Below are 288,358 nucleotides of genomic sequence, written 5' to 3' on the forward strand. Positions count from 1 at the left end.
GTCCAAAGAGAGGGGACTTTACCCCTGAAACTCATTCCCTCACACGTACGCAGGATGACAGTGGGTGCCCTTCAGGGTGGCAGAGCTTCAACGAGATAGCCCAGGTAAGCACCTGGCATGGGGGTGACACAGAACAGGTGCTCAGGAAATGCCAGTCTGCTCAATGATAAAGTGGGCGCTTAGGAGGGATTACTATGGATGCCTAGAACTTTCTCAAATACGATCTCATTTCATTCCCAGCACCGTGGGAGGCGAGTCTCATTGTTATTCTCACTTTACAGGTGAGGAACGGCGGCTCACAGAGGTCAAGCCATTATCCAGGGTGACACAGCTGGAAAGCGGAGAGCTGGACTTGACCCCAGGCAGCTGGGGTCTAAGGAAGCCAAGAGAGAAGGGCTTCCCCATGACGGTGGACGCAGCTGGAAATGATGCCTGGAAAGGGGCCTGGGTCTCCTGCCCTGCCCAGCGTTCAGTGCCATCGGCTGCTGCTTCTCAGCGAGTAGAACTGACCGCAAATCCGGCTGGCAGCTTGGAGCCGTCCCAGCTGAGTGGAGCACAGGAGGTAAAGCGAGAGTATGAACGGTGCAGGGCACCCATAAAACATTTACGGCCACCATCTAATTTTAGAGGCTTCATTTTTCAATAGAAAAACACTACTGTATGTGCCACCAAACTATGAAACAAACAGAATAAGTGCCCTCAGAAAGGGTCCTCCTTAAGTATGATGCTGTAAAAATGGCCAGTGGGGAAAACCTCCTTAGCGTTAAAATACCCCACGACCTACCTTGCCTCTCATTTTAGATCAGAAACTCTACTGGAAGTGCTGCAGGCCAGGCTAGGAGAATTCTGGAGAATTGTAGTGAGGGTGTTGACTACAAGGCTTCTTGTATATTTGCGGCTGGGTGGGGAGCCTTGGAGACGCCACCGGAAATACCAGATTTGACATAATGCCGGTATTCAGCAGCCCTCACACGAGAGGAAACCAAGGAGGCAGCAAAGGATGGCAAACCCGCCGTCAAGAACCAGATTGGCAATTCCTTGCCATTGTAATGATAAATTGTTACACAGGCTGAACTAACAATTGTAATAATAATAACAGTTAACATTTATGCAGCGTGTACTATGCTCCAGTAACATATTTTGATAAGGTCACAATGTCCTTTTATCATGACATTGTCAGTAGTATATCTATAATAACAGCAATACTCGCTAACATTTATTGAATCATTACTGTGGTTACTTTAACCCCACGATCATATTAATCTTCAAAACTTCAAAACAATGCTTTGATGCTTTTATTATTCCCATTGTACAGATAATAAAACTGGCTGACGTAGTTAGTAGATGGCTGAGCTGGATTGTAAGCTAAGATGTGTCTGAATCCTGAGCTGGAGGTCCTACCCACAGCAGATGCTGCCTCCCAGAGAAACCCCAGAGCGATGCCCAGTCTCTTTTTATTTTGCTGAAGCACTTACCATTCTAAAAGCTTGTCTTCCTGTGTGTGTGTGTGTGTGTGTGTGTGTGTGTGAGAGAGAGAGAGAGAGAGAGGGAGAGTTGTACATGCATATGTGTTTTGTTTTCTTTTTTTTTTTAATTTATCAGATTCCAAGCCCATAACTGCTTATTTGCGTAATATGTTGGTATCAAAGGTAGGTCTAACGTCTTCTCCACACCCTTAGCTTCATTCCCACCCTAGGAAGTAGCTTAACTTGTCAGGTGTTGCTATGGTATCTTGGGACTTCAGTTTCTCTCTTCCCTTCATCTGGGAACTCACCTAAAGCTGGAGCTACAGTGTGAAGCTTCAGTGGCCTTGAGAAGTTCAATGGGGAGAGGTGGGATTCTGGGACTAGTAAAGCTGGTTTTAGCTTTAAGCAAAGGAAATGGAAGGAGGGATGGAAAAGACAGGGGACCCAAGTTGAGATAAGAGGACTGAGACATTTCTGTGATTGCGCAGAGACAGCAAGACCAGGAAGGCACCACGGCTGCTGTGCACAAGGACGAATGGGCTGCTCTCTCCTTTGGACCTGGCAAGATACAGGCTTTGCTCTAGCTTACAGTGACCATATGGCTGATCAATCAAAATCAGATGCTGAGTGAAGGTGGGAGGGTGCTATTAATAATAGGTAGAACAGAAGAGATCAACCAGACTGTCTTGGATGTACAGGATGCATGTCTCTCTTCTGTGCTCCCTTCCTTGCAAACTGATGTGAGAAGAACTATAAATTACAAGTGAGTTTCAATTGGAAACTCTGTCATGCCTCGGCATATCAGGGGATCCCTGTTACTAAAGGTGTGAAGTTGTGGGGTGCAGCCAGGAGAAACCCAGCAATAGACAGTGGGCACTTAACTGTTGGTTGCCTTTTAAAAAAAATCTTTTAAGGTTAGATGCCTTATCTCGATACTGGATCATTTCTTCTACATTTACCAAATTTTGCAGATTTGCTTCCTGGAATCTATAAAGCTTTTGTGAAATTCTTCCTTTAGTGAAGTGAGGGATAATTAGTTGCCCTGATATATACAGCTGTGGCCTGCCATCCTGGTGAGGTGCCCTGCCCATGTATATCTGTGGACACACACAGACATACATAGATACAATATTTAGTTACACTGGAATTATTTCCTTGCCTGCATAACACTAATTGTAAAAATGTGTTTATAGTATTGGATAACTAGGACTTCCTTATTTCTGCCTAAAAACCTGAAGTTTCTGTTTCTATATATTTTTTAAAATTCATTTTTAAATTTGAAAATTAATACATGAATACAATATCATTATAAAAGATTCAAACGATATAGTACGGACATAGGGGAAAATGTGAAAAATTCCCTTTTATATGACCCAAACTCCAAAAGGCTCTCATTCTCACCCACCCCACCCAATCCCCCTGCAAGATAATGGTTTGGTGTTTATCAGTGCCCTCCTTTTGTAATTATCAACTCCTATGTGTAATTATCAACTTAATGTGCAAAGAAAATCTAAGAAAAATATTTTTTGAAAGTGCCTCCTTTCATACAAGTTTTATATTCTAGGAGGAGAAAACTCTGCTTACTGTCACCCTGGTTCACTGCAAAATTGCTTCTCTGAACCCTGGACAACTTTTACCCCCAAGCAGTGATTGAACCTGGTCTTTGAATTGCTAATGTCGTCTCTGGGGTCGGCTGGAGAATAAAGGAAAGAGCCTGGACTTTGGCATCTGACCTGGGTTTGAATCCCAATGTGATCACCATTCAGCTGTAACCTTGGGAAAATTGGGTTCCTCCCTTCCCAGGAGTCAAGGACCAGGACTCTGGAGGCACACTGCCTGGGCTCAAATCCCTGCTTCCCCACTTACTCAGTGAGTAGCTTTCAAAAAGCCATTTGACCTCTCAGTGCCTTAGTTTCCCCATCTGTGAAATGGGGAAAAGGATAGTATCCACCTCTCAGGGTTGCTGTGAGAACTAAGGAAGTTAATTTAGTACCTGGCATACACACAGTGAGTATTCAATAAACATCAGCTGCTTTTTATTACACTCCCATACATACAGAATCCAGTTATGTGAGTCTACACAGAGGTAATAAATATCCTGCCTTGAGGAACACAGATGAGTACAATCAAATTATTACAAAGCTGAAAGGACAGCACAACCTTAAAAATTCCGGCAGAAATTTTCATCACCAGGGCCTGCACAAAATTCTCTTTGGACTCAAAACACAGAACCTTCAATCCCACATTCTGTCTCACCCTCCAGCCCTTCAACTCGTTCTTTAAACTTCAGAGTCACCCTCACACCTCGCTCTTCCCTTCTAGTCTCACTGCCGACCCCAACCTCCTTCCCAGGTCAAGGCCACCTGACCTCACACCCCTGCTATGTACTACCTTTCCATGTGTTCTACGCCCAGCAGTCAGGTCAGGTCTCAAATTGATGCTTGGAACATGTAACACCCATGAAGGAAACTTTACCTTAACCAGTTCCCTTGTTGATTACAGTGACATTCAAAATTCTTTGTCAAGGTTATCTCCAAGCCTTTCCTCAAGCTAGTCGTCTCTCCCTGCTGTCTAAACATGTCTTCCATAATCAATAAGCCAACACATTCAAGTTTCCAATGGGATGTGCATGAGATGCTGGAGGGAGGGCTGGATTTGAACACCTTTAAAATCCTTTCCAGTTCTGTAGACCTTTTTTTTTAAGGAGGTCTACAGATCTATAAATAATAATGGCTTAGCACTTACTATGTACTAAACATTGTTAGTTGCCTTCATTTTACATTCGTTAACTCATTTAATTCTCCTAAATTTAATGAAGGAGGTAATAGATTGTCCTGTTTTACATATGAGAAAGCTGAATCTTGGAGAAGATAAATTGAGGGTTCAAGTTTGCCCAGCTAAGATGGGGAGGACTCGAACACAGACCCACTCTCAGGGTCGGGGGCAGTGTCTGTCAGAGAGCTGCCTCTCTCCAGCTTTTGTTAGCATGGGTTAAATATTTCCAAGTCTATTCTTCACCCCCACCCTCAGCCCTACATTTTCTTTCTAGTACATAAACAGATGAATAATAAAACATGAGTGATCCCTCCCCAGGGCTGCACACCATAATCACCAGAGGACAGACACCTGGCTCCCGTGGACCCTGGAATCAGAATCGCTGCAAATAGATATTTTGGAAGGGGCACTCCAGGAATCCTGCTAGACCTGGTTAGAACTCTGCCCAGGGACCAAGCCAGCTGAATCGATGGTTTCCTTTCTGGTCTGTATTACCTGGTTTTGTTGAATCCTTTTATTAATTCTTTTGTTTTGCTACAATCCTGAAAGTAGACTGACCAACTGCTTGCTTGCAGGAAATTTAAATATTTTGACAGTACAGAAGAGGGGTGCATCTGGAGATTTCTGGACCCAGTTGTAACCAGACTTGCCCTTCCTGAGCAAATTGATTGCTTCCGGTTCCATCACTTCTGTACAGTGACTGACTTCCGGAGCTTAACTCCCCGAAAGCCAGGAGGAAGGAGGCAAAAGGAACCCTTTTAATTTATAGTAAGCAGAGATCAGTTTTGTTTTTTGTGGTTTTCTTGGGCTCATTTAAAATGCCAGGCCCATTTGAAACAATAAAATCTTGTTTAGTTTTCCCTTATAAAAAACTTCTCAGGTATTTATCAAAATCCTAGAAAAATACATATTTGTTAACATACTGCAGTTCCCACAAGAGGTAAGTATTTACAAAATTTGCTTTGGGCATTGATGCTACAAGAATATTAAAAAGTATTGACTTTACCACTGAATGAATCCTTTATCAATTAAAAAAAATTCGGATCACAATAGGTTTGAGAAGCTACAGCAGTAGGAAAACACCTTCGCTTTAAACAAAAGCTATCTTTCTCAGCAAGAATAGAGTTACTAGGGTGGAAAGTCAGGTTAATTTCCATTTCACTAATAATATCTGAAATGAAATAACATTATAACTCTCCCCTCCAAACTTGGAGCTAGACACCTGGAATATTTATTTATTTCCCCTCCAGAGAAAATAAGGGTGGATGTTACCCTTAATGTGGATGTTACATACACATTTAATTAACAAATGGAGGGAAAATTATTCTGGCTGCATTTAAATAAGGCACAGGCACATAGACTTTAAGAGATCTGACCTTAAAAATGAAGAAAATATTATTGTAATTACTCCATTTGCTAAAAACAAATGATGTGGCATTTGAATTTAAGACTTCTATCAAAAGCAGCTGAGTGTCTAATCAGTTCACACCTTTCCATTTTAATGGAGTTGGGCTTGAGCCATTGCATTTACAATTATCCAGGCTGACTTCATCCCTTTGAAATGACTTAAAAAGATGAGCATTCATGGATTATTTATTAGCTCCTCGTGACTGTATTTCCAAGAATGGAAACAACACATTGCATCAAAGTCTAGTTTCCAAGTTTAACTCTTTTAATTAACAGCATGACTGTACATGGTTGCAAAAGGCGTCTCTGTAGTCACAGGACATCTTATCATGCTTTTTCCTCTGCGTGCGTCTTTCGGAGTAGTCTTTTTAAAAAAAATTTTTTTTTATTAGTTTCTGCTTTATAACAAAGTGAATCAGTCATACATATACATCCGTTCCCACATCCCTTCCCTCATGCATCTCCCTCCCTCCCACCCTCCCCATCCCACCCCTCCAGGCGGTCACAAAGCACCGAGCTGATCGGCTCGGAGTAGTCTTTGTTCCCTTGCAAACTCAGAGAGAATGCTGATCCCAGTCCTGGCGGCTGCCTGTGATGCCCTGTAAACACTGTGACTGCAAAAAGCAGGCTGCTTGGAGAGGCAGCTGATCCCAGCCTGCTGTAGCCATCACTGATAGGGAAGGCCTGTCTCGGGCTCAGCAGAGAACTTGGTGACACGGTGACACTGACAGTTTAACCCAGACACACATTCTGCCTAGATAACAGAAATGTCCTGTGTGAGTCCCTGACAGCAACCCCAGAGGAGCTCCACGTCTGAGGCAGTGCTGGCGGCACACGGCCTATCTGCCATCTGAAGCCCATCATCGCCCGCCTGGCTGCGAATCTCACCTCCGTGTGAGTGAAAAACAGTTCAAGCATCGTGGCCAGACCTCCTCGCAGGCAAGCAAGGGACAGTGAATCTTGCAGGGAGGGACTCTTGCAAAAGCCAGCCAGGCCCTCTAGTTAAAGTTGACAAAGGCGTTTGAGGCCGGCTTTTCAGGGGGAGTTCAGATTCTTCCAAGAGAAAACAGAATGAGAGAAAAATAAACAGTTGTTGTGGAAGCCCTGGAAGAAAGCGGTGCTCAGGCCTGGATCCTGCAAGAATCTCCTCTGGAAAGGCAGGGGAGATGAAAGCAAGGAAAGAGTGACAGTCACTGCAAGCCTGGGATCTGTCTTACGGAATCCTGATTCTTTGTGGTGGTTAAACTTATGGACGCCTTACCTGCAGAGGCTGTGAATGTATTTTGCTACCTTTTTTTTAACCTAATGCCAAAACCATTGGATAAAACCTCATGCTGCACTTTTAGAGAATCTTATATAGCGAAGTTTACAAACAGTACAAATGATGTCTGGTTACTTGCTTTGCAAAGCTTGTTTTTACAGAACCCTTCTGGAAAGTTCCATTGAAATAGTGGTGCCCCTATGATATCCCAACTATAATTTTTTTTTTTTTTTTTTTTTGCGGTATGTGGGCCTCTCACTGTTGTGGCCTCTCCCGTTGCGGAGCACAGGCTCCGGACGCACAGGCCCAGCGGCCATGGCTCACGGGCCCAGCCGCTCCGCGGCATGTGGGATCTTCCCAGACCAGGGCACGAACCCGTTTCCCCTGCATCGGCAGGCGGACTCTCAACCACTGCGCCACCAGGGAAGCCCCCAACTATAATTCGATTTATGAAAAATTTATTTACACAAAGAGGCATCTCTAATATACAAAATAGGACCCACCTATAACTTTTCCCCTAGGGACCAGGTTGGAGACATATGATAAAACAAAACCATTCTTATAAAGCATATATCCTGTCTTTGTATAAAAGTCTGAGATCCCTGCTAAAGCAAATTTAAGAATGAAAATTTGCCTCTATTGAGGTAAAAATGGATTCTTATTATTTAAAATATGGGGCTGAGATGACATAGTTATAATTATTATTGTAATCCTTCTTTTTATAATTCTTACTAAGTACAAAGAATAAAAATTCCTTGATCAAAAAGAAGTTTTGAGGATAAGGATTGCTGCTTTGGATAAAATAAGAACCAATCCAGAACTCATGGGAAAAATTTTGTCCTAGCTGACTTGATTTGTCGATTTGCTCATTGAGAGTTCAGTGATCATGTCATTCATCGATTCAGTCACTGGTTTGTTCATTCATTGTCATTCATTTAGCGGCTACCCCTCCAGTGGTCGCCATGAGTAGACACTGTGTTTGGAGATACACAAATGCAGCGAACATGGATCTTACCCTCCAAGAGTTTATCATCTAATGAGAAAGAGAAAACAGGTTCACAAAGAACTATTAACAAGGCAGGATATGGTAAATACAAAAAGAGAGATGAGAGGAAGTGCCGTGATGAGTGGCCTCCCACTGGGAGGTTTTACTTGAGCTGACTCTGGGCAGATGGGGAGCTGGGTGGTGGTAAAGAAAATCCCAAGAATGCCTTGGTAGAGAAGGTCCAGCGATTCCTGCTGTGAAATAGTTTATGTCCCTGGATGTGGAGCAAGACAGGAGCGTACTTGCGTGTTTGCCCACCTTGCTGGGTGAGCAAATGACTCAACATTCCTCCTGGTTTGCTGCTGACTCTCTGTGTCCTTGGCCAAGACACCTGTGGGCCTGGGGCTATTTTTAGAAAAGGTAGTTACTATGATAAACTAACTTCTGGACAGAATTCCAATATATATCATTGTAGAGAAAAATTACAAATATAGGTATATGAGAACAAAAAAATTAGAAAATATTCCCCACAATTCTAACACTGTAAACATTGTGTGGATATTCCTCTAGACTTTTCGATTTATATATCTGTCTATATGTATTTTGTATTGTGGTGAAAACCACATAACATTAAATTTACCATCTTAGCCATTTTAAGTGTACAGTTTAGTAGTAAGTACATTCACGATGCTGTGCAACAGATCTCTAGAATGTTTTCATCTTGCAAAACTGAAACTCTATACCCACTGAACAGGAATTCCCATTCCCCTTCCCTACCCTTTGTACTTTCTGTTTCTATGACTTTGACTTTAGATACTTCATATGAGTGGGATCATTCAGCATTTGTCCTTTTGCAGCTGGCTTCTTTTGCTTAGCATAACATCTTCAAGGTTCATCCATGTTGTAGCCTGTGACAGGATTTCCTTCCTTTTGAAGGCTGCGTAGTATTCCATTGTATTTATATAGCACCACATTTTCTTTGTTCATTTGTCTGTCGATGGACATTTGGTTGCTTCCGGCTCCTGGCTATTGTGAATAACGCTGCTATGAACATGGATGTATAAATATCTCTTAGAGATCCTGCTCTCAATTCTTTCAGATATGTACCTAGAAGTGGAATTATATATGTATATATATATGGTATATATATGGTATATATGGTAGTTCTATTTTTAATTTTTTGAGGGACTACCATATTGTTTGCCGTAGCGGCTGCACCATTTTACATTCCCACCAGCAGTGCTCAAGTGTTCCAGTTTCTCCACATCCTTGCCAACACTTATTGATAATGGCCATCCTAATGGGTGTGAGATGATATCTCATTGTGGTTTTGATTTGCATTTCTCTTACTTAGAATGAATCCTGCAGAGGAAGAGAAAGTACCTCTTCAGGGAGACCCAGACTCAAGAACCAAAATTTGGCATTGAGTCCCAGTTGCAGCTTTGATGTTGGCTCATAACTCAACACAGCCTCATCATCGTCTCGTTTCTCTCAGCCAACCGACTCTAATACCCACCCTACCTCTTTTTTCTGTGTTACCACTGAGAAGCTTTGAGCTAATCTTTGAGGATAACAAAGCTAATAACTTTGTTCCAAAGAGCCAGTCTTGTATAAACACAAGGTACTAGGAGCAACTTGTCAAGATCTCCTAAAGGTCCACGGAGCAAGGCAGGACCCTGAAGTCACATCACAGTAAACATTACTAGCGGCTCACTCTAAATCCTTTGATGACATCTATCTTCAGATATAATCCACACTGAACCAAGCACTTATCACTTCATCTGAACCATGAGTTTGACCATTTGTCTCCGTTTTCTCCCCCTTCAGTGGCTAGGAACAAATTCAGAGTTTTGAGTTTCAACTGTTTGATTCTTGTAGTCACTAAGACAATAACAGATTAAATAGGATGAACCAAGCGGCCATAATTCATGTAACGTTATCCCCAGAGATAAATGTACAACGTTGTTTCGGAGGCTGTGGTGGTGTCTGCAGTGTAACTAAGGTTGACAGACTGCCTGCATGTGGGTGGCTGTCTCCTTTCCAGCTGTGACCAACTGAATTATATCACCTGTCCCGTTTGATGTATTAGGATATGCCCAAGCTCAAGATGCATGTTGCTGCAATAGGGAAATTAATGTCCACCACTGGAGGCAATTAATAATGATTAGAAGCAAAATGGCGGGGTTAAATCTGTGCATTTAAGAGAGTGTTCACACACTTTTATACTATATTTCAGTCTAGTTGCCCAAAAGAAAAGAAATACCCTTTGAGGGGGACTAGAACAATCTTATCTTAATTAACGTGTAAACTTAGATGAAACGTCAAAGTCCCTTCAGTGAGACATGTTTATTCATTATTTATTTAATCGTCCCTTCTAAGGGTTAGAGAAAAACACTGCACAAAAAGTAGCATCCTAAGGAGAGAAATGTTCGGATTCAGTTGAGTTGCTGGCAGAACTCCTGGGCTTTTTGAACTGCCACATACAACTCATGGACTGGGGTGAGAAATTCTCGCCTCTTTCATTTTACAATTCTGTAGTTAATATACTGAAAAAAAACCAGCAACAAATTGGCACACCATATATTGCAATGCTTGGTTTAGTGCAACTCCATAAAAATCTGCATGTAAAATACATAGCGGTGGCTAAATAATTTCCCTTTGGTTACTAACAGCTAGATATAAATTTGAATATTAGAAGTTTAAACTGAACAAGGGATTTTGCTCAAAAAACGCAGGAAACATTGAAAGCAAATTGGGTATAAATCTATAAGGCTGAAGAGCCTGAACAGTATTGATGTATGTAAGCACACACGCACCTCTGACTAGGCATTTATGTCACCATGTATTAGTGTAAAGCATGCACAATACAAATATTCATTGATCAGATATTTTATTAGGAAATTTCATTAAACAGATTAAAACGTAATTGGCCATCAGCTGGACTTTATAGCTCCGAGAAGATTATATACTTCAGTGATAATGCAGTTCTCCTTAATTAAAAACTATGAGATAAAGGTCTTGGAAAACTTCAAAGCCCTATTTTACTATGATGGAATCTAAAAATAGAAACTCTGAAATGATTCCTTCACTGTGAACCTGCAATGACTGTGGTGACATTGAAATTCTCTTTGCAACCTGAACTCATGAGACAGTCCAAGGCTACCCATGGGCATGATGCCTCCTCACATTTCTCCTTCACTGTGTCCTCAAGAGTGACTCGGGCTACACCATCTCAAAAGAGACTCAATTAAAATGAAAAATTCAGTCAAGAATCAGTCATTTGATGAACTTACCCCAGATATCCAGATATTTGGATTTACTGAAATATTTAATTGACTTTTAATAGCAAACATACATTTTTGGCATCATTTTTTATGTGGGTATTTAGCATCCTGTGACTGAAAGTCTACACAGTAATTTAGTTTTAACAATCCATTCATTTAACCATTCATTTGTTCATTAAATAGTCTTTAGGTCCTCACCACTGTTATTTATCCATTTGCCTCGAAATCTTGCCTTGGCTGAGCGTGGCTAAGTTAAGTTTCAGAGACAGGATGAGCCTGCTGTTTATCAATGAATCACATCACATTGATTACTTTATTTTGATTATTTTTAGAATCTGCTCATTCAATGGGTATTTTTTGGGTACTAACTGTATTTAAAGCTTGATGATCAATCATAAAAATATAAAAAGCAAAAACACGAGGAGTCTGCTCTCAAATGTACCAACACCGACCAAGTGCTGACTTGGTCAGCCCTGGGGATATGACTTTGGCCTGTCCAAGGTCACAGCGTGGTGATGGCAGAGTCAGGATTCCAACCTCTGCTTCTGTTTTCAGGGTCCCAAGGTATTGCCTCTTAAAGAGCTGGCCGACCCAATAGCAGATCAAGTAGTTATGTTCAGGCAGCTCCTCTCTCCACCAGTTTCTCAGTCAATAATTCCTGGAAAAATCACAGATTGATTGAGTCTGCTCCAGCTGTCAGACAATGGTGATGCTTAAGATGTAGCTGCCCCACCTATACCCTAGCCACAAGTAGAAGACAACACTTGACCTTCACAGTGGCCCTGGCCTCTCCCTTGGACCCATGCTTTTGCTTCTCAGCTTCCATTGGATTCCTGACTCCCCAGTCATGGCCTCATTGGTGCTGGCAACAGGTTGGGCAATTTCTTATCAGCTTGGTGAACTTGAGCTGTTCGTTCCTCTCCCCTGGTTTTGGTATCCCCTGTAGGATGACAGTTATCATCCACCAGACCAGCCCTGGAGAACTCACCTGGTGTGGCAGCCCCATGCCCTCCTGCCCTTCCCTATCTTGACAAGGAGGAAGGCATGGATAATCCAAGAAGAAAATGCACTGGTTTTTCATCTTGGAAGGCCTTACAATCTTCTGGGGACTTAATAAAAATACAGATACCTGAACCCTTCTCTAAGCCTCCTGAATCTAGAGGAGTATGTTTTGGGAATCTAGAGGAGTGTGGTATGGGAACCCACTTCCCAGGGAATGCAGATGCACACCCAAACCTGAGAGCCACAGGTGTGATGAGAGGGTGCTGTCTACAAGCACACACCTTCGGACACTGGAACAGGAAACTTCATCAGCCTCAACTTTTTTCCTCAAGAGAAGGAAAAAAGGAAATAGCTAATTTGCTAATTATTTCAGAAGATTATTAATCTTTCAGGGTGTCACCACAGAGACTTCAAGCATGGGCAGAGTCATAGAAATGGTAGCCCTTTACTTTTAGCAATTAGTATAAGAAAATTATATTTCAATTTAGCAGAATTCTTTATTTCTCTACTTATGAAAGAAAGAAAAAGCCCATTAGAGAACTGTTAGGCCAGACCTAAATTTTTAAGCAGCTGTCCAGGAAACTTAGGAAGCAAGATATTATGAACTCAGTGTATCTATACTACTCATCTCTGAATCCAATTCAGCTCAATATTAGCAGGATATATAGTGAAACTATATAGCTAATTTTTTTTTTTTTTTTTTTTTTTTTTTTTTTTTTTTTTTTTTTCCCTACGTGGGTCTCTCACTCTTGTGGCCTCTCCCGTTGTGGAGCCCAGGCTCCGGACGCGCAGGCTCAGTGGCCATGGCTCACGGGCCTAGCCGCTCCGCGGCATGTGGGATCTTCCCAGACCGGGGCACGAACCAGTGTCCCCTGCATCGGCAGGCAGACTCTCAACCACTGCACCACCGGGAAGCCCTATATAGCTAATTTAAAAATTTTTAAATGTCAGTGATAAGATACACTTGAAACAGAATTTAGCAGGAAGCCAAGGGAACACATTTTAAAACTTTTAGTGGACATTTTGCTTGCCTATTTTCTGCTTTAGTCAAGAATGTTAGGCTTCAAACATTGCTGGAAAATTAAAGTTGTGCTTGGACCAGATTTGAGGAATGCAGGAAGGATGAATTGTGCAGATTCCTAACCTCATGGGCATCATGGCCCTGATGCCATCTGGGAGCTATCTAACATGGGCAGTGACACTAGACAGGCCTGATGTACCCCAGGGAGGATTCTGGGACCAGAGCTTTCTGTCTGGTCCATTGGTTTAGAGTGGAAAGCAGGCCATTGGCCCATGGAGATGGACCAGCTGTGGCTTGACCTTCAAACTGTTGGCCATATTTACTGTTGAGGACTCATGGACTGATTTGTCAATGGTTACCTAATACCTGAGAGCAACTAGCCTTATGTGGGTGCCTCTGGCTCTTTCTATCTTATGGTTCACAATAGGTAGCCTTGTCTCAGATGGTCCCAGATGGCAGCATCTGCATTCCAGGATTCAGGATAAAGGAAGGATGAAGAAGAGGAAATGGCACATCCTGCACCTCCTCTTAAGGTAGGTTCTTGAAAGCTGTCAAACAACCCAACATTTTCATCTCGCTGGCCGGAAATTAGTCACATGGCCACACCTAGCTGCTGAGTTTTTACTCAGGAGATCAAGGCTCCAGCTAAAAATGGGAGAGAGGAAAAATCATGTCATAATAGAGGGGAGAACAAATCTGAGGCACAACAGGCTGATAGTATCCAAAAGACAGCTAGTATAATAATACCAGATAAAACAGACCTTAGGTAAAAGGCATTACTATAGATAATGAGTATTAGTATATATTTTTTACTTTAATTAATTAATTTATTTGGTTTTGGCCACCTTGGGTCTTCATTGCTGCGTGCAGCCTTTCTCTAGTTGCGGCGAGCGAGGGCTACTCTTTGTTGCGGTGTGCAGGCTTGCAGTGGCTTCTCTTGTTGTGGCGCACGGGCTCTAGATGCACGGGCTTCAGTAATTGTGGCTCGCAGGCTCTAGAGCGCAGGCTCAGTAGTTGTGGTGCACAGGCTTAGTTGCTCCGTGGCATGTGGGATCTTCCCAGACTAGGGCTCAAACCCACGTCCCCTGCATTGGCAGGCGGATTCTTAACCACTGCACCAGCAGGGAAGCCCCATATTTTAAAAAATACTGAATTCACCAGGACCCTGTATGTGCTCAGTAACAAATCTGCAAAATACAAAAGACAAGAATTGATAGAAAATAAAAAGAAACTATCAAATCCATCATGATCGAGGGAGACATTCAGTAGTTAGTAAATCAAGCAGAGAAAAAAAATCAGAATACAGAAGAATTGAACATCACAAGCCTAATCTAATGGATAAACTTAAAAACTACCCCTAATAATCAGAAAATAGAGATTCGTTTGAAGCACACAGAAAACATTTATGAAAGTTGACCACATTATAAACCAAAAGCAAGTATTGAAAAATTTCAAATAATTGGTATGAGTCAAGTCACAGTCACTGACTGCAATGAAATTAAGTTATAAATAAAGGACAAAAAGATAATTTCTAAAAATCCATTTGTTTTGAACTTTTAAAGAATATACTTTAAAGTAACCCATGGTTACTCATGGTTCTTGATGGAAATGAGAAGATGCTTAAAATGACAAAAAATAAGGGAAATGTTATCAATTGAATTTGTGGAATGAAGAACTAGTATCTAGAATATATGAAGAACTCTCAGAGCTCAACAGTAAAATATTAAACAAATCAATTAGAACATGGGCAAATAACATGAAGAGGTATTTTACTAAAAAGGATATACAGATGGTAAATAAGCAAATGAAAAGATGTTCAACATCATTAGACTAGGAAAATGCAGATTAAACCCACAATGAGATATTTCTACAAGCCTATCAGAATGGCTAAAATACAAAATAATGACAGTACAAAATGCTGTTGAGGATGCAGAGAAACTGGATCGCTCAGACATTGCTGGTGGGAACATAAAATGTATAAGTACTCTGAAAAACAGTTCAGCAATTTCTTAAAAAAACTGAATATGCAACTACCATTTGACCCAACAATTGTGCTCCTGGGCTAAAACAATTTATCCCAGAGAAATAAAAACTTATGCTCAGACAAAAACTTGTACACAAATGTTTATAGCAGCTTTACTTGTAATAGCTAAAAACAACAAAAACTCCAGGTCCATCAACCTTTCAAAACATGAATCGTTGTCCTCTTACACAAGCTCTTCTCAAGCATTAAAAAAAAAAAAAAAAAAAAGAAAGAGAGAGGAAGGAAAGGAGGAATTATGGGAAGGAGGGAGGGATGAAGGAAATAGTAATTTATTGATGCTGGTGTAATCTTGATACCAAATCTAGGTAAAGCTGGATCACGATCTATAAATACTAAATAAAATAAAAGTAAACCAAATTCTGAAACAAAGAGATAAAGTAGGGTTTATGGGATGTGAGGGCGATCTGGCTGTGACATCTGTCACCCCATTGATCGCCAGGGTTGATTCGGCTGATCTGACAGGCTAGGCGGGTGTCCCCTTCCCTCCTCACAGCTCCATGTGCGTCCATCGCCAAGCTGTGTGCTCCATCGAAGAGGATGACCTTCCCCCACAGAGGAGGACTGTTCTTCGGTCAAGGGTATGTGAGGAGCTGCACTCCCCTGCTAGAACCTCCAAACAAGCTCTCAAGTAGGTTTTATGCCAGAAATGCACCATTGGTTCAATATTAGAAAAAAATTGTTACTTTAATTTACCACATTAAGAGATTAAAGGAGGAAAACCACAAAATCATCTTGATAGGTACAGAATTCAGTAAAATTCTAAAGTCATTCATCATAAGGACCCTGGAAACATTGTTGCATTCTCCTAGTGGATATGAATGTTCATAGGAGCAAAGACTGGAAACAATGCAGATGCCCAAAAACAATAGATTGGAAGAACGCACTGGAGTATATTTGTACCAAGGAATACAGCCCGAAGAGTGAATAAATCGTGGCCACGTGGATGACTCTCACAAACGTAATGTCCTGCAAAAAGAAGATCATGGGGCAGATCTAAAACTATGTCTTTCAGGGAGAGGCAGGAAACTTTGGATAAAGCAGAGGAGTGATGAACACAAAACACACTACAGTATCCCCAGGGCAGTGGGGAAGGGAATGTGTGAGGGTTGCTTCTTTTGAAAACCAAACTAAAAAGGAAGAGAAAGAGCGAATAACGCTTCTTGGGCTTTTCCTTCTTACTTTGGGTCTCAAATCTGTGGGCCGGCATTATGTCTATGGCTTTTTCAAAGGCTTTTTAAATCTACCTTGAGAAGCCCCAGCCTAAAGCAAGTCTAACTCAGCTAAAATTAATTACCCATTATGTTTCTATTAGAATCCGGACAACCCATCTATGAGTAGCTACCATTTATTCCATCATTTTAGTGGGCACTTACTATGAACCAGGCACTGGACAAAATATATCACAGGCATTAACTCGTTTAATTACTCTCATTAACAAAGACTCTCGGGGGATTCCCTGGTGGCGCAGTGGTTGAGAGTCTGCCTGCTGATGCAGGGGACACGGGTTTGTGCCCCGGTCCGGGAAGATCCCACGTGCCGCGGAGCGGCTAGGCCTGTGAGCCATGGCCGCTGAGCCTGCGCGTCCGGAGCCTGTGCTCCACAACGGGAGAGGCCACAGCAGTGAGAGGCCCGCGTATCGCAAAAAAACCCCCCAAAAAACAAAAAAACAAAGACTCTCATTTCTCAGACGAGGGAGCTGGTCACACGTGTAGGAGGTGACAGACAGGATTGGGATCAAAAGCTGTTTGTCCACATGCTATACTATTGCCTGTGAGTACAGAAAATAGAACTGTCACTTTTAAGGCCTTGATTTGGGTAAAGCAAATGGCATTTGAAATACTATCCAATACTGAGGAATGTGGTCATAGCCCTCATGTGGTGGACAGGACATCTAATACAGTAGGAAAACCACATTATCTCATACTTTTATTGAATGAAGTACTGGTTTTGATTGGCAGGGATGTACATCTGATCCATGGAAGGCCATGGAGAGGTGCACCTCTACACACTACTGTATTTTTTTGTAATTACCCAAAGGAAGCTATAGGACTTAAAGACCCAAGGTGTTTTCTTTACAGTCCTCACACTAGCCTAAATCAACTATAACTGTCCTCAGGTTTCCAAAGTGACCTCTTATTAAAATGATCTATAATTTTGATTAGCTTCTATTGCTCTCAGCAGAGGCCTGGACCTGTTGACTGAATTCACGTTTCCTTCCTGAACAGAGGCTGGACTGCTCATTTGTCTGAGGTGGTCCTCTGAGGGAGGAAGGAGTTGGGCTTCTAGATCCAAGTTAACTTGCTTCTGGTCGTATTACTGTAACTCCGGATGACCTTTGCAGGTACACAACCTAGTTAATCTCAGCCCAGTTCCCCAAGCTCAGTCCTGAGTGGGCCTTTGGTGAGGCCTCTGTGGCTTTGGATTTGTTCTCATGATCTGGATGGCTGTCATCTATTCTGCACCTACTGGGTATAGTTTGAGATGTTCCATGTACATTATCTCATTTAATGATGGATTATTGTTAATCTGCCCTAAAGAAGAATTTCGGACTCACAGAAGTGAATCACGTTGATGAAGCTCACGGCATTAGAAAGGAGCCGAGCTGGGATTTGAGCTCGGATCACCCAAACCTCTCCTTGCTGCACAAGACGCCTGTAGGAGAACTGTTTTTCTGATTGGTTTGAAACTAAAAGAACAAGTCGTCTAAAAGAACAACACACCGGAATCTGGAGTTTTGGATCATTCTTCTGTGTGCTCTCTCTCCAATATGGGGGGCAAAGGGTTAATTTCCTTCAAACACAAACCCACGTCTGACCCCAAAGGCAAGGTGGTATTTCTGTCCTTCATTGTTGCTGGTAAAGAAAAAAAATACTGCTAACAAGTTTAGAGAAGTTTGTAATCCAACCTTGGTATATATTAAAAGCAAATGGGACTTCCCTGGTGGCGCAGTGGTTGAGAGTCTGCTGCCGATGCAGGGGGCGCGGGTTCGTGCCCCGGTCCAGGAAGATCCCACATGCCGCAGAGCGGATAGGCCCATGAGCCATGGCCGCTGAGCCTGCGCTCCGCAACGGGAGAGGCCACAACAGTGAGAGGCCCGCGTACCGCCCAAAAAAAAAAAAAAAAAAAAAAAAAAAGCAAATGGTTGCTTTAAAACAATTTAACGTTTTCATTTGAAAGTTGATGGAGACGTGGATTCCTTTCAATATCTTCATAGTATCATCAGCCCTATAGCTGGACAAATAAATAGATAGACCTATGATATTAAATCATTTGAATTTAATATTCAAATGATTAAAAAGAAATAAAATGATGCCAGATGTTTATTTGGAATAACCCACAGAGCACATTGAAAATAATTCCTATTTCTGCAACTGGAAATTGGAATTAATCATTACTGGGCATTAAATGGACGTATGCTTTCCTGAAGTTCCTAAATCTATTTAATTTCTATGTTGACAGAGATATTAGGCAGCTGTTTGAAAATCTGTCTCTCTCTTCGTGAGCTATGCACAAGAAACCTTTATGTTAAACCACGAAATGTCAATGAGACCTCTTCAGTGTACTAATCAGCCAGGGTGTGGGATGTATGGGGCCGGAAGCAATAGGTGAACTTACATCCCAATAGTCTTGTTTTTTTTTTTTTAAGATGTTGGGGGTAGGCGTTTATTAATTAATTTATTTATTTTTGCTGTGTTGCGTCTTCGTTTCTGTGCGAGGGCTTTCTCTAGTTGTGGCAAGCGGGGGCCGTTCTTCATCGCGGTGTGCGGGCCTCTTACTATGGCGGCCTCTCTTGTTGTGGAGCACAGGCTCCAGACGCGCAGGCTCAGTAGTTGTGGCTCACGGGCCTAGTTGCTCCGTGGCATGTGGGATCCTCCCAGACCAGGGCTCGAACCCGTGTCCCCTGCATTAGCAGGCAGATTCTCAACCACTGCGCCACCAGGGAAGCCCCATCCCAATAGTCTTGATCGCCCTGCACGCACCCCCTAAAGACGTGGCCGTTGAAGGCAATGACTCCAAAGTGTGGCTGTGAAAGCCGGCTCTGGAGATTAGAGCCAAAGACAGTGAATTAGGAGAACAGATGTGTTCTCTGCAAACAGCTTCACTGCACTTGCACCCCAGGGGAACGTTCCTGGGACGCTCCTGGACCCTCTGCCCCTATCACCCATCTCAACCCCACCCACTGCCCTCCAAATGGGCTACGGTGGGTACCAGGCACAAGAAAAAGGAAAGCAAACTTCATTCCTCTGAGTCTTTGAAAGACAGGCTGGTGAACTTGCTAACTGACCTCATCCTAGAATCACTGAGCTTCTTTGAAAACATTTCCACAACCCAAACAAAGAAAAACAAAAACCTTTGTGCACATGTGTTCTTTGTAGTGAGATTTATAAAAATGAAAAAAAACAAAGGGGTTAAGTCTAAATGTCTTAGACTAGGGAAATGGTAACATAAATTATTGCTAAATTTGCACAATGGATTATATCCATAGCATACCCATGAAAAAGGAAGTTTACCAAAATCAGAAGTTCAAAAAAAGAAAAAGCATTGTATTCGTTTGCTTGGGCTGCCATAACAAAATACCAGAGACTGGGTGGCTTAAACAATAGAAATTTATTTATTCACAGTTCTGGAGGCTGGAAGTCCAAGATCAAGGTGTTGGCAGGTTTGGTTTTTCCTGAGATCTCTTGCCTTGGCCTGCAGGTGGCTACTTTCTTGCTGTGTCCTCACATGGTCACCCCTTGGCTTATGCCCCTTTCTGTGTGTCTGCTGTCTCTGTATGCCAAAATTTCCTCTTTCTATAAGGACACCATTCATATTGGATTAGGGCCAACCCTAACGACCTCATTTTAACTTAATCACCTCTTTAAAGACCTTATGTCTAAATATGGTTACCTACCAGTGGTTACAACTTCAACACATGAATTTGGGGTGGGGAGGGACAAAATTCAGCCCATGACATGCATCTTCTTAACCAGTAAATAGTAATGCTGCCCATAAATAAATTGTTTTGTTTTTTATAATTAAAAAAATTTGTTTTCAGGCCATAGAAAGTCCTGCTAAAAAAATGTTTTCTTATTATAAGCTAGAGGATGACTTTCTGTTAGCTCCTTTGTTCATTCACTGATTTAGAAATAGAATCCCAATTGGCAAAGGTAAAATGATTAACTAGAATTCAAGGAATTTCAAAATGGCTCACCTAAATCCTCTTGCTTTGGGCACTCAATAAAATGTATTTTGCTACCCAACCAAAGCTTAAATTAAATAGCAAATTTATTGAAATCAAGGCACTATGAAGAATATCCAGAACTATAAACCCCTTCAAGGAACTTACAATTTATTCGAGGAGGCAAAAGCATAAATATATGACACATTAATAATAAGCATGACAGTAGTCCAAGAAATGCCACGAGGCTGAATGGGATGAACTGCAGAATGTGGACGCCAGAAAGTAGATGCTGTGAATTCAGAGAAAGGCCAGTGACTGGGAAAGGTGGTCCAGGAGGGCTTCCTGGAGGAGGAAGAAGTCGCGTTGAGTAAATGGGAAGTGAATTCCCTTAGAAGCATCTCTTGGGCGTAGAAGCACCCCCTCTCCCCATCTCACCGGCTAGGAGATTCAAGACATGTCCAGTGAAGCTGTGTATCTGGGAGAGCTGATGAAGTGGATGGGAGCCCAGGAGGGAGTGGGTAAATATTGGGCAAAATCTGCAGGGGGCTTGTGGGGGGAGAAAGGAAGTGTAGTGAACAGTAGTGAACAGAGTGAGTCTGTATGAATTTGGAGATTCGAAGTGATGAACCTCTTGGATTGGGTCAGAGGCACCACTGTGGCTCTTGGAGCAGTCATCTGGAGGGGAAGCAAGACAGAGCAGAAGTTTCTGATTGTGATGGTGGGAGAGACATAGGAGGAATCCAAGGATGGAGAAAAGACTGGAGCTGGCCGTTTGCTTCCTTTCATCTTCCAGAAGAGCGATAAGAGAGGGACTGGAAAGGATCCCCGGAGCTTCTGTGAAAGGTAGAGGAAAAGAACGGGGATGACATCTGGTGAGAGTGCTCCTTCCCTGAGAAGGGCGCTGCCGCCAGCCCTTGGGCTAGCTGTCAGCTGGGATGAGACCAAGGACCACATTTACAATCTGCAGTCCCTGAGCTTCAGCGGCAGGCAAATGGGCTTTGTTTTGGAGGCCAGCAAAAGGGGGGAAAATGTATCAAGAAAGTTGGCAGAACTTTATCACTGCTCCACTTAGTAGGTCAAGGTCAAGTACTCTATTCATTCTCTTCAAGAGAGGGGCAGTGGACACAGACGACCCTGCAGTAGGGAGGAGACAGCTGATGAAGCCCCTCAGGGCCTCTTGGGCGCAGCAGCTAATGTGCTCTGGAGTCAGGCTGCCTCGGTTCAAGCCCCTGCTCCTCACCGACTAGCTGTGTGACTCTGAGCAAGTTAATTGATCTCTCTGTGCCTCAGTTTCCTCATCCCATTGTGATGGGATTAACAATGAAACCTCTCTCACAGAGTTCCTTTAAGGAGTAATTGAGGGCTTCCCTGGTGGCGCAGTGGTTGAGAATCTGCCTGCCAATGCAGGGGACACGGGTTCGAGCCCTGGTCTGGGAAGATCCCACATGCCGCGGAGCAACTGGACCCGTGAGCCGCAGCTACTGAGCCTGCACGTCTGGAGCCTGTGCTCCGCAACAAGAGAGGCCGCGAAGTGAGAGGCCCGCGCACCGCGATGAAGAGTGGCCCCCACTCGCCACAACTAGAGAAAGCCCTCGGACAGAAACGAAGACCCAACACAGCCAAAAATAATAAATAAATAAATAAATAAAAATTAGAAAAAAAATTTTAAAAAAAAAAAAAAAAAAAAAGGAGTAATTGAGGCAACACGTGTTGATATTTAGGTAACGCTCAAGAAATGTTGACATTCATATTAGTATTGGCGACTGTGGCAAGCCGTTTTGGAAGTGAGAATGAGGCGTGTGGGGTGAATTAGAGCAGAGGCAATAAGAGCCTGGGGGAGAATTTAAAGAGAGCAAAAGACTGGGACTCCGGGGCTTCCCTGGTGGTGCAGTGGTTGAGAGTCCGCCTGCCGATGCAGGGGACACGGGTTTGTGCCCCGGTCCGGGAAGATCCCACATGCCACGGAACGGCTGGGCCCGTGAGCCATGGCCGCTGAGCCTGCGCATCTGGAGCCCGTGCTCTGCAACGGTAGAGGCCACAACAGTGAGAGGCCCGCATACTGCAAAAAAAAAAAAAAAAAAAAAAAAGATTGTGACTCCACAGAGAAAGGCATGGAGATGAGGACTGCATCGCTGGGCAGAGAGGTGGGCTTTGCCTCAGAAGAAACAGGGGCTTTGCCTGAAGTCCATGGACAAATCACCTGACCTCATCAATAAAATGGGACAAATAGAGCCACCCTGAAGGCCTCACAGAATTGCTGTGTACAATAAATAAATAAATATGTACAAAATTTTTTAGTCCATGGTAATGTTACAACACATATGTAATGTAATGCCAGAGAATCTCTCTATTAATAAGATTTCCTCTCAACAAACGTCCATTTTCCCTTGTAAAATGTCAGCAATGTTTAGGCACACCCACAAGGTTCCTTAATTATTGGATAATACACTGGGGACAGGGATGAATTTCACAGATACTGTGAAATACCCTACTTTGTTAGTGAGAGCACCCAATGATGCGGAGAACGTGGGTGAGTCCATGGAAAACCGTGGTGATCATGACAGCAACAACAGCAGTCCAGCCACGAAGCTCCCTCCCCTCAGGTCTGTAATCAGCTTTTGTCACCAAGAGGCCATAAACAGAAGCTGCGATACATCATGTGGGCCAGGAGATAGCAAGGTAAATAGCCGACAGTTGTTTAATTCCTCAGCGTGAGAGAGTGGAGTACGGCAGATAGGCTTGTGAGTATACTGAGTACCATCTCTGCAGAGTATGATTTCCACTAAGGGTGGATGAGCTCAAAGGCTGACTTGCTGTGCCTGTGCCTCATTGGATGTGACCCAAAGGCTGTGATCAGGGGATCTCCCAATACTTTCCTCCAGGAGGCTTGGGAGAGGTATTGAGGTAACAAAGGAGCCTGGAGGATACGTTCTATTCTCCGTTCTCGGGCTGAAGCCCATCGTAATTTGTCTTTGAGAAGAATTTCAGTTTCTAACAGGCTCTCGTGTAGCCTCCTTTCACGTTGAAAACAAAGATCTAAGATGAAAGCAAAAGATTCACCCAGCCAGGGATTGCACAGAGCCAGAAATCTATATATAGTTCACAGGAGGCCTCCCTGCCTTGCTTTGCAGAGCTGGTCCTGGACAGTTCTCCTTCTGCTTGGCTTGTCATGGCCTGCTTTGCAGTAAAGGTGGGCCACCTCCCTCCCTGTGGTGCTGGGATTCTTCTCAATATTAGAATCAGACGACCATTGGCAGACGGGTGCATAAGCAAAATGCGGCTTATGTAAACAAGGGAATGCTATTCAACCTTGAAAAGGAAGGACATTCTGGCACGTGCTATGACACAGATGCACCTTGAAGACATTGTGCTGAGTGAAATAGGCCAGACACAAAAGAATAAATATTGTATGACTTCACTTATATGAGGTACCCAGAACAGTCACATTCATAGTGACAGAAGTAGAATAGAAGTTACAAGGGACCATGGTGGGGGTGGGTAATGAGGAGTTGGTGTCTAATGGGTACAGAGTTTCTCTTTGGGATGTTGCAAAAGTTTGGGAGATGGATGGTGGTGATGGCTGTACAACAATGTGAATGTGCTTCATGCTGCTGAATCGTACACTTAGAAATGGTTAAAGTGATCAATTTTATGTTATGTATATTTTACCACAATTGTTGAAAATGTCATTCCAAACCCCCCTCCCCGCAAAAAAAAGAAATCAGAGAAGCCTGCACATGTCATATGGAACTTGCTCTGGTGAATCCAGCACACAGGTATCTCATTGATGTGTTGTTCCGTGATAGTTTGATTTACCTCTCCTTTCCAAATGTGAAATTTGTCACAATTTTTTAAGATACGTGAAGGTTGGGACAAGGCAAGAATAAATATTTTTGAATGGGCTGGGCTTTTGTGTTTGGACATATAACAGCATTTTTTGTAGAGGCTGGTCTACTCCGATATTTTAAGCAATTTACAGGTAGTGATAAATACTTAGTTTAAATCCTCCTAAAGTGTCTAGTAATCATTTTAGCTGTTAAAGCATAATATGAGTTCAGATATACAGTTATACTAAAATCTTTCCCACTTGCCTACCTCTCACACAGATTATGGAAGGAATGCGTTCTAGACAATAAAATCTAAGGGGAAAAAAATTGCCATCCTGTTTCAGCACTGCCATTAAAACCAACGATGGCGGCCATTGTTGTGTAAAGGGAAAAAACCAAGTTTACAGTTCCTCATTTCCCACGGTAAACAGATTGCTTATTTTAATTTTGAAAATAAAGGGATGGAGGCTATGTAGGTCTGTAAATAAGAGTGTGCATCTCAATTTTCTGCAAATGCTTAAGTGGTTTACATCTGTTTCCTCCCAGTTGTATTTCTCAAACATGAATTTCCATTTTAAAAAGAGTCGTAAAATCACTACTGTTTCTCTGTGGATCTATTAGCAATAAAATAGCCTACAGAGGTTTGCACAGCCATGGAAAATGTACAGTGATAATAGGCTGTCCTGCTGTTACATGGCTTATGCAAACTTTACATTTATCACAGCAGAACCATCTATCCACAGGGTTGCAGCACAGCAAACAATGGAATAAAAAAGACCAAGAGAAGGAAGATGAGTCCAAAATCTCTGTGTACGCATCGTTAATCAGACAAGATGAATTCTCAAACTTGGAAGCATGTTTCCTCAGAGCCAACCGAGAGAAGGAGCAGGAGGACGGAGGGTGTGCTGGGTTGGCTGCAATCTGCAAAGTACAACTTTCCATAAAAATCACTTCCAACAAGCAAAAGCACTTGCTTGTCTCATTGACAAGTTGTGGGGTTCACTCACATTTTTTTTTTTTTTTTGCGGTACGTGGGCCTCTCACTGTTGTGGCCTCTCCCGTTGTGGAGCACAGGTTCCGGACGTGCAGGCTCAGCGGCCATGGCTCACGGGCCCAGCCGCTCCGCGGCACGTGGGATCTTCCCGGACCGGGGCACGAACCCGTGTCCCCTGCATCGGCAGGCGGACTCTCAACCACTGCGCCGCCAGGGATGCCCACTTTTGTATTAAAAGAACCAAGCCAGGTCATTTGTTGAAAACTTTTAGTCCAGCAGACGATGCAATTATTCTTTCTTTGAGCCTTTCAAGTAAAAGGGCTCAAAATAGACCATTGCTTCCTCACGCACCGGTGGGGCCTCCCTAATCCTCCTCTACTCGCCCTGTCTAGGAAGCAGCTGGGTGACACACAGCATGTTTATCCAGCCCCTAAAATCCTGCATCGTAAGTCAGACTGAGTGGTCATATTCCTCCAACCCCACTTTGCATCCCAGTGAAATTCTACCATGTACAGGGAAGGTGAGTTTTTTCCATGCTTTTCTTTTTCTTTTTTACTCTTTAAATCCAAATGAATTCGCTAAAAGTCTAGAGTGACGGCAAGGAGTAGGTTTCAAAATAGCCTCCTTCCAAAACAGGCTTTGTGCACAGGGGAGCTGCGCCCAATCCAGGAGGCCCATGTGTTTCCCAGTCTGCTAAGTTGCTCTGTTGTCCTGAAATAGAAAAGACTCAATAAAATATAGCAATGGAATTTAAATTGCTTGTCATCTCACAGCCTGTTCTATTTAGTGGGGTATTTTTTACTTGTTTAAAAGCGTTTTTGTTTTGTTTTATTAGCTCAATAGAGAGAGAAGTTTGAGAAATAATTGTTCAGCCTTTAAGAGGGAAGATGGAAGAGGTACCTTTCAATTAAATGCTCTGATGAGTGATGACACTCCACCCTGGACGTTTGACTACTTCAGGAATATACCAAGATAGAGATGAATCTAAGGAAAACAGTTAGTGTGGGAAATACGAGATGAGGAGTGTGGCTTGTACATACAACAGCCCATAATTCCTGCCACTCAGATACCATGGTTTTTATTCAGGGTGAAGCTTATTCTTTTGAGTTAATTCATATCACTGAATTTCTTGGTTGGGGGAGTACTTTTAGGTACATGTCCCCAAATCATCAGACCACTTCAAACAATTGGGTGGGAAACAATCCAACTACCACCCTCAACCCACTTGTGGATCAAGCAACAAGTTATTGAGACGTAATCACTTGTAATCTGACAGCATGTGCATATCACCTAAGTGTATCTTTGTGGGAGGGGGAGTGTTTATTTGTATTCTAGATCAAATAAATGTTCTAGCACAGGGAACTATATTCAATATACTGTAATAGTAACCTATAATGGAAAAGAATCTGAAAAAGAATATATATATATATATATATATATATATATATATATATCTGAATCACTTTGCTGTATACCTGAAACTAACACAAATTGTAAATCAACCATGCTTCAATTTAAAATAATAGACAGAATGTTCTCTAGTGAGTTGCCCCATGATCTCTCAGGAAGCAGTGACGTGTCCTGTGACCACTGAAGCTTTCAGGAATCCAAATCCCGGACTCTCCGGTCATTTCTCACCATGTACGGTTAGTCATATTTCCCTGGTTGCTTTGTCTTATGTCCTCTATCATATGAGTCTTATGTCTCTGTGGCAGCACCGTGTTTGATGCTTCTTACAGTAGACTCTCCCAGGCTTAGTAAACTCGTCCCGTGACTGAGTCACCACAGAGGTCATCCCAGCCTTGTGTGGTGCGCTTGAGGTGGAGATGGATAAGTCTCAGTAAAGCTCACCCAGCCCCACATCTGCCCCTGATGCCCTGGAGAAGAACTGAATGCACAGTGTTCAGCTGTGGTTTCCAGAATAGTCTCAGGACTTCTTGGTGGAGAGACAGACTGAGCACTCATAGGACATATCGGCTGCTTTTTCATAAACAGAAGCCCAGAGTTCATTAGCAATACTGCCACCTCTCAAGAATTACTTTTAGGTTGAATTTAGACTCCCTCTCCTCGCCCCCAGTGAGGGTCCTTGGCAATTCTGAGAGGTGTCCATTTGACCTGCTTCGGTGGTTCCATGCTGGCTGTGGGTTCCCATTTCTCCTGGGAAATCCTGACTCTGAAAACAATGCTTCAGACTCTGTACTGAGTCCTGCAAGGCCTAATAATAGCTGTAGTAATAGTAGCAATAATAATTGCTACAACTATCTGGAGCTTTCTACGTGGCAGCTCCCACAAACCAAGGCCACACAGGCTCATGAGCTTGTCCAAGGCACACAGTTATAAGTGTTGGAGTTGGGATTGAAATCCATGCCTTTAAGCCCCGTGTTGTGCGTCCTTTACAATTCTAGCATCTTCGTGTTGTCTTCCGTTTGCTGGGTGGAAAGAGATCATTTGTTCTGGCCATAAGCGTGTGCCTGGTGGAGACCCTAAGCATGGGATGCTCCCAGGCCTGGCCCCTCTTTAGTACATTTCATTACGCCTCCTCCCAACCTCCCCACTCCACACTTCCCCATCCCTCTGTACATCTTTTACACAGCAGGGCAGGGTAATTCGCTGCATGCTAGGCAGTAACTACATAGTAATAACAATAATTCTTGGCACTTAGAGCTCCTTATCCGAGGATGTCACCCAAGCTTCAAGAAATTTAAACATATCTGTTCACAGCAGCATAGTGGGGTGAGGTGGGCCTCATTTTCAGGCCTGGAGAGAGACATGCATGTGTAAAGAAACACCCAACCTTTCCTAATGAGGCCCTCCCGGCCAGACATGGAACTAAGAAAGAAAGGGGACCTAATACGGGAAGGGCCAGACAGTCCTGGTCTCTGGTTTCCCTAAAGTCCCTTTGCATTTGAATCTTGTTAAGTTTTCTATCTCTAAGAACCCTCTGACTTCGAGGCATTGATGAGAAAAGGCTGTTCACTAGCTGAGCCTCTGTGATGAAATTAGCCACCAGTGTCCAGGTATTCTCCCCAGAAACCCTCCCCCAGGGGGGCACCTCCTGGCTCTGGTGTGGGTCTGGTGACTTCTCCCCATAACCATCTACCTTGGATCCCCGCTCCCTCTGCCCTTGTGGGCTGGTGCCCTATCCCTACTCCAAGGACGAATTTACACACAGGCTTCCCCTGGCAATATCTCTACTCAAGGCCCCAAGGGCAGCCTGGGCTGGGCTGGGGGCTCTTTAGCTAAGGGTCAAAGTCCCCAGAACCTCATTTTCTCCTCCTACTCTCCAGTTGCCCCTTCCTTGCTAGGATTGAGCCTCTGGGCTTGCTTCTCACCCACCTGGACCTGTAGGATATGCCACTCTCCACTTGTTTGGTCCAACATCTGCACCCCCATAGGACTCCCTGGAGGGATGGATGCACTTAGAGGGGAACATTTAGCGTGGAAGTTAAGTTAATCAGCTAGGGAAATGCTCTTGTACTCTTGGATTATGAGTACGTCACTGCCAAGTCAGATAGAGAAAGGCAAATATCATATGATATCACTTACATGTGGAATCTTAAAAAATGATACAAGTGAGCTTAGTTACAAAACAGAAATAGACTCACATACATAGAAAACAAATTTATGGTTACCAAAGGGAGGGGTGGGATAAATTAGGAGTTTGGGATTAACAGATACACACTACTGTATATAAAATAGATAAACAACAAAGACCTAATCTATAGCATGGAAATATATTCAATATCTTGTAATAAACTAAAATGGAAAAGAATCTGAAAAATATATAGTTTTATATATATATAAAACTGAATTACTTTGCTGTACACCTGAAAGTAACACAACATTATAAATCAGCTATACTTCAATTTTAAAAAAAGAGCAAGTTACAGCTGATTCTCAGACATGTTGAAGTGAAACACCATCTCACAGCACATAGCATGTGTCTGCTTCCCTAAAGACCACACCAGCACCCTAGCAAAAGAATAACATAGTCCTATGAGGCACCGCTTACATGCAAACCACTGTTCTGGAGGCAGAAGGATCTGTGTGGAAGTAACAGACATTGCTCTTTCTCTCAAGGCACACATAGTCTTAGAGGGGAGACAGGATATAAACACACACAGATCCCAGGACATCTTGATTTTCAAGTATGCTCCAAATCCTTATTCCAAGCAGATACCACACTCTGAGACCAAAAGGTGGTTCCCACTTCAGACTCAGTCACAGTGAGAAACCCAGAAGAAAGACAGGCGATTTAGTCCAGGTAGATGAGAAGCATTTCCACAGTAAAATCGCTGGAGCTTTTCCTTCTGACTCAAAGCAAATACATTTGTCAAATACACCATAAATATACATTTGCACTATTTATTACCTCTGCCTATAAAAGAAAATTGTATTAGGTGATTGGGCTGAAAATGTGTCAAAAATATAATTTGCATCTCTTTTATGTGGGTGTTTTTGTGTGTATTTGCTATATTTCAATTTGCTAATATACATATATATCTCTGTAGAGACATGTATAAATGCTATTCTGATATTTGTTTTTATTTTCTTGGTATAAAAATTTCAATATAATTTGTGATTCTAAAAATATTGCTTTTGAAAAATATGGTATGGATCCTTCACTCCCTTAATTCCCATAATCCAATACAATAAAACATTTACTAAAAGTATATTAAAGAGAATCTCCTGAAGGATTTACTTCTCTTTGACAAACTGTCGCTGGAAGATTGTGCACAATGTTTTCTGTGTTGTCCTGATTTTCATGGAATCCATCTCTCTTCAGTTAGGAGAATTTCCCCAAGCTTTCCCTTCCCTCCCAAACAGGAAGACTCATTTTCCCTCTTAGCAACCCTACCAAAGGGAACTGAGATTCCAGCTATTGGACCACATACTTTACTCTGCAAATGCCATGGATTTTGAAAGGAGGTATATTCTTCTGTGTTATTATTATTTACAGCACGTAAAAGCATCTTCATGTTTACAAAAAAGACTTTTGCAATCATGTCTTTTGCCAGTTCCCCTCAATCACTTTAAGAAGCAGGTCAACAGCCTCCTCTGTTAGGGAAAAGGGGATAAAGCCCAAGGGGAGATTATGTCACTTTAGGGTCACACAGAGAATCATTAAAACATTATAACCTGGGTGTCCTGAGTCTCAAGTGCTCTGCCCTGCCATTAGAAATGTCATGTTAGCTTCTTTTCCTCACCTACAAGCCACATACATATTATTTTTCCTGAACTAGATGACATCTAGGGCAAAGAGAGGCCACTCTCCCTTCTACCCTATTTGGAAATAGATTCAAAGGAAAGTGACCCCTTCTCAGAGTCCTCCTGGGAGAACTGGCCAGAGTTCTCCTGGCCAGGCAGAGAGGCTGCTGTGGCCTGAATGGTGTGTCCACTGCCCTCCCCCCACATTCTTGTGTTGAAGCCCTAACGCCCAAGGTGACTGTATTTGGAAAGAGGGCTTTCAGGGGGTAATTAAGATTGAGGTAATAAAGGTGGGGCCCTTATCTGATAGAGTTAGTGGCCTTAAAAGAAGAGGAAGAGATAAGGATACCTCTCTCTCATGTGCACACACTGAGGAAAGGCCGTGTGAGGACACATGAAAAGGCAAACCAGGAAAGGAATTCCCACCAGAAACCGACACTGCCAGACCTTGATCTAAGACTTCCAGCCTCCAGGGTTTTGAGAAGTAAATTTCTGTTGTTTCAGTCATCTAGTTTATGGTATTTTGTTATGGCAGCCCCAAAAGACTAAAACCTTAAGGTTTTCCTTTCAAGTCAGTCTTGGAGTCCATGTGGCACAGGCAGGACCTAGAAGCTACTCAGAGTCTGGCTGGCAAAAGCTTGCTAGAGGTGGGTTCCTGGGGATGAGGTGGCCCCATAGCAAAGGCTGGACTCTGAGTCAGGGCCAGGGGCTGCTGCAGAGCCCTGCCGAAGCGAAGCTCCAGACAAAGAATTCCACCAGCCACAGACTTGAGCCACCACAGCCAACAGGGCAAGCAGCTCCCAGGCAGGCATCACCTTGGAGACCAGGAGGCCAAGGACCTCATGTCCAAGGCTCTCCAATCTACTTTGCTCAGTGTGACCTAAGTGGTCTCCCCACTCCATCCACACATCAGAACACCCCCAGAGGGGAAGAAGATGGGGGTAGGAGGGTGTCTCTGAGAGATGGAACATTTTTATTAAAAAGAGTCTTGACACCACCTAAAGGGACTGTTAAGTCACCTAGAAATGGAACTGGACAGCTAGTTCATTTTCCCCTCCTGCTTGTAGGGACTCAGGAGGAAGGCCAGTGTAGTTACAGGCAAATAGAGGTATAATCTGTTCTCTGCCCACACAAGTTGTAATCTAAGTTGAATCTTAGATTTGTTAGATTAGATTTGCCAGAGCAAACTGTGGGCGGTGTGCTTCTTTCCCGGGACAGGTGGGATTGGTGACGGGGTCAACTACAGCCATATTCTCTGAAAGTAAGCATCTTGGGAGTTTGTGTAAATGATGCCTGCCCCACTCCACCCTTTGTTCTGTCTCCCACGTCTTTTTATATGTAGGCTGTGCTGTGTTATTTACTACAATTGGTGATATTTGCATTAATTCTCATATATTTTTATCTTCCCAACTGCATTATAAACTCCTCTTGAGCAGAGGAGGGTGCCAAGGTCAGAGCTCTGGCAAATATTTGTCAGCTAAGCAGTGGTGTTGCTGCCCTGCATGGTGAGACCTGAGTGTGTCTGTGGATTTTGCAGCATGTTTCAAAATCCTAGCCAAGGACTCCTGGGCGGGGTTAGCCGTGATGTCAGCTATGTGACCTCTCACACGTCAGCTTCCATTTCAGGACCCCAGACTCCACAACTGTGAAATGAAAAAGTTGATCTAGGAGCCCATGAAGATTCCCTTTGAGGTTTCTCTTGTATGAGAGTGTGAGATCTCTTAGTTCATCTTTTATTATCTTTCCAACTGGCCATCTGGAGCAATGGAGCATAGCTGTACTATAGTTATGGACTACTGAGAACTGTTCTAAGTGCTTTATGTAACAACCTGATGAAGAAGACCTTGTTATTGCCCTCACCATTTTACTGGCAAGAAAACTGAGGCACAGGGTGTAACCTGCCCAAGGAAACAGAGTAGGTGAGGGTTAGAGCTGGCTTGGATGCAGACAGACGGCTCCGGAATCCTGCCTCAGCCCTCACACTGTGCCGCCTCCAGCATCAAGAATTATTAGCCAGGGCTTCCCTGGTGGCGCAGTCGTTGAAAGTCCACCTGCCGACGCAGGGGACACGGGTTCGTGCCCCGGTCCGGGAGGATCCCACATGCCGCGGAGTGGCTGGGCCCGTATGCCATGGCCGCTGAGTCTGCACGTCTGGAGCCTATGCTCCGCAATGGGAGAGTGACAGGCCCGTGTACCGCAAAAAAAAAAAAAAAAGAATTATTAGCCAGTAGGTTGGCTTTGGGGGAGAGACAGGAACCCACACTTCCTGAGCTTGGAAGCCTCCAAAGAGTCCCTACAGCCAAGGCCCACTTTCACTCCAAGATGCTCTTTTTTTCCCCCTAACAGGTTAATTTCTAATTTAGTCATTTCATAAACATGTACTGACTGCCTGCCATGTGCTAGGCTGTCTTTGTCTTGGGCAGGGATTTGAGGTACAGGCCATTAACAGGGACGGGGTTGGTAGTGGGGAAGGCTCTCTGCAGAAGGTGAGTTTCCAAGGTGTTTCTTAGGGAGAGACTCATTCAGATTTGTCATGTTCATTCAAGAAAACCAAATTCTATCATCTCACCGAATGCTGTGGGATTTTCCATGGGGCTATCAGCTGGGCCCCAAAAGGTCCCCAAATGGGCCCTTCTTACCCTGTGATTTATAATCTTCCTAATCTTTAGTTGATTTCCTTGGCTTTTGTGAGGAGATGGGAGGAGGAAAGTGGGAACTATTTGTCTGATCGATGGATTTGCTTGTAATTCCCTGTGATGAGAAAACTGTGCATGTATTCTTTTGAGCACAGTGACTTTTCACAATGGTCACTCCTCAAATAGCTGATAAGGGCTGAACTAGAGGCAATGTCTTCTGTGGAGGAAACAACAGTAACATGATTACTTTTCTAAGCAATGCCTTGGGCACCTAAGGATGAGGCACCTTGCTCTTGATCCCAAAGAACTTAAGCCATTTCAGCCACGTGACCCTCCCCAGAGGCCCTCTGCTGCCTGCAGAGCCAGCGGGGAGGGCAGGCACCCCTGCTTCTCAGACTGAATCCTGACTGCGCTGGGTCCCCCAGGGGGCCAAGGAGCTGCCCAGGTAACTGCAAAAGCGTGTGGACGGCATCAGTGCTGCAGACCCTGCTGAGGTTTCTCTGGTCAGGATGGAGAAAACAGACCCTTTTACCCAGCTGGACCCCACCCTCCCCCACAGTCCAGTGGCCACCCGTCCGGGAAATGCCCAGGGCTGAGGATGCACTGGGGCAAGGCACGTATTTCTCAGCTACTTCCTATGCCCAGGGCCGAGGGAAGAGGTGGAAGGGACAGACCAAGGGGCAGGGCTGCCAGGCTGAGAGCTGGAGGGCGGAGAGCTCAGGCCCTGCGGGTGGACGCAGACCCCAGGAAGAGCCCCCTGGTGTGGGCTGAGTCCACACCCGAAGAGAACTGGCCAGAACTCCAGGAGTGGCCTCTTCTCAGTCACAACGACATGTGGTGAGTTGGATAGGAAGGGCCAGGACCACAAGAGGCCCCAAGTGGGAACAGAGGTTTACTCAGCCCAGTGTGGTCCGGAGAGGTGAGATGGAGGTTGGGGAGTGGGGATCCGGAGCAGGGGAGGTTGGTGCCCACCAGGCCTCTAGCAATAGCCGGCGGGCAGCCGTGACTTGGAAAGAAGATGGTCTGCTCTCCTCCACGCTCTCTTGGCAGAGCTTTCATGGGAATGTCAGTCTAGAAGACATCTCTGGACTGTGTAACTTCCTTAATGCTGGCTGTGGTGGAGGCCAGGAGCCAGCAGCCCTCACCCGCTCTCTAGAAGGGGACCATTTTGTCTGCCTGGTGACGTGTCAGCCCTGCAGCCGACCTGTGGCCCTGAAGGAGAGGCTCCAGGGATGCTGCCCTCAGGTGAGAGTGGATGCTCCAGAAAATGTGCCCTCTATTTGTCTCTAGGAGAAGCAAAAATCCTTCAATCATCTACAAAACTGTGCCTTTTCCTTCTAGAAGATGGCTGCATGTAGAGAGGGCAGGAAAAAAAAAAAAAAGGACAAGACACCAAGTGCAGAATAATGTCACAGTAAGCTGGGCTCCCCCTCCATTTTTCATATTGTTTCCTATTTGCAATAGCTACTGGGTGCCAGAGAGGAGAGGGACAACTTTAAAAAACAATTAGCGGGACATGTGGTGTTCATTCTTGGCTGGTACTATGCAGCCTCATCTTCCAGCAAATACTCCGTCTTTCATGAAAAATGTTTTAGAACTAATGAGCTATATTCGCATTCCCCGTAGAATGGATTCGGAATTTTTCATCTACGCCGCACCATGAAAAATGGATGTGTTTGGCACAGAAGTCATTTGAACATAAAGCCCGGCCTCAGTGGAAAGACAACCTTCAGAAAAACTTTTCAAGGAACTTAGTTCATTCGTACTTGCTTCCACCCGGGAAGGTCAGGTTCGTGTGAAAGATGGAAATTTCTCGCACAAACCTAGATGCTGATGAGATTTGTTTTTGTAGATAATCTGCAGCAGTGAAATTTTTCATAATGTCACTGCAAAATAAATTAAAATGTTCATCTTCATATGGCTGGTTCCATTGCATTAAAATAAATGTTGCAAGCTCATTTAATTAGTATAGTTAGGAATGTCTCTTCCCTGCTTCACTGACTCTCCAAATCACAAGTTAATTTGTCAAAATCCGACCATTGTTTTTCCTTCATTCTTCATTACTAGAGACAGCCCCATTTAAATAAATGTTTATGCTACAGAGAGCAGAGTAGTGAACAACCCCAAATATTTTCACAAGCCAGTGTTGGAAAAGTTTAAAACACAGGGAGTGAGGATGCCTTTTTTCCCCTCCCTTTGTGGTTATTGGATATTGGACTGGCTGAAAAGGTACCAAATTGAGCAGTCTGCTGTAACTGATGATGCTGCATCCACCATTGCTCATGTCGGCGGGCTGCATCCTCTTGAAGGCAGTTTTCTTCTCTGTTTTCAAAGACAAATGATGACAAAAGATACCATCTCTATCAATTACCCTTATCAGATCATTCTCTTCAAGAAGCCTTGGTTAATCGATTAGATGGTGTTTGTTGGGCGTGGAGGTCTGAACTAGGTGGGGAAGAGGGGGTTCTGGTTTTTATAGCCGTTTGCTCACCATTCCTGGCTGTGAGTAGCCACTCTTCCTGCTGAAAATTCAAGGGATAACCAAATTCCAGGGTTTCCTTCTTTCCTCTCTCACTTCCCAACCCTCCCAAACCTCCAAGAAAGTATTAGAAGTATCAGTGACCATTGATAAAGCATGAGTTCCTGGCAATAGAAGTATGTTGGGGTTAATGATGACGACCAGGGGAAAGGGGTTCACATAATTAGCTGAGGTGTTACATCTGTGGAGGTCTTCTGGAAGGCATCCATCAGTAATGGATGAAAGCACTTATCAGATCATTATCAGAGCCCCATAGTAATGAGACATCGCATTCCTGCACCTTAGAGGCTTCTCCATGAGAAAATGCCGCAGCGCTCAGCTCCAGATTCAGCCTCAATGGGGGGAAGGCCAACTTTCCTCCCCAAAGCTTTGTCTTTCACCAGCATGGAGTGACCCGACCTCCCTCCTCCGTAAAGAAGCCAAAAGATAGGTTAGCCTTTTTCTTCTTACTGGGTAGGGTTTTCTTGTCCTGTGACCCATTGTCCTACGCTGCTCTTGCTTTTCACGGCTTTTCTCCCCTGGGGCAGATGAGTTCAAGGAAATGGATGTGGTTCTTCAGATTTCTCGGTAGGTATTGGGTTGAAAAGGCTTTCAAAGTTGTCCTCAGTATGGTTCTGATGAGGTCTAATCTGCAGAATCAAACTTTCATTTTTTTCTTTTCTTTTTTTCTCTTTTATTTTTGGGTACAAATCCTCAGGTCCAACGTTGCTTCATTAGTAAATTATTTAATGAACAAGAAGATTTAATTACTATGTATTATACAGATGTGCCTGTTTGACTTTCAAATATCAGACTCAGGCAGGCAGGAAGCAGCAGCATCCCTGGCTTACCTTCTTGACAGCTGGGAGTTGCCTGAAAGTAGTAGCTGAGCAGGGCACTGAGCCTGCATTCATTCATTCACTCTTTCATCTCATAAACCTCTGTTGGTGGCACTGGACTAGGCACTGAGTGTGCAGAGCCAATCTCCTTTTCTTACATAAAAGAAGTGGAGCCTTGTGACTAGACCAGGGCCAATATGCCTGTCGCCTACTATTCAACCCCTGAACCAGGCCATCTTATCTACAATGGTACACTTTTACTGGAAACAACATTTGTGCCTCTGGTTGGCCATGGAGCAGCCTTTGGGAAACTGGAAATCAAGCCATGCACATAAAAGACAAGTGAATTGAACGAGGGGTAAGTCAAGCACTGGGCCTGGGTAGCAGCCTAACATACATGCATGACTGTCACTTGGAGTCCCTTCGCCTTGGGTCAGCTCCTTCTACAATGCGTTTCTTGGCCAGTATGAGAAAGACTGATATGTACTTTTGACACTGAGAAGACCTGAAGCAGAGGAATCCTGATGTGGAAGAGCCAACTAGAGAGCAGGAGGAATGTTTTCTTAGTAAAAACTATGCTGCCACACGATGTTGGTCTGGTTCTCTGTCCCCAGACCAAAAGCCAGGCTGGAATCATGGAGCCAGATACACACCACCCACGACAAAGAGAGCAGGCTGATTTCAGACAAACTAGCTAAGCTCTGTGAGGCTTCTGCCACTGCAAGAGGGAGACCTCAGTTCAAATCCCAGACTCCACTTACCAGCTGTGACCTGGGGCAAATGACACCTTCTGAGAGGCCTTTTCTCACACACAAAATGGTCATAATAATTATATCTTTTGCATGGTGTCTGTGGAAATTAAATGAGGCACTATGTGTAAACATAAGCTGGTGCCTGTCAAGTGTTTGACAAATGTTAATTCTCTTCTGGGGGCTTTTAGAAGGAATAAGGTGGCAAAGGATGAGGGCAGGCTGGTGCATCAGAATGAGTGTGGGGTAAACTTTCAAGAAAAATTAATTTTTTGATGGAATTGATGAAAATGTTCTGGAATTAGATAGTGGTAATGGTTGCTTGACCTTGTGAATACTAAAACCCACTGAATTGTACACTTTAAAATGGTGAATCTCATGGTATGTGAATTATATCTCAATAAAATATATAGAAGGCAATTTTCAAACATACAGATTGAAATTCTGAAATCATAAAATTTTTTTCACTGAGAAATTCTCAGTACAATTTTATGATACGTCTAATGAATGAGTACCAAAAAACATACACGTAAATATGAAAACTTATAAAGATCAAAATGGGAGAATGGGCTTCCATTTTTGTGAGAATTAAATCAGGACCTAAAGCAAACTTTTCACACAGGGCTTCGGAGGGATCAGGACATGACCACTTGTGTCTCTACTTCTAATTCCAAAACAGAATCATTCAGGCCTGGCTTACCCACATCAGTGGATTTTTTATGAACTCCTGTTTTTCTTAACCTGCTTGACAACAAAAACGCTTTTGCTTACCTCTCTGATAAGCAGCCCTTTCTCTGATCCCTGTTGGTAGAAATTAGACAGTAATTTGTTCAAATCAGCGTTTACAGGCAAAATGAGTTTTCCAGAGGAGAGAAGGAAAGGACTCAAAGCAGCCAAGCAAAAGGCTCTGTGGAGGAAACCCAGGTAGAACCCCAGTAATAAATACATTTATTGCCTGGACAGTAAAAAGTACTGGAGAGTTTAAAATAAATTCAGAGTTATTTAAACTTAATTTATGACCAGGAAAATAAACCCTCTCTTCCACCATTAATGGTTTTTATCTGGGCCATCAAATGTCACACACTACTGATTTTGGTTGTAAGGTCACTGGAAACAACATATCAGAGGTGTCAGCACCACAAATCAAGTGAAATTCCCTTAAAAATAAAAACGTCAAGAGTAAAATAATAGGCAATAGTTACTTCATGCTATGAAAGACTTCTAATATATCAAAAGGTTCACCTTTTTCTACCTTTATGGTGTATCACTTTGAGCACTAAATGTACTTCTGCTTAACAGATAAAGTAAAGAAAACAGGCCTCAGAATGCCAATGATAATAAGAATGATGACGTATAATAAAACTATTTGCAGGCATAGAAACATTAGAAGGCAGAAGCTTGAATATATCAAAAGACAAACAATGACCCTGAATATAGGGAGATCTGCTCTCTAGCATGTCAATAATTTTAAGGGGTCACCTTAAAGATCAACTAAAACAGTGTCTTTGAAACCAGAATAAAATTATATTGGGTTTTGGTAAGAAAAAATGAACATCTTAGAGCTAATGTGATTCTACACCAAAGTCTACATCCTGAAGCAATCCTCTGGTCTTTTATCTAAGGATTGAATAAAACAGAAGCAAGTGCCCATGTGCTGGGAGGAGATGAAAGGTAAAGGAGACTTGGAGCAGACGGATTCTTCATGATTCTGATATTAAACAACTGACAGGCGGTGGCATTTGCCATAATGTGTCGTTGCTAAATGCGTGAACTCCTGGCAGTGTAAATTCAGCCAGGATTATTCTTTATGCCAAAGCATCTGACTGAAAGTGTTATCAAAGCCCCAGGTAAAAAATGACTTTGTTTCATCCTTGTGACATATCTTACAGCGATTTTCTAGGACGTTAAAGGTAAAATCTTGCTTCCTGATTCAAAGACTCATAATCCAGTGGATGAAACGGCTCCAGGGAAGGATAACGGAGGATGGAGCCATTCACATAGAAGCACAAATTTCGCCCAAGATGGTAGTGAGCAGTTAGAGAAAAGCTGTAATTCTTTAGTTTAAGCCTCCCAAAGTTCCTTTATCATTGGGAGTAGTGGGGAGGGGAAGAGGAGGTCATGTTTGCCCATCAGCCGGTGCCATGGGGTGGGAGATGGGCCAGTGTCATCACTGGAGTCACAGTACATGTGCTCTGCATTTCAGAAAAGTCAAGTATGGCTGACTCCAGAATGGAGTATCCCTCTTGGCTGTGGTGGCTATAGAATTTTAGTGATGAAATTGAATGCCAAAGACTTGAACTTCTATCTCCTTTCATATGACTGATGAGGATACTGAGGCTCAACCCCAGGAGGGAAATGCTTGAGGACACAGCCAAGATGAGAGCCTCCACTGTGGTCCCTGGCTCTGGCCAGGCCACTGATGTGACTGTCACACACAAGCCCCACTTGTGTGAAGCAGCTGTTCCAACTGGGAGGCAGGCTCCCTGGAATGATCTCCAGTCCTTGACTTGATGTGTATGTGATGATAGTAAGTCACTGAATTCTCTGTATCTCAGTTTCCCCATGAAGCAATTTGATATCTGTACACGTCGACTTTTCAGAATACCTCTATTAGGCTTGGGTATCTGAGGAGAAGACTCCATAAGAAAATCCCCATACAGTCTAGCAGGTAAGAGACCAGATTGTCTAAACTGAAGTTTGGCTCTGTCATGGGCTAGCAGTAGAACATTGTACAAGATGCTAAACCTCTCTAACTCCTGGTTTCCTTATCCATAAATCGGAGATAGTAATAACTGTACTTACCTGGTGTGGTGTTGTGGTGATGCAATAGAAAGCTCTCAGGACAACAAAGTGTGCATTTATACAACAGAGAATGAGAAGTCCCTGGAAGCAGGGAACTGGAGGTCTCAGGTGTCCTGGCCCACTGTTGTCCTGCCATCCAGCCCATCAGCTTTCACCTGAGACACCAACCTGATTTGAATGTGAGTATGCGACTGAAGGGCATGATTTAGGTGTGTGCAAACCCCATAACAGCCCAGGGCTTCCATACCTCAGGCTGTCTTCTCCTGAGCAATCTGCTCAAATGATGGATGATTCCTCTGGTCAAGATGGGGTTCGATTCAGAGCCACATAGTGAGAGACGAGAGCCTCAATGCCAGTCAGCACCCTATTTATTTGTGGTTTTGTCTTATTAAAGACAAATGATGCTGAGGCAGTTCTATGGGCATCGAATGAATTATTTATACATTTGATTGAATTGTTTTATTGGAGGACTCAACCCTGTTTAACTCTTGAGTTTTCAGCCTGGGGTATAGGAATTCTATTCAGCACCCTCTAATCACTTTCTGAATTTTACTTTGGGGTATCACCTTGAAAACTCATGGGCTACATGGCAAAAAGATGTCTGTACTCAAGGCTTTATAAAGAAAAAAATATCGAAAACAAACTTGGGTTTGAGAAAACCACCAGTTTCTACAAGACGTTTATTGGGGAATCATGTTCTTGAACTTTTAGACCTTTGAAAATCTAGAGGTAAAGATATTTAAAATCAAATGTAATGATATGGCACTTTTATTAATTTTGCCTAATTTTAAGGGGCGCTTTCCTTTTCCTTCAGGCATTCAAGTTCACTCAAAAGTAATTGCTGGGACTTCCCTGGTGGCGCAGTGGTTAAGAATCCTCCTGCCGGGCTTCCCCGGTGGCGCAGTGGTTGAGAGTCTGCCTGCCGATGCAGGGGACACGGGTTCGTGCCCCGGTCCGGGAAGATCCCACATGCCGTGGAGCGGCTGGGCCCGTGAGCCATGGCTGCTGCGCCCGCGCGTCCGGAGCCTGTGCTCCGCAACAGGAGAGGCCACAACAGTGAGAGGCCCACGTACCACAAAAAAAAAAAAAAAAAAAAAAAAAAAAAGAATCCTCCTGCCAATGCAGGCTACATGGGTTTGAGTCCTTGTCCGGGAAGATCCCACATGTAGAGGAGCAACTAGGCCTGTGCGTCACAACTACTGAGCCTGTGCTATAGAGCCCGCAAGCCACAACTACTGAAGCCCGGGTGCCTATAGCCCATGCTCCGCAACAAGAAAAGCCACCGCAATGAGAAGCCTGCGCACCACAACGAAGAGTAGCCCTGGCTCGCCACAACTAGAGAAAGCCCATGTGCAGCAACAAAGACCCAACGCAAAAAAAAAAAAGTAATTGCTAACCCTACCTCATTCTATTACTTGTAAGTTCAATATAATTAGAGACATATTCAGTTCATTACTAGCTTGAATTTTTGCCCAGCTTTTTTTCAGCCTGTTGTCTTTTCAAAACACTTTATTAAAAACTTGTTTTACCTCTGTAGGTAGGTTTATCCCTAGGTATTTTATTCTTTCTGTTGCAATGGTGAATGGGGTTGTTTCCTAATTTCTCTTTCTGATATTTTGCTGTTAGTGTATAAGAATGCAAGAGATTTCTGTGCATTAATTTTGTATCCTGCAACTTTACCAAATTCATTGATTAGCTCTAGCAGTTTTCTGGTGGCATCTTTAGGATTTTCTATGTATAGTATCATGTCATTGGCAAACATTGACAGACCTGTACTCAGAAAACTATAAGACAGTGATGAAAGAAATTAAAGATGATACAAACAGATGGAGAGATGTACCATTTTCTTGGATTGGAAGAATCAATATTGTGAAAATGACTATACTACCCAAAGCAATCTACAGATTCAATGCAATCCCTATCAACTTACCAATGGCATTTTTTACAAAACTAGAAAAAAAAAATCTTAAAATTTGTATGGAGACACAGAAGACCCCGAATAGCCAAAGCAATCTTGAGGGAAAAAAATGGAGCTGGAGGAATCAGACTCCCTGACTTCAGACTATACTACAAAACTACAGTAATCAAGACAATATGGTACTGGCACAAAAACAGAAATATAGATCAATGGAACAGGATAGAAAGCCCAGAGATAAACCCACGCACATAGGGTCAAGTAATCTATGACAAAGGAGGCAAGGGTATACAATGGAGAAAAAGCAGTCTGTCAATAAGTGGTGCTGGGAAAATTGGACAGCCACATGTAAAAGAATGAAATTAGAACATTCCCTAACACCATACATAAAAATAAACTCAAAATTGATTAAAGACCTAAATGTAAGACCGGACACTATAAAACTCTTAGAGGAAAACATAGGAAGAATAACACTCTTTGACATAAATCACAGCAAGATCTTTTTTGACCCACCTCTTAGAGTAATGGAAATAAAAACAAAAATAAACAAATGGGCCCTAATGAAACTTAAAAGCTTTTGCACAGCAAAGGAAACTATAAACAAGACGAAAAGACAACCCTCAGAATGGGAGAAAATATTTGCAAATGAATCAACGGACAAAGGATTAATCTCCAAAATATATAAACAGCTCATGCAGCTCAATATTAAAAAAAATAACCCAATCAAAAATTGGGCAGAAGACCTAAATAGACATTTCTCCAAAGAAGACATACAGATAGATGGCCAAGAAGCACATGAAAAGCTGCTCAACATCACTAATTATTGGAGAAATGCACATCAAAACTACAATGAGTTATCACCTCACACCAGTTAGAATGGCATCATCAGAAAATCTACAAACAACAAAAGATGGAGAGGGTGTGGAGAAAAGGGAACCCTCTTGCACTGTTGGTGGGAATGTAAATTGATACAGCCACTATGGAGAACAGTATGGAGGTTCCTTAAAAAACAAAAAATAGAATTACCATATGACCCAGCAATCCCACTACTGGGCATATACCCAGAGAAAACCATAGCTCAAAAAGACACATGCACCCCAATGTTCATTGCAGCACTATTTACAATAACCAGGTCATGGAAGCCACCTAAATGTCCATCAACAGACAAATGGATAAAGAAGATGTGGTACATATATACAATGGAATATTACTCAGACATAAAAAGGAATGAAATTGGGTCATTTGCAGAAATGTGGATGGACCTAGAGACTGTCATACAGAGTGAAGTAAGTCAGAAAGAGAAAAACTAATACCGTATATTAACACATATATGTGGAATCTAGAAAAACAGTATGATGAACTTGTTTGCAAGGCAGAAATAGAGACAGAAGTAGAGAACAAACATATGGACACAAAGGGAGGAAAGCTGGGAGGGGGTGGTGGTGGTGGTGTGATGAATTGGGGGATTGGGATTGACATGTATACAATGATGTGTACAAAATAGATAACTAATAAAAACCTGCTGTATAAAAAAATAAAACAGGATAAAATTCAAAGAAAGAAAGAAAGAGCCAGGAATACATAACGGCCAGTCTGCAGACACCAAATTGCTGTGGAAATCTACAGCTGTGAATAACAGAGAGAAATGGATAAAAAAAAAAACTTGTTTTAGTATCACATTCTTTAAAGGAAAATAATAACTCCCAAGTACATTTTATAGGAATTGCTCAAAATACAGGACCAAATGCCAGAAACTAATAAACTCAAATCACAGAACTCACATCAGAAGGCTGCCATAAACTGTTTTAGAGCAGTTTGGATATATTTGACCTGAAAATTGAAATGCGTGTGCTCTAATACATAGTTTCACTGGAGAAACTGTCACCAGGTATCGCTGTTTAAAAATCCTGTTCTTGGGCTTCCCTGGTGGCGCCGTGGTTGAGAGTCCGCCTGCCGATGCAGGGGACACGGGCTCGTGCCCCGGTCCGGGGGGATCCCACATGCCACGGAGCGGCTGGGCCCATGAGCCATGGTCGCTGAGCCTGTGCGTCCGGAGCCTGTGCTCCGCAATGGGAGAGGCCACAACAGCAGGAGGCCCGCGTACCGCAAAAAAAAAAAAAAAAAAAAAAAAAAAAATCCTGTTCTTATTTCATTCACTGGATTTCAATTTAGCCCCTAAATATCCTTTTTCCTACGAAGAACTCCAAACGCTTTCCCATGGCATTACCCCAAAGTGTCAGCCTGGCAGGCTGGCATTGATTAGTCCTGTTTTACAGCACAAGATGCTTGGATGGGCAATGGTTTTCAGGCCAGACCCTTGAGATGAAGAATTTTGATCTTGCTGCTTCAAGGTGCCGTTTTCATCCTGGGGAGAGGGATTTCAGGGGAGAACGCCCTGGTGAGGGGATGATCCCACACGGACACCTGAAACTCAGAGGGGGGTCATCAGGCGTCATGGCCCGTGTGTTAAAGGGCGTGCAAAGTTGAAAGCTTGAGCAAATGAGCCCGTGGGTACACATGGAGCATAGGGCTGGTGATTTTCTAGGTTAGCTCCTCAGAGAGCACTGGGGCAAAGCAGGCAGCTCCTCCTGGAACCAAGAACCAGGAGAGAGAGCCTGGCCTTGCAGGACTAATGGAAAAAAAAAAAAAAAAAGAGTTGCTCCAAGCCACCTGGTTACCTGGCAAGCTGAGTGCCTGCCAGGTGGAAAAGCACAGTTGACATCACAGTCTAGACAGGATCATTCCTGGAGACTCATTTCTGAAATCTGCTGTTATTTCAAATGGTAAATTCTGGAGGGGAATGCTTTGAATAGCTTATTTTTTAAAAATTAATGAGTCAAAGCATGAAAATGTACCTGTCTGGAAATGTGGAATCTGGGAGGGGTTTCTGATTGATGTCACCCCATGTCTGGTCCACAGAAGGTGGATTTGGGGCTCTCAGCACATTGGCTTCCTAGCTCCATAGCATTTAAGCACTGAGGTATGATAATAGTGACTCTCCAGTCCGCAGGTAGAAAAATTAAGGCTGAGATGTGTGGCTGAACAATTTCTTAATTTCTAGTTAAGAGAGCTGGCCATTATCTTAATTTCCAATGAAATACAGAAATGTGAGCCACACAGACTTGTTTTCCATTCTGAGGTCTGAGGCCTTTACTTGGCTAGGAAGGGAAGAAGAAATAGCATTTCCTCATTCTTCTTCTGAATTCCATCAGTGAAAGATACGGGATCTAGTACCCAGTGAAATATTCTGACCTGAGCAATGCATTTTATTTTTGATAATAAATGAAAATTCTAATTCAGCTTCTACTCAGTTTTGGGGATCTCTGACCTCATGAATATGCAAATAATCAAAAGTAGAGTGTAGCTGGTACTTATTCTACATGAACAGAATCATTAGGTATGAATAAGAAGAACTGATAACTTGAGTATATTTCCACTTCTACAAATCAATTTGGGTTAATTTGCAAAATTAGTAGAAGAAACAGTCAAATTGTTTAAAAAAAACAATAATGACTCAGTTTGACTTATTTTTTAAAAACTGATTTGGTTTACATTAGTGCCAAAAAAATAATGAAGTACTTAGTTATAAATCTAACAAAGTATGTATAAGACCTACCTATATGAAGAAAACTACAAAACTCTGATGAAAGAAATCAAAGAAGCTCTAAATAAATGGAGAAATATTCCATGTCTATAGGTAGGAAGACTCAATATTGTCAAGGTATCCCAGATTGGTCTATAGATTAAACTCAATTCCAATCAAAATCACAACAAGTTACTTTGTGGATATCAACAACTGATTCTAAAGTTTATGTGGAGAGGCAAAAGACCCAGAATAGCCAATACAATATTGAAGGCGAACAAAGCTGGAGAACTTACACTCCCTGACTCCAATACTTACCATAAAACTACAATAATCAGGAGAGGATGGTGTTAGTGAAAGAATAGACAAATGGATCAATGGAACAGAGAACACAAAAATAGTCAATTCATCTTCGACAAAAAAGTAAAGACAGGGCTTCCCTGGTGGCGCAGTGGTTAAGAATCCGCCTGCCAATGCAGGGGACACGGGTTCGAGCCCTGGTCCAGGAAGATCCCATGGGCCACGGAGCAACTAAGCCTGTGCACCACAACTACTGAGCCTGCGCTCTAGAGCCCGTGAGCCACAACTACTGAGCCCGTGCGCCACAACTACTGAAGCCCACGCACCTAGAGCCCGTGCTCTGCAACAGGAGAAGCCACTGCAATGAGAGCCCCACGCACTGCAATGAAGAGTAGTCCCCGCTCGCTGCAACTAGAGAAAGCCGCGCGCAGCAACAAAGACCCAAAGCAGCCAAAAATAAATAAATAAATGTATTTTTTTTTTTTTAACGTAAACACAGGGGCTTCCCCGGTGGCACAGTGGTTGAGAGTCCGCCTGCCGATGCAGGGGACACAGGTTTGTGCCCCGGTCCGGGAAGATCCCACATGCCGTGGAGCGGCTGGGCCCGTGAGCCATGGCCGCTGAGCCTGCGCGTCCAGAGCCTGTGCTCCGCAACGGGAGAGGCCACAACAGTGAGAGGCCCGCATACCGCAAACAAACAAACAAAAAACAAACAAAAAAACTCCTGAATAAGTAGCTCAGTGAAGAACAGAGGAACATCCAGGAAGGAACCAGACCCTACACTTGGGTGGACAGGACAGTAGAAAAGACATGAAGTTGGGAGTCAGGAAAACTGGGGTTTGGTGCCTTGTGCTACCAGGATGAGTTATGTGGCTTAAGTGACTCCCTCTGTCTGGGTCTCAGGTTCCTCGTTTGGAAAATGCCTTGTCAGGATGAGATGCTTCCATAGGTTGTGTTCTCTGCTGATGGTCTGGATTCTTTTGAGGAGAGGGTAGAGGTCCTGGGTTTGAATTCAGATGCTGCCTTTTACCAGCTGTGTGATCTTGGGCCAGTTACTTAACCTCTCTGTCTCACGCCTCACCTGTAAAGTGGAGATAATGGTAGTCACCTCACAGGGTTGGTGGAGGTTTAAATGGAGGGTGCAAAGTGCTTACCCAATGCCCAGCACCTAAAAGCAGAGCGCTCTAAAAGCTCATCATTTTTATCGTTCTGGCGGATGTCAGTTTGTACTGGACATCCTACCACCATTCTCGGCCTGCTGTCCTTCCCTGACATATAAATGTAAGGTTCTTATGAGGATCCATTTTCATCCTCTACCTGCTGTGCTGTGTGTGGAAGGCTGATAGCATGACAGCCAATGTAAATCATCCTCTGGCCCACCAATGCCAGTTGGCAATGCTGCAGTGGCCATGTGATGGAGAAACGGGGTCCGGGGCAGGAATGGGGTGGAGAGGAGGGATGAAGTCCCAGTGTCTGCAGAAAGAACAGAGGGTAGGACCGATGACAGCAGCTGCTTCAGTTCAAATCATCTAACGCACGCTGAGTGGCACTGCTGTGTGCACAGAACTAGGTCTCAGCACTGCGCTTGTGTCTGTAGTGTGTGTATGTGTGTGTGCACGCACATGTGCACACAAGTCCATACAAGGAGAGGTATATAAATGTTTAAATAGAGTGTTTCTGACTCAAGGAGCTTACAATGTAATTGAGAGGCTAAGATGAATAGCCAGAAATTTCAATTTAGTTCAGACTATGGTGTGTGAAAAAGGTAGGAACAAATGAAGTGCAAAGGACATCCAGTCCTATGGATGGTGTCGCAGATGATTTCCTGGTGGAGGTGGCACCAGAGATGGAACCTTAAATGATAGAAAGGTTTGCAACATTGATTCACTCACTCAGTAAAACTTTATTGAACACCTACTATGTGTCAGGCACTGTGCTAGGTCCTGAAAGAGAGGCAATGGCAAACCAAAACAGACACAGTTCTTCTGGTAAAGTGGAAGGAAACAGCTGGGACAAAAGAAATAATAAAATCAATGGGACAGAGGCAAGAAAAGTTTACAGAGCATGGCTGTAACCGCGGGAAGGCAGTTGGAGGCAGGAGTGGGAGGATTCAAAGGCCAGGCTGTGAGCTTGAACTTCACTTAGGGAACCTGTGTATACAGAGGCACATCTGTAGAAATGTATGGGAGTGGGGTGCTGTGGGCAGACTGTGACCGAGCAAGCCTGACCCTGCCAGCAGCAAGCGGAGGGGGATAGTAAAAAATAGAGTAAAGATGGTAAATGAGAGCAGATTGGAAAAGATAACTGAAAATATCTTTACAGTTTTGAGCCCATGTGACCAGGAGTATGGTGGGAATCGTACAAAGAAATAGGAAAATCTAGAGGATTCCATTTGGGGGGTAGATGGATAGCTGGTTTGTCTTGGACACCTTGAGCTTGAGGTACAAGCCGGACACTATGCTGAAGGTATCCCGCCAGCCGAGAGAAATGCAAGGCAAGAGGCTGGGCGCGAGGCTGGCACAGAAGATGCGCACGTGGGGGCTGTCGAGCGAGCGGGTTTGACACAGAGAAATGGGATGTCTCAGGGGCCTGCGGAGGACAGTGAGAGGACAGGGGCTGCCCTCATGACAGATAATGGGGATATCCAGGAAAAGTGAACAGTGGTCCCAGGAAAGACGAGCCTTATGGGAGAGGCGGATGACAAGGACAAGCATGAGGGCGAGGGAAGTTTCCCTGGCCTCTGAGGCATTCCCAGTGCTGCACTGCTGGTGTGTGTGCAGCCTGTGTTCTGCTCCACCACCCACATGCCTCAGCGTCCGGCGGGGGGGCCGCTCTGGCCCTCGCCTGCCACTGACGTGCTTTCTCTCCCCGCTTTAGGTCTCTTCCCTGCCCATCGCTTCTGCTTCTTCAGAACCCCACTAACACAACCCTCCTGGCCTCAACCCTGCCTTCCCCCTCTGAATGCAAGTTTACACCTCTCAGCGTTGCCCTGCACACTCTCTCCACTCCAGCTCAGCGCCTGATTCTCCGGAGACAACTTGACCGGTATACAAGAAAGTACAAATACAAATGTCACAAGATGCTGTTCTTTTATTAGCTCATTGGCCAAAATTTTTAAAAATGGTAATAGCCAGTGCTAAAGGGAGAATGCGAGATTAGGAATTCTCACGTATGTCGGTGGGAGTGTAACAATTTTGGAAATTTATTTGATAACATTTATGAAAATTTTAAAAATGCACAGTCTTTGAGTCAGCAATCCCACTTTTCAGTAACTCTCTTACAAGCATGGAAATCTGTGTATCTAAGGATGCTTTTTACATCAATGGAGAATTATGAATACATTATGGGGCATCCATTCAAGGAACACTGATCAGTCCCTGATAAATCTGCATTTCTTGACCTGAATGTATTCTATGCCGCAAACCAGTGTGTAGAGGATAAGTCCATATTATTGCTAAACAGGCATACATTTGGGGGAGGTGATTTTTATTTTGTGTATTTATTAATATTTTTCGTATAAAGTAAATTTAAAATGAAAACAAAAAAAGATTCTTGATAGAGGGAATCTCATGGGCACAGTTCATTCTTTTATAACAGGCGATGACAAGCCTATGGATCGGCTGCCCCTGGGTCACGTGATAACCCCCGGCCCGATCAGGAGTGGGCAGGAGCGTGAGTTACTATACATGGCCGTAGCTGGGCTATGGTAAGGGCAGTTTCTCTTGGAAGGGTTTGTGTGAATATAGACATCAGCTTGGTATTTTCCGCCTCAGCCAAGGACATAAACTTGGGAAATGCCTACGTTTCAGGGAGATGTAGAGAGGAGAAGATTTGAGGAAGGTTAAAAGAGAACTAAAAGAGGGCTTCCCTGGTGGTGCAGTGGTTGAGAGTCCTCCTGCCGATGCAGGGGACACGGGTTCATGCCCCATCCGGGAAGATCCCACATGCCGCAGAGCGGCTGGGCCTGTGAGCCATGGCCGCTGGGCCTGCGCGCCATGGCCGCTGGGCCTGCGCATCCAGAGCCTGTGCTCCGCAACGGGAGAGGCCACAACAGTGAGAGGCCCGCGTACCGCAAAAAAAAAAAGAGAGAGAGAACTAAAAGAGTGTAATGCAGAGAGGCAAAGGAGCCAGTAGGGGGAGGAAATTAAATAAGAGAGAAGAGCAAGCAGTTCATTGAATAAACATTTGCCAAATGACTGCAACGTGCATGCAGCTGTTATTCCAGTGCTGGGGATATGGCGTTGAACAAGGCAGGCAAGATCCTTACTTTTAGGAGCTTACGATCTGTCAAGTGAAGGGTAAGGGGGTGAGGGAGGAATTGACGTTAGTTAGGAGTCAGTTTAGCTGCAAATGACTGAAGACCCAACATAACAATAGATTAAGCAAGTTAGAATCAAACTTCTCTCTCACATGATACAAGTCCAGAGGGATGTGACCCAGGGCTGGTAGGGCCACATCATGATGTCATCAAGGATCCAGGACTCTGTTATCTTGGTAGTGTGATGCCTTAGCATGAGGCTTTTACCTCAGAGTCCAATATGGCTGTGTAAGTCCTAGCAATTGCGCCCACATCCCAGACAATGAGAAGAAGAGAAAAAGATAAAATGAGTGTTCCTCCTCCTTCTTAGGACAATTCTACTTATATCTGATTGGCCAGAACTGAGTCGTGTAGCTACACCTCACTGCCAGGGAGGCTGGGATATGCAGTCTTGTTCTGGGGGACCATGTGCCTCACTGAAATTTTGGGCTCTTCTACTAGGGAAGAAGGAGAGAATGGATAGCAGGGGGTACCCGTCAGTCTCTACCATAAGAAGGCGTCAGAAAATAAGCAAACGAAAACACCACGGAGGAACAAATGGTTTGATGAATAAAAGCCTATGTGAAAGAAAATAAGGGAAGATGGGGCCACTCTAGATGGAATGGTCAGGAAGCATCTCTCCACGGAGGGGAGCTTTTAGCTGAGACCTGAACGACAAGAAGGAGAAGAAGAAGAGGGAAGACGCAGAACAGAGGCTTTGAGGCAGGAGCACGCCGGGCGTGGTCAAGGAATGAAGAGGTCACCGTGACTGTGCACACGGAGAAGCAGACACGGGGCCGTGTCCAAGGGGATCCAGAGGGGCAGGAACATGAGTGGGGCTTATTAGCGCTTTTTCATAGAGGGGGGTGTGTGTGTGTGTGAGAAATAGACAGCAGACAAAGGCCCTCTCTCACTCACTCAGGTGTGTGTTCCTCTGTCCCAGACTTTCCAGATTCAAGATATCAAGTGGATGAACAGGCTGGAGAGTCAGGTATGGCAGTCTAATCCAGACCTATCACGATAATAATTATAATAAACTTTCTGCTACTACAAGCTGTGTTCCCTCTTCCCTGTCAGCTCCCACCGGAATCCCAGAAGACCTTTGCTGAATGGAGAATGTGGGCTGTAGGGTGTCAATGACATTGCAGCGTTTCCATGCAATCATCATACGTTCTGATGCACAACCTCTCCTTGGCCTTGGGCTGCTGTAGGCTAGAAACCGGGACCTAAGCTATTGTTCTGGTCCTGAGGCAGCCCGGCCTGAAGATAGACTTGGTTAAGAATTGCCCAGTCATTCCACTCAGGTTCGGGTGGTGCCCAATTCCAATAAAGCCAAATTATTTTGCAGCTGCTATGTAATTTAATTCTTACAGCATCCTAGGAATTGGGTGAATAGGTGTTATTCCCACCATACAGGTGGAAAAAGGAATTGAAACACAGGAAAAGTAATGGATTGACCTAAAGTGAAGAAGCAAGTTGACAGAGCCGCCCAAGACTCTTGACCCTTCGTTGTAAGTGCTTTGTCTGCTCGACCACACAGCCTCCAAATGGGGTGGCTACTGCATGAGCCAAAGGTCCTGGCTCTGTTTCCTGCTAGGGTGACACATCATCCCACTTTGCCCAGCATTGGGAGGTTTCCCAGGCAGGGGAGTCCAGGGCGAAGCAAGACAGTTGATCCCTCGGTGGAACAGAATGGGGACATTTAACAAAGTACTAAATTAAGCATGAGCATGAGCAGCTGTGGTGGGGTGAAGAGGAAACTTGTCTCAAAGCCAAATAAGACTTTTTTCAAATGCTTTATGATTTGCTTTGAAAACTGGACAGCTCATGGGGAACGAAAAGACTCACCATGTCGGGCTTCCATGGAGGCGCAGTGGTTGAGAGTCCGCCTGCCGATGCAGGGGATGCAGGTTCGTGCCCCGGTCCGGGAGGATCCCACATGCCGCGGAGCGGCTGGGCCCATGAGCCATGGCCGCTGAGCCTGCGCGTCCGGAGCCTGTGCTCCGTGACGGGAGAGACCACAGAAGTGAGAGGCTGCGTAATGCAAAAAAAAAAAAAAAAGACTCACCATGTCTAGAGGGATTTTTTTTCCCCAAAAAGGTGAGTTCAGAGTTCAACCAAGTTTTCCTTCCCCAGGGCTCAGCCTGAATTGACCCTTGGCTGTCCCCGGCTGGGTGCCACCTCTCCCCCTTAGGAACATGCCGTATGGTCAGTGCAGGGTGCATGGAATATGGAAACCAAAAACACGTTGAAAGAAGCCATGGAAATGACCCTACTGAGTTCACGTACAAAATTCAGGGCTGAGCTCATGTATGGGGTCTCGAGGTCCTGCTGTGAAGCCCTGACCATGAGCCTTCACAAAAGGCATAGGAGGAGATTACAGGAAGGTACCAGGCAGACTTTGTTGACAGGTAGATCCTTAAATTCTCTGGCTCCCAGTTCTCCTCTGAAATTGTGAATGACCCCCAGAGTGACATCTTTCATTCTGATGAGATGGAGAAAAAGAGAAGAGATGAACCCCCACCCCCACCCCAAGAAACCAAGGCCCCTGTCCCCCTGCTTGGTCTGCCCAAGTCCGTGTCTTCCTAGAAAGCAGAGTGTTGCACGATGACTGCCACCCCAAAGGTCGCCCAGGGGGTTGCTCCTTTGTTTTCCTTTCCCTTTCTCCATGTGGGGTTGCACTGAAGCTGGCCTTCCAGCTCCATGAGCTGACTTCATGGTGTACCCGTGACCTTTCCTTCGCCAACGACGTGCTGTGTTCTTGGGGAGCTGAGGCATAGCCATGGTGTGAAAAGGGTTAAACAGGTAGGCCTGGAGTTTCTGATTTACATGGGGGGAGAGCAACATTCAAAGGAGAATTTCCAGCAAGAGCTCTATTTTGAGAAGAGCTCTATTTGGAGGCAACAGTGCAATCCAGTTCTTCTCCTAGTTATGGCCAAGTCAAAGGCAGGGAGAAGGGGAGAGCTGAACGAGCCCATGCAAATCTTGGCTGGTGGGGAGAGAAATAAAGCCCGCTACCTCACTGGGTCCGTGGAATTTTAGCCCAAGGATTGAAGGATATGGATGTGAAGTAGAAACTCACGAGTTTCTTTCAATTATCTTTCACAAAGTTGCTCCAAGCTGCGTGCTCCTCTTTTATTGCTAACAAAAGGGGATTGTGCTTGAATCCCTTCCAGTGTCTGTTGCTTTTTCTACCTCCACAGTGAACATTCTGCTCTCAGCTACACAGGTACAGGGCCCCGCACCTCGATAGCTCATAAAACCAGCTCCAGCTGACGCAATGGCTGAATTTATGATGCTCGTGTCAGCTTGTCCCTGCAGGGGCAGGGCTGGCTCAGGCGGATGGGTTAAGGAGCTCTTTGCTTCTATGTTTCTAGGTCAAAGTAAGCGCTGGACACATGTCCCCACATGACACTCCCCAGGCCAAGTGTCAAAAATGATCCCGAGACCTTGGATCAACTTTCATCATAGAAGCAATCTTTTTTTTTTTTTTTTTTTTTTTTGTGGTACGCAGGCCTCTCACTGTTGTGGCCTCTCCCGTTGCGGAGCACAGGCTCCGGATGCGCAGGTTCAGCGGCCATGGCTCACGAGCCCAGCCGCTCTGTGGCATGTGGGATCCTCCCGGACCGGGGCACGAACCCGTGTCCCCTGCATCGGCAGGCGGACTCTCAACCACTGCGCCACCAGGGAAGCCCCATAGAAGCAATCTTATCAAGGGCATGAATCTGCCAAGATACTAAGAGTGTCTTAGTAAGGACTCTGGCTCAATCTAGCCCTAATGGCAAGTGTCTCTCTAGGCCAGGCATCAAACACACAGGCCAAACGTTGCTTTGCCTGAGACGAAGGTTAGAATTTTATCACAGATAGAGGCCAGAGTCCCAAGGGCATAACCACTTTGTGTATCTAACAGGAGGATGACTTGGCTATGGTGTGAGGGAGACCCGGGTTCAAATGCCAAGTTTCCTTCTTTCTAGCTCTGTGGCCCGGGATGTCACTTATTGTCTCTCCTCTTCTCTGTAACACACGGCGGTTATTTCCCTTTTGGCACTGGTGTGAGGATTGAATGAGACGGTGTATGTACAGTCCTTGCCTGCAGGAAACACTCATTGTTGTAGCCATGAAGAGCACTAGGCCTGAAAACAAGAGCACTGTAAATCAACTGGGCTTTTTCCAAGCAGTTCTTACAGAAATCTCAAACAGCCTGGATCAGAGTAAGATGAAGTCAAAAGATGATTTCCAGGCCCTCCCTGGCTCTTGGAAGGACACCCCTTGTGATTCCATCTCCTTTGGCAACCCTCTCCCTTAATGAACTCATCCTCCACTTCCAGGCTCTGCTGCCCCCGCTAAGGCTTTCAGTTGTACGTCGGCTGAGCCAGTGACTTCTAGAACAGGCTCGGTCCACAGAGCCCCGCGAGACGGGGCTGTGTTTCCTGGCTCATTCTCCACTCAGTGCAGTTTTTTGGAAGAAAAGCCCCCCGGTGGCCGGGCAGAGAATGCTGTCTGTGCACCAGAGACACAGAGCCATACACATAAATGTGCATCCCCCTGGGAAGAGCAGACAGCCAAGTCCTAGAAACTTGCCCTAGGAAAGTCCTGGATGTGTTCATAACTTGGAAGGAGAAAGATGTAAGAAGAAGGTGCACACGATGATTGGTTTATTGCATCAAGGAAACATTAGGAAAATTAATTAGAAGGTAAAAGAGAATGAAAAGAAAGAAATGTGGCAGCTCCCTCTGGCCCAGTCCCTTTTCTTGGATCCAAGAAGCTGTGGGATGTGACTTAACCTGACACATGAAGGTGGCACTTGGGTCATAAGGCACCGTGCAATGTGGCAGCTGTGCGTGTGTGTGCGAGATTACCTGAGGCAAACTCATGTCTTTTTATCCGAAGCCAGGCTGAATTGACGGCCTCATGGAGGATGGGGGGTGGGGGGTGGGGGTCCCGGGGGTCCCACTATCTCCTGATGGTGTGATTAGTGGTGCTGGGTGCAGGATCTGAGCAGAGAGAAGAACTGTGAGAGTTGTGCCGGCTCCTTTTGTGGCCTCTTACAAAGAATCGTGTTGCAGATATAAATACCTTGGAGGTACTGTTTGCACGTTGGCCTTTCTTTGGACTTCCTTCTTTATCTAGTGGCAAAACAAACCGCAAAATCAAAGAGCAGCTCCTGCTAGCCTGTGTCTACGGAGAGGGTCGTTGTTGTTTACTCAGCCTGACTGGTTGCCCACCTTGCCTACACTTTCTGGAAACTTCTCAACTCTGAACTCCACAGAGAAGGGGTAAATCGCTTCAAGGAGAACATTTTCGTGTGCTGAAATCATAGAATTAAATACCACAAACTTTCACCAGCCGCCCGCTGTTTTTGCAAAGCTAGTGCCGAGCTCAGCCGGAGGCAGAAGGAACCAGGCTCTGGGAACTCACCACGGGGAGGAGAGACGGACACACTGACTCAAGCGCCCCAGAGGGTTCAAACACGAGGTTTTAGGTACAGGGGAGGAAGACATTGGTCTTGCAATTTGCCAGACGGTCTCTGCTTCTAGAACTGCCCTGCTGACCACAGAAATCGCGCATCTTGCATTGCACTGCCCTGCCCGGCTCTTGGCAACACTCAGACTACACTGGCTGTGTGAATGCTGCCGGGAGGGGAGAGTAGCTAGGTGTGGAAGGTAAGAGCATTTCAGAAAGGAGAAACTGCTTCAGCCGAAACTCACAAGATTTGTCAGGTAATAGCAAATACCAAGTATACAGCAAGCTGGAGCTGTGGCGTGTGGCAGAGGGTAATTAACAGAGATAAATGTAGAAGGTGGTCAAGGTTCTGGAGTTTGGGGGGCATATTAAAACCCGCTTTGCAAATATGTTCTGGAAGAGTTGCTGAAGGTAATATCTTCCAGAATGCAATTTAGAAAGACGTCAGCTGAACCTTCCTGTGCCTTCTTTTCTCTCTCTCATGGCATCGAGCCCAACGTTTCTTGCGCCACAAGTGGATCTGAAACACAGAGAAGCCAAAACAGCCACAGTCAAGCCACCGATTTCTGGAACCACCTATGTGTCATTTGTTGGGGCCAGTTTGTGGAAGAAAGGAAATTTTCCCACGCATATGCTTCACAGTAGATACAAAGAGTACAGGCTTTAGAGCCAAGTGGGCCCAATTTCAAATCCAAACGCTGTACCTTTCTACTCATGACGTTGAGCAAGATACTTTTCCTTGCTGAGCCTCAATTTCCTCATTTTTAACTCTGAGAAAATAACTCCAATCTCATTTGGCTGCTGTGAGGACGGGATGAGGTAGTATGACTGTGCCTGGTCCTCAGGGGAAGGTGTTCAATGAATGTCAGCTCTCCTTCCCTTCCTTTCTGTTTGAAATCTGTTTTCATGCTGCATGCAATTAGAAGTTCACAATGTTCTAAAACTGATTTTCCATTTTAGAGGCAGTAAATTGTAAGTCGCTGCTATTTTCCTGAAATGACATGCTTTAGAGTCTGTTGGATTTCTTTTCAATCGCATTGAATTCTATTTACTGCATTTCTAATAAGACACCAGCACGTCTGGGAAGAGCATATGATGGTGGATTCCGACTATTAAAGCTACGGGAATATTAACATCCAGATCTCCGTCCACTAGCTGGGCCCCATGGACTCAGAGGGGGACATTTCTTAGCAAATGTCAGGTACCTTTAACACCATGGTGCTCACTGGTCCCATTAGGCTGGCCTTGTGGAACCTTCCACAGACACTGAAACTGGGTGCATTTTGGTTAAGCGGTGCTGGGGTGTACTGACGTGCTTTGTAGGGTCCCCCTGCCTGCCTGGCTGCCTGGCTCTGGAGTGGGAGGGCCCCTCTCTCTGAGCACCTCTGACCATGACCATCGGCCACTGGCCTCACCCGGGCTTGTGGCACCATCCTATTTACCTCCAGTCCTGTCTCAGGCTGGGAGGAGGAAAGCAGATTTGTGGAAAGGCCCATGTTCTTTAGACTGCCCGAGAAGAGCTGGTCAAGGGCTGAGCCCACGAGGGGAAGAAGAGCCCCACCCCGGCCCTGCGCCCCCGGTGCCTGCACCCGGCTGTGACTCTGGCCAGGCCAAAATTCTCCTCACCTCTGAAAAACAGCTGTCTGGGCATTTTTCTGGACTTCATCTTTGTTACATGGTAAAGCTTTGTATCCAGTGTAAAAAGCCAATTACTGCAGGGAAGATAAATAATCCCTGAGCACCTGTTTAATTTAGCTTCTTTTTCCAAAGACTCAAATTAAGCCTGAGGAAGCGGGCTTTTGACACTGACTTCCTTTGCACAGCTCTCCTCACAGCCTTCCACCTGATGCCCTCTGTGCCCTCTGAAGTTCCTGGTGTCCTTCCTTTGAAGGTCTGAGGGTGGCACAGGGTCCACCGTGGCCATTTAACCTTGTGTACACAACACAGAAGTAAACACACACAGGCTTGAAGCAGTCATACTGCTCAGCCTGTCAATCAGGAGACGAGAGAGAGGAAGAGAGAGAGAGAGAGAGAGAAGCCCAGTCGAGCAAACTAGAAACTCACCCTCAGGCTACAAGGATGCTCAGCTCCTAAGCCACAGGCTGGAGTGCATCTGGGTCGGGGACAGGAGTGCGGGCTGGTGGTCCATTGTCTCGTGGGCTAGTGCCTTCTGGAAAGCTTGCCTTTGTGGGCGAGGAGATTTCCCTGCCGTTTTCTGTTCCCTCATCTGGGTGTGTCCCACGAGGGGGACAGCAGTGGGAGCTACCCCAAGCCCTCCTCCACCCCACCCAAGGCTGAGGGGAGGGGCTGGGTCAGAAAGAGGGATGGGTGCGGAGCGGATGCACTTGGAGGAAAGGAGCCCCTGGGGGCTTGTACAAAAATCCCCTTTTGGGAAAAAGGCAAAAATGAAAGAAGGGCTTGCACAGGAACAGCATTGATTCTCCCACGTCTTGAAGATTTCAGGGGCTCCGGACGTGACAAGGAGAGATCTGGGAGAGGCGGGCCGTGAAGGGCACATCCAGGGCGTCCTGGTGGAGGCCTGATGACTTCCTCTGAAAGGAGGTGTCCTTCCCCGAGGTGACAGCCTTCAACAAGGGACAGTCAGAGGAACTTCCACCCTAGAACAGAACCGGCTCCAGGTGGCTGTGGCTTGGCTAGCTGTGGGAAATTTCTGGATGGCTGCCCGCAGGTCCTGCACAGAATTCTCGATATGCGTGGACAGTTTGTGAAAAATTCTGTTGCTCTTCCTTGCAAAGATCCAAAGAAATGCTTAGGAGTACTTTTCTATGCGTAGAAAGGCCTGGTTACCTGATCATCTTATTCAGAAACCAGTAGAATTTACGAATGACCTAATTTAACGAACTGCAGAGCAGGTTGGCTTAAGTCTTGTGGTTGAATGAAAAGAACTGGGCTTCAGAGTTCAGGTTAGCCTGAATTCAACTCATGACGTTCCCCAAGATAGGGCGTGAGCTCGGGCACCCTGCTGAGCTGCTCTGGGCCCCTGTCCCCTCAGCCGCCCCAGGTAAGTAATAACATCTCTTCTTGTGAGAGAGCCTGGAACAGTGGCTTCCAAACCTTGTTGCACCTCTGAGTCACAACACCTGGGGATCTTCAGAAAATACCGAGGTCCAGACATTCTGATGTCATTGGTCTGGGGTATGGCCCGGGCAGCAAGAGTTTTAAAGGCTCCCTCAGATGATTCAGACGCGTAGTAAAGTTTGGGAGCCATTAGCTTAGGAAGGAGTAAGTACTCAACAAATGTTTGTTCTCTGCAGGACCAGCGACGTAATTTCTGGGACCCCCTGTTTGAAAATATTTCAGAATTTCAAGGTGGCGACAGCAGAGCAGTAAATCAAGCTCAGGGTCCTTCTGAGCTGGGGCCACCCCTTGTTTTCTCCCTTCCTCTCATTACTATTGGAGTGATTCCCCACACTGAATTTCAAAGGAAAAGAAATCACACAATGGGCAAAGGTGACAACCAATGAGGCAACTCAAGGAGGTTCTGGCAGGTTCCTAGAACAGGAGGGAGCATGATGGGAAGGGAATTGAGGAGGAAAGGATGTGTGTGCCTGTGATCTCCTTGAAAAAACACACCCCTGGATCCTGGGGCTGGAGCCTCCCCCAGCCTTGAGCGGTGGTGATTTAGTGAAGGGGCCTTGCGACCCCAAGTCACAGACTCTGTAAAAGCGTTGGAAATGGGATAATCTTGCACAGAATTTACAGCTATCTGGTCCCCACCCCACTGTCTGGACTGGGTCCTTAGGCAGGTTTGCACAAAGGGGTCAGTGACTTCAGCTCCATCAACAGAAACCCATAACATCTGGGCCTGGCCCCGGCTGGTGGCTTGAGCCTGACCCTAGGCTGTCAATTGCAGAGTTAGAGGAAGCTATTTGGGATGAATCCGTTTTTTTTAAAAAAAAAAACAAAAAACGGGACAATGAAAAATCTGGGAATTCTTCCTAGTTTCAACATGGGCAGAAGAAAGTGCTTGGCTCTGAGGACGCTCTGTGGACATTTTATCTGCCACTGGGACACTCAGCTTTGACCCTGTGGGATTCTACATTCCAGCGTCCAGCTGTCATCTCCAGCCCAGATCTCTGAGATTTGGACGAGAACAAAGCGCACCATTTTCCAGCCCACCACACTCAGCCCTTCACCGCTTCCCTTACTCAGGCTACTTGCGAAAGCCTCTGAGGGCCAGTCTACCTTTGTAGAATGGGATATTCAGAGGGTCGGTCCATGAATTAAATGAGATGACGCACCCATATCAGCACTTCCTTGGAGCACTGGACAGAGCTCAATAAACATTAGCTCTTTAGGTATCTGTGTGTCGATCTGCAGAAACCCTGAGGCCAGGAGTGTTACTCTTCCCATTTGAAACTAAGAAGAATATGACTTAAGAGAGGATAAATAACTTAAGTCAGTCAGTGGAATTTCTAAGATCAGAGTCCAGGTCCATCCAAGCCTTGGAGCACACCACATGCCTCTACCAGCGTGATATGGGTCCACCAGCTATGATTTCCACCCCAGGCTCACTCTACCTAATTCCAGGGTTGTGTCTGTACATCTGACGATCTAAGGAATCTAAAAGGCCAGATGGAAGACGGAACATGGAATGGAAAGAAAGGAAGACAAATATCTCAAGAGGATCCTCTCACTAATTGGAAAACCAAATTAAAGCGGGGGAGGGCATAATTTTGCTCTCTATAGGGGCAAGGGAGGCCGTGGTGAGGAGACGGCAGTGAGCACGGCCAGTTCAAGGAGTCATGAGCAGCGGGCATTCCAGGATGGGCGCTGGACTCCAAGGTCAGAGCTGAGCTAGCCGGGCTGGCTGGCACAGATTTCCCACTTCCCACAAAAGCAGGCCCTGAATTCTATCCTTGGCCTGAGGACAGAAATAACAGAGCCCAGGCAGAAAGGCCATGTGCAGGCTTTCATGCTGAGCTCTCAGGCCTCCCAGGCCAGGAAAGGAGAGAGGGAAAGGCGTTGTCAGCTGCATGCACACGGCACCAAGCTGATCGCTAGCAGCCAGGATGGCGGTGGAGCCGAAGGGGCTGGGCTGCAGCGCAGTGGCTCCGAGAATGATGGAGTGGCCTTTAATTGTTTATACTCTGGAACCTGCGAAGTGTTGGCAACAAAATGAGAATAGAGAGGCTGCTGGCAGCCGAAGGACAGCCTGGTGAGGAAGCCTCCACCCACCTAAACGGTTAAATGGCCGGTTTGCCAAGGCCGCTGAGCAAAGTGTGACCTCACCACAGGGCAGATTAAAATATGCATTTTCTCCTAATTGAGCATAGTGAAATCAGCTGGAGGTCCTGTCACAAGTGCAGGAATGAATTGTCACAGCACGAAACACACTACTCGACAGAGCATCTATTATACAGGAAAAAAGAGCTGCGTAAACTTCTTTCACGTTGGGATTTCAACTGATTTGTTGTCCAGTGGGCTTGGAGAAGACTATGTGACAGGGTGGCCCAGCGTCCCAATTTTCTAGAATGACTGCTCATGACCCAGCCATAGCATCTTGTGCCTGTAGCACACCACACAGCAAGGTCTGGTTTGTAAATTTGGCAAGAGAGCTAAAATCTTTGGTAAACAGATTGACCTTTTTAAAAAATATATGTTTTATATACTTATACATTTAAATATGTATTAGGGTGAATGTATGTAAAGCAAATTCTATTTTTCCACTGTTTTCCATTATAGAATTAAAAGTGTGTCCTTATAAGAAGATGGAAAATTCCATGACAGAATAAGTCCATCCTATTCACAGCTCTGGTGTAGGCCTGGATAGAGCCATTTAGGATAAAGGCCAAGGTAGAAGCCTCTCTCCCTTGCACAGATCCCTGAGGAATGCTAAGGCCACTTTGATGTGGGAGCTTCCAGGACAGGCTCATTTCTGTTAAGCCCCTCTGCCAATGCTGGATGGCGCTAGTTATGAGACATGTCATGCTAAGTTGACATCCAGCCTCGAGAACATATAGAACATGTGTTCTCCATTTTCAACTTCATAATCCTTGATATTTTTGAACACATCTATAGTACTTTTGGGTCATTTGTCGATACTTTTCTGTTTAAATATTTATTCTTCATTTCAGATGATTTACAGACACTTTACCTTCTTAATTCCTCTCAATTTCTCTCGTCCACTGAGGTACCCATTTGAACTCAACGACAGAGTCCTTGTGGCCCAGCACTGCATCTCACATGTGGGGAAACACCCGCGTGGTGGGCACCCTCTGAGCTCACAGCCAAGCTCAACCCACACGTCTTTCACGTGAACCACTGTGATCGCGTTTGTGTAATGGCTTCTGTGAACCTAAATGCAGGACTTTGCATTTATTTTTATTAGCTTCCTCATTGTGGTATCAGCTGTGTTTTAGATGACATAATCAGGACATTCTGAATCCTGATTGTGTCATCTATAAAGTAGCTGTATCTCCCACTGGTAACTCTGTGAACTTGAGAAGTATTTCTTTTTCGTGTTCAACCAAGTCAATGATAAAAATATTCACCCGAGGCAAGCACAGAGCCCTGTGACATCCTCTAGACACTTCTCCATGTCCGTCAGAATTCTTCTGAGTTACCAAGTCAGTCGCTTGTCTGAACCTCTTTCTAGAATGAATATAAATATATATATCTCCTTCTTGGGGGCAGGGATTGTGGCCACTCAACAAATACTAGTGAGCACATGCAAAGGAAGAAGCTTGAGCTCTGTTTACTCTGTTATCAAGAAGGACAATCATATATATTAGCGTAAGTAGAACTTAGGCGTGACTACAGGTAACTGTATAAAAACTGTTGTGTCTAGGATCCTGATAAAATGCATGACATAGAAAATGTAGCCCATATGTAAAAATGCAAATACAAAATCTTTCCCTGGAGACACAATGGACTATAATGATTTCTTCTTTGGTTCTAAGAAACGATTAGAGATAAAAATAGAAGACTAATTAGCCTTAATTAACACATTTGCTTATTATTCTTCCCTGCTGGTGACATTAGCTTATGCTCTGTCTTTGGTAGCAACACATACATCTTGTTCGTGGAGTTTAAAGTCAGGGCCTCTGGGAGCAGATGTGGATAAAGGGCCTGATGTCCTTTGAGCCACTGGCATCCTTGGGAGGCCGCAGCTGCCCTCCTGGCTCCTCTGCCTTCAGTTGTGAAGGGCTCAGCAGCTGGGCTGCCTGAAGTTAGCAGACTGGGGGCCACTGGAGGCGGCTGGCAGCGGCTGGGCGGCCTTTTCTGTGCTGGTCCCTCAGTGCAGGGTCTTCTGTCCCTGGCTGCTGGGACGCTAGTCCTAATGTTACTTGATTTCCAGATATTTCTTCTTTGTCCAGCCCTGTAGTTAAGTTTCACCAAGTACTACTGTACTACTGGGAAACTGACTGCATTACTATTACTACTAATAATAAGCAGAACAGCTAATAACGGCCGACATTTATTGGCTGTTTACAATGTATATATGCATTACCTCACTTGATCCTCACTAGAACCTGGAGGTTCTACCTCTAATGGAGGTTGTGCTTTTATCCCCTTCATGGATGGGGAAACTGAAGCTTAGGCGCAGTGATCCCTTGCTCTAATCGTGAACCTGAGAAGTGGCGGCCTGACTCCAGGGGGCCTGCCCCTAACCATTAGGCAACACTGCCTGCCTGCTCACTGGTGTCCCTGCCTTGTCATTTTACACTGGATGCAGTTGGGTTAAACTTAATTCCACAGATTCACACTGTGTTAGATGTCATAGATATTTCTAATGCAAAGGCAAAATTCCAAGCTGCAAGGAACAACCTCAAAATCTCAATGACTTAAAATATCCAACCTTTATTTCTCACTTATGCTGCACGTCCCTTGCAGGTCAGCTGGGGTCTCTGCTCACCAGTCATTCAAGGAACCAGCCTGACAAAGCAGCCACCACCTCCCACCCTGAAGGTCTCCCAGGTTCAGGGAAGAAAGAGACACGGAGCGCTCGCTCCAGCAGTTCAACGCTTATCCCAGGAGGGTCACACATCGCTTCCACTCCCTGTGCATTGTCCACGACAAGTTCATGGTCCCACCGCCCACAGAGGGACCTGGCAGTGTGTCCACTATGATGACCACACATGGAGACCAAGACAAGACCCACTGCCACACGAGGCAGAATGGGGCGGATCGTAAGCTGTGTGCCACCGGTTAAAGGGGAGGGAAATCATTTCCATTTGTGGGCTCAGGAAATGCTTTGTGGATGAAGGATGGACTTTTTGAGATGAGTGAGACTGTAGTGGGCAAAGATTGGGTGTAGGGTGGGATGAAAACCTAGGCTGAAGGAAGATTGAGAGCAGGGGCTCAGAGTGGGCCAGAAGGCTGCTACTGAGGGAATAATACAGCACAGGGTTCCCGTGGGTGCATAGGAAGGATGAGGTGGGAGCCTGGACTGAGCCCGCATGGAGAAATCTGTTGTCAATTGGGTGGCCTGTGGAAGGCCCTGGAGGCGGCGGCTGGGACATGATCAAACCTGTGCTGTGGCTAGTTTCTTGGGACAGCGGCACAGAGGGACTTGAACTTATGGCTTCAGGGGCAGGTGTGAGGCTGTTGTGGTACCTTAGGTGAGAGAGAAGGGGCCTAGGTCAGGGGGCCGATGAGGAGAGGGGTCTGAGACATAAGGTGGACACCCCCAGAACCATGGAATCGGACTTGTTATTGGGCTAGATAATCAAATGTCATCAGAGGGAGTGGATGAAGGAAAGAAAATGCCCTGATTTCAAGCCTGCATGAGGCTCTTGGATGAATCAACGGCACTTCCCAAGAACCCCAGGGCTGTGTCTAAAGGAAGATCAAGCCAAGTCTTGCTTTCACAGAAGACAGTGAATATGCTCCTGGTCCCACAGATGTCTGATCTGGGCAAGAGCTTGCTGCTAAACCTATAAAATATTTTCTTCTCCCAGGAACATTTGAATTAACTCATAATTTATTTACTAAATTATGCTGTAGAACTTGTGGGCTAACCCTCATACATTGACATTGACCATGGAAAGTTCTTTTACAATGTGTACTTTCTTAGTATAGGGACCTGAAGCTGGTGTGAAAATATATTTCCTGTCTTTCTTGGACTTAGAAGCACACGTATTTTACAAAAAATTTTTGAGAGGCATTAAGGAGGTACAGTGTGCATGTGAGTTTATTCCATATGCATGAATAAGAATTGAACTCAGGAAACCTGAGATAGATGGAGAGGGTTTTGCAGAGTCAGTACTGTGTTACACACTGATCGCTATCCTGAAGCAAGTCCAAGGTCTAATTAACCCTCCTTAGATGGAACTAAAATCAAAATCCACTAGAGGCTAAGGTTCTTTTAACTTCAATCCTGTCTTGCACACATCAGAGAAATTCAGCAAATACCTGTGCGGAATCTGCCCTGCACAACAGGCATATCTATAAAGGCTTAGGATCTGCTTTTCAGTGAATGTAAAGCTTTTGTCTTGTAATAAATCATAGGCATCAGTAAGCACATTTTAATGTTTTTATGTTGTTGTCTTCTAATCCAATCAGGAATTCCAGACAGTTTAGTAAACAGATGAATGCAAAGCCAGGAGTGTATGAGTCAGCATTTTCGTGGGATTTTTGTGTATTGCGGACAATCATATTGATTTCATATTGAAGGAACAAGTTCTTGGTACCTGAGTCACAGAGACCATACAAGGTCTTGCTACGTAGAGTATGGTCCCTGGACCAGCGGCGCCGGCATGACCTGGGAGCTGGTTAGAAAGGCAGAATCTCGGGCCACACTTCAGACCTCCTGAAGCAAAACCTGCATTTTAAAAAGATAGGGGATTTTGGTGCACACTGAGGTCTGAGAAACACTGACATAAGGGACCCAACACAGGGAGTGGACTGAAGGAAGTTAAGTGACACGTGACCTGCAAAGAGCCGGAAGCTGGGTCATTTTTAGCCGAACCTCGGGATTTCTCTAAATCCGGGAGCTTTCAGCTGCCTTGCATTATTATTATTGCTTTGCTCTTTTTCCCCTGGAGTTTCATTGACGAAGTTGTTGCTGTTACTTTTCTCCTGGCATATTAGGAGGATGCAATTCTTTTCAGCAGGTTGACAATTTTTTTTCCATGCAGATACATTTAGTCTTCTTAGTTCCCTTGGAGGGTCTTTGAAAGCAAGGACCATTTAGTCTTTCTAGACTCGTCTTCTAGACTGGACCTTTCTGGTCTTCCATTAGAATCCTTTTATTTCAAAGTGATTGAGGATTGTCCAGCCACCTAGTGCCTCTCAGCCTTTTGACACTCATGCCCCATTTTGAAAAATGTAAAGATTCCATGTCGTACTATTCAGTGAAAAAAGCAAAGTCCAAAAGAGTGTTTATAGTATGCTACCCTTTGTGTAAGAAGGGGATATAAGAAAATAGGTGTCTGATCACTTGTGCAAAAGAAATACAGAGAGGATAAATCAGAAACCAAGGATGTTGGCTACCTACGGGAGGGAGGTGGGACGGGTGGAGAGAAGAGGAAAATGGGAGAGGGTGGGAGGGAGGAGGAGGGAGCCATCCTTCTCTGAGAACATCTTATGTAACCAACTCTTCCTCTTAGACCATAGTAATGCTTCACATATCCCCCCAATAAATAAATAAATAAATAAATAATTCAAAGCAACTAGGATGTGGATGGGGAGACCCAAAATGGGATACAAAGACTAACAAATGAATTAACTCTATTGCATCCAGACTGGATACTGTGAGGCTAAGGACAAAAAGAACTGTGTATAAACACTGTTTCTTATAGGAGTATGGGTTAGCAGGTCTGGAACTTCTTTATGTATATAGTGGAATTGAACAAATAAGTAAATATATCATAGATAAATGAGAGCTGGGTTCTCACTGTTGGAGAAGGATGTTACAAATAAGAAGAGGAACCAGTATAAAATGACCCCTAGGGTATTAGTTTGGAATCACAGGTATCAGTATAAATCCATGGTTTTTAATATATACACAGAGAGAGAGAAAGAAAAAGATATAAGGGCCGGGCTTCCCTGGCGACGCAGTGGTTGAGAGTCCACCTGCCGATTCAGGGGACACGGGTACGTGCCCCGGTCCGGGAAGATCCCACATGCCATGGAGCAGCTGGGCCCGTGAGCCATGGCCACTGAGCCTGTGCATCCGGACCCTGTGCTCCGCAACGGGAGAGGCCACAACAGTGAGAGGCCCATGTAACGCAAAACAACAACAACAACAACAAAAAAGATATGAGGGCCTAAAAGCAATACCACCTCAGTAATGATGAGCACCCCTACAACCCAATATCAGGGTCTCTACTCACCACTCTCCAATAAAAGGTTTCAGGGCTTTTGAAGAAGTGGCTGATTCTCAGCCAGGGCATGGAAAACACCAGATGAGCCTGGAACATCTTCAGTGCCAGAAAATAGGAAAATGCTCTCAAAAAAAACATGAGAGTCTGTTAAAGAAAAACACAGGAACTATGAAGGAGCCAAAAGCTGAAACAATCTGAGCAACAAAATAAATAATGATAGAATTGAATTCTAACCTAGAATAAAATTAATGTACATAAATAAAATAAATATCCACATTAATATAAGGGAACAATAAAACACATAAATAATTATGGTAAAATACACATAACATAAAGTTTACTACCTTAACCACTTTTAAGTGTACAGTTTTGTGGCTTTAAGTACATTTACACTGTTGTACAGCCAACACCACCTTCCATCTCCAGACCTCTTTTCATCTTGCAAAACTGAAACTCTGCACCTGTTAAACAATCACTCCCCATTCTCCTCTGGCAACCACCATTCTGCTTTCTGCCTCTATGGATTTGACTACTCTGGGCATCTCATATAAGCCTAATCACACAGTATTTGTCCTTTTGTGACTGGCTTATTTCACTTAACATAATGTCCTCCGGGTTCATCCATGTTGTAGCATGTGTTAGAAATTCCTTCCTTTTTAAAGGATGAATAATATTCTTTTGTGTGTATTTACTACATTTTGTTTATCTGTGGACATGGGTTGCCTCTATCCCTTGGCTACTGTGAATAAAGCTGCTAAGAATGTGTGAGATCCTGATTTTATATTTACAAATTCTTCACTAAATTATCAGATGTTTACAATATCTCCGGGAAACTGGGATCATTATTACTTTCTTGTTTTCCAGATGAGCAGGCAAAGTTTTGTGGTTACTGCGTAGCAGAGCAGGGTATTGAATGCAGGTTTTCCAAATCAACAGTTCTTGAATTCTGGCTCCATTGATTAGACATGGGAGACCACATATATCTTTCCTTTGCTTTTACTAGGAAAAGGAATATTGCCTAGAAGAACCTCCTCCCAGGGACTTCACTGGATAATGGAGAGAGGGACAACCTCCCTAGATTTCCAAAATAATGGGGGTACCTCTACCCTGGGTTTCCAAAACAATCTGAAACATGTTCAGGGGTCCAGAGTGAATATGGCTCTTCTTCCTATGAGCTCTTCTTTCCTATTCTGGAAGCCTCTGAGGCCTGGGGTGACAAGGTGAGGAGGGGATGCATCCCCCAAACCCACAATGATTGGGAATGCTCCACGATTCCAAGTCAGTCCCCCTAGATGTCCTCCTTCCGTAGAGATCAGGGAATCTGTTGCCCACAGGACCCCGGCTGGATGGGGGCTAGTAAAAGGAAGACCTGGGATGGGGGGTGCAGTGGAGACAGCACTGATTTTTGGGGTACTTGGTACCAGAGCCACCCGCTGTGCCTGGCCCACAGGAAAAGCTGTCTCCAGCCCTGCTGAAAGGCACCAAGACATTAACTGCCTGTAATTTTGACATGTCAGATACTTAATAAGGAACAAATTAGCACTTGGGTCTTTTTATTTTTTTCTGAGACAATCCAATTCCTACGCCAGGCACCAACTTCTATATTTCAAAATGCATTTTTGAAGGTTAATTAGAGAAGCAGCAGAGATAGTGTTTTCCAAGAGGGATTTTTCTGCTTCCTTCCAGGTCTGTGGATGGCAGAAAAAATAACTTTCAGACACTGTAAATTGAGTATGTGAAGCTGTGAGAATAAACCCATCTCATTAGTCATCGTGTCAATTACAGTATCTAAGGAACAATTTTGTAGCAATAGCATATTTATTTGATGTTTCGAAAGCTACCTGGACCCACTGTTAGGATGGTATTTGCTCTTAATGCTCCAAGTACCTCTTTAACAAAATGGCACTCCATAAAAATTTAGTGTGTTCCTACTGTAATTAAATGGCCCTCGTCATTTTTGCATTTATGATATAAACTATAATGGCTGTAAAATCCCACAATTAACTTTCCTTGTGCCAACATTTCATACTTGAGAAATTCTCATTACAAATTTCATTACTGATTCACTTATCTGTAATTTGTCCTATGTAACCTAAAGAATATTAACAAATTTAGAGTCACTTTTGCTCTATTAAAAACTAAATATAAAAGTCTCTCACCTAGCAAGTCAATCTTGATATCGCAAAGGGCCCCGAAATGGCTGAAGTGCGGTAGTGAGGCTGGGAAGGGGAAGAGACCATGTGATTGGGAAGAGTGGGGTGAATGTGGAGGGACATAAGCGGGGTGCCATTAAGCTCACCCACCTTCTCAGCGAGAGGCAAAACACCCTTGACCAAGTCCCAGGGGAGGAGAGCACAGCACACATGGGGAAATGGTGGGGAAGGGACATGAAGGACTGGAGTTTCATATCCAGGGCCTGGGAATCCTCTCCTCTTCTGGCTCAGTCTCTGTCTCTGGTGCTCCTTTCTCTCTTGGGGGCCGGGTTGGCCGGAGCAACTCCTGCAGGGTTGTAACCAGCTCTATGGCTGAGTTGCTTTGGTAGAAAGTCTATCGAAGAAACTTTGTTGTTAGGAAATGGAAAAAGGGTTCAACAGGGGAGGAAAAGATGACTGGGAAGGTCCCCTTGAAATGCTACCTGCATTTCAATTTTCCGTCTCCCAGGGCACAGATTGGCTTGTGGTGAGATTTGGAGAAACTTCCTACCTCCTCTATGCCCTACACACACCCCTGTCCACCGTTTAAGGCAGAAACAAATCTACACCCACCTTAGAGGGAAGTGAAAGTTGACTGACCTGGTGTCAGGAGACTGGAATTCTAATCCTCATTCTATCACCTCCTTGCTGGGCGACAGGGACAAGCTTTGTGACCTGTCTGGGAAAGGAAGCGGTTTCACTAGAATGAGCACTGAGATTCCCTAAGTTCCCCCAAGGACAGTTCATTTCCTAGTAGATCAACCCCAGAGCTTCTCTTCCTCCAACAAACGGGTGACATGGAGGCCAGAAGTCCTGGGTTTCCATAACACTGACCTCCACCAGGAGCAACCTGAGTAAATATTTTCCCCCAATAACATCCTGTCTCAGCATTTTGCTGCCTTCCGTAACTGCATTCATTTTATTCTAATTTGTAATTAACTTTTACAAAATTAAATTGGAGATAGAAAATTACTGTCCCGGCCTAAATAATCCTGCTGCTGGATGTGGCAGTGCTAACACAATCAACAGTACGATTCAGAAATGAAAGAAATGTTGTCATACTTATTACTTCTGTGTGCTCCATCTTTTATAGAATATTACAGTGTAAATTGAAATTTTATATGATTTAATAAACCTCAAAAAGATATTATGGCCAAGTAACCGCATCACTGTAACAAATTGTCCTCCTACCTCATTACAGAGCTTTCTCCTCACGCGGGGCCCACAGCCTCATTATCGGAGCGGAGCCTTTGACAACCCAGAGCCCATTAAAAACACCTTGAAGAAAGGGTACCCTTCACTGTGGAGCTTCAAAATCTATACCAGACTGGCATCCTTGGGGACAGTGTTATAAAACGAGGAAACGGTTCCTTTCGTTTTTCATCCTAGGAATCAAGCAACAACCGTGTGATCTGGCCCCGTCAGCCGGCCCCTCCGCTCCCCTAGGTGACCCAGGCCAAGTTCCGCATGGACACAGACACTGCTGTCAAACAATCCAATAGCAGCGGAGGAGGGGTTTATTACTCTCCAAATCCTTAGCTGGTTTTATAGGGTTACTACTTTAGATTGAAAGTTTCTTTGTTTCCGGAGCACCAGAGCTCCCTTATGCTGCTGATGGCCATTTTTCACAGGTCTCTGCCTCACCCAGGAATTCATTAGGGCGGTAGCAGAAGGCACCGTGGGCAGAATGGACCGGCAGTGCCATTCCAGCCCCAGTGCCCGGTCTCTCCTGTTGGTGCCCATGCCTCCGCCACACGCCCCTGTTTTCCAATTTGGCATGAGGGAGCCGGGCATGCAAGCGCTCTGATCACATGCAGTGGTTTTCTCGGAGCCTGGTGTGATTTCTGTAGCTTCCAGCCATGTGTGGGACACGCTTGCCCTGGAGAATTTAATGACTTGTTTTACTGCTGCCATCAATATTTATCTATATTAACTGAAGAAAGGCGTTACTCGAAATGGCGCTTCACACCTCTGAGCATTATACAGTAATTCTAAAGACGTACGTTGTACCAAATTCTATGGGCAAACACAGAGATACAGCGTGAATGGAAATAACCCAACTCTAGGTTTTTAAACTTGAATTGTCGGCAGCAATCTGGGAAACCAAAGGCAAAATTATTTGAGTTGCTAGAGGTGAGAATGACTGAGTAAAAGGCAATGGAAGCGATGTTTTCTCTGCTTGGTTTTTCTTGGCTTAACAAGAACACCTTGCAAGTGTATGTAATAGAGAAGAAAAGTGCAGACAAGGCAATGAGACGATGCAGAAGAGAACCATGCTTCTTTCTGCCTTTCATCTTTCAGGCAAGCAAGCCTGGAATTCTCCCTTCCCTATTTCCCCTTATCCGCCTCTGCCTGGGTCAGTTTCTCACTCTCCACTTCCCCCTGCCAGAGAGTCTTCTCTGACCCCATCTGATGCAGACATTTCCTGGTTTGCGTCTCTTCAATGCACTAGTCGAAAGAATATCTCACTTAACGCGATGGTTTATGCCCTTGCTTCCTGCTTGCCTCCCCGCCAGCGTTTAAGCTTCTTGAAGGCACAGATGAGCCAGGCTGACTCACCATTCTGCCCCCAGGAAGGAGCACAGGTACGTGGTGGGTGTGGAGGCCACCTTCCATTTGCAGAGTGTTATCCACCCTAGGAGATCACAGGATTGAAGCACAGTGGGTATTTCTACTATCTGACCACAGCATTTTGAGCCAAAGGCTTGAAAAGGATCATTTAAACATCTCATGCTTGAGCTTTCCTTAAAGACCAGCATTTTCAAGGGTCAAAGGATGTGGGAGACCAGTTGGGCCAAACTTTCACCTTCCAGAGGAGAGAACGTAGTCTGAGAATGATAAAGAGGCTCATCTAAGGGTGTCTGGCACTTTGCAGTGGCAGAAGCAGCTCCAGAACCTGGGCTTCCGGCACCTTCTGGTTCTGGCTCTTTCTAGACATAGTACTCTGTCTCCAAAGTTAAGCTGTCCAGCCAACGGCTTCTAGAATGTCTTGACTTTCACATTCTGGTCTGAAATGTACTTCCTATAATTCTCCCATCTTCAGAAATTATGTTTATGGGACATCTGGACAAGAGAATTAGTCCTCAATTCATAATAGATAAGGTTTACATTTTTGATAACGGAATTCAAACTTCACAGAAACTTTATAACTGTACTATTAAGCCCGACACACTTAGGTTTTATATTAACCCAAGACTACTCACCCAGCAACTTTACACACTCTGGAAGAAACACCGGACTTGGAAATAGAAATAGTGAACAGAAGGACACATGTTCAGGGGGAGTCTGATTCCCAGTCTTTCTGAAGTTGTAACAGCCTGCTGTTATTTGGTGGGTTCCATAAAATAGGACTGACACATTACATATTTTCTTTAAAAAAAAAAGTAAAGTGGAATTAATTTATTTTCATTTTAGAGCTTGGAAGCACTCCTTGAATTAACCAGAGATGCCCTGGAGGATGAACGGCAAGGCTGAGAATCACTGAATTAAGAAGCTGAAAAGCAGTAGGTAAGACCTTGTGTATATCCATCTACATTCAGACATGACTCTTAACATGACTTATAAAGTGATTTATGTTCCTTAAATAAATAGACAGGCATAGATTTAAAAGAGGTCAAGAAAAACAAGCTGTTCAGAAAACACTGGTGCGTCCTGCTGTTTTCAGAAGACAAGGGGAGATATAGGTCTAATTTCATGCCATCCTAGGCCCCAGCACTCATGATAAATAAAATTGTCTACTAAAATAAAATATCTTTTCTCTCAGTTCCATCTGCTTATCAACAGTTCTGAATAAAATTAATTTTCTATTTATTTGCTAAAATTATTATGTGCTATTTGCTTATCTATCTAGGTAAAGAAAAGCATGGTTCACAATATGGGGCAGAATCTTGAAAAAGAGGAAATATGTAAAGCTTTCTTTCAACATCAAATCAATATCTCATTTTCTTAGTGATTAATTCAAAATGAGCATCCAGCTCTTAACGTTTTAACTGATGTACATCTCAATCTTTTATTTACTCTCTATACCTCCTAAGCAGGATCATTTTAATGTCAGTTGATCATCTTATTGATATTCCCCATGTGAGGTTGGTGGACCCTGCACAGACGAAAAAACAGTTTTAGGTATCTCAAAATCAAGGTACAGAAATATTTTCTTCATTCTTTCAGGCTAACAAGTACTGACAGGCATTCAAAGCATCAAACTGTCAACACTGGGACTTCTACTGTCGTCTGCATCATAATCTGTTTCTTAGTAACACTTGGTCTGAGCGGCAGTAATAGAATTAATTGTACTTCATTTTGCTGCCTTTAACAGTATTGACCAAATTTAAGAACAAATGAGAAGTGCTTATCAAGCTTGAAGAAAAGAATCCATCAGTGGCACAATTTAAATTCTCTGCAGTTCTCTTATTAATCAAAGTAACACTTACTATCCTATCTCCACTTCCCATTAACAGTCATTAAGCCCTGCTGCTGATTGAAGCAATTTCTTTAGGTATCTCAACCTCATTTTTAAGAGAACATTCTTTAATGGAAAACAATATCATGTGGCAACTTAGGAGGAAGAAGTTTCTTCAACAGTGTTCTGACCTTGATATTTCTCAACGGTGTAACTTCAAAAAGTACACAACTGCGAGCTTGGGAACTTCAAGAGTGGATGGGCTGCCCTTGCCTCAGCACCTGAAGGAGGCATGAAGCCAACAAGCAAGGCATAGACTTGGGTTAAACATCTTGCCAGCCCTTCCAAGCTACTGGGGCCCCCGGGTTATTCTTTCACTCACAGGGTCAGATGCATCTCAGAAACAGGGAACACACTGAGAAGTGTTAACCAGGAATACCTTGGTCTTGACTTGTGGCTCTGAGCAGGCACATGGCAAGAAGTCTGGAGTTGGAAGACATGGCCTGGAGGCAGTACTCAACCCTCCTAACCCGTGGCATCTTGAGCAAGTTGTCTATTCTTTCTGTTTCCATTTTTCCTTTGAAATAGAAATAATACTATCATTTGCTAGACTTACTTTTCCCAACTGTTGTAGAAAGCACATGAAAAAATGTATGTGAACGTCTTCTGCAATTGTTAAACCCTCTGCAAATGTGAACTATTCGAGTCATAGAAGTCATGGATGGTGTATCGTTCAACACTATCCCCAGGTCCTTGCCGGATGCTGATCCGTAGTAGGTGCCCAATTAAGCACTGAATTAATACTAAAGAAGCCTTATTTCTAAAAATGAGAATAAGGTAATCCACATGATTAAAGTGAAACAATGGTCTTTTCAAAAACACCTGTAATATGTGTGGAGTGGAAGGGACCATGGGCACACAAAGCACAACTCTAGGGCACTGGGTGAAAACAGTGCATTTCTAGAATCAGGGGAATTTGGAGGGCAATGTCTTTGGGGCTAACAAGAGTTCTGTGATCAGTATGATTGAGGAAATAGTGATCTTAAGAGGAAAAAACCCAGAGAATGTTGGTGATTGGTGAGGTAAAGCAACACCCACATGCCAGTTTGGTGGTGCCAGGGAAGATGCTACTGCTGGGACAACTTCCTCACCAAGTACTCCCTGTCTTCTGCTCCTTGGAATTCAATTTCAGTGTCACTGACAGCAGCTTCAGTAGCTAGGCTGTTAAACAGTCAAGTCACCAAGTTGAATACAAAGGAATCACATATCAAGGTAGGGGATGGACTTGGGCATTAAGCTCTAGGACAGCATGTTATCCACCAGCGTACAGTGTCAGGGCATCTTGTGTTCTAGACTCTCACCTCCTCCTCTGCATAATCCCTTGGAAACCAGTATTTCCTTCTGGTTATTCATTGTAATTCACCATAATCCCAATATTTATAAAAGCCAAATACAACATGGCACTGGTTATAAAAAATTTCAAGGTGGTAAAACACTCAGTATTCATCCTGTTCCATCTTATGGATGAGGAAACTGGCTCAGAGAGGTCCAGTGGCTTGCCTGAGGTCACCTAGCTGGGCATGGCTGGCCAACTGAACTCATTCAGAAGCGACCTCACTCTTTTAGGCAGCCTTCTGAGATCTGTTGTGAAGCCCTTCACTTTCTCCCAGAGAAGGCTGTGTACCTATGAAGAAGGCCCAAAGAGCCCTCTCAGGAAAGACTTCTGCACATGCCTGTCCCCCCCCTTTTTTTTTTGCTGTACGCGGGCCTCTCACCATTGTGGCCTCTCCTGCCGCGGAGCACAGGCTCTGGACACGCAGGCCCAGCGGCCATGGCTCACGGGTCCAGCCACCCCGTGGCATGTGGGATCCTCCCGGACCGGGGCACGAACCCGTGTCCCCTGCATCGGCAGGCGGACTCCCAACGACTGCGCCACCAGGGAAGCCCCCCTTCTTATTTTTATGCTTTAAGCATGGAACCCTTTTGCTCTGGGTTGGCTCAAAGATAAGGGTTTCAGAGATTGGACAGGTGAGATAGATCCATTATTTTCCTTTAATGGTCAAAGTCCTGGGAGAGATCAATCAAGACCTGGATCTGAATTTGCTTGGCCAGCATAGACGTGAAGACGCTTTTCAATAGGCTGTTGGGCCTGAGGAATAAAGACAATCAAATAAACAATGAAGAGATGGAACCACCTCAGATTCCGATGACCAGTGATGTTTTCAACTGCAAACCATGCCCTGCTCTTGGGATGTTCCCAGAGGCCAAAAGAGAGCAGAGTTCAGCAGGGAGTGAATTTTCTTTCCTTGAAGAGATGAAGGGCACCATCCACCACTTAATTTCTGATAAGACATTAAATGCATGATTCTCATCTTTAAGAAATGAAACACTGAGCTGAATTTTGCATCAATGGAATACATACTCCTGTTAAAGCACTTATAAAGGAAAACATCTACAAAATGTCCCATTAGGCTGATAAATTTATAACACTATGAAAAGTATGCCAGCAGTTTCAAAGCCGACTAGAGCATTGTGTTTAAAGAGTATGAATGGATTTGAGTTTAGCAATATTTCATTAACACGAACAAGTTTAGTCATCACATCCCTTCCCAATATTTCACACATTTACTTTCAACTAGGCATCTGTATGCCATGACAGAATGTGGACATCATCTTTAAAAATCAGTTGTAAAATGAATGATATTAAATGGACTTTCACAGCGTGAAGACATGGAAATATATTCTCATCTTGATGTGTGGGGCTGTACAGACATAAATGCCATTAGCATTAATGGTAATTATGTGCGTAAATCCCCATGCTCCGGATGAGACTATGCCCCTTAGTCTGCAAATACAATAACGGGCTCATTTTTGAGATAAGAAACAGCTGAGGCTGTCTTCCCCCCTCTCACTAGAAGAGAGATCCAGAGTGGCTTAGAGCATAAAATCTGATCACCCGCTTTCCCAAAACATGCGGTTCAAGCACTTTAAAACCCTTTTACCTCGGAAAAGCTGAAGATGTAGAAAAACGTCTCAAACTGCAATCTGAGTACTCCAGTAATTTATGCCAGATCATTCATAGTTTCCTGTCACCTGCTAGGGTGGATACACTGCAGGAGATGTACACTCTCATAGCCAACTTGTTTTATTATGGTCTGGTAAGTAGCAAGAATAATATTTTTCAGTCAACCCAGAAAAGGCTGTTTAGCTACAGTGAAAATTTGCAGAAAGTAAGCAAATTTAGCATCCTGCTCACCAAAGCCAATATTTTCTAATCTTATTAAAACATGCAGGTAGATGACAGTGCCAGGGAAGAGGTTCAAGTCTTCTGTTTTTAATTCTTAAATTAATAAGGTGGTATGACCCAGTGCTTGGTTAGGCCTCACCTTATACAGTAGGAAAACAAAAAGTCCCCTTTGCCAAAAAGTCAGAAGACATTACCACAGAGGGCCGCCTGCTTTATAACTTTACAAACACTTCATCAGGGGAAGACGGGGCAAGGAGACACGTGTAATTAAAATATACTAAAAAAACAAGCCATTGTGGCTTTCAATTACAATGGAACTAAGAAGCAACCATATTATTTCTACAAACTATTTTCACTTAGCACAGTTCAGATGGAATTATTGCCATGACCTTTTAAAAATGTGAAAGAGTGAATCAATACCCTTTCAGAGGCAAGATTGCAGGAGCAGAATTGGCCGTGCTGTAATAGTGTGTATTTCTGCATCAGAAGGCAGTTGAAACCTAATTATCGTCAATCACATACAAGGTAGCTCCCCATCCTGATGAGCCCGGGCGGGCAGCAGCATGCCCAGGAGGGTCTGTGCATGTGAGTCTTCGTGGAGGACGAGCACGTGTGGTGAAGGGGCCGGGGGATCTCGGAAGCCCTGGGCCAGCAGAGTAAGGCTTACAGGTGAGTTATAGGGACTGTCACTCATTTACAATAACTAACACTGGCCTGTCAGAAACAGCCACCTGTAAATGATGTATGAATGGCTGGCAGCCTGCCATCCCCCAATAGACCTTGCAGCCAAGAACCACGTTTTATTGTCGAGGTCATCGGAATGCTTACTTGGATACATGCCATATACTATTAAAAAAATAACAAACAGCCAATCAGCAACATTTCTTAAGGCTCAAGGGCAAAATAGCCAACCTTCCTTTAGAAAATAGAAAACGAACATCCAAGATCCATTTTAGCAGGTAATTTTTATAATTACTTTTCCCTAAATATAAAGAAGCAAAGCTCTGGAGAAGCCTGAGGCTGGCGATACAATGTCAGATGGAGAGAATACATATGGATATTCACTTTTCCTAAGCTCTTTTATCCATGATACCAGCAAAACAAAAACAAAAACAAACTCCTTTTCATCAACAAGAGTGACAGCCCCAATTGCTAGACTACGTGCTGATAAGTTCCCAGGCTATGAAAGCCACAGAAACCAGTTAGCGAGGCAAGGAAATAAGGACCACAGGTTTGATTTTTCTATTCAATTCCATCTTTTTGGAATCTGCCTGAGACACTAAGATAATCTTATATACTATGACCCTTTTTGGGGGGTTCGATCAATCTTTTTTATATACCATCAGAAGGCTATATCATGTTTTAAATTTTATTCAATAGCCGAAATGTGAGCAGAAGTTGCAACATTATTTCAACACAAGAAACACAACATTATTAAATGCTACGGATATTAAGCCATGAAGAAGTGTTGGCCAACCCCTTGTATCTTTTCTTTAAAGCCAAAAAAGTCTATTCTGCAGCCATACACTTTCAAATATCATCCCATCTAGCTTGGGGTTGAAAAATCTCTGTGATAATCAGTCTGCACAGTCCTGCTTCACCAGCTTCGCTTGCTGCCACGGAAGTGAAGGATTCGACATATTTGTTAACATTCTATAGTAATTGGACAATCTTTTGTTCAATGCTCTTAACGTTCCAAGAATAAAAACGTTAAAAATGCACTTTAAAAAACCGGGAATACTCATTTCACACAAGCAATAGTTTTTAATTTTGAAAAAGAGTCTAATTGAAATTGCATTTGTTATGCAGAGACTACCAGTAATTATCTTGGCTTCAAATATGCAAACACAAAGATTCCTTTGGAACTGATGACTCTTTTCAGAAGTGGCTACTGGTTGAGTTCGGTGATCTGGGGACTGGCCTGTGAGGCAGGTGGTCCCAGGGGTACTGGACGGCCTTCCAGAGCCGCTGTGGTAGCACACGTGCCAATTTAGCCAAGAGATTCCTGCCCCGGCAGTACGTCACAGTGCTGGTCCCAATCATACCACTTCAACCACAGAGTTCTTGAACTGGGCAAACCCTCTTCCCACAAAGCAGTGACACACCATCGTTTTAGCCTCTGGTCTCCTAATATGATCATCCAAAATGAGAGAACCCAGACACATGATGAAACTAAAAAGGGAAGTTGGAATCCTGCCCCAGCTATGACTTCAGGGGTTTGGTAAAGGAGACCACCATTGCCAAAAGCAGTGACTTACAGGAAAGGAGGGACTCTCACAGGATGCCATAACTCACTTTTTGGGGCTCAAAACAGCATGCAAGAACCTCTCTCTTAAATAGCTCATGGCCAGAGACAACTTTACCACCTCCTCTGGGTGATATATCTTGTTATTGCAATTTATGTGACTTCGGTAACTACTATACAGTAACCACTCCAAGTCCTCTGAACAGGAAGCTTCTCAACATACTGATTTCGAATGTCCCACAAGTGTTATAAAGTGATTGTTGCGGACCATTGTCTTAATGTCCCCTAAATAATAATAAATTTAATGCTAAAAAAAAATTCTCATTCAGGAACGTATTTCCTGTAAACTACCAAATGATGTAAAAAAAATAATAAATTTCTCCCTTGGCAACTTAATTTGTAGATAACTGAGGTTATGTTTAGATAGGAGTCTTACATTGAATTTGGACTCTATGTGACTTTAATATCATTAAGGGAATATTGTATTGGTTACAATGGCTCAGTAAAGTAACTGGTTTCCATGTGGTTCTATCAATCTATTCCTGTAACACTGTACACTAGTTTTCCCCCTAGAGTACTCCTTATAATGCTGAGAAAGTGTCAGAAATAATGACTGTCTACCTATATCTGCAATAAAACGTAGAGCATGGATATTATAGTTGTAAGTATCAAAGATTTATTTCATGACTGCAGGTAATGATGAATCTTTTAGCACAACTAATGTCTGGAGGAAACCTCTCTTCTTCTCTGAGCTGTCACATGGACACTATTTATAGGGCCCTTAGTGCTGTGGGGTTTTAGCATAAAGAGGCAATGTGTCTAAGGTGCCACTGGATGGAAATGTTAGCAAGGGCTTCCTCTCATTGAAGATCTTTTAGTAGATGGCATTAGATTCCCTCTTTGTGTGTTTACGTCCCCCCAAAGACAGGGGACAGATGTTTAACATCAGCCCATTAATCCCTTAGCCCAGGTTCCTGTGACAGCGCAAACCCAACAGAATGAGCCCTTTGCCTTTGCTCAGTGTAAATGCCGCAATTTACTGCTGATTTACAGAACAGGGTCAGGCCATTAGAAACTTGGCAATCTTTAGTACAGCTGGAAAACAATATGCATGATAAGCTAAAATTCAATACTTTCTTGCACTAATTAAATGGGTCCCCACCAGGACAAAAACACAAATTACAATACAGGGCTTTTCTGCATCCCTATGCATTTTGCTACAGCTCTGACCAAGCTTTATTTGTATACTTCTTTGGATATTAGGTTTTAATTCACTTGCACTCTTTAAAGACTGTGTTCATATCATAGTCATTCTCTGTAGCATTCCACTGTAATCCTGCTTCCAAATGGGTTGATGGCTCATTTTCCTTTGGTACAAGCAGACCAGTGTGTAAACAAAAATACCAAGGCTGTCCTGTGAGCTCTACTTGAATTTCCATCACACAGATGAGCAGGTCGGTAACAATTCTTCTCTTAAAGTAAACCAAGAGACTCTCGAAAATATTATAAAAACCCAAAATAACTTGTTCTGGGATCAGGACAATCTCAGGGCAAAAACTCTTTTTCATAACCACACATGATGGTAAAGGATCAGGCCACTGGGTTTACGAATGAGCAGTGGAGCTTACAAAGCTTTCCCAAAGAGTGGAGCTTACAAAGATATTTCCTACGAAGGGTTAACATGGGGGAAGCATCTCTTATTTTCTATGGTTTGCCTGATAGAATGTGTCCCTGGTCGCACTGTAAAACGAAAAGAAAAAGATCCTCAACAAAAGCAGGTCCCTGCATCCCCAGAAATATTGGTCTGTGAGCCCCGAGACTACCCGACATTTTCCTGAATAGTGAATAATATTTAGATCATATGTGGGTTGCCTCCAGATCACCCGCTGAGAAGCAGAAGCAAGATTTTGAACAGCTGGAGGTTTAAGTAAAAAACAAGAATAGCTACAGGCTTTATCTTGGGTCCAAACGGTATGAATAATAGTAATAATCATAAAAAATACCTATTAACTATAAATACCTGGTAACTATAAATCTCATCGACCAATGTAAAAGAACATTCTAAATCTATTAATATTTTCAAAGACATTATCTTTCTGCCACCCCACTGCTTTGTGACTTGTTGTATCAGCTATATTATTTGCCTTAAAGCACCATATAAGTGTTTTTCTTCCCCTGTGAGGGGAATTTTCTACAACCTTCGCAAGATACAGTCCACTGCTCCCCTGCAGGAGGACCGGGGTATCATTAACAACCAAAGACACTTCAGGCACAAGTTGAGACTCCAGTGTTTCCAAACCTTCCTGCCTCCCATCAAAATTCATATCCTGTCACTGTTCTAGGAGCAGAAAGGCTTCTCATTATAGCATCATTCCCCTCTTGCAAAAAACACTGATTGCTGCGCTGGTGGCTTTGGAAGGCAAAGATGTAATTTAGCAAAATAATGTACCATGCTGATTAATTTAATGTAGCCCATGACTAATTATGGTAATTCATTACATCTACAATTAGGCTAAGTAATTTATTGCTCTGCAGTCTCATAAAGCAGAGGATTTATATCGAGTTTTGAATGTCACCCAAAGGACATTTCTGTACCTTGTCTTTACTGAAGCGGAATAAGGCTGCCAGCTGAGATGAGCCAAAAAAAAAAAAAAAAAAAAATCCCCGTCCCTCACACACACTCACACTCGCTCACTGACACGCTCTTTGCCATTTGTGATGTTTGTATTTGGGAATTGAATCCAGTACAGGAGAGTTTTTGCCGATCACCTCCTCCCCCTCCCCCAATGGTGCCTTTGTGAAGATCTGGGGTTGTTTCCACTTGGTTTTTGGTTTTGGCTTTTGTTTTTTTGTAAGCCACATACCTATTTCTTCTCTGCAAACCCTAGAGACATTTCACAGCAGAATGAGGAACAAAGCGAAAGCTGCTGGGGTCTTCCCAAATATCATCTGCAGGCGTTTGGTGGTGATCAGAGAAAACAGGCATTTGTGCTACTGAGTTCTACTGCTTATTCTGCAGATAATACCACAGTCGACTTCAACAAAGACCTCATCTTCCTTTGCTGCATGAGAAGGGGACCGATCCCCTCACTTAGGAAAGACGCAAACATAGCATTATTTTGAAATACAGCCTCACTTGTACCCTGCAGCAGGATTTGCTCCAGCGATGGGGTACTTCGGAGACCAATTTGTTTAGCTGATCACAGTCTCTTTGACGTGGCTGCAAATGTTACCTTTCTTTTTCAATCAAAAACACAGCAGGGGGTGCCATCTGTTTGGCACAGGCCTTAGCTCACTTCCCCCATGCCTTTTTGTGCAGATCATTTTACGTGGCAATTTGCTAAAATCTTTCATTCCTTGGTTTGGCTAAATATAACTTTCCAAAATGGGCTGTTTTCTCTGAATGTCAGCAAGACTCACAAAGGAACGCAGTTTTTCCTGAACAGCCAATATCAGATCAAATGGAGCATTTTTCAGATTTTTAAAAAATGAACAAATACCTCACTGTCATCTCATTGTTTACTTAAAACCGACATGTTTACCAAGGATGGTGAAGTCACATTTACTCTACTGAATTTCTTTGTTTGGGTTTTACAGAGGTATGTTGTCACCAACACACGCATCACAATTTTTAAGATCCTTGAAGAGAACAGGTAAAGCAAATGCATATAAGAAAGCAACCATATTAAATCGCCATTAGGAAACAACCACTAAGGAAAGTGGTTAACTATTTTCCCCAGCTCAGACGCTGTTCAAAGCAATGAATCCTCCCCCCACCCGCCCCCGAATAGGAACAGATGATCAGCACCACGCGCTGAAGCCACAGAGATGCGCGTGGATTTCCCAGCGCTTTGTAGAACACAAATGAATGATCCTCATTCTTTTCCTAGCAGAGCATATAGGCCAGACCTCATTAGAATTCAATATCACTCTGCTTTTCTAATGGTAATGTACCAGTTATATAAGAAATACAGCGTGAGGGGTGCTTCCACAGTTATGCTCAACATGATATCATAATTCTGAAAACTGGACATGGTCTTTGTTAAAGGAAATTATTGCATTTTACCATTTTATCTTTTGCTTCTAATGTAACTTAAATTCCCATTCTAATAGTGGATTATAAGAGGGCTTAATTCTTTGTGTCTCAAAGTTGCAGTGACTACCATACCGGCTTTATGGCTTTTTTTTTTTTTTTAAATGCCGTGACTAAAGATCAGATTGTGAAGGCTCCGAGGCCATCTCCCTGTGAAAGGAAACATAGCACATTACGTTAATAAACAACTGTAGGAGTCTTCTTCAGCCAGGAATAACTCGGGGCATTAAGGCTTGAGGTCTTTTGTCTAGAGAGCGGCAAGAAGTATAATGAAAACAAAAACACCAACACATAAAAATACAATTTATGCTCTTTTATCAAGCAAAGAAAAAGTTGGTTAACGTTTGAACAGGGAGCAGTAATGTAAATGTATTGACAATTTTATTGTAATAATTAGATGTTTACACAGTCTGGACATTGTGGCTAAATCACTTCTAGCGTGTTTATTTCCAGGGAGCTGTTTTCTGGACACTGCAGCAGGTTCATTAAGAAGACATACTGTATTAGGATTCAAAGAAACAACCAGCTCCCATTCTCCCCTTCTCTGTTTTATATTTACCAAAAGAAAAGAAAAACCTACACATAATGAAGTAAAATACAGAATCCCCTTCATGAGGAAAACAACTTCCCTCATGGCCCCAAAATAGCTTAAAAATAAATCTTCTATTGAATCTCTTACTATACCGCATTAGACCACCTTTAATGACTGTAACTAGCTTTTAATATCTAGTGTGTAAATGGCAATCTGTTTTTGACCAAGAATAAATTAGAATATTAGGGAGGCTCTTGCTTCACTCCAAAAAAAAAAAAAAAAAAACTCTCAAAAAACAAAAAGACAAAATAAAAAAAAACTAGTATTTGTTTTAGATAAGAGACTTCTCAATATGTTCTGAAAGAGAAAAACCTCATTTAGAGAGAAATCTTTCTCTTAAGCAGTCTCAAACCAGATTAATGGATTAAAATTGCACACTTGAATAATTTGACTAAATTTAAAATCTCTACGTGGCTCTCTTCCACTTATTTTTTGTTCTTCCTTACTAATCTTTAATGTGTTGCTCTGATACGGTTTTCATATTTCCAAACTGAGCTAAAATGGAAATGACAGATTTTCAGTTACATAAAAATAGCAGTGAAGTGCCAGGAAAAATACATTGTGAACAAAATAATCTTTAGAAAAGATATGAAAGGAGAATATTTTTTATAGCATGATAGGGATCCAATAATAGAAGCATATTCGGGGCAATTATATCAATTTTTTAAATTTAAAAACTGTTTAAAAATTAAGGTACTTAATGCTAAGCTATAATGTGTTTCCAGCCTTCGTATACCTCCATTAGAATTAAGTAGTAATCAATATAGAGTATTTATTGCTATAAACCACAGCACCAGAGGAAGCAAAGGATGGTATGTTTGGAACTCAAAATTCTCTCCTATCCTTTAGGAAGAGGGGGAAAAGGGGATTTCCCTGTCTTGATCTTTAATCAGTTACCACAGTGTACTGTATTCCCAACTACTGCTTTCCTTTACCAAAAGAGTATAGCAATGAAAATACATTATGAAAGCAATAATTTTCCAGTAAAGTTTAAGATGGTAAGAGAAACTTTTAATTTAGAAAACAAATAATAACAGGTACACAACATAACTATGTTTTTAAGTTGATGGAATTGATTAATGGCTCAAAATAATCAAGGAATCACATCACAGAGCACTATTTTAAAGAGAAGTGCTAAAAATTGACTCTATACCATCATACCATAATGACATTATCAAATACGTTACTGAAATTATATACAGCATAACATTACATATGATAATTGCTAGGCTAAATAATGGAATCTTCCATGACCCTGTATGATAACAAATATATTTAATAATCTTAAATAAACTCAAACTTACTCTGATATCCACACTTCTAAGTAATTCAAGACATGAGAAATGAATTTTTAAAAAATCAGATCATGAAAGCCATTATTATTTGAAGGAATATGCTCAATTTTTTTAGATAATTTAAATTATTTAAGAGTGCTTTGCATTTTTTATTAGCTTTGCCTCAAGTTATAACATTAAAGCATTAAGGTTACACGTAATGAGGTTCTGGTTTGCCCTTATTTCTAAGTCCCGTATTCTCACAAACTACAAACGGAGATTAGTGCTAAATTACAAGGCTAATTTGATCAAATAAAATTGTCTCATTCTTAGATATGCATCTGGAGAAAATGTTTAACTACCAAGTATGTATTCACATGCAAACAATCACAGATACCCATCTGGAAGAAACAGTTCATAGAGGGAGCAGATAGTGGTCGGAGGGAGCCTGTACAAACATTTTCCTTAAGGTGTCTGTTAAAAAAAAATTCTCTGCTAAATCCAACCAACTACAAACAACACTTACCTAAAGCCTGTTATTCAGATGGATGGTTTTAAAATATCAAAGGTTTATTTTGAAAATTTACGAACAGAAGTAACATCTCTGCTATTGAAACCTCCACTAACAGAAAGTGACCACAGCTTAGAAACCAACGGCTTGATTCAAAAATGTATTCAGGATTATAGAGGAATTTAATCCCAAACTGCTCTAGGATGTCTGACATTAATTCTCATTAGAAAATAACAAAACCAACAGCTTACTAACATTACTCCAAGCAGCATTACAGCTAATGCTGAACATTAAAAAAATTTTTTCCTTTGCTTGCTTCTGGTGTGAAGGAGAAATGTTTACTTTGACCCACGTTTCATTTCAGTTCTCATATCCTCCAATGCAGAAAAGCCATATTTACACTGTTATTGGGTTTTTAAGGCTCCTTCAAATATAATCTCACTCGAGCATAACTACACCCTGTGAGATAGAGAGAACAAGGCTACTGGTATTTTGCAGGCGAGGAAACTTATTCTAGGGCACGATGCATTCAAGAACCGAAAGTAGAATTTTGATTGACTCCAATTCCAGTGGCCTTCCTACGGCCTACTCTCAGCTGAACACCACTGGTACAGCTCTGTTCCCAGTTTCCTAAAGGGATAGGGGTCCTCCAGCTTCCAGAATTATGTTTTACCATAATTGGCAGCAACTCTGTAAACAAGATGTACACATTACACACAGCTCTTTGGTCCCCCGCACAATTCAGTAGCTACAAGCATTTCAGAAATTTTCTAAAAATCAATCTTTTCATCTGAACCAACGCTGAAATGCTTGCACCTGCCTTCCCCTCTGCACATTAAAAGACCCATATATGAGAAAGGATCCCCAGTTTGTTTCCTAGGTTCAGATGTAACAAAATCAGAGAACCTTTTATGTCCTGGGACACTGCTAGTGATTGAACTTGCTAAGAATCGCACAAAGGGGAGGCTACCTGGGGCTGTTCCTTTCCTGAGTTTATGTCTTGTCTATTTCACTTAGACTATGAGTCGGCTTGGCAAAGACTGTGTTGAATTCTACGTTTGAAATGCCCCTAGCACACTGTTGGCACTTAAATGTAATTATTCAAAATGGAATCATTTAATTAGATAGGAAGAGAAATAGCAAGCCCTGAGATAATAAAGAATAAAGCAAATATGCTGACCGACTGAAGCAAAGCAGCAGATAGATACCGATGCACACTCACAAGATAGCTCTTTCAGTTTTCCAATTCAGGGTGCATGTAAGGGGATAAACACATTGTTATATAACTTGCTTTTGCTGGGTTCACAGAAAACACAGACCACGACTAATATCCATAACTTCGTAGAGGGATAAGAATTATCTGTCTCATGCCTCATATGACTTAACTCCTTGGGAAAGCTGGAGGAGGGGGGAAATGGTGGAAGGTGATGGAAGAGGGAGTGACTGAGACTCCACAGACCACAAGTGAGTTGTGTATCCATCTGGATGGGACAGGTTATTTACACCAATGAAATCTACTTGGTGGGCAGCTGAAGATCAGGACAATGTGAACTCATTCACTCCCTGTCCTTTAGAAGCATGATATTCTGAGTGCCAGGCATGGAAGCCTACTCTACAGAATGAAATGCTCCTTGGAAATTGACCCTCAGTGCACCTTCTACTTTTGGGCTATAAAATGGCCAATACTTCAGGGTGTACTTTTGACCACGAGAGGGCCCAATCTTACCCCTCCTCTGGCTAAATTCCAGAGCTCCCTAATGAATGTTAGTTCTTACTTATCTTCTGTTCCCTCCACCCCCAACCCCTACCAGTCTCCAACCACTGAGGTACAAAACTTGAAAAAATTTTTTTGTTCAAGAAACACAACAGAAGACTTTCATGTTAAGGAGCCTTGTACAAGGCACCATTGTAGATGCCCAAGGAATAAGACCTCATACTCAGGGGCCAGATATTACAATAAAGGTTCTCCTTAAACAAATTCTTATCTCAACAAGCAAAAACAGTCTTAGGTCAGACATTGCCATCACTCAGTTACAAAATTATGTAAGTTTTATACTTAAGTTTGCTCACTGATTGTAAAGGGCTGACAATTTAATAATACTCTTTTAAACTGGTTTTTAAAAAAACCTATCCATTTAGACACCACCCCCAAAAAACAACTAATTGAAAACTCTTTGAAAAAAAAAAAAAAAGAAAACTCTTTGAGACAGAAGCAGCCAGCTTTGAAGTCCTCTCCAAGACTTCCTTGCCTGGTCAGTGTCCTTGGGCTTGACTTGAGGAGATCGAAGGAATAGAAAACGTTGTTCAGAAAGGGTCCCTTTGGCACTGTGTCCTCTCTCGACTCTCTGCTGCCTTGACTGACTTGAGCTATTCTTTTCACAGGCTCCAGACTATTTTATAAGAATGGTGTCATCATCAGTGGTCAAAAAGCTTTTATTGAGTGCCTACTATATGCAAAGATTAGAATTAAGTACTTGGTCTGAATTCGTTACAGTACTGGGAAGCAAAATGGTACTGAGTTCAAGGAAGGGAGGCTGGGTAACATTACTCCTAGACCTTGGGACAAGTTATTTAACCTCGGTTTCCTAATCAGGAAAATGGGAATAAACAACAGAACTTACCTTATTATAGGGCTGTAGAAGGACGGAATGAAAAGTACACAGCATAACAAGTAGTAAACACTCGGTTAATATTAGTTATTGCTATCGCTATCTTAAATTGTTATCATCATTTTGACATGACAGTGAAAGAACACAAGGTTTTCTAAATGGTCTCCCATGGGAGCTGGGAGGGGGAGACAGCGTATGGGAATCTGTTTATTTGTGGAATTTTCTCCTCCTCTAAAGCAGTCACTTTTAATTGGCGTTACATTGGTGCCATTAATTTTCTCCTTTGAGAGTACCTGTGTGACACTTTCCTCAAAAAAGAGCTGAACTGCTGCTCAAGCCACAAAATGGCACCTGCTTTTACTCTAGCAGGAGTGATATTTTTATATTACAAAGTTGAGGCCAATAAACTGAAAACAGACAAGTGCTGTTCTATATTACCTCTCTGAGTAATGGATAATAAAAAAGAAAATGGTGAAAACAGAAAGAGAGAAACCTGAGGAAACACTTTCCAAGGTTCCAACAGTAAGAAAGACACTGATGAGATGGGCTTTGGGGGCAATTTCTGTTTTCACACCTTTGAACATATTCACAAGACTGCTCAACCTCCAGCCCCTTTCCCAACCTTACAGACCTAAGCTGAGCACTGGTATGACTACAGCTACTTCCTGCACTTATGGTTCCTTTCATCTTGGGACTCAAAGCACCCAAGTTAACATAACTATAAAGAAATAGGAAATGAAAGTTTTAAAAAAGACAAAAATTGAATTATGGTTGGATTTAGCAACAACTGTGAAACTTTCCCCTTTCAGATATTTCTTTTTGATCCATCCAAGGCGACAGCTAGAATGCTTCCAAGATCAGAAGGCTTCTCTGTTATTGCCCAGGTGGAACGCAGGACAACAGTGATTTGGGATGTACTGGAAGTATAACTAGATCACTTGCCCCAAGCTGCTTGAGTCACCTTTGCCTTCTCTGAAAGAGTGACAACACTGCACTCAGGAAAGGAAGGGAGGAACCATCTAAAGACTGGCTGCCACATTCAACTTTCCTGTTATTTACAAAGTCACTCAATTCTGTTACCAACAATCCAATCCACTTGTTGATGGTATTATGAGGACGATGAAACTGCTTTTAAAGACTCGGTAAAGTGGACTGATTTTTTTTTTTTTTTTTTTTTTTGACTAAGAGAACACTGTCAGTCAGAAAGCTGATGAACTAAATGATAAAGAGATTTTCTCTACCAGGTATAGAGAAGTCAAACTCTTTTCTTCTTAAATCTCAGATACTGTAGGATGCCACATCAGTTAATTAATAAATATTTACTGGATACACACCATATACTCTGAAGTACCATGCTGGCAATAAATCATGTTTCTGATCAAGCAGTGATAGAGCAGATTCTACTAAGGAAAACAAGAAAAAGCCCCTGGAAAATAACATTAATGAAATGTCATTCCATGTTACAAAATTACAAATAAAATAATTCTGTAAGTATTTACCTCATCACAAGCAAGATGTTACACTATTAGAGGTTCTAACAAATATTCCAGAAGAATTCAACTACAAGGCAGTGGATGGTAATGTTGGCGGAAGCTGAGGATGTCCAGAAATTTCTTGTTCCCAATCCAGAGGATCAATGGTTTAAGTTATGCATTTGAGTGTAGGTTAGGTTTGTAGAAAGATACTTTAATAATATACTACTTATTTGTTTCTCTGAATTTCAGAATACTCAGGATTTTACTAACAAACTAGGCCATTTTAACAAATATTTTTATGTTACATATTAATTATATTCCTTCAAGCTCTGAGTGAATCGGTGTTCTCTATGGTATGATCATGTTTTAATCTCTACCATCTCTTTCTTTACCATATGGACTGCTTTTCAATATACTTGAGTTTACTGAACTCCAAAGAAGTAAAAGTGACCTCTATACAGTTTATAATTCCATTCAACAATTGAAATATAAACATTGATTTATCTGAAATGTAGAAGTACTTTGCTTGATTTAAAAATTCTCACAATGCTTTACTCAGTCTCACTGATGACGTTCCAGATTTTCAACTACATGTATGTTAGGGTAAGTTTTCTTATAGTGGCTGAACTACAAATCTGGATCTCTAATATATAGCTCAGCTCTGGGTTCTGTTTTTAATTATGACCCTGGTGGGTACCAGAATCTATGAAGTGAGTAGCAATAGGTTAGACTGGAGAAATTATAGGAAAAGTGGGATCATAAGAACTAAGAGAGAGTCTTGAGTAGAAACATTTTAGAAACAACTGAATAGAATCTCTACTCTTTGTGAAAGGCTATATTCAACAGTAATAGCAAAAAACCTCCACATACAGAGATTTCACCTACAGATGGTTGAACAGTGATTTTCTAGGATCCCATAATACTTTATATAATCATCTGTAATTAAATTAGCACAAGATAAAAATAATCTACTTAAAATAATATAAAGTATTCAAAACAATTGCTATGCTAAACAACATCCTTTTTCATAAAAGAAACTGTCATAGACAACCAAGTGGCAAAAACAGAATGGAGTGAGCTGTGGTTGAGTGTAAATCCTACAGCAATGAAAGTAATTTGTATTATCCTTACTTCTTTGAATAAATTCAGATGACAGCCCTATTTCATTTCTTCATTCGGTTTGGAGGCCAGATGGCATTAGAATCATTTACTTCACCTTGTTGTGCTTAATTACTACAATAAACACGCTATTTTCCAAATTAATCATAACAAAGTAATTTCATTAGTAACACAGCAGGCTGTTGAATTATTAGCATCATAACAGTTTGCAAACAATTAAACTTTATTTGAACCTTAAAAATTTGCAGAGTGGAACATTATTGTAACATCTAATGGCAATAGAGTACAAATTCAGTACAGAGCAAATAATCAAGCAAAACGCTATGTAAAATATGACTTACAATCACCTTTGAAAAAAATTAGCTCTCTGTTCATAGAAAAACAAATAAAAGCTATGCAAACATAATGAGAACATAGCAATTAGCATATTTTCTAACAAGCCATGTTGTTTAAATTCACATTAGTGATTACTATTACGATCTTGAAGAGTGTGTGATATATTGTCAAGGGTGTAAAGAAAACTTTCTGCCTCCTAGTATACAGATGATTTCACCAAATGAATACAAAGTAGTCATGCGTTGAAATTAATGATTGTTTTTCCTGTCAGTCCAATTAAAAATTTTTTGTTTCCTTTCTCATCTCCCACCTATATTCAAGTGAAAAAGAACAAAGGCCAGAGGAGCTCTGGACAAAAGTTAATACTTTTTTTCTGTACTGTCACCATTCCAGAGACTATCTGGCATCAGTTGGCAAAGGACTCCCTCTCCTGGATTAACTGTAAAAAGAGGCAATAATCTTCTAAATACTTTACGTTTGGAGTGAGTCTGTGCCTGAGTGGAGGAGGGGTTTCCAAGTGGGTTCCTATGCAATGAAAAGCTGCTGCCATCTACTGGCCCAAGACTAAACTCTTCATTTAGGCCAGAAGCACAAAATCTGTGTCCACAAGGAAGTCTACATTTTCAGTGGAACCCACAACTGCTTTCACTTTTCAATCTCTCAGGCTTTGAAAACCAATCCACTAAATCCATCTCTAGTTGTCTCACTTTTGCCAAGATGATTTCAATCTATTCCAATGGCTCTATATTAGGAAAAGTTTAACAAGTGCATAAATTAATTTCTGAAAGCTTTAACTTGACATGGTCTAATCTATATAAACTAGAATTCACTCACAATCCCCCAAATTAATATATATTTTTTACATGTGAAATCTGATAATCCCAGTACAGAGGGGATAATAGTAAAACATAAACTCTGAAATATTGCTTGTAGATAGTTTTTATAAATAATGGAGGTTCTTAAACATTATCGGCTCATCTGCATGGTTAGAATCTTTATCTTTAATGCAAAGATCTGAAAAGTTCAACAAAAGTAGTACCTTCTAATCAAGGATTCAATATTAGCAGATTATATTTACTTCAAATAATTATCCAATCAGCAGTATATTTTGATATATATACCATAGTGGTACCTTGTAGACATTTAAAATACCTTTGATTTCAAACATACATGAAAAAGTAATAATATAACTCCACAAACCTTGCTCTGGAGTACAACGTACACCTCCAATGTCAGACTAACACTACCCTTCCATTCACCTGTACCTGGGTACATGTTCCCACCGGATTTCTACACCCTCCTCTCTGAGCCTTCCTTCTCTTCTCATTGCTTTCAGAGGTGCAGAGTGGGCCCAAATCTGGACTTTCACTGTTCTGTGGTGTGACTTTAATAGCACAGTAACAATCAGGCAGGGTAAGAGTACTCAGTTATGTCTTCTGACTTTGAGAATACATTGAGATTCTTTATGCCATTACATTAGTGGCAGAATGGGACCTCTCACACAATTTTTGTTTCATTAAATTTAAAGAAAACTACAGTAGAAAATGTTGGCAAGCCCATTATATAACCGGGGTATTTATTATTGGTAAAGGGCTTTGCACAAACCATGGTTCTGGTCTTCACGTGTGTTGCAGAGGGTGACAGCATACTCCCCATTTGCAATTCTATTTTTTTTTTTTTGCATTACACGGGCTTCTCACTGCTGTGGCCTCTCCCGTTGCGGAGCACAGGCTGTGGACGCGCAGGCCCAGCAGCCATGGCTCACGGGCCTAGCCGCTCCGCGGCATGTGGGATCCTCCCAGACCAGGGCACGAACCCGCGTCCCCTGCATTGGCAGGCGGACTCTCAACCACTGCGCCACCAGGGAAGCCCTGCAATTCTATTGTTTTTCTTTCTTGTGGCTATATTTAACATAAAGTAAATTCACCAATCAGTAAAAATTCTTTCATGAAAACATGTTACTACTGTTTGAAAAATAAATACTAAGATAACTCATCTACAAAGTTTTAACAAAGCTACATTCTTTAGACAGCATCTACCAAAAACTTGCATGATACATTCAATTGAAATTTTTATGAAATTATATATTACATTCTAAAAAATAATTGATATCCAGTATTAAGAGAAATTACAACTCTTACTAGAAGTAGCAATGATTATGTGATACATATAAAATAGTGCTGAATTTTTCACACAAATCAAATGAGTAAATAAACCTATGATTATTTCTTTGAAAAACAGCAACAGGTATAACTTTACTGCTTGCATCTAATTTACATTAATATCCTTCATTTAATTTCACATCAGAGGAATATTATAATGAATGCATAAAACAACAAAGACAAACGATGCTCAACAAAACAAAGAAAGGTTATGAGCTGTCACTCATGCTTTCTCGATGATTCTCAATCCAAAGCATTTGCACACTAGCAGAGGAATCTTCCTTTTCTGCAGGCAGAAAGGGAAAGTTGCATTTTAATTTTTTTCTTCAGGCAAAATGTTGATTTTCCCTGCTTAGAAAAATGTTACATTTTTAGCCAAGGAAAAAAATGAATGTTTACTCAATATTTTGTCAATTCAGCTCCTCAGAAAGGCCATAAAAGTGGTATTTTACTAAAGAGGAGGAGGTTTGGGAAAACAGCTGGTTATTATCAAAGGGATTTTCTCTAAATAATCTATTTATTTCCAAAGTAAATTCTATGAAGTTATTTTTAAAACTAAACTAGATTTTTTTTTTAAAGAAGAAGATGATTTGGGAGCATAATCTTTGTGCTATCAGAAAACTACAAAGACTTTTAAAAAGGCAAAGACTCATAACGCAGAGACCAAGAGAACATATGAGCTATTACAGAATATTGGATTAAAATGTACTTACCCAGGACTCTCAAATATCATACATCTCCATTATGTAGGCTTTCGGCACCAAGCCAATGGCTCCCTTCATTTCTCCTACCCACCAGCCATATCTATTGTATTCCTAATTGAAAACAATATGCAATATTAACCTTCAGACTGGGTGTAAGTACAATGTTGTTTGTACGCAACTTCTTAGAAATGTTATTTCTTTTTATAAAGTTATAGGAGCTTGAGCTGCAAGTTGAAACATTTTAATCTTTTCTTGTTTCTGAACACTTTAAAAATGCTGTTAGGCAAAGATTTAAATTAATGTATAAGACAAAGCCTGTTTATTTCACAGTGTAGAACACAGAAACAGTCACTTAGGACAGAAACCTAGCAAATGAAACTGCATAAGGAAGTCCGCTCTCTGGGCCCCTTTCCCTCTCTCTCCCCCATCTCTCTCTCTTACACACACACACACACACACACACACACACACACACACACAGCCTGGGGGACTCCTTTTATTATGCAAACACCAGTGTTAGAGGCTCCAGAGGTCATAGCCAGGATCCTTAGGATACTATCTTTGCCTTCAAGGAGCTTATCATCTAGCAAGGATAGACTTTTTTTTTTTTTCACAATAAACTACTTAATTCCTAGTTAAACTCATATGACTGAAAATGATTTAGGATGTAGAGGTATGCCCCTTCTTAGGAAAATCTAAAAATGAGTATAGACGTTTTAAACAGATAAATTAGAGAATAAGGAAACACTAATAATGCTTCCCCCAACTGGCCTTCCAAAATAATTCACAAAAGGGCTCCTTTTCAAAAGCTTCCCAAAGGCATTTATTGTTCCTCTGATTGATCACAAACAACATTAGGTAAAGGATGAATGGAAGGAATTTAAAGGTGGTATTAGATTCACTCTTATGGGGGAAGATCAATAGGAAATAAAAGTATCTCAAATCATAAGGCAAAATATTAATCTAGCTGTAAAAAAAGACTGATTGATGAGTCACTTTTGCATTTATTTTGCAGCGTGAGCTAATCCTGTGCCTCCTTTTCTTCCCTTTGCTCCGCTGACAGACACACCACTGCTCTAGGCATAGTGAACACTGTACCCGGTCTCATTTGTCTGCCAGATTGCCTAATGTATTTTTATCTCAAATTTATTTATGTTTAGTGAGATACAAACAAAGTAAAATGAATTACAAGTTTCAAGAATAATATCTCCCAAAAGCAATACTCTGAAAAAGCACTGTAGGACCCAAATTTAATTTTTCATATAAGATACATTTTTAAAATCAATCCCCAAAGTAATTCAATAGGCTATGATTTCCAACATCTGAGTCACAGATAAATGTGCATATGCATACCGAGTTACATGTGGGGAGGGAATGTTAATACCAGTACAGATTTAACATTTGTACTGATGACTAACCATGCTACTGACCATCAGAAAGGAAAATAATACAATTTTTCCATACAAATGTAGCAACATTCCCAGGTGTGTATTGATATGTAGTCTATCAATAGAGAGATTACAAGATTAAAATCTATAAGTACTTTTTTAAACAATGGGATGTATCAGAATTAAGTTTTTCGTAAGAATAAGATGGAAGGAAAACGGGGGTGGTGGAGAAAGGCCTGATTCTAATGAGGGCACAGCTCTGGCTTATGAGGCAGTAGACTCAAGATTTTAAAAGTTTCCTGATAGTGTGAACTTAGTGGACAAAATTCTCTAAGCAACGAAAATAGTCTGATGCCCAGAACTCAGTGAAGATGACTATAATCTATGTAGAATATATTTGTCAGAAGAAAATACCAACTTACTGAAAGCTATGATTAGTAACCATTATATCCTAATAGGTACCTAATAAAACTGCCCTTTTCAATTTTTTAAGGCAATGAATACAATTAGAGCCTAATGCTTAACAAAACAAATGTATTTCACCTTGCAGAGGCCAAAGGCCCACAGTGTAAGATTTCAAAATGGACACTTAACAAAGTAAGCCTAAGTGTGAAAGCTCTTAACCAATGCCCATCTAAGATTTTTTTCAGCTGATTATTTGGAAAGGGTAAAGGAACTAGGCCCCCAAAGGCTAGGAAAACAGAATACATTTAGTGAGAGGGCATATTATGACCCAAACCTGCTTTCAGAGAAGAGCCTGCAATCTGGGTTTCAATGTTTAGATTCAAGTTACAAACCAGAAAGTTCATATTACTTTATAATATTCTGTTTTGAAATTATAATCTACACTCTAAATTAAGGGCATATTATTGTTCTCAAAAAGCTCATTCACATCCAAATTTAAGAAATTGATTTCCAACAAATCACTTCAACAAAGGACCAATGACATACTTCACACATGAGAGAATTTTGCATGATGGCAACTGAGAAGATTCATTAAACAGAAAGTACAGTAATAAACAGCAGAGGAGTTTATTCAGCTGTAAACAAATCCCTTAAAAGTAACATTCTTGGAAAAAATTAAGTTTTAGGCTAAAATAATCTTAAATGTTTCACTAAATTAATTTAAAATAATTGAAAGGCATATGAAATACACACCTCATAAAAGTACTCTAAAATATAACGGGTTTAAATCAGAAAAGAGTAAAAATAAAAAACCAGAATGTTTATTACTTTACATTTGTAAAGAATTCCATATAGCACTCCTGTGTGGAATTAAGAGGTAAGATAAAACATAGTGAGGTAAAAATCTAGTAGGCAAATTTATGGATTTACACTGCAGCCATTAGAGTATGTCAGCAAGACTGCAAACACAGAAGCTTTTACTTTTATCATTACTATCCCCTGTATGAACCTCCTGAGCAACATGAATCCCAATTAAACCATTTGCAGCCTATAAATTGGAATGAAGATGCATCTTGGAGTACGGTATTCTAAACTCCAGCCTGAAGATTCAATAGCATACACGCTTTCCTTTGGAGGAAGAAAATCTGCCTTCCTTTGCCTTCCCTGTTTGCTGTCCCCAAACAAATGTGATTATGAATGATATATTACTTACAGTGGAAAATAATGCAATCCATACAATGTTGTCTCGCTGTCCACATACTAATTGTAGTATTGGTCTAAAAGTCAAGGGTGGGTCATTAAAAAAAAAAACAACCCTCACACCTTATCTTGTTAATAAACAAAAAATAAAGAGACAAAAGTCCTACCAGGCTGCCATCTAAATCTCTGAAAGGTTAGGAAGCATCATGTCATCTTGATGGCACACGAGATCTCAGGTACAAGAAGCTCTGCCATCTGGTATTCTTCACCCCACTCGGCTCTTAACATCAACTGAAATGCTAACATAGGCAAGTGACTGTACTTCAGGAGGACTGATAAAATAATGAAGAGTCCTTTAATCTACAGGAAACCATTCTAGTCAATTTATAAGAAATATTGCATCCCTTTGTAGGACGTGTAATTATTTTCTATTAATCATGTGCTATAAAGCTACATTATGCAGTTATTCTGTTATCACTAGAAAGAGGCCTGCAGTCAGCTTCTGACAATGTTAGGTAATTACTAACACAAAGCTTCTTTCTCCTCCCGTAGTAATGCTATCAAGATCTAGAGGTATAGTGATGCTTAGTGTATAAAAATAGTACTCAAAAGAAATTTAATATCTGCAAAATGGATGGCTTCAAGGCAAAATGTAATGTGGCAGTCAAAGAAGCAAGAAAGCTGAACTTGCCCAATAATCTGAGAAAACAATCATAAAGCAGCACTGAACAGTTGTGATCTAACTCCTCTGTTTTCAATTTTTATATCATTAAAATAGTTTTTGTTTTATTTTATAGTTAAAATTTTAGGCCTCAATTAATCATTATTAAGCAATAAATTAAAGTGATTATGTAAAAAGGCAGGAAAAAAAGGGCTAGTTTTGATAAAGTGAAACAGAGACTTTATCCAACACAATAGCAAACATATGTCCACGTTTACTTACTAACTAAATCTTCTCTCTCTGCCAGTGTATTATTTTACACTTAAATAAGATGCCAACATTTACTTAAATCCTTTTCAGCACCATGATTCTCATTTCTCAAGTATGTTAATCCACTTTCTACAAACCATATGGTAAAAGAATGCTGCCTTAACAGAAACTTGAAACATTAGTAAGATTTTGTGATGTACCACCCCTTTCAGAAAGTAGTTACCAATCTGTTTGAAAGCAACAGGTGTTAGAAAGGTTAAAAGACTATATTCCTTTCTCCAAATGTATATCTGTGCTTCAAAACATACCAGCCTTGTGCAGAAATAAAGGTAATTTTATTCACAAAATATAAACTACATTGAGTTTCAGAACCAGTGGACTTTACCATTGTTTTCCAACTATTCACTGTGATATGTTCAATTTTTCAAATTGTTCATAAACATTGTAGTAGCATGAAAACTAGATAACTATTTAAAATATGGAAATACTTTCTTCAAGGCTACCTCTTCAATCTCTTCCTTTTTACTATCTCCAATTAGAACCTTTGTAAGAATCATTTCTTATACATCCATCATTTCAAAAGTTGTCTTAAAATGCACAACAGGTACTTGACAACTTCATTTTTTTTACTATTATTATCTACACTTTAACTGCTTGAATCTTAGTCTCCTAACTCATTGCTTAAATGAGGAAATGGACACTAACAATTTCTAAGATCCTCCCTGATGTTTGAATACCACGAACCTGCTTTACCAACCTAAGTCTCTTAGCAGCTCATGGAAATCAACCTCACTACTTTATAATTTACTATGCAAATGTGACTTTGAGTTACTCTAATTCAAAGAATTACTATTTTTTTCCTCCGTGCACTGGATCTTCCCGGACCGGGGCACGAACCCGTGTCCCCTGCATTGGCAGGTGGACTCTCAACCACTGCCCCACCAGGGAAGCCCCGCACTCCATTTTTAAAGCGAGAGAGACAAAAGACGAGCAAGGAAGGTGATAGTAAGAACTTAATTCCTGTAACAAATTTTAGTTTATATTCCAGAGTCAAGATACATTTAATTCAAATTTCTACACAGTCAACATTTACAATGGCATAAAGTAAAAACTGATATGCAGACTGATGATTCTTAGATATTGTTAGGCAAAGAAAGATCAAATCATGCTCAGTAGTGGGTGGCCTTGGTACTCAGTGTATTTCACCAACCAGTACATGACTGTTAACTGTTCTAGTTCAGACCTTCATCACCTCACCCTGGATTACTGCATCATCCACTCTGCCTCTCTGTACTTCCCGGAAACGGCCTTTGTCAGTTTACTCGGCTGCTCAGGAATGTATACTAGCCCCCCAGTGCTTTAACTACAAACTCCTCTCACTGCTCTGGTCCCACAGCCCAACCTTCTGTGCTGCACTCATTCCTGCCTCTGTATGTGGCACTCCTTCCCCAAGGGGTATCTCCCCTCCCTCATCCAAAGCCTATCTAGTAACTAAGATTCGACTCAGGTTACCCAGCTTTCATGAATTTTTCTCTCAGTTATCTAATCCATACTTACATCTCCCATTTCAAGCTGAGTATTTATTCCTCAGTGGAGTTTATGTACTTTAGTTTTGTCCGTTCAACTAAAATAAAGTAGAAACTCACTGAGATCATGGCAATGTCTTACACTCAAACTGTATGCCCCACACTCCAGGATGTGTAAAAGATGTTCAATAAATATGTACTTCATGATGAAACAAACATACTTTTTCTTCATTTTGGATGATGCACCAGATGACCCTCCTAAATGTTTTCTTAAGAAGGGTAATTTCCAATAGGAATATATTTTCTATGTGTATATTGGACATACTTGAAGAATTTTAGTAATGACTAAACAAACATTTGTTCTGAAGTATGTTTAGCTTCACAATATGAAGTGTGCTGCTCCTCGACATGGCTGGCTGTGGCCCGTCACGTTTTCCAATGTGCTGTATAGCATACCTTGTCTAAAGAGCCTAAATTCCACTTGCAGAAAGAAAGATACCTGCCCCCTGAAGAACTGGGACCAAATAATTCTAGTTCTTCAAAGAAATGGCTTCAGTTGAATTTACTGTAAGTACGGAAGAGGTTAAGACAGAACTCTGCAAAGGCAGAAACAGTGTGGCAGGTCTAGGGGAAAATCTGCTAGTTTTTCAGCTGCTGCTTCTTATTCTTGTGATTATTTTCTCAGAAGATTGAGAGTCTCCAGCTTGCTACTAACTAGGTATGTGACCTTGGGCAATCCCCAAGTTCTTTAGGGGTGATTTTTTTTTTTACATTTATATCACTCTTTGAGACTCCACAATAATCCAGTTACGTACTTAACATAAATCAGTAAGTCTAATTATTATACATTTGGACCCTCACAGAATTACCTATATGAAATCTCTTGTTATATGTACTATAAATTTTTTGTTGTTGAGGGTAATATCTGCCACTGTTCTTATTATATAAAGTTGTTGAGGTCAGATAATCAGCGAAGATTCTAGAAATTCACGTGAGATTTTTTTTTTTTCAAGTAGCCAGTGCTGGGAAAAGCCAAGCTTCCTCCTTTATGATTAAAAAGAATTATTAGCTCCTTGTCTCTCCCTTTTTCAGTTTGGCTGCCAAGAAGCTCAGGAAGTTCAAGCGTAGAAACTCCATTGTCTTTTAAGGTCTCCAGAGGCAGTCCTTTTTTCCATTAGCCTTTTATTTATTTTTCCCCAATTATGTGGAGCCTCAAGATCTTCTCACCTATAAAGTGAAGAGCTAGCACTAAGGTTCCCCTACCTCTACAATTCTACCATTCTAAATTCCTTTAAGAAGTTCAGGATTATTTCCTTTTTTTTTTAAATGTAAATTTATTTATTTATTTTTGGCTGCATTGGGTCTTCCTTACTGCGCGCAGGCTTTCTCTGGTTGTTGCGGAGCACGGGCTCTAGGCTCGCGGGCTTTAGTAGTTGCAGCACGCAGGCTCAGTACTTGTGGCTTGCAGGCTCTAGAGCGCTGGCTCAGTAGTTGTGGCACATGGGCTCTAGAGCGCAGGCTCAGTAGCTGTGGCGCAAGGGATTAGTTGCTCCACGGCATGTGGGATCTTCCCGGACCGGGGCTTGAACCCATGTCCCCTGCATTGGCAGGAGGATTCTAACCACTGCACCACCAGGGAAGTCCCAGTTATTTCCTATTTTTAACTATATTTTCATAAACATATATTAAACATCTATCTGCCACAATGTTAGATATTGGGGATTCAAAAATACTTGACACAGTGTCTACCTCAAGGAATTGAGACAGGGAAGCGGATAATCCTGGTCATGGCCCACGTAGGTATAGCAAAATGGAAAGAGAAAAGCCTTTAGGCTCAGATCTGCGTTGATTCCAGAAGAAGGTACTTCCTAGCTGGTATCCTCAGGTGATTTACATAATAAGCTTACTAAGCATCAGTTTTCCTACCTGCAAAATTATATTGATAGTACCATATCCTTTGTAGGGTTACCTTAAGAATCAGAGGAATGAAAGCACATTGAGTACCTAGAACAAGGTATGCAATAAATACTTTTTCATCCCCTCCCTCTGCCTTCCCACTAACTGGTGTAGCAAAATACCAGGGCAACAAAAAAAAAAACAGAGCATTTTGGAGTGCACCATAAGGCAACCTGATTATTACGGGCTGTTCCAAAGGGAATCTGATCTTTAAAGGGATAAGAAAGGAGACATCTCAAAAGAGTGAGAATGTGCCATATATACATTGAGGGAGCTCCTGATTTTTGTGGGGGGGTCGGGGGAGAGCAGAAGGGCATAAAAAAATCATGGATTTTTCCATTTAAGATTTTTTGTTTTTACTTACCAACATGGTGCTTTTCTTTAAGGTTGTTTTGGTTTGCTCCTGGAAAACCTTTGCTTACTCCATGCAGAATTACACCGTGTAGGCTCTGCAGCCATAGCAGCCCCTTCACTGCCACCTCTGTGTAACTTGCCTCTCTGACACTGCCTTCTGGTTTCTCCTTTACTTCTCAAGCCACTGCAGGGGCTCAGCCTGACAGCCTGTCTTCTGCAGGCACCTTCCCCTTTCATCTGTCAACATTTTCCTGGAATGCTCCCTCCATTTTATGTAAGAGAAAATCGGGAAGTACTAGAGCATGGTTTTTGCAAATAGGTAACAAGAGTCCCATGAGTGGAATGAGAACATCTTCTGACGTAGTGCTGTTTCCATACACTGCTTATCACCACCAGGGAGAGATTATAAGCATAGCATAGGTCTGCCCACTATGCTTCACCGTGGGCATTTAGCATAGAAACTAAATGCCGTCAGACCCAAACAACCGCAGTGACAAGTACAAACACTCCTCCTCCTTCCCAAAAGACTACAAGATGTGATAACATTTAGGGAACTAGCGTAGTATCATCAAGGTATGTCCTATATTGAGGTGTCCTGGTTACTCTTCAGCAGGTGGTTTTGCTGTATGTGGCACATGGAGTCAGATGGTCACAAAGGAAAAACTAAGAGAGCTAAAAAGGAACTCTTTATTTCCCTCTGCCAGTAGAGCTCAGCAAGACTTTCATTTTATTTGTTTTTCTGGTAAGTCTGAAGCCAAAAAAGCCTTAGTAACAGAATTTTTACATTTTCACAATGAGAAGCAAATGATCAGTGACAGTTACATTTCACCAATCACTGGAAAAAGTCACAGCTACAAAGGGAAGCAATGCTCGAAACTCCAAACAACACACACTAAAAAAAATGCCCTTTTACTGTATATTAGTGAACACTGTCAACCCACATTTCCTGTTTTTGACTTAATAAAAAATGTCTCAAAAAGCTGCAAAGCCCAAGTCACATGTGTCCTAGACTAGATGAAATATTCCAGGATTCTTAACTCTCTTATTTTTCTGTTAATAGCAGACAAGCAGCATGCCTCTTTCCTGCTGAAGCATAGCTCTTCTGTCATTAAGCCTCTAAAAATAATTTATTGCCTTAAAAGTAAGAATAGGAATGTGGTTAACAATTTACTGGTGAGTACAGATTGAAGGATAAACTAATAGACAATGTAAATCCAGAACAGCAAATAGAATAAAATAGCCAAAGAGCTATGTGGGACTATAATATGCCTGTAGCTATATAACCTGGATCCTGCCATGAAAATTATAAAACTCCATAAACACGGTTCTAGGACAATACTATTAACTATGATATTGTGTCCATGTTTAAGGTGGTAATAAAATTGAAATGCAAACCAGTAAAAGAATTTAGCATGATTTTAAACAACCTGATTCCTAAAAAATAAATAAAAATAAAAGATTTGCAATCTCAAATATGAATTTCCCCCATCAAATAAATCTGAAAGTAGGCCTTGTGTTTCATAATAACTTCACTAACAAGGCAGCTGTCATTAAAATCACATATTCCTGGAGACCTCCCTGGTGGAGCAGTGGTTAAGAATCCACCTGCCAATGCAGGGGACTCAGATTCGAGCCCTGGTCCGGGAAGATCCCACATGCCACGGAGCAACTAAGCCCATGCACCACAACTACTGAGCCTGCGCTCTAGAGCCCGTGTGCCACAACTACTGAGCCTGCGTGCCACAACTACTGAAGCCCGCACGCCTAGAGCCCATGCTCCGCCACAAGAGAAGCCCCTGCAGTGAGAAGCCCATGCACCACAATGAAGAGTAGCTCCTGCTGTCCACAACTAGAGAAAGTCCCTGTGTGGCAATGAAGACCCAACGCAGCCAAAAATAAATTTAAAAAAAAAAGGTAATTGTACCTTGCTTAAAAAAAAAAATCACATATTTCACTTTCATCCCTCCCTATAAATACCTTCCATCTTTGTGGGGGGGGGGGGGAATTTCTAAATCTCCACTGAACTATTGAAGTATATAAAATGTTTTAACACATAAAAAAACAGCAGCAATGTTATATGAAAAGACCTGTAAGCAAAAAGTTACAGGCTTGCATTTTTAGGCAAGTAGTATTTAGATTTATTATTAGTAAGGTTCAAAGGTTAAAACCAAGAAAATGCCAGACACTTTGAAGGAGGGGCTAGCTCAGCCAGGGGTCACATGGCAGCTGCTAATTGGAAAATGTTAAAAAGGGAGGGGGAAGGGCAGGGTAGCTGCCTTCTCTTCCTTCTTTATTGTAACATTTGATTTTCACTAAAAAAAGAAAGAAAGAAAGAAAAAAGTAAAGAAAGAAAGAAAAGCTAAGATCTGTATAACTCAAAAGAGGCTTAAAATAAATAAATCACCCCCAGGCAGACTGAGCACAGCTGACACCCCATCAAGGCTTCCTTGCAAAAATAGAAAAAAAAGACTGAATTTTAAAATCAAACTATATTTCTATAGTGAATTTTAATACAGAGAGCCTAATCATCAAACTAGCTAAATCTTTTTGTCATTATATTTACAAAATTAAAATATTCTTTATTATAGTACATGCCATTTTATTTCTTGATTTGTCTAAAGGTTTATTTATATTGAAAAGAATGTATCTCTTCTTAAACTATCTTGTGTTGCCTTTTTTAAAAAGATTATTTTCAGAACTAACAAGCTTCTAGAAGGTAAGTCAAATTAACGATAATTAAATACTGCAAACTATAGATCAGTTAATTATAAAAAGCAAGTTGTATTTATTTGAAATCTTTTAAATGGCATTTTTTATTAGAAAAGTTGTGGCACTAATTTTTTTTTACTAAGTACACATTTTTTATGTCTCTATAAATACTGTTAGACTCCTTAAAATGCATTTTTCCTTAAGTATACAATTTTTACATTTAATTCAGAATGATGAAAAGAATTTTCATGATTAATGCTTATACTTCATTGACATGAGATAGGAAAGTAATAACCCATAGCTAAATTTAAAGTTGGATTTATGACATCATTTTGATTGTGCACATTAGCTACAATTACCTGCACCACTCATTCTGAGCCACTAGATGGTGTAAAAAATAAATTTAAACGGTAAATTTTCATTCCATCACCATGGAATCTAAATATAACTCTGAGAAAGATTAAACAAATTTCTAGGCATATAACAATGCTAGTGATTTCTATATTTATTGCACTTAAAAAAAAATCAATACATAGCATCAGCTCTACCTTGATCTAGAAACAAGTCCTTCTGAGCAATTCTTTGCTCTCTTCTTCTAAGGGCCTTGAGTTCTGAATTTATAATGATACTCATCATTCAAACTGCTGTCATCGTTCACATATTAAATAAATTTATGATATTAACTTATGGTCTATGTTTGCCAAAATTTTTATAAAAACTGGAAGACCAAGCAAATATAAAATTAAAGAATCATCAGAGGTTCCTATCTGAACTCACCCAAAGCCAAGTGGGGAAGTAAGAGTCTTCATAAATATATCCTGAACCCCAAAGCAACCTGACAACAAATAGCCAAGATGCTCATCAACAGCCCAGAATTTGTCCAAATTCCATCAAGAGAAAACTAACTGTCCTTCTTTCACCCTCACTAATAAGATCAACCTGGTTGATTCTACCAGGTCCGCAGCTGGGTAAATATGGGTATTTACTCATCCAGCCAATGGTGATAATGTGCTAACAAAGCCTTGTCTCTTCTTTCAAAAACCAAAATGAGCTCCAGATAAAATGCCCATCTCTAGAAGGCCTCTCATGAAATGCTGCCGGTGGAAATTTAAACCTTGTGAAAGGTTGATAAAGGAAGTATTTTCAGGCAGCCCATACCCAAATAACAGCATTTAGAAATTTTAGATAGGAGTATATTCTTCCTGTGAGGTGGACTACCACCCTTAGCTCTATAACAGGCTTCACATATAAAATTACAATCATCACAAAACAGGTTTGGGAGAAAAGGAATGACTTCCCCCAGAATCCTAGAAATATGGTACACACCTATGATTGTACTTTCAATTTCATATTCACAGAAAATGATTTTCTGAGGCAATGGCAGAAATAAGACAAGCCTATGGGAACGCTGCTTACGCCACAGCCTGTCCCAGAGGCTGGTACTCTGAGGCTTTCAGCAACAAAGACAACTTGAAAAAAAAACCAAAAAAAACCAAAGACAACTTGATTCATAAAGAAGGCTTCAAGAACAAACCCACATGGGCTTTGTAAGTTTCATATTTTACCATACAAACATACTGGCTACATGCCATTTATCCCTACAGTCTGAAGTTCCAAGTGGAAGCTAATCAACCTTTTAATTTTATATGCAATTTTACACACAATTTAATTTTATGCAGCTAAATTGGTGAAAGAAACTGTGAGCTAAGTAAATTTGAGGAATGATTCCAAGAAAGTTTCTTTTCAAGAACTGAAACTAATCAGTTTGCTTTCTATATTAAGTAACTGACTCAAAAAGCTGTCATTTTAACACAGGACTATTGAATGCTCTGTAATGGGCTTAATCCAAGAGTTGTGATATGGCAATCTATAGCTTCCAAGAACTGTATCTTTCTAAAAAAAAAAAAAATACACTAGCAAGCAGAGGACTGAGAAATAAGGGACAAGTCTTATTTGGGCACCTCAACCAGCAATGATCACAGTAGGCTGTATTTACTTACTATTTTCCTCCAATCTACAAGGGCTTATCTCTCTTTTTTTTTTTTTTTTTTTTTGGATTCCTGGTGCCTAGAATGGGCCCTTGCACATTTTAGGCACTTTACGACAGTTACAAGTTAAATACAAGTAAGGAAAGAAGGGGGGGGAAGACGGCGGGGGGAAGAAGAGAGGGAAAAGGAAGGAAGACAGATACAGGCATAAGAAAAAAACAGAGCAGAAAGCTCTGACCTGGGAGTCAAAACACCTTGTTAAGTACTGGCTCTGGCACTTTCTTGAGCCAAATTCCCTCATCTGTAAAACCAAGGATAGATAGATGAGCCCTAAGATCTCTGACTCAAATGTTCTATGATTTTCTGTGTATGATTTTATGCACCAGTCAACTAGTGTTTGAATTCAATAAGTGACCTTACTTCCAAATTCTCTTCTGTATCTAATAAGTCATATTATCTTTCTGAATAAGTCATAATCTTTCCAAAATATTTCTCTAATCAACAAAGCACATTAAACTCCTAGACTTATGATTTATGTAACATTTCTTTACTTATAGTTAAATAGTCTCCATACATCATTTGTTTCTAATGTGGCCTCATGAAGTAGACTGAGGGAGATATTTTTTAACCCCCATATTACAGTAGGCAAAGTTAAAATATGAAAGTTAAAGGAGCTCAGGCATGTCATTAGAAGTATAATCAATTAAGAATCTTGACTTTTAGATCTAAGGCCAGAAGCATTTTGAATAATCCAGTATCTTGAGAGGCAGAAACAATGATTTTGTATATATAAGGATGAGTTCATAGCAATATACTCTGCTATTATGTTTACAAATACAATTCTGTTAAACTTAAAAAAAATTACCTAAACCTGTCTGAATAGAAAAGTATTGCTTTAAAATTGTCGGAACACCCGATGTATTTACATAAAGATGAAAAACTTGTTCTATAAACACAGTGTTACCAGTAGTGAATGGCAGACAAAATCAGAATAAGCACACAGAAGAATAAAAAGGAAGAGGAAAGAAAAACATAATAAATAACCTAATACCTTACAATGTTAACTTTCACATAAGTATATTGTTTCTGGAGAAGGCAGTGTGTGGATGTGAGCCAACGGCTGAAGTGATAGGTAAACACACTGTTAAGTTGAATCCTGTTATCTGATTGTGTTTAAAATTTGATTACATTTCACTTGACAAAATAATTATTGTGAACTCCCAATTGTTAACAAGGACCTAGAAGAATTCCAGTTGGCATTTTTCCCCTAGTGTTGTAGATCCAAATGCATAAAAATGCAGCTTTGTATTCATGCTTTACAGTTGTCATTTTGGGGTATCTGCTTACCTTGCTAAGAATGTAAATCACATCACCACGTTTAAATGACAATTCATCAGAAAGAGCTCCTGTGCAGTCCCACAAACCCTGGTAAAAATTAGCATAATCGGTGCTTTTATCTCCTAGGAAGAAGATAGAGAAAACAAGAGTTAGATCTTTCATGTAATGGCCCCTCACTTAAAAATGAACAAATAGCAATTAAAGGGCCACTCCAAACCACCAAAAAGTCTAAAAAAATTCTGCCCTCATTCAAAGAACACTTTATAACATCCACACAAGAATCCTACTTCTTGCTCTCATCTAATTAAGGACCATTTTCAAAAAGATCTAATTTTGAATGTCTTTTCTTTCCTCTCTCTTTTTCTTGTTTTTACCTAAAACTTGTAATTGAACATGTTTCTTCAAACCAGCACCTAAGTTACTTCCCACTTATTTTCTATAACAAACCTAAGCCCACTTGCAACATGTTTTGAAGATGAGTCAGCCTCCCTGTATAATGAGCAATATCCATGAGATGTGATAAACACGTTGTGAAATAAGCACCGTACAGAATTTAGGACACATCATAAAAATAATAATAATAAAGGAGCTACGGTACAAATATAACCAAACAAGGTAACAAAAAAACTTTTTGAAATTTAAACTTCAAAAAAAAATGCCTCGGGCCTCCCTGGTGGCGCAGTGGTTGAGAGTCCGCCTGCCGATGCAGGGGATACGGGTTCGTGCCCCGGTCTGGGAGGATCCCATATGCCGCGGAGCGGCTGGGCCCGTGGGCCATGGCTGCTGAGCCTGCGCGTCCGGAGCCTGTGCTCCGCAACGGGAGGGGCCACAACAGTGAGAGGCCCGCGTACCACCAAAAAAAAAAAAAAAAAAAAAAAAAAAAAAAAAATGCCTCAATGGCATATATATATATATATATATATATATATATATATATATATATACACTTTGATATGGACCATTTTAAAGTCTTTATTGAATTTGTTACAATATTGCTTCTGCTTTTTTTATGTTTTGTTTTTCTGGTCACGAGGTATGTGGGATCTTAACTCCCCAGACCAGGGATCGAACCTGCACCCCCTGCATTGGAAGGCGAAGTCTTAACCCCTGGACCGCCAGGGAAGTCCCTAAATTTAAACTTTTTCAAAACATAAAGCTGGTTAAAGGAAGAGAATAAAATGAAAGTAATCTAAAGGATAATTCCAGCTCTTATCTTTAGGGACTTTTGTACCCAAAGCTTCTCAAAGTTATTTCTAAAATATTTTAGCAACTTTGAAACTGCCAGTGCTAAAGCTGCATTTTCCAAGATTTCTGTCAGCCCTAGTTTAGGACATTAGGCTCTGAATAAACATGCAACATACACTGGAGTTATCAGCTCATCCTTCTAACAGCATAAGCACAATGGATGTGATGTGTTCAAACTGCCATACAGACCATTAACTGATTGATTATTTAGCGCTCTCCGCTCTATAATACCACAATAAACCGGGTAATAAATGCTTTGTCACTTATACAATGTGGGTCGCCTGAAACACAGCACAGAGTTAAATACACTGGCTGCTTTTGTTACACTGAGAACTGTTTCCTGTTTTTAATTTCATGATAATTGAGTTTTGATGAGTTAATGCAAAAAGAATGCAAGCAATATCAATAAGATGTCCCTGTATTCACTAACCAGGCAGAACATACACGTGCTGACAACTTCCATCATTGGAATGTCATCTTTGAATTCTGAGGGGATAACTGTGGAGACACATGCTGGATCAGGGTTGTCATCTTAGTTTTGTTATATGGCTCTCAAACAGCAGGCTCCTTGGCAATTCCAACACAACCGGTCACATTAGCGTGCCAGGAGGGCGTTCATCTTATTACACATAGTTTGTGATTTATTCAAAGTGTTAGGTTTATTAGAAATTTTAAAAATTCTCTTTAGTGTCTGAAACATTTTTTTAAAGCCAAAAAGAAAATCTGAATAATATGGAGTCTGACTATTTTAAGAAGTAAGACGCGACTTTTCCATTATACTTTTAAGAAAATAAACAAGGACAATCCTCCTATTAAAGTTTTTCCGCTTGTTTTCTAAGAACTCAAAAAAAGAGGGGGGACGGGGTAAAGGAGGGATAGAAGGAGGGAGGGAGACAGAGAGACAGACACCTTATTGACTTTTCCGCTCTAGCATTTGAACACTCATCACAGAAGCTAGCAGGGATGTACACAAGCCTGGGAATCCAACCAAGAACTAACAATGCTTGTGGCCACCCTTCATTACATTTTCCCCTCAAAGCATGTATTATGGAAATTCTATGAATGGACACTAGAGGGCACTCTGGCTGGACAGATTTCTCCAAACATTGTCAAATTTTTTTAAGAAAAAAATTACTTAATAATAAAGTGACTGATTTCCTTTAAAAACCACTTATTTAGACAAATAGGGATTTAGAAGTTGAAACATTCTAGTCAGATTAAATCAATTGCTAACTAGGTCAAATGTTGTGCCCCATGCAGTCCGTCAGTGTCAGTTTAAAAGTCAAGGAATTAGAGCAAAGAGAGGATGACATCATTTCACACGCAAGGCCCTCCCCCATAGTCACTGGCCAGGAGGTAAAAGGATCTAAAGAGCTGGTTTCTCCGGTCGAGGCTCCTGTGTGTTCCCCATGCTGCTCAGCCTTAGGCTTGAAAGGCTGAAGAAAGAAAACCTGGGTTAAAAACTAGAGAAGTTTTGGCTTGGCTGGAGCATCCCAGTGGGTTCTGCAGCTGTTCAGCCTGCTGCTTGCTCTTTCCTTTTTCAGATTCTCTCACAATAGTTTTTCATTCAGTAGATTTTCAAACGCAGGGGAGAGGGAAGAAGGAAGAGGAAAGTATATGGTGATTTCTAACACATAATCCTGACCACTTTGGGGGGTCTCTCCTCCCCTCGATGCGCTTAGTGAAACTCCCATTAACACTAATGGGAGTTACAGGAGCACAGGACGGGAAGAGAGACCCCAACCGTGTGCAAGATGCATCTCTCCCTAGATGCGCATCATGGGCATTTCATTAAATCTCACTGCTGTAAAAAGGCAACAGAGCTAGCGATCTGGCAGTCCTGGGAACAAGACGCATTTTCTACTGTGCTTTCTGCAATCTTGATGATGATGTTACCCAAAGACCAACCTCATTCCTGTGTCCCATATGTGAGCCCTGTTAAAGAATAGTAAGTTGTTTATGTCACATGGCTACCTGTACACACAAACTGACTACTCTATTTCAGCATGCAATATTAGTTATGATGTAGAACATTGGTCCCCAACCTTTTTGGCACCAGGGACCGGTTTCATGGAGGACAATTTTTCCACGGACGGGGGGTGGTGGAGCGTGGGGTGGGGGGGATCGTGGGAATGGTTCAGGTGGTAACGCGAGCAATGGGGAGCGGCACATGAAGCTTGGCTCGCTCGCCCACCGCTCACCTCCTGCTGTGCGGCCCGGTTCCTAACAAGCTGCGGACCGGTACCAGTCCACGGCCCAGGGGTTAGAGACCCCTGATGTAGAAGAATCACAACGGGGGAGAAAACCTGGCAGTCTATGTTTATTAGCCTTAGTCTCCTTTGGAAAGTAATGTCAAAATTCTTAAAATGAATTCCAGACATAAAAATTAAGAATTATCTTGTTCCTCAGAGAGCAGCAAGCTCCTCTGGTTTACTTTTCTAAATTTTAAGTGTGTCTAAACATACACAAAAAATTATGCATCGATATCCTTGGAAGCACTGGGGGTTCACAGAAGTTAACACTGTTCACTTATACACTGAAAAAATAATCCCTGTGAGATGTGTTTTTTAAACACAACAACAACAAAAAAAAATGGGATGGAGCATAATGTCATAAACCACCGATAAGCTTACATTCTGAATACAAATTAAATCGGTTTAGTTGTCTTTATTATATGAATTAATTTTCCTATTCTATCCACATCGTGATCTGTTTTCAAAATTATCAAAAAAAAAAACACATCTCATTATGTTTCTGTCCTAAGAAGCATATATGGTTAAAAAAGAAGGTAAAGAAAGAAAGAAAATAACATTCTAAATTAGCTGGCTTGTGCAAGATTTAAACAATGTATTTGCTTTTGTAAGTTAAACATGCAAAAACAGATCACTGAGCAAGAATAACAGAATTGTTATGGAAGTACAAGCTAAACATTGGAGATATTTACTTTTGCAAAAATGAAAAGATTTTAAAAACATGATGACAATGGGTAAAACACAATAATAAGATAATGGAGAATCTCTCCTTGGGTAGTGTTATAGGTGTAAAAACTATTTTAGAAAGGTAAGCATATTGTATAATGTTCAAAAAAATAAAATGGAATCTTTATTTTTTTATATGTAAAAATATATGCAAGCTACATAAGCTTAAACATGAAATAACTTGTAAGAAATACATGCTTAATTTTGTTTTTGCTTACATATTTTACATTAGAGTAGTCTGAAAAAAGAATTTTTCCTTTAGTAAAATCAGTCAATGTGAAAAATATAACATTCTTGAGTAAGGTTAGAAGTTCACATCATGTGATGCTCAGCAAGATAGGAATACCCTTGTCAACTCACTGCCCTGCACAGCAAACAAACTTCTAATGTTACATCTTTGACAGCCTGGGGAGAGCAAAGGTCACTGGTATGCAAAAGCATTAAAACTGTTGCTTGAAAAGAATTTCATGTCACTAAAGATAAGAATTATTGCAGCGCTTTATAGCAATTGCATGAAAAGGTAGATCTCCTTATTGCATTCCTTTGAGGAAAAACTGATTTGTTCTTCCTTCCCTCAAAGGCAAAAATTTGGGAGATAGTTACTTTAAAAGGGTTTTGGAAAAACACAATTGTTTTAAGCCAAAACACTCATATTTGTGGAAAGAAGATCTGTATGTGTCCGCCTTCTATACCTGCACGGAAATTAAAAAAAAAGAAAACGACATGCTTTTGGCAGAAGCTTTATGATAATAACAAAACGTATGTACTTAAAATGGCCAGTGAACATTGTCCTCAAGGCTTTGCTCAGCCTTGGTGTTTATAGCTGCATCTAATGACTTGTTCCTCACTTCCCTTCTGAAAAAAGCAAACCCAAACCTTTTGCAGCAACCTGCTCCTGCTTTCCTGTCCAGGTCCGGAAATCAGGCCTCTGTTTCCTTTCTACATGCCACAGTAGGAAGGACTCGGGAAGGCTACTTCCTGAACACACACTGCTTGACCACCCTGCCCCTGACAGCTTGAAAGAGTGATGTATGGACATATCAGAGAGGGGAGGTGACTCCCAACTATAGCTCTTTGCAGGACATGGGATGATATGGCAGACCTTGCCCCAGCTGACATGTGGCTATGAAGAGGTGTAAAGTCCTGATAAGAAGGCAGTCCTTCTCTTCTCTCTGTGTAAAATAATTGCTGGTTTATCAAAACTAACCTCATGCTTGCACTACAGATACGGTTTATCTCCTGCTATTTGGAAATAACAAGCAGCAAGAAAAGTTGCCTTTATCATGTGATTCCGTACACAGCACGTGCAATTATTTTTCCAGTCTTAGTCATAATTAGTACCTGGGGCCACGTGCCAAGTGGAAAGGGATAAGGGGAATATCCTTCCTAGCCTTCCAGGCCGCCACTGTCCTTTTCCCATTTTTAAGCTGCTGTCACTGGACTCTGGCATTTCTTACCCAATTCATTTGCTTTCTGTGTTAATCATATGCAATGAAGATATGCATGGCCAACATTTAAACAGGCTGCAGATCAATTAGCGGTCTTAAGTTTATCTGATTTTTATCAAAGAAGACAGAGCTGTGGGTCGATTGTCAGAGCCTGTGTCAAGTTGACCTTTTCAGAGATGTCTACATTGCCAGTCCCCTGGGCAACTTGTTGTCCCCTGTTAGTCTCTGAATGGCAGAAGTCTGTTCTGCTCAAGCACAAAGTATACACAGATGTCTATATTACATTCTTATAGGTTTGACAGCAACTGCATGTTGTATCTATAAACTGTCCTTTAGCAGTGACACTTCCTCAATGATGATAAGCTAATTTATGCAACTAAATCTCCTTTGCGCAGAAATGAAAGCTAATTGAGTCGTTACAAAGTAATTCAGAAAGGAATACCTTGTATAAATTGGCTTACTTTATAAATCCTTCTCAAGTGGTTTTCATGCATCCTAAATGGGTCTAAGAAGCTTATCAGCCATAAGAGGTCCAGACCCAAGGAGACAACCTCAGGGAGCTGAGGACACATCTTTAGAGCAGTAAGAAAGTGACAAAAAGGAAAGTGAACAAAACCAAAATAAGCTTTCCCAGAAAGCTGCACAACACATTACCTGTGGTGTGGTGAATGCTGTCCTGACTCATCTTCCTTTGCCCCTCCACTTTCATCGGAGCTCCATCCTCTTCCTCTTCTGTAAATAAACAACATAAATGGGACACTGAAGGCTTTCCTCAGGGAGAAAGACACAGTACTCACCCCATCTTAAGAGCAAAACTAAAAGTGTATAACACATAAATATTCCTTTTCAAAGAATGAAACCACACAACATTCACATCCCCCTTTCAATAATCTAAAGCTGAACAAAGAAACCTCTAGCTATTTCCAAATAGCAACCTGACCAGTTGGCTTGATAAAATTTAAGGTATGTACTAACGTTTCACATATTTTGTTTTAAATATTCACAGAAACTCATCTGGAATAATCTTAAATCCAGAAAAGCCCTAAAAATGCAGTAAGATGACACCCGGCATTATACGGATTGACCACATTATACTGTGGCATGAGTACCACAGATAAAATCATGGTCCCTAAAACAACAGCAGAGCAAAGAGAAAATGTGTGATATAAAATACAGTTAACCTAGAAGTCATTTACTGAGCATCAGATACTTCATGTTTTCTCAATTGATCATCACAGGAAGATACTAGAAGCATCCTCACCCTTCAAGGTAATACCCCCCAAATTATACTGAGGAACTACTATGTGTCATACACTACAGCAGATGTTAAGACTTCATAGGTAAACCATTTAAAATCCTCATTTTACAGAGAAATAAACTGAGACTCAAAAAGGTAAAGAAACTTCCAATGTTTGCTATTCAAACTTAGGTTTATGATGACAAAATCCATGTTCTTTATCCTGCATATATTCATATATATCTTCATATTATTTCTACACTCTCCCATCACACTCCTTTCCCAAGTTATAGGAAGAAAAATGATGAGATTAAATAAGAAGGGTTTTTAAACAGAGTCAATAGGCTAGTTAATTCTTTTACATCAAAGAAATACTTACTACATGACCACTTGCCCCACCTAAGGATTAATATACAATTTAGAAATATTTAAGGCAGGACATATGAACAAAATGGCATGTCAAGGAAAAACTGGGACCAAAAAGAATCGTAATTCCAAGAAAATCAAAAACTTTAAAGAAAAATATGCAAAAAATACAAATATAGTCATTATGACTATTAAATAATTCAACTCATGAATCTTCATTGAGCATTAACTATCTGTAAGAGAGAGAGGTTCTACCAGAAAGGCAAGGGTAGTAGGAAGCTTCTGCCTTCAGGAAGCTACAGCCTAGAGGGGACAGAAGACAGAACAGAAGACAGAAGACAGGAAAGTAGGATAAGGGGCATAAAACCTGACCTGTGAGCTACAGGGTACTGAAGGAGTGCAGAGGAGAAACCACCCAACTGGGGAAATACCATAAAGGCTCTGAGGGATGGAGAGAATCTGAATAAGGAGAGATGGGAAGGAGAAAGTTTCCAGACAAGGAAAGGCATGAACAAAAGAACAAGGCATGAGCATATTCATTTTGGCTAAAGAATGTGGTTCTCTTGGGACTTCCCTGGCAGTCCAGTGGTTAAAGCTTCGCCTTCCAATGCAGGGGGTGCTGGTTCGATCCGTGGTCAGAGAGCTAAGATCCCACATGCCTCACAGCCAAACAACCAAAACATAGAAAAAAACCAGAAGCCATATTGTAATGAATTCAATAAAGATTTTTAAAATGGTCCACGTCAAACAAAGTAAATAAATAAAGGCGGGGGTTGTTCTTGTAGAAGAAGAGCAGGATGGGAGATAATGCTAGTCATTTGGGCAAACTGTTGAAGAGCCGTGGACATCCTGCTATGGACTTCAGACTTTTACATGTTTGGTGAGGAATACGAGTCCCCCAAAATTTCTGAGGCGAGAAAGGGCAGGACTGAAACTGCTTGAGGAATGACTATCACATCCCATTGTCCCAGACAGCCTAGATGAGGGGTGTGGGGAGAGAGACCACTCCTAGTCTAGCTAAAGGGGAAGTTAGTCCTGAACTGAAGGGGCGGAGGAAATGGAACGGAGATGGTTATGAGAGGGAAAGGAACTAGAATAGACAAACTCTGCCTGACTGGATGTGGAGGGCTACGGGAAAAGAATGAGCAACCAAGGATGACTCAGGTTTTGAGCTTAGTTAACTGAGAAATGGGAACATCATTACTAAAAAGAGAATAGCCAAGATCAGCTACTCAAGGGGTTGTGTTTCTGATATGGGAGATTTAATATACTGGTGGGGCAACCCAGAGGAAATGGCCAGGGGCAACTGGAAAGCTTGGTAGACAGGTCAAGAATGTAGATGTAAATTTAGAAGTCTCAGGCAAATTTTAAAGTGGTGATTAATAAAAACCAGCATTTCAGTCAAGCTTGAGAGTTACAGTACTTACAAGATAATTATAACTGTTTCAAATTTTTGTAACTCAATTCAAACAAAAGAATGAAAGCTCCAATATAAGGAACAGCTGGAAATCATTGGCACTTTATACACATTAAGTTAAACATAATATTGGCAATTTAATATAGTTCAGTCAAATAGTAAAGAATACATAGAAGACCTAATAAAAAGTCTAATACTAAATGCTGTCTCTTTTCTCTTCAACAATTATCTCACTTATGTTAAACCTCAAGGACTAGTTATCATAAATGGGTCAATAGGGTGTTTTCATACAAATTTTAAAGGTATTAGGGACATTTACCATCATTTAGTCCAAGCTACTCGTTTTACAAATCACTAATTTTTTTTGAGGTGAAGGAGAAAGCTTTCTTTACTTTTCATACTTTCTCTTTCCCCAGCACTCCCTCTCTTCCAATTTGGTCACAAATTCAATAGTAAGAAGTAAATTCAAAAAGTTAAGGGCACTTGTCCTGAAGTCAAAAGCTTTAACCACAACAATATAGAAAGCACTATTCCTGGCTCTTAAGAAGAGACTATGGGATTTAGTCTCACCACCCAAAGTCAGTGTCAATATCATTAAAACTATTAATAATTACAAGGGGGCTCCCCTGGTGGTGCAGTGGTTGAGAGTCAGCCTGCCGATGCAGGGGACACGGGTTCGTGCCCCGGTCTGGGAAGATCCCACATGCCGCGGAGCAGCTGCACCCGTGAGCCATGGCCGCTGCGCCTGCACGTCCGGAGCCTGTGCTCCGCAATGGGTGAGGCCACAACAGTGAGAGGCCCGCGTACCGCAAAAAAAAATAATAATAATAATAATATTAATAATAATAATAATAATTACAAGAATTAAGTGGGAAAAACTCCATTCTTGGCAAAGTTGTCAATGAATTTAGAACTTATTACTAAGAATTTTATTATTTTATTAAATTTTAAGTACCTATTATATGCACAATGTATTCTTAAACTATCAGAATGATATTAAAAATATTTACTGTGAAGTATCCAAATTGAAATCCATGTGAGATGCTTAATAAGAAGTATTTTAGAGGATAAGATGCTCATTAAAAACACTTCCCTTCTCCTTTTCAAACCTAGAACTGCTATCTTTAGGTCAAAGCCTTCTGTGTTTCAAATATCAATTTTTCTTAACAATAGTAAAACAACCCATTTTATCTTGGGCTAACAGTACAAACAGCTTCCATATAAAAGACAACAAAATCAAATTTGGTGTGTGCTTTTTTAATCTTAGGAAGAAAAGAACTCAACCTGAATCTTGAATAGACTCTGGTACAAGGGAGATGTTCAATAAATACTAGGTGAACAAATGGATTCCAAAATCATGAAAATAAATCCTACTACTATATTCATTTACTAACAGAGCAAACCTCTCCACATCATTCAAAAAAAAAAAAATATATATATATATAAGGACAAGTGACCAAAATTCTAGGCAATAATCACCTTCACGATATATTAGAAACATACACATGTTGTTTTATTTAGGTTTATTTTATTTGGAGGTTGAGGCATGATGTCATTATACGATACTAATTAATACCTCAAATAGTCAATGTGTGTGGGTTAATATATTCCATTCAACATTTTAATAACAGTAAACAAAAACAGCTCAGCTATGCAATAAAATCCATCAAACCATACAGATGGTTATAAGGTTTTCATTATGTGGTTTCCATAGCAATCATATTGCAAATCTGGAAGCTTCTTGCAAACAAGCAGCTTGTATTTACATTCCTCTCAGCTGCAGCACAAAACTCTTCAACAATGTGAAGTTATTATTCCAATCACACATTGTTAGGAGAATCATCGGGAGATTTTTTTTTTGATCATACAAGATGAAAATAACAATAAAGTGAACTAATTGCAGAAGATAACTCAAGCATAGTTATACATTTACTAAACTAACCAATGAGTATTAAAAATGTTCTTATAGTCATTGAAAGGTTTTTAACATTAAACCCTTTTAACCATTAAACATCAAAAATATGAGACCTCCAGGAACAACCAGACCCTAGAGAATCTAAAAGCTTGAACTCTACTTTCACTCTTTTTTGGATACATATTAAGCCTTTTTTCTGAGTTGAGCAAAGAGAAAAAGAATAGCAGAAAATTGAGTCTTCCCAGATTTTTTTAGAAGGACTACCATTTGAGGAAATGCTTCCTGTGGGAAAAGTCAAGACCTTTCTTTTTCCTTGCTAGATTAATCAATTTAATTTACAAATTGATCCAGTTCCATAACAGATGGATTATTACCCTAATAAGGATCAAAGATCTGTCTAGCTATGCAGTTTTTACAAAATGGCTACTTCTGACTTACATTCTTTTTTAAGGATAAATAACCGAAAACACAAAAGTGATAAGCAACTGACATGTGTAGCTGACATTGCTTGGAAAAGGCTAAAGACACTTGTTAGCACCAAAACAGGATGTGTGAAGTTCACATCATGGCCGAGGACTGATATTATCATGTCTTCCAGGGAGAAGAGGACGACAACACGAGAAAATCCTTGACTCACACGATGATTACCTTTCTCACTAAACACCTTCAGAAAACAGCTCTCCTGAATTACAATGTAATTTTAAAAAGAATAAAACACAGAATCAAAAGTTATGCCCTGAAATAAATCTTGGATTTAGATCTCTACCTGCCCAGGCTTCATCTGATTATGAGACTATATATTTATCTCAAGAAACGTTAATATGTGTTGCTTCAATGTTCACATTATATGCATTTATATCCATTATGTAACTAAATCCTCATAACAATTCTATGAGGTGATAACAGGAACTTTTTTCCTCTTTATGGACGCAGAAGTGACATTTACAGAGCTTGAATAATTAGTCCAGAATCACACAGCCAGTTAGAACAAGAGCTGGGATTTAAACTTTCACATCTGTCACTGAAGCCCCAGCTCTAAGCCATGGTGCCATTTCCTTGATTTTCAGTTTATAGATACAGTTTTTGCTAAAATTTCTCGTGAATATTGGCTGCCTGTGGACTTGGAAAACATTTTCACATAAGTGGGTAGGTTCTATCCTACCATAGCACTGTATTTGAGGTACGTCTTAGGTTAAGCAATCCTTTCAGCGACGATTTAGAAACAGAATTTCCCGTCTGGCTATCCCAAACGTGCATCTTCTCCTTTCTCTTCTCCACTTCTCCTTCTCCACCTTTAATGTTCTACACACTCAACTGCCCCTAAAGCCAGCACACAGTATTTGATAGTTTGTAAAGGTCTCTAATGCAACTCATAATTGAAAACGGATTTATTTCTGAGGCCAGTCAGCTTTACCTTCTCACTTTATTTCAATAAGGAAAACACGGCTAAATGGAGATGGTAAAGAGGAGCCTTTCTACACACAAAGATCTGAAAGAGGTTCACTTACATTTCAGAACAACAGGCTATCCTGCACATTTCATCAAGGGTTCAGGCTCCAGGGAGTTGCAAGCAAGATGCCCCTGAGCAGGAGGAGATGGAACAGATGGGATGGGGAACTGAGGACACCTCCAGCTAGTCCTAGCAGTAAGATGAAAAAGAGGGAGAAACACAGGAAGGATTTATACAAATGGCACCTCACCTCCTCTTCTCTCTCAACACCTGGGGCAAGCTCTGAGGCTGGTGGAAGGGTTAGAGAAGTGGAAGAGTAAAGTCAAAGGGATATGGGTGAGGGAATTCAAAATTATGACAATGAAGAAAAGTGAGTTCCTTAACGGCCTATAAATCCTGGACTACTGGGAACTTAAAATATGGCACTTCTAAAGGTTTCTTCTATCTATTTAATAGCCTGACATATAGTTTATAGCAATAAAAGATACATTTTTATAAAGATATAAGCATGTGCCTTTTAGTATTATGCTAACTTCAAAATGAAAAGAAAGAAAGATACCTGAAATGGCAGTCACGTTTACTCTCCTGGAAATTAGGCAAACTGAGTCCTCTTGTTAAAGGTCTAGTTACTCATGCAACCTCGACACTGTTTCTAATTCTCAGTGTCTTCTCTGTAAAGCAGAAAGAATAATGTCCATCCCATAGCACTTTGAACAGGATTTGGAGAAGACAATGAGATAATCAGATTTCTCAGGGGAAAAAAAAAAAGCACAATTAGCATGCAGTATCAAGTTCACTACCTGAGGAGCTGGGTGTTTTGCAACAACTTATTAATTTAGCAACTGAGAAGGTTAATGTGATATAAAAGGCAATAAAATAAGCAATAGTTGTTCAATCATACAAGCTAATTTTCAACCTGGACATTCTATTCTTACAGGGTTTAATATGAAAAGGTTATCACTGCAAAAAGAAATGCCTTTAGAACACAGTGAATTTCTGTACTATAATATTAAAATTCATAATTTATACACAAACATGAGAATGCAAAAATAATGATTTTTCACAGACATTAAACATGTTAACATCATGGTTGGGATGCTGGGAAAAAACTCAAATTCAAGCAAGGATCTCATTTGACAGAATTGGGAGAAGTCTTAGAAGGGAAAGACACCTTAGCTATCATCCAGTTCAACTCCCTTCTTTCATTAAAGGGGAACTGAACTGGGGTGTTGAATGACTGGACCAAGGTCATGGCACTTCCACCCTGCTCTTCTCTCCCTGCACTGCCTTCTATGCAACATGCACTGTAGACATTTCTGCTGCTCTAGATGTACTTCTCTATTAAGTAGCAGGAGCAGTCTTACATACACTTGATCATCTACAGGCAATGATGGCAGGCAAAGAAAGCACATAGGTTAAAAATAAGGTTTTACGGGCTTCCCTGGTGGCACAGTGGTTGGGAGTCTGCCTGCCGATGCAGGGGACACGGGTTCGTGCCCCGGTCCGGGAAGAACCCACGTGCCGCGGAGCGGCTGGGCCCGTGAGCCATGGCCGCTGAGCCTGCGTGTCCGGAGCCCGTGCTCTGCAACGGGAGAGGCCACAACAGTGAGAGTCCCGTGTACCGCAAAAAAATAAAAAAATAAATTTAAAAATAAGGTTTTACTAGGCCAGATTCCATCAGTCAGAAGCAACTGTGAGTCTGCAAATGATCCCACTCCTAAAGAATACTAGACATGGGGAAATTATGAAATGTGACTCCGCCTTGCCCCAGTGTATTCTAGTCAGTGTATGCTATAATATGACATTCTTCTAACTATTTCACAAAGCTCAAATTCTCAGCTTTTTAATTAAAGTGTATAATAAATTCTGTAATTTTAAAATTAAATCTAAATTAAATTATTTCTCAGTTATAGTAACCTCTACCTGGCTCTGGGTTTCTGGTACAATTATACTTTGCTACATGTAAGTTATTTTTTCAATTTAAATTAAACTTTTTTCTTATTTTTCTTGTTACAAAAGCAGTATCTGTTCATTGCTGGAAGCCAGAAAATAGAGATAAGCAAAAAAGAAAAAAAATTTTTCCGTCACAGAAGACCTATCCATAAACACTATTAACATCTCCTTCTAGACAACCCTTATTCAGTTTCTGGTTTTTCTTTATTCTCACTTTTAATAAGAATATCCCAAATGTATATGTATTTCATTGTAAACTATTTTGAATCCATCCCATTTTTAGAAAGTAAAATATTTCATCTTAGATTTTGGTTTAAGTTTCATTCTGTAAAAAATACTACCTAATATACATAAGTTGGTGATAAGATCATTTAATTGTAACATGGCTGTTTTATAAGGAACTGTCTACCATAGCCTTAGGAAAAAGGCAGATCTACAAATGCAGAGCTCATTTGTTATAGGCTTTGACTCTGTTTCCGATGCCTGCTTATGCAAATACACTCAACCTCTTCACGTGCGGTGCACCTTAACCTCACTCAACAGTCAAAGAAAGAAAAATCACAGGCCCCTAAGAGGAACCATCACCCATTTGACTTATTGGTTCTATAATCCCTTATACCAGCAGTGGTTTCCAAGACCCTTTCGGGGCATAGAGGGTCTATGAGGTCAAAACTATTTTCATAATAAAATTAAGATATTTGCCTTTTTCACTGTGTTAACATTTGCACTGATGCTGCAGAGCAATGACGGGTAAACTGCTGACACTTCAGCGTAAACCAACACAGTGGCACCAAACTGTCACTGTATTCTTCACTGCCCTGCAGTAGCATTAAAAACAAACAAGCCAGTTTCACCTGAGAGTGTCCTTGATGACAAATTATTATTTTCATTTAATCAACCTTGAATACCTGTCTCTTTAATATTCTGTGAGACAAAATCAGAAGAATGCATAAAGCATAGCCGCTGCGGCTCCAGGTGTGTGGGAGATTGAGTGGTAAACTGAACTAGCTGCTTTTTTCATGGAACACCATTTTTACTTGAAAGAATGACTGACAAACTATGGTTACTCAGACTTAAGAATCTGGCAGACATTTTCTCAAAAATGAATTAAGTGAACTTGTTATTTTAACAAGAACAACTGACATTTATTGCCCATGATAAAATTTAAGCTTTCAAGCAAAAATTAGAATTTTAGAAACTTACATCTTAGGATATAAGCTTGATAACTCCTCAGCATTTAAGGACTTTTCTAGTGAGATCAGTGCTGATATTAATGAATGTGATGTTTTAATTGTACCATAACTGTGTCAATATTTAGAAGTTCTACATAATGTAATGAATCAATATTTTCCAACTGACCAATGCATGATGTTACAAAAGCATGCATGGGTAAAACATCCATTCAAAGTACAAGATGGTCTCCTGAATTTTGCTGTAATACTGTATGGAAAGTTCATTGATATGGTTTTGGATTCCACATTGCAACTAGCCTTTAACTAACACTTGTCAAGTTTGGGTACAGTATCAAAGAAGAATATCCACCATTACCTGCAAGGATTATTAAAATACTTCCTTTTCCTATTAGTACATATGTGTATGAGGCTGGATTTTCTTCACATGCTGACTGTACTTAAACTAAACAACATATAACAACAGAGTAAAGGCAGAAGCAGATATGAGAGTCTAAATGTCTCCTATTAAGATACACATTCAAGGGCTTCCCTGGTGGCGCAGTGGTTGGGAGTCCACCTGCCAATGCAGGGGACCGGGTTCGAGCCCTGGCCTGGGAGGATCCCACATGCCGCGGAGCAACTGAGCCCGTGCCCCGTGCTCTGCGGCAAGAGAGGCCACGGCAATGAGAAGCCCGCGCGCCACAACGAAGAGTAGCCCCCGCTCGCTGCAACTAGAGAAAGACCACGCACAGTAACGGAGACACAATTCAGCCAAAAATAAATAAAAGAAAAAAAAAAGATACACATTCAAGAGATCTGCAAATATGTAAACCATGCCACTCCTCACTCATATTTTGGAAAAATATATCTATTTTTCTAAAAAAAATGTTATTTATGTTCACATGTAGTGGGTTTATCATTGTGACTTTTAAATTAATTAATATTTTTAATATTTCTCAGTTTTAATTTCTAACACACTAAATATTAAGAGGCATAACCCACATAAACAAAAGAGTCCTCAATTATTGGGAGTCCTCAATAATTCTTAAGATTGAAAAGGGCTCCTGATTGCAGAGGGCTTGGGTTTGATGCCACAGGCCGTGCGGGAGAGCCAAGAAAAAGAAAAACCCACCACCACAACAAACAAACAAACAAACAAACATTTAACCCCAGACAAACAGAAAAGGCCTCCTGGGATTAAAAAGTGTGAGAATTGCTGCCCTGTACTTTCTAGGGTAGTTTTAATTAAAAATCTAAATATTGTTGATCCACAACATGAAAATACTGTTATCTTGCTAACCCAGAACACTGCTTGATAATTATTTTATACTCCCAAAGCACACAATCTGAGGATTGGATCAAATTACTGTTGACTCATATTGAGCTGCTGACCAAAATCCCGTGTTCTTCCCATTTTCTGTGGGGCAAAGTCTTTTCTTTCTCATACTTGGGCAACTAGATTTTTGAGGCAAGTATGATATTCTATCATACTTCATCCTGTTAGATTTGATCCACGATTTTGGTCTATTGAGAGCATAGCCTGTATATATCTACCCAAGGCATTCATGAACATGACAGTATGACAATTCTGAGAACTAAGCCCTAAGGTGATCACAAAATCAATTGGTCAACACCCTTTGGGCACTGTTGTATAGTCAGTTATCCAATGGTCTTTATATCCATAAATATTTCATAAGAATTCTGGCCAAATGCCTCACTGAAGGTATTGTCTTCGTTATATGTCTGTCATTTCCTTGAACCCATGTTGGGTTCTACTCTAGAATCATTATTTCATCTTCTTTATGGCATAAAAGTCTCTCTTGGACACCTTATTTTAGTAGTTTCTCTGGAGTCCACCTCAAAGTCTTATCTGAGTCAGAAGACAAATTAAATTCTACTCATCCTGAAGACAGGGCTCAAATGTCCCCCAACTTAGGATGTTTTTCCCAAATCCCTCCAGGCAGCTGGCCACTCCCCGCTTTCTGCTCTCACAGCCTTAGTTAGTACAGAGTATTATAAATATTTGTCCACTAGTCTACTTGCCTCCAAGTGTGAACTCCCCAAGGGTATATTTACATTACAACAGCCTAACATGGGGTGGCTAGAACAAAAAACTGTTTTCCATGAAAATTTGTTGAATAAAAACTAAACGGATTTGGGTTAGCTGGGTATTCTATTAGAATCTCTTTGCCCATCCTGGGCTTCTGTTACCTCTTACCAATCTTATCAGTTGGAGGATAATTCTTGACAGAAGGGAGCAAATAAAATAAAAACTAAATTGTTTTCTTTGAATTATTGCCCCTAATAATTTCAAAAGCAAACAAAACCAGATAGCAATTATATACCTTTTGTTGTCTTTAGCATAATTTATAAATTTCAGCTATTTTCATATTTTCTTTGGTTATTTGGCCATTTCAATGGCTAATATATGTCTCTTTAAAAGTTACATTCATTGGATAGATTCTAGCACAATGATATATTTTAGTTTCTCTCCCTTTTTTTTCCCCATTGAGATCCTTTGATATTAAATGGTATTTTAAAACACTTGTCTTTAATACCATACATTGTGCCTATTCTTTCTCTGAGTTTTCTGAAATCTGCCTTCCTAAAGTCTAGGCAAACATGTCTGGCGGAGGCCAGTTTTTTTCCTCACTGGCTATGATGTATTCTAAGATGACAACTGCTTTTGTCTAATTTTTTCCACAATTAAATCTGGGTATAGCAGCAGTTTCACTATTTATTTCCTATGTCCTTCAGTCTCACTCATTTTTTAATATGTTACTTCCACACTTAAACTATATCAAATAGTAGAAAGAAAAAGAGGCAATGGTAATGACTGTTTATTGCTTTTCTGCCCTCTCCATATTCTCAGTGTCAGTTACTCTTAGTTGAATATTCCTTGTTGCTAAATACTAAAAAAAAAACCTAACTATCCTGATCCCTGGCTCTGTGTGTCCCAGACATAAGAAGCTGAGAGGGTGGGAAGAGAGTCACTCTCAATTCCCCCGTCCTTTGTCTTCAAATATCACTTGCCTTTTAAACTTCTAAATATAGGCATACTTCACTAAATAATACTAAATAATAATATAATTAATAAAATCAATCATAATGGAATCAGAAATTAATCCCATATTAATCCCAAAAGATACAATGGAACTACAGAAATGCAAATAAAATTCATATTCCTGAAGTTCACATTATCCTCTTTCACCAGCTGTATAAACTTAGACAAGCTAATTAAACTCTCTGAGCCTCAATTTTCAATCTGGAAAACAGAAATACAAAATCTACTTTAGATAATTATTGTGAGAATGAAAAAGTTGAATGTCCAGTGCATAGAAGATTTTTAACAACAGTGATTATCATGATAATCTAAGAATGTACTGTGTACCAAGCACCATGCTAGCCATGACACTATACAGTGAAATCTTACTCAATCCTCAAAACCCTATGAGGAAGGTATTGCTGTTATTCCCATTTTCAGATGAAGAAACACAGGCATAGAAACATTTAAGTAACTTGCTCAGCATAACACAGCTATAAGAAGTAGTGTCAGGATTTGAATCCAGGCAGTCTTCCTCCAGAGCCCAAGTTCAGAAGCACTACACTTTTTCTTCTCATTCAATGTAAGACCTTGCATAGATCACTTATTTGTTAATTAAACAGCACTTTAACATATTGCCATAACATTCAACTTATGAGAAAGTTAATATTCACGATATCAGATAGACATATATTCTTACTTTTAACACTCTTCAATGACAAAATAACTTGGCTAATTCTGACAGTCTAAAAAAAAAAAAAACTTCCCTTGAAAAATAGTGTACACTGCCGAAAAAGAGGAGAAGAGTCACGTTTGTAATGGCCACAGAAAGTGAAAAGCTTGGCTTCTGCCCCCTCCATCTTCCTTTCAGTTGGAAGGCAGCTTGCAAATGGAAAAATCATCTCCCATCACCTCCCTCTCAGAGACTGAATATGATGAGAAAACAGAATAAGGCCAAGCCCTGAAGCAAGCAGAGCCGAGAGCAGCTTCTGTCCCAGCCAGGAGCCCAAGAAGATTGATTAATCCTGAATAAAACAGCTATAGTTCCTCACTAGATCTGACTGCGATAAGACATGAAAAATGCAGCAAATTAAAAACACTTTACATAGTACAAAAGAATGGCATTCTCAAAATACAAATTTCCATGTACCTATGAGGGACTATACAGAGACTTTCAGAATTATGTTTTTAAAGCATTTTCAATCCTAAGGTGAGAGGTATTTTTTTGACACACAAATTTATGATAAAATATGTTACAGGACCTAGAAAATGAGAGATCTTCTAAAACTAGAATATTTCTATAGAGAGGAGTTGCCAAAAGAAGCAAGGTAGAACCTGTAGGGGAAAAAAGGGGAGGTTAGGCACACAAAGTTCATCTGATGGAGCTCTTGATGTTCGTTCCTGCAAAACAGTACTTGATGTTCTTCAAAGTACATAAGAATAAAAATTGGAGCTTAAAAAAACAACACACTTGCTCTGTTTTGGGCCCCTAAAGGTACGGATGAACTCTCATTTGCAACGTGTCTCTTATTGAGATTGCAAACATAAGGCCAACATAAACAAAATGTCTGCTCTTGTGTAGAAGAGCCAGGGTATTTTTAATGTACATGGTGGACAAACCAGATCTTACTTTTTTAAGATCTCACGCAACAGCGCCCCAGGGTAGCAGATGAAATAACCTTATCCATTCTGGAAAGACAAATCCCTGTCACCTTAGGAGCCTAGAGTCCAGGCAGTGTCTGTGCTCCAAGACTAATAACCCCTAGCCTATTTTCCAGTGTGACAACGTATTCTTGTTTTCTCATCCCCAATCCACAACTACTCAGATATTTCTTTAAAGTTAAATATGACACTTTACAAACTTTTCCTGACAATTTTTAGTTAAGACTGATGTTATGGTATAATTGTATATATTAAGAATGCAATTTAGGGTTTATTTCTATCTAATTAAAAACCACAGTCAAACATGTAAATTTAACGGCATGCCCCTCTATAGTACCTAAAGGGGCATTCAATGTCTATTTGTCCTTCCTTAGAGTAAATCACTGATTTAAAGAAAATACATGAAATGACAGGTGAACCTTCCAGAATGGTCTCATTAGGAGAATAATGTTAACTATCTGAATGTAGTTCAACTGAATGACTTATTTATACCTACTCTAACAAAATAAAAGTAATTCTTGACCAGCTATTATAGAATTCAGGTAGTTATAAACAGTTTTATCATATGATCTTCCCCTAGCTTGGAAAATAATTTCTAAATTTAAAAAACTCAAGAAGAAAAATTATCTCAGTATAGTTCACTTCAGTGAAGAAATACAATACACTACTTGGCATGTGTCCACAGGAAAAGTCTGGCTCCCAGATGCTTCTTGCCAGGCCACAGTGGATTCAACAATGTTTAAACAACTGACAATGTGCACTCATAGCACTGATGACACAGTGACCAAAAATTCAGCAAGAGCCTGTCTCATGGGTATATTCATATATTGAAAAGTAATGTCAAAACAAAACAAATCGTAGACACACATCACAAACGTGAAAGATTCAACTCAATTCAGTTAGGCTTTTTAAAAATATATGTCACTAAAATTACATAAAAATTTACTAATAAGACTTTTTATGCCACTGCAAGAAACATAAATAAACATACCGATTTTTTTCATTGTATTAGTGTTCTTGAGAATGAGGAATATAAACTCTAATTTGCTTCCTCTATCAAAAGTCCAACAACTCTTTCCAGCAATCAATTAGCTGTTTCCAAAGCTTATTCATTATAATCACACAATTTATATTAATATCCATGATTTCCTAAAGCCATGCCTGTTGATAACAACTGTTTCTATTAGTTTGTACCAAATGAAATTCCCAATAACTTACCACTTCTGTCTGATCTCCAAAAACAATAACTTTATAGGATTCAAGGGTGAAATAAAACTTCAAAATTTTGACACCAAAGTGGTAGCCCAATTTTCTTAGATAGATAATATCTATGGTCTTTATAACTGGGTCACAAGTGTATAATTTACTGGAATGATACACTTTGTAACCAGAAAGGTTCTGAGTAAAATCTACATCCTACTGTAGCACATTCGAGCATAAACAAAATTCTGTTAATATTTAATATGAAATCAGCTGTCACAAATGTAGCCAACAGTGAAAAAGCCATGATACAAACAAAATTACTTTGTGTGACTTCCCCTATTTCCAGATGACAAGTTTCTGTGAGGTGATATCCTCTCTCTTAGTAACAAACAACTTCTGTCACATAATGTTTATGTCATGTAAGTTTTGCAAATCAATAGTGCAAAAACTGGTTTGACTTTCTGGGAGAGAAAATGATTGATCGGCATAGGGAATAAAATACATTATTTAAATTAGAAGGACTTCATTTGATTAGAATGCCAACTCCATTTTTAAGACATACTCTCATATAACCAAGTTAACCTCATCTGACATGACCTCAAATGCAAATACGTATCATTGTTAGCTTGTAAAACCAAAGTATACATTTGGATCTGGATAGATCTCTACTTTGAGTAATTCTCTACATATACAAATGTCATTTTTTCCCTAAATAGGAATAGGATCATTTACTTCATAAATTCAGCAGCCATTTAAGATCTCTTCTGTCATAAATTCAACAAAATTTCTTGTCAAGAAGTAATTAATATTGAGTATAAAGCCCATTAGTACTCAGAAGACAGGATATTAGATGCCCAGCATGGAATCTTGCCTATAGTATATACTCAAATTTTTGTATATTTGACTTGAATTCGTTTATCAATCAAACACTTAAAATTAAGCTAAGTCTCCACTGCAGTGGTTTGGTAGTAACTGATTACTTATAACTAGGAATTCAACCTTTAACAATATGGCCAACCAGGCTGAAACAGACCTGTCTCTCCCCACTTACTCAAAGGGGAATACTGACCATTTACAGGGTGAGGTTGAGGCTGGAGGTTTAACATCTTCACAGGTACAGGAGACATGGCCTTGGGCCCATCAGAAGCAAGGAGCTGGAAGCAAGAGCCCCACCAGCCTAGGGAAGCCACAAGGAAGCTTTTTGTCTTCCCAGAGCTCTGGATGGTGGTGGTCAGAGGGGGAGGGGAAGGGTTTCCTGTGAGAAATCAAAACCCCATGCCTGTACAATGTGAGATCCAAATATATACTATCCTCAAGTGGTATTTTCAAGCCAAGAAATTTAACATAAAAATTGTAAAACTCCTGGGGCTCTGGCAGAAGCAAATGCAAAACCATTGTGCAGGAGCATTTCCAGAACCCAGGGCACACAGCACTCCTGCAGGGGCAGGAAGAAAACCTGATAAACTCGCAATACTTGGAGCTAGCAGAAGAGACGCGCAAGTAAACAGGCAATCCCGGTGTTGCCAGCTCTAATACAAGTCAACACAGAGTGCTGTGAGAGCACAGAGGAGAGCTAAGAAATTAAGGAAAAGTTCAAGGAAAAGTAAATCTTTATTTTCCTAGCACTGCTAAGCTAGAGGTTCAAAACACAAATTGCACTGGTCTGGTTCCTTTGCTTTCACCCAGTGAAGGACTGATCCCACGTGAATATTTTCTGGGGCTTTGGACCATCTGGATTTTAATGTCTCAAGCAATGGGGTTTCTTCTACCATTTCCTTTGGAAAGTCTTTTTTTGTTGTTGTTGGGGGAAAAAAAAAAAAGAAGAAATAGGTTTAAATGCTGAGGGGACTTGGCAGTTGTTAAAAGTCTTTCTTGTTAACTCTTTCTTAAATCCTTTCATGAATATAAATTCCCCTCTTTCCCCATGACGTGAATATGTTATAATCTGGCCTCTTCCAAATATACCAAGTTACCTCATCTAAACATTTTTTTAAGGGTCTTCATTCAAGGTCTCCCTGATCTTAATCACTTTACTTTCATCTTCAGAATGCTCTTTAGGTGGTGTTCAGAACCACATTTTGCTCATTGAGTATGGGTAGCACTGAATGAAGGGGTCTTTTCAGATATCTCATCTACTGGCATAGACTTGGCTTTGATCTTTGTTTCTCATCAGTCTCTTTTTAGTCTCCAATTACTTTTCAAAACTATTCCTTATTGAGTATTTGTTATATTTTATATTTCTATTTAACAAACTCTGAGTTATATTGGTCAACCCTGCATTCCCCAGTGCCTAGCACAGTGCCTGACATATAATAGCTGCCTAATAAATATCTGCCGCATGAATAATTAATACTAATTGTTGCATGAATAATGAATTGCTTACATAAAAGTTGGGTTTTTTTCTTTTTTCTCATTTCATGTTGCATTTGCTTCATCCTTTTCAGTTCATTTATTAAAAATTTAAATGATTGCTTCAGAATACCTTCAAATTAATGCTGGGCTCTCAGGAAATATTAAATAAACAACTAGGCTCCAAATGCACATATTTTAAAGTGCCTACACATGTATATCTACATGTTTGGGGGTTACTGTCTCTTACAGTTATGTCTTAAGCAATATTGGGAGAGATTATATTTTATCATGAGTATAGATGACCTTCACCTTGACCCACTTAATCAAGCTAGGCTTCCAGGAAGAACTGAGATGTAAGGTAATTTGTGAAAGAAAACATAGGCTGCCCAGGGAGGTGAAATGAGGTTATCTGGTGTATGACAGAGCGTAATAGGCAATGTGAAATCGGGAGCAGGACATGTAAACAGTGGGCTGAGCAAAGGAGCTCGCTTAATTGAAGGAAAGGGTGTGGAGTGGAGAAGGAAACAAAGGGATAATGTAAGTCACAGCTGGGACTGGGAGTGAGCGAGCTGAATCTTGACCACACAGCCTTCCTCTGTCCTAGACCTCCGGTGACTCCTCCAATGCCCACTGAATCCAAGGAGTGGCTTGAAAGAGCATTTTTAAACGCTTTCCCCAAGCATCTATGTAATCATTAATTCTTAACCTTTGTTTCACCGTCCTTTAAGCTGCTTGTGCAACTTTCCAGATCTGAGTTTATTTTTAAACATGAAGCTCATCATTTTCTTACCAGTTACTTTAAGTCCTCTGGTTTTTGTCCTTGCAGATGTCAGCTTTTAAAAAATCATAGTTATGATCCTGTGCTCTTTAGACCTACTCTACCTGTGGTCTTTAATGAATGAGTGAAAGCAAAGGAGAATGTCATTTCCTGGGAAATGTCTTGCTTAAGATGACTAACCTACCATAGGGAACTGGTAACTCAAGTTGGTCCTGTTGCTCACAGTAGATGATCTATCTTTAATGGCACAGAAGACTGATAATATTAGAGCTTTTCATCACTCAATGTATTACATTTCACAAGTTTATTTACTTGAGATTATGCTCACTGGAAAAGTAATGTTAGATTTTAATGAGGTTTTGGAAGATCAGTCATACTTCAATATACCACTGATAGTATTCTGTTTAGTACAATCATTCTTTTAGGATTCTCTAGTAATTGGTATTATTAGGAAAAGAATCATCATAGAGAAAGGATTTCTCTGACTTTAACTAACAGGCCCCTCTAACTAAAGACTACATTATTCAGGTATTATTTATTGACTTTGTATGAGGAAGGCACTTGTCTAAGTATTCTGGGGGTGTCAAGAAACACGAGGTTTGATCCCTGCCCTTGAGGAGCTTGTAAATATAATGAAGATAAGTTATAATGATCCATCCATTTGCTTGTTTGCTGAATAACTAATCCCATGAAAAGTAAAATATGAATATAAGATTTACAGAACAGTAGATAACAACATAAAAAATGACACCAAGCTGTGTGTCATTAATTTTCAAATATATGGTGCTACAGAAGTTCAGAGAAGCAGAGGTCACTTCATGCTGAGATGGGCAGAAGAGGCTTTCTGGGGAGATGGGATCTGATGTGGGCCTGGAAAGTGGGAAGGAACTGGTTAGAAACTGAACTGAGAGCACTCCATAGAGATGGAGTATATGAACAAAAATGTGAGGCTGGAAAAGTAGTGGATGTCTGGGGAGAATGAAGAGTAAAAGTCAGTTTGTTGAAATTGGAGAGTTGGTGCAGTGTAATAGGGATGAACTAGAATGTTTCAGTCAGCATGTAGAAAACCTTTGATGCCAAAGTATGATGTTTGGTCTTTATCCTATAGGCAGTAGAGAGCTATTCAACTTCTGAATTCTGTTTTTCTTGAAAATATTTTCCCCATTAAATGAAAAAGTATTAATCAGCTTATACAGGAGGTTTTTTAATTCTTTCATATATATATATATTGTCTCAACATCAGATGAGATATTCCTGATAAAAGTGATAACACTCAGAATGGTAGAGGACATGTTAATACTATACTGTGTTTAGTAATATACCATTCTATACCTATAAAAATACTGTACTGTGCCCAATAGATACACATAACCTTCAAGGGTATTTTAATTGTTTATAATGGAATAACCGTAAATAATTCACCTAAACAGGTTTAGAGAAAACACTATTTAAACCAATACAATACAATGGTGTAAGGAATATACAGAATCAACAAAGGTATTTTCATTGTTCCTGATGGGTGACTATAAAGGTTCTACATGAGTGTGGATGGGGAAAATATGGACAAGGTATACAGTAATACTACTGGACTTTGGGATTGGTACGAGTGTGGGATAGACAGATAGATAGATAATGTTGACAGATCTTCCTATCTATATATGTTTAGTTTGGGGTTCTTCTATAGTTAGATATTCATATACCCATTTCTCTGATTAAATTATAGCATATTTGATGACAAGGGCTATTCACCATCTCGGTATCCACTCTGTATCTTGTAGATAATGCAATATATTAGAAAATATGTTAGAGCTGATTGTGAACTTTATGGATAGAAAAATGAAAAACTTAATCAACCAAAAGTTTTATCTATATGCTATTTGACCAAATTTTTGTCCTTTAATTACTTCATTAGCTCAACATATTGATTTAATACAAGGCACCTAGTGCAATGTAAGTGATGAAGGCACTGAGGCGAGGCACAGAGCAGGAATAAAGAGTGGTTAAGAGTTCAGTCTGTCTGGCGTAAGGGGTCTAAGTGGCACAAATGTGACTGGAAAGGTAAATGTGAGTCAGATCATGGAAGGGGTTTGGGACTGACCAAACTCGGCAATGGTGACCCATAAAGGTTATTGAGCATGGGATTAATTTGACTATGCTGTGTTTTAGGAAGATCAATCTGCTGGCAGGGTGTAGAATAGATTAATAGGTTGTTTGATGAGAGAGACACACACACAGGAAGTAGGGAGAGCACTTAGGGGCTCTTGTAATGTTGCAGGTAAGAAATCATCAAAGCCTGAGTGAGTAGAGAGCTGGCGATGGATGAGGATTTAGAGGCAGAATCACTAGCTACTGAGTGAAGATGTTTTACTTTGCTCCAACTATATGCCTGTATATGTAATCATACTTGAAGGTACAAAGTTGCCCCGGAGAGAGTGTAAAGAGAGAAAGAGCTTTCAAATCCAAATTTTTCATCACATAGGAACATTGAATAGCTTTTGATGTACATGGGCAACCTCACATACTTAAACAAGTCAGCTTCACTTTAGTAACTCAGCACACATTTTTCAGGTGTCATTTATGCACACAAGACTGCATTAAACATCACTTCTGGCCTGCAGAGGTCCTGCTTGACCTGGCTTTTGCCTAGCTCTACAATTTCATTCTAACCTCTCTCTGCATGGCTACCTTTGGCCCTCCTTTCTGGTTCCTGAGCACTTCAGCATTCTCCAGCCTCAGGGCCTTGGCACTTGGTGCCCCCTGTGCCTAGAAGGTGCTTCATTTGGCTTTTTGCATTTATGTACCAGTTTTAGCCAAGAGGTTTCAGTTTAAATGTCACCTCTTCCTTGACTACAGAGTATAAAATAGTCGCTCTTTTCCCATCATCCACTTATCTTTGTAGCACTCACTATGATCTGTCCTTTTTACGCCTAAACTCCCAACAGCTAGAACAGAATCTAGCATGTAATAGGTTTTCAAAAAATAGTTTTTCAATCAATTAATTAGATACATAATAATAAGAACATATAATGAGAAAATAAGAAAAGATAAAGTAGAAACCAAAAGCTCTACCATTAAAGAAATAAAGGGTAAATAGGAAAACAATCTGAAACAATCAGCAAGCATCAGGAAATGAGGAAATCTAAAACAGGGCCAAGATGCTTATTTATAAATATTACATGTAACAACTAAAAATGGGAAAGGCCAAAGAAGGAGACAGTTTCCAAAAGAAAGGGGTGTCCAGTAAAACAAAATTTCCAGTAATGAATTTGAGGATAGAGACTGATGACTGGGAGAGACTGGTGACTCTGAGGGAGCTGTTTTAGGTAAGGGATCAGGAGAGAAAATCAACTTGCCAGGGCTTCGGAGCGAGCTGGTGAAGAGACAACGGAAACAGAGACCAAAGAGAGCTCTCCCAAGAATTTTTATGCAAAAGATAAAGAAGCAAAGTTAAGCTGCGGCTCCTTGAACTGTGATCAGGAATGTGGAAAGAGGCCCAGACGAGGAGGCAGGAGAGTTGGGATCTGGTTCCAATGAGAGCTCCAAAATCCCACTCTGCAAATGAATTTTCTTATCCGTCTATGAGAACAATTTTCCACCCCATCTCAACTCCTGTAATAGGGGACAAAGGGACTAACAGATAAGTACGTATAAGGAGTTGTCATTTCTTCGTAAGAATTCTAAAGAAGTTCTAATAAAGAGCAACAAATCTATAGAAGAATGTTTTATTTGAAACAAAATCAAGGTCAAATTTCACTTGAGCTTAATGAAGTTGGACTGGATTTTTTCCCCCACTTTGTTGAAGGCTTTTCATTGCTCAGCTGCAGCACTTGCTGAGGCCAGATATGAAGAGTGCTTATATTTATCACTGACATTTTGTTGAACCTGTCCATTCTTATTAATCACTGCTTTAAACTAAGCAGCTTGAAGACTCTTAGGAAGCTAATATTCCCAGCTGACCTATCTGCAAAAATAGTGAAGCTGGATGCTCTCCTGTTGCAGACTGTCTCTATAGATGTATGTTCATGTAGGTATACGCATGTGCGTGTGTGTGTGTGTGTGAGAGAGAGAGAGAGAGATTTTGGGGGGGGGGACCTAAAGAAGTAAATGACTTTCTGTGAAGCTACAACAAACTTTATCATATTCTATCTGACGAAAGCATAGAAGAATTAAAAACAAAGGCAGGCTCTGATCTGTTTATACTCTACATGGGAGGCAAATCATATCGGCAGAATGAAGACTCCAGTTAAAAAGTCTGATACAAAGGTGATGAGAAGCTATTCCTTGAAAATAATTATTGAGATTTCTCGATGTTAAAAGGTAAAGTACTCACTTATGTATAGATACAAAACCTATAGTGTGAATACCTGACCTTCTGGCACACTTTTAGGATTCTTCACCTAAGGTTCACAGAAAAATCTTAATAGCCCAGCTCCATTAGTGTGATTTTTCTCCTTGCTTTCTAAATGTTAGCATTTTAATATGACTAGAGTGGTTGACATTTGCTTACCTTCTGGTTCATAATTTTTAATATGTATTCTAATGGTTCCATAGGCAATGTAAACATAAATATGTGAGTCTGAAAATTTAGAATTTGGTGGTTAAATACTCCAAACCATCAATAATTTCTAGTGATTCTATTTGGTTCATTAGAAAAGAAATCTGGTCCTTTTTCCATAGGATCTTTTTCTCTTGTTAAAGCTTCTGTTCTTTCCTTTATCTTTTTAATCATTTAAACGTATTTATTTTATAGTCTTTTTTTCAAATTGTTCTCTCATCTCAAGTTCATTAGGGATTAATTTTCTCATTTGTCTTATTCCTCACCATATCTCTCTAGATATGGTTCAAAGTACCATGCCACAAGTTTTTATCTGTACTATTTTCATTGTCTTTCAGAACTACATATTTTGTAATTTCCTTTGTGATTTCTTCTTTTAACTCATGAGCTATTCAGAAATTTATTTTTTAGCTCCAAACAGGAGCTTGGGTATTTTAAACTATCTTTTTAGTGCTGGCTTCTAACTAAATTTCATTGTAGTTAAGGAACATAGTCTGTATAATATAGATTCATTGAAATTTGTTGATATTTCAATTATGAACTTATATACTATAGTCAATTTCCATGAATATTCTGTGTGCACTGAAAAGAACATATATCTTTTTAGATAGATTAAATCAATTTTTAAAATTTTGGGGGGCTTCCCTGGTGGCGCAGTGATTGAGAGTCCGCCTGCCGATGCAGGGGACACAGGTTTGTGCCCCGGGAAGATCCCACATGCTGCAGAGCGGCTGGGCCCGTGAGCCATGGCCGCTGAGCCTGTGGGTCCGGAGCCTGTGCTACGCAACGGGAGAGGCCACAACGGTGAGAGGCCCGTGTACCACAAAAAAAAAAAAAAATTTTGGTTCAAATCTTCCATATAGTTACTAACTTTTTGCCTCCTTGGTTTATCAGTTTCTAAAAGTGGTATGTGAAAATCTCCCATGGTGATTGAGGATTTCTCAAACTTGTCTTATGAGTTTTTTCTTTATAGGCTTCAAAGTTATATAGTTAGATGCATTTAAACTTTATCTTCTTTTACTATTATTATATACTGACATTCTGTAGTCCTATTATTGCTTTATGCCTTACATTCTACATTATCTGATGTTAACACTGCTATAGTAGCTTTCTTTGAATAGCATTGTCTGGTGTATCTATTTTCATTCCCTTACTCTGAAAATTTCTATGTGGTTTAGTTTCAGGACTATCTCTTCTAAGAATGCTGCTAGATTTTTTTTTAAAAATCCAATGTGATAATTTATGTCTTTTAATAGATTATTTTAATCAAGTTACATTTACTGTAATTATTTTTATATTTGGGCTTTTTTTAAACTATATTTTCCCTTTGCTCCTTTTTCTTTCTTCCTGCCTTCTTTTGGATTTAAAATTTTTTCTGTGATCATCTTTTATTTCCCTTCTGCTGCTTTGGGAACCCTAAGATTGCATTCCTACTTATTTAGTACTTACTCTGAAATTTTAACATGCATTTCCTAACAAAGACTACAATTACTCAGCATTTCTCTCCTCCTTCCTCCTGAATAAGACAACACTTGGCATACTGGCACTACCCCACATCTCCATCTTGCCCCAGCTAATTTTTAAAATTATAAGCTAAATTTAGTGTTAACTCTTTTTAAAATTTAAAAAAAAAAGCTCATTGAAAAATAATCAATAATTAACATTACTGACATATTTTACCTATTTCTATGTTCACTATTGTTTCTTGGACTCTCCACCTTACCTCTGTGTTCACTTTTCTTTTGGCTAAAGTACATAGTGAGGAGCAGAACTGGGATTCAAAGCAATGCGTGTTTGCCTCCAAAGTCCTTGCTCAGCCACAATTTACTGGTCACGGATACAGAGAAAGGTATTCTGTATGGGTCAGGGAGAGGAGCCAGTAGATAAGAGACAGATGGAGAGGAAGAGGGGAAGTGGAGGATGCCTTGAGAGAAGGTGTCACGATAGTTTTGACACCGTCTGCCAGAAGACAGGATTCATGTATCAGAAAAGCAAAAACAACTAACTCATGTCATGAGACACGAATAATACATATATGTATATATACATATATATGTATACGACATAAATAAGCATGGGGAATTAAGGGTGTAGTCATAAGTCAAGGGGCTTGGGCCAGAAAGGAAAGGTGTAGCTGCACCCATTTAGGGCCTGTGTAAGAATGCAGAGGGATTTCTAGCACCTAGGTACAATGCCTGCCACATAACAGGTGCTCAAAAATATTTTTGGAATGAAAGAAGTAAAAGCAAGGAAGAAAAGAAAGAATGGAAACAGAAAAGGGAAGGGAGGAAAATAACAGAATGAGAAAAGGAAGAAGGTAATAAGGAAGCAGGAAGAAAATGAAAGGAAAGGAATTAAAAGAAAAGGCAGAAGAAAGTAAATGAAAAGAAGGATTCCTTTTTTTTAAGTATAAACATTGCATATTTGTAAATGGGCTAAAAAAAAAAGACAAAAGATTTATATCAAACTGTTAACAATGCTTACTTAGAGTAGAAGGTGAATGACTTTCACTTATTAACTTTATGTCCATCAGCGATATTTAAGATTCTTCCAGTGAGCATCTATAGTTTGTAAGTAAAGATTCAAAAATTAAGATTCAGAAACAGCAAAAGGGAAATGTGCAGAGAATAATAAAGAACCACCTGATGTGGCATGGTGTGACGTACCCTCAGGTGAGTGCATCTTCACTGATCCCCCCAGTAGGGCCCCTCAGGGACTCCCTGTTGACCTTCAGGAGCAGAGACCATTTTTCCTGCCATCTCAGGCCCATTAATCTCCTCAAAATCCAGGCCCCAAAAGGAAGAGAAACCCCATTATTGGATTTCCTCTCCTCTTAGAGCCACCTGTCAAATTCCAGGTGGCCTTGGAATTGCTTGGCCCTGCATTGTCCCAGGTGGCCTGACTCCCTTTAAGAAGATCCAATCCTTCATCCATAGGTCTTTCACTTCAGCCTGAAATGAACAACCCTAGCAGAATAGGATAAGCCAAGTGTCTATACAAGAAAGACACATATTTACAATATTGAAAAAAGACTCTCCCGGGCTTCCCTGGTGGCTCAGTGGTTGAGAGTCCGCCTGCCGATGCAGGGGACATGGGTTTGTGCCCCGGTCCGGGAAGATCCCACATGCCGCGGAGCGGCTGTGCCCGTGAGCCATGGCCGCTGGACCTGCGCGTCTGGAGCCTGTGCTCCGCAACGGGAGAGGCCACAACAGTGAGAAGCCCGCGTACCGCAAAAAAAAAAAAAAAAAAGACTCTCCCTTCACAGATCGCAGCTCATTAAAATAGAGAAAATGCTTCCCTCCTTTTTTTTTTTTTTTTTTTTGCGGTATGCGGGCCTCTCACCGTTGTGGCCTCTCCCGTTGCAGAGCAGAGGCTCTGAACGCGCAGGCTCAGCGGCCATGGCTCACGGGCCCAGCCACTCAGCGGCATGTGGGATCTTCCCGGACCGGGGCACGAACCTGTGTCCCCTGCATCGGCAGGCGGACTCTCAACCACTGTGCCACCAGGGAAGCCCTCTTTTTTTCTTTTTAATCTTTCATGGGTTTCTCATTTCTCTAAGACTCCTCAGTCCCTTGAAGTAAACAGTGACAGACAAGTCCAGCTGGTCCCTTATGACCTAGAGCCATTCTGTGTATTCCTAGCTTTACTTATATAAGAAAACCTATGTTTTGTCCATAAAAATAAACTCATACGAAGCATGGGTTATGGGTTTTTACAACTCAAGAGACACAGATAAAAAGGTGATAAACCCTGGGCAATGTCTAAAGGCTTTTTTGGTTGTCACATTATAGGGGTGTTACGAGCATCTAGTGGTGTAGACCAGGGATGCTGCTAAACATTTTAAAATGCACAAGTCAGCCCCTACACAAAGAATTTTCTGGCCCAGAATGTCAACAGTGCTGAGGTTGAGAAACCCTGCGCTAAACCATCCTAATCACTCTCTAAAGGAGGAATTATCGGCCTCGTTATAGAGGAGGAAACTGAGAGCTGTAATGTCCCACAACCCAAGTCATATCGCCAGCATCTGGATCAGATCTGTTTCACTCCCTTAAACCCATGTATCTGCTATATTATCTTGAAGATGGAAATGACCTCCTCATTTCATAAATAAGGAAATTGAGGCTCAGATGCCAAGTCTCTTGCTCTGTATCTCACTGCTACTGGTGATTCTTTGTCCCTTCACAGTTCAAGGTCTGTGATGATGACTAATCACAAATGACTTCACCTCAAACCATGAAGCTGCCAACAAATGTCTCTTTCTCTTGTCCGTTAACCATTACACCCCTAGTAATTAACTTCTTGTTTCTGCTCCTTTAACACTGTAATCTAGTGGTTTTATTGCTCACATCTAATTCACTAGCTTAATCAATCATTATTAAGCTCCTTCTGTATGCTAAGCACTGTAAAGGTGTGGGATATAAATGGGTCAGCAGGCAAATGGAAGAGAACTGCAAGTTCAGGGGTTGGCAAACTATAGCTCAAGGAGTGCCTGTTTTTGTAAATAAAGTTTTACGGGAACACACACACACAACAGGTGATAAACCAAAAGCCATCTATTATACCTATATAACAGAGTTTCTCAACCTCGGCACTACTGACATTTTGGGTCAGATAATTCTTTGTAGTGGTGGCCGTCCTGTGCTTTGCAGGATGTTTAGCAGCGTCCCTGGCACCTACCCATTAGATGCCTACAACATACACACACACACACACACATAACCAGCTGTGGCAACCAAAAATGCCTCCAGGAATTCAGTCATTAAATGCACCCTGGGGACCAAAATCTCCCGTGGTTGAGAACCACAGAGGTAGCGCCAAGTTGCAAAAATAGGCTAGTTTATTTCTCTACAGTTAGAAATATATGTTTTGCATGCACACAGGTATTTCGGGTTTTAATATGTATTAAACCATCTCTTGTAATGAAGAGAATTTGTTTGCAATGCCAACGGCAAAGTAGAGAAAAGCAACATGACAAGCAAAATTATATCTCAAAGCTTCATGCTGTATTATGAAAGAGGCAACATGAAGAACCCTAAAATCACATTTATATTCAGCAAAGATAAAACTACAATTAGATGTGTGCGGTCACTCTAATTTATGGACGTTTTCCTTATATTCTATAACTTCAGATAACCTTCTCGGCAGAGTTCAGAGCTGAAACCATCCAAAAAATGATAATCTAGTTATCTATCATACCATATAACAGGACACCATATCACCACACTTTATAATTCAGTACCATAGTTTAAGGAAAAGGAATGCCAGCAGGCTGCCTGGACTAACAATATTAAAAGGCTGAATATGTGTGATTCTGTGAAAGTCAACTGGCATCTTTCCACTGCATTCCAAAGAAGGAATGTGAAAAAAAAATTGTTTGGTAAAATCAGGAATGATGTTAATACCAGAGACTCCAGGGTCTTCTATAATCTTGTTATTAACTTGGTAATATGAGTGATAATTACTCAGCAAGAAAATAAAGCTAAAATGTATTTTGGGGGGGGTTGTAACTATTTATTGATTAAGTTGGCTTTCATGTCATTTGCTGGAGATTGCTTCAAATTTAAGTACTCAAACTCTGTTCTTTTTTATGGGTATATATATACATACATATATATATATATATATATAATAGTTTCATGGAAAAAATTTATAGCTGCAATTTACTTTATATTCCATTTTAGATGCAGATAGTTGGACTGAATAAGTTTAAAATGTAATTGAATGACCAAAGAATAAAAACATCCTTTTCTGGCTTAGAATAGTTCAATCTATCATTACAATATTAAAAAAAAAAAGAAAAGAATGAATTAACACTTAAAAAAATAGGTTAATGGGATTAGAAATTTGTTGTCCTATTTTATGCTACCCTCTCTCCTCCTGTCCACTTGCCAGAAGAATTTCAAAGGCAATTCCCCTGAAATCTACAAATTTAATAGGCTAAACAGGCAGTTACCACTCTTGATATTAGGACGATTTTATTGAGCCTACATCTTAAAAAATCTTTTTGTTGTGTTATTTCTGCAGAATTTCCTGACATTATAGAAAAAAATTACAGGTGACATGGTAACTAGAAGAGAAGAGCAAGCTAGGTTGGTTTCTGCAGCAATTTACCAAGTATTGCTTTCCCCTTTCGAGATTCAAATTCAAACAAAAACCTTCTTCTGTATTTCTAATGAAAAAATGAGTAATAACGTCTGAAATTTGTGCTAAGCCAAATGAACTCATTACTGTGTTATGAAACAGTTTAACACACTTTGATCAAAATATTAGCTTTGCAAACACAAATATGCAATAGTAATATCACCACGTAATCAAACATGACTGGCCTATGCTAATAGGTACTAAGATATGAAAGATGTCAAAGCATTAGGATATTTGAAGAAAAGCCAAATGTCTTTAATATTCCCCAGAAATGTCATTGTCTCAATTCTTCTCTACATATGTATAAATACCCTAAATGCAAAGAACCTTACAAATTTATTCCTATTCTTTTGTGAAGTTAGTTAAAATTTAATGAACAAGAAATTAAAGAGAAGCTGCTGTAATAGTTAGAATATTCTAACTGAAAAACAATGAAAACAATGAAACTATTTACACTCCCATAAAATTATAAACATTTTTCAAGGGATATTTTATAATACAATTTTTAAACAATGTTTTCTTCTTATTATTCTTGAGACTTAAAACACTGCAAGTTTATTTCGCATTTTAAAAATACATTTATTTGAGTAAGAGCTCTGCTTTCTCAGAAAAATAACTTTGTGCCTTAAAGTAACATGTTGAATGCTTAGATTTTTCTTCAAACACATTTTATGCTTCATCTTTCAACTAAGAGGATTAATTTTCAACTACATGTAATGGACAGAAAATCGTGTTGAAATGATAGTATTAATTAATTCTGGGAATTTAACCAGTAAGATTTCTGATATACACAGTTATTTGTACAGAATTGGAAAAATACCAACAGTTTATAAGTATGTTCACTGCTTTTCCACTGTTTTCACCTCCTCTCAAAATTATATTCATATTTCACAGAAGTGAAAGCAATTAGCTTAACTCTTCTCCTGAGAGAGCATTTCTGAAAGAAAAAAGTTGCTGTTCTAGTTTTAGATATTTAATCAAACTAAACCTCTAACTCCAAGAGCCAACTTCAGGGTTTTCACCAAAAAAAATCCCCTCTCTAGTGGGTGGCTCAAACTCGACCACCCTGAACTGTGCAGGCACTGAAGTGGCTCTCGGTTACACTGGGGAAGAAAGAAGAACTAGACATTCCACAGCTGCCTACACCAGCTTCCTTCCCAGGGGCACAGTTGCAGGCTCTATCAAACTCAATCACTTTGTACAGCAACTGGGATCCCAGGCAGGGGCAAGGAATACCAGAGCAGCTTAGATTTCTTCCAGTACCACAGAAAGAAGTAAGACTACTTCAAGAGTAACCAGTTATTTACAATGATTATGTGGCCCCAGGCCAAAAAAAGTGATGAAGAAGAACATCTGCAGTGAGAGAAAATAAAAGATGTTTCACATTTTTAAGATTTCAAGCTACTTACAGGCACTCTTCCTTAGATCTTTAGTATGAAAGTGCTATAAATATGTGCTCTTTATTCCTGACCAACTTTTTATTTGGGGGGACGGGGAGAGGATGAGCAAGTTGAAGAAACACAGAACTTAATTAACAGTCAATTCAGCAATTGTAATGTAACCCATTCACTGCAGTGTTTTAAAGGAATGAAGTGTCTATTGCAGTAATATCATATTTAAAGGTACGACACTCTTCCATTTTACATCAGTATAGTTTCTCACAAGCTCTTCTGAACATGAAGACTAAAATAACTGTATTAGTGGTATGGTGTGACTAAAGACAAGCAGTCAGGGAATATTCTTCCCTACTTGAGGATAACCAAGGCTATGGTAGATGGCATTTCCTTGAGATAAATCAGAAAGGAAGGAGCTACAAACATATAGTTCTATTAAAATAATAGAAATATACAGATTACCATTCCCCACAAAATCATGCTTTTATAGTAATCATCTTCTGGTAGGGTAGTAAAAGACAATATGTAGATGCATATTTTGAGTAATTTTTATAATATCTTGGATATATAATCCCATTACAATCATTAATTCTTACTTGGTCAGAAAACCATTATTATAACTCCATATAATCACTTGCAGAATTTACCAGATATAATAATGAAAATAACAATGATGATGTGACTCATGGTGACTCAATGGTGAAAAACTGAAAACATTTCCTCTAAAATCAGGAACAAGACAAGGATGCCCACTCTCACCACTATTATTCAACATAGATTTGGAAGTTTTAGCCACAACAATCAAACAAGAAAAAGAAATAAAAGGAATCCAAATCGGAAAAGAAGAAGTAAAGCTGTCACTGTTTGCAGATGACGTGATACTATACATAGAGAATCCTAAAGATGCTACCAGAAAACTACTAGAGCTAATCAATGAATGTGATAAAGTAACAGGATACAAAATTAATGCACAGAAATCTCTGGCATTCCTATATACTAATGATGAAAAATCTGTAAGAGAAATTAAGGAAACTCTCCCATTTACCATTGCAACAAAAAGAATAAAATACCTAGGAATAAATCTACCTAAGGAGACAAAAGACCTGTATGCAGAAAACTATAAGACACTGATGAAAGAAATTAAAGATGATACAAACAGATGGAGAGATATACCATGTTCCTGGATTGGAAGAATCAACACTGTGAAAATGACTATACTATCCAAAGCAATCTACAGATTCAGTGCAATCCCTATCAAACTACCAATGGCATTTTTCACAGAACTAGAACAAAAAAATTTCACAATTTGTATGGAAACACAAAAGACCCCGAATAGCCAAAGCAATCTTGAGAAAGAAAAATGGAGCTGGAGGAATCAGGCTCCCTGACTTCAGACTATACTACAAAGCTACAGTAATCAAGACAGTATGGTACTGGCACAAAAACAGAAATATAGATCAATGGAACAGGATTGAAAGCCCAGAGATAAAACCACGCACATACAGTCAACTTATCTTTTACAGAGGAGGCAAGAATATACAGTGGAGAAAAGACAGCCTCATCAATAAGTGGTTCTGGGAAAACTGGACAGCTACATGTAAAAGAATGAAATTAGAACACTCCCTAACACCATACACAAAAATAAACTCAAAATGGATTAAAGACCTAAATGTAAGGCCAGACACTCTTAAAACTCTTAGAGGAAAACACAGGAAGAACACTCTTTGACATAAATCACAGCAAGATCCTTTTTGACCCACCTCCTAGAGAAATGGAAATAAAAACAAAAATAAACAAATGGGACCTAATGAAACTTCAAAGCTTTTGCACAGCAAAGCAGACTATAAACAAGAAGAAAAGACAACCCTCAGAACGGGAGAAAATATTTGCAAACAAATCAATGGACAAAGGATTAATCTCCAAAATATATAAGCAGCTCACGAAGCTCAATATCAAAAAAACAAACAACCCAATCCAAAAATGCACAGAAGATCTAAATAGACATTTCTCCAAAGAAGATATACAGATTGCCAACAAACACATGAAAGGATGCTCAACATCACTAATCATTAGAGAAATGCAAATCAAAAGTACATAAGGTATCACCTCACACTAGTCAGAATGGCCATCATCAAAAAATCTACAAACAATAAATGCTGGAGGGGTTATGGAGAAAAGGGAACCCTCTTGCACTGTTGGTGGGAATGTAAATTGATACAGCCACTATGGAGAACAGTATGGAGGTTCTTTAAAAAACTAAAAACAGAACTACCATACAACCCAGCAATCCCACTACTGGGCAGATACCCTGAGAAAACCATAATTCAAAAAGAGTCATGTACCACAATATTCATTGAAGCACTATTTACAATAGCCAGGACATGGAAGCAACCTAAGTGTCCAACGACAGATGAATGGATAAAGAAGATGTGGCACAGGGGCTTCCCTGGTGGCACAGTGGTTGAGAGTCCACCTGCCAATGCAGGGGACACAGGTTCATGCCCCAGTCCGGGAAGATTCCCCATGCCACAGAGCAGCTGGGCCCGTGAGCCATGGCTGCTGGGCCTGCGCGTCCAGAACTTGTGCTCCGCAACGGGAGAGGCCACAACAGTGAGAGGCCCGCGTACCAAAAAAAAAAAAAAAAAAAAGAAGATGTGGCACATATATACAATAGAATACTACTCAGCCATAAAAAGAAGTGAAACTGAGTTATTTGTAGAGAGGTGGATGGACCTAGAGTCTGTCATACAGAGTGAACTAAGTCAGAAAGAGAAAAACAAATACCATATGCTAACACATATATATGGAATCTAAAAAAAAAAGGTTCTGATGAACCTAGGAACAGGACAGGAATAAAGACACAGACGTACAGAATGGATTTGAGGACACGGGGAGGGGGAAGGGTAAGCTGGGACGAAGTGAGAGAGTGGCATGGACATACATATACACTACCAAATGTAAAATAGATAGGTAGTGGGAAGCAGCCGCATAGCACAGGGAGATCAGCTCGGTGCTTTGTGACCACCTAGAGGGGTGGGATAGGGAGGGTGGGAGGGCGATGCAAGAGGGAGGCGATATGGGGACATATGTATATGTATAGCTGATTCACTTTGTTATATAGCAGAAACTAACACAATATTGTAAAACAATTATACTCCAATAAGGATGTTAAAAAAAAGAATATGTAGATGCATATTTTGAGTAATTTTTTTTAATATCTTGGCTTTATAATCCCATTACAATCATTAATTCTTACTTGGTCAGAAAACCATTATTATAACTCCATATAAGCATGTGCAGAATTTACCAGATATAATAATGAAAATAATAATGATGATGTGACAAGTTATTGTGGGTGTGCTATGACTCAAGCACTGTGCTGAGGGCTGTAGATCTATGATGTCATTTACTACCACCCCCTTCATGAAATTATCATTATTTTATAGATGAAAAAATTGACTTTTAAAGGTCACTGAGCTAGTAAATGGTATAGTCAGAATTTAAAATTTTTGACTCTAAAGTCCATGTGCTAGTTATTATGCTCTGCTTACTACACAGAACATCACATTTGTATGTTAATTTTGAACATTTTAGGTATTGTTAAATCATCTGTAAAGGTTTATACTGTTGTTAAATTGTTCTATTCAAAGAAAAATAGCCTTTCTACATGAGATGTCCGTTAAATATCACACATATTACTTATAATCCCTTTTCCTTCTCTAATGGCTGATTTTTTTAATAACCAGAAAAAGGCTCATTTCAACCTACAGTAGTAGTAACGTAATAATCCCCTAAATGTTCTTTCTGTTTTAGGTTGACCCTCAAAACTACAAGCCAAAGAGCTAATAGACAATTAAATTTATGTTACATAACAGATACTGAGGCATATAAACACTAAACCATGCCTGAAAATGTAGAATGATAAAATATCAAGTACGAAAACTTCAAGCCTCAAAAGGTCTTTGTTTATAGTTCAACGATATTCCTCCAAGACAATGCAATACACTACAGCAAGGAGGAATATATGAGGCAGAAGTTGTTGACATATGGGGTGTGCATAGAACTTCTGGTTAATGGAAGTTCCAAGATGTATAAATAAAAAATGATGTGTGAGTTGCTGGAAAAAACTGTAAGGCAAGTCAATTTTTTAATTAAAAAATTATGTAGCATAAACAATGTTAATGAGCCAAAAGTCCCATGAGATTAGGACTGTATCTGCTTCATTTTAACATTCCACTCACTTTTCATAAAAGTATATCCACTCACTTGAAATACCTCAAGCAGAGCCCTTTTCGTAAAACAGAGTTTTGAAGATTTTCTTTGTCCTTGTTTTTAATAGCTCACCATTTTCTTCTCTTGATGATATATGACATTAAAAAACATCCCTAAAATCCTTAAATGAATCACCATAAATAAATACCTGGAAGTTCTTCATAAATTTCATCATCAATTGGCTGGCTGCTTGCTGGTGAACTGCTGATTGGTAGAGAATGATCAACATCATCATATAAGTCTCCTCTTTCATCATCATCCTCAGGAATAACATCAGACCCCATATCTACAAAACATGTTTCAGGAAGCAGAATTTTAAAGAATGCAAAAGGGGTTTTCAAAACCCTATTACCTAAATTAATGCAGCCCTACAAAGTCGCAATATTGTTATATGCTATATCCTTAACTTAAACATTTAAAAAAATTGATTGTGGCGTAAATATGTGAATTTCAAAGTTGCCAAATGGTACTTACAGAAAAGATGCTTTTATTAATCTGAAGCAAATGGTATGTATTAATACCAGTCATGTTCTTTTAGTCATTTCTCACAGAAGTCAATAAGTTTCTTTGTATGAAACTCCAACTTATTCAGTTATTCAGTACTTAAAGACTGTAATAACTTGTTCAATTGATTGCTCTTACCTTGTAATACAAATTTCAGCTGCTGCACCCATTCTTCGGCATCTTTGGGAGAAGCTGCTGTGAACTAATAAAAAACAAACGATAGCAATAAAAATCACCACCGTAATGAAAGGTATATGTTGCATTCTTTCCATTTCTTTAAGACCATTAGCAATTCTCTTCATGTATAGTACTACTTTCCTTGCAAGGATGCTTCCTATAATGTACAGTTAATTTTGACAAATTTACGTAATTGAAGCAGAGGATGATGGATTTGAAACTGTGATCAGCAGCTGGCAGCTGTGCAGGAAAAAAAGCTGCTTCTCTTCATCAATGTCAAAGACAGAACTGATGAACAAAATTTGCCCTTGACAATTAGAAGACACCCATGAATTTCTTTAGACTGCTGGGTACAGCTTTCTTAAAAATGTTCTTGTCCGATTCCAACACACTACCTGACAACTTAATTAACTGGCTTTCAACTGCAATCTCAGATATTTGAAACTTATTAAACATGCATTCCATATTGATGCTGGCTGATAGCTCTTGAATTGCAGAGCTGATGCATGCCTTTGCCTTCCTTTTCTCCCACAAGCCTAAGCAATACAATATGCATGAACATTCTGATATTTTTCTTTTGATAATTTTGTTCTTTCTGCCATGTAATCCTTTTAAGAAATCACATAGTTCCATTAAAATAGACATAAAACGAAACATGTGAAGTAATTGATAAATTACATATCTCCTGTTCTCTCAAGAAGATATCACTTGAACTAATCTGGAATTTTTAAAAACTTGATTTCCCCTTATACAAATGTTTAATGTATAAAACCCAGTATTTTTTATTATTATTAACATGTCAGAAAGAGTTGTTTGAACAAAATGTTAATGTCTTTAAAAAGGAAATCAGGAAGTTTTATCAACTTAATTTCAAGGCAACATAAAAACTCCAACCTGATAGATACGTTTATCGGGAGCAGAGATTTCGAAACAGCAATCTTTCTTTCCATCCTTCCTAAGAGTGTTATTCATTCTGACATTGTAGCCTTCTATTGTAAATTCACCTTTCTGTTGTTTGTCTGTTGAAGATAAAATGAAAGTTAGAATTTCATTTACTATAGTGAATATAAATATTCAGTTGATTAGCTTTTATTTAGTTTTTTTTGATAAATTTTTGGATAGAATATTTTTTGGTCATATTACTTTCACAGTATAATATTTAAGTAACATTTCTAGGTATTACTTTTAATTCTAAAATTACAGAGTTATTTGGAATGGTTGGTTTTAAAAAGGACATCTAAGGGAACCAAAAGAAGAGGTCTGCAGATAATGGTCTTATTCAGAAGGAAGTATGGAAATATGACAATTTCATGTAGGGAAAATCCAAGAATTGGAACTTTGAACTTGCTAGACAAACCCACTACAAATCCGTGGCTCTTTCAGATGTGGTAAGCCAGTGGGAAAACCCGTCTAGATGAAAGCTTGCTGGGCTTTTATTTACTGCTATCTCCTCTCACCACCCTCCAACCTCCCCACCCCGCAAAAGCCCGTAAAACACAACTTTTCTTTTTTAAAAATCTCCTAAATTGGTACAAATCAAACTCTAAATTTAAAAAGCAAAGCAAAACAAAACTGCTAATTATAAAAAGATGTGAGGGGAAAACAAAGTATTTGAATGGAGAGGAGTGGTAAAGCAAGTACAGAAGCATTTCTTACCAAAACAAAACAAAAGTAGGTTTCTTAACCAGTCAGTGAACAGTTAAACTAGTAAAGCACATTTGAATCCCATATGATGAAAAGTCAAAAGAAAAGATGACTTCAGTTTTAGTCAGATATTACTTTAAAGACAATAAAGTAGGAATAAAACAAAGGATTTAATACTGAAACTAAAAATAAAATTAGTCGCCTTTCCTACTTTATCCAGTTATATAATTTTGAGAGAAAAGAGGCACTGCTATAGGTTTACTTCCTAGATTAACATACAATATTAAAATCATGAGTAAGGACAACTGTCTCTTTTACTGAGCTCAGGGGAAATATACAAATGCTTCCATATCATGGGGTGCAGGGCTTTCTCAGCTTAGTGTGCCCATAAAATATGTATCTCCTTTTCTTAAATGTACTAATTTAATGCCTGAAGTAACAGGTATTTTTAAAAGGTCATCAAGATCATATCTGGTTCAAAACATCAAAGGCAAAAAATCTGAGTTAGTAATTCCTGACTTAAATCTGGACATTCTAATCATATTTAGTCATAATCTACATCTCTTTGGATGATTGAAAAAACAATTCAAATTCAAAATTTGAAGTTTGCTTTGTGGGAAACGTCTGCAATAAACTCTATGAGATGAAAACTATAAAAATCAGAGCAGCATTTCCCGAAGTGTGTTTATGGGATATTAACAGGTTTCTATGATCAAACAAGTTTGGGAAATGTTGAATTAAACAAAGTTAAACAGGTTTTGTTAGTCCAGCCTTCTTGGGGCCCTTAATATATTTGATCAAATTTCTATGAGAAAGATTTAGTGTGTAGCATTTCCCCAAATTATTTGTCAATGGAACCCTTTTTTAACAGAATATTTTATGAAACCGGTACTCACAGAACATATTTTGCAAAATACCGAACTAGAAAAATAATACTGGGGAAAAGGTATTAAAATAATAATGGTTAAGCACTGTTGGTTCTTCTAAAATTCTCAAAGAAAACTAAGTCATTCACTCACTCATTCAACAAATTTACGCTGAGCACTTAAAACAAACAAGGGAGCATTATAGGTATGGTGAGACAAAAGCTAGTAACACTGTACCAGACCTTTCCCCCTTTGCCACTGAAACAGACACCCCACACACCTTCCCACACACCCAGTACAGATATAAGTGCTCCAGGAATATTAGTCAGTGATTCACTACACTGCAAAAGGATTTAATTTTCATGATAAAAAATGGAAGTAGTTGGAAGCAAATATCAAAGCCATACAGGATACTTCTGAGAGATTTCCTTAAACTTCTCAGGAAAAAAACAGGATTTTCAAGGACCAGTTGGAGGAAAGGAAAATTCATAACTCTCAGTAGCTTTTGCAAATCCATAACCATAAAGTAGCCATATTTCCAATTAGCCAACGTGAGATAGGAAGTTCACGACACAAAATGGGCAGACATGGGTATGCTAAGACTGCTCTTCTCCATTTACATTAGCTTCTCTTCAAGGCACAGAAGAAAGAGAAAACCTTAGCATCACATGGCAATCTATAGCAATTTACATATAGGCTAGTTCGACAGTGCTTTCTGGGGTAGTTTCAAAGACACTTGTTGACTTAAAAATAGTTACATGCCAATCAAATGGGAAGTAAGGTCATATAAGTTCATTTATCCAGAGCTATAGTAGACTAATAAAATAATTTATCTAAGTGAACTTCTCAAATCGCAGAAGTTTATTTCTTTTAAGTGCCAAAAACTCTCTAAAATGTTGGTTTTTATAACTGAAATCATTCTGGAATAGATACTTCCCTGACTTTTCAAACAATTCTGTTAAACATAACTTTTTCTTGATGATCGAGTAGTATTAATCTGAGTATTAGTTTTTATAGTATATTACAACACGTTGATACCCTCAGGATTTTTGAGGTGTTTGTCCCTCTATTCAATTTTCCTCAGCTTCTATTTCACACTTTAACCTTGCCTATATCAATGCTGTTCGAATTTAATGTCTACAGCACTGAAGGCTGCCAGGAGAAACTAGATAATGAAATCTATTAAATCAGTAACTTAATTTTACACAATTCTAATTCAGTAGGTTCGAGGTAAAAAGCAGTTGGCTCTGATCTCTTACAAAACAAAATGTATGAGGTTAATGATGCTATTTCCTCCTACTTTTTCACTGGCTTTAGGTTTACAGCTGTGTTCTGTGCCAAAAAGACAGATCTTTTTTCTTTTTCTTTTTTTAAAAATGCAGAGTGCCGGCTCTAGGTGCATGGGCTTCAGTAGTTGTGGCGCACCGACTTAGTTGCTCCGCAGCATGTGGGATCTTCCTGGACCAGGGCTCGAACCCGTGTGCCCTGCATTGGCAGGTGGATTCTTAACTACTGCGCCACCAGAGAAGCCCAAAAAGACAGATCTTATTTGCTGAACTCCTTCTATATGCCAGAAATTTAATACAGCAATCTCATATATACCTTGTAATAATTCTAAGACAAAGAAGTTATTTATTATATCCCCAGCACTGACGAGGAAAAAAAAAAACTTAAACAACTTGCTTACAGCCACACAACCAAAGTAGTAAAAGCCAGGACCCTAACATAAGTCTGATTCTAAAACCTTGCTTTTTCAACCATTTCACATTGTCTCCTAGAAAGGTGTTTCTCAAAGTGTATTTCAAGAACCACCTATGTTAGAATCATCTTGGATGCCTGTTAAAAACATAGAAATGGCTACCACTCTGAACTTGCTGTATAGGATTCCCTGGGGGTGAGTCCACAAAACTAAGTTTTTAGCAAACACCCCAGGTGATTTTGATACACACTAATGTTTGAAAAACCACTGTTTTAGAACATGTAATTTATGAAGTCTCAGTAGAGATGATAAGCGTTATAGCTTGCATTTCCTCCTGCAACTTGGGCCCAACTTTCTCAGCTTGCTTTATGGGCTCCGGTACCTTTGCCTATCTCTTAAACAGCCATGATGGGTTATGTTCTAAATCCTGTTCTTTTCCTGCTTTACAGTTTTCACCTCGTCCAATCCCAGGGATTAAATTCCTATCAATATGCTTGTGACTCATAATTCTCTATTTTCAGTCCAGCTTCAGAACTTAATATCCAAATCTTCACCTGCTCACTATACATGTTTCATCTCTTGAATGTCCTATAGGCACAATGAATATTACTTGCCCACACTGGAGATCATCTTATCCCCACTCCCACTCTGTTTGTGATCTTTGTGATCTTTCTTGTTGTGTCCTCCTTCTCAATAAGCAGTACCTCCATTAATTGAAACCCCCAAACCAGAAAATTGAGCATCATTCTTAATTTCTCCCTTTTCTTCATCAACTGACACCACATTCTCTCCCTCCACCCCACTGCCATCTTCCAAAACCCAGTCAGTCCTAGTTTCATTGCAAATATGCTTGCTTTTTCTCTTTTTTGCTGGCTGTCAGAAAATATGCTTAAAACACCAACCACTCTCTTATCATTTAAAACATAATATAAATATAGCAACTAAATAATTCTAAATCATTTAGCATCCCTATGAGTTGTGAGCATTTGTCATTTGAGGATCCCCAGCATCTAAGTATCTTTCCTATTTTAGTCCTGAGATCATCAGGGGGCAGAGCCAACTTCCCACCACAGAAGCTGGAGGGAGGTTTAGATTTTCCCTGTTCCAGATCAGTCAAGTAGATGCTCCAGCCTGGGACCTAAATCTGAACTGAATAACGAAAGAATCAGGGGAGAGCTCAGAATCCACTTCTGTTAGCAGTGGCATTCACTGATTGGTGGCAGTGCACAAAGGCAACATCACAAGTCCTGGCTTGGCAGGGCCAGCAGTGTGTCCCAGTCAGACTGTCCCTGGAGGTGTGGATTGGGCTGAAGTTCCAGCCACCTCACCTCCCTTAGTCCTTGACTGCTTTTCCGAGCCTGGCTGTTTAGCCTTCCCATCAACTCTGTCTGAGAGTTGATATTCTCCCAATAATTTCCTTTCCTGCATAAACAAAGTTGGTTTCTGTTGTTTATACCAATAATGCTAATTTGGTACAAATGGCTAGCAAACAGAAAGATATGAAATGTGTTCAGAAATTTTTGATAATATCTGCTTCTTATATTTAAAAAGGCCTTTCCCTCTTAGTGAATAACTCATGCTATTTCCATAAGTATTAATGCTCACTAGTAAGAAAGAGGGAAACATGCCCGTTAATACTAAACCTCCCACTAAACTTTATCCAACTGATTAGTAAGTTATTCTAGGCCCTCAGTTAAAGACACATGAACATTTTCCTTGTTTATATAGCTCACAGAAATACAGCTGCCAATGCTAATTCAGTCACTTGAAATATACTTCCAGTGTTCCAAGTTATACCATGAGGAAATATCAAATTATTACTATTTTAAGTGAAAAATACTGTATGCCATATATATTTATTACTTAAGGGCCCCAAAGGGCTCTGAATAACAAACATAGGCAATATGTATGGGCCCAAAGGGAAGCACTTTAGTTAGAATTAAAAGTTTCGCTCATACGGTCTGGCGGCAGGAAATTTTAGGTATTTATAAAACCTTTTTTTTTTTTTCTTTAAAATAAAAGTACACTGCAAGTGGGAATTCCCTGGTGGTCCAGTGGTTAGGACTCCACACTTTCACTGTCAAAAGCCTGGATTCAATCCCTGGTCAGGGAACTAAGATCCTGCAAAACACAGCAGCCAGGGGCTTCCCTGGTGGCGCAGTGGTTGAGAGTCCGCCTGCCAATGGAGGGGACACGGGTTCGTGCCCCGGTCTGGGAAGATCCCACATGCCGCGGAGCTGCTGAGCCCGTGAGCCCGTGAGCCCGTGAGCCCGTGAGCCATGGCCGCTGAGCCTGCGCGTCCGGAGCCTATGCTCCGCAACGGGAGAGGCCACAACAGTGAGAGGCTTGCGTACTGCAAAAAAAAAAAACAAAAAAAAAACACAGCAGCCAAAAAAAAAAAAAAAAAAGTACACTGCAAGCATAAGAACCAAGTGGTTTTTGTATACCGCCACACACCTTCAACTATAGGAATAAACTTGATTTAAAAAACAGTGAAGGGCTTCCCTGGTGGCGCAGTGGTTGAGAGTCCGCCTGCCGATGCAGGGGACGTGGGTTCGTGCCCCGGTCCGGGAAGATTCCACATGCCGCAGAGCGGCTGGGCACGTGAGCCATTGCCGCTGAGCCTGCGCGTCCTGAGCCTGTGCTCCGCAACGGGAGGGGCCACAACAGTGAGAGGCCCGCGTACCGAAAAACAAAACAAAACAAAAAAAAACAGTGAAGTATGAGGTAGCTGTGAATGGCGAACAAATAAATTATAAGAAATTAAATTTCTCGTAGACCAGAATTTAAAACCATGTTTCTAGTTTTTTTGGCTATACTTACTGTTTTCCTCCACAATTGAAATTCAGATAATAATTATGATATGGTCTATTAGACTATACATACATACAGATAAACATTATATAGGGGCTTCCCTGGTGGCACAGTGGTTAAGAATCTGCCTGCCAATGCAGGGGACATGGTTTCGATCCCTGGTCCGGAAGATCCCACATGCCACGGAGCAACTAAGCCCGTGCACCACAACTACTGAGCCTGCACTCTAGAGCCCGCGAGCCACAACTACTGAGCCCTGCGTGCCTAGAGCTCGTGCTGCACAAAAAGAGAAGCCACCGCAATGAGAAGCCTGCGCACCGCAACTAAGAGCAGCCCCCGCTCGTCGCAACTAGAGAAACCCACGCGCAGCAACAAAGACCCAATACAGCCAAAAATAAATAAACTAATTTAAAAAAAACGATAAACATTATACAGAGAATATCTTAATATCCTATACATGTTATCCTCTTAGGGCCTCCTACGATAATTAACAGAATTAATGACACTGCTGCTACCCATGCAATGTCATGCAACGTGAGAATGGCTAAAAACATAACCTGCGGCTCCTTCATGCACTTAAGGTGCTAAACAACTCTCTGGATTCCCAGCCACTCCCAGCTTCAAAACACATCTTGCCTCTAGTCTTACCTTCTTCTGACAGCTGTCAACATGATCTTTCCAACATCCAAAGTTTGTCATGCCATCTACTTACCTGCAATGCTTAGAAACATTAACTGTCCCTTAGACAAACTCCTGACCAGGGAATCTACCAGCTTGGCTCCACCTCTTCCAGTCTCACCAGCCCTCACTCACCTACTGCCCCAGTGAGCCAGCTCCTGCATATTATACTGTTTCATGGGTCCTCTGTGCCCACTCCTCTGAGCCAGTGTACGATACCACTTAGCATTAATAATACCCGGCACATAGATTTTCAAAGTATATTTACTGCTACAGATGTTGCTGTATCTATTACACACAGATAGATACAGTAACATCTATACATCTATGTACTTACAGCAGTGCAGATCTATTGAAAATATATTACTTTCAATCTATCTATGTATACACACACACACACATCTCTTCCATCTATAAACAGATGTATAGATATATTTTAAATCAAACTGTGTCCTGGTTTATTGCAAACCAACAGGACTCATCGTCATGAGACCTTTAAATAGAACTTAGATTGTACATGAATATTTCCTCATGTTGATGAAGTCCTTCTAAGTATCAGATGTACATTTTAACTTCTCTGTACTGCTACAGGGTAATAAAGGTCTTTTATTTAACATTTATTTTGATAGAATTTAAAGTTAGTATTTGCATATCAGAATTATTTCATTTCTATCATGTCAGAATTATTTCTATTTCTTAAGGAATAACAAAGATATTATCCTTCTTTACACAAACAAAATTATAGTATGATTTTTTAATATCAGATTTAATTTACATATTTTGTATATATTCATGATATAATTATAAAATGCTGATGCCCTGACCCAGGAATTTGCCTCTATCAAATGAACCAGGAAAAAAGGTAAACTTTTATGGCTGTTACTAAAGTTGTTGTTATAAAACAACAGAACTTCCAATTATACAAACACTGTCACTTTAACAATAATTTTAAATATTAAAAGAGAACTATGATGCTATTTCAACATCAAAACACTTTATAACTGTCATCCACACTGAAGAGCTATGTCCTATTTTTCCTATCAGTGGTGAAATAATGAGGGAAGTGAGAGAGCAGAGAGGTCAATCTCAGTGAAAAATTTTACTTCCCCGCCAACATACAGGTTTTGTTAGTTTAAATTATCTGTATTAAGCCCAATTTTCTACTGACTTTTATTATACATTGAAAAGATAGTACAATGAAAAAGTTACAACCACGTGATATAATAAATAACTTTTGATATACATTTAGAATGACTCTTGGTAGGACCAAGGCTACTTGCAGCTGCCACATACTAGGTGGCACTAGAATTTTCTTTAATTGGGGACTTGGGGTAGGGGCAGCAAAACTCCTTAAGTGGGAAGGAAAGAGGTACTACAAACTAACTACTCCCCCCTAAAAGTGGGAGGAGATAAGTTTCATAATGCTGATTCAAGATCATATGGAGGTTAAACAGAAAAACAAAAAACAACACCCTGAAAACATGAGTTTGGAACAGGTTCCTAAATGGGCCATCATTTACAGGTGTGTTGGAAGGCCTGCCAACTACCAAGTTGTGGAAAGAACATGGCTTTGGAGCCGGAGGGGCCTGCACTAAATCCTCCATGTGCCTCTCAGCTTCCTGTGAAGCTTCCTCTCTTGCATAGACTAGTTCAGTGTCCCCCTAAATGATCCTGCTGACCCAGTTTCTATCCATTCCAATCCATGCCCCACAATATTATCACAATTACTTCCTAAAAACCAATTCTGGTCATAGAGCCCTATGCTTAAAAGCCATATTCAAAATAAAATAGTTAGCAAGGACCTTATTCTCATAAGGCTCTTGTTAATCTGATCTTAACCCACTTTTTTAGCCTTTTATACACCCTCCCCTCATTCACTGTATGCTCTGCCTTGATTCCAATTCTGATCTCATCCAAGGCCTTTTGAAACTCAAAATCTTTGCCATTCTGCTGCCTGGAATGCCCATTTTACCCTTTTTCATCCAACAAACTCCTCATTCTTTAAGGCCCAATGAAGGGTCCTCTCCACTAGGAAGTATTCCTTAACTCCCCCAGGAAATTACCCACCCCCACTTTGTGATCCAAAGATATTTTATTTAAATCACTTATTGTACCACACTGAAATTACCCGCCCAGCCCCGAGTGATCCCATGACTTCCTCTCTTCTCTTACTGATACCCACAAAACTCCAACTGTGAGTACCTGTAAGGCAGGATTATCTTTGGATCCCCCATGCCCAGGATCTATCAAGTACCCAATAAACATTTACCAAATTAAAAAATGAATAAATCAGTGAGTGAAGGACAACCTTGATGGCAGTCTGAGCATCTAGGACCCAAGAAGTTTGATAAATGAGATTCATGACAATGAGATTCAAATGAAGAGGAAAGAGATGAAAGGAAGGATGTGATTTCAGAAAGTGATAAAGTATGTTATGTTAAGATATATATGTGTGTGTGTGTGCGTGTGTGTGTGTGTGTATAAAACTTAAAGTCCCCAAATGGCCATGAATAATAAATACAGATAATATTTAGGGGTACAAAGGTAAGAGTATTATTTACCCTACAGGCTGGAACTACTCTTTCTAAGCCATTATTATCTTAATGGGTCAAAATGTTTTTTGGCACATACCGTAAGTTAGAAAATGTGAACTATGTATCTGTCAAACAGTAACAAAGTACAGTTTAACCTAGTAAGTGGTATCAACTCCTCTGTGCCTCTACAATCCATTTATCTAAATCCTACTTAGTTGGAGGATTATAGTTCTCATATATCTAAAGAGCTCTTTCCAAAGTTTAGGTAAAGTGGTTCACATATACAGTAAACAATGTTGTACAAATCAGCTATCTGATTTCACAAAAGAAAATAAAAATTTCATGTGACATGTACATTTTCTTGGAAAGAAAAGGACACAAAGGAAGGAAATTAAAATCATGCCAAACAAGCAGTTAAAAACTGTCTAAATATAGATTTTTGCCCCCTCCAAGTCCCTAAAAGCAGAACTGGCCAAGAATTCCAAAGAACCACTAAAAACAGATCTGAAATCTCAGTGGAAACAGGAGGCTTCATAGTGGCAGATAGGGAAGAGTTTAAGGAAATATAAACCAGATCCTCAAAGATCCACGTAAAAAGGGAATGCGAGAATAGTAATTTTTTAAAAGCTGCACTGGTAGAGTGGCTAAATGGATCACAAAGTACTTAAAATACAAATTACAAAGAATGTTATTACCACAAGGCCTCATCAAGTAAGAATAGAAATGGGAATTTAACTAGTATCTCCCCCAAATAACTAGAATTTATTTATTAGACTTTGAAATAAATATAAACATTCCCTAGATTTTGGGAAAACTCTTGCTAATCTTTGACTTAACTGTTGGTATTTACCAGTTAGCACTAGGAGTGAAGGAAACAGACATTAATATTCACTGATTTTTAAAGAAATTAGAAATGAGAAGACTAACTGAACCAAAGTCACAAGGATTTTAAACCTCCCTCCCCTGGTCTTATGAAATAGAAGACATGTCTTTATGAAAAAGCAAAATCTTGATCTCAATTCACAATACTGTACAAAATTTTATTTCTATAATAGTAACACGTGTTTATGACCTATGATAATCATAATTGAACTTGGACTGTAAATTTTCTGATAAAATCACCTGCTTAAGCCTTAGCAGAAGAAAGAAGGCTACCTGTTGATAGCTGTTTATAGCTTACACTTCACTGACTCCATTTCTACTTATGAACATATTGTAAACTAGTGACAGAATGCAAACTAGCCACTAAATTAATTCTCAACTTGATAATCCCATTAACCAAAAGGTGAGACCAACTTCTAGCATCATGCATGTATTTAAAATTTATCTGAAATACAATAATCATATCTGCCTGATTTTATAATAAGGAAAAAACCCCTAAAAACTGCAAATAATGTCAAATGAAATATAAACTTCCAAACAACACTGATAAACATTTTGATGGGAAAGTTTATATTCAGTGATATTGGACTTTTACATCTTTTTTTCTCCTTATGTGTCCTTTCTGGAAATGAATGTCAGCTATTTATATACAACCCTTACTTTATAAGATTCAACTTCTGACCTGCTTTTCCTAGATAAAAGCAAAACTAAGAAAGCTTATATTCTTTCAATTTCAGTATTTTACGGCTTTATTTGTTCAAATAATGAACTTAAAATTATGTGAACTATGAGTAAGTTATTAATTAGCAAGTGAAGTTACAAAATGTATCATTGTTTCTAAATTAACATAGTGATAATAGTGGTTAAGAGCATGGACTCTAACCATTATGTCTCGGTTCAAATCCCCAAACTGCCATTACCAGCTCTGTGACCTTGAACAAGTTACTTAACCTCCTTGTCCTCAGTTTTCCAAACAGTAAAATAAGTGGGACTAATGATGGTACCTACCTCACAAAGCTGTAGTTAACCAAGTTAATATAGCTAAAGTGCTTAGACAGCTAAGGTGCTTAGAACAGTAACCTGGATAGATGTTTGCTGTTACTTAAGTCCATAAAGGAAGCTGAGAAAGGTGTTGCACATGTTTCATTTTATCTAAATTATTCTTTTAAAATATTTGAAGGAGAAAACATCTTTTCCTCCCTTCAAAACTCCCACAACCCTAAAGAAATTCTACAACTACAGCCTGGATGATAAGTATCAATAATTCCTGAGGTAAAAAGCCACACGGATGAAAGTTATTTTTCTCTTTCCTAAAAAGACAATTGTGTTAACTTTTAGGGCATTCTGGAATTTGGAGCATTTGTCAAATAACAGAATTATTAATTACCCTTAGGCTATAATATTAAAATTTTTAGTTATTCTTTCTCCATTTGTCTTCAGCTTATTCTGCACCCAAAAGGTAGGGGGGTGGAGTAAAATGCCCCCCCAAAACCCTCATGCAACAGAAGCTGATATAACTGAACGCCAATACTACCTTTATCACTTCCATAATAATAGAACACTGTTTTACTGAGAGCACACCACCGTTTCTGCCATTCAAATCCCAGAAAGCTGTGATCTACAATAAAGAGGGAAAAGGAACAGTTTAGATAATATATATTACCTTTATAAATATAATGCAATTCCCTTACTGTAAAAGGAAAAGTTAGTTAATATGATTTCTAAGGCTCCTTTTAGCTGTAAAATTCTATGACTAAATAATTTGTATCTTCTTTTCCAAGAGACAAACAAAAAACAAAACATAAAACAAAGCTAAAAGGAATACACTAGGAATGTAAATAGATACAGCCACTATGAAGAACAGTACAGGGGTTCCTAAAAAAACTAAAATTAGAACTACCATACGACCCAGCAATCCCAATACTGGGCATATACCCAGAGAAAACCATCATTCAAAAAGAGTCGTGTACCACAATGTTCATTGCAGCTCTATTTACAATAGCCAGGACATGGAAGCAACCTAAGTGTCCATCGACAGATGAGTGGATAAAGAAGATGTGGCACATATATACAATGGAATATTACTCAGCCATAAAAAGAAACGAAATTGAGTTAGTTGTAGTGAGGTGGATGGACCTAGAGTCTGTCATACAGAGTGAAGTAAGTCTGAAAGAGAAAAACAAATACCGTATGTTAACACATATATATGGAATCTAAAAAAAAAAAATGTCATGAAGAACCTAGGGGCAAGACGGGAATAAAGACACAGACCTACTAGAGAATGGACTTGAGGATACAGGGAGGGGGAAGGGTAAGCTGGGACAAAGTGAGAGAGTGGCATGGACATATATACACTACCAAATGTAAAATAGATAGCTAGTGGGAAGCAGCCGCATAGCACAGGGAGATCAGCTCAGTGCTTTGTGACCACCTAGAGGGGTGGGATATGGAGGGTAGGAGGAAAGGAGACGCAAGAGATATGGGGATATATGTATATGTATAACTGATTCACTTTGTTACAAAGCAGAAACTAACACACCATTGTAAAGCAATTATACTCCAATAAAGATGTTAAAAAAAAAAAGGAATACACTACAGCAAAGATGGGGCTGCTACATTTATGGGATCAGCTACATGGCTAACAAACTTTCCTGACAGGAAACACTCAGAAAGGTATTTGCCTATAAAGCCTTAAGATAATTGATTCAGCAGGGTCTCATTTTCTCATCTGTCATAAAAAACAGGGAGGAGGGGTTGACCTAGATTTCTATTATCTCTTTCAGCTTTAAAATTCAGCTAAGAAAGCTAAGAAAAGCAAATGGAATATAAATAGGAAGGCCCAAAGGGACTACCTGAGAGATAAGCAGAATGGTAATGAAGAGACTTTCTGCTTTTCATTTCCTGTATCATAACACCACCTCCATATTTCATTTTCATTATATATTGGGGTTGAAAAAGTGAGACCATATGGTCAACTCCCAATTATCATAGTCAATGGAAAGGAACACTGAATGAATAACAGAAAATGGCAGACAATATGCTAAGCTTGATCTGAACCGTGGCAAACATGGCATATGCCAGGTCAGGTACAGATAACCCACTGCTCAGCTGGGTGGGATAAGTGGGAGAAATCCCATCCTTGAGAGTACAGTCATGGCCCACAGCTCTCTTCCAAGAGGCAGGAAACAGCTCCTGAATCATCTACAAATAACCAAGGTTGACAACAAAAAACCTGACCACATGTTTTATTTTGTTATTAAAAATTATTTAGAGCTAAAAGCTGTATTTTGTGGTTTGGATAATATCATCAGGTTTTCTTAGAGTCTTAGATTTTTAGGTTTTTCATTAGAATCATATGATTTACCTTTTCTGCGTTTTTCAAGGTAGCCAGCCTTTAACACAAAAGGAAGGTCCTGTGCTGCAACTGGAGGGAACTGGTTCCCTACGGAAAGTAAAGGGGAAAAAGCAGTGAGTAATCCATTTTAGAAAAATCAAGTATCAGATCTCATAGATTCAGTATACTTTTAATTACCCAAATTAATTAAGTCCAAGTCTATCAGCTTTGTTTCAGATTCATTCCATAGATTAGTCCCTCTTCTCCTTCTGTGAATCTCAAGAGCAAAAAACTGTTCTGTATCATTATATCTTAATATATTATGTTCCCAAATACACAGTAATATTATGTAACAGAATGAACTCTAAAGGGCAATATTTTTCGACCTACATTCTATAATGAATGGACTAGGAAACTGTTATAAATAAGTGCAATAAACCCCTGAAAGAGAAGTTAGGAATATCAAATAAATCATATAAGCTTCTTTACATTGGATTAACTCTTCAAGAATTTTGATGCATATTGATTCTTGCCTACATAAGAATGCCTATCCCTATTTGTACCTAGTAAAACATAAAATGACTTTTCCCCCAAATCAAATGCTATAATTTGAGTACATAGCAAATATTCTCTCTTCCTGGTTATACACACAGAGAAATCTTGTGAATGAGTATGCCTTAGGGTTTTCTAGGGCATTTGAGAGTCTAAAACTAGGTAGATAGATCTGATAGAACTATCATAAACAAATATTAGATACTTACAAAAAATTTATAGATTAAGCCAAAAGTTAAGTCAATTAGAAATCATATATTCATGATCATGATGGTAGGTTGCTCAATAATTTCACAGAGTTCAATATTTTTACAGACTTCATTAGAAATATACTACAGTTGCCTCAGCATTTTATTAGAACTCCAACAAGTGAAAATAACCAATCTAATGAAAGTTTCTATGGAATACACCAACAGAAATAGTTTTAATATAGTTTATGATAAAAAACTGTTTTGATAGGAAGTTTATTATATACAAATTCATCACAGAATTACCAACTGGGTTTTTAAAAAATATCCAGTAGTTATAAAATCATAGTTATTTTTCCTTAAGAAATCTTCAAATTAAAGCACTAATTTCAGTTCCGTGGTGGATCAATTTTGCTCAGTAAACACAAAACAATATCATTAAAATATATTTAAAATGGGGACTAATTTTGAAATACATATAAAATTTTAGGGAAAGCCAGTGTAAATGTTTGAATAGTTGTTCAATCAATGTATCCATCTGATCCATTGAAAGTAAAAGTTATATAGTATAATTTTTTTGTACATAAAATAAAAATCACATAAAGAAATCTCATCTATGTGAACAAGTCCTAGTTAACCACTAAATTAAAGAGGGTGGCTGTAGTTTGATTTGTTTTTTTAAAAGAAAAGAAAAACAATGATGAATAGCACTTTTTAAATTAAACTAGGTTACACTGACAAAAAATAAACATAGAAATAGTGTATCACATAGAAATATGAAATTTTAGCTAATATAAAACCATTTGGGAAAGTTTTCTTTCTAAATAAGACTCCTGAAAACAAAGTATTTACTTCTTCAACTAAGCAAGACCACAGTTTAGTTTCTGTGGAAGTATGCTTGTGCTCAGTCTTTTATATAACTGGCACGTAGAGTTTTTAAGTGAACTACACAAAATTTCTTTGTGAAAAGCATCATTTGGATGACATTTCAGAATGAGAAAGCAAACATATTAATTAAATACTTTAACATGATTGTTGTATGTCATGAAAAAATTTCCAAGTGGTTTGTCCACAGTGGTAAAAATAAGAAGATTCACTGCAAACATCCTATAAATAATTTTGTATCTTTCAGATGATTGAAACAAACTCTTAAGCACTGTCCATTCTGGATGAAATTAAACTACACAAGGAAGAGGCAACTTTTCAGTCTTCAGGTCTGATGTAATTGGGCATGGGGAGGCATTAATTACCCCTACTTGGCTAGATAAGGCTCGTTGAGAAGTCCCATGACCCTCTCATATCCATTGAGGCATAATAAATGTTCTTTACATATAAAATAAATGCTCTAAATCTTAAGAAGAAACTTTATATTCTGAAGAGAAATGGGTACCTTTAGCATAGCTTTCAACTTTAAAAAGTTACTGGTCAAAAGAAAAAAAAAAGGAGGGGGAGAAGTGGAAGAGGAGGAGCAGGAAAGGAATTAGAATTTACAAAGGTGAATATATACATAACCTGAAGCTTTTGCTTTAAGAAAAATGTTGATTAAATTTCTACCTGATAAATCAATAAAATCTGATGTCACAAGCAACACTTATTCTGAATTCTAAATTCATGTTTCTAATATAAAATCTTTTATTTGATTCCTAGAGGGAAAAAAGGCAAATTTTCAGACTGAAATTTTGATTTTCTAAACCCCTTTTGCTATTTGTCCAACATGTAGGATTTGTTTAATATACATGTGAATTTTTTTTAAAAAGTGTATTAATAGTAATCCCTTTAGATACTTCAGATTTTAAGTTCTTAGAAGAACCATTTGACTTGTTTAACACCATAAACATATAAACAATACTTCTTGATGATAGAAATTGAAAATTTGTAACAAGATATAAAAAGTAGTAACTTATCTTTAAAAAACATGAACTCTCACATCATTTAGACCTCATACCACTATACCTACAATGATCAACAGTATGTCAGCATTTAACAATATTCACATTGATTCAAAGAATTAAGACTACAAATGCAGGTATAATAATACATGAAGAAAAGAAAGGTAAGGCTAATATAAACCTATCTGGCAGGCGTCAACAAAGAGCTGCTGACATTTGCCAAACACAATTATATTATCTCACTATTTACAACATTCCAACAAATTCACAATTATATTATCAGCTCTGTTTCACTATCAAAATTCACACCCTTGTCCCAAAAATAAGTTTAGCACTGAGCCTTAATCCTTTGGCACACAGTAGGCATTCAGTAAATGTTGGCTTTTATTAATTATAATTAAATATTATTATATTTAGTATATCTAAATATTAATTCAAATGAATGGATGCCAATGCCAATGTAATGTTGCTTAGGGAATTTTAATCAGAAAAATGGAAAAACGTATGATTTGGTAACTGCATGAGTTAAGCATTGTAGTTATTTTAAAAGCAGCTCAAAGATTTCCTTTTGGTTACATGAAAGTGGTTGATGAAGAAATTATATCCTAACTCAGAGGAGAAAAAATAATTAACCTATAATCCAGGACAGCTTATTTATACTGCAGACGGTTACTGATACATGGCTTCCTTAAGTGGCCACAAATGTTCACTACTCTGAGGAAATAAACACATACTGAATAGACTAGTCTTCTTTTTATAAAATGAGCATGTATTTCTTATATAATAGTCCTACTTTTCTAAAGAAGATCGATATTAGACATTAAAACTAACATCCTACAAGAGCAGACAAGGAATGGGTCTTCTTCCAATTGGACATTTGGGAATCTGAAATATACAAAATGGTAACAAGGTCAAAAAAATTCAAATAAACAAGTGTCACGTGCCTACTATATTCCTATTAACTCAGTAGGAGAAAGGAAGTAGTGGAGTCCAAATTTCTTATAGTTAGGTAGGTATTTTATTCACAAGACAACTGTTTTTAAAAGATAACTCAAGAATTCTATACTGTGTCCAGAAACTTTTGCCTTAAAATCAAACTGTGTATATAATGGACATAATCCAACAGCAAGCTAAAAGAATGGAGTCTAGAATCTGAAAAATGGAGAAGAGTCCAAAGTATGAAAATAAAAAACAAATTACCTAAAACCTAAGTAAGGTATTACCCAATTTTAGCAATTTTATTAATCTATTGTTTTAACTTTTTCCCTTGAATCAGGGGTAAAAAATACTGGAATGCTTAAATATATCCAACGTATTTAAGAAATAAGTTTTATCTTTAAAAATGTTTTAAATATTAAAAATAATTATTTCAAAATGAAAAATAATTATTTCAACTTCAGAGAAAAATATAAACTGTCTTAGGCAAGAAGTATCTATCACTTAGGCTTATTTCAGATGTTAAGTCGGTTGGGTATAAAACAACTAATCTTGGCATTAACAAGGTATGCAGTTTCATTCCTGTATGCAGGACAGGGAAAGGTGGAAAAATAGGTCCAGATCACAGAATGCTTTAGTTGGAAGAAAAGGCCTAGAACAGCATGGAAACCCCTTGAGTAAAAGAGGAAGTTAGGGTAGGGAAGAGAGAGAGTTAAGAGTTGGGGGAAGAAAGAATTACAATTGAAGGGAGAAAGAGGTCTTATCATCCTTTCTTTTTTGTACCTCTTTTCTTAAAATAATCTAAAGAAATAAACTTTGTTTAATTCACAATTTTATCCAGCATTGGGTGTCTCAATGCCACATTCCTGAGCCTTCTCCAACACTGACATGTCTTCTAATCCACTCCTCCCCTGCCACACACACAAACCCATATTAACTGTATCCCACCCAGTCTGACACCTCTTTAAACGCATTTATTTTTCTAAGACTTAGAGTGAGGCATCACTTCCAAAGTGCAACTTAAAAGTGAAGATTTTTAAAAAATCTGTACAAGTTTTAACTACTGAGTTCTGGAATTAACTTTGGGTTTTTTTTTTTTTTTTTTTTTTTGCGGTATGTGGGCCTCTCACTATTGTGGCCTCTCCCATTGCGGAACACAGGCTCCGGACGCACAGGCTCAACGGCCATGGCTCATGGGCCTAGCCGCTCCGTGGCACCTGGGATCTTCCCGGACCGGGGCATGAACCCGTGTCCCCTGCATCGGCAGGCAGACTCTCAACCACTGCGCCACCAGGGAAGCCCTAAAAAAATATATATTATATAAGTAAAAAATTAAGACAAAACTAGGAGTGAGGGTAGAACACAAAACAAGTTGGAACTACAAAGCCACCACTTAACAGAAGTGGGCAAAAAATTCAGTTACAAACTTTATAACAACCAACATGAAGCAAGAAATAATAAAGCATGTGATTCACTGCCCATTAAGATAAATACAGATGATTGCTCAGGGAGAAACAAACAGCAACTATTCTTGGTTCCTAGCACTGAAAAGAGAAAGAAATTTCTCCCATGTGTTCTCAATATCCTGAATAACATTTTTACAGTAAGTAAAATAAAAGTTTCATAGGGTTGCTTTGTATAACATCACATGACTCACATTGAGTCAACAGCATAATGCCAAAATGAGATTCAGTAAAAGTGGTTCTACAGAGTACAAAACCAGGTAGCCCAAGTATACAACTCCGAAACAGCTCTGTTAAACTTAAGGATAAAATCATAGAATGCCTAGAGGAATAGACACCCTGCACATTTTTCAGACAATCCTTCTAAAATACTATTTGTTTTGATCAAACTTTTGGTAAACATTGAATCCCAGGCAGAAGATATGATCCCTGCAAGAAGCTAACACAGCTTTTTTTTGTTATTGCTTAAGAGCCATATCCCTTAACAAGCAGCCAAGCTGGGGGTAATGTTGATACATACTCTTATTTATAAATTTACAAGGTTTAATAGCTTTGCAGGGCCTAGATGAAGATCACCTTAACACAAAAACAAATCATCCGTTGCCCTTAAAGTTCTAACTCAGTGCCAGAATAATTCTAGCTTGCAAAAAGTTTAAGCACATGCCTACTACACATAAATAAAACATCCACAGAACATGTTACTGAGAATAATAAAAGCCCTGAGTCTACTCTTCAGTATGAACTGGTAATTTTATGTACACCTAGGTGACTAAAAGAATTAGAAAGCATTGTTAGTTATGTAACTTAGTAAACTACTACAGAATACAAATTAAAACTTCAATATTAGAACAGTTAATGCGTAGCATTTTTTTCTCTAGTACCTGAAAATAAAAGCATTTCACATGCATAATTCTTTTTCTGGTCCTCAGCTTCAGAGTACTATTAACAGCCATATGTGGGACTGGCTCAGGAGAGAGACATTCACATGGTACCTACAGTATTAGGATAAAATAATGTGTTCACAAGTTTGTCTTTTCTACTGGACTTTGAGTAAGGAATCATGACAGTGATTCTCAAACTTGAGTGTGCATCAAAATAACTAAGGGGGCTTCCCTGGTGGCGCAGTGGTTGAGAGTCCGCCTGCCGAGGCAGGGGACATGGGTTCGTGCCCCGGTCCGGGAAGATCCCACATGCCGCAGAGCGGCTGGGCCCATGAGCCATGGCCGCTGAGCCTGCGCGTCCGGAGCCTGTGCTGCGCAACGGGAGAGGCCACAACAGTGAGAGGCCCACGTACCGCAAAAAAAAAAAAAAAAAAAAAAAACTAAGGATACTTATTTAAAATGTAGAAGTACGATATTGAAGTATACAATATTGTTCTTGGTGGTGTATTTTAAAACCTCATTTAACACTTGTTTGTAGGATTTGTAAAATATGCTCTAAAGATAATATTTAATAGAAAATCAAAAGAACATCAATAAGTAGATAAAATACACTTCTGCAGTCACAACTGAAAACAGAAGGAAAATGCCAGACATATAAATGATCATGAGGATGATGATTTTTATTTATAGAGTATCTAACTTTTGAGTCATTAAAATAAGTTTATAAAAATTTAATATATGTTAACCACTGCCCGTGCAGTCTCCCACTGATGAAGACCAGAGGAAGAGGAAAGTGACAGGAAACACAGGAGTGTTTAAATAGCAAGGTAGCAAGAAAGGGCTATCACAACTGCAGAGCAAAGAGAACATCCTTCTGGTATTTCTTTCCACCTTAATACCCACTTTCACAGTTAATAACACTCTAATTCAGTTCCAAACTTTATAACAACCAACATAAAGTAAGAATTACAGTGCAAAGGAAAAAAATAAATTGGGACTGAACATATAGTATTAAAAAAGTGCCCTTTTTTTTTTTTTTTTTTTTTTTTTTTTTTTTTTTTTTTTGCGGTATGCGGGCCTCTCACTGTTGTGGCCTCTCCCATTGTGGAGCACAGGCTCCGGACGCGCAGGCTCAACGGCCATGGCTCACGGGCCCAGCCGCTCCGCGGCATGTGGGATCTTCCTGGACCGGAGCACGAACCCGTGTCCCCTGCATCGGCAGGCGGACTCTCAACCACTGCGCCACCAGGGAAGCCCAAAAGTGCCCATTTTTAACCATGTGATTCTAGCATGTTGTTCAAAAATTAGTATCCATGATATAAAAAAAATCAACTGCCAAATATTAAAACTGATATTTACTATGAGTTACACATCATAAGGCAATCCAGGAATCTGTTCACTGTGTGGACTGTCTCGGCCCTGGATTCACAGACCTGACACAGCCCAATTGTCCATGGCTTCCTTTTCTCCTTATTAAGAGTTGTCACTACCAGAACAATTTCACTACTAAAGTTTTTGATTCAAATTAAAACTCAAAATTAAAACTTCAAAAAACAAGCCCATCGAATATTTAATGGAATAAAATGTTTGTCAGCAACATGCAACAACGGATGCAACTTCATGTGACAAACAGTGCTTTTTAGCCACACATGAACATCCCACCAAGGTAAGTTCAGGTGTGGTCTCTCATTGAAATGTAAGGTGCTGGCAGTTACCTCAGGGGAGTTTAAGGCAGTAAAACAGTCTGAACTCTGAATCTGTAGTTGGCTCATGAATGTCTGAAATACACAATGACCTCTTAAAAACGTGGTAAAGACTTAAAATCTAAAGGATATACATCCTACTCAAACTCCATATGAATAAATGATCAAACAACTTATTCAAAATAAATCCAGATATGGTAAGCTCTTATGATAAGATATTCCATTACATGTTTTTCTACGAATTCAGTCTGTAATTAAATCATATCTGAATAGATGATGATGTATATTCTCACTGAAAAAAAATTATATATATAATATTATATCTATCTCCCTAAGAATAAAATTATAGTTAGTAACTAGATTAATTAATTCGATTAAGTTCCCTTCATCTGGATAGCCTCAAGTCTCATGCAAGACTCAAAGTTCTAATTTACTCTTAAAAATTACCGAAATACATTAAATTAGAGAAAAGAAATAACTCTTAAAAATCACTCAGAGGATGGAAAATTATGGAAATTTGACACTTGGTCCAATGATCTCTTATCAGCCAAAGAAGTCAGGTATGATATTACAAATCCATACATGGATAAGAATTAGTACAATCATTAATTTATCAAAGGATGACTTTTTCAAGGGGTGAATGGGGAAAATATTTGCATGGATGTCACAACAGACAATGAACTCCTGCAAATCAGTAAGAAAAAGATAACAGCAGTTTAACAGAAAAGCAGGTCAAAAATATGAACCAGGCAATTCACAAAATAAATACAAAGGCCAATAAACATAAGAAAAGATGAATGTTTACTGATTTATTGTCTTTCCCCAGCTGTCCTTACCTTCACTAGAATGTAAGTTCCATGAACTCAGAGACTTACATTGTCTTATCCACTGTGTATCTCCAGTGCCTAGATTAGTGCCTGGGACACAGTAAGTACTCGTTAAATTTTGCTGAATAAATAAACAAACCTCACTAAAAACAAAAAATAACAAACTAAAACAAGATACTACTTTTTAACTTATAAGACTGGCAAAAACTAAAAAGATTAATGACATCAAATAGCAGGGAAGGTGGGAAGAGATGGTTCTCTCATAAACTGCTTTGGGGAATGTAACTGCCTACGGCTGTATGGCAGAATCTGACAATACTCTAAGAATTCAGCTCTTAAGAATCCATCCTACAAAAAATAAAGCACAGGTTCACAATGGTGTGTGCCACAACAGTCACTGAAACACTACATGCGACAGCAGAAAAATGGAAAATGTCCAGCAATGGGGATATTATAAAACCATTTTAAATAATGTATATTATTTAAATATGCATATGTAGATCTATGTGTAGTAATGTGGAAAGATAGGTACTAGTGTAGTACTAATGATGTTCATCATACTCAGGTGAAAAACATAAGTTGTAGAATAATATGTATAGTGATATCCCATTAATTTAAAAAGTCTGATACCATATTTATTCTAGCACAAATACATTTGTACAATTGAGGGGGGGAAAGTCTGTAAGGACACATTCCGTACTGTTAACGATTCATATGGCTAGGGAGTTTTTTTAGGTGGGAAAAACAATTTTTTCTTTGTTATAAGCATGTATTATGTTTAAAATTTTACATAATAGAATTTTTAAATGAAAAACAAAAAAGACAGTCTACAGTTTTTTAAGTAATTTAAATTAAGTCAATTTATATTATTTAAATCATAGCCAGAAAAACTTCAACCACTGATCTAGAAGATTTAGTTTAATCAATACAAGTGTACAACTTGAAAAACAATCCCCTCAACTAATATGAAGATATAACCTTAAGAATGTTCACATACCTGGCTATTTTCAAATAGGCCAAGTCTCATGTATCCACACAAGTGTTCACTCTGTCTGGAACGTGTTTCTCCTCACCTTTCCTCACTTTACCACCCCTCTCCACCCTCACTGCCTAGAAAGCATCTAGCTTATCCCTCAGGATACAACTCAGCTCTTTGAAATGCCTTCCTACTGTGACATAATAAAAATATTTGTAAGAAAGAAAACCAATTTCTTAAAAAGATTAAAGGAAGCTATTTTCTCTGCTATAGATAATTCTGATTTTTTACTACTGATTTTTTAGTGTTCTAAAAAGTCACTTAAGGGAAACAAAATAGTCTGATTTTTAACTATCCAGATATTTCTATAGTTTCTAAAATTCTCCACCTGATTATAGAAACAACGAAAGTCTTCAAGATAAACCATATTCTGGGAAAAATACTGATGGATTTTTAGAAGTCCACATGGATTAGACATGTTCTTGGTTGGAAAACAAGCATTTATGATAAATTAATTTTTTTTCAAAATGAAATAAATCTAAAGTTTTTGACATTACAAAACTAACAATGCATTTTTTGTTCTATGTCAATTTAAATGCTTTCAAACTGATTCATGTAAAAATATGCACAAAAATAATTGTGCCAGGCTATAAATGGTATTCCAACTTCCACCTGGGAAATAAATTTTATGGCTATACTATAAACTTCCAAAATCCTGAAGTTTTAATAGATATGCTGACACAACCTTAACCATAACAGTTCTAGCAACTGCTATAATAAATCTGTCAGTTTCTATAATGCCTATGACAAATCCATTAATATGAATGATGTTCACTTCACATAGCACACCACACAGCAACTGCACAAGTATGTCATCTCCATTCTGAGTAGCAAATCAGTAATCAATATTTGTAAAAGCAGCAGCTAATCCTTTGTAAAATCACTGGTTCAGTGATTGAAGAGTTTGCTCAATCCACACAGTTAATCCCTCTTCATCTGCTTGAGCCCTCTATTTATCCCGGCCTCTTACAGTGCTAGCTATGGCCGATTAATATATCTCCACACGTTAAACATGACCTGACAATTGACACAGGATATTGCTGACAGGATAAGCTCTACAAACACTGGCCTTTTAAAAAGGAAGCTTAAAATTAACATTCAGAAGCCCAAAGTTTACAAATAGGTTCAGCACTATCCCTTCCCAACTCCAGTCACCTGATTTATTGAGCTCACACTCCTTAGGAAATATATCCTTATTTTTGGTTTGAAAAGTCTTCTGGCAGATTCTAGAATGCCTGTTCATAAAGTATGTCTTGTTATTAACTTAAGTCAAGGTAAATAGAAATTTTGTGGCCAAGAGGCTCATATGTACAAAGCCATTTGGAGAATTCTTATATATGAAGTAAAAGTCCCTGTTCTTGGCTAATGGTACTTTAAAGTTCTACATCTGAAGAAACACCTCAGAAAAGCATTTTAATACTTAAGGCTTTGAATGGGAAAAAAAAAGATTCATTTTCGTACTGAAAAGTGATTGACAATATTATAAGTGCTCTGTGCTAACAGAAACAGATAGTGTACAATTATAAAATAAAAAATAGTTTAATCATCCTTAACAATTAGATGATATGACAGATTCCTCTTTAGGAATATATTAAATTTTATTTAAAGACCTAATATAAATTTCCTTAACAAAGTTATTGCAATTCAGATAGTCTATGCATCCTTAATTGAGACTACTTGAAGAAAAAGCAAATGCAAATTTTCATGTCAAATTAAGAGTAAAGAATAGGCATAGAAAAAAATTCTTTCCTAACCCAATATATTGAATGAAATTAATTTTTTAAAAGACAATATGAACTCCTGTACATGTACAACTTCTGGTTAGCTGTATCTAAAAAGGAATATCAACCAAACTATTAAATCTTTTTTTTTTTTTTTTTTTTGGCTGTGTTGGGTCTTTGTTGCTGCCCGCAGGCTTTCTCTAGTTGTGGTCAGTGGGGGCTACTCATCCTTGTGGTGCACGGGCTTCTCATTGCGGTGTCTTCTCTTGTTGTGGAGCACAGGATCTAGGCATGCGGGCTTCAGTAGTTGTGGCACGTGGGCTCAGTAGTTGTGGCTCACGGGCTGTAGAGCACAGGCTCCATAGTTGTGGCACACGGGCTTCGTTGCTCCGCCGCATGTGGGATCTTCCCGGACCAGGGCTCGAACCCGTGTCCCCTGCCTTGGCAGGCAGATTCTTAACCACTGCGCCACCAGGGAAGTCCCAAACTATTAAATCTTACACTTTTCATTCCTCCTGAGAGGAATAGGAGGCCACAGAAATGCTGAGAAGAAACAATACGAGAAGACCAGGAAAGAATGGTCTGACCAGAAGCCAAAAGAGAACAGAATTTTAAGAGAGGAATGAATGAACGATCAGTAGTATCAACTGTTTCAGAAAAGCCGAGAAGAAGAAATGCTAAAACTTGTTCACTGAATATGGAAATCAGGAGGCTGCAATGGCCTTGCTGTCAGGGAGGAGGTATTGTGGGCAGAAACCAGTAGTAATTAAGAAATAAAATGGGAGAAAGGGGAACAAGGAAAAGAGAATTGGCCTTTTCAAAACCTCAGTGGTGAAGGGGGAGACGAGAGGGAACAACAGCCAAGGAAGAAACGGATTTCCAGTTTACTTTCTAATTCAATATTTGTAGAAATATTCCCTTTTCAATATCAAATTCCACTGTAATGCAACATCTAGTCTTCAAAGTAACTAAAAGCCAACACTGCAATTTTAAAAGTCTGATCATTTTAACCTTATTTAGTCAATACATTCATATGTAATGTTTAAAAATGAATGATAATAGGTTAAAAATGATAACTAGCATTTGAAAATTTAGGGTGACATCTGTAATGCAGAGCTAAAATGTTTCATATGGTATGTTGCATATTTTAAGAATGCAATCTTAAAATCTAACAGCTTTTCAGACAGTAAGCAAAATAATTTGCTAGTTAGTTGCATTCGCTATAAAAAGAATTATACACATCACCAAATCTTACAAGATAACTGGTTCTAATTAGCCTTACTGAAAGAAGCTAAGAATAAAAAGACAGCAATACTAATTCAATATTATAGGTGATCTGTCCATGTCAAGAATATAGCACATTAGATAACTAGAGAAGTTTGCCAACAGCCAAGAAAAATAAATTTCAAAACTCTTTTGAACCATAAAAATTACTTATAGTCCAGAGTCACCAATGCCATTTCATACCATCTTGAAATAGTGGTATTTCTCTAGTACTTTTAAGTTATGATATTGCAAAGCTCAGTTTATACATAACTTAAAAAAAAAGCATCTACTGTGCAAACTATACATTTACTCATGTTGAAATCTTTTAGGTCTACTGTTAGTTGTCTTTAAACATCCTAATGAAATTCTTTAAGACTCTGCACATGTCATTATTTTAATGTTCTCTCTCATACAAACACATATACACATATACACATATAAAATGTGTGTACATGTATGCATGTATGTAAAATACACACACACGATGCTGCCCAATATATCCCAGAGAAGCTAATATTTGACTTATTTTTCAAATCACAGTAATGTTCATTAACAGCTTATATTTTTAAATACAACTGAAATCATCCTCTAAGAAACAGTATTTTTTAAGGTGAAGGTAACTGAATGTTTCAAAGGAAGGCAATTTATAACTTCTCTCAAAAACCTTTCACACTCTTACTTAAAACATCCAAGTAACTAAAATCATAAACTTGCAAGCCGATTTGCCAACGTTACATGCATAGCCAGAGAACAAAATAACACCCACATAAGATCAAACCTGTAACACTGGCCTCTTAACAATGAATTTTAACTGAACTAACTTGCTAGTCCAGCATTAGTTGCTTCTTTAGGACATAATGAGGAGGCAGCAGTGTGTGTCATTGACCAACTGAAGTCACATGTTCTGAAGAAAGTGTTATCTAAGTCTGAGACTTTAGATTTCTTTAAATATTTTCATTTATATTTTAATAATAGCAAGTATTTACTTTCTGGAGTGTCAACAAAGCCATTTTTCTTGTATTTTTTTAGTCACATTAATAAAACCATATAAGAAAATCTCAAAAAAAGAAAATTAGTGGTCATACTGAAAGTGATCTAGTAATACCATGCATTTCTTTGTAGATTCAGACATAAAAGATATAAAGTCTAAATTTTTTTATTCTAAGGAATTCAAAAAATACAAAGGCAAAAAAGATTATTTTTTTCAAAACTCATCCCATTATTCTGGCTCAGCACACCATATCAAGAGGTGCATGATGTCGATTTGTCCCATTATAGATGATGTTACTTTTCATTGCCTATGTAAGGTGGTATCTGCCACATTTCTCCACTGCCACATTACTATTTTTCACTTTACAGTTAATAAGTATCTTATGGAGATTCTTTGTGATGATGGAAATGTCCTATTCTTCCTCAAACTTTCCACCCATGAGTTTTAACATTCATTTATGATTCTTGCCTGAATTAACTATTTCTATCATGACAGCAAATGGTGATGTTTCTAATTTTTTTTCAACTTTCTTTTTAATAAATGAAAATGTTGGTGGGATAGGGAGGATGGAAGGGAGATGAAAGAGGGAGGGGATATGGGGATATATGTATACGTATAGCTGATTCACTTTGTTATAAAGCAGAAACTAACACAACATTGTAAAGCAATTATACTCCAATAAAGATGTTTAAAAAAAAGAAAAGAAAATGTTGAGTACTCATTTCATATGAGAAAGCTGAAAGCTAGACAAAAGAATACAATTTGGGGATTGAATATTTAGTAAAGAGAAATTGCTGATTCTTGCCTGGTAGACTCTGCAAACATGACATGTGTGCGTATGTGTGTGTGTGTGCAACATTTTTGTAACTGTACAGCAACCAGGTATAGTACCTCATAATGCACATAAACTGTGTAATAAAAAAATAGCAATAGCATAGTCATCCTTAGTAGAAGAAGAAGAAAAAAATAAATTAGAAGTCAGAAGACTACTCTATCAGCCCCTAAACTTCACAGTGGGTACCTAGAAGATTCAATCTTTCTAGACCTCACCTGTGGAATGAGAAACATAGACTAGATCATTTGTAAGCCTCCTTTCAACTCTAGTATTCTGCATTCTAATAATACTCAGATATATTGATTTATGCAAAGGTGTTTTTTAAAATCTTTACCACACACCTTGTATACCCAATCAAAAATAAAGAAATAAATAACACTAAAACTGGAGGAAAATATAATAACTGTTTAGGTAAGGCTTACCTAATAATATTCCAAAGGAAATAAAATCACAGCTCCTTTCAGGAAAATTCTGGTTACAACTTATAACACAGCAGTCATTATTCTATTATTTATACTAGATGGTATAAATTTCCTCCAACAAAGAGAAAGATGGAACTGTTTCTGCAAGATAAGTGTTACAACCTGTTAATATGCCAACTTACCCTTAGGTATAGCTAGTGATAATAAGGGTTTTAAATAATAATCAATCCGGGACCCGAGGATTCAAACCAAAAGATTTGCCAACGTATTCTAATCAAAAAGCCTGGTTTCTAAATCTCTTCTCTCAGACTTGACAGAGAAAACAAATCTGAACTGTTGTCCAAACTTGCCTTGATGATTTAAAGGGAAGGGAAATCAATAAGTAGAGTTCAAGAATAAAACAGACCTCCTATACATCTAATGACAAGTAGGTGATGTAACTGATATTCACAAAGTTACAGTGAACTTGTAATAACAGGTACAAAATCTAGGCTGAAGTTGGATGTGCATATGTACATTTTATATACAATATATAGGAATATGAATGCTTGTGTGTATAATTAGTAGAAATGTATAGATATTTATAGAATAAATATTTATTTACTAAAATGGAATAAATTTATAGCTGGCTTTCTTTATATTTGTGACTTAATATTACTTTCAGGCTTCCTTGGTGGTGCAGTGGTTGAGAGTCCACCTGCCGATGCAGGGGACACGGGTTTGTGCCCCGGTCTGGGAAGATCCCACATGCCGTGGAGCGGCTGGGCCCGTGAGCCATGGCCGCTGAGCCTGCGCATCTGGAGCCTGTGCTCTGCAACGGGAGAGGCCACAACAGTGAGAGGCCCGCGTACCGCAAAAAAAAAAAAAAAAAAATTACTTTCTACAGCTATAAAATGGGAATTAACAGGCTAGTTATCAGTAAATGTACAAATCTGACAAAACTACCATAGATTTAGTGAATTCTGAAAACAATGCATAAGTACTGTGCATAAAGCAAAAGTCAATATTTGTATTAAAATAATTTAAATGATCATAGTAAAAGCTGAATCACTTTCATGCAGGTCATTTTTTCAATATGTGCCTAAAAGATGACACAGAAAACCAGCAAAGAGAAAGCTGTATTTGAAAACAAACAGGTTTGGGAAGATGCAGGTTTGGGCATAAGCTACTTGAGGGCTAGACCACAGAAGTTTTATTCATCTTCTTTTTCCCACTGCACAGTGCTTGAAACATAATCATTTAATAAATGCAGGTTGAATAAATAAACTTATTAAGTAAAGATATACAGTATGGGATCATCCTTTATATCCAAAGATTAACTTTTACATTTTGTGTTGAAATTTAGTAACTATGGTGGGCCATAAAGCCAAATTATGCCCTCCAAAAGAAGTAAAACTCTAATTTAAGTCAGTAAGCACTACATAAATATCAGAAAATCCAAGGCCTACTGAATTTTTTGTATGCAGTACTTTATAAAGAAGTTGGCAAACATTCAGCCAGCCAGAGGAAATTCCAAGTGAAACTAAATCCATGTGTGTGTTTGTTTTGTGGGAACCGATTATTTTCATGGCATGTAACTTTAATTGGTGGCAGATATAAAATGTCACTTTATAGTTACAGTACATGTTCATTCAGTTATGCATAGAATCTAGAATAGTTGATTACTAAACTTTTAACACTAACAGGAAACTTCACTTCCTTATGCTAATGCTGGGTACAATGATAATGCTTAGCCTGTTGGACCCAGCCTGGATGTAGTTTCTGATGTAAATCCACTGATGGTCTTGGTGACTGTCTGTCACCTATCAAAAACACCCCTGTTGGATAAGAATGATATTCTCCAGAAATACACTTGGTGTGATCTGAAAATTAGACTCATTTTAAACGCCCCAAAACAAAGGGGCTAATTCAAGTATGTAATCATGTAGGTCCACAAAAACTAGCAGCCGCAAACATCACCTCCTGCCCCCTAATATGGCTGTTCCTTACAGATTGGCCCAGGGCACCAGAAAAATGGAATGAGGTGCCATTTTACATTTCTCTCTTCCTGTCTCCCACTGAGGATATAAAAGCAAAAAGCCTCCTTTTTTTCTACTTCAGATTATATGAACTGAGATTTATTGAACTCCTGAGGATGCAGGCAAGATAATTTGTATTAAGTTAGCATTCTCCTTAGGTGTTTCTTGGCATGCTACAGGCTCTTCTCTGTTCCATTTAATCTGCCTCTTCAAGCTAATACATTTCCAAAGGAGCATAAACAAACATCAGTTTAATACAGTGATTCTGCAATTGGACACCAGGATAAAGTGCTGGCACCTCCCAACAATTTCTCCCTTTCCTTCTCCCTCTAAACCTCATAACTTCAATTATGAAATTTATTTCAAAATAAAATATTTTTCACATAGTTTATATTCCATATTGATAGTGCATGATAGTCATTATTCAGTGAAAAATAAACATTTATTATAAATCTGGCATATGTCAAGAACCATACTATAACCTGGGGAGATATAAAGACAACACAGGTTCTGCTTTTAAAGGGCTCATATCTTTCACCTGAAAAACAACAACATGTGATGAAACAATAAGTTATTGTATAAGCTTAATACATAAACCAAATAAAATGCAACTGAAGCAGTAGTTCTTGGGGTAAGGCTACTGTAAGGTAGGACATGCGAAACGCAGTGCCACTGAAAAAGGCAGAGTTGGAGAATTATCACTGGTACACCTCTCCTCTTTCTCCTCACATCCCAATCTTTTTTATAGGTAAAAATTTTTTAAAGCCCATCAGGAGCAACTCTGAAGAGAGAAAGTCTTCCAAAAGAGCAATACGCATCTTGAAAGGCAGAAAGGAGGGGAGAAATAACTGCAGCTTCTTTGTCTTGCTGAAGTGCATTTTGGTGGAGAAAAGGACAAGATGGAGTGGTAGGTGTGTATACAGATGCCTACGTATGCTACCCGTCAAGATGCTCTCTCCCAGTGAGTAGCCAACCAGTCCCTTAACTTCTCAAAGCCCCCTTAGTTCAGGGTGACCAAACGAATTCACTCTTTCTCCGAATGAATGTGCATTATGTCACTGCTTCTTTTGCCAAAGCCTGGTAAGCAAGCAATACCATTCTAAAACTTTCGATTTCAAGATATGCTATAAATAGTAAAACATACTGTGGCACCGATTCAAATCACAGCTCAAAAAGAATATGGATAGCACCAAGAATCTGTATAGAATTTTTAACACTGTTGAAAATATGTTGGGTTAGATTAGACTGCAGCTGCAATAGAAAAAAAAAAAAAAAAAGAGCAGGGTATTGCTAACATAAACTAACAAACACCTTATTTGTTACTGCCTCTAATGGATAAATGGCATCACAGCACACATGTTGATTTGGAATAAGGAGTTACTAAATATTACTCTGAAGGGACCTTTTGAAAGTTAGGGTTCCCAAGTCTGTCACAGTCATTGAGCAAAAAATTAATTTGCAATGATTAGAGTCTTTTTTTATAAATTACATGGAGAGAAGGAAGAGAGAGACAGACAGACACTATTGAGAGGGAACTCTCTCAGATTTCCACATATACACACATTTATATTCACACCCATCCTTATACCTTCCCTCCTGATTCACAGAAAGTTCTCTCTCCCTTGAATCTTGAATCTATCCCTCTCCACTGCTGCCTCCTCTGCTACATATAAACATGATCAAGTCCCAAAATGAACTTTGCATCTCTCTCTGGCTATTGTGCCCTTTCCTCCCCTTCACTACTTGAACATTTAAAAATTTTTTGTTGAGATAAATATAGATTCACATGCAGTTGTAAGAAATAATACAGAGAGTCCCTTGTACACTTTGCCCAGTTTCCCCCAATGGTAACATTTCACAAAACTAGTATAATATCACAACCTTATTGACATTGATACAACTCACCAATCTTGTTCAGATATTCCTAGTTTTACCTGTGTTCATTTGAGTGTGTGTATTTAGTTTTATACTATTTTATCACCTGTGTAGGTTAATATACATACTACAGTTAAGACACTGAACAGGTCCAATACCACAAGGGTCCCTCATGTCATCCTTTCATAACTAGAACCTCCCCCTTCCCTAAATTCTGGTAGCCACTACTCTGTCCACCATTTCTATAACTCTGTCATTTCAAAACTGTTATATAAATGGAATCATACAGTATGTAACCTTTAGGGGTTGGCTGTTTTCACTCAGTGGAATTGCCTGGAGATTCATCTAAGTTGCCATGTGTATCAACAGTTCATTCCTTTGTGTTGCTGAGTCCTATTCCAAGGTATGTGTGTACCACAATTTGTCACTACCTAGCTTTTTAAAAAAGCAGTTTGCTTCTCTAATTCTCACTTCTCATTCCCCAATCCACTACAATTTGACTTCTGCCCATATTGCTCCATAGCTATCTCATAAAATCACCACGACCTCCTAATTTCTATTCAAGAGGCAATTTTTGGCCTTTATCTTTCTTGGTCTTTCTGAAGCAACTGATACTACTGACCACTCATCCCTCCTCTAAAAATCTCTTCTCCCTTGGCTTATAGTCAAACAATTCTCTCTTGGTCCTCTTATACTGGTCATTTCCAATCTACTTTCGTGGACCCTTATCCTCCTCACCACAGTCCTTACTGTGATATCCTCCCAGAATTCCATTTTTAGTGTTTTCACTTCCAAAATTCTACACACCCTCCCAGTGTAATTTCACCCACACATATAACTTCCACTGCTCCCTATATGATGAAGACTCTAGCCAAGACCTTTCTCCTAAACTCCAAATCCACATTTTCAGATGACAATTTTTCAACTTCTAGATTTCACGTGTCCAAAACTGAACTAACACGTTACCCCCTTTCTGGTCACTATGACTAACCTAATTCCAATCATTTCCTCTCTTTCCTGTAGCCCAGCGGTCCCCAACCTTTTTGGCACCAAGGACCGGTTTCATGGAAGACAATTTTTCAATGGACTCGGTGGGTGGGGTAGTGGATGGTCCAGGCGGTAATGGGAGCAATGGGGAGTGACTGTAAATAAAGATGAAGCTTCGCTCCCTCGCCTGCCACTCACCTCCTGCTGTGCGGCCTGGTTCCTAACAGACCGTGGACCGTTACCCGTCTGTGGCCTGGGGCTTGGGGACCCCTGCTGTAACCCCTACCTCAATGAATGGTACCACATTTATTTAGTCACCGCAAAGCTTCAGACTCATTTCAACTTCTTTCCTTTCACTTTCACATCCCTAAACTTATCAACTCTATCCCTGAAATATTCCTTGAATTTATTCCCTCCTCTACTCCCCACACCATTTCTTTAGTCTCAGCTTTTATCATTTCTCACTTGCATCATCACAACAGCTTCTCCCTACTTCTGGTCTTTCCAGACCATTCTCTAAACTTCTGCTAAGTGCTCTTACCTAGGTACAAATCTGATATGTCATTTCTGTACTAAGATCTTACAATGGCTCCATGATGTCCATATGATAAAGCCTAACTTCTTAGCATGATACACAAGCCCTTCAAAATCTATCCCTTGCCTACCTCTCCATCTTCTTCACCTTTCATACATCTGCATCCTATGCTCTCACCATTCCAAACCACTTGCAATTCCCAAATGTGCTGCCTCACAAACCAGTGATTCAGGTCTCCAGTGAATCTGGAGTGCTCTATGCAGGAACCAAAATGGTAGCTGGGACTTCTAGGAGGTCAAAGGGTTGAAATCACTAATTGATTTGATATTCAGAGGCAAAGAAATTTTAAATGTTTAGAAATGTTCTATATTTAAAGAAAAGAACAAATATTTCAAACATTTAACATAAAATATCTTTTCTGGAGATGGTAGCCATTTGGTTCCTTCAACTCCAGAGGGTTAAATTCAAATGCCCTCCTAAACAGGCCTGAAAAAGAAGTAAGGTGGTTGATAAAATCTTTCTAGACACTGAATATAATACAAAATAAAGTCTAAATTATAGATTTTTCAGAGATATAATAAGATATTTTGCTCTCCAAAGAAACTAAATGCTAACAGAAAAAAAGGAAATAAAATTTGCTTCTGGTGAAATTTGCTAAATATTAAATTGTACACATTAACAGTTCTTTGGCTATTAGACATGTCCTCAGATGTGCAGGACTCCCAATGATTTACTTTTAATCTTCTTTCATTATTCATGTGACACATTTAAGCACCGATAACAGACTGATCAATCCACACCCCCAGGTAGTGTATTCTTCTTTTTATTCACAGGGTAGCAGTGTGTTTCAAAATGAGGTCACCACTGGGAACATAAATGAGTACTCAAAATGTCTGCAGAAAGCAGTTGTTCTTTTTTTGTACACACACAAACATAAGAATACTAAATAATGAGGGTAACAGGCTGCCACAACAGTCCAGAGTGTGGTGTCGAGACTAGCAAACAACGATAAGATACGTAGCTGTAGGGAGGAGTAATAAAGATGTCAGAGAGACACATGAATGGTATTTTGAAGTAAAAAAAGGAAAATAGACTAAGTTCCTAGTAAAATATTACATACCCATTGCTTTACAACTCCACATCTATAAATGAACTGATTTGTATGTATCTAAGCTAATAAAATTCTAGAAATATACAAATGTATGAGCTGTAAATTTTGACATGGCAATCCCATTAATTACATTTTACATAAGTTTTACAATAACAAAAGATAATACAGAATCCTTCTGATGACCCTGAATTGATCTCTAAACACTGAGACCTAACTCAGAACACTGCCAAGCTATAAGAATTGTAGTGACAAGTATAAAGTTGTTTGTTATAGAAAAATCACTACTGGTGAATAAGAAAGCCCTTATTTTTAAATGCTTGGGGAAAAAACATTTCAGGGAAGCAGAATTCATAGTGCTTAGAAGAAAACTACAGGGCTGGGTTTAGTGTAGGCTCCCTGGGGAATAAGTTATTTAACCTCTATTTAGCCTCAGTTTCCTAAGCTGAAGAAGTAAATAATAAAAGCAAAGATCTCATAGAATTGTTTTGAAGATTAAATGATACAATTTATGTAAAGCACTTAGAACAATATTTGACAGTTTTCCAGGCCCTTCTGGTTCCATATTCTATGATTCTGCTAACAATTAGTGCTACACACATACTCAGACTTTTAAGTTCATAAAAAGGACATTAAGAATGGCAAATAACTTTGAGTCGATGGGCATACTTTTATCACTGCATTCATTATTTTGCACTGTGATCATCTGTATGTCTGTGAAGAGCATAGCACACTGGTCAAAGTCATGGGCTCAGGAGCCAGACAGGGCTGTTTCACAGTTCAGGTTCTTCTACTCAATAGCTGGATGACCTCAGGCAAGTTACTTTTCTGGGAAAGTAGGTAACACTTTATATCAAACTCATATATTTCTTAATGGCTCTAAATGGAATATATTTTGTGCTTAAGTGATATAAACATAATTTAAGGATAGTATATATGCTACAGTATATAAAATAAATTTAAAGTAAAAATAAATTTATTTCCTCTCCTTCAAATATTTGATATGATAAGAAAAGCAAATAATGATTTGCCTTGTCAATGTCAAAAGCAGCTAAAAAGATAATTTTTTCAGACTGTAATATCTGCCTTAATAGCTGAGACATTCTAAACTTAAGTCTAGAATTTCAAAAAACTCAGAAAGTTAAATACACCAATTGAAATTAATTAGGAGACAAATTTGAATGGGTTACAAAATAGAATTTTTAAAAAAAATTTATAAAACACAGTGATGTTAAGTGTTCTTAATTTTATTGTGACTAGAAATGTGAATCTATCAATAATTCCAAATAAAGTTCTGATGGGGGCATCCTGCTTTTAAAACTTATTCGGGGTTACTTGTAATTGCTGTCACTGAATGCTGTTTATAAAATACAAGAATGATTCTAATAATAATGAAATAAGAAATTTATACTATATTATAAATAAATATATAATAATTATAAATACATATTATAATTTTTATAATAATAATTTTCTCTACAACTTCTTTTAAATATTTATTTATTTATTTATTTGGCTGCACCAGGTCTTAGTTGCAGCATGAAGGTTCTTTAGTTGCAGCATGCGGGATCTAGTTCCCTGATTGGGGATCAAACCCAGGCCCCCTGCATTGGGAGCACAGACTCTTAACCACTGGACCACCAGGGAAGTCCCTACAACGTTTTTTGCACAGTGAATAAACTCACTTTTTCTTACAGAGAGAATACGACCTCCTGCCCTTATTACCAAACAAATTTTGAACTAGGGCTTCCCTGGTGGTGCAGTGGTTGAGTCTGCCTGCCGATGCAGGGGACACGGGTTCGTACCCCGGTCTGGGAGGATCCCGCGTGCCGTGGAGCGGCTGGGCCCGTGAGCCATGGCCGCTGAGCCTGCGCGTCCGGAGCCTGTGCTCCGCATCGGGAGAGGCTGCGGCAGTGAGAGGCCCGTGTACCGCAAAAAAAAAAAAAAAAAAAAAAATTCTGAACTAAAGGAATGGAATGCCATTAATTTTATAAGCAGCTCTCTATATGCCATAGATCAGAAAAATCTGAAGACTAACTATACTCAAATAAATTTAATAAAAATACATGCAACTTTGTTCATTGACATCAAATATCCTAATTAATATCCAAGATAGAAATGGTATAATTTTACTATTTCGCTAATCCCCAAATTGACAACCATACAAAAAAGCACCTCGATTCATATCATTCTATAAAATACATTCTGCTGAAGTTCGAATTAGCTTATTGGATATTGAGGCAAGACTTTCACAATGGATATCCAATATCACTGTACAACCAGGATTTACATTGGAGAATCCATTCAAGTACACATTCAAGATGTTCTAAGTGTGGGTCAGGCAATAGTTACAATGGGACTTTAGGGATGAAGGACTGGGTTTATTGGAAAATGCACGGAAGCTGTAGGGCTTCTTCTATGACTATTGGAAGACAGCAGCATAAAGGACAAATGCTGATGGCTTGTAAAAGAAGCTAGCCTAATAAAAGCAAAGGGTTATGGGAAAGAAGCTGAGGATTATGATTATGAAGAGCCTTAGAACACAAGCAAAGGAATTTGGACTTGATTCAGTAGGCAATCTGTAAATGCTGTAGAATCTTGAGGAAGGGAATGATACTATCAATGTAGCATTTTTATAAAAGCAATCTGGCAGGATGGAATTGGGAACATAAAAGGAACTTAAGAGATTTTTTAGTTTAGGAGGCAGCCACAGTAATTCTTTATGATGAGGTCTCAGACTAAACAGTAGCATTGACGGTAGATCTCCTTCATTCACTCCTTTCACAGAGAGAGCCTGTTATATGTTGGGTACTGTGCTAAGCATGGAGATTACAATGGTAAATAAGATTCATGGTCCCTTCTTTTGTGAAGCGTACAGTATAGTGAGGGAGGTGAACAGAAAAACAAGCAACAAAAAATCACAAACATTATAAACTGTGATAAGTGCTATTAGGAAACAAACAGGGATGGAGAATAATGCAGAGGGTAAAAAGGGAGACTCATTTTAGAAAGGAGGCTCAAGGAAGCCTCTGAGGAGATGATTTTTAAGCTGAAACCTAAACAATGTGGAGGAACAAAGAACAGCATGTGTCAAAGCAGAAAGAAGTTTGGTTTGTTCAAGGCACTTAAATAAGGCCAATGTAGCTCTAGCACATTGAGGGAAGGGAAGTCTGACATATTAAGAGAATGGAGAGGAAGCAGAGACTGAGCATGCAAGACATTATGGTAGCCTTGTTAAGAAACTGCAACTTGACTTTAAGTGCAATGGGAAACCACTGGAGGATTTTGATCAGGAAAGTGACATAAAATGTTTTTAAAAAAAGAGAAAAAACTGGTCATAAATTAGATATAAAGAAAGGAAAAAACACTTGAAGTTCATTTTTTTAAAAACAAGTAATTTGTGTTTTAAGACTGGAGAACCTGTTGTACAAGAATCCAATCTACTAAAATTGTCACTACAAACAGGTTGAAATAATTTCAATTTGAAGTTAGGTGAATTGCACTGATTAAGCTCTTACTAGTACAAATATGTTACAACCCAGGAGTCTCCTGAATGAGAATAAGCAATTGGCATCAACCTAAGGAAAATACCTCTTACTCAAGAAATTTAATACCAATTGAAAATATTTACAAGATACGTACTGGTAAGAAAACCACTGAGATAAACTTGAAAGCGCTCGGGCTTCCCTGGTGGCACAGTGGTTGAGAGATCCCACATGCCGCAAAGCGGCTGGGCCCGTGAGCCATGGCTGCTGAGCCTGCGTGTCCGGAGCCTGTGCTCCGCAACGGGAGAGGCACAACAGTGAGAGGCCCGTGTACCGGAAAAAAAAAAAATTTGAAAGCGTTCAACTAGCCTGTTTTCAGCACTGACTGACTTTGGACAAGTTGCTTAATCTCCGTATGCTGTTTCCTATAAAATGAGACACACTAACAGCCTGTAGAGGAGTCAATGTATATAGAGAACTCAAGAGTACTGGGCACAAAGCAAATGCTCAATAAGTATTAGCTGCTGCAATTATTACTGTGGTAGAGATGTTTTATTCTGCTTGGTTCAATTCATACTTCTGTCATCCCTCTTTCAAAACCACACAATTTGTTTTCAATGACCTAAATAATTTCCATTCTTGCTTAGGGGCTATCTATACCAAGATGGATAGTAAATATTTTAGGCTTTTCGGGCCAAGGCTCTGTCACAGCTACTCAATCTACTGCTGCAACTCAAAAGTAGCCATAGATAATACATAAATTAATGAGCATGATTGTGTCCCACAAACTGGGCACCTAAATTTGAATTTCATATTATTTTCATGTTTCAAAATATTATTCTTTTGATTTTTTTCATTCATTAAAAAATATAAAAACCACTCTTAGCTTACAAACTATATAAAAACAGGTGGCAGGCCATACTTTGCCAATCTAGACACTTATAAATATATGACCCTTTCAGTCATAATTTCTCCATATATAAAACCAAAGCGAATATAATCAGGTTTCCTAACTTCTCAATGTTGAAATAACAATATTTATTTTCACATGAGGAATAATATCTAGCTGATGGGCTCAATTTTTCTCCAATTTGCTCCAGGGCAACATAACACATCAAAAATCATGGCTAAAACAGTGCAAAAGGCTGTTATACTAAGTTTCTTTTGAGTTTGAAGCTGAACTGTATTAAGGATATGGTTACACATTGAAAGTTTATAGAGATCATTGTAACATAAAAATTTCTATTATGATGTTAACTTTATCAATGCTTATTTTACAAGACAACTAGAGCTGTTGCCAGTTTTAACACAACAAAACAAGGTATTTATCCAGTCTCACTAAATCCCTGCCAACAGACATACTTTTAATAAAAGAGGAAGATGGAAGCTTATCCTTCAGCAACATAGTCCATACAAACGTGATCCTCTTACAGTGTGTAAAACAGTATAGCTTACATATTAACATTAGCTCTGAACCGAGTAAGGTACATCAAAAACCCAACGGAAAAATAATGTTTTGTGGGGGTTTCTCCTTAATAAAAAAGATAAAGTCTTTCTGGAAAAAAAAGAAAAGCGTATTTGCTCATTTTGCATATAATTAAAATTCACATCAGTAAAAATTCCATGTATCTGTCAAAAGAAGATGGAACTGCAAATGCTAACCTGGCTGCTAATGCTCCTGGCAGAGATATTTGCATATTTACCTGCTTCTAAAATAGTCAATGAATCAGTTTTGCAACAAATCCTTAGTTCAAAAGGAGACTTATCAATGTGGACCTTTTAAAAGGAAGTTAGGGATCCCTAGTCTTTGTGTAGCTGCCATTTTTGTTTCATTTAAATACCGCATCAGTGACAACTCCTAAATAAAACACAGGACTTTAAATCAAAAGCTAAGACTCAACTTTTGACACCTCCCTGTCTGCTCATCCATCACCAAGCCCCATGATTTGACCTCCTAAGGATCTCCATCTCTTCTGCCATGGTCACTTCTGGACATCACTTCTCTACATCAAGCTACTGTCATCACTTCTCTACATCAAGCTACTGTCATCTTTCTCCCAAACCTCTGAAACAGCTCTTAGCAGTATCTACTCTGACCACTCTCCTCCACACTGTTCTTCATTCACAATACAGCCACTCTTCAAACCTCAGCCCAACTGTCTCTTTCTCAGGGAAGCCTCCCTGACCTTCCTGACTAAGTCAGATTCTCCTGTTAGCATCATGTACCTCTTTGCTCATAAGGTGTGCAAATAGTTTTCACCTTCGTTAAAAACCTGTTAAACCCTTTCAATATACACAAGTTCTGGGAAAAGGACCAGGCCTTTAGGATCCTGAGGAAGCTAAGTTTTAGATACAACACTCAAACCTTCCCCACACATCTGTGGGCCTAGAAGAAGAGTACACATGGAGGCCCGCATAGCATATGTCTAAATATTAAGAAGTTATCTATCAAGATAATAAAACTATTAACTAAGACATGGTCTATCCTTCTTACTTGACACATATACACCATAATGATAACGTGTAAGATCAGGGTTGAATTTAGAATCTTGATTCCTAAGAGCTCTATATCTTTTTTCTTCCCACTCCTGGCTCCATCCTACACCCTCAAGGAGCCTTGTGCACATACCCACCTTTCCATGCTCTGTCCACACTCCGTGCACAAACCCATGGCTACTTCCTATGCCTGTGGGTGCTCACACTGGTAATATGACCCATCTACCAGAGGACAAACCCAGGGAAGAGGCCCACACAGGCCCTGGAAACAAGCTTGGGGCCATCTGGGCAGGGATTTCAGGGACCCTGGGTACCCAGAGCATGGTTTAGAAGGTAAGGTGGGGTGAAATGAGATGTATACAAGAGTTGGGCGGCTCCCCTTGAGCCCAATGACTGGACCTGTGACAGGGGATGGGTACAACTAGAGAAGGGCCCAATTAGGGTCCTCTAGAGTATAGGATCCAAAGCAGAGTCCCCTCTTGCCTGGGTCTAAGGACTGTACTGGCAATACCATACAAACTATTTAGTAATCATGACAGGAGAAACATTCTCCCCAAAGTGACAGTTCTAGAACATCTTGTTTCCATGAACATGTAATTCTTTGACCTTTTCTTGCTATGAAGTTCTCTTTTTTTTAAGGTTAAGAAAATATCTTTCTTCTTTCTACAGATCATGCTTTTTTACAGAGCCATTATCTAATATGTAATTAACTCAATACTTTGTATCTCTTTTCCCCATAACTAATTAATTTTTAATCATGTGAACACTTATTATATACCACATGGGACAGGAAATGAAGTAAAAGTAGAAATCCAAGGCCTTCAAGTAACCAATTGTGCTAATGTTTTGTTGTCATGTACTCAATGTCCAGCTATTCCAGATTAGCACACAGATTAGAATGAAGCCAACTTCTTTGGTTTGAGCTCAGAATTTTGCTCTAATTTACAACCATAAATAACTTTTAACCACCACTTTTCAAACTCCTAGTAACTCAAAAATTTATATTAGTCAAAAAAGATTACTATGTGTAGACAGATAAAAACAGAATCATCATAGCTTCAAGGAACAAAAAAAGAAAATGGTCTATTTATAGTATTAAAGATGTTGTATTAGATTTCATGAAAGCTGAACTGTGACTATTTTATATTGTTAAAAAGTCATAGTAACAGAAGAATAGGTAGATAATTAGATGCAAGTCCTGCTTTCTTACAACAGCTTTTCTTACAACAGCTGTATTCACTGGCTGTGCTCCAGAATAAGCCACAGAACCTTTGTATCCCTCAGCCTTCCCAGGGGTTAAGAGAAAAAAGGAAAAGAAAAGATGTTATAGGAGAAATCAGAAGCACTTAGAATTCTTAAGAAAAAAAGTTGTTATATAAATCCAGGTAATAATTAGCATATCTTTCTTACATTACAAATTAAGAAAAAGTGTAGACGTGTCAAAAATTAAGTGATTAACCCAAACTTTCAGCATTTAAATTGGCCCTATCTGTTTCTAACTGTCCATAAAGGGGCATAGAAATACCAAGCTGCATATTAGTCTTAGATCCCTTTTTTTTTTTTTTTTTTTTTTGCGGTACGTGGGCCTCTCACTGTTGTGGCCTCTCCCGTTGTGGAGCACAGGCTCCGGATGCACAGGCTCAGCGGCCATGGCTCACGGGCCCAGCCGCTCCGCAGCATGTGGGATCTTCCCGGACCGGGGCACGAACCCGTGTCCCCTGCATCGGCAGGCGGATTCTCAACCACTGAGCCACCAGGGAAGCCCTAGATCCCTTTTTAATGATTTAGAAGTAAGAAAAATCAGGTAAGAAAACTGACTTTTTATTACCATGAGTACAAAATGCAACTCCAGCTCTAATCAAGTGTGTAAGTTGGAGAAATAAAATTCTATTCATATAAATTTCTTGGAGTTTCTTCCAAATCTTCTCACACTCCCAAAACATATGCTTAATGCCATGTACACATACATATATGCATACATATATATGCAGATATTTTGGAAATAATTATAAAGTTATATAGTACACTCAAAGACCTTGACAACTTTACGAATGTAGCCTCTTTGGAGTAATTATGAACGGAATGTACAGTGACTCAGCACAGCTAACACTGGTGTAGAAAAAGTAAAATATGTACACTGCGAACTAAATGCCAGTACTTCAAATGCAATATGAACCACTGTTAGTTAAGTAGTATTATGAAAACCAAGACCGCAATATATATACATTCATCTCTATTAGAGTATATAGACTTTAATTTATGAAAAAGCTAGAAAGTTTGGAAATGATTTTTTCCCCATTATGCTGACATAATTAACATAAGGGAGACTAATTTACATATCTAAAGATTCCAAAGTAAAAGTTTTAGATTAAAATTTTCTTAACTCAATTTTTTCTATATAGTTAAATTCTTAATAATAGTTGATATCTGACAAACTTTTTATTCTAGCAGGATTTATAAGTGGCATTAAAAGTAAGGTGAGGCCCAGTAAATATCATAAAGTAAAAACATATCATATTAAAGTAAACTTCATGTAACCAATTTTGCTTTAAACAGGATCTGCTTTAAATAGATGTATATTGTATTAATAATAAAGATCATTCACACAAAGGTATTCAATTTTTTTGTGTTACAGATATTTATAGAGTTGTCACACTGAATAGTCTAACAGATTGGAGTATTTTAAATGTGATTTTACATCATATTACTTAATTTTTTTTTTTAAGTAGCCACTGTTCACTTTCAAGCTTTTTCATTTTCTCAGCAAAATAATAACTCTTGGTCATCATAGGCAGCCAAATATTAGGCCTTAACCATCTGTCAACTGGCTTGAATTCAGCAAGCATGCTCCTGTAGTTTTAGTTCTAATTGTGTTTAATGCTGCACTAATTATTTCAATGGGGAATAATTTTGTACAGTCAAAGTTGACTCATTTTATAAACTGGAAGCTCCTCAGCTATAAATTGGCAGGTCTCATCCTTCATTCCTCCTAAGCGCTGTGCCAAAGGGGAATAAGTATATGGTTGCTCTGTGACCAAATGTCATGTGCTGGGCAGAAACATTGATCCTGGCTATTAATCACTCTGCAAGCCCTCCCAGTAATCAAAGGGCACAGCTGCAATGATATATGACCAGTGTCAGAGTAGAAAGCCCTTTACAAGACTGCATGCTTACCAGCTGATGGCCAGTATGTACTACTGCATGCACACTGGTGAGCCCAAAGTGCCCAGGCTAATGAATCATCACCTCTAACTGTTCATTCTATCATTAAACACCTTTATTGGCTGAATTATCGGAGGATTCTTACCCCCCTAATTACTTAGGTCTGGAAGTGAAGAACCTTCTCACCTGGATACAAAAAGTTGCCTATTACCTGTTTCAGACCAGTTTGCCCTTTCATTCTCTTCTCCATAAGTTTGCTGACCTAGCAGTGAACTAGAGACCAGGAGAAAATTGGATGTTATTGAGACTGATTTTGGTGAGGTTCACATCAGATGACTGATAGAAGAGCTACATAACGTGAAATCAACTAAATTTAATAAGGTGAACTTCTAGAAATCTCACATGTGAATTTTACAACATGAGTTACAAAACATTTTGATACAGTTAACTATGAGGTACAGTTATTTAAGAGAAAATTAGTTTTCAGAAGAAATACTAAGAAAAGGTTTTACCAGTTATAATTACTGATGTGATTTAATACACTGTTCTATTTGGTACTATCTTCTACCTCAATAAGAGCCTTCAGATATTAGTTAATAAAACACGTTGTGTTTCATATTTGCCTTTGATACTTATATCCTAGCATTTCTCTGTTTTTTAAAGTATCCAGGATAAAACAATTAATGCTATGGTGATTGTAAAGAAATCTTAGAACACCACTCACGCACCCTTAATTTTTATGTAAATAATTATCACCTTTTCAAAACAGTGCCAATCCAGGTAGAGAAGCAGGAACCACTATCGGCAGGACCTTAAAATTATTACTAAATAGTGATGCTATATAAAAAAACCTTGAGTATAGCAACACTTTCCATTGTGCTAAGACACCAGAGGGCTTCAAAGTAGAGAACTATCAATATTTTAATAATCAAATATGGTAAAAGTCTTCCTTAAAGAAATACATTTAAGCAGTAGAATGGTATAACCCTTGAACATTACCTTGAGACTTTAAAAATTATTGTCTTAATTTTTTTTAATTTCAGCATATATAGCTGCCAAGGAAATTCAATAAAATATTTCTTAACAGGGCAAACTTCAAGAGATGAAGAGTCATGTGTTGCTTCAACCAGCATTATCATGTCACATGTTTAGGAACATGACCAATATACTTGATAATAATGGCTTTATTCCTATAATAACATAAATGATTACAATGCACTGAATTCAATACAAGATTTTTTTAAAACTGAGATGATTATAATTGGTTTTAGAATTATGAATCAAACCAATCTAGTATTTTTTAAACAGATTAAAATAATAAGCAGGTAGATGCTATGTTTTAGTTCTTTCTGACTTTAAATTCTTAGGGTTCAAGGGTTAAAATAGAGATAAGTAGGTAGTAAAATTAAAAGGCAGTACAATCATTAACATATCTACTTGAAGGACTAAAATGAAAAGACAGACAATACCAAGTGCTGGTGAGGATGCAAAGCAACTGCTACTCTCATTGCTAGTGGGAATGCAAAATGGTATGACAACTATGGAAAACAATCTGGGAGTTTCTTGTAGTTAAACATACATGTATCACAGGACCCAACAATCCTACTCCTAAGAGAAATGAAAACATACCACAAAGACTTGTCACAAACATTTATAGTTTTATTCGTATTAGTCAAAACCAAAAAGAACCAAAATATCCATCATTAGTGAATGGATAAACAAGTTGTAGTACATCCATATAATGGACTACTACTCAATAATAAAATAGAATGAACTACAGATACATGTAACAAGATAGATAAATTATAAAAGCATTATGCTAAATGCAAGAAGCCAAACTTCCCTGGCTTCATACTGTATTATTCCATTCATTTGACCTTCTGGAAAAGGCAAAACTATAAGAGCAGAAATTAGATCAGTGGTTGCCAGAAGCTGGAAATGTAGGCAAGGGATTGACTGCAAAGGGGGGTGAGGGAATGCTTTGCGGTGATGGAAATGTTCTGTATCTTATTTCGATTGTGACTGTGGTCGTGGTTACCCAGCTGCATACATCTGTCAAAACTCATCAAACTACTATACTTAAAATAATGAAATTTATTATTTCATTATTTTACCTCAATAATGTATGTAAATTATCCCTCAATAAATTTGAATTAAATTATATCTCAATAAATCTGAATTTAAAATAAAACAAAAAAGTGAAAGTGGGGAAAGATCTCAAGAGCAAATTAGGTGACTCATTTCTACAGAAGTCACAAACATTTATTTTGGAACCACTGACCTGTATAACCCAAACTCCTTAATAATTTAGTCTAGTGAACTGAAACCCTTTTTATCTGAAAATAAGACTTTAGTCTACATTTTGAGAACCATCAATTTTAACTCTGGTAAAAATGGAAAACTATGAAACACCAAAATACCTTGGGTTACTTTTAACATTTTATCATTCATAGAGTTGAAAAAATTATCTGATATAAATTATATAATCTGAAGATAAGAGTGAGTGAGCTGCTCCAAGATCTACAGAAATAAGGCGCTTTAGTTCAATTAAGTGATTTCCCTGCAGGCAATGTCTTTTCAATCTGAGCTAATGACATCATTTAAGGAGGATGGTCCATTTAACTAAAAGGATCTTTTACAAGGCAGACAGACAGAAGGCAATCTAAGAATATTTGCAAGGACTTTCCATATTTCAAAATCATAATAGTGAAATGTCTACATAAAATTCTTAAAGTTACATATTAATCAATACACTGCAGAAGTTCATGAAAAAGAATGTAATAAAGCTCTTAAGACGTTTTCCCCATTATTTTTCTCTTTAAAGAAACCAATTCTTCTCTAATGGCAATTAGACTACTTCAGACTAGCAGTGACATGGAGTTTCTAGAAATTAGGACCTTATTTCTGAAATGCTAAACTTCTTTACCTACCTGCTATTTCTAGGATAACCCTCCCCAGGTCCTATAGGCTTACTTTTACCTGACTTTAAACTTCTGCATGTGAAATAGGCAAAAGGACAACTGCCAACTATCTATCCTTAACTAAACTAAACTAGGTTGACCAGAAATTAAACTGTTCTCTGAGATGAGAAAAAGTTTCAGGAATCCTCCAGAGGGCTCTTTCCTTAACCCTGTGCCCTAGAATCAGAAATTGAAAGTCTTAAGTGGACCACCCTTACATAAAAATTCCTCACAGCTCAGGATCCAGACAAGAAAAACCACTTTGCCACCATAGCCTGGGGAGAAGACAGATGACTTAAATCATACAGTAGATGAAATCAACCAAATTCTCTAGGAAATGTTTCTTTTTCCTAATTCTGGGTTTTAAAATTATTTTTCACTTAACAATATAAAGTGATTACTATCGTGTATGACTTGACAAGTAAGTTAAAATAAGGGCAAGAGATAGATAGTCTTAGCCCTAAATAAGGGACATATAATCTAAGTTATAGAAGCATTTCTGCCACTAACAGTTGTGTGACCTTGGATGAGTCATTAATACTCATTGGTTTACTCATCTGTAAAATAATCTCTGAGGCTACATTCAACTCTCACAGTTGATAATTCTCTCACATATCAGAATAAAAATGATTCTTTTTTTTTTTTTTTTTTTTTTGCAGTACGCGGGCCTTTCACTGTTGTGGCCTCTCCCGTTGCGGAGCACAGGCTCCGGACGTGCAGGCTCAGCCGCTCTGCAGCACGTGGGATCCTCCCGGACCAGGGCCCGAACCCACGTCCCCTGTGTCGGCAGGCAGACCCTCAACCACTGTGCCACCAGGGAAGCCCCTAAAATGATTCATTTTTTAAAGCAGATTAGTGAAATATAGAGCTACTATTAAGTGAGTCAAGTTTTACACTTGCTAATTTTGACAGATTTTTTTTTTTTTTTTTTTTTTTTTGCTGTACGCGGGCTTCTCACTGCTGTGGCCTCTCCCGTTGCGGAGCACAGGCTCCGGACACACAGGCTCCGCGGCCATGGCTCGCAGGCCCAGCCGCTCCACGGCATGTGGGATCTTCCGGGATCGGGGCACGAACCCGTGTCCCCTGCATCGGCAGGCGGACTCTCAACCACTGCGCCACCAGGGAAGCCCTTGACAGATTTTTAAAGCCGCAAAATCTAGGCTTTAAAAACAATTAATTTGCCTGGCTGTCAGGAAATGTGCCTGCCCTAGGAAATTAGAGCTCAAAAGAAACCAAGAACAGAGTAAGAGATTGGTTAAGTATCTAAGAAGAATTTGATATATTAGCTGAAGCTACTTCATCCAATCTTTCTATTCAGAAATGATCATAATAAGTTAAAAGAAAAGAAGAAAATTCCCTAAAGTCATCTGGTTCTCTAATCAATTGAGCTGCTATCCCCAGAAAAAGCCCAATTTTTAAAAATTGACCATTTTTTTCTTTTTGGGGGGAAATGGTATAATTCATATTGTTTTCTATTTTTTAATACAGGCATTAGTAAAATCTGTATTTTCATTTATAGAAACTACAAAGCCAACACATATCATCTATAATAATTTGCCTCATACAATCCTAGGTGTACGGAGAAGTAGGTAAAGGAGTAGACAAAACAAGTTGATCGTAAGTAGATAAATGTTTGTGTCCAAATTAAAGATATTTTACCATATAAACAGAAAAAGTCCTAAAGGCTTATAAGATAAGAGCCACAGAAATTCAATGTTATTCTTCCTACAAAGCGTTTGCAATCAAATTCCCCCATCTTTGAAACCTGGGCCAAGTTCCTTATCACTTGTGATAGATACACTTCAGTAATTATATACAGCCAAAGAGGACAAATGTAAAGATTCAGATGTTGGTTCCAGTAAATAATTTATTCCTTTTGATGAATATTCTAATAGTAAGGCATACCACTTTTTCCCACCAGAAAGCTCTAAGCTTTTTTTTTTTTTTTTTTGCGGTACGTGGGCCTCTCACTGTTGTGGCCTCTCCCGTTGCGGAGCACAGGTCCCGGATGCACAGGCCCAGCGGCCATGGCTCACGGGCCCAACCGCTCTGCGGCATGTGGGATCCTCCCGGACCAGGGCACGAACCCATGTCCCCTGCATCGGCAGGCGGACTCTCAACCACTGCGCCACCAGGGAAGCCCTAAGCTTTTTAATAAGATTAAATTATCTAAGTATTAAATACTTCAACCTTATCTTAGATCACAAAATGGATAAACTCATAAGTAGATTTTTGAATTTTTCTTCCTATTATAAGTACTTCGTTTTGATAACTTTAGAAGTAGTGTGATTAATCAACATTTATTAGCAAAATACAATTCTCAGCACTCTAAGTGAAATAACAAAATTCTAGTCACCTCAAATCCATTTTGGAAAGAGATGAAGTATAAACAATGGTGTGTCATTTAAGCTCCCATGTTCTGTTTAGATTTACTGGGCAACAACCAGATAATCAAGATATGGTCCCATAAAAAGACAGAGGAAGCAGTCACCTATAGAGTACCATTGGAAAAACCTAGGAAGTTACTTACGTCATAAAACCAAAATCTCTCCCACTACCTGATGGCTCTTACCTTATATACATCATCTGTCCTTAATTGTTCAGGGTTATTAAGGAATGCTTCTTTGTTAGATATAAATAGCAACTAATCAACCTTATCCTTTATTCATTTACCACGAGCAGAACACAAAATATGTGGGCAAGTGAGATAATAGGTTAAGATTTAGTGGGAGGAGGTTAGAAAAAGGTCTGGAGGGATGGAGAGAAAATAAGGTATTTTCATCTATGTCAGAAGTGTTAGACTAGATTTCCTTTATTCCCTTCTAACTCTAAAATTCTACAATTTATTTTTCTTAAATCAATAATACAAATGATTAACAAGGAAGAAATATTTACAACACACATGATGTTTTAGAATCCTTAAACTATAATGGATGTTTAATAAAGAAAAGAACATGCTAATGTTAAAAACAAGCAAATACATGAAAAGGCAATTTACAAAACATACAAATAATTAAGAAATATATGAAAAAAATTCACCATCACTAGTAATAAAAGAAATACAGGGCTTCCCTGGTGGCACAGTGGTTGAGAGTCAGCCTGCCGATGCAGGGGACATGGGTTCGTGCCCTGGTCCGGGAAGATCCCACATGCCGCGGAGCGGCTGGGCCCGTGAGCCATGGCCGCTGAGACTGCGTGTCCGGAGCCTGTGCTCTGCAACGGGAGAGACCACAACAGTGAGAGGCCCGCGTACCGCAAAAAAAAAAAAAAAAAAAAGAAATACAATGTTATATATGTCAATTATATCCAAAAAAAAAACTGGAAAAAAGAAATGCAAATTAAAACAACAATGAAACACTATTTTTGGCAAATATTTGAAAAACTAACAACCAGTGTATAAAAAAACCCACAATATCATGGAAAGATGTTCCCAGTACATAATATGGAAAAATCAGATTATAAAATGGCATATAGAATATGAGGTCAGATATGCACAGAAAATGTCTCTAGACTGATATATACCAGAATTTTAGCAGGGATTATTTCTATTACTGATGATTATGTTCTTCTTTATGCTTATCAGTTGTGGTGATCTTAAAATATGTTCACAAATTCTTTGACACTGCTCCCTTCAAAAGGTAGAGACTAATCCCTTTCCCCTTGAATGCGAGTCAAATTCAATGATTTGTTTCTAATGAACAGAATGTAGCTGGAGTGATGTTATGTGACTTCTGAGGATAGGTCATAAAATAGCTTCCACTTGGCTCTTTCTTGAATCACTGGCTCTGGGGGAACCAGTCCACTGTGTTATGAGGATACCCAAACAGCCAACGGAAAGGCCCACGTGAGAAGGAACTAAGGCCTCCTGACAACAGTGAGCACCAACTTGTAGCCAAGTGAGTGAGTCACCTTGAAAATGGATTCTCTACCTCCAGCCAAACTTTCAGATGACTGTGCCCCCAGCTAACATTTTGACTACAATCTTATTAGAGACCCCAAGCCAAAAACACAGTGCTAAACTGTTCCCACATTCCTGACCCACAGAGAATGTGAAAATAATAAAATGTTTATTGTTTAATAAGTAAATAATAATAAAATAATATATAGGTTTTAGGTAATTTGCTATGTAGCAATAAATAACTATACATCTCTATAGGGTTGTGATTAAAAGTGCAGACTTTGCCTTCATAAATAATCAAAAAGGTGGAAACAACTCAAGAGTCTATCAATAAATAGATAAGCATTTATTGGTATAGGTTACCAATTCCGAAACTACTTTCTTTGAATTATGGGCTTGAGCAAATGAGTAAATACATTGAGAATGATGGAAGCTTAGTTTCTCACTACTAGAGAAGGGAGTTACAAATATGCAAAGGAAGAAGACCAGAATGTAGCCTGTGGTGTTGGATTGGAATTGGGGTTACCAGAGTGAATTAATAGTTATTGGTAGGTAAACAGGTAGGTAGATGGATAGGTGGATGGATAGGTACATGAATGTTTAGATACCTACTGTGCACAGCAAGCTTAAAATTTAGTAGCTTAAAACAACAACCATTTCATTATCTCTCATAATTGTGTTACTCACGTCTTTTTATTTTCTATGCTTTTTGATGTTTTGACATCTGGGGCCTTGCTGATTCAAGAGAGTGTGCCCCTCAGGGCTAGCCAATTCCTGGAGATAGTAAAGAACTCTCCAGCAGTGTGCCTTTTATATGCAATCCAACCAATCCAATCTCCTAATACCACCTCCTTTATCTAGCTCATATACTTCATCCAGGCCACTAATGATCCACCTTAATCACTTCAGGGCTATTGGACAAATAGGAATCAAGTTGATTCCTGTGTCCTTATATAATATATTCCTATTATTTTTTGAGCACTACATATAACAGATGTTTTAAGCTCATTTGTACCCCAGTCCTGAATCAGCCTTTTCTCTAAGAAGCCTTGGTTCTTTTTAGTGGAAAATGGTACTTAGAAACCAAGATCTAGGTGCTCAGCATGCTCATGTTACTGGTGTATCAATGCTTCTAGACTTGTAGTGGACAGAACTGGGAAATACTGTACATAATATATCCCTATTGGACTCTGGCTAATAATAATGCATCAAAAAATAATTTGAATTGCTTTAAGATTAATAACATATAAAAAATAAACTGTTTTAATGCCTTCCATGTTAAATCTGATAAATTTTTTTCAATTCTCATATTCAGTGACCTCTCTGTTGCTTCTGATTGTTATTCTCTTAACTGAATCTGTCTCCCTCTTCTCTATGACACTATGCCATACTAATTCCCCCTCTAATCATCCTTACTCTTTTGCAGCTTTTTCTTTCCTTCTCTCATTTAACAGTTTCTTCTTCCATTTCCATTTCTTCAATGAGTTCACAATGTAACCTCAAATTTTATATAAATGTCTTCATATTTTATAACTCTACTTCTGTCTTCTCATATTCTCTCTAATCTCATACCATAGTTCCAAGACTCTAAGGAACATCTTTACATGCATACACTACCAAGATTATACTACCTTTCCCATGATCTAATAATCCTTCCTAACATCCCTACTAGTTTCAATAACTGTTTATCCTTTCCAAGTTGTGCCTCCAGCAGTTAAAATAGAAATTATTGAGCACAGTAGGTGCTCCCTTAATATTTGTTGAATGACTAAATGCCAAAATTAATTTCCCTGTTATTGTACTTACAAATTTAATTATCTATGATCCCTCCTTCTTCTGTGTCAGTTACCTAGTCCATTCATCTTCCTCTATCCCATTTCTAATATTTGACATTCTGCCCTCCAAAATCAAAATGCAAAACTCAGGTCTTTCTCATCTTCGTTCTTATTTCAAGAGCCTCCCAACTGATGACTGGACCAACTTTATGTTCTTCCTTCAAAGTCCACTTTTCCTTCTTCCCCCCACCCCAGTTTTATTGAGATATAACTGATATACAGTACTAGGTAAATTTAAGATGTACATCATAATGACTTGACATAAATATAGTGTGAAATGATTACCACAATAAGTTTAGTTAACAATCACCACCTGTTGCCAAAAAAAGGTTTTTTCCTTGTGATGAGAACTTTTGGGATCTACTCTCTTAGCAGCTTTCATATATACCATACAGCAGTGTTAACTATAGTCATCATGTTGTATATTACATTCCAAGGACTTAATTATCTTATAACTGGAAGTATGTAGCTTTTGACCATCTTCATCCAATTCCTCCAACTTCTGATAACCACAAATCTGATCTCTTTTTCAATGAGCTTTTGTTTTTGTTTTTTAGATTCTGCATGTAGGTGAAATCATACAGTATTTATCTTTCTCTTTGTCTGGCTTATTTCACTTAGCATAATGTCCTCAAGGTCCATCCAAGGTTGCAAATGGCAGGATTTCCTTCTTTCTACAGTTGAATAGTATTATATATAATATATAATATATACTATATATATTTCATACATTTTTATGCATTCATCTGTCAATGGACACTTAGGTTGTTTCCATGTCTTGGCTATTGTAAATAATGCTGAAATGAACACAGGGGTACAGATATCTCTTATCTCATTTCCTTCAGATATATACCCAGAAGTGGAATTGCTGGATCATATAGTAGTTCTATTTTTCAAATTTTTGAAGAACCTCCATACTGTTTTCCACAGTGTGGCTGTACTCATTCACATTCCCACCTACAGCACACAAGGGTTCCCTTTGCTCCACATCCTTGCCAGTATTTGTTATTTCTTGTTTTGATGATAGCCACTCTAATAGGTGTGAGTTGATATTTTATTGTGGCTTTGATTTGCATTTCCCTAATGATTAGCAATGTTAAGCACCTCTTCATCTTCTTGTTGGCCATTAGAATATCTTTGGGAAAATATCTATTCAGGTCCTTTGCCCATTTTTAAATTGGATTATTTGGGGTTTTTGCTACTGAGTTGGTTGAGTTCTTTATATATTTCAGATATTAATCCCTTATCAGACATATGATTTGCAAATATTTTCTCCCATTCAGTAGGTTGCCTTTTAATTTTGTTGATGGTTTCCTTTGCTGTGCAGAAGCTTTTCAGTTTGATGTAGTCCAAATTGGTTTTTTTATATTTTATTGCTTGTGAACAGTCCACGTTTCATAAAAATACCAGATTATCTTCCCACACCATGATTTTTATCCTCTCTTCTGCGTGAATCTAAACAAGGTCTAGGATTTGAAGTCATCTATTGATGACTGGCTAATTCACATGGTAGTACCTTTTATCTCAAGCTTTACTGAATCCCTTTTTTGCAGCCCCATCATACTCATGGATAACTCCAAACTTTTGCTCATGCTGTTGTATCTCCATATAAAGTCTACCAGCACACTGTATTTTTATATTTCTAGATCTCACAGTGTCTCTGAGTCCTGATTATGAATGCAAACATTATACTAAACTATGCTTTCACAATAAATGGTCTTAGCTATTGAGCTGACTATACACAAATCCCAGGCTAGACCCAACAGAGAGTTTTAAAAAACGTACTTATATGAATTTGTCTTTTCACCTAAAAGTGGTATTGAAAAGAGAAACTGGTTAACTGACTTTTGGTTAAACAAAGGTTAACCATATATGTTATAGTTTATATTACATCACCATTAGCTTTTGTTCTATAGTTTCTAATGTATATGACCACAGGCAGGGACCTTGTCTTATTTTGTGTTTCCCTAACGGGATAAACATTAATACTTATTAGCAACCTTACGTATTCTGGACACATTTTCCTTGAAATAGTCACATATTCTAGGTTTTATTTTATTTTTCTTAATTTATCTCAAAATTTTGTTACTATACTATACTATAAAACTATACTATACTATACTATAAAACTATACTATAAAATAATAAAATAAAATGTCTACTGTAAATGTACAATTTTATATACAATTATATAATACTCTACCCTGATTAAAACACTATTAACTATAAAATAAAATTCATTCATTAAAAGGCAGATGATGTTAGATATCAGAAAAAGAGATTTAGTTACTGAAGTAACAAAAGAACATCCTTATAAAGGAATCTCACTGTAAGGTAGCCCCATTGTATAGGCCCCTAAACATGCATTATCACAAGATACCAGTTTACTATTTTTGAAGGAGAAATTATAATGCCATTTTAGAAAAACAAATCAACCCACAATTAGGTGTTTATTGTCTTACCCATTTTAAAACTATTTTATACTGGCCAGTTTCTCCCAGTGCACTGAATATCATGAAGTTGCCATCACCCATTCCCCAGGCATTTTGTACTTTTGATATACAAACTGATTTCACTATTAATCTAAGCAAAATTATGTTGAGAAATTTTCCATGGAGAAAATAAAAATTATCTACTTCATCCTACTAGTTTTAGAATAGTCCACTGTATAGATTGCCACTATTCCCTTCTTTAAGAAAAACAATAAATGGTGACTATAGCTTTAAAATGAAATTTATTTTACTAATATCTATGTCAACTAATATGTTTTTGTACCTATCCTTCCAAAAGGATTCCATCAAAAAAAAAAACATATGATTCCTATCACTTTAGAATTCTCTCACATAACTGAAAAAAATTTTTTTTTCTAAAGCAGATAAAGAAAAGAATCTTAAATGATTCAAATTTTACAGTTGTTAATACTAACAGACTCTTCACAGAAAATATAGATGTGGTGTGAGGAGATCACACTTCACTAACTGGAGTCAGGAAGCTAACGTTTGGGATTGGGTGTTAGGGAGGCAGATGACATTGTACTAGGAACACAGACACTGGAGTCAGAGAGATTCTGGTGTGAATTCTCATATTCCCACTTCTTAGCCATGTGATCATCCTAAATTTCAGTTTCTTTATTAGCAAAATGGGTATAATACTTCCTACACCAGGATGTTATGAGGATTCAAAATAAAACATGGGAAACACCCAGCACAGTGCCTGGCCCATGAAAGTCCAGTAAACAGTGCTAGTAGTAGTGATGAGATAATGACCTTGAGAAGCCAACTAAGCATTCTAAGTCTTAAGTGTTCACCTGCAAGATGAGGAAGTAGCATACTCAATGACTTTCTAAGTCCCTTACAGAACTAAAAAGACTACATGATTCCCATGGTTAAAAATCAACAAACATGAATTCGACTTCTTCAAACCATCTAGACCGTAGATGCGCCATTAAATTAGGAAAACAATAATTCTTTAAAGTATTTTCAGATTTATAAAGAAAATTCACATTGATTATCTCATTTGGGCCTCAAATAACTCCATGGGCTTCAAATAACCCCATGATATTATTGTCCTTATGTCAATCTAACTATAAAATGAACTTTAAAGTGACTATTTCTTCAATCTAACTATAAAATGAACTTTAAAGAAGCCAAGTGGTTTGGTCAGGTCACAAAGCTAGTATCAGAGATTTCAACTCCTGTTTGTCAGCATCCAAAGCAACAGAGATTCCATCTCCTGTCTGTCAGCATCCAAAGCAAATGTTCCTAAACACTACTAGCCTGCAGGACAGGTATTAGTGCCCCACGAGAGAAAGATCATAGGTTTTGGAGGAAAAAATACCTAAATTTCCTCCTCAGCTTCACCATTACTTGCTTTGTGGCATTGGACAAATCACCTCATCTCTCTGGACCATAGCTTCTTCAATAATAAAACAATAATTCACCATGCATACCACTGAAATTTATTCTGATATATTTCTCTAGAGATTTTAACTTAAAGATCTAAGGAAGCCACATGAGTACTAAAATTTCTGATGAACAGATAATAAAATCCCATCATTTTCCTCAACCCCACCAATTGCTCCTTCCTTACTCCTATATCCTCCTTACCTAAAGAAGAGCACCAGAAACCTCTCATTGTCCCTGTTTATCTTCTTCCCCAACAAATGAACCTATGTGTAAAAACTGAAGTCCAAAAAGATATAACTTTGTACTTCTTATATTTGCAAGGAGATGGAGGGAAGAACCTAGTTAATAATAAGAGAGATGCCCCCATCTGCAGGTGACAATTGTTATAAAGTCCCACTAAGAAAACTAACTTTTACTATGTATCCCCAAATGAGAAATCGTTAACAGGGGAAAGGACACTTGGCAATAAATGCCACCTAATTATATAGACTAATAAATACAAGTGATTTTAATGTAGTAGATTAGAGTTTTAAAATCCCATTTTTGCAACTAGGATTTGCAAGAGAGTTTAGTAATTTAGAGAACATTTTCCTTATTACATCAAAGTCCTATAATTTACCTTATAAATAAAATGTTCATAAAAGCTATAATCTTAATTCATATAACTCACATCCTAACTTTGGCAATTTACTTGAAGGCATGTTAATTTTTAAACAATTTAAAACCATTCTTAAAAGTATTTTCCATTTCCTCCTAGAGCTCCAATTTGTTTTTGAAGAAATTGTTCCAAAGATGTTAACTGAAACTGCAAAGGGACAGCTGCTTGATACGATGGGGCATATTACTGCTTTGCAATATCAAATCACTCAGCCTCACTCCTTTTCCCTTTTTTGGGCTCTAGGTTGCCACTAAAGTGGCTATTTATTAGTAAGTAAATACAGTGATGGTCATATTGTACATACTGATATGCCCTAAGGTCCTTTTATTGGGAAATGAGAGTATTTGCCCATACACACTTAATGTCTATGTTAATGTCTGCACTTGCTTTAACTTTCCCTAAATCCCAAAACACGTTTCAAGATTTGTTAACTGGAAAATTTCACACCACTACACTTTTTCGTTGTTCATTTTAAATTATGGAAACTCTCATATCTGTCATGAACCTTAGGAGACAAAAATAGAAAAAACATTCCTTAAGTTGGAACAAAAGGTAATATGGTCTAAATATAATATCACAGAGTGTAATCTTATATTAATCTTAAAAATTTAACCTTATATTAATCTTACATATGCATTACCATGAATTATGTCAACAATTTATACAAAACAATGGATTTAAATTATATATATCAAAATATATAGGTTCAAATGGTTTTTGCATTTTTCCTTTAAAGTATAGTAGGTATTTTTTAATTATCAGAAAATAATGCAAGAGTAAAATTAACATTATCTATGGTCATATCACCCTTTACATCATCTTCCTTAAAATCTTGAAACTCAAGTCCTAACCATATAGTTTGAGATAATCCATAAAACCATGTTTTTTAAAAAAAGGATTTTCTGGTCCTGGTTTCCCAGGGTCATAAAACTCAGACTGGCCTCCCCAAATTTATCTTTTCTCACTTGTTTCTTAACTTAAAGGTTTAACAAATTAAACCTTTGTTTATTATTAAAGACACATTTTCTTCTGCAGATTCATTCCTGTGAGAAATATGTTCCAAATTCTATATACCCACATTGTATTCGAATTTTAAATTTGACTTATTTAACTTTATATAAAGAATAGTCTTTAAATTTGACAAAGCCATTTAAAACTCTACTAACAATTTATCTTTCAACACTATTTGTTAAATTTTTCTCTAGCATAAATTCTACTTGGGAGATACAAACACTCAGAGTATGGATATACGTAATACATACACTAGGGTCAGAATTGATTTCCTATCTTTGAACCTGCTGGGCAAAAAAGTAACAGTATGCAACTGTACTCATGCTGTGCAAACCTCCATGCTAATATGCCTATTAAAATTCTAACACATTGGGGTTTTCTATGCCTATTTATACTATGCATACCTTTATTCTATACTTTTTCAAAAAATGTTATGTGTAGGTGCAAAATTTTAAAGCCAACAACAACAAAAATGGTTATCAGCTTGCCTTGTATTAGAATCTCTTTTGTCCGCCAATCAACAATAAAGTATTATTCTACCATCACAAAAGGAAAACCTTTGGAGGCAGTAGAGGACTATGGGTTGTGCAAATGTGCAGTTGCTAAGAAGCAAATATGCCTCTCTTCTAATCAAATAGCCCCAGCTCAGCGATGCCGCTGGCTTGGAGCAAGAAGCAAATTCCACCAGCCACAAACTTAGAAACAGTCTTGAATTATTTGTTGCTGACCGCTGGCTGAACCCTTCCTGATGAGCACCATCACCATTAGCCACTACTCAGTGTATTCCATCAACCAATGGCAATAGCAGCATGCTACAGCTCAGGCTACAAGAAATTGATCAAACAGGGTAATGAGACTATTTCTTCACAGAGGTTATTTTAAATGAATATAAATATTTTCTTTCTACATAATTTGCCACAGAAAGGTCACTGAACTCCCTGTGATTCCAAAGAAAAATGCTTTACTGTCCCCCTTTACATATTTAAGTTAAGATAAAGCCAACAAACAATTCAGGGCATTTTTTGATATTAGGGGCAAATTCTAATGAGCTGGCATTTGTGACAACAGATTAGCTGTAATATTTTAGCTTCACATTAACTTATAGCTAAAAACTGATCAAATAATGCTACTCTATAAAGATAAAACTGATCATGATTTACCAATTAAAAACATTTATAAGAGTACATTTCTGTTTGAAGAAAGCACAATTAATCTCTAATGTAGGTGATAGTGAGGACATGAATCATATATATGCCTTCTTAGCTGAAGTTATTAAAATTTGATATAATTGTTGTAAATTATTTAGTGAAGCATTCATTTTTCTATAGCCCACCTCCTCCTGCTAGACAGTAGAATAAGATGCATGTTAACTATCCCAGTTAGCACATGAATCATTTCACTGACAACTGATTTAGTTCTTACAGAGTGACATTTATTGCTCCTTTTCTCTATATACTTTAAACTAAAACAATTATAAACAACTGGATTTAACATCACAACATGACCAAATTACAGCAATTTAGCTGTATATTTTATCTAACATAAAATGAAAATGTTCTGCAAAGTTCAGTTTTCAGTTAGTAGACTTCCCCTATAGTGGTATTAAAATAATCCCAGCTGAATCACTATTTAAGAACTTTAAACGCCCACATACCAGCAACAATAAGAATTTGAAGTAAATATTTCTAACATATCAGCATTCTGTAATTATTATAACCAACATAGATTATGTAACATCTAATTAAAAGTTTCAACTCAGTAGAAACACTTTTATATGAATGGACACCTCTAAAAACATTCTAAAAGATGTGTCTTGTGTCATTAAAAATGAATGTGATCTAATATGATACAGTAAATATTGGTCAAAATGAACTGCTTTACATGCAGGTTCTTTGAGACTTTCAGCAATAATTTATTTTTGTTTATGATCTTTACATCAGAAAACAAATAGGTCAGATAATTCTTTGCCTTCATCAAAAATGTCTAGTTTACTATGTAATATGAAAAAAGAAATGTTTCAGCATATAGAACTGTGTGCTTAGGCAATTTTTTTAAATTACTGAAACTCAGATGTGCTTTTAATAACTATTTTTTAAAACTGTTTATGGATGTTATTACGGATGACAGTAAAACCACCTCACCTACCAAAAAAACCACAAGATATACGCAAATGGCCACTTTTTTTAAGAAGGGGATAAAGTATTGCTGGAGGTTAGAAGGTTATTTGTGCCACTGATAGGGATTTCTAAATATTCATTATTGGAAAATGGTGGCAGTCATAATAGGATTTTAAATACACATTCAAGTAACTTTTACCCAGAGATACAAGGCTTTGAATGAAACAGAAAACCTCCACAATTAATTTTAAATTAATCTCTCTTGAAAGGGAGGGCCACTGAAGAACTAGACAGAATACAATACAGAGAGGAGAAGCTCAAGGCTTACACACAGTATTTGTTTAGGTGCATTCTATTCCTTTCACAATAAAATTCTTCCATGCTTTAAGAAATGGCTAAAGGAGAGTCTCTAAATAAAAATCAATAATTAGTTAAAAGAAAATTAGGATCAAATAGCAAGAAGCATCCCATCAGCTGTCTAACAATATGACAAATTCAGCAGCAACCACAAAGAACCAATATAACTTCTGGTGCCAAGGAGCCAGATGGTACTGCTGGAAGAAATTAAGTCTACAGATTGGCAGTTCGACCCTGTGATTATTGCCCAAGGGAGGACAAAGTGGAAGAAGAGCGGGAGGTTCAGTACGATGGGGATAAATCAATTACCACCAACTCACCACATCCTTCCTATCATAGCCTAATAACGGATTCTAAATACCATCCCAGTGAACTGTCAAAGGTTTAAATAGTCCCAGTCTTAGTTGGGAATGATAAACTTATATATAGTAAAAAGTAAAAGATAATCTCAGCTTTTCATCATAGGCCCTAGCAAAGTACACCAATAACTTCATCCACAGACAACAAATACTAAAGTATTTTAGTCATAGCTTTGTTGTGAAAAATAAAGCTTTTTTTTTCTATTTTTTATTTTGTGTTACATTCAACCATGACATTTGTTAAAATTCTGCATGTTTTCCAAAAAGAGAATTACAGAGAGATAATGGTTACATATAATGGTCTCATGACTAAACAATTGACGTACATGTTTTATAAAAAATTATTTCACTTATATTTTTGGACACACACAAAGAAAGTACTTCCCACTTGTGATATCTAAAGAATGCTAAAGAAACAGTAACATCTCAAGACATGTTCAAAGTCAAATCATGATAGGGAAAAGATAATACACATTGTCAATTTATGCAATTATGAGAAATTCAATATCAGTTAAGTCATACTTTTGAAATGTAAGACAGTTATACACTTAGTAACGTCTGGCAAAGCTTATGCTGAGGGAGCTTTTTTGGTTTTTTATTACCATCCTTCCTTGGCCTATCATCACCTATGAATATATATAGCTGCTTTGTATTACTCTAGCTTGAGTAGGTCAGAAAATTAGATAAGAAAATAAGAATATTAAAATATTAAAGATAAAAAATTAAGAGTATTGACATTTTTAAATCCTAAGAATATACAATTTTACAATATAAATATGTGTTGATTCATTTAATATATTAGCAACTACACTGATAGATAGATGGCCTTTGGATTTAGTCTCATAACCCAATCAGCAACAGATCAATTACATTTCATTAATAAATAAATCTGATAAAGCAAAAATGTTTTTTGGTTAATTAGTCTGTAAGTATAAAAGCAAGGACTGAATTTACAAGGCTTCTAGAAAAGGATTAGTCAAATTGCAGGTACACACTAATTTGATCGATGTTCACCAAAACCTTTCTAATACATTTTCTAGCATATTGCAGAAGGCTAGGAAATGAACTGCTAACATGAGTTGCTCAGTGCACTATCTGAATCCCTGTTGTGGGCACTGACAGCCACAGTGATACAAAAATTAATCACAGAGGATATGCCCTATCTAAACTATACCGAACTCACTTTTCCTCATCTAACTAAACTTGTGTTTGTATACTTCCAACAGCTTGTTTGAAATACTGTTATAAAACTTAAAATGTACATCAGCATTTCAACTTCTTAGGACACATTCCCTCACTGTAATTTTGGGGTATATAGCTGTTAAACCTTCATATTTCTGAACTAAATAACAGACCAGCAATGTTTTTAAAGCCTCAGAGGAGAACAGCTAGTTCACAGGAGTGTCTGTATTCACACAGGTCAATAGGTTCCAGTATCCATAAAGATTCATAAAAATACATTAAAATGTATTTCAATGTTAGTCAAAAAAATATCAACAGAAAAAAAATGATGAGAGATACCTTATAAAAGCTCAGTGGATAGTAAAACAGAGCAGGACAAAATTTATTGGGGAAATTTTTTAAACTAAAGAAGCTACTAGTAAATAAAATCCAAATATTTTGCATATAATAAAAACACTAACTTTTATTGGGTGATATATTTTTATCACCCAAAGGATAACTTTGCAAATACCAGTATCAGAATTCCAGTTGACACAGTTCAAGACAGCAATATTAAGATTTTAATTGTACTCAATTATGAAACATGTAGTTATATGATACAGGTTTATTTCTTTGGAAAAAATCAAATATTTAACAACCTGATTTTAAAAACAGGGAATGACTGTCACAAAAAAGAACTCATCCATTTACAAAATAGGGTCCACCAGCAAGTATTCTTAAAATTTGGGACTTGAAGATACAAACTACTATATATAAAATAGATAAACAACAAGGCCTTACTGTATAGCACACGGAACTATATCAGTATCTTATAATAAACTATAATAGAAAAGAAAAACAAGAAAAAATTCCAGAGAAAATATATACTAAAACAAAGTTATTCATCTAATCACTTGGTCATCTTGTGACATTACAATAGCCAAGAGCTAACAATGGGCAAGTCCTATGTGCCAGTCACTTATCCTTACAATAATCCTATGAGATACTACAATTATCCCTATTTTTATAAGCCCAGAAACTAAGGCTTAGAGAGAAAATAATTTTTCCAGTGTCAAACAAGGATTGAACCCAGGTACATGTAATACCACAGTCTGTGCACTTAACCACAATACAATTTGATCCTTGATATGATGAAGTACAAATTTTACCCTCTTTAAAGCCCTTCAAAATCTAGTTTTCGGATACCAGAAGTATATCCCATCTGCCTTGACTAATGCTTAATATTGGTTAGACTGCCAGGGCAAAACACAGTTAATAAATATGATTCCTTAATTACAAGGAGAAATATGATTAGACAGTAAAAACAAAGAGAAAAGAAAAGCCTAAGAACATACCAGGATTCAAATGAATGCTGAAGAAAACTCAAGATAAAATGTATCCCCGTATGTATATAATCATATTAAGGAATGAAAGTAATTAATGGCTTCTAAAATTCTGTAAATTAAGATCATATGTTTAGAAGCAAAAGCAACAATTTTCCTGGTTTACCTGTGAGGAAACTTGGGGCAGATGTCTCTATTCTGAACCTCCTAATCTATCTCTTTCTACAATCTCTGGCAAGTCTTATCATTCTCATGACATTCAACATGTTTAGGCAAATAAATCCATGATTCTCCATATCTCTATCCCATATCTCAGACTCCCTCTTAAATTTCTTTGACTAAATTTCTCAATACTCCTTCAAGCTCAACAGACTTGATGCTTCTTGTCCTCTTTATAGATGGCCTCACCTCCTTGAGAAAAGAATCTAAATGTCAGGGTTCATCTTAGGTCTCATGGTGAAATCTACTGTTGGTCCTTCCCCATATCCCCTCTGGGTACTTACTCTCCCTTGTCCCTTGCCTCCACCGTCAAGGTGACCAACAAGCCTCTAGTCAGGTCCTTCTTATGCGTGCGCTCCCCAGAAGGGTGCCCATCCCTGTCTCTCTTCCCCACTTCAGCTCCCCTCCCACAGCAAACCAAATTTTTATTTGTCTTCTGAGACATTCCTCACAGCTCTTATCTCTACTTGCTTAATCAATTATCTACTTGCTTTACCCATTATTACCTCTGTTAAATGACAATTGATGACCCAAAGTAGCAGTAAGCTGGTCCTCAACTCTCTTTCCTCTGCTCATCTTAAAAGTAGTGACATGTCTTATTAATACCCCAGTCTAACAAAATAAACTGTAAAATTTGTTGAATTAAACTTTTATTCCATGTAGCACTCTGCCTAAAGCATACAACACTGTTACCCTCTCTCACTACTTATATTTAAAAAAATCAATTCTTCACCTCCTAAAAGACACATTTTCTTTTATAAAGAAATCTTATTGTAAGCATATTAGAAGTTTATGGCATACATTTATCCCAGAACATAGGTCTCTCAGAACTTTCATATAAACTATAATTAAATATCTCATTATGACATTGGAACTTGAAAGTATATCAAGAAAAATGGAATTAGAATCCCTAAAATTTCCTCAATAGTGAAAATAGACCTAATATATAAATTAAAACATGACTGTGACTATGGATGAAGATATAGAGAAAGATATAAGATATAAGAAAGATATAAGACTTCCAAAATAATAACCAAAAATCAGAAGGATGGGAGATGAAGATACTGAGACTACTGTAATTAATTCTCTCTCTGACCCTAGATCAATTCTTCTAACTGTGATAAAGGACCAGTTTCCCCCCCAAGACATCACAACATCACAAATTAATACTTTGGTTAAAAATATGTATATACATATAGGTATATATGTATGTATTTTATATATAATATGAATTACTAGAAAAAATAATGATCACGTATTTGGATAATGCAGGAATGTCAAAATGCTATAAACATTTCTAAATGCTTAATCTCAATTTCTGTACTTACATTGTTGCAGACCAGTAGCAAACAGATCACAGACTCAGATCAGTCTGCAGACTACACACTGAGTAGCACTGCTTAGATAATTCATGTTGCTCCCTTAGGTCTCAGTTCCCTTATCTGGCAAGACTACTAGGTTTAGTGACTGACATATAGGAAGAAAAACAACACAACACACACACACACACACACACACACACACGTCCTTACAAAGGAGAAGAAACAAATTCAAAGAAACAAACCAACTTCTTTCTTGAAAGCTAAAAATAGTGACCATTTTTCTGAGATGATCATCCCAGCACCCCTTAGATCCCACCACCATAAATATACACTGACAAAATCTAGCCCAAAAAAGTCAGAATATCAATGAAATAATTTACTTGGACTGTATGTTCTCTGAAATAATTTGTTAAAGTAAAACTGATGTGAAACAAGAGCCATATGATTATTCATTTATATGTGTAATGCAGCAAACCTTACTGCATTTACATTTCAAAAGGCATAGATGATATTGCTAAATGAGGGGATTGATATCTTCTGCAACAACACAAAGCAAGAATTCTTTTTTAAATTATGTTAAATGTTACAGAATTCGAGAGTTCACTGAGCTGAAAAAAGCACAGCAAGAAAATTACTTTTTGCCATCTGCACAGTTTCTAAAGTATCCACTAGGCAACAATAACATTAAAGGTAGGCTAGGATATGTCCCTGTTTTAATTAGTATATTAATCTCACAATTCTTTAAAGAACTCAGCATTTTGAGAAATAACTTAGCCTCAAGTAAAGAACACCTTAAGAACTTACACCTTAAGGTGTAAGAACTTAAGTTCTTACAGAACTGGAGAAAATATTTACAAATCATGTATCTCATAAGAGACTGGTAGCTAGAGTTCTCTTAGAACTTAACAATAAAAAGACAGTCCAGGGCTTCCCTGGTGGCACAGTGGTTGAGAGTCCGCCTGCCGATGCGGAGGACATGGGTTCGTGCCCCGGTCCGGGAAGATCCCACATGCCGCGGAGCAGCTGGGCCCATGAGCCATGGCCAATGAGCCTGCGCATCCGGAGCCTGTGCTCCGCAACGGGAGAGACCACAACAGTGAGAGGCCCACGTACCACAAAAAAAACAATAAAAAACTAAAAACAGATACAGTGTTCTGCAACAGCCAAAAATATCTTTACTATTGGCCCAGTGCTGATACCTAAAGATCTGTGAGTGGGACTTGACCTCCCTTGGGTTAAGGTATTCCTCTATTAACATGCAAACTTTCCTAGGGGTAATTTATCAAAGCCTTTCCAATGTACTTAATTGAGAATTTGATTTGAGGGGGAAAACAGATTCAAAAATGGGACAACTACCCACAGACAGTAGTGTCGGGAAGGGGCCCTGTGCAGTGTGCTGAGGGACCACAGAAGAGTGCAGGAAGTAAAGAATATTTTTTACCTACTTCAAGGGATTGCTTAGCGCGCTGCCTAGTACACATCTGCACATTCAGCCCAAGTGCAATGGCTCACCTTTCTTTTCAGCCACAAAGGCCAAGGTAATAAATACAATTAGAAATGAGCTTCTCAAATTTTAATGTGTACATAGGGATCTTGTTTAAATGTTAACTCAGATTCAGTAGGTATGGGTGGGGACAGAGATTTAGCATTTTGAACAAGCTCCCAGGTGACACTGTTGCAGTTGGTCTGCAGTCCATACTTTGGGTAGGAAGGGGCTAAAAGAATCCCTTCCTTTTCAATGCAATGTCTACTACTCTAACCCTGGCTCTTATCAACACCCTCTGAACCAAAAGCAACAGTATCTTAGCTGGGGAAGAGGCAAAATATAGTGGTTTTGAGAGCAGAGCCTGGTCCTTGCAGTCAGACAGACATGAATTCAAATTTCAGTTCTGCCACTTATATGACCTTCATTTGACTTCTCTATCCCTGAATTGCCTCCATTGTCAAATAGTGATGATATCTACCTCACAGAGAGGCTGTCAAGATTCAGAATAATGTAGCAAGGCACTTAGCTTGCTGCCTCCACTGGATGGTCTCTTTGCCTTGATTCATCCAACAATTAACTCCCAGGACAATCTCCCTCAAATATGCACTTATCACATCAGTCTATTGCTTCAGGGATCTCTTAATGACTACCAAATCAAAGGTAAACCTCCTTAACTTGGTATTCAGCTCTTACTGTCTCTCATTTGCTTACCTCTAAGACCCACTGTGCTCCTTCCTATTCAACATCACCTCTGGTTATTACCTTCTCCAGGCAAATCACCTCTGTGCCACCATTAAATTTACTAATTCTGAAATGTGGACACAAGCATTTGGAGATCTAGGGAACTTCTAATCAATCAACTGGTCCAAACTCTTCATTTCACAAATCAGAAAATAAAAATCCAGAGAGGCTAAGTGACTTGACCTTGACAACAAAATGATTACCAATCAGTATGAAAACCTGGTTTTTGGACTTCTACTCTAAATGTTCTTTTCAGCAGATTTTCCCACTTTCTCTCTAGCAAACTTCAGGAACCATGCAAAACTCACTTTTAAAAAAAGGCCCTCTGTTTACAATTTACTCTACAACCTCTCAGAATGTAGGCATGAAGTTTATGTTTTGGTTTATTCAACATGATGCCAAAACATATGACTGACTCAGTCAACAAATAAGGGAAGAAAATCAATGATACCAATTATTTGCTTTGGTACACCCCAAATCAATTAAATATTTTAACACATACTAGTTACTGTTTTCGGAATCTGCCTTGTTAGAACTTAGATTGCTGATAGGTGGCTATCTTCTCTTTCCACCTGGATTACAAGTCTTTTGAAAACAGGAATTTTTTTCTTCATCTTTGAATTCCCCATTACCTTGCCAAGGTACCTTGTTCCTTTCTTCATGAATTGTGTAAATAACTGCTAATTTACTGTATTAAAGATGCATTATTTTTCATAATTTGAGTTTTATTACCTTTGCAATATTTCTTATCTAGCCCACTTTGTTATAGTCTTATTTGCCCACTTTGTTTTATAGTGATGTATTTTCCCATTCAATGGCATAAAAATTAAAAAGATGATTCTCAATGGCTATGTGTTTTTATTTTATTCATATATGCCTTTGTAATCATAAAAATATTTTACATCTGTGTATACTTTATATCTCCAATCACACAATATATATCTTGAGTATAAAAACATGTTTTCCACTTTTTTATCATCTCCCCAAACTATAACCCCTCACTTCTACCAAAGTACCTGAAGCTAGGCTATACACATTACAGAAGGACTAAAATAATCATTGTTCTTATACTGCTATAACACAAACTAGCAATTGGTATATTAAAAGAACCCAAAAAAAAGTTTAAAAAAAAACCCACACAAGTGCAACAGTATGTTATGTATACAAAGATATGTATAAGTTGCAAACTAATCTAAATTCTCAGAATAAAATACAAAAATATGATTTTTATTATCAAAAACCACATGATACTATAGTTGGTTACCCTAAATGGTAAGTAATTGAAAGAACCTTGTTTTTCCTGGTTTTAAATATTATTTCACATTCTACTGGAGCCCAGAGAAAAGTAAAACATCTATTGCTTGGCTTTTACTAGAACTGATTAGTGCTACACCTAACTTTACACACAAAAAAATCTTCCTCAAAAGTCGGTGTCTATCATAAAGCAGAAACTAACACACCATTGTAAAGCAATTATACCCAATAAAGATGTTTAAAAAAATGTGTAATGTGTAAAAATTTACCCATTAAATTTATGTTTATGTACATGGATGGATTTATATCTAAGCTTGCTGTAGATGCATTATAAGAGTTCATTATTTATAGGCATCATGGAGATAATCCTTAAAGTAATCCTTTGGAATAAGTGATTTACATGTTTTATAAGTTCAAGTTTTCATATATTGGATTCCTTAAAGAAAACAAATACCAAAAAAGAAAAAAAATCATCTACTATTATAAAGTATGATCAAAAGAGCATAGCCTTTTTTCTTAATCTCAAACTTTAAAAATAGTTCCATATATAAACCAGTATTTTTTCATACAAACCTATGTTCTTGTAATGCTCACAGTTTTTAGTAACCTATATTACTTGGGAATTTTTAGTTAAGAAGATACCAGGACAATAAATGACTGTTTTATATCTTCAGCTTCATTTTAGTCTTCCTATATTCACACCCTAGAGGTTCCAGATTCTCATCCACAAAGTGATTATGGTCTAGGACTGAATCAGATTTGTAACAAATGTCTACTGTGATCCTTCAACCTATCATCGATGGGCAGAGCCAATATATGTCTTCTAGCTCACTGAATCCTTTCACCTTACCTTAGGGACTTTCCACAATGCTTGCTTTTACAAATAATGAAAATGAATGAAAAATGATTTCAAAATAGAAAGATGGAAACCCAAATCATTATATAGTATCTAAAAGCTACCCTGCATCTACCATCTTAGTGCCTAAACAAACATTCTAACATGTATGACAAGGGATATTCTTTAAGGTTTTGAGTTTCATTATCTCTAATTTTATCTGATTACTGACATGCACCATTTCTACTAACACTTCAATATATCCAGCCATACAATAGTATAAAACTTCTAATAGTGGTCTACAATAGTCTAGACACCATTAAGATTTGCTTTAAGTTTTTCAGTAAAAAATAAAAGCACAAAGCTAATAAAATGAAATTTCTATTAAACATAATTTTTATAAATATTACCAAATCACAATGAAACTAACAGCAGTCATACAATCATTTATAAAATGTATTTTCCCTCAAAAAATAAAAACAAAAAAATGTTTCCAAAGAGAGATGAGAAAAAATTACAAAGTACAATATTTTTAAGCTACAAGCTTTACAAAAATCTGTCACCATCTATGTTACAATTCTAGTCATCAATAAGGTACTTTTTTTTCAATGCACTATTCAAAAATCAATTATATCAACTCTTTTGTATAGAAAAGCAGCACACCTTTCAGGCAACTAGTATTAATGAGTAGACGTGACTATAGAATCTCCATCTGTTTCTCTGACAAAGCTGTGACTACTCTAGTCACTCATTGAAATTCCATTAATCTGGTGTACCTTAGGTCCAATGCGAAAATCAAAACTCCATCTAACCCTTTATCAGCTCACAATAACCTACAAGTGAACTCTGCCTGTTAGCATGCAGCAAGTTATGATTTTGCTATCAATCAGGCAGTTGGCCAATAAAAAAAAAAAAAAAAAAAAAAAAGGCAGGCTGGAAACAGCGTGTCTGGCAGGGTTTGAAGACTTTGTTTTTGTTTTCTGTTTTCACTCCCTTTCAATTTCTATAGGGTGTCTGGACCTTGTGAGATTATGCATTATTCTCCTTGGCTGTGATTTAATTGCTACCAGCAATCAAGTCGAAGCATCACTGAAGTGTGCTTGAATTTCATTAGAAGATATAACTTATGCTACTTTCCTACAGTACCTAATAAACCATAAAGAAACCAAAACACATATGGCTTGAGGGAATAACTGGAAAATTAGGTAGCCATTTGGGAACTGAATGAACTTTTGAACCAGAGGAACAGAGAAAAAGAAATATTAAACGAAAAAACAAACTTAGAATGCACACAGAGATGTGCAGGTTTGACCTTTTTAGTACCTTGAAAATTACATTAGCATTATGAAAAATACATATCATGTTTGTAGTTTATAATCCATCAAAGTTCAGATACTTTGTTAGTGCCTACCATAAGGTAAAAGTCAAAAGGACAAAACAACAATCTGATTTGACAAAAGGCCTTTTGGTGACCTGTGCTAATTTAGTTATACTTGTTGTTAAATGCATTATCATTTTATAATTAATATATCATTAGACTAAGGTCACACAATGAAGGAAAATTTATTCAGCAAAGGAAAGAGAACACATATAACAATCAAGCTGCAGGAAGAAAAACTAATATGACTAGATGGTATTTTAGAGTGGAAATTAAAAGTTCAAGTGGTAGTTTTAAAATTAATTTAGAGTATTCTTAGAAGAAAATGTAAAATTATCAAAAACAGCATTACTTATATACCAAAAATGAATAATACTAAAAGTTAAATTTTCAATCTAAGAATTGCTTAAACACTGATGAAAATGCAATATTTAACAAAAATTTAAATGTTACACATAAATATAATTTATTAAATAATATTCAAATATTGATAATGTTTTAGCAATAAATCTTTTTCATGCTATTAATGTATTTTATTTATCTTTGGTTATGAAAACAAACATATAATAAATTATTTACTCATAAGAAAAAAACAATAGTCCTGTAAATGATTATTGACAGGATTATTTACATGAAATACAATAACAATTCACTTTTCCTGACAAATCACTGGTTCTCACATATATTTAATTGTTGGATTTCTTAGGTTGTAATATTTTCAAGATGGCACATAATGCTTCCTGGTACATCAAAATATCTATGCTATTTTGAGAAATCCTGAGCATATATATTCTACGAATATATTCTATATGTGTATGTATCCATATCTATATATTATCATGAGTACAAGTACTCTCTACATATGTATACATACAAACATACTCATTTCTATTTACCAATGTTTTCCAGAGAAGCAAAACAAACCATTGTAATATGTCTGAAAAATAGTTCAACTCAAATAATAATTCATTGTTTTGCCTAAAAATATTACTTCATCGATTATAAAACATTTTCTAGTAGAAATGCTTTTGAAGATCAGGTTAGAAAGGGTAATGCTCTGCTTCAGATAATAAGTGCTACTGAAGAAAAATGTGCATCTTTTAAAAAAATAGAGAATATAAGAGAAAGAAACTCTTTCCTTTTAAAAATAGATATTAAATGTTTGCCAAAATGTAAAATTCAACATAAAATGGATATGATTATTGTTGCTACACACTATACAAAGTTCTGAATATAAGAAAAAGATTGTGTTGTTCTGAATCAGTGGTTAGAATGTTTATCACTTATGCATGTACTTGACTTATCCCTGTTCTGCAGTAGACATAATTTTATACCTCATAAAAGCAATTTATGTTTCCAAAGGGAATAATCTGGATAACATAAAATGTGGAGTACTCTGTTGCAGGAAGCATATTTTCATTCAGCAATTGTATTTAGAGATGGAACTGCACAGTTTGATCATCATATAGCGGCAGAAGGCATTATTCATTTCTATGCCTACGTGAAGCTTTGAGTGCCACAAATTAATATGCATGGCTAATTTATCAATACACATTCTTAATTTGTACCTATATATCACCCTTATAGGTCTCTATAATTCAGATGCACTCAACTGGGTGGCATAACAGAGAAAGCACATGCTACACTAAAAACCAGTTTCATAACTTTGGCAAGTTTTTAAAAATTAATAAGAAATAAATAATCAATTTTATTACCATTTCAATTAATACAAAAAACTATAATATTACTGTGTAATATAGGATACTTTTAGATGACCATCAGAAAAATGAAAATGTATTATTAAAAGAAGCATTTGAATCCGGAGCCTGCGCATCCGGAGCCTGTGCTCCGCAACGGGAGAGGCCACAACAGTGAGAGGCCCGCGTACCGGAAAAAAAAAAAAAAAATAAAATAAAAGAAGCATTTGATAGAAACCTGTCTCAATGAGAGAAGGCAATTAGGAATAATTAATTTAATATTTTATGAACTCATTTTGTATGAAGTTTTCAGGAAAAAAGAGATCAAAAACCTTTTTCATTATTTATAAAATAATGAAATACAACAAGCCATAAAGCAGTACAATAAAATTAAGCAAGAATCTGATAATATCAAATTAACCAACATACTTACTGATAATATTCATATGATGATGCAAGCACTCTCCTAAAAATTCAAGTAAAGAAAATTTTCTAGGAAAAGAAAGAACTACATACTTAGGAAAACCACTAGAGAGAGCTCTTCTGTTCCTTAAAAGGTTCTGGTAAAGGTAAGTTAACTGAAGCCTCTGTGTTTATCTGCTTTCTGACAAAACCACCACCTTTACACATTGCACTGTTTTGTGTTAGAGTGTCAAGAGGTATATTCTATAGGAAAATGTCACATACCATCAGAGGGGGCCTCATCATCTTTATCATATCTTTCTGAGGCTAATGAAATAGTGTCTGGAGGCCCAGCAAAAGGGTCATCATATTCTTCTCCATCTTCTATATCACCTATAAAAGAATCAGAGATGAAAAGGATGGATATATGTATACCTGAACCACTTTGCTGTACACCTGAAACTAACACAACATTGTAAATCAACTATGCCCCAATATAAAGTAAAAATTAAACTTAAAAATATTATTAAAAAACAAAAACTAATCAGAGAAAAGTCTTTTATAATTTAGCCATCTTTAAAAGTGTTACTTTGTCAAAGAGGTAAATTTTACTATTAAATTCGGTCACTTTCATGGAAAACCAAAGAAAAATTTTTGAACTAGATAAAAACAGATCCTATTTTAATGTATATTTGCTGTAACTTAGCTAAAGTAAGTTTTTGAAAGTCAGTACACAACTGCTTCTTTCTGTTACAAAAGGATACAAGTTCCAAAATTATGATGGTCTCTACAAAGATGAATTCAAAAAAGTGGAAGCAGGTTAAAACATAACATGTAACCAAAACAAACAAAACCAAAATAACAATAACAGCAACCAAAAAAAGCATGGGAAGCACAACAGAGAAAACAATTCAAGTTAATTCCATTTACCTACTCAATAATTGGAAAAATGATGATGAGAAATTGATCATTCAAAGCCATATGAACATTTTATGTTTTCATTAAAAATCACAGATTACATTAGAATAGATTAAAAATACTCAGTTGTGTTTTCAGAGCAGGAATCTTTTACGGAAAAACTGCTTTAAAACTCATATAAACCTTTTAAATTCAAACAAGGTGATTTACAAACTAGACACTTTCGATTTTGCATTCAGTAATATGTTACTTTATTTTTTCTTGTGTTCTGGCTAGTTTTCTAGATGATTTCCAAATCTTAGGCTGACTGGTTGGCTTGAAGTCATTTAATCCCCACAATAAAACCTTGTGGTTTGGGTTTTTTCCATATACTCATTTAGAATAATTTTTTAAAAGAGTGAATCAAACATTTGCTATATCCCAGTTATATCTAAGCACTCATTCTTCATCCATATTGAACAACAAGGAAAAAGGTATGCTTAATACCATATAAATGATCTGTTAACAATTCAGGTTACTTGTTAAAATTTTGTTAAAATTTGTTAAAAATTCAAGAGAAAACCAACCACCTCAGGTATTACCTAAAAATCATAGTGAAAAATCTCCATAGGAATCCTAGAGTGCCTATAGTATTACTTTTAGATCATAGTTGCTGGGCAGATCCAGATTAAAGCTACCTGGCTCTCCAAAAGGATATCTGTATCCTCTGACATGTATCTGATGGGTTGCACCCTACTTCCACCATATTTTTGGTAAAGAGCCTCTTTCAAGACAACACTTTCAAAATAATAAAAACCAATATTCATATCTACTTTTTAAAATTTTGATATTTTATCAGCATTCATCATCCCTACCCTGAAAGTAAAGATATCTCCCATCAAGACAATAAGAGCAGAACATAAAGATGACTATCTTATTGTCCTTAGTGATTATACCATTATGTGTACCATACATGGTGATGTTTCTTCCCCAATTAAAATTCCAAGAAACATGTACAAATACTACTCATTCTTCGGATCTTAATTTCTCTTTCTTTCAAGATGTTCAAAGTACTTCTCAGAACATTCAGTGATCCCTTATAATATTTCTCTTATGGAAAGAAGAGTGGTCTGATTTAAAATATGAGGTAAGAGAGAACCTCATAAAAAGTGCTAGTAAAAATATGTTTGAGCATAAAATGACAGCTCATGGAATACACAGTAGTAAAGATCACAAAATCCTCAACTGCTCAAAATTGCTAGAATATCCTTATATTCTTAATAAAGTAAGAATTTTTATGTTATGAATTTTCTAAGGCTATTTCAAATCATGAACTATAAATCTTGCTATGAAAAAAAAGTATTAGCACACTTTGACTACATCACCATAACTTAGCACTTAGCATATTACACTATTAAGAATACAGAAATACAACAATAAAGCTATTGATTCTATGGAAAGGATTTTGAAAAAAATTCAGATGCTCATGCTTAAATCTATTAAACTCTGTGTGGAAATAAACAAAATATTTTTAAGCTTTGAAAATCAGAATTAGTTTATTATCCTTTGATAATATCCATTATATACTTTTGTATATATATCCATGTATGTACACATACACACACAGAGCAAAAACATTATTATTAAAGCTATAAATTCAATAATATTTAATATAAGTTAAGACCGTTCTATGCAAATTAGTTACTGACATGTTAAAGACCTCTGTGGTTTTTGGTTTTGTTCAAAAAAAAAAAGAACACTTTTTGGATTATAGAGTAAAGTGAAATTGTCTTCAATTTACCCATTCTAAGAACTGCAGTTCATTTCAAATGTTGGGTTTTTAAAAAAAAAAAATACTGTGATATTTATATTTAGCTAAGACAAAATAAATTAAGTACTGCTACTGGCCTCATTTCTCCCCTCCCCGCTCCTCCTTTTTTAAAACTTTCCTTGAATTTAACTCAGAAAGTAAAGAATAAGCATCCCTGTGGCATCTGTATAGGGTTATTCCCTTTTTAACTTGCATTAAGTTGAAAAAAACACATCATTTTTCAAAATAGTCTTTTTCATTTTACTGTTGTTCCAGTGATGATCCACCCCTTTTCCCCCCTCCCTAATTATATTTTTCAACTCAACAAAGAGCTGCTATATTATAAGGAGCTTTAATTGAACACAGGGGTCGCTGTTGAGCAGTGCAAAGCATTTTTTCTCCCCACGGGCTGAGTACTTGCAACTATACCTGCAAAGACTTCGATAAATTAAAAGGAAAATGTTCAACTTGTGTTTATGTAATAGAAAACTGAACTCCAAAGCAACAATGGGCATCAGGTAAACGTATCCGATACAATTTACAGACATAATTGAAAGCATTACAGCCTAATCAGACATCTAAAAGAAAAGCATGCTCAAATGAAATGTCTACAGAATCATTAGTTGGCAGCCATTCTATTACCATCACACATAATGTCAGTGGTGCCTTGAGCCTGTGCCAATGACAACAGCATAAATTTTGCATCTCATTTCTATGGTCATAAAATTAATGATCAGTTTAAAAATACTTCTTTGTAAAAGTTATTGCGCAAAGAAAAGACATGAATGTGTCCCTGTTATGTACTCAGAAGGATAATTATGGGGTTGTTGCTCATTAATACTGTTTCTTGTTTCCCTAGAAAAGCGTTTGATTTATCCCACAACTTTCAAAAGTTTAATTAATGATACAAAGTTAACAGTCTAAAAGACAATGATCCAAGACTTCTTGTCCTGTAATTTCATTGGCAAGTTAAATAACACATCAAAATCAAGTCTTAGGCGTATCACAGCAGCATATTTCTTTGAAAAATATTTTTAAATTTTTAATAGTTGGGTTCAAATTACTATTATCCCTTCTTTTTTATATGGCTCATGGTCAATTAACATTTCCTAAATGCCTGGAGATAAAGCCCAGCAGCAATTGAACAGTCATGATCCCACCATTGAAGGTGATTCAACCAATCTACTGCTTGTTTTAGCAAATACAGTTCTATTTTGAATGCAATCAGGTAAACAGTAAACTAAATAATATATCTAAAATTCAGATGATAACCATTCCCTTTTACAGAGAATGAAATGTAAACTTGGTGGGGAAAATTACTTGAGTGAAAAATATTAATTTCTAATTTTCTACTCAGTTCACTTGTCCAAAATAATTTCTCAAGTGATAATATACAGCTATGGATGGACATAAACATTTAACTTATTATTTCTTAAGGGAACCTGTAGTTTAATTCTTAAAAATTTGAAAGATTTGAGTCACCACAAATAAGATTCTCTTCATAACTCTTCTACCATAGAAGGGCTAATTTACAGCATGCAAACATGAGGCAGAATTTTAAAGGAAGGACACCATTCCTCAAATACTACTTTTGAAACAGACTTCTACTACTATAGGCCCCATAATCTCAAACATGCTTAACACATTTGTACAAGGCCAGAGATGGGGGGTAGGGGTAAGGGAGCTGCAAGTTATTTGCTCAGATTTCACTGGGGAGCTAACTTTCAACAGAACATATACTATGTTAGGAAGAGTATATGTTCTGTTAGGAAGAACATATACTATGTTAGGAAGAGTAAAGGAAACGAAGTTAAACGTCATCCAAACTTCTGACTTTTCTGCTGTTCTCAAGGATTCCATCAGAACAAACTAAAATGGGTCCCTTCTTATCTAACAGCCTTGTTACTCAAAAAACTAGTTTAGTCCATAAATAAACTTAATAATACCAATGAGGTCAAAGGAAATTGCTTTCTAAGTAAACCTATTCATATTTAACAATATCAATGGAGTTTTAGGATAAAATCTGCTAAATAAATGTTTTAATTTAGAGGAAAAATATTTTAAAGGAGAAAATGAGAGCTTTTTAGTTATGACATCTAAAGAGAATTGAAAACAATATATTCACATTTTTTAAAGCTGTAGACACCCATATTTGAAAAATATTCTCTTGAAATATTTGTCTCATGTTAATATGCATACCCTTCCTTTAGTAATTTATGGTTTCCTCAAAATTTATTTGAAAACTGAATTATAAATCAAGATTTACTAAATCCTCTTGATAAATGAACTTGAATCTGAGAATACACATTAATATAACACTTATTGAACACTGACTATGTGTCATGCATAGGTATCTTCACATTATCTTATTCTATAAAGAAAATAATAATACCAAAATCATCACTGGAGTAAAACAAGCCTAATATAAGGGCAAGATACAACTACAAGTAAAACTTTTTTATCATATACCTAATATATATTAGAAAATTCTATTTTATACTCAGTCAGTAACACCTTTACTCAAGTAGTAATATATTTTCATCCCCAAAATAATTATTTCAAGTCACATTTAAGAGCGCTATGGCCTTATGATGTGACAGAGAACAAATTCTGAAATAATCATAATTGTAAAATAATTCTAAAATGAGCATAATTCTAGTGCATGAAGCCTGTATTTAGGAGTATACTTTATATTACTAGGCTACATTGTAACTAAGAATAAAAAACTAGGGTTAGATAGTTATTCTGTCAAGTACAATATCTAAAGACTATAAGAAGAGTTGTGAGAGGAAAGTAAGGAAGGATAACAGACATCTGTGAACATTAAAGTAACTAATAACTCACTTATTTGAAATAAATAAATGTGAATTAATTCATTTTATTTAAGAACTCTCTTCCAGGTCCTTTTTTCTCCCAATAATGATATTAAAATGGTACTTAACCATCATGTAAAAAAAAAAAGTATGTGAAACAAATAGGAATATAAAGGTAAAAAGCAGGAAAATAGCCTCTGGTCACTTCATTGTGACCCTATGTTGACCTGAGAGAGAGAAAGAGAGAGAGGGGAAACAGCCAAAAGGATTTCTGCCCAGGTCTCCTTGGATGAAGACAATCCAAAAACCCCAAGAAGAAAATGTAAGAAAAAAAAGAAAAGCAGCATTATCAAAATATACTTAGATGAATTCAATTTATTCAATGTAGAGACCTGATTATTAATAAATTCCTGTTTTTAAAAAATATGTCTTTTGAGCAATTGCTTATTCAACTATTAAGCCTGTACTAACTTCCCTTTACTATTTCTAACAAACTACAGAAATAGTCTTTTTAGAACAGTCGAATTATACTTTGAGGGTAGAATGGCATAAAATTACTCAGCTTCTCATATTTCTCCAAGGTATACATCTAATTTATCCACAGGCTTACTTTTGAGCAGGCACTCTTGGTGATTAGTTAACTCAATACAGCAGTATTGAAATACAAATGACTTATTCAGAGGAAAATGATTATGGGGAATCTCTGAATTCTGTGTTATTTGAACTCTTATTCTAGGCTCATTTTTCAATTTCTACCAAATACTATATAAACTTCCATTCTCCTTAGAGACAAAGAATGTATCTCAGTAATGTAATTTTAATATCCACACACCTGAACAAGTCCTAAACCAGAATACCAAAGGGCAAGTTCCTACCCTATTACTGAATCATATGCAATTCTACATATATGACTTTATACTATCACGTTTTCTTAGCTTAAAAATGTTTAACGTACAAATAATTAAGTCACAATGAGAGTCCAATAAGTAACCACTAGAACAAAATGTGCCTTTTAAGAAAAAAGGCAGAATCTGATACGCAATATTTCCCCTATAAACAGTGCACTGTATAAAAGTTATCATAATTCAAATGCATAAACTCATTATTTCTATACTCAACTAAGCAAAATACAACATGATTAAACCCACAGTTTAGATTCATTATAGAGAACAAAGAAGTAGGTACTTGTGGAGAGGAGGAGTTTCCTGCTCTTCCCTTTATTTAACAGTGTTGAAAAGTTTAATACGGAAAAAAATCTCTTATTTCCTCTAATCACAACAATTGTGATGACTTATTGTGAAAAGAAACTGTGGTTTCCTTTTAACTGATTTTAGGTTTGTCTGGTTAAGTAGCTGGTTTACTGAAACCGTCATTACTCTCTCACTTATCAGTTGGCAGAGATATGAGTTACTCTGTGGTATCTGCTAACCCCAGTTAGAAGATGCCACACTGCTTCCCCCAAACTCAGAGCCTAGCTTCACATAGTTAACTGACCTCATGTTGTGACCCTCATACCAGCATCCACAGGCTTCAGGTCATGACCTATGAATTAGCATCATGGAAGTAAGGGCCATACCAAGTTTCCCTTGCAGAGCTGAAGACATGAAATAGTAGAAACTTCCTACGCCTTTCTGGATTTGGTTTTCAGTACGCTAAGCAGCTGTCTCTCAAATCTAAAGGAAGACAATCAGCTTACCAGCATTCTCACGTGTTTCGAAAAATGAAACTGAATCCCCTTCTTTGAAAATGCCTACGGCATACATTTATTCATATCAAAAGAATCACAAGAATAATAAAAACCAGCATTTGAAAAAGATTTTACTCATGCTCCCAAACAAAAATTGATACTGTTTTTAAACCAATTACCTTTTAGAAACATTACCTATGAGCACCCAGCCATAGGCCCTCCTGCTCCCATGACCACTATAAAGTAATCTCTACAGGGTTAAATGGTGTTAGGTTGGTATCTCGCCTCTGCCTCACAAAATCCTTCCGTGTGTAACTGCACGTATATACCTTTCTTAACAAATTTCTGCCACAATGAACTCTAAGAACCATAAAACCTAAGAATGTTAAACACAGATTTCTGCATGAAAGATTGTGCAAAAGAAGATTGTGCAGAGTAGATTCTAGATATGTTTTTTAATTTTATTCTCAGCAGGGGGAGCTAGCACTCTCATCTTTAATGTCTAAGTATACAACACAGAAATTTAAATTTTGACTCCAACTATCAAATTTCAGTATGTGTTAGATTTTCCTATTGAAAATCTCTGCAAGGAAAAAAAATGTCAAGTTTGACAAAACTTGAAAATTTACCTTTGTCTTGAAATTCCTGAAGATAGCTGCAAGATAAAGCAAGAACATTATATTTTAAAATAAGGGTTGACAAATCAAAACAAGATCTAATCAATGGCAATAATTCAAGTCTATTTTAAAATCTATATTGTAAATATAGATTTATAGAAAAAACTACTTCCTATCCTGAAATGATAATTCCAAAAGGCTTATCGATTTATAATAAAGGTATTTTTAAAGACTTAAGTTACAGTAGTAAAACCAGAATATATCTTTAATACATACAACTTAAATTACATTTATTCATTTGAGTATCTGGAGGTATCTTCAGTATTTATGTTAAAATTCTCAACCTACCTATGTCTTATCAGTTAAACCAAATATATCCTCAAATAATCAAAATAAACAGTTGGATTTTGCTAGCATGCTTAGAAAAATACATAATCAATAGGCTTCACAAAAAACAGTATTATGATAAGCCTGTCTGTTTTTAAAAACTATTATAGTAGAAATATAGTTTGTCCTTTAAAAATACTTCAAACCAATTAAATTAGAACATAAAAAATTTAATCCCACAATAATCAGTCCTTCATTAAAATGTTAATTACAACGTTTCTTATAAGTAAGAAATAAGTAATAAAAGGCAAGTAAGTGACTTACATAGACTTCACATCTTTTATCTTCTTAATAAGGGAGTCTCTCTTTTCCTTTGCTTTCTTGGATAAATTTTCCCCTCTCAGTACGTCTGTTACAAATGTTTCAACATCTAAACCATGAAATATAAGAAAAAGGATACAAATTATAGGAAAGAATCATTTTTTTGTGAAGACAAATAGGACAATGATTGTTTCTACCCATAAGTGTTAATATCTGTACAATTTGTTACAGTTATTTATCAATCCAAAGCATAACAGTTGAAGTATGTTTCAAATACTAAATTGGACAAATCTTCACCACTTAGCTAATAAAATGTGTATGCTCTACTTATGCTTAACACAGCGAATGCTATTTGAATGTTTGGCATCATTAAACCAGGAAGAAGCATGCAAGTTTTAATAAACTATGGTGCCCCATAAACAAATTCTCTGTATAAAAGCAAGTGCAGAGCTTTCACGCATGCTACTATCATTTTTTAGTATTTTGTAAGTTCCTGTATGAACAGGTCATTCACAATATTATATCAATATAAGCTAATGTCTCTGGCAAAGGCATCCTTTTCCCAGTGTAACCAATTTTCAGGTATATGCAGCGCTTAATGCTTTAGAGGAAAAACAAATCCCTTTTTCTAGCCAAGATTCCCAAGTCAAACCCTCCTCTTTCCTACCTGCCCCACCTACTCTGGCCAGCTATTCTCAAATAAAAAAGATAATCAGTTGTGTGGTTTTGTGTCCTCTTGCTTCCTGCCTTGGCATTACTACCTGGAAATATTTCTTTAAATAAAGGAAAGAGTGGCAAAATAGATTTAGCCACTATTTTAAAATATAGTAACCAAGAGATAAGACTTCTATAGCCTCATATAACATTCTCACAAAGCTTCTTTTTAATTCAGTACACTTCTAAATTATTCTGCTTTCTAATTCTCTCTGGTATACAATTCCACCAAATCCTTATTGGTTTGATTTTACAATAGCACCACTCTTATTGTTCATGTAATACTGTACAAGTTTAAATTAACTTTATATTCAGAATTTCAAGTGTCACTTTGAGATATCTAATATAGAAGATACCATTAAAATTTTTTCAGTCGGTATGACTATAAACCACCCATATTTCATATTGAAGAGATGTGTATATGTTTTACTTTCTTTTTATTTAACTAATTTGTCTCCTAATTCACACTGATAAAAAGATGGTATCAAAACATACAATAATATTATACTTAATTCAAAGCAGTATAGCAAATAGTCTTTCAACTGTACTTATAATTAGCAACTTAAAACCTAGTGTTTGAAATAGAATGTTATAACTGATTTTAAATTCTTGATTACAAAAGTATGTTGATCCAAGGAGTGAAGCTGATTAAACTGTTATTATATTCATTCATAATAAATTGTGTAAAAGTGATTCTTCACTAAATCAATATAAGTGAAATAATTAAAATTTCGTCTTGGAATAATTTTAAGTAGCTTTCTGGTTTGAAGTCCATTACTGACTAATGTTAAAAGTAACTATCAAAATGAAACAAAAGCAAAATGTCACAGCTTCTCTTTCCTTGAGCTGTCCCTATTTTGAAGAGGGGGACACAGAGACATAATCCAGTACCAGTGCAAATTGGACCCACACTTCTAAAGTGAGTTCAAAATAATGAGACTTATAAAAAAGCACTCTTCTCTCAACTCTAAATTTTGTACGCACCCAGAGGAGCAAGGCAACCTCTGGACATTCAGATATTAGCTGAAATGGAAAAGATCATTGGCTTCTCTGAGATGGCTCCAATAAATCCACTAAGAAACTGGAGTAAGAGAAGGAGTAGCACCTCTACTGCTGATTCTTTCTTCCAACCAGACTCAATACTTGGGAGAATCACTGGCATAACGATTGGTAGTTTGCTTAATGTTACTTTCACTCAGTGTTTGTCTTTAATTCCCTCATCCACACGAGTATTTAATTGCCTATTTTACATTTTCATTATACAATACAAGTTTAAACAAACAGGATCTCTTTTCTATCTCCGGAAGCAATAACAGAACGAATTACAGCCCGAGTTATTTCTTTAAAAGGTCTTTTCAGTTGTATAAAAACTCAGAAACAAAAAGCTGTAATGCTCTATATAGTGTTTCCTAACAGTGCCAAAAATATTTTTAAATTATTGAGCTATGCTATTTTGTGAGGAAATACTTGTTGAAGGAGTGTGAGACTGCAGGAAGAATCTGTTGTTTGTTTTCTGAGTGGGAGGAGATTCAGAGATTGCGCAAGGGAAAATTTCTATATGTTTAGAGTAGTCTTAATGTATTTATTCCTAAACTTCTGCCACAAAAGGGGTTTAAGGCAACTGAAAAGATTTAATAAACATTGATTTTTAAAAATTATTTCACAAACGAGATGTGGAAAGCGTACAACCTGCTTTCTGGTTTTTTTTTTTTTTTTTTTTTTTAACAAATAAGAACTTCATAGTGGAAGCGATTCCTGCAATAGTCTTCGTTTGTTGTTGCCCACAGACTCAATTGGTTTTCAAGTTTTTGAAATCCGGGTTTTTTCTTAAAATCCATACTGTGCCCATTTATTTTGAAATCGAACGAAACCAGCCTCTCCTAGACACAGGAGACCCTCTAGACGTGCCCGCGGCCTTCGCCGAGCCCCTGCGCAGAGCCCCGACCCCGTTTCCCCAGCGCAAAGACGTAGCGGGTGCTGGAAAGTTACTCGGCCTTCACCGGGAGATGCTCGGGCTCCGCCGTCCGAGACACTGGGAGTGTTAAACCCCAGGGTTCCCGTCATTGGAGCTGTGAGCAGGGAGCACTGGTTTGGGGCAGCGCCCACGCCTGACAAATGGGACTGGATCTGCGGCTTTGTAGCTCAGAGCCAGGGTAATATTTCAAAAGCGAGCAATAAAAGTCCTGGGCGACTCAAGCACTCCCCTGGCTGGTTGGAAAAGAGATCTGAAGCTTTTTATTGTGCTCTGAATAGCCCTGCAAACGGTAAACTAGCGAGCGCTTTAGCCCTCTTCTACCTTCCTTTAGGGGTCATGTCCCTCTGTTAATATGTAGATTTCACCGACTCCAGACTGCCTGTAATTCGGGGAACAGCCGTAATTCGATTACAAGAAAAGGTCAGCCTGCCTCCTCGCTGGCCTCTTGGCCTGGTGAGTTAGACAGAATTCCTCTTTCTCACAGGAGGGATCTCGGCTCGCCAGCATCCTCCACGGGAGAGGAGAAGCTTAAGGACCCACCCGGCCACGTGGAGAAAGCGCAGTTCCGGCGCCCTCTAAGCACCAGGTCTAATCCCTACCGCCGCTCCGCGCTTCGTCACGTAGACCGCAGGTCAGCGCTGGCCGCATTTAACCCCAGAATTGGCCCCATCTCCATCCTCCTCTGCCCCCAAATCATCACCAAGGAAAAAGTTACTCAGCGAATACAAATGTGGTGGTGATTTTTGCTCCTGTTACACCTTAGCATTGTCAGAGCAAACCTGATCTCCCCGTACAACTGTAAAGATCTGGGGGAGAAGGCCTCTGGAAAGATCTGATTTACAACGCTCTGTAGATAAACGTTAAGGTCTGAAAACAACATTAAAAGATGACATCATGTCTTGGCTCAGCAATCCTCAAGCAGTTTAAGTTAGAAACTTCTCAATAGCCATCGCAACCCCTAAGAGGTAAATACTTAGCACACACTAAATCACCTAGTGGTACTCAAATTTTCTTCTTTTCCTGTACATATGGACCCCCTAGAAAAACTGCCACTCATCTCCCCCTAGAGCCCGAGAGGCTAGGACAGGTATCTAACACACACACAAGCTAACAGCTTTCTACCAATTTCCATACTAATTGCAGTTTCAAGGTGAAACCACACAAGGTTACGACAGTTTTAAAATTCTTGCAAACTATAAACTGTCGGCTTCTCCAAGCTGAGTACATAGCACAGGTTCCAACTCTTTAAGAAAGCCGGGGTTTGACCACTTGCCCTCACCATCCTCCACCATGGAATATGACTTCCAGGCTGGAGGTTGTAAACAAGTCACAGAGGTAACACCTGGTGTCTTCTGCCTAGTCCTCCAACCAACCAATACCTCACCTCCCTGCGCAGGCATGCAAGCGCGCAGGCACAGGCGTGCGCGCGCGCGCGCGCACACACACACACACACACACACACACACAGAGCCTCTGTGATGGCCTGAATTGTACAGGAGAGGGGGGCAAGAATTAGAATGAATCCACTACCACATGCTCAGCCCCAGACCAATGAGTAAGTGTAAAACCAGTCAAACCATACCCCAAATGGCTTTACGACTTAATTCCACATCTTTCTCTACTTTATGAATTGGGCCAAGTTGCACTTTGTATTCACTGAGGTGCTATCACTAAACTTAACAAGAATCTCAGCCTAGAATTTAAGTTGGCATCAGAACAAAAAGAGAAGCTTTTCTTCTCTGTTAAAGGAGGGTATGGTCTGACCAAATACCTACTGGTGAAAACATAAAAATCAGTTAAACTGGGCACATGTAGACCAATTAAGCTAAATGCCCAAATTTGGAGAATGGCTAATTAAAAAGTTATTGATAGCTCTAATAAATGTCTTTCTCTTGATTACCCAGCACCTTTACAGGTTATGGTTGAACTGTGGACTTTTCAAACATGGAAAAAGAGACAGGAACAAGCACAAGGAGTTCTCAAAGTATGATAGGAAAAACGTATCTGAGTCTTACAATCCAATCATCTGATTACATTTCCAAATTGGCTTTGGAGGCGAAATGACTTATTTTGGTGGAAAACTGGACTGTTGAAGGATAGAGATGAATATTTTTCACCTCTAAAAGATGACTCGATGAATAGCACCTTATAATCATCAAAATCTCTTTACTACACATTTTCAAAGAAGCCACAGTGAATAAAACATTAGTCTGAGATTTACACTATATTCACTGTTAGGTATCATGTATTGTAATGTGTTCACTATGTGATTGAAAAAGAAATGTAAACTCAGCGGAATGAAAAAGATAGACTTGGCTTTAATTGAAAAAGACAAACTAAGTGAATAATGAGTATATAAAAACTAGCCTATGCCACTTTTATCACCCATATATGACACTTAATCGTAAATTTATGAGAGACAACTGAACTGTGTTTCAAATCACCCAAGGCTTTTCCCACTCTGATATTTCTGTCTTCTTTCTAGTAATACTTTAATGCTGATAAAGTAAAGCTAAGCTCATTAGGAAATTTTTTATATACTTCTCTTTTTTTAGAATATTTAGATTTCTTTTTTAAAAGGAAACCAGTGATAATTTGGATTGGGTAACTATAAAATTGTGCATACTAGCATATTATCAAGAGCTTTATTTAGTAATCTGAGATGAAAATACTTTAAAAGGAAAGTCATGAAAAAAAAACAAGACAGCCAAAGATCCTCTCCCAAGAAAAAACAGAATATTGTATGCTTAACACAGGCAAATAATTTTCCTAACACCACATCTTAAGTCATCTATGTTATTTGACCCATACAAGACACTATAACTTTCTGGTCCCTTGATTTACAAACATATATTCCTATTTCTAGAAGAGAAAAATCTTAGAGGTGTCATGGACTGATTTCACTGTAAGATCAAAGGTTCTCATATCAACTTTAAACTCATTAGTTATTACTGCCAAAATGGGGCAGGTTTGTTCTTGCTCTATAGGAAAATCCAGGTGCTAAAGAAGTAGGTGACTACTGATGACTCAGTAGGTGGCACTCTTCCCTTTACATACTCAGCCAATGCCCCAGAAGGAAGTTATGGGACACTAGATACACCATAAATGATTCTCAAAAGAAAAATAAAACTGAAATGTTGACCAAGTTATAAATGGAACTTTGGAAGGGTGGAAATCAAACCACACTATTCTCAGCATTGAAAAAAATTCTACCTCTATCTCAACTGAATTCCGTTCTTTACCTAGTGTCCCTAAAGGGATTATCAATTATGTGTGAAGGTTTTTAAAAATGTCCTGGAAATCCTCAATAGAGGAAAATGCAATATTTCTAATCAAGACTGCCAAGTGAACAAAATCTCAGGGTCACTTTGCAGACACCACTCTGTTTATTGTTTGGTTGGTTTGGGTTTGATTTTTCAGAGTATACTAACAACCATCATTTTCTTCAACACTGGTTTCATTTTCTAACTCAATAAAAAGAAACTAACATTTTCTTACAGCTTTCCTTTTTAAATATGTTGTCCTAAAACAAATGAATGAGAATATCTAACTGCAAACCACCAAGAGTCCAGTATTCAAAGGGCGATTAAACAAATCAAGGGGATTGGGGGTGGGGAGTGGCGAGCAGTGGTTCTAATTCCTCTCACTTTCTTGCCTGCCTGGAGAAAAAACTCACATAAATCAAGATTATTCTTGCTGTTCATCCCAGTCAAAATATTTGGATGTGGGAGAAGATTAAATGGACAAGATTTGGGATAATCCTTTGATTCTAATTATCCCAGCTAAACCTGTTCTTCCATTGTGGTGAAAAAAAATTAAAGGTTGCCTGTAGTGCATATGGCAGTCCCCAATTTACTTTTAACAACAAATATCTGTAAACCTTTTTCTATTCATGGGACAAGAAAATAATTCAACACTTTCATAAAAAGTATAGGCTATCAATATTTAATATACTGATTCCACAGAAATAAAAATAACTAATGGTCAAACTATATAGCCACTTTTTCAAGAGCATCATTAAATGTGAGGTAAGAATGATAACCTCTATGGATTTTTGCATTTCTAAAGAATTTTTTTAAAGGGAAGGAATCAGAAGGAGGGGGAACAAATATTGAAAAGGAAGCCTCAAACAGATATAATCAGAGGAAAAAATAAAGAGAAGAGAATAATAAATTGATAAGAATACATTTGAGCACCTACCTCTATCAAGCAGTTGAAACGTCAAACATTTAACACATATGGCATAATGATTTGGATAAAGGGAACATGGAACGCAAGGGGAAATGTCCAAAACAGTTTTTTTAATAGGCATTATCTTTTGACTTTATATTCTTTTTTTCTGAAGGAATTTTAATGCCTGAAAAGTTTAGTTCCTTATCTTCTCTACCCTGGAATTCTAGCATAGCGCCATGCATTCTAAGAGTGCTCAACTGTTAACTACAATCACCACTGCCAATATCTCCTTCTTACTTTCAAAGAAAGAACTAGGTAAGCCAGCAATATCTTTAAAATTCAAACGAATGTCAACTCTTCCTCTATAGTTTTAATAATTTTAAATCTAACCATGTCCTATTACCCAAACACTTGAATAATGCAAATGATCATGCACAATCCAACAGAATTTTTTGGATAAAAAATGTGAAAAAAAAATCCTCAGAGCACTTATTCTTGAAACCTTTCCTACCTCAAAAAAAGATTTTAATTAAAATCAACCATAAAATGTTAACCATTTTCTTTGAATGATTAGTTTAAAAAGAAAACTGAAAAACACTGGTTCACTTGTTTCATTTCTTTACAATTTATATCATATATATTTCCTCATAGCCATACCTCTTGAAAATATCCTCTGAAAATAAAGTATAAGTCAAATTTGTAATCAACAAAATTTTAATGTTTTATTATTTGTTTTTAATACTTCGTGTGTTTTAATATGTGATTTGCTTTAAAAATGTGAAATACTGAAAATGTCAATAAAATGATTTTTAAAACGCTGATTTCAGACATTATGTAAGTATTATTATCTGATTAAAGAGAGAGAGATGGCTAAGGTATATAGGAAGTTAACAATGGCAGATAATTTAAATATTATTTAATTCTGAGCTTTCAATTAAATTACGCAAATAATGGCTACATGAAATATTTGTAATCTATGGGGATCAGAGAATAAAGAATCTCATAACCCATATATCATACTATCTGCAAATGTATGACTATGGATCCAGATAGCAAACTGTCTACTGTGGAGCTGTCAAGCTTCAAAAGCATGTACCCAGAGGTCTACACTTTACTTCTTAAACTCAAAAATTCACACCTAGAATATCCTGAAAATGGTGACATCTATTTTTAGAGTTATGATAAACAGTTCTCTGACCTGGTGACTAAAATAATATTCTAAGCAAGGAATTCCAGCATAGTAACAACAAAAATGTTAACTGCAGTAAAACAAAATCAGCATTCACTTGAAACTCTCATAGAATGGAATAAAAGCTGCCTTAACTCAGCCCCTACAGTTCTCTCAATATTCCCCTTAGTGGTACCCATTAATGACAACAAGCATTTCTTAGAGTAAAACACCGTCCCACCACAAATGCATTCATCACACTGCAATCATGTTCACATAAACATGTCTGCATTCATACACTATTGGTTTCATTTTCTCTATCATATTCAAGATGCTAACCACCAAAATAGTGTAACAGCATATAAGATTTGGTCTCACAGTGCTCTAACAGTAACTTACTACTTAAAATGTCACATTTTAAACACTGCTTTAAGAGTTAAAATACGCAAATTGTAACACAGGCATCTAAGAGAAACTCTTTTAATCCAGTTATTCATGACCAATATTGAAGGATACTAAAGAAACAACTAAAGAAAAGTAAAAATTTTTAATCAAAATTCAGTATTCAGAATTCTGATGTACACATGACAAAGTGAATAATGGGAAGAATTCCAGAGCATCAGGATAGGTAAGATTTGTGCTACCCTAAAACAGATGTATTGTCTTTTCTACCTTGTGCAGAAATACAAATTTTTTAACAGCCCTTAGTGAAAATACACATCTCCATATCAAGTATATTAATGAACTAGCAGTGGATTCATAACAGCCTTGAAGAATGCACCTTTAATTCCTAAGTTCCTATAAATGGTAAGTTAAAACTGAAAAGGGGAAGATGAGAGTGCAAAGATGAAGTACTGTACTTTAATCGTGTGACACAGGAAGTTGGACTTTTAACACATCCTTCCTTTTTTGTTTTAACATGTTACTCAGGCTGAAGACAAGTGGCCATTTGAGTGTCAGGCTCTCTTCGAAGGTCTCAAATATGGGTGGACTGAATGTTGAAGAAAAATGGGAGTTTTAGAAATGACAAACCTTTTGGTCCCATAACCCCAAACTCCTAACCCCTGTAGCTCAGAAATCTCTTTCTCCTCCATCGGCCAGCCAACCGAAAACTACTTCTTTGACTTCTCTCCCTCTCCCTCCCTCCCTCTCTCTCTCTTGCTCACGCTCTCTCTCTATCGCTCTCTCTCTCTCTCTCTCTCTCTCGCGCGCACACACACACACACACACACACACACACACATACACACACACGGCGTCTTCACGACGTATACAGAATTGTCCTGATCGCGTTAGTGTAGCCGACCAAGAAGGGCTTCCCCACCATCCTCGCACCAAATTTCAACACACACGCCCACTCCCATTCTCAGACCCCACTTCCCCACTCCCAGTCCCACTCCCACTGGGCAGGAGGCGTGGGGAGAGCGGAGAAGGAGGGGAGAGACTCCGAACGCTTCTGTCCCCACCGGCTCGCCGTCCCCGCGCCCCCGCCCCCGCCCCCGCCGCGTTACCCGCCCCCTTCCCGCTTTTTACCTGCCAACAGGTTCCTAATTTCCTCGGGGAGGGGGTAGGGAGAGGAGGTGCTGCCGGGGTTGGGCATGTTAGGGAGCGCGGGGCGTGCGGGGAAAGGACCTGCGCTGAAAGGGGACCCGACCGGCTGGGGTTGCGGCTGCGACCTAGACTCAGGCTGGCGGTCCCGGTAAGGACAGCTACGAGTCCGGACACTGCCGGGCCGAGGCTCACAACAAGGAAGTCACTGAAGCCCCAGCCACGGCTGCTGGACTCTCGGCCCAGCCCCGCCCGGCAATTCGGGGCGGGGCGGTGGGCGGGGAGGAGGCCAGAAGGGCCGGAGCGGCCTTAACTGCGCATGTGTAACCCTTGGTTTTCCTTGCCTCCGAAAAAGAGCCCCTGGGCAGGCCACACCCACCGCTACGTAGGGGCGCGAGAGGGGGAGCGGCTGGTGGGAAGGGAGTGGAGTGCGGCTGCATCACCTGATCCAGCGCCTGAGGTGCCTTGCGACCATTTTTATCACTGGTACCCCCGCAACTGCTGACCATTTCTCCACGGTCCCGGAAAATAAGGTATCCGTAGTGCCTCCAGGTTTTCCGATCGAGAGACTTTCTGGACCTTAATCAGCCCCGCCAAGGTGTAACACCTCGCCCAGTACCCCACATGGAATTTTCGACCACCCTAAACTATTATGGCCTTCTTTATCCCATTGCGTGATGGCAACAAAGTCCCATCTTCAGCCAGTCCTCCTTCAGAAGCCAGTCTGGAGCTGCTCCAGAGAGCGCTCTGATTGGCTCTTACACTACTTTTCTACCTAATTTAGATTTTTGGGGTGACTGATTTCCCCCACTACGAAGAGCAGGGAGGTCTAGTTACAAACACAAAGCTAAGTAGACACAGATACCACTGTCTACCTATAAGCATCAAAAAGAAAATTGCTGGTGATTAGTAGAATGGAATTATAAACTCTGTTCACTCCAACCTGATCGTTTAATCAACACATACTTATTGTCTCCTATCTCCAAATCTTCTTACAGGTTTTCTCTAAAAGATACGTTCTGGTGCTTTTTTTTTTTTTTTTTTTTTTTTTTTTTTTTTTTTTTTGTGGTATGCGGGCCTCTCACTGTTGTGGCCTCTCCCGTTGCGGAGCACAGGCTCCGGACGCGCAGGCTCAGCAGCCATGGCTCACGGGCCCAGCCGCTCCGCGGCACACGGGATCCTCCCAGACCGGGGCACGAACCCGTATCCCCTGCATCGGCAGGCGGACCCTCAACCACTGCGCCACCAGGGAGGCCCCGTTCTGGTGCTTTTAAAGGGGTGTGTGTGTGTGTGTGTGTGTGTGTGTGTGTGTGTGTGTAAGAAAATAAATAAACACACTTTTTTTCTTCAGATAGGAACCGCCATGGCAAAGGCCTTTCCTAGATGCCACTATTGTATTTTGAAGATTGTATTGCAGCTCCAATAACAATGGAAATTGTTTATTCCTCTACCCTCCAACTCTTACTAGATCAATGCTCCTTAAACTTTAGTTTGCTAGAATCACATTGAGAACCTATTAACAATGCAGATTCTAAAGTCCCACTCCCAGAAATTCTGATTCTGTCTGTTTAGGATGGGACGTTACTGATTGCGTTTTAAACAAGCCCCATAGGTGATTCCTTCTTGCTCCTGTAGGGCACAAAATTTATCATAACTTTCATCCCCACCTGGAACCCAAAACATGACACAGAGCAATGGCTCCATTAATATTTCACACCAAAAAATCTTAGACAGTAATAGTAAAAAATTAAGTAGTCAAGTACAAGTCATTTTTGTATAATTCTCTAAGAAATACACCAAACACTAATTGTAAAAGGAAAAATTAGAACATTTTGGAGTTCTCTCAAAACAAAACAAAAAAGTCAAAAACTTTACAATTGAAGTAAAATGTGCAAAATAACAACAAAAAAGACACCCCAAAACAAACCTATTCCCTAAAATGGAATCTGAAATTCCTACTCAGATTTAGAACTGTGATGAATTATAGAAAAATTGCTGAAAATCAGAATTCTTTTTGGTGGAGGTAAAAGTGAATAAAGAGTCATTTTGCAAGGTAAATCCTCCAACTTCAAAGAATTGAGAATTATTATTCTTAAACTACAAAATTATCTTCCTAAAGAAGGAAGAAACTATTTTATGGACATACCATATTAGTAAGGATTCTTCCTCCCTTTACAGCTATCACATACAATTCTTCATCTTGTCACACCTTTTATTAAGCCAGGCCTCCAAATGCTCCTATCCTTTGTTTCTTTCTGATAGAACTGACCAGATTTTAAAAAATTCTTATGTCTCATTTATTTATTTACACTCCACTCATTCCACAAAGGAACTGAGGTGATTTACTCTTGTATCAAATAGACAGCTTTCTGCAGTGGATCAAATGGACACTGTCTCCACTGTTCATTATGACAAGTCATTCTTGTTAGTGAAAGACAGGAAACTATTAGGATTGCCTTACAATATATAGCATCTAGTAGTCCAAATAAAAAAGGCAATAACAGGTCTCCCCTGGTGGCGCAGTGGTTGAGAGTCTGCCTGCCGATGCAGGGGACACAGGTTCGTGCCCCGGTCTGGGAAGATCCCACATGCCACGGAGCAGCTGGGCCTGTGAGCCATGGCTGCTGAGCCTGCGCGTCCGGAGCCTGTTCTCCGCAATGGGAGAGGCCACAGAAATGAGAGGCCCGCGTACCGCAAAAAATAAATAAATAAATAAAAATGAAAAAGGCAATAACAGAAAATGGACTCTTTGTATGAAACACATTTCCCCTATTTAGGAAACCATTCTCAGACACAGGTTCATGATGGATTTACTTGGGCAATGCTTTGTATACTCTATCATTTTTACTGTTTATTGTTAAAGTTACTGAAATTGATTATAAGACACAAAGAGAAATAGAGAGAGGCTAGAAGAAATATATTCTTATTTCTCATTTCCAAATGTTTCCATAACAAAAAGTAGGAAGGAAATCAAATCATACCTTACATTTTAAACTAGTCATATTAGGTAAAAAGGAATAATCAATGACACTTTAAATCTCAGCCTGAGAGAGATAGCAGCTTCCCTACCATTATGCACAGACTAGATTCTGGAAAAATCTCATGATTTGACTTCTCAAAAGTAAATCCTTTAGTTCAAAGAAGATGTGTGTGTGTAAACATATATATTTCCTTATTACTAAAGCTAACCTCCTTCCTTACATCTTTCAAATTTAGCTTAGCTGAATAAGTATTTGCCCACAGGCTTAGTTTTAAAAGAATCTGAACACTGAAGAAAAAACAAGACAGTGAGCTAAAACAATTTACTTTTCTCTACCTCTCTTATCTTTATTTGGCTTTCATAGGCATGTGGAAGAAAGATTATATTTATACTTAGGCACTGTATTAGTTATCCGTTGCTACATTACAAAACTTAGCTTAAAACAAACATTTAGTATCTCACACAGTTTCTCATGGTCAGGAATCCATGATCAGTTAAGCTGGATGGCTTTGGCTCAGAGTCTCTCAGGCTACAGTCAAGCTATAGGCTGGGTTGCAGTCATCTAAAGACTCGACCATAGCTAGAGGATCAGCTTTGAAGAACGTTCACCCACCGTACTGTTGGCTGGAGCTCTCCATCCCCTTTGTTATTGGCAAAAGGCATCAGTTCCTCACTACATGGACTTTGCAGGGCTGCTTGAGTGTCTTCTTAACATGGCAAGAGCAAGTGATCTAAAAGGTATCCAAAACCAAGACAGAAGCTGCAATGTCTTTATGACTTAATATCAGAAGAGGCATAATTTACTAATGCCATATTCTACTGGTCACACAAACCAAGCCTGGTATACAGAGGGAAGGGACTGCATAAGGCTGTGAACACCAGGAGGTAAGAATCACTGGAGCCATATTGGAAGCTGGCTATCATAGTCAGCCCTTTGGTTCCCAATGATTCTATCCCAGTGCAAAATACACCCATCCCCTCCCAAAGCTATGTGCAAGGTCTCATCCCATTATGGCATCAGCTCAAAGTCCAGAATCTCATCATCTAAATCAAGTCCAAGTGTGGATGATGCTTCTTAAATAAAGCTCCTTGAGTACAGTTCTCTCAATCTAAAGACCTATCAAGTGAAAAGACAAGTTATCTGCTCCCCATATAACACACAACAGTGGGACAGGCATAGGATAACCACTATAGACATTCCTGTTCAGAGAGGACAGGAACAATGAGAAGTACACAGAGGTTACTGATTCATAGCAATTCTGAAATCCAGCTGGGAAAATGTCACAGGTTCTTTGATTAGGACAAAATTATACTCCCACCTGGAATAACTTCTCCACAGATCTCAGTTCTGCACTCTGAGTCATCCTTCCTTTTCTGTGAAAGGTAGTCTATGTTTTCATTTGAATAGTTTTCTTGACCTGCTTCCTGCCAATGGCCTTAGGGGATCAGAAGACCTCTTTTCATTTTGTCCTGTCACTATCCCAGTTTCTATCAGGGTTCAATCAGAGAAGCAAAACCACTAGAATGGAGATAGAGATAGATAGATAATATAAAGGAATTTGTTACAGCGATTTGACCCTACACAATTGTGGAAGGTGGTTAAACTGTCTCTGTAAGGCTGTTATCTTTGCATCTGATGTTGGAGCTTGAAGTCCAACAGAGCAGAGTCAGGAAGGGAAGATGAAGGAGATTCATGACAAGCTGGAATGCAGAAGCATAGTTCATGAGGACAACATAAAACCCAAATTAGCTCTTGCTGCCTCTGACCTTGGTAGTACTTACGCCCTGCAGAAGCTGGGGTCCTTCATTGCAGAGTTAAACACATACTGGACTCATGATTCAGAGACCTGAAAGGAGGATCTAGCAAAAGATGGAGTAGTTGCAGGTCTGGCTGCTGCCTCAAGCCAATGAAGTGAGCCAGAAGATAAGCAACAATATATGTGAGCTACAAAATGACTGCTGCTTCACTTCTGCAAATCTCACACAAGAATCTCTTTTGTGGCCTACCCTAACTGGAAATAGACAGAAAAAGGAATTCCAAAAAATATAGGTTGACAGATTGCAAAGCCACCAAGCATACACTTGTATTATAAGAGTGGATTAGATAAAGGAAGCAGTTGAAATTTTGTATTTATTTTGCAGCCTAATACATTTTTAAAACTTTTAAAACCTATTATGTCTTTTAAGTCATCTAGTAAGAACTCTTTACAAAGTTTTTAGAAATGAAGACGTGTTTTTACTTTCTAAATTTTTATCCCTTTCTTCATTTGAATATTCTAGGACTGGTAGGTATGCGTTTATCATTGTGTGGCATCAGCAGGAAAAAAATCATATTCTCACTGGAATTCTGGAATGTGAAGTCATTTACCCTTAAAAGATGTGGGGACTTCCCTGGCAGTCCAGTGGTTGAGGCTCTGTGCTTCCACTGCAGGGGGCACGGGTTCTATCCCTGGTCAGGGAACTAAGATCCTGCAAGCCACGCGGCTCGGCCAAAAATAAAATAAAATATTTTTTTAAAAAAAGATGTGATACAGAACCCAACCTGTATCAACAGGTTCTTGTAGATATGGCTCACTAACTTGTCTTTTGAGTTTTTAGGTCATAGTTACTAATCCTATTAGTATAATTTATGAATTTAGTGAGATAAGGAAACTCATTCTCTTTTGCTTTTCGTCTCATTTGCATACACACAAACATATACTCAGGCATTTTGCTGTTCCAGTCAATCATTTTAAAATAAGAATAATAAGAATTCAATGTAGACTGAATTTGAGTTCTTAACAAAATGCTGTATATCTTTAGGGTTCTACAAATTAGGAATAAGGTAAGAGATCTGTCCATCACATTTTGGGCTTGTCAGAAGCTACCGGGTTCTCTGCCCAGGTAACAGCTCTCTTCTCGATTTAACTGAAATTGGTTCCCCTATCCAGACTCTCAGTACTCAGAAACCTTACCATTGTAAGGTCAGTCCTGATAATCTGACTCTGATCTTATATCCTAGTTCTAGTAACTGAGTTTCTCCTGCCTGGGTTCTGAGACCAAGCCTTTTATCTTGCCTACTTTTAGTAAAGGGACATATTTGTTTTGATTCCTTCTAGCCTTCTTGGACTATGGCTTCTGCCTTACTCTTGTAGTGTTGATTTATAGGCTAGTATTATATTCTAGGTGGATCTCCAGAGAAGAGATGGACCCAAATCCGTCTTGCCTTCTACTTATCAGGCTTAATCCTCAGAGTATGGGCTCTAGGAACATGCCAAGAAAATGCTCATTCTTTTTTACTATATAAAATTGAAAACAGACCCTCTTCTCTCCTGTTTCACTCATCTGTGGTTTGGTACGGTTACTCTGTGAGCAGGTACATAAAAAAGACAAGAACTTTTTATTCTCTCCCTTCATTCTCGTCATCAGAATCTCTACTTTCTACTCAGAGGCCCGAGTGAGTGACCTTGAAGATTCTATTTTATTCTTGGCTCATAATAGACTTAGGGAGAGTTATCCTCATGCTTAACCTGAGAGATAATATGCAAAGTCACTGGTGTAATTTAAGCATCCCCAGTTCACCCTATTCCCCAGGATGATCCTGACCTACACTTCCTGAAATTGTACTAATTAGAGACTTGGGAGAGTGGACAGATGACTCTCTCCCTTTGCACCTCAGTCTAGATTGGTTTGAGAAGTCAGGTCTTGTATAATACCTGGATTAAGCACAATGTGGTTTTGGATGAATGATAACTGAGACAGTATTTTGGAATTTCAAATATCCTGAGAGAGGGCAGGCTGCATGGACCTACCAAGGAATGGTTTGGGGACCAGCCATGTAAAGCAAGCAAGGTGTTCACAGGCATATTTCACGCTGTGTTCCCTCCAGTTTCTTTAGGGTACCTCTGGCCCCCACAACAGCCTTACCAACATTTACTGAGAAGACAGTCTTCTAGAAGGCTGAAACTGAAGAGCATAACTGCCTTATTATTTAAACTTTGATGGACTCACATTTGAGCTCTGATTGAACTAAGAGTTCAATCATTGACTCCACATGAACTATTTACTCAATTTTCCCTACCCTTACCTATAATAATTATTTTTGTTACAGGAATTTATTTTATTTTTGTTATGTTATTGTAGTTATTAAAAACATGACTTTAGATGAAGCATAATTTTCTAATACATTTCTAGACATCATTTTATAGCTAAGTTGGCAGAGATTTTAGAACATTAAACAATTAGAAATAGGTCTAGGTTTCTTTCTATATGTAAAGACTCGGAGTGTCTCGAGTCTTTATTGTGCTCGGAGTCCTTCTGCTTATTATAGTACATCTATTCTCACTAGGCAATTTTAAAATACCAAGCTGTCTTCAGCAACAGAATTCAGTGGGTTTGTGCCTAATATATTCATGAAGGGCTTTGATGGATTTGGTAACCATAAGCAGCTGTTAACATTAAACTGCCATTTAATTTTTTTCAGTGACTTTCAAAGTTGTCAATATTAAACAGGAGTGTTTTGCAAATGATTACTTTAAGACCGATAAGAATAAAATTAAATAAAATTTAAAAGGCTCAAACAAATTCTCCCTTTTTTCTATAGTGTCCCTCTACTAGCAAACAAATAAAAAAAATTTTACAGAATTTTAAGCACTACCTTATATAGTTGCCAAGAATTTGCTTGTATATTACTATACTCAGATATTCTTCCATTCCTTTCCCACCTCCCCCCCGCCATTTAATTTTTGTCCTTTTTTCATATATCTCAGCTTTGGTTGAAAAAAAAAACTGACCTGGAAAACTACTGGGTAGATCCACATAAGTATAAATGACCTTCACTATAGTGACAAAAAATTAAGTATATTTGTCCTTATTCTCCTACAGTCAGGTAAAGCTTGTGGAGTTTTGCTATTGTTGTTGTTTTAATTTTTCCAACTTTAATGAGATATAATTGATATAACTTTGGATAGGTTTAAAATGTATGTATGTATACATACATGTATATATGTATATAATGTAAAATAGTTACCACAATAAGATTAGTTAACATCAAGGCATGTGCTTCTTAATAATCTAGGCACACCAAAAAAGCAATTATTTATCTATCAGTAAAATAACCATAGGTGGAGAATAAGAACAGGAAAGAGGAAAATCCAAGATCTCTACTGTATCAGTTAGCTATTGCCACAAAAATGAAGCATAAATTCTCTCAAAATTCACTGACTTAACAATAATTCTCAGAGATCTGTGGGGTGGCCAATGATCAGATGAAGGTTAACTAATCCAGGCTGGGCTGGATTCAGCTCTACTGCACTTGACTCTGACTTGGGCATGTTCTTGTCATGGCAATGAGAGAGGTGCAAGAGAGCATGCCCAGTCACATTAGCACTTTTCAAGCCTTTGATTGCATCACAACTGCTAAGATCTCATTGGCCAAAGCAAGTAACATGGTCAATCCCAGAGCCCAGGGGTGGGGAAATACTCCTTAACCAAAAGAGGACAATGCAAAATTACTGCAAAGGATATGGATGTATAGTCCTATTTCAGGGGAAGAATGAAGAGGTGGAACAGTAATTCAGTCTACCACAATGCAGTAGGCCAAATAATGGCTGTCCCCCAAAGATGTCCACATCCTAATCCTCAGAACCTGTAAATATGTTACCTGTAAATATTTTAAAATAGAAAAAAAGTTATAAAGTTTTTATATGAAAATTTAATTCAGTGCTCACTGATAAAGGACGATTTAGGCCTTTAGCATACTCAAAGTTAAAGCAGAATTTTTCAGCATGAAGTATTTTCAGAGAACAAAATTGAAGCAGAGATTTAAACATTTTATTACTGCCATATTGCTAAAGCTGGTCCTTTCTTGGGTTGGTTTTAATTTTTTTCTTTTTTTTCCCTCTCCCCCTCAAGATTTTCCAAAAGTTCCTGTAATAGTAGATACTTTCAGAAGGTTATTTATCACTGCACTAATGAAGATTTGGAAGTAGTTTTTGCTCTGATTCTCCTTGTTGCTCTCCCTGACATTAGCAGTTAGAGTGCAACTTGAAGAAATCTGAGAAGGAAAGACACAGACATTTGAGAATTTCTTAAAAGTGCTTTTAGGCTGACCAGAAGCATTATTTGAACTTTCATATCCTATGCTCAGAATACAGAATATGATAGTCTATGTTGAAGCTGTGATCATGGGACACTGAGCCATTAATATGTTACCATTCTAAAATAAAAATTAATACTGAAATATGTAACTGGTTGGTTTCCAACTGCTCTAAGTAATAAAGACAAACTTTAATGATTCACTTCCCTTTAAGCATTCCTTCTTTAAAAATAGCACAGTATTCTTTATTTTAAATTATTTAGTTAAAAAATAATGTAACCCATTCTCATGCAAAAAACAGTATCAAACTGGTATAAAGTGAAAAGTAAAAGTGCCTTTCCCTTTCCCTAATATTATTACTCTGAATTTTAATAGGGATTTCCAAAATGCCTTCTAAAAGGTTTGTACTAATTTACATTCCAGTATTCCTTAAACATAGTTATAACCAAATATACTTAACAACTCTTTGTTCATTTGCTCAGAGCCTTTCCATATTTACTGGTTATTAATCTAATTTACTTTCACAGCCTTCCTATGAGATCAAGATATTAATCTTCCAATTTTATAAATCAAAAAACAAAAATAAAGAGACTTTAAGTTGCTCAACAGTAACTCCATGTTGTGCTATGAACTGAACTTAAACTTCCTACCTTGTGGTAACATTATCTAGCCACTGACTCTCAAGCTAATGGGGGAAGAAAAAAAGTAAAGCCTATAGGAAATTATTTTTAAATGTTTGAATATTGAGAACCTGGTAAGCATCAAATATCAGCCAACTATTCTGGTCACCTAATTTTTTCTCTGACTTAGAGTAAAAGTCATATTTATGACCAATTTGGTATCCTTTCTATATATGTGTCAATTGGGACTTATTAGCCTACAGTTATGAAGGCTAATAAAGGTATTCGCTAATAAGAGGCATATCACACTGGAAGAAATGCAGTTCCTATATCTTAGATATTCTAGGAAATGCTTTATCTTTAGTTTCACATCTCATCACAAAATCTCTGTGGTACCTGGGTAGCCACTTTGTCTAGTTGTGCGTTATTACTTGAGAGACAAAAAAGCAACTGTGGTGCAGAGCAGCTCTGACTCTGGAAATCTTAGTCCTGAACTTAAGTGTGACAGTCACTCTATAGAGTATCCAAAAACTAGTTGAAGCTTATATGAGAATTAAAGTTACATCTCTGCTCTACCATAAAAATCTGATGGCCAGAACTGTCTCTCCTAATGTCCCTTAGGCTGTCAAATCAAATTGGACCCATAGTTCTCACTCAAGGGTTTTAAAAGAGGCTTTTTCCTGGCTGCTGTTACCACTTATGTTCACAGTTGGCCTTCACAAGAGTGACTTAGGACAGGAATTTATAGTACAGGGACACAGTTGAGTAAGAAAAATGTATGTCCTCTTTGTTGAACTAAATAATAACCCTGTTCTAGTAACAGCTTTAGAGCTAGGTTGTCAGATTCCCATCAAATTTAATTTTCTACGTCTAAACCTACAGGACTGGAATTGTCTTTATTCAACTGATGTTCATAGTTTTCTGCAAGGCTGTCTCTGGATGAGAAGTGAAAATGTTAGGTAAACATATCGAAGGCTAAAAATAAATCTGGTTATTTTGGGAATATTCAGGTAACAAAGTCAAATTCACTTTGAAACTGAAAGTTGTTTTTTTTTTTTTTTTGCGGTACACGGGCCTCTCACTGCTGTCGCCTCTCCCGCCGCGGAGCACAGGCTCTGGACGCGCAGGCCCAGCGGCCATGGCTCACAGGCCCAGCCACTCCGCGGCATGTGGGATCTTCCCGGACCGGGGCACGAACCCGTGTCCCCTGCATCGGCAGGCGGACTCTCAACCACTGCGCCACCAGGGAAGCCCTGAAACTGAAAGTTTGAGGTCATGTAGGCAAAACCTCTATATACTATGAATATGTAAGTAACAAGAAAAAGACTGAATTTAGAGGCTGAGCTCTCATACCAATTTTGTTTACCCTATGAAATTTTTCTCATTAACAGCTCTGTATTCTCCCATTTTGATGCTTCTCAATCCCTGTTATTAAATCCTAATGGTTTCTGATGGTTTCTGCAGAATTGGATTGGGCTGCATTCAAGGTATCTAATGCAGATTTGGCTTTTTTGTTTGTTTAATTGTACATTTGGATGAGAAGTAGCTTTCCTGGTAGAGCTTGGAATAAAGTCATAATAGACTGATGTGTGGATGAGCAGATGGGAATCTGACCTTGTCCAGATGAGCTAAAAAAAACAAACAAATAAAACCAAAACAGTACCCTGATATCTAGCCTCTGTCGCTATTTTCAGCTTTAACCCTGTCCTGTATGGCTTTGGATAGAAACAGAGCAAGTCTGGAATTTCAGCCCTGTCAACTCATGGAGGAACTTGGGCAAGCTATTTACCCTGAGTACCAGTTTACTCGTCTGAAAGATAAGAATGAGATGATTGTTGGGCTTCCCTGGTGGCGCAGTGGTTGAGAGTCCGCCTGCCGATGCAGGGGACACGGGTTCGTGCCCTGGTCCGGGAAGATCCCACATGCCACAGAGTGGCTGGGCCTGTGAGCCATGGCCGCTGGGCCTGCGCGTCCAGAGCCTGTGCTCCGCGGCGGGAGAGGCCACAGCAGTGAGAGGCCTGTGTATCACAAAAAAAAAAAAAAAAAAAGAATGAGATGATTGTTGTAGCAATTACAGATTATATTTGTATGTCTGGCAGACAATAGGTATTCAGTACAGGTATACCTCACTTTATTGCACTTTGCTATATTGCACTTCACAGACAGTGGGTTTTTTACAAATTGCAGGTTTGTAGCAATCCTATGATGAGCAAGTCTGTCAGCACCATTTTCCCAACAGCATTTGCTCACTTTGTGTTTTGTATCACATTGTGGTAATTCTCACAATATCTCAAACCTTTTCATTACTATTATATTTGTTATGGTGATCTGTGATCAGAGATCTTTGATGTTACTATTGCAAAAAGATTTCAACTTGCTGAAGGCTCAGATGATGGTTAACATTTTTTAGCAATAAAGTATTTTTAAATTAATGTATATACATTGGTTTTTAAGACATAATGATATTGCACACTTAATAGACTACAGTATAATGTAAACATAACTTTTAATGCCCTGGGGAACAAAAAAATTCATGTCACTCACTTTTATCATGGTGGTCTGGAACCAAACCCGCAATATCTCCAAGGTATGCCTGTAAATAGTAACTGTGGAACTAGTCAGAAAATAATTAAACATTATCATGCTGCCAGCTGAGACATGAGACATTTTTATCACCAGTCCCTCCTATTAAACTTTTACAAGTGGTCTGGAACCACAGAAACATGCAGAACTAAAGTTCATAAGAAGAAGAATCTGGGAAGTTCATTCATCCATTCAACAAATATAAGCAAAGAGGAGGATGCAAAGATGTCAGTCTATAAGGTAAGTGGCATACATACATCACCATATTGCACAGTAGAACAAGATATATGCCACATGATAAATTGAGTTAAAGTGCTATGGATCTTTGATAAACATAATATTTCTTCCAGCTCAATTATGAGAAAATATTACAGGATTCCCTTGCTATGCAAGAGTAGAGTGTTCCTATGAAACCTTTCCTAAGCCACAGTTGTGTAAAGCAAAGAAGCAATTAGCTTAGGACACATCTTGCTAATGGAGGCACAAAATAAATTGAGATAAAGCACAGATGTTCACAGACACAGTTGAAGCTATGGTGGCCTGATGCTGAGATGCTGAGTGTAGTTCCTGGGGAACTCTCACTGCCTGGGGTATGCACTGCCTCTATAACAGCTGACTATGAAACACATGCTTTAACACTATTTTTGCTTTTTGTCTTTTTTTAGTACAAGGCAAAAATCCCCTTTGGATTTCTTTCAGTTAGCTAAAACAGGTACTAATGTAAGTCTTTCATAAAAACAAAGTGCCATAAAGTGAACTTTCAAAATGTAGGGGATACCTGTATATGTAAAAGGTAAGCTTAAGCAGAGTGTTAATGGGTAAATAGGCAAAGTGTGTTTATGATATCATGACTAATTCAATTTGACTAAAGCATGGAGTGAATAAAAGAGGAAAGTGTGAGATAAGACCAAAAAAAGTAGATTTGGACTGTATACTGTACAGGCATTAGAAGACCAGGCAAAGGAATTTGAGATTTTTTAGTAAAGGGATAATATTACTGATATGATAATAGTTTTACTAAGAGACAGTTCATTTGGAAGCTTTGTGAAAGAGAGTGCAGGGAAGAAATACCAAACCCAGCTAGGAGACTCCACAATGACACTGGTGAAAGATTGTAATGTGCTGATTTAAGGTAAGAAGAGTGGAATAGAGGGAAAGGAGTGGATTCAAGAGTTGGGGCAACTAGAATGTACAAAGATTAGCAAACATGCTGTTAATTAGTAAAGAAAGGAGGGCAATATGGTACAGGTATTCCTCGTTCCTTATTTTTGTTATCACCGTAAAAATGTACGTTGTCTGATTCTGCCTTTATTATCATTAAAATAATGACTATTTTTAGCTTTATGTTAATTAAGTGCTTAATAAATGTGAGATGTTTATTATGATGACAACGATGATGATTATCTCATTAGGAATTTAAATAAAACTTACTCTTATGTTTGACTTCTCTGGTTTATTCTTCCTAAGAGTACTGGACTTCTTTCATTCCTAGAAGATGGTTCTCAGTCCTGGCTACTCATTAGAATCCCCTGAAGAACATTTTTGAAATTCTAATATCTGGACTCCAGCCTTGGACAAATGAATCAGAATCTCTGAGAATTGGACTCGGGCATCAGTATTTTCAATTTTAATCTCCCCAGTGATTCCAATGTGCAGCTAAAGTTGACCCTGCACTCCTGATCTTAAACGAGATATACTGCGGTCTCTAAAAAAACACACTTGCTCACATTGCTCTCTGTCCAGTCATTGTAAAGGTCATCAGGTGCACACATGGTGGTTCATTCCCGAGTCTCAACTGAGGGGCAGTTCCCCAGAGTTCCTTGATGTTCAGTATTCCTTGCTGGCCTCTCCCCACTCCACACCACTCCATCTCAGAAAAGTGCATAATCCCAGTTCCTACGGGAAGTACAGATATGAGAAAAATCAACCTGAAGTTAATGTAGACATCACTGGTAGCAGAGAGCAAAGACAGAAAGAACATGGATCCTTGTTGAGCTGAATTATTATATCAACCAATCCAGAAGCCTAATCTATCACTGGACTTCGGGTTACATGAACCAAGAAATTTTACATATCATTTAAGCCACTTTGAGTTGAGGTTTCTGTTACAGGCAAGAGTATCATATTATATTATCAGCCCTTTATGCTCTTAAAATAAATGATTTTAGATCTTAACTGTTGATATCAGACTTCAGAAATGACAAAGTGCCAACCTGAAATGTGACATCTTTTATAGGATAGCCAGCAACAATATTCGTGCCTTAGTGACATACACACTTGGGCTGTAAGTACTGCACAGCTGTGAAAACCTGGACTTTGAAATCTGACACATTTTCCAGCTGTATCCTGACCATTTGACTGTGTTCTTTTGTTTTAGCAGCATAAAGTACATCATGTGAAATTTCCTTATAGTGTTATTTCCATGAACTTTCAAAGAAGAAAATAATTCCAAATTCTAGGCTCTGAATATGCCCTTGAAATAGTATCACACCTATAATATTACCAGAAACTACTTTTATCTATTAAACTTTATGTGTTGAAAATACACTGAAAATCTATTTCTTCAAAAGATGTTTCTTATGATACAGAAGAGTGTGAAAAAAAGAGGGAAAATATATTTATATTTGCTTATATATACATCAGGAAACTCTGTAGGGAAGAAAAGTATGAACAATGATTCATTACAAGGGGAGTAGAGGGACTGGACAGATGAGAATGTTCGGGGGAGACATCGCTACATGCGTTTTTATACTCTTTGGTCTTTGAAATAATGTGATTATATTACCTACATACAATATTAATTAAAATATCACTCTAACAAAAATTAATTAATTTATTTATTTTTGTGGTACACGGGCCTCTCACTGTTGTGGCCTCTCCCGTTGTGGAGCACAGGCTCTGGACGCGCAGGCTCAGCGGCCATGGCTCACAGGCCCAGCCACTCCACGGCACGTGGGATCCTCCCAGACCAGGGCACGAACCCGTGTCCCCTGCATGGGCAGGCAGACTCTCAACCACTGCGCCACCAGGGAAGCCCTAAATTTAGTTTTAAAATTCTAAAATATATTTTTACCAGAAATACTCCCAAATTAATTGATTATTCCACCATCAAGAACTCACCAACATGAGAAACTCTATAATCTCCACTCAATGCCGTATTAGACTGTTAGCTAAAACAATACTAAATGAGAAATTTAAAAGCTTTTTTGTGAAATGCTCTTCTTAGTGTTCCATTTCTATTAGGACACCCAAAACTCTAAGCAAGCTCACAAATCTCCTGAAACCACACAGAGGAAACACTGAATGTCCAAGACGGGGTAAAGCAATTCGAGTAAAGGGAGAGGAGACGGTTAAAGTTAACAGAGGGAGGCTTGGCACTGGGTTGGCACTGCAGCCCAGAACATCTGAAGAATGAGCACAAAGTATACATTTTACAACTAACAACTAGATGTCTTACAAATGGCAAACAAGTATTGATTGGTTACAGCTCATTAAAGTTTGTTTGCATCATGTTCCTCCAACTCACCCCGCCTGCCATGGCAAACCAGATCTTGTTCTTGACTTTCCCATCTCTAGGGATAGACAATGGAGTCCAATCCTAATAACAATAATAATAATGCCAGCTAACATTTATTGTTTATTCTACTTATCTCCTACAAGGTATACGTTTCAGGCTCAAGCTAAGCATTTAAGAGCATTTAAGCTCAAGCTAAGCATTTGGTCTCAAAGACCAAACCAGATTCATCAAAAAATCAACAACTAGATTACTAATAAACCTAATTTTAAAAAATGTATCCCTTGAATGGATTTGTAAATTATAGTACAGCAACACTTTATAATGGTATAAAGCTGGTAAAAATAACTAAGACAACTATGTTAAAACAGAGAAGAGGGCTTCCCTGGTGGCGCAGTGGTTGAGAGTCCGCCTGCCGATGCAGGGGACACGGGTTCATGCCCCAGTCCGGGAAGATCCCACATGCCGTGGAGCGGCTGGGCCCGTGAGCCATGGCCGCTGGGCCTGCGCGTCCGGAGCCTGTGCTCCGCGGCGAGAGAGGCCACAACAGTGAGAGGCCCGCGTACCGCAAAAGAAAAAAAAAAAAAAACAGAGAAGAATATGTAACATATAGGATTAAATCTGAAAAAGCAGAATGTCAAATGATATGTAAATTCATTACAATTATGTTAAAATGTGCATGTGGATGAGTCTCGGAAGATAATATACAAGTTTTAAGATAGTTGTATTTAAAAAGTTGGTTGACAAGTGGGGTTTTTTTCCTTTTCTCAAAATTTCTTTCAATCTTATCGCTACCCCATGCATTATTTTAACCTACTGTATATTAGGCAGCACATAGATCACATGCATAACACAATCCAACATACTGGCAAATTTTAAAAGATTGCAGTTTATTTCTCTCTCATATTACAGTCCAAATATAAGCCATGCAGAGCTAAACTATGTGTCTACCTAGAAATTCTGTTACCAAGAATAGGAGAAGGGGTGTTGTTTTTTGCTTCACTACTCCCTATTTTCCCTAAGGGAATGGAAACAGTTGTTTGAATGTACTTTATGCTTTAAATCCGTATTAACTGCAAGCTCTCCACCCATCCTTATCTAGTAACTAGTTCCTTACATCAGTGATATGCTGCCTCTTAACCAAGTACATACTACGGCTCTTGTCACCAAATTAAGTTTTTATATTTCCCCAGATGCTCATGTGACTGGCTCCTTCTTCTTCAGGTCTCTGCTCAAACGTTGCCTCCTCAGATAATGCCATTCCTGAATTCCCTATCTAAAGCAGCCTCTTATCCAATCACTATCTCTTACTTTGTTTTATTTTTTTTTCATAGTATTTAAAAGTATTTATTTGGGCTTCCCTGGTGGCGCAGTGGTTGGGAGTCCGCCTGCTGATGCAGGGGACACGGGTTCGTGCCCCGGTCCGGGAAGATCCCACATGCCACGGAGCGGCTGGGCCCGTGAGCCATGGCCGCTGAGCCTGCGCGTCCGGAGCCTGTGCTCCGCAACGGGAGAGGCCACAACAGTGAGAGGCCCGCGTAGAGCCAAAAAAATATATAAATAAATAAATAAAATAAAATAAAATAAAAGTATTTATTTGATTTTGTGATTTGCCTCCCCCCAATAGAATTTAAGTTCCATGAGAGCAGAGAACTTTTTAAGCTCTGTATCCTAAGCACCTGGTTTATAGCACCCAGCACAGTGCCTCACACACAGGAAGAGGACAAAAAATGTTGAATGAATGAATGAGCGACCAATCCTGCAGTAACTCTAGCGTTGAAAGGGCCCAGCAGGGAAACAAAACATAATTGACAATTACCAGATATAGGCCTCTGATGTTTTCTTACTGACCTTAGAAATACCGGGGTGGAGCAGGGGAAGTAGGCTGTTTTGCAAGCTGGTGGGAAAATATCTGATTGTTACCTAAACTCATTTAATCTTGGAGGATTGACTCAAGGTGCAGGCAAATGCTTCTCAAAAGGAATGTTGTACCACTCAGCTCCATTAAATCCCTTCATCCAAATTCCTGGTCAGCTCATCTTCGTTTAGCATTCTAGGTCACAGTTGATGGTGTTAACAGAAATCACCTAACTGGGTCTCTGTAATAATAAATATCAAAAAGAATTGTAAGTGAATTGGTATTTCCCTTTCTTCCAGCCTGAGGCATGTGCAATACCCACTGAATTCAAGGGTACATCCCAGGGTGAATCTATGAGTGAGAATAAAAGTGCAGCCATCCAAAAGGGAGATCTTGTTCTATATTCAATTTGCTGACTTTCAACCAAATTTAGCATTATGTGAATGTTTAATAACAGTTCTTGATGCATGCCTTATACATAAGCCAATAACAAGTTCTTTGAATATGCATAGGAGGTAACTCTAGCAAATGGAAAGCTAAATAAACAAAAGTGTGAAGAGATATTCTTCCTGCTAAATTATCAGCAATCATATCTTAGATGCTACACTTCCTGCTAAGGTATGAGGGGATGCTGAAGGGTTGTAGAGAGTGTCTAACATGTTAATATTGCTAATGGATTCTTGTGTTGAAAGTATACAACATAATTCATTACATATTATATGACTTCCTGGCATGGCACGTAGGCTACTTGAAAGTCAAATTATTCATATGTCATTGCCTCTGAGGCTACACAAAACTCTAGCTTTCATATAATCATATAATCATTGATTTAAGAAATCTTTTCTTGAGAAAATAATTTTTTAATGAGCTTGAGAACTAAAACAATCATCAATTTCTAAAACAGAAGTCATTATTTTCCTTGTAAACCAGATGTTCCTCTAGAGTTCCACCTTAGCTAATGGCAAGACAATCCTCCCAGGCACTTGGTGGTATCCAGTTTTTCCCACATTCCCGATGTCCACAGAAAAGCACACAAGTGCCCTCCTCATCTCCTCTCAACTAGGTAACAACTAAGAGCTTCTTAACTTTTATCTCTACCAGCCACATAAAATTTGAATGCCTTTCTTATGGCATTCCAGGTACAGCCCAATTTGGATTCATTTCACTTTCTAACATTACCCCTCACTACAAATCCCCCAAGCAAACCTGATTCCTAAATAAGTTAAAAACGTTCATATCTCTGTGTCATTGTTCATACTATTCCCTGATTCTGAAATGCTGAAATACTATCCCCTTCCATCTGTTCTTTCTTCCTGTTCATCCTCTAGTGCTCAGCTCAGTTGCCACTTCCTTAGTAAACTATCCCAATAGCAACTCCTTCAGTAGGAGTAGAAACTCCTTCCACCTTGCTCCCATGACATTTTGCTTGTTTATAATAAAATTATTATTATTATTATAAAGGCCTTACTAGGTGCCAGACACTTTGCTAAGCAAGCATTAACTCATTTAATCATCACCATTATTATTCCATCTTATAGAGGCCTCTACAAGATTAACTTGTTTAAAGCCAGGCAGTTAGTAAGTGGGGAATTGAAATCCAGATCCTGTAACCCCACAGACATGCTCTTCTTGAGCATTCTGCCTGATACTATAATTAGTATTCATAACTCTGTCTCTCCACCGAAACTGTACACTCCTTGAGGTGTGGGGTTGTGTCTCTGTAGCTCTGCATCCCCAGTCTAGCACTGTGTTTTGTGCGTAACAGCTGCTCAAATTCTTTAATGAATTAACAGAAAAGAGGATGCAGAAGTCTGACAACTCTTTTTTCTTACACTACTCCTTTCTCTCCTACCATCCACCTCCCCAGCTTATTAGTACAGATTACAAAAACTGCATACAATCCGTAAAGCAGAAGCTGCAGCCATCTCAGAGCTCTGAGATCCACATTAGCTGAACTGCCCTGAGAAGAAAAGCGGTAGAAGCACCACATGATGAGCAGCCTAACACAGGCACAACACTTGAGAGTCAGCTAGAAATATGACCGCAGTTTGAGCTAATTTCCACACAACTGGCAACGGTTTTGTCCAAGATGCAAGCATCCCAGCCCTCCAAGATGCAAGCATCCCAGCTCTCCAAGCATTACTACTATAATATTTATTGAGCAATAACAATTGCTAGATGCAATTCAGAATGTTGAACTGGACATCATCTTTACTCAGGAGACTGTGAATTTAAATTCTACAGACCTACAGAAATATCTCCCACCCATACATGTATTCAATAAGCAATGCAGCAATATTCCTCCAGTGGGTCAAAGTACCCCTGGATACTGAATGAGACACTCACCTAAGATGCAATAGCTTACCCAGGCTGAGACAATAGCATTTAGTGTGCTAGAGTAGTAACTTGTTATACAGACCATAGTGTCCCATACAAGTTAGTACAGCTTCTTTTTTTTTTTTTTTTTGCGGTACGCAGGACTCTTACTGTTGTGGCCTCTCCCGTTGCGGAGCACAGGCTCTGGACGCGCAGGCTCAGAGGCCATGGCTCACGGGCCCAGCCGCTCCGCGGCATGTGGGATCTTCCCAGACCGGGGCACAAACCTGTGTCCCCTGCATCGGCAGGCGGACTCTCAACCACTGTGCCACCAGGGAAGCCCAGTACAGCTTCTAAATGTACTAAATATTCAACTAACATAGTTTATGATATGAGATCAAAGATGTGGCCAAGACTCGCCCTGGAAAAAAAAAATGTACAAGAGCTAGAAATATAAATCTCACCTCTCCTAATGGCATCACCTTCTGCTTTCTGGTATGTGCCTTTATTACACTAGGTCCATCCCATTTCTAATTTAACTAATCTCTGCTAAACATTTAACTGGCGGTGGGCCAATAAATGCATTACATTTTAAAGTTCAATTTAATTTTGATCAAAGTAATTCATGCACATCCTTTTAAAAGTAAAACATGACAAAAAGTCCTCTAGCCCACCCTTTCCCAATCCCTACTTCTGTTTCCTTGTGGTAACCACTTTCAGTTCTTTTAGCCATTTCTTTTGGTGTTTACATCAACTTTATAAATAATGTGCTAATAGTTATTTCTTGATTTTTAAATTTTAAACATTATTTGCTTCCTTCTGGAAAAGAAATTACCTGACAACACATCCTCCACACTCCCCCAAAAAGCATACACATATTTCCCCTTCGCTATCTTCCCAACATAACTACAGCATACTTTTAGGTTAAATCTATAATTGAAGTTTCCATAATTATGAATCTATTACCATTGTTACAAGCTCAGTCACGTAATATAATTAGAGTTCTTGAACAGCATTTTATTTCCTAAAAGTTTATACTTCCTCTGTTTTATGGGTTGCTTGATTTTCTATATACCTATCGTCAATTCATTCGCAAACTCTCCATTAGAAGTGAAAACTCCTAGGGGCTTCCCTGGTGGCGCAGTGGTTGAGAGTCCGCCTGCCGATGCAGGGGACACGGGTTTGTGCCCCGGTCTGGGAAGATCCCACATGCCGCAGAGCGGCTGGGCCCGTGAGCCATGGCCGCTGAGCCTGCGCGTCCAGAGCCTGTGCTCCGCAATGGGAGAGGCCACAACAGTGACAGGCCCGCATACTGCAAAAAAAAAAAAAAAAAAAAAAAATTAGAACTGAAAACTCCTCTCAGTGTAGTCAAATACCTCAGGCAATCTGTCAGTTTAATTTGTTTCTTGGAGACCTCCCTGTGGACTCCTCTGTCCTTCCACTATAATCTGGACTGCTTGTTTTTGAGGCTGCTGGATACCTACTACTGTGGGGCTCCCCTCTGCCATCATCCTGAGAATTCCCTTTGCCTCCCTCCTGTGTTAGACTCATCTTTTTTATTTCATGCCTTCCTCTTTCTTATTTTACTTATTCGCTTTCATGGAGTATATCCTTCCATGTTTTTTTTGAAAAAAGGTGCAGGGACACTTATGCTGTTGAGACCTCACATATCTGTTAACACATTTACCCTCATGTTTAAATAGGTATAAAACTTTAGTTTGGTATGCATTTTCTCTCAGAATTTTTATAACATTTCTCCACTGTTTTCTAGTTTTTGGATAGAGAAACTGAGGGTCAGTGCAGTCAGTGGTAAAATCAGGCCTCAAGATCACATCTCTCTAATTCTAAGCCCAGGAATATTCATCCCCTACAATACCCAATTTCTATTTACTAAAGTATGGAGGGATAAAATGGAACTACTTCCAGGTATTTGTAATTAGATAAAGGGCTCATTTGTAGACCTAAAGCTTGAGTCAAAGGAGTGAAGTTATAATGGTAAAACAATCAATGATACATAGTTAATTTGAGGGACAGGATCCCTCAAATCACAGGGCATAACTTCTAATTCTACCCAATGTGTCAAGTTGGTAGCATGCCCTGAAGTTTCTTGGGACTCCAGAAATCAAGTTTTGGAAGACAATACTCCATGGGTCGCTCACATTTCTACACATCTTTTAAGTAGAAGCACTGACTGCCTTTGTTCCCAACTATCTTTTCCAGGATGTATGTGTAGTAAACAGCCATGGGAGATATAGATAATGTATTGCTCTGGAGCAAAGGGCAGATTTGCTTTCAGCCCTGGAAGTTAGAAATAATGTCTCCTGGAGGAAAAGGCAGACGTGCCTACTACCCATTATAAACAATTTGGGTTCCCTAAGCTCAGGGTTCCTCACCTATGATGCTCCTCATTGCATGTGTGAATATCACCTGATCCTCTTCATATTGCCCAGCAAGAGTCGAGGCTCAAAGAATTGACACAAATGCTGATACTCTGGCTACTGCTAGTGCTATGAGTCATATAAACTGTCCTTGGTTTCTGATCCAGGAATATCATGTCTTCTGCCAGCACCAGTGAAACTGGCAGACTAAATTGTTGGCTTCCAAGTAGGATAAAATTCAGACCCTTTTCAGTTCTTGAGAAAGAGATATCCAAAAATATACAGGAGAAACATTTGGGGGAATATATGGATTTAGAAGAGTTTCCTATTAAAAAAAAGTTTTGGCTTAGGAATATAGAATTCAAACCCAACTATAGTGTAGGAGTCTGGAAATTAAATATACCTGAAGTTTGGCTTCAACAAGCTAATTATTTTTGCAATGCACCTGAAGTGCCTGTGTGTTTCTTATTAGTATTCAATATTTCTGTGATCAAGTATTCTCTATTTTTGCAGAGCTCGTCACAAAATATTTATTCTCTAAGATATGACCATTTGGGAGGTAGCAGGAAAAAGAGCCCCTTACAATTAACGGAAGTCTTTAAGGGCTATTTCAATTATTTCTGTATACCCAAAACACAATAAAATCTCTGAAATGTCTTAGAAACCCTTAACTTATGCTAAGCTGTAATACCAGGAAATATCTTCTGAATACATGGCCTGATCTGCTTTTGGTATCATTGGCAACACCACTGAATGCATTAAAGAATGTGAACTCTGACCTTATAAAGTGCTTTGTGTTCAGTATTACTGCAAGTTAATCTTCATCATCGCATCAGATGAAGAATACCCGGAATAAAAAATAGTGTCAGTAAGAAAATACCTGTTTGCCATCATGCAATATGCAGTTCTGATCCAATGAGAAAGAACAGTTCAGAGCCTAGCGTATATGAAAGTAAGTCCCTGAAACACTGTAATTCTAAAAAGTTCATTTATTGTGCTGTTACCTCCCAAAGTCATCCTAGTGTAGAGATCACCTAAGAGAACCATAGGAAGGTTCTGTGATGGATCAAAACAGCATTATGATGAACTTCTGCTAGAGCTGTGGTAAAGGGGAAAGAACACAGATTACAGATTCAGGAGAATGCTATTCAAATTCTGGCTCCACTCTGACCCATCATGAAGCTTTGGGTATATATTTTTTCCTGAGCTCGACTTCCTTATCTGAAAACTGTCTGTGGTTATACCCAACACAGTTGTTTTCAGGATCACAAGACAATGTTATGTGTGAATGTCTGGCACATAAAAGCCTCCTAATAATTGAGACCTGGAGCAGTGCTAGGCTTTCCAGATTAAAATGATACAGAATCCTCAGACTCTGTCTACTTAAGAGATAATTTTTCTTTATGTTATATAAAGTGTTTTGTTTTTTGTTTTTTGTTTTTTTTTTTTGCGGTACGCAGGCTTCTCACTGCTGTGGCCTCTCCCGTTGTGGAGCACAGGCTCTGGACGTGCAGGCTCAGCAGCCATGGCTCACGGGCCCAGCCGCTCCGCGGCACGTGGGATCTTCCCGGACCGGGGCACGAACCCGTGTCCCCTGCATCGGCAGGTGGACTCTCAACCACTGCGCCACGAGGGAAGCCCTATAAAGTGTTTTTTCTCAAGAAAAGTTAACCTCTTTTCTGAGATTACTGTGTCAAGACGAAAGTGGAAATAGATGAGATACCTGCTAATAGAGAGCCTTGAGTATCAAGTAGGGAATTTGGGCTTTATTCCGTAGGCTATGAGGAAATAGTTAATGTTTCTAAACTAGGGAATGACAGCTTAAGGAAAATTACTCTGATAGCAATGAATAAAATGATTCGGTGGCAGTACAGCAAGAAAGGCCAGTTAGGAGGCAATTTAAATATTCCAGATCAGAGGCATCAGACGTTCAAGTAATGGTGATAGTATTGACAGATCTGATATGAAGTCAAAAAAACTCTTACTGGTGATAAACTGCTCATGTAAAGAGAGTTTACCCTTCAGATCATAGTGTGTTTATCATACACTTCACAAAATGATTCTTTCAGGTAGATAAGTTGATATTTTTACATACTGTTCTTAATAACATGTATCTAAAACTGCATCTTGGTTTAAAACAGACACTTTTAAGTAAGGTATATATATTTATTATAACACAAACTCCTCAGTCTTGAGGGAGGGGGATAGAAAAATTATCTTGAAACAAGATATGAATTTGAGAGTTTAGTAAACAAAGTCAAGGTTCTGGCTTCAGCTTTTGGTTTATAAACATGTTAATAAGTTTTTTATGCAATTAGAATAGGAAATAGACTAAGAATAGGAAAACACTGAGTATTCTGTTACAGGTTTGTGTGACTGCAGAAGGCCCCCCAGTTGCAGGGAATTGTGGCTAACATTTCAGGTTATGCAGGACAGAAGAAATCATCTCATTATTTGTGTTCCATTTATGACTGGAAACTCATCCTCTCAAATATTGCCATGATTTTCAGCAAGCAAGATCATTTAGGTTTGCCATCTCAGGGGCTATTAAGAAATATTGGGTGGATATTACTAGGTTCATGTGCTTGTTTACTTCTTTCATTTTCCTCTTTGCTGACCAAAGGAAATCACAAACCATTATGTGCAACTGTGCCATCATTACAGATTTATGAGAGAAATAAATGACTTCTTTGATGGATATAAAAATGCAGAAGCCTTAAGTAGATGCTTTCCTCAAAACATAATTCTATTCCCATTCCCAAATCTGATCTCTCTCAAACTCCCTCTTCCTTTGGAACCACTAATCATGATGCAGAGAAGACAGAATTTTTTTTTAAAAATGTCATATAACCTACCACTATAGTATTCAATTCTTCAAACAAATCATAATTGTATTTGACATTCATTTTCTTAAGGGCAAGATAAGTTTCATAGAAAATGTCAGTTCCCTAATGATTAAGTAAGGAGTATAAAAGCTCATGAGTGGTAAACCATGCCCCCCAAAGTTTGACAGTTTTAGTCAACTACATCTCAAATAGTGAGGAATAACTGAACATTTTAAAATATGGAATTCTCAAATAGAAACTGGGAAGAGTTAAACTTGACAAGGAGATCTAAAGAAACATAGTTCAATTAGGTGTTGAACAACTATTATGCCAAATGCATGGTTGTAGTAAATTTTCACACAGACTTTATCAGGTAGCATAAGAAAGCCAGTAAGTGGTAAGACAACCAATCAAGCTTGCCAACAAAGCCAAGTCCTCTCAGTACTAGAATAAAGAAGATGAGAGAAATTGAAGTGAAAAGAGGAGTGTGGTAGACTGCAAAAGGTGGCACACAAACTCCTCCCATTCCTGTATGTGTGCACTCTATGTGCACTATTCCTGTATGTGTTCAAACTCATTCTATATGCACTATTCCTGTGTGTGTGCAAACTCCTCCCCTGTGCACTCTGACTTTGTGACCTGTGGATGAGCCTGGGTGAGCCTACTGATGAAGACAGAAGTGTAGCCTCACTCCCAACAGACACAGAGCCACCAGGCATGTATAGAGTCATCCTAGACCTTCTAGCCCAAGCTGAGCAAGTTTTGATGATTAAAAAAAAACACACAGCCAACCCACAAAACTGTGAGAAATATAGATATTATTGTTTTAATCCAAAGCTATGGACAGTCTGTTATATAGCAAAGGCTAACTGATATAGAAAGTAGTACTAAGACAGGAGCACTGCTGTAACAGCAACTTAAAATATGTAGCATTCACTTTAGGACAAGGTGGTAGACAGAGACTGGAAAAGTGGCAAAAAAAATAAAATGTTAGCCAAAATTGGGAAAATGGTAAATAAACTGTTAGCAGAGTCTAGAAAATGGGTAAAGAAACTGCTACAGCACCCTGGAAAAATGGTAATCTCTGTTATATAGCAGTGAAACAATGGCCAAACTGTTGTCTATGATAAATTATAAGACAGAAAATTTTCCTAAAGAATTTGTTAATTTGCTACAGCAGAGTCCCAGGGAAAACATTGAAGGAGTATTTATTGCATAAGATAAGGGACAAAAAAGGAGAGGTGAGTTAAAGAAAGAACTGTGCAGTTTTCTTGCAGAATTCATAGGCAACATAAAGGAGCCAGGACTTGAGAACTTAGAAAATAAAACTATTTCATATCGCTGGTCTCTCTTGCCATTAAAGATTCTCAAAGTAAGAACTGACTTCAAGGTAAAGATCCAAATCAAGGGTGTGGCTGAAAGACCCTCTGTTAAACCATTGAAGAGTGTAAGGTAGTGCCTAGAGCCTTAAGGATGTCTGATCACAGCAGCCTAACATGCCACCCAAAGTTGAAAGTGGCCTTCTCAAAAAGAGTTGGTGATGTGGCCTTTAGGGCATAGAGTAGGCCCAAATTAGATTCACAGGAAGCCCACAAGTTTTTAACAGAGCTGGACTAAAACAAAGAATTCAAAATGAAAAGATTTACGTGAGCCCCCAATTTTCTACATGCAAGAAGCAGACTAAGAAAGCAGCCCAACTACAAACATGAGCTATAAAGGAGGGAGGAAAGAGCTCAGAGGGCCATAAACTCCCTTCCTCTGAGAAGAATCTCAAAGGACAATAAGCCAGGGAGTCAATTCTAGGAAGAAGAACTGGGCCCTCAGCAAGAAAGTTTACCTGCTTCTTGAGTAAAGGGAATCTTGCAACATGTGCCAGGCTACACTTCAGAACTGCTATGGACAATTACCTTTCAGGTGTTAGAAAAAGTTTATTACTCTGATTATTACTTCCTTAAGAACTTTGGTATATAAAGTGTTCCAGGGGTGACGGCTTTGTTCCCTAGTGATTGAAGCTAGAACCACAACAAAACGGTACACGCAAAATAGCAGTTATATTCTTTCTTGGATCTTAGAAAGGTGCCAATTTTCCACATTAGAAACTATGTTAGCTTACCCATTTAAATCAGTAACCTTTGAATTATAGATTATCAGAATTATAAGCTTAGATGAAAATCTTGCCAGTTTCACTAATTTGAATTTCAGTTTTTTCTTCCCTGATCAAATCTATATATTCTAGTGTTTATGCCCCAAATCCTCATCTGGGTTTACCACTTTATCTTTTTTTATATATGTATATAAATTTTACTAAAGTTTACGGATAAAGTTTATAATAAACTGCATGTTTAAAGTGTACAATTTTTACACGTGTACACACCCATGATATCATCACTACAATCAAAATAGTGAAAATATCTATTATCTTGCAGAGCTTTCACTTGCGCTTTTGTAATCCCTCCATCCCAAGCAGTCATCAATCTCTCCTTTCTATCACTATAGATTAGTTTTGAATTTTCTAGTTCAGTCATATATACTCTTTTTTGGCTGGCTTCTTTCACTCCACATGATAATTTTAAATTCATCTGTGTTGTTATAGGTTCATTTTTTTAAACTGCTGAGTAGTATTTCATTTTGTGGATATGCCAAAGCTACTTCATCTTTTATATTGAATAGAAAGGAATTTGTGCAAGTAGTTCCTGGGGCGCAGGCAGTCGGGCAATAGGCTCTTTAAAATTAGTGTTTACTAACTATAAACAGAAATATCTCAGTTCTTCCTGGAATTGTACCTCCCTAATTTTTTTTAAGTCACTTCCGTTGTACACTTCAAAGGGCCATTGAGAAAGAAGCAGCAAATCATGTTAATCTGGCCAGGTATGAGAGCACAAGTTCAGGCCCAGTGTCCTTAACAATACAATTAAGGATACAAGTAGTGAGGAAGGTGGGACTTCAAATCGGAATGTTTACTGCAATGACCCTGTCCCTGTATCTCTATTTTATGTAGGGTGTGAGGCCAGATAACTTCCAGAGGAACTGCACCTGAGAAGGGAACCTCATCGACATCTGGACCAGTTACATATCAAAGATCCTGTAATTCAATCCTGACACCTTAGGGTAAAAATTTGGGGGAGGGAAGGTCCTGTGATATGAGTGAGCATATTTTACAAGAAGGAAAAATGTGAATGACTTGTGGCCAGAAGGCAGATTGGTAAACTAAAAAATGGCCACATATTCCTCCCATCCCTAAATGGAGGCCCTTTTGCTATTTGACTTTACAGCTCAGCCCATCAAAAGGTGGAATCTATTTTTCTACCCATCAGATCTGAGCTTGACCACGTGACTTGCTTTAGCAAATAGCACACTGACAAGCAAGATATAAATGCAGGCTTAAAAGTGCTTGTACATGGGGGCTTGCCCTCTGTTGTTGCTTGAAATCTCTCTGCCACCATGTGAAGGAGCCTGGGCTAGCCTGCTGGATGATGACAGACATGTGGCTGTCATCCCAGCTGACACAGAGCAACCCCGAGTCATGGGATGGAGGCTATCTTAGACCACATCAAGCTTGGCCAAGCCAGTTCAGACCAGAAGAACTTCCCAGTCCCCAGCAGAACCATGAAAAATAATAGATGTTGTTTAATCCACTAAGTTTAGGTATGGTTTTTACCCCCCAACATTAAATGGTTAAAAGGGGTTCTTCCTAAAGAAATCTCTTTAGAAAGACTGCAGCAAGAGCAGAAAAGATAAAGGAACCTATAAACCAGAACAAGATTTCGCAGAAAAGTTTCTAAAAGAAAATGGAAAGAGTAAAGCAGAGAAGAAATGAAGGAGAAGAAAAGAAAAGACTATAATTGACACGTGCCAAATTTGATTTTTAAATTCCCAGAATCCATCTAGGAATCTATACAGATTCAGTTCATGCATCGATAGTTTTAATGCTACAGTAATGGACAACTTGGAATCTTCAACCCCAATCTAAGGTGAGTAGATCTGTGCATTGTTAGAATCTGTGTGCCTTGTTCTACAATACTAAGGCCAGGAAGATTATCTCATAAATTTAGAAAATTTTTCTTCAGCAAGAAGGGAAAAAATAAAAAAGGTTGTAGCATTTTAAACAACAATAAAAAATTAATCAGATTATGTCATTTCCCTGAGTCTTTCAATGAATCAAGAATATATTTTAATTAATAGATTACTTTCAGCAGGCCTCAGGACCTTTCTACTTGCTTTTCTGTCTGTCTGGAACACTCTTCTCCCACATATTTCCATGCTTTAAATGTCGCCTTGTGATAATGCCCTTCCTGACCACTCTTTTTAAATTATAAAACCATTTCCTTTTCCTTTCTCTGCTCCATACTTAAAACCTTCGAATGTACTATATAACTTACTTATTGTTTGGCTTATTATCTCCCTTGCCCTACTAGAATGTAAGTTTCATAAAAGCAGGGATTTTTCTCTGTTTTTCTCATTGTTGTATCCAAACACCCAAAAGAGTGAAAGGCACTTGGTAGGCCCTCAATAAACTTTTGTTAAATGGAAGAATAAATTATTTTGTTGTTTCATTGTTCTTTGGTATTGTATTAGCAGACACTCGTGGTTTTCATTGCCAAAAAATAAACAAAAAATGTGACCTAAATGTGGTATCCTGTTCACAGCAGTATTCAATACTGCCAGAGAGAGGTAAAACTTCAATACGAGTCAAGCCACTTGCTCAGAGCATCTTAAGGAAATACAAGAACTCCTGCAAAGCTCCTAAGATGATCAGCTTGTGCCCTGAAACATGAGATTCCATTACCTTTATCTTAGTATGCATAACTACAGTATTATGACTGGCCATAAAATTAGCTACCAATCTTTCTAATTCATCCCTGGACTAAATCTATGACCTCGCAAGGTACAAGGTAGTAAATTCCACAGGTTGGCCATACAGTGGGTGAAGAACTCTTTTCTTTATACTTTTTTTATACTAAATTTATATCAGCCATTAATTCTGCAGAATGAGTGACCCTTGTCATAATAGTTGGAAGACACGAAATTAAGTAAATTGAGCCTGCAATAAGGATATGTCATTTTAGTCTCTTTGTATGGTCATGCTCCATTTGTCATGTGAACATGTGGCTGTGTTAGAAAGTATGAATAGCTACTTATTTTCATTTTAGGTTTTTACCTTCATGGGAGGATAGAAAGGAAAGGTCAAGATAGAGATAAAGGGAAAAGGAAGAAAACATAAACAAACAAGGGACATATGAGACTGTCCAGATCATGGAGTGCTATCATTCTACTTGGGTTTTTTTTTTTTAATTGCTCTGACCTAAGATAATAAGATAAAGGAAATTGATTCAATCAATTTTAAGGCCAAATTTTTCCTGGGTAATGGTAACAAGCATTTGACTACTTCTATCCCTTAGGTTAGAAGCCAATGAAAGAAGAAAGATTTGCTCTTGACAGAATCTTATTCTTAAGGCTAAGGTTATCTTTAAAACCTGTTAACAGAGTACTTTCTAATATAATTACTGCATGGGATTTGGGCATGTGTGTCATTTTTCACAGGCTGCAGTCCATTTCATTGAATGTCTAAGGTCAGCTAATAGGGGCAGTTTACTACCTGCTGCATGATCAGTCAGGTTGGAGGCCTCGGTAGGATTAAGCCTTGGAATAAATTGGGATTGTTTGTTTGTTTGTTTGTTTAGCTTTAGTAATTCAGGAGAGCGTTACTCATTGTACTAATTACAAATTTTGGTAAGAGCACAAGATGCTCCATTATTTAAGGTTAGACTTCCAATTAACTCTTTTAAGGATAATACACAGTTTTAATACAGAGCAAGAAATGGTGGACATAAGGTGTGAAACAGAAAAGCCTTTTTTCCACCTGCGGTTTTTAGGGAATGAAAAGTGTACACGCTGATAAGCAATTAATATTGCAAATTGTAATATATTTATCAATATCTACATATGTTGGCATACATGCATTAGGAAAAAAATCATCATAGCTGTGAAGGGATTTTGCAATCATATAGTAAAACATGAACATTTTACAGAAGAAGAAATGCAACCCTGAGAAGTGATATGTTCAAGGTAATAGAGCCACTCAGTGGAAGACAGGTCAGGCAATCGTGCTGGCTCTCATCAATGGCCAACGATTCTGCCTAGGTTATAACATCTTGAAAGAGGAGGACCCTCTGACGTGTGACCAAAGGCTGGTCACTTTAAGCTTTCATTCCAGGTCTTATTTGCTCAAGCTCAGAGAAATCTCTTCCTCTTTCTCCAGATCTGGAAAACTAGAAAGACTATTTCACCTTAGGCATGATCAAGGGAAAGCAACTTACGAATTTACAAGGAAAGGGTTGCAGTGGTGCCCCTTCCTCCGCGATTCCCTGGCTGAAAGATTAGTAGAATAACTAAAGTCTTTTCAGTAGTGTACCCTTTGAAGCATATGACAACACTGATGAGGATGTTAATCTAATATATACTAAAATGTTATTTCCCAAAACATATGATTCCAGTTTTTTTATATTATGACACATAATTATAACTTTAGGTCACATATTATCGGTCTGGCCTGAGGCATGGAATCATGCCATTATTGCTTCTACAATTACTAATTCTCTATTCTTTAGAGATATTTTTATGCTTTGTGTGTCATTCTGTTAAATGGAGTATGTTGTAATGAGTATATTTATGAGTCCAGCCATTGGCAGTGGGAACTGATATACTATGTAGCCTTGCACCTCATGTGTAACTGAATTATAACATAGACCTTAACAGCCAAGAGGTCTGTGTTCAGAGAAAAAAAAAGAATTTCAAAACATAAACCATGTTCTTGGCACTAGCCTCGAATACTGGACATTCATAACCCACAAATGCCCAGACTATAAATTTGCAAGTTGCATTAATATGGCAGTAAAAGTCACTCTTCTGAAAGCTGCACTTGTAAAATATTTATAATTTCACATGGTGTTCCTGGCAAATAACTACATCTGTCAGCTCTGTCCTTTTGTTCCTAAAGCAGCAGGGTTGGTGTCCTGTGTAATTCACAATATGTTCATTAAAAATTACTTTGAAAAAAGCAAGATGGAAGATATTTTGTTCTAGGGGGAAATATATCTGCTCCTCTAATGGTTTGGTGTTACTATTTTATCTCCTGAGAATTTTTTTCCCAACCAGGCTTTTTCTCTCAACAAGTTTTCCTTTTATTGGATTTATCTAGTTTCCAAATTAGCAAGTTAACTTCTATGGGGTTGTCTTAAAAATTCCACATTGGTATGTACGACATAGTGGACTTTTCCAGTCTCAAGGTCAATATATATCAATGTCACACCATTACATTTTCCTATAGATGTATGTCATCTAGGGTTATTCTTTTAGCCTACTGTTTCTGAAAAACACAAACAAACAAAAAACTTTCCCCCCAAAATCATACCTACTAACAAGCAGGCTGAGTACTTGACAACAAAATGTTCTGCTTTATTTAGGTTTATATAATTTTTACTGCCATCTAGGTTTTCCTTCCCTTTCCCCCAACAAAAGAGGACTCAGATTGTTTATAGTTGAAACGTATTTGTTATACAGACAGAAGAGTTAAAGATGAGACCAAAGATATAAAACACCACATAGTACTATGGTCCTTAACTTTTTCTGAGTAATGCATCCCTTTGAGAATCTGATGAAAACTTTGGGTTCTTTCCCCAGAAAAATGAAAGTGAGTATACATACACACACAATACACACTTTTGCATACAAATCCATGTTCAGAAACTACCAATACCATTTCACAGACCTCCACACAGGAAGGGGAAAGAAAAAGTATATCAGGAAACTAGAATAAAATTATCGATACAGTTAAGCAGGGAATTTAGCTCTAATTTTTGTAGCCAAAGGAAAAGAGAGAATTCCATGGGTTGTATAGATCTCAAAGTTTAATAGACGAACACACGCCAGCTTTTCAGGAGACATATTTTAAGAGGAATTTGTCAGGTGAATGGATCTCTGATTAATTATTAAATATTCAATGAGCAATATCTTTAACAGCAGTTTTGCAAAGGTGCAAAACTATTTTTCACATGGCCATTTTTACATTGGTCCCTTAATAAATCCTGAGGATGTCCTTATTAAATAGTAATTTTTATGAGCGGTTACACCAACTGAGAACCTAGGTATCTGGCTTCTGTATCTGACCTGACATAGTAGCAAATGATTTTCCTCTAGAGAAAGCTCCACTATTCATAAGGCACAATGTGCCTGCAGTGGCCTTGTCTGAACTACAACTAAGAAGCTGCAACATCAGCAGGGCCTCCTGGGAAATTGTGCAGACTCACTCACCCACACACCTGGTGGGCTTCACGTGGAAAGAAGCGGACTCTAAGCAAGGCACCAAGAAATACATGACTTTAAGAGGCAGAACTAAAAACTATAAATAGATTAGGTTGGGACTGAAGTCTTGCCTGATTTGATTTCCAAAAACTGTGGAGAATCCTTTGGTTTATGTGTTGATCTTTTTTCAACCATAAAGTTGTTCTGGTCAGGCATATCACCTGGGAATGGGAAGAAATTGATTCCATACCAACTAGTCCATAACAGAGGAAAAGAAGAACTGATCAGGGAAACCCAAAGCTAAGGAAAGAAGAGTATTATTAGATCACTAGATAGAAATGGATTGCCTAATTATTTTGATCCACAAAATGCTATTCTGGTGATTAGCAGCCCAAATCATATACCTTTTTTTTTTCAAAGAAACTGTCATATAAGCTTCATTAAAGCATTATGGAATGATTTCTTACCAAGCCAGAAGAACTAAATTTCTTGTTAAGTTGCTCAGGACAGAAAGACCTGGAATCATTTGTATAAATAATGTCAAAAATAGCCATTGTTTACCTCCAAAAATGGAGGAGGGAGACTGGGGATTTACTTCTGGGATTCAGTTAATTTTGCACTTGGCATACATAGTATATGAAAAGAGTTTCCAACATTTGGGCTTGTAAGACCTGGATTGTATATTTATACCATTGGCTGGGACATATTCGGTGGCTAGAAAATTCTAAGCATGGCAGTCTTTCTCCAGAACTTTCTTTTGAGTGACATCTGGGGTGAATTAAGTTCCTGTTCAGTCCCGGCTTTAGCTACAGATGTGGAGGTGTAAATGTGCTTTCCAGGAACTGTAGATTATATGGTTATGATGTAGACCACTTTTATTAGGAGCACAAGTACCATATTTCCAGAAATATGAAGAATGGCAGCAAGGAAAAAGGCCTTTAGAGCTTAAATTACAACCACAACTAATGAACTCAGAGGTGTTTTTCACTTACTAGGGTATTGCTTTTCAACTCCTATAGCTTAAATGAACCTACTGATCACAACAGTAAATATGGGTTCCAAAGGTATCCCAAGAGGTATCATTAGTCACATATTACATCCTTTTCTAATTTGTACACTTTCCATGTTTCAGGGTTTCACAGGACTGCTGAAACCTCCAGAATTTCATGTTTCCCTCAGCAGTCTACAATAACCCTTAGTCTGAATGACATGTATTATTTCCTCAGCAAACTTGTGATGTGGGAAGCTTAGTAAAAGATTTATTATAAGAAATGGCTCAATGTTTTATTTCCTCCCTTAATTGAATACATTATTGCTCTGTGTTTAGAAATGCTGTGTTGATGTATTACACCTCAGAACAACCATGCACATGCCTTCTGCAGCAGGAAGGTTTATTAGACTACAAATCAGGATACAGATGTTGGAGGGAAAGCCATGGATGCTAAGTCACAATACATTACAGCACATTTTAAGTCTATAAATCATGATGGTCCAGCAGGTTTTTACTTTCAAAAATTAGATATTGGTACTCATGAAAATGAAGGAACTAGAAGCTCTCTCTTTCATCACATGTATATGATAGGTAAAGTGATAAGCTGCTAAGGTGGTAGTTATGTCCCTGCAGATGGGAAAAAGGACGACGTAACCTGAAAAGAAAAATCTCACCTTCTTATTCTTTAGTACTAGTGTACAAGACCCATATTTAAAGTCAGCACTCTGAAGCAAATAAGCAGATAAATCTTCTGGGAGTGTAAATGATCACATCTTTATTGATCTATTTCACAAATGTAGATTTCCATCCATTTATTCAAAGAGCATTTATTGAGTACCTGTTACTTACTAGATGATACGTGTTCTAGGATTTTATTAAAATGAGACCCACTTGTATTATTTTGATGCAAGATGAGCTGTTGAATTTTCCTTTCCTTCTCCAACTATTTCAAGTTCAGGCCTAATAATGGACAAACTGTCTCCAAAAAGCTTACAAGAATATACCAACGACTTCATTGGTCAAAAAGGATTAACAGATGAAGCTTGGCTGGTGCAACTGAGAGGACGGCTTTCCTGAAAGATGATGTGATTTTCTTCCATTAGATTCTCAAATATATAACTCAATTGTATCAATCTTAAATAAATAAAATCCAGGATGTTCACACCTTCAAGAGGGATTAGTGTTCTGCAGATCTATTGATCTTCTGTACTCATCTTAATGCATCCGGGGGAATCATTAACAACACTTAGTTCTGATCTACTTGCCTGTCATCCAAGGCTCTCCCAGCTCTCTACAAATATATTTGCGCTTTATTCATCATGCTTATTCTATAGATAAAGACCTAAAATTACTGGCATTTACAACTGGGAGGCTTAAGATTTTTAAAAATTAGATTAGCTATGCCTTTTAAATAGGGTGTAGGTTTTCAAGACAAAGTGGTCTCTTTTCCTGAAAATATTCAGAAAACAGTCTGCCTTTGACTGGGTAGCTCCAGCAAGGGCAATGATTCAAGAAACCACTGTAAAAATACATGTCACCAGGAAAAGGAAAACATCTTTCTTCCTATTAAGCAGAGTCAAACAGGTAATTTTTATTAACTATATACCGTATTTGTATGACAATTAAGTTGCATGGCACCATCACATACACTGTCTCATTTGCCATAGGAAGGAGGAGTATGTACTCACTCACTCCTCAGATATTTCATGAATGCCTACTAGGGGCCAGGCAGCTTACTCTGTACTAAGGACACAAAGGTAAATAAGACTTACTCTCAGCAAGCTAACTTTCTAGTTGAAGAGTAAGATGTAAGCCATTAGATCATTCTAACATGTTGTAATGCAGACATGAGGAAGTACTGAGGCAACATGGGGTTGCTCAGATGACTGGTATCAAAGCCTCATTTTACAGAAAAGGAAACTGTTCAGTAGTATTCATATTAATAGTATAGGGTAGTTTTAACAGTTAAGTAAAAAACTGTATTAAAATTCTTAGTACAATGTCAGCCCACAGTAAGAACTCCATAAATGTTATTACTGAATAGATAGCAGAGAGGACAGTTAGAAGCATGGACTCTGCCAAACTTTTTGGCTTGGATCCTAGCTCTAATACTTCTTAGTTGTGTGGCCTTGGGAGAGTAATATGATCAAGCTCAGTCTCAGATTCCCCAGGACTAAGATGGTAATACCAATTGCAACCATTTCCTAGAGTTGCTATTGTGAGAATTAATTTGACATACATATTCAAAAAACATTATCCATGGTAAAGAACAAAGCTGGGAGGAAGTCTGAAAACTTTTTTTTTTCTTGGCCATGCCGCGCAGGTTGTGGGATCTTCGTTCCCCGACCAGGGATTGAAGCCAGGCCCTCGGCAGTGAAAACTCAAGAGTCTTAACCACTGCATTGCCAGGGAATTCCCTGAAAACTTTAAATAACACCAAACTTTAGTTGACTTCTCATAAAATAGAGATATTGTAGCCTGAAGAGTGAGATGCCCTTGATTTTCATATGGGGAAAACAGCCCGCCGCAAAGAGTTCAAGTTAGAAGGCCAACAAGGTTTTTTGGCATCTTGGAGAATAGGGGGAAACTAGCCCAAAAGGAGTGGGCCCGAGCGAGGAAGATCATGGAAACTGGTGGGGGTGAGGGAGTGGGGCTCGGACAGGGCTGGAGTGAACAATGGCTTTGAGAAGAGAGGAGGGATGCGTCATCCACACATGTTGTACTTTTTCTAGCACTAGGTGAGAGATAATCTTTCCAATACATCTGACCCACATTTTGCTAAATGGAGGGGTTATTTTTGTTAAATAATTCCTAAAATGTTATGAATAGAACTTAACTAAGTAAGAGCATCCAAAATAGTCCAATAATGACATCTGAAGATGTTTGGTAGAAACATATGCTCTTCTCCCTCACAGTGAAATTGTTGGACCTGAAATTGAGGCAGCTATTGCTCCATATTATATCTTATGATACTGAGAGAGTTTTCATATTTACTATTTTTCATTCACTTTTTTGAATGAGTATTTAAATGTTCTTTCTGTACATAATGGGATAGGAAGTGGCTGAAAACAGAGTCCATATATGGTCCTAAAAGTGAACATGACCTAAGAACACTACTAATAAGAGCAGTAGTAATATAACTAAGAAAGAATTCCATTGTCTCCTCAGCAGTGGCTACTATGATAAACCCCCAAAACACCTGACTATGTTATTTTTTAAATATGTCTTCTTTTGGTCACTGAGCAATAAAGAAACATAGATTTGGGGTTGAAAGAGGAGTTCAAATAATTTAATCCAACCCCCTCATTTTAGAGTTGACAAAACTAAGGCCTTTAAACACTTATTGACTTGACAGTATTTAACAGCCAGATATAGTAAGGGCATTTCTGTCTTAATTCAGAAACAAGAGAACAATGATACTTGCAAACTGTTACTGAACATTCACAACGGGTCAAGCACTAGTTATTTCACAGGATTATTTCTTTCCTCCCTTACAACAACCCTGTAAGAAAAGTTCTACTGTAAGAAATTCCTATTGTAAGAAAAGTCCCTGTTTTGCCAAGAAGGAAACATGAGCCTTAGAGATGTTATTTAACTCACCCTAGATCACACAGATAAAAGAGACAGAAATTAATAAAAATCCTAGGTCTGCATGAAATCAAAGCCCAAGCCCCTAATTACTAACGTTGCCAGTGGTGACAGTGGAAAGGATGCTTGGGCTCTAGTGCCAACTTTATTAATAACTTGAAACACAGTCTTAGAAAGTCACCATCTTTCTGGTTCTCAATTTCCTAATACTAGAAAGAGGCATCATTGCTGTCCTGTTCCTCGCACAAGATAATTGTGTGAGTAAGATGAGATAATAGAGTTATTTTTTAAGTATTTTACAAATGTAAGGAGATGTCTAAAACTGGAGAATAAAACAGTGGTATACAGGGCTTCCTCCTGGTGGCACATTGGTTGAGAGTCCGCCTGCCGATGCAGGGGACACAGGTTTGGGAGGATCCCACATGTCGCGGAGTGGCTGGGCCCATGGGCCATGGCTGCTGAGCCTGCGCGTCTGGAGCCTGTGCTCCGCAACGGGAGAGGCCACAACAGTGAGAGGCCCGCGTACCGCAAAAAAAAAAAAAAAAAATCTACAAATAACAAATGCTGGAGAGGGCGTGGAGAAAAGGAAACCCTCTTGCACTGTTGGTGGGAATGTAAGTGGATACAGCCACTATGGAGAACAGTATGGAGGTTCCTTAAAAAACTAAAAATAGAATTACCATATGACCCAGTACTCCCACTCCTGGGCATATAGCCAGACAAAACTATAATTCAAAAAGATACATGCACACCTATATTCATAGCAGCACTATTCACAATTGCCAAGATATGGAAACAACTATTCACAATGCAACTAGAGATTATCATGCTAAGTGAAATAAGTCAGAGAGAGAAAGACAAGTACCATATGATATCATTTATATGTGGAATCTAAAATATAACACAAATGAACTTATCTATGAAACAGAGAGAGACTCATGGACATAGAGAACAGACTTGTGGTTGCCAAGGGGGTGGAGGGTGGGAGAGGAATGGATTGGGAGTTCGGGATTAGCAGATGCAAACTGGTATATATAGAATGGATAAACAACAAGGTCTTACTATATAGCACAGGGAACTATATTCAATGTCTTGTGATAAACCATAATAGAAAAGAATATGTAAAGGAATGTATATATATATATAAAACTGAGTCACTTAGCTGTACAGCAGTAATTAACACAGCATTGTAAATCACCTATACTTCAATTTAAAAAAGGGGGAAAAAAAGAAGTATAGGTTAATAAGAGAAAGTCAATCCATTTGCTTAGTAACATTTTTACTCATGAGTGGGCATGGAAATATCATCTGCGACCCCAGAATAAAAGCTGTTGTCAAGTGAGGAGGGGGAGCTTGATTTTCTGGATAACTAAGCTACTTCATGACAGAGTTCAGAATTAGGCCTCAGTTTATCCACAACACAAATAGCTCAAGCTAGCTTCCCTACAGTAGGGTTCCTCAACCTCAGCACTACTGACATTTTGGACTAGATAATCCTTTGTTGTGGGAAGCTGTCCTGTGCAACACAGGACGTTGAGCAGTATCCCTGACCTCTACCCACTCCATGCCAGCAGCACCCCACACACAAATTTCAACAATCAAAAATGTCTTCAGATAATGACACTACCCCACCCCCCCGCAGTTGAGAACCACTGCACTAGGACATTATTTTAAAGTAACTCCACATTAATGAATGTGAACTGAGGAAATAAAAGAAATAAGCACATTGTTTTAAATACAAAGAAATGAGGAAGAGAAGAAAATATGCCCCAAATAGCCAGTTAGCACATTATCAACTTCCAAGGTGAAACCAGTCAGTACAAAATTACAGTGTTGCACAGCAGCAATATTAATAAACAGAGATGCAAGGAGAAAAAAGAGAATAGGAGACACCAACATAAAATAGTGACTTCCATTTTGGGAAAAGGAAGGGGGGTTTTTAAACAAATTTATTAAGGTACAATTAACATACCATACAATTCACTCATTTGAAATGTGCAATTCAATGGTTTTTAGTGTATTCATAGAGTTGTACAACCAGCACCATAATCCAATTTTAAAAGTTTCAGAGAATGAAGGAGTTTTAACCTGTGATTTAAATGCTACCAGTTTAATGGGACTCTGTTCCCATTAAACTAGAGATTACCAAAGCCTCTCGCCAGAAGTAAACATCCTAACCAGCAGTCACCAAGTGGCTGATTAAAATGTGAGCATAGTTTACTCTTCGGGTAGATTCCTGTGAAAGAATGTATACATTGCCTCTCCTCTTTTATTACCCTTCTAATAATATTGGTTATGTTGTAGGCCAATTTATTATATTTGAGAGTATTTGGAGGAAAAAGTTCTTTAAATTAAAGCTCTTTATGTATAATTTCTTCTGTACATCATTATCACTAAAATGACTCATAACTATAGTAGCATGTCTAAGCCACTTCAGATCCTTGGCAGTAATAACACAATTCCTTTAATACCCAAGCTCCAAAACGTAACCCTTAGACAAAGGCATTTATTGTTTGTTCTGTTAGCAGCTGAACCAGTCTTTGCATACTTGGAGGCATAACCATGCAAAATGGAAATTTTTATTCTAAGTTATGTGCTATACTTTGCATACGGAACAAAAGTTGTTTAAATATATGTGGGGAATTCAAATGTATTTCCTCCCTAAAGAAAGTTAATCTGTAAACAAAGGTCTAATTTGAGATTGTATAGAAAAGGTAATGACATCCCTCTGATATGCTGCTCTGTACTGTTCCCCACTGCACCCCATCCCAATCCCCTCGTTAATAAAACATTGTCACAGTACTTAAACATGAGGGAATAAAAATGGTATTTCAGGGCTTCCCTGGTGGCGCAGTGGTTGAGAGTCCGCCTGCCGATGCAGGGGACATGGGTTCGTGCCCCAGTCCGGGAAGATCCTACATGCCGTGGAGCGGCTGGGCCCGTGAGCCATGACCGCTGGGCCTGTGCATCCGGAGCGTGTGCTCCGCAACGGGAGAGGCCACAACAGTGAGAGGCCCGCGTACTGCAAAAAAAAAAAAAGAAAAAAAAGAATGGTATTTCAACAAAAGATGAAATACTAAGAAATTCCCTCCAAAAGAACAGGTTATTCATTTATTCCTAAGTCAATAAGCCAGCAAAAACAAGATAATATTTGATCTAGCAAAACCTCCTGTGCTTTTAGATTCTATGAAAAAGGAAAAGGAAAAAAGAATTCTTCTATATTCTTTTTTTTTTTTTTTTTTTTTGGCGGTATGCGGGCCTCTCACTGCTGTGGCCTCTCCCGTTGCGGAGCACAGGCTCCGGATGCGCAGGCTCAGCGGCCATGGCTCACGGGCCCAGCCGCTCCGCGGCATATGGGATCCTCCCGGACCGGGGCACGAACCCGTATCCCCTGCATCGGCAGGCAGACTCTCAACCACTGCGCCACCAGGGAGGCCCTATATTCTTTATGTATAACAAGAGCAGTCATTAAATGATGTTTATATGTGATGATGACACAGTGTTTAGATTGGTTCATTGCTTGGCATTGGAAGGGCAGTGCCCTCGAGTCTTCCCCCAGTTCAATCTTAAATAAACAACAGTCTTTTTAGTTTTCAATGCACTAACTTGGCTCAAACCATGCCATGAATTACTTTCGTATGAAGGCTACCACAAAAAAAAAAAATTATTACAGAACACTCCACTGGCAGCTAGAGCCAGTACAAGCTAATGCAAGCATGTTACACATTTTTAAATAAACAGCAGAAAATTGGGTGTGAAAAAGTAGTAATCAGGTATGTCGATCTGACCGCTATAACTTTAAAACATCTGCAGAGTAAAGCCAGTTTTTGTCAAGGTCACTTACTATTCAGAAAAAGCTTTTCAGCTTCAACAAAAAATATCCAAGAAACAAAATGAGGGCAAAAGTAACATTCAAATAGGTGTGTTTCACTTTATGCCACTTGTAAGAGGCAGGGTTTTCAATCTAATGTGATTCCTAGGTCTTTATCCTTCTTTAGAGGCACTATACTGATAAGTTCGAGGACTTCAGACAAAGAAGATACAGGACTCCCCCACTACCCAAAAGTAGAGCGTTCCTATGAAACCCTTCCTAAGCTGAAACGGTGTAAACTGAAGAAGCAATTACTTTAGGACACATCTTGCTAACAGAGGCACAAAATAAATCAAGATCAAGCACAAATGCGCAGAGACACAGTTCGAAGCTATGGCAGCTTGATGATGAGTGTAGTTCCTGGGGAAGGAGCTTGGCGGTGCTGCTCTCACTGATCAGGGTGTGTGCTGCCTCTGTAACGGTTCACTGCAAAACAAATGCTGAACGCTAGTTTTGCTTTTTGCCTTTCTTGTAAAAGCAAAAATCCTCTTGGATTTCTTTTGATGAGCAAAAATACGTGCTCATGTAGGTCTTTCATAAAAGTGAAGTGGTGTAAAGCAAACTTTCGACAGTGGCGGATACCTGTATTTAGAAAATGAATGATCACCCATATCATCAACATTTCTTTGAGAGCTAATACACCATTATTGGAAGACATCGCTGCCCCACAAGAATGCCTCAGAATATGGAAAGTCTTCTATTTATATTAAATTGGGGCAATATGTAAATCAAAACTACAATGAGGTACCACTTCACGCTGGTCAGAATGGTCATGATTAAAATGTCTACAAATAACAAATGCTGGAGAGGGTGTGGAAAAAAGAGAACCCCCCTACACTGTTGGTGTGAATGTAAGTTGGTGCAGCCACTATGGAAAACAGTATGGAGGTTCCTCAAAAAACTAAAAATAGAATTCAAAAAGATACATGAACCCCTATGTTCATGGCAGCACTATTCACAATAGCCAAAACATGGAAACAACCTAAATGTCCATCAACAGATGAATGGATAAAGAAGATGTGGTACATTTATACAATGTAATACTACTCAGCCATAAAAAAGAATGAAATAATGCCATTTGAAGCAACATGGATGGACTTAGAGATTATCATACTAAGTGAAATCAGACAAAGACAAATACCATATGGTATCACTTATATGTGGAACCTAAAATATGACACAAATGAACTTATCTACAAACAGAAACATACAGACATAGAAAACATACCTATGGTTACCAAAGGGTGGGGTCGGGGGAGGGACGGAGTGGGAGTTTGAGGTTAGCAGATGCAAACTAGAATATAGAGAGTGGATAAACAACAAGGTCCTACTGCAGAGCACAGGGAACTGTATTCAATTTCCTGTGATAAATCATAATGGAAAAGAATATAAAAAAGAATGTATAGGGACTTCTCTGGCAGTCCAGCAGTTAAGACTCCATGCTTCCACTGCAGGGGGCATGGGTTTGATCCCTGGTCAGGGAACTAAGTTCCCGAATGCCGCACAATGTGGCCCACCCCAAAAGAAAGAAAAAAAAAAGAACGTATATAGATGTATAGATGAATCACTTTACTGTACAGCAGAAATTAACACAACATTGTAAACCAACTATACTTCAATAAAAACCCCAAATAAACTGGGGCATTATGTCTTCAGAAAGCCCTTGTTAAATATACATATGCTGTTCTATAAGGATTATCATCACATGCTAGATATTTAGTCGAGCCCTCTCAATCTCCATTTTACTCACCTTCTACTTGGGGAGATTAGAGAGCTAACCACATTGCTTCAGAGCACAGACTCTGGAGTCAAAACTTGGCCTGGCCACTTACTAGTTGTGTGACTTTGGTCAGTTTACACTTACATAGTAGCATTTTCCAGGACACTGTGAGAAATACCATAAAAAGGACAGACACAGAAATCGAGTTTACTGGAAATGGAAGAACAAAATGATGGGCTGGTGGACTCTAACCAGGGAATTTCCGTGGTCCACAGTTTCTGGGTATTTGTGGCCCTAGGCTAGGAGCGTCAATTTACAGTTTCTCAACCACAAAATAAGGATGATACTCACAGTACCTCCTTCAAAGGGCTTTTAGGAGGATTCAATTAGATAAAGAATATAAAGTGCTCAGCACATGCCTGGCACACAATAAGAGCCTGACAGCTATTTTTTTCCCTAGGTCCCTGTGAGGCTCTGACAGCAGAGAGAGAGAATGAAAAAGGGGTAGGAGGCCACCCAAGGCAGTGGGGTGTGTACTGGCTGAAGAATCCTTTATCCCTAATTTATAGTGAGAAGGAAAAGAACTACATAGGACTCTACAGTGAAGGCACCAGAGCACAAGATTGTCCAGGGACACCCCTCTAGTCTAATGTGGCAAAGTTCTGTGGATCTTTTTGCATTAAGTTTCCAGGAGTACCCCCCCAACACTCCCGTCACCAATCTGGGTGTGCAGTCACTTTTGGACCCACTGGCACATGGGCCAGGTACTGAGCCTGTTTATGCTACAGCTGTATCTTCTCTGGTAGTAAAACTATTACTTGTATTCAGGTTGTTGGCAGAGATCCTTTGATTTCAGGAAGGTTAGGCCCCTACCTCAGCCACAAGGAATGAGCTGAACTCGTCTAAATCACTCATAACAATCTCCTTCCCCTTCTTCAGGGATTGGCCAAAAAGTGAGCACATGATGCAATCCTGGCCAATGAGACATTGTGTAAGTTCGCTAAGGAAGGCTCTTCTCCTAAATAAAAAGACCATACTTCACAAGGAGAAAGTCTCCGCCTGTCTACCTTTTTCTGTCCTAAACATTGATGTGGTGGCTAGAGCCACAGCAGCTATATTCTGGTCAGGAAAATGACAAAGAAGTTGGCCCAGAAATCATTAGATCAACAGTCAACTGCCTACCTCCAGACTTCTTGTTAGGTAAGAAATATGAAATCCCATTTGTTTAGGTCTCCACAGATGAGTTTTCTATTTCTTACAGTCAGATGCATTCTGATACAGTGCTTCCTCTGCTTATTATTTCTTAACTCTGCCTGAACCATCTGAGAGATGAGACCCACTCCAGTTTTCTTGGCTTTATTTGAACAAAGATTTTAATAATCAACCAGAAGAAACTAGTTTCTGTTACTCCAGAAAGGAAAAATCATGTCCTTTAATAAGAATTCTGCATCCAACTGGTTTAAAAGTTGAAAACACAGATTAAGCAAAAAGATAAAAACTAAATAGTCCTTTATCTACTTGTTTCTCATGTCTCCTTCTGCAACATTTAGCATCGAAGAGACAGAAAGGGATGCCACTCCATCATTTTTTTTAAGTAGGTCTTTATTGGAGTATAATTGCTTCACAATACTGTGTTAGTTTCTGCTGCACAACAAAGTGAATCAGCCATACGCATACACATGTCCCCATATCCCCTGCCTCTTGAGCCTCCCTCCCATCCTCCCTATCCCACCCCTCTAGGTCATCACAAAGTATCGAGCCAATCTCCCTGTGCTATGCTGCTGCTTCCCACCAGCCAACTATTTTACATTCAGTAGTGTGTATATGTCGCTGCTGGACTCTCACTTTCCCCTGGCTTCGCCCTCCCACCCCATGTCCTCAAGTCCATTTTCTATGTCTACCTCTTTATCCCTGCCCTGCAACTAGGTTCATCAGTACCTTTTTTTTTTTTTAGATTCCATATATATGCATTAGCAAATGGTATTTGTTTTTCTCTTTCTGACTTACTTCACTCCGTATGACAGACTCTAGGTCCATCCACCTCACTACAGATAACTCAATTTCGTTTCTTTTTATGGCTGAGTAATATCCCATTGTATATATGTGCCACATCTTCTTTATACATTCATCTGTCGATGGACATTTACATTGATTCCATGTCCTGGCTATTGTAAATAGTGCTGCAATGAATGTTGTGGTGCATGTCTCTTTTTGAATTATAGTTTTCTCAGGGTATATGCCCAGTAGTGGGATTGCTGGGTCATGTGGTAGTTCTATTTTTAGTTTTTTAAGGAACCTCCATACTGTTTTCCATAGTGGTTGTATCAATTTACATTCCCACCAACAGTGCAGGAGGGTTCCATGGTACAAGATAGAATGTCCAGAGATAAACCCACGCACATATGGGCACCGAATTTACCACAAAGGAGGCAAGAACATACAATGGAGAAAAGACAGCCTCTTCAATAAGTGGTGCTGGGAAAACTGGACAGCTACATGTAAAAGAATGAAATTAGAACACTACCTAACACCATACACAAAAATAAACTCCAGATGGATTAAAGACTTAAATGTAAGACCGAACACTATAAAACTCTTAGAGGAAAAACACTCTCTGACATAAGCCACAGCAAGATCTTTTTTGACCCACCTCCTAGAGTAACAGAAATTAAAACAAAAATAAAGAAATGGGACTTAATTAAACCTAAAAGCTTTTGCACAGCAAAGGAAACCATAAGTAACACAAAAAGACAACCCTTAGAATGGGAGAAAATATTTGCAAATGAAACAACAGACAAAGGATTAAAAGGATTAATCTCCAAAATATAAACAGCTCGTGGAGCTCAATATCAAAAAAACAAACAATCCAGTTAAAAAATGGGAGGAAGACCTAAATAGACATTTCACCAAGGAAGACATACAGATGGCCAAGAGGCACATGAAAAGATACTCAACATCACTAATTATTAGAGAAATGAAAATCAAAACTACAATGAGGTATCACCTCACACCGGTCAGAATGGCCATCATCAAAAAATCTAGAAACAATAAATACTGGAGAGGGTGTGGTGAAAAGGGAACACTCCATCATTTTTGACAGAACCACATTTGTGGTACAAAAAGTATGCTGAAATTTTGTAACTGTTTGGGTTCCTTGATCAGGAATGGGATGAGTCACTTGTGTGTCTATGGTCTCCTCCCCTCTGTATCACCTGCCACCAGCATAATCTGATGCCCTCTCAGACATTAGTAGCTACAAGCAATAATTATCATTATTATTCTAATACCTTATATACTGGTGTTGTTTGACAATATTTCAGAGTGCTTTCACATAAATTCTCTCCCTGAAAGCTTACAACTCTGCCACCTACCAGCTATATCATCCTCATAAAAAGTACTACAGAGACTCTGAGGGGGAGGGGGAATCTTCATTTTAGAGGAAAGGTGCCATTTTCCTTCTCCCCTAAGTCTAGCTCTGCTGCAGGCACTAATGACCTCCTACTATCTACTCAGCACCACTCCTCCACTCCTGAACCAATCATGACCCAGTAGCAAGAGGCCTAGCCCCTAAGCTGCCAGGTTGCGGAATTAGTCTTGTTGCCTATAGCAAAGTAGGAATTCATATGCCCACATATGGTCCTCTGATCCTTCATCCCAGCATGGGGTGTTTTTCCTCTGTGATCAGGCCTCTGCTGCAGTTTTCTGAAGTGGCATCTAAATTCCATGTTGGAAGGAGAGTTCCATTCAAATCTTGAGCCTCTCCCATTGCCCAGCCTTTGCCAATCTCTTATGCCCACAGACTGAATCTCTATTCTAAACTGAATTGATCCTCCACTAGAACATAAGTGATAGGAAGACATGGAACTTAACTGCTATTTTATCAGGCTATCTGTAGCATATAAAACAGATTCTGGTTGGTTCACAGCAACTGCTTCAATAAATATTTGTTGAATTAATAACTCTGAGAACTGTCCCTAACTAGAGATTTCTGCTATTGCGACTTGATCACAAGATCAGACTCTTTGGGTACTAACATCCACCTAGCCCCAGTTATAGTTTCCTCACCTCTTTAAATG

The 288,358-nt window shown here is 38.7% G+C and overlaps 1 protein-coding gene across 1 annotated transcript; it reads right to left on the reverse strand.

The window, feature by feature from the left end:
• Positions 1-93,807: 93,807 nt before the first annotated feature.
• SKAP2 (src kinase associated phosphoprotein 2) lies at positions 93,808-240,713 on the reverse strand (the record flags this gene model as incomplete). The annotated part of the gene is made up of 12 exons (XM_079711518.1): positions 93,808-93,900; positions 107,594-107,706; positions 113,910-113,987; positions 148,314-148,451; positions 148,808-148,871; positions 149,741-149,865; positions 161,498-161,581; positions 163,328-163,405; positions 222,897-223,004; positions 230,448-230,473; positions 231,087-231,192; positions 240,647-240,713. 12 exons carry the CDS (start codon positions 240,711-240,713, stop codon positions 93,808-93,810), a joined length of 1,080 nt encoding a protein of 359 aa, XP_079567644.1.
• Positions 240,714-288,358: the final 47,645 nt, after the last annotated feature.

Source organism: Hyperoodon ampullatus (genome assembly GCF_949752795.1).
Source record: "Hyperoodon ampullatus genome assembly, chromosome: 9".
Taxonomy (NCBI): domain Eukaryota; kingdom Metazoa; phylum Chordata; class Mammalia; order Artiodactyla; family Ziphiidae; genus Hyperoodon; species Hyperoodon ampullatus.